The following is a 280690-nucleotide window of genomic DNA, read 5'->3' on the forward strand; positions in this document are numbered from 1 at the left end:
ACCAGTTTGGAGCTGAAATTCATGTTTATCATCGTTGTTTATGATGGTGGTTACGTGCCGACAGCAACGCGACAGACCGAGACAGACGGTGTGTGCCGGGGTTGGATCCTGCTCTCTAAAGATCGGAGGCCAGATCCTCAGCCTGAGGCTCTTGGTTGACTCACAGGCAGTCAGGATCTGGCTTCCTGACCCGGGGCTTTTGCCCTCTTCTTCCTCACCACGGGGCTTGTGGGGCATGATGGCGACGGAGAGGAGATTTCTGCCATGATTTCTGCTCATCCCTGCTGGGGCTGGACTGGAACCTGGGAGTGCACGTGGGCTTGGACCCCCACCCTGCCACTGCCTTGCTGTGTCCTTGACGCAGTCATTTAACCGCTTCCCGTAACATTTTGCAGGACTGTGGGGAGGCTTTGTTTGTACTTTGGGCCCTTTGGGGGTGAAAATGCCATTAAAATCACTACAGTCCCCAACAAGAAATGCCTCCCCTACTGCAAAAGAAGCTAAGCATCATATGAGCCATGGAAAATCGCCTTCTCTTTTCCGCTGAGAAGTTCCCTTCTATCTCAGCGGCCAGCAGCTCCTGTTGGGTGGTTCAGCTAAGGTCTCCAGTGCTCCCAAGTCAGCACCTTTTCCTGGCAGCAAGCTCAGGATTTCCCACCAAATCACTATATTTATACTTCCCCCAAGGTTTGCTTCTGAACTCCCCTGCTTCTCTCTGCCAGAGGCTTTTACACTATAGTAGTGAAGCTGAGCTCCTTGTTGTGGTGTTTGAGCATCTTTGTAGCAGTCTCAGCATCACACGGACACTCGTGCCTTGAGTGGTCCAGACAGACAGACATTGGGGCCACAGGGAGACAGAGAGAGTCTCCCAACTCCAGAAAGGTATTAAAGACGCTCCCATGATCCAGAAACGCCTCAGCCTTGCCTGCTTTGAACACGCAGAGCCATTCAAATGCAATTGTACGATGCCCACAAAAAAAAAATTGCTACTTCTGGAGCCGCATTTCTGAGCCCTGCGTATGATCTCCCTGGAGGAAATTTTCGTGGGTGAGTTGCAAAATCCCTGAAGAATGGAGAAAACAACATCCCCCTCCCTGCAGGAGCACCATCACTGCAGAGATGGCTTTGGATTAGGCTTTTCCATGAACAAGGAAGGTCTTTCTCTGCAGTTGAGGAGCTGCTTGTCCAGCCCTCGTCTGCTTTGTTAATAAAAGCAAGCGTCCAGAGGGCAGTGCTGCTTAGACATGAAATTCAGTCACTGGAAACACTGAGGAGTGAAAAATCATTGGTTGCAGTGAAGAGTCTGAGGCCAAGCTAATTGGGTGTGAAATAAAACCCCGCGTTTGGGCACACACACACATGCATGCATGCACACGTACCCATGTACGCCAACACAGGCGTGTGCACACATGCACGTGGCACCAGCAAGTCAAGTTGCCACCCGGTGCCAGTGGGCAGACAGGGTCGGCTGGCCACTGCCGGTGTCCCAAGGGGTCCGCCTTGTTTGGATATCTTTCCTGCTCCAGGAGACGGCCAATTCCAGGCGTCTGCTGGGCCCAGGTCTGGGGGCTGATGGCACACTGGAGCCCCTGCTCCCCGGGGGCGGCTCATACCGCTGCAGGCAACAGCCAGCCGAGCTGCAGCCCTTCAGCCGCGGGGCCCGGGCGTCAGATGATGAAGTCACTTCCATCGCCCCCGTGGTCACACAAATGCCCCCTGTGTGTCTCCGGAGAATGAAATACCACTGGGCAGAGCTGGCATCTTTGCCCACAGAGCACGGGGCATGGGGTCATCCTCCTCTCCAGGACAACGGGAAAACAAGGCCAGGAAGCCGGGGCGGGCTTCCCAGAGATGCATTCATCTGGCCTCTGCGGGGAGCCGGGGGTCGATGGGCTGCGCCACCACTTGCCCGTACAATGCGGGGTCTGTTGAGGGCTGCGATCTTTTTTTCGGTGCTACAAACCCGCCAGCGTCACGGGCTCGGTGCCGGGGCAGCCTGCCTGGCGAGCACCTCGCTGTCTCCGGGGAGATGGCCAGCCAAGACCCCTTCCCTGTGACAGCCCGCCTGTCCCCCCAGAAGGCTGCTGCCCTCGTGTTGCACGTGACATTGCTTTTGTCCCGACTGAAAGGCCCGGCAGGGTGGTAGCCAGGCTCGGGGCCCCTCGGCCCCTCCCTCCTGGCTTAATGCTGATCATTTAAAATCCGCCTGGTACTTTATATTACAGATATCGGCCCGGACTCCACGTAGGTAATGTAGCATGTAATGCAAGGGGAATGGGGAATGCCGGATTCTCTCTCTTACCCCAGAGGGTGGGTTGCAGGGCAGTTACTTTAGCTCCTTTTAGGTAAAAACCCAATTGTCCAGGAACCTAGGTCCTGATCCTGCTGCCCTTATTCTCTGCCTTCCGAGAGGTGGTGAGCATGTGCAACTTCTATCGACATCCTTGGGTGTTTAGGCTGAGCAAGGGCAGCAAGATTTGGACCTTGATGTTAGCAAGCGAAAGCCCACACAGCTATCAGGGGCTGCAGCCCAGGTCACGGCACAAATCCTGGTGATTTCGTGCATGAATTAGGCGTGTCGTTATATGGCTGAAGGTTTAAAGCCTGGACCAAAATCTCTCTCTCTTTTCCCCTTTCCTTTGTGTGTGCATGTACATGCTTGTGCACATGCACACACACACCCTGCTGACTTGTGCATCACTTGCAGAGTGGCAGGCAGCTTCTCAACAGCATGAGGTGAGAGTGCAGCTGCTGAGGCATGAATTTATCGCAAGGTGTCTCATCACATAAATTGGGAAGTCAACCCCTGAGCCTGGGATATGATACAGGGCAGGATGCAGTCAGCAAATCTGAGCAAATTTGCACCTGCAGGTTGCAAGTAACTGGTTTAGCTTAGGTGTTGCTGCGTATAAAGCCTCTCGGTGCTGATCAGATGTGAAGGCGAGAGAAAAGGCTATAAAAAGGCCTTGTTTTCAATCTTGTGTCTGCCTGATCAGCTCCTAAATTAACACTTTTGGAGACTATTCTCACTTGATTATCACTCAGCCCCACTAAATCCTCTGAAGACAGGATGTCCTACTTAGTGAAATCAACTCTGCATTAGGTAAATACACTTCCTGAAATATTAATTAGTCGCATGTAGCAATTCTGGAGGGGGGCCTCGGGATAGAAGGATTGTGTCTGCTTGCTTCCGCAGTCAAGACCTGGCAGCTGGAGACAATGGGGCCGGCTTTCCAAAGGCAGCGAGGCCCCCGATGCCCATTATATGGCAACGAAAGAGAGGCACCTTGGAAAATCTCCCTGCATCCGCTTGGCTTCTGGAGACAATTCGCAAAGCCTGCTTCTAAACCTGCTTCAAAGCAGAGTTTGCACCCTCCAAAATCATCAAGACTGAAGTCACGTCAGCTGATAGCTTGGTTAGACTAATCCCCCTGTTAGGGAAAGCTCAGAGAAGGTGAAAGGGCATTAGTTTCCTGCCAGGAGCCTGTTAATGATAATGCCGCTATGACTTAACAGGGCTGTAACACCTTTTATCCAGGGATTTCAAAGGACTTCATGGATACAGGTTGTAGCTGTATTGGTCTACAGGCAAAGGGAATCAGAACTCATGGCAGTGGTGATATCTTTGATTAAGCCACCTAGATATTTGACAAAAGATTTCTTTATTTGCAAGTTTCCGGGCACACTTCCTCACACATAGGAAAATGCAAAGATTGTAACATTTCTCCTAGGTGGAAATGAAAATTCATATTTTGAAGGACAGCTGAAAGTGTTGTAAGACCTCCCGGTTGGAATAGTTCATTGTGTGCAACTTAGGCTCAGACAAAAGTTAAAACAGTCTATTTACTTCCACGTGGTCTGGTGTCAAGCAGGATGTTGAATTGTGTTTCCTTTTGGTTATGCTGTTCCATATTTCACAGGAGGACAGTGTGACGGATGCTCGTCTCCTGGGCAGGAATTCCTCTTGGGCTTCATGAACATTTCTTAGACTCAGCCAGTGACTTGGGCCCCAAGCCACTACCCTCCAAGGAGCCCGATATGCCCAAAGGGCCAAGCGCGGACCCAGAGAGAGACGCTTTAGCTGTCTGAATTGCCTGCTCAGCCTTGTGAAATGTGTGGCTCACCCCGCCCACCTTCTCAGAGCTGCTCTAGCAATGGGGAAACTGAGGCAATGACTTCCCCAAGGTCACAGAGAGTTGGCGAGAGGGCTGAGCACAGGATCCAGGCATCCTGGGTTGCAGGTATGTGCTCGCTGTAAGCACGGGACAGCTCTGCTCTCTATGGAAGTGAACCACTTTTACCTAATGAACACCAGGTAACACATGAGCTGCTTAAGTTGGGCACAGGGCTCTCCCAGGCACTACAATGACACAGATGATAATGAATAACCAAGCCAGAAGTGGCAATGCATATATCCCTGTGGCCTGCATAGGAGGACAGTACCAATCGCCAGACTGATTCTTAGCATGCCCTTTATCCAGGCTATCAGGTCCTCGCTTCCACTGGCTCGGATTTGTCCCATCCTGGTTTCAAATAAGATCATTCGCTGCATGCATCAGACAACAGAACACAGTGCCAAGTTGCCTCTCCCCCTATGATACCATCTTTAATTTAATGATCACATGCTCATTTTTCTGCTACAGGATCCCTGCCTCGTTCAGTGCACAGAATAGATGAACCGAATGAAAAAAATAGCAAGCAATATGTAATTAAGCATCAAAATGCATATGCATCAGGGGGTTGAATTAAGAATGGGTGAGCGCCTGGCTTTGCAGCTTAACCATGTTCTTCTCGTGCCGTTCTTTATGTGCAAATATAGATACAGAAAGCTAGAAGGGGTAGGCTGAAGTTTAGCAGTTACTGGTATGTAGCCCCCAGTGATCAGATCACGTCGCACCGTGCAGTTACAATCAGAGCACCGCCAATCCAGCTGAGCTACGCTGCACCTTATAATCAAGAAATGTAAATAATAAATCAAATGCCATTAAGGACTTTCAGCAAGCATTCAAATCACAAGATTGACTAGAAGCAAGAACATCAGGCTATAAATACACCCATGATCATTAAAGTCCTGCTGGGTGACAGCTGGAGACATGGACACCCTTCTCAGGTAACAGTGCGAGTTTTGCCCATGCCGAGTAGTAACTGAAGAGGTCTTCTGGGGTCCTGACACGACAACTATCCTTTCCAGCATCAGGCACACCATCTGGCCTGGCCAGTAGCCTTGTCCAGGTCTTCCATGGTGCATGGATGCTGGCAGACTGACAGCTGGGCAGTGGTCTGTATTTCACTGAAGCCGTGTTCCTCCGGGTTATTTGAGGACCCCCCAACTTCTGTGTTTCTTTTGCCTTAACACCTTCTGTTAGAGGGCAGTTCCAGTATCTCCAAGCCAGCCCAGTTTCTGGGGAGGCCCTCGCCGATGTCTGTGCCTGCTCCAATGTCTTCGGTGAGCATGCTGAATGGCGTGCACCATGCTCCCACCCATGTAGCCATCGGTCCTTTTTTATGATGCATCTAGGAAGCTTTTCCACTATTCCAGGTATCCAACAGCCACAGCATGGCTGTATTGCAGCTGTCTGGTGTCTTCAAGCTGTCATGATCCTTCCAGTTTGCTTGCAGCCACTCTCCTGTTGCCTGGTGGAGTGATTCCAGCAAGCACGTGCAATACCTGCGTCCTCCCAGTGATTGCAGGGGGACTGCCCACGGGGTCAGGGAGCACAGAGCAGGAGTAAGGCTGGTGGGATCTGGCTGGCTGAGACTTACAGGCTCTCACAACATGGTTGTGCTGAACGATCATTTTTGGCCCAGATTATTGTCATTGAAAAACATGGATTCGAACCCCCTGTCCCCTTCACCAAACTGCTTTGGCCTGAAAAGAAAAACGAAAAAAATCCAAATGCTGGAAAATATGGAAATGTTTCATTCCATCCAAAACCATCTCAGGAATGAGTTCCCACACAAATGTCTAAGTGGTGGTTTGAGGTCCCTCCCTAGCCATCCTTTCTGTGCAGTCTCATTTCAAGGGCAGACTGTGGAGCGCTTACAGTCCTGGAGAAAGGCCTGTCCCCTTGAGAAAGTGTTCCCCAAAGCTAGCAAAATCCCTGCAGTTGACCCTCAGCTAGCCATTAAATGGGCCCTTCACCGAGGCCGGTGGCTTTGCTGGATACTTTCAGGATGGCGCAGTCTCACCCTGGCCAAGGAGAAGGGATTTGGGCTTGTTCCCTCTGGGGCAAGGTGCTACGGAGCCAGTCTCAGGCCTCTGTGCACTGTATTATAAAGGGCGAGGCGTGATGTCCAAGGTGATAGGCCTTCATCCAGAGAAGGCGTCCAGGTTTTCCAGTGCAGCTTTGCTTCTGGACGTCTGCCGTCAAGGGCCAGATGCTAGGCACCGTCTCCATGATGAAGAAGGCTCTCAGCTTGCATCAATGGCAGCAGGCACAAAGGCACCACAGGCGTCATGGGAACGTGGCCAGCATCTTCAGGAACGGTCCCTGCACTCTTGCAGTTAATAAGTCAGACATGGGTGCCTGACATGAAACTCCCCGGAGAAAACACGTTGCGGAGCTGCCTTCCAGGGGAGAGCACACAAACGCGTCAGCCAGTCGGATGGGGTCACCGCTCTCTTTGCATTACAACGGTACCTGAGGATAATGGAAGTCATGAGGATGAAGCCAGCTGGGTCATTTAGCTGGACAAAGCAACGATGCTGAGCAGGGAATGAGGAAGCACAAAGTACGCCAGGACTATTAGCCCGGATAAAAATAGCCCGGCTGCGTGTTTGTATTTGACAATACCTTCTTCCTTGTCCAAGCAGCCACAACTGGCAGGGTCACCCATCTATGGCACGCGGTGAAGGCTGCATACTGATAAGATCCCTTTGTGAAGACCAGCACTCATTATATTCGATTGGATTTTTTTTTTTGCTGCCTTGACATAATACTGATTAATTTTTTATATGCCTCCAAACTGCTGTCTCTACAGTTATAAGCTGGAGTTAAAGGTGAACTCCTTCAAGCTTGGTGAGTATATATTACTGCCTATAAATACAGTTTGCTTGACTTTTTCCATGTAATATTCTCAGTGCAGAGGATTTTTTTTGTAAAGCTATGAGAGTATTCTGGCAACGTATATATTGTTCACTGGATTTAGCTCATTGTTCTTAAAACACACATGCACCCGGTGCAACTTCTTGGATTATTCTTCCTTACCAGGACATAGTCATGACATTTTTTTTAATACATTGTTTTTTAACTCCTATGAGTTGATCATTAAACTGGGAAACCTGAGTTGTGTTTCTTAGTTGCAATGTGTTAGCAAAGTCACATGGTGTTAGTTATGCTTCTTGATTGGACTCAGTTGCAAATTTAAAATTCATTTTCTGGGAAACAAGGTTTAAAAAAACTGGGGTCCAAGCAGAGAACTTTGGGATACTCACCAGCTGCACTGCAAATAGCTGGGATGCTGGGAAAAGTCCAGCTGGAGGGGGGAAAAAAAGCATAAACCCTAAAATCAAAGGACTTCCATATTTCCAGGTTCCTTTTATGTACTGAGGAAAAAACTATGATACACCTAAAAACTGTGTGTCATGGTCTCAAGCACTGTGAGCAGTAATGTTCCTCTTGAAAAATCGCACTGCAAATGGAGAGAGGAGGTAACATAGCCATGAGCGAAGGGGAGAATGTAGTTTCAAGCCAGCTTGGAAGCTCTCATGAGAGCTGTTTATACCATCACGGCCCTTGGTCGAACCCTCGGAAGTGGCCCCCTCCTCATCTTGTCCTGGTTTACAAGAGACACTGAGTTTCAAGATTGTATTTATTATTGGAGTAAAAATAAATTATTTCAGGGAGAGGAGATTTTCCTAATCCTAAACCTTTCTGTGCCCACTCAAGCTCAACAACATCAATTGCTCCTTCATAAGCGGGGAGAGCTTAGAGGTAAAGCTGTTTTCTATTCTGTTTCTCTGCAAATGCCACAGCAAAATTACTTTATTTCCACAAGAACTGGGGGGGGGTCGGAGGGGGGGGGAGACACCTTTCCTGTGTACTTTTTGCAGATTTTAAGCTTGTCGTGATGTATGGAAGCAAAGATTATAACCAAGTCATGCTTTTTAAAGAGAAGAGATAGACCTACAGCCACGATGGGCAGGTTTCTTCACCGCTCCAGCTCCAGCTTTCAAGATTACCAGGCTCTACTATACCTTACTAGGAGCCCTCCCCATGAAGGCAGGTAGTGGCTGAATAACGTGTTGCAAATGTATATACCAAAAAGCTCTTTTCCTGTTAAGCAATCACAGAGACCTTGTCACCATATCTATATCCATATCTATATCGATATAGATATAAATAATTATATAGATATTAGATATAGATATTAATATAGATATAATTATATAAATATCAATGTAGATATTGATATAGGTATTGATATGTGTATTGATGTAGATAATTATATAGATATCAAAATATAGATATCGATATCTGTATTGATATAGATAATGATATAGATATCAATATATTGATATAGATAACAAAATAGATGTTGATATAGTATTGATATCAGCATCTATATTGAAATAGCAATATAGATAGCAATAGCAATATCTATACTGATATAGATAACGATATAGTTATCAATATAGATATTGATATAGCTATAGATATCACTATATAGATATCGATATGGTGACAAGGTCTCTGTGATTGCTTAGCAGGAAAATAGCTTTTTGGTGTCACCTTCTGGTTTCTTGATTGTGGCCAGAGCCTCACGAGGTGGTGGGGGAAACGGGTACCACTTGAGATGTTTAGGTGGGAGGGCACCCCATGATGGGATGCCTGGAAAGGTGTGAGATCCTAATCATTACCTAGACCGGTTGCTGCTCATAGGAATCCCTAGCTCTGCTCCCAGACCCTGGGGTTAGCCTTGCTTGTTTGTGTGGAGCAGAATCACAATGAGATCCATCGAATGCAGCTCAGCCTTCACCACTGATGGACCTTGTCGTGGACTGAAACCGAGCATGGAAGGTGAAGCCCTTTAGACTCCAGATCTGCTTAATGGCTGTTTTGATTTATCCCAATTTTGTTTTCTGATTTCTCCAGCTGATGAGAGGATCCTGCTAACGAGCATGTGAGGGAAGTAACTGAAATTATCCACGTCGGCATTTTTCTTCTTATACAAATAACTTCCGGCTGAGATCATTCCACTCTGTCTCCTTTCAAGGCGGCGTCGAGGGTTTGGGCTGGGGGGGGGAAGCTGCTGTTTAATTACTTTCTTTCTTCCGTGCAAAATGAACTTGCTGAATCAGACAGTTCTTCCCCCCTTTCCTGCGAGGCCTGTAATTGGGGAAGCAGCATTGTCTGGCGTTTGCAGAAGATGGGAGATAGGAACGTCGAGATTTGCAGACTGGCAGGCGCGTGGTCCTCGTGTGTCATGGTGCAGACCGTGCTGGTGCTTGCTGGCTGGTTCAGGACTCCTGAATACAATTGCTGGCTCCCGCAAATGTCAAGCCGCAGCGTGGTCCAGTTGACCCCAGTGGAGCTGTCCACACAGGTCAAGAGAGCTCGTTCATAAGGGCTTTGCTGGATCTGTGCCCCCACCAGTGCATATTTCCAAGAGCAATTGCATACAGGCACATATCTGAATCAGGTCCTGCACACTGTTCACATGCCAGGTGACTTCAGGTAAGTCACAGCCTCTCTGGGCCTCCATTTTCCCTTCTGTAAAATGGAAGCACTGAGATATTTACCCACCCTATAGGTGCCTGTACTTACGGTGACATAGGACTCCAGGGCATCCCACAACTACTGCACATTGGGGTAGCAAAGATCTCACCCTCCCTCGCTGTCCAGAAAGGGGGAGTGAATGGAAGAGGCCAGAGCAAACCCATCCCATGCAAGCTGGAGACAGGGAGCTACTGCTGGAGCCCACCAGAAACTGGGGAAGCTGCGCGGGTGGACCAGGCTGAGGAACTTGCCAGTGAAGGGATGCTGGGATAGTGGGGGGCAGCCATGAGTTGGCTCATGGAGCAGGGGACGGAGGCCTTGGAGCTGTTGGTCTAACTAGATGTACACCTTGCCGGGGTTGTTTGACCCCAGTACTCTTTCCTGCCGTGGCAGGGGGTCGGACTAGATGATCTGCCCAGGTCCCTTCCGACCCTAGAAACTATGAAACTATGAAACTATAACTCAAGAGCTAAGCCAATCTCATGATTTGGGGCGCCTTTCAGTTGAGCTGCTGGGGTTGGCAGCACCAATTTACACTCATGCACCCCTGCCCCTTCGCATCCTCCCAGGAGCAACGGCAGGGACTTGAGACCCTGGAGGAAAGGGAACGAAATGGGACAGCGAGCTCCCCAGGTGCCTCTGTCCTGTCCCTGGTTCCTTTGCAATGGGGAGGATGGATTCATCGAGGAACTGGCCCGGTCCCTGGAAGCCCTGCATTGCAGCACGCCCAGCCTTTCCACCTGCAGTGCTTCCGGGGACAGCAACCCTCCTTTCTACCCCTCCGCTCCTCTACGAGGGAAATGCCCCTTATTGTCACTGTTTGTTCTGAATTGGCCTAGGTGCCAACCGTGCACTTCAAGTCAGGCCTTCTCCCTTCTGGAGCTAACACTTACGGATGAGGTGCTGGGTTTTGTGGAGGGAAATGTTAAGAGACACTTAACCACAGGCAGGATTCAGTCTACCGCTTGGAAATGAGCTAGGACTTCTAAAGCAAGAGCACACAGAGTGCCAGCGTGCATGCACGCAGGCAGAGGTCTCCTTCCAGGACCAATTTGCTGCTCAGTGCTCAACGACTGGCATTTCATTGCCACGACTTCCTAAGTAATAATGAGCATGGCTGAGAAATGAGATGGAGTGACAAGTTAGTGAAATGCTGTTAACGGACCCACGGTCCAGGCTTCCTAATGCACCCAAGCCTCCCACTGAAGTCAAGGAAATCAAGAACAGAGGGTAGGTAGCATTACATAATAATCGGCGAGGGACGTGAAACGTACTCTGAGCCCTTTGGCCTCCCAACAAGCTGGGAGGTTCCTGGAATTATAAAGGGATGGATACTGGGTTCTCTCCATGGATGGGGTATATATGTTGTAGCTGTGTGTCGGTCTCCCATAGATGGGGACATTTTTGCCCGACATTCCCTGTTATTGTTACTAGGGCTGGAATTAAAATGCCAGCAGCGAGAGAAGGAGCTTGGGTTGTGTCTGGGCCAAGGAAGTGACTCCAGGTCAAGGTTTCGGATGCTTGGTGTTTACTACCAGCTGTGTTCAGCTGACCTGGAGAAGGGTTGCCTTTTGGCAGGTGTGGTGGGTCTGGCTAATATTACCATTGATCCCCATGTATTAGCAGTAGCCACTGTGGCCTTACATGCTGTAGGGATTGATCCGAATAGATCTCAGACAATAACTAGATTGGTTTATAAACCAATACTGTTAAAAGCAGTACGAGCCTCTGTGGCAACACAGTTATTAAGACGTCTGGCAGTAAAGCCCTTTTATATACTGCTACCACTGCATTCAGGCTAGCCTTAATGAGGTTGTTTTCTCCACTAATGCAGTTGTACTGGAACAATACCCAGGTGTGGGTGGGTTTTTATTCTTTTAAATAAAGCCCTTGTGAAAATCTGGAGGTGCTAAATCTGGTAAGGAACATAGCTGCTTTGGAAAGTTTCACTCTTTGCTCAAGTGTTTCTGTCTTCAAATCCAGAGCAAAACTCTTGCTGTATAACATAGCATGGCTCATTACACTGGGGTATTTAATATGCATGAATGCTGCGAAAATAAGTGATATTGGTAATCGCATTGTGATGTGAGAAACGTTTGTTAAAAGAGATGCTTTTACATTAACAGTCTCACCGAGGGCTGGCCAGACAGGTCAGGCTTTGGGGCGATTAGACCAGACAGGCTGTCCTTCCAGCTTGTCCCATATTTTCGGAGAAAGGCATTGTAGAGAAGTGGCTGGGTCCTGCCCTGCTTGAGGGACACACGCCTGAGTGATCAAGGAACCAAACTGCCTCCCAGCACATTTAATTTGTTGTGAACTCATACATAATTTTAGGATGCTTTTTTTTTTTTTGCTTTGTTCTGTCCTTGCTGTAACGTTTGTACTGTCCTCTCCTGAATTGTCTCCACGCCATACAAGGCAGGCCAGATTGTGTGTCTGAGAGCAAAACCGAGAGGTACAGGGATATGTCTGTCACTTCTCACTGGGACATTTCTGCTTCATGTTTCACTTAAGGAGCAAATTTCCCAGGGCAGTGTTGGCCTCTGCAAGGCTTTGTTTTCTCTTATACCGAGCTCTGATTTTCTTATTCCTTTTGCATTTTATCCCTCCCCTCCAGCTCTGTGCCCACATTATTAAAACTGCACATCTCATCTGAGTGTATAAATGGAGCTATTGCATATGCAAACCATTGACCAGGTTGTTTGCTCACAGATTTGTCCCGTGAGACTACGGTCACTGCAGGCACAGGTGAGACAGCTCTTGCTCACTTCTCCCTCCCTCGCGGCTCTTTTCCCCGTCCAGCCACATCAAAGCCTTTCTTGCACATGTCTGTGTGTCCCGTTATCCCTACAGCACCTTGTTGGGACATTTCAAAGTATGGAGATGCTGTGTAGTGGTTCACATCGCTGGAGTGGGAACAAAAGCTTGTCATGCCGCTGAGGCTTTTGACAACAAAGGGAGTTGGCTTGACCCTTGAGATGAACTGCCCGGTGCGGTGCCAGGCTGTTGTAGCCCATGCCCTGCAGCTGGCAGCCTATGCCACATGGGCCTGACATATGCACCCCTGCAAACTCACCTTGCATTTGGGCCTGAGCATTCGCGCTCCTCTTGCCCTCGCCGCTTGTGCAGGCTTCGCTCCCATCCTCCTGGCTTAATATGCAGATGGCAGGGCCTCCTAGCCCTGGTGTAATCACTAGGTGAAAGGAAGGGAGCAAGGGCCTGGGCCCTGCCAGCTTCAGGGGTGTGATGCAATGTGTCATTAGAGCATGGATCTCGTTGCCCCCACATGTTCATCAGATTCACCAAGGGATCAAACACGTTCTTGGAGGAAAAGGGCATCATTAGCTATGCAGAATGGGAGTGAAGGGCACGGCCTCTGCATCAGACCTTCCTAGGCCTGAAATCCTGGAGGCTGCAAATGAGGGAGGAACAGCGGGGGAAAAGCCCTGGTCAGACCCAGTTCACTCCCCCTTTGGCATCGGCTGTCTGCCACTGCATGACACAGGAGACTGGGAAGCATGGACTTAGGGGCCAACATGGAGCATGTCCTGAGGAAGGCCACATGCAAGCACGTGGGGGACTAAAGGCTGGTCACAAGCCATCAGCAGAGATTTATGAAAAGCAAACCACATCAAACAAATTCAGTCTCCTTTGACAAAGTAACTGTTGGGTGGAGGAAGGCAATGCTGTGGATATCGTGTATCTGGACTTCTGCAGGGCTTTTGACAAGGTCCTGCATGACCTTCTCAAGCAAATTAGAGAAATGTGGACTAGATCAACCTATTACAAGAGCGATGGATAACTGGCTCAAGAGCCACAAGTGACGGGTAATTGTTGAAGGGGCCATGTCAGGTTTGGAAGGGAGTCCCACAGGGGTCTGTCCTGGGCCTGGTGCTGTCCAATGGCTTTATTAACTATTCAGATGCTGGCATCGAAAGTTTCTTGAGTAAGTCTGCGGATGACATGAAACCGGGAAGGATTTAAACGCGTTGGAGGATGCACGTACAATTGAAAAGGAAAGTTGGGCTATAGCTAATGGGGGGAAGTTCGACGCAGACAAGTGCAAGCTGCCAGTTCCTGGCTAGAGGGTCTTGCCCCTCTGCTCAGGGCCAGACGGATGCTATATTTGGGGGCTCAGAATGGGATTTGACCCCATGGTCAGAGCAGGAGGGCCTGGTGGGGTATTTCCCATGTTTCTGAGCTTTGCATCATGGAAAATGAGGCCGGAAGGGACCTCAGGAGGTCACATCCAGTCCAAAGCAGGACCGAGCCCCAGCTACATCATCCCAGGCAAGGCTTTGTCTGCCCGGGCCTTAAGCACCTTCCCCCGCCTCTCCGGGCAGCCCGTCCCAGTGTTTTCCTCCTCTCCTCGTGCGGGAGTTTCCCCGGCTGTCTGACTTCTCACCCCAACCGTTTCCAGCCGCCCGCCCCGCCGAGGCCGGTCCGGGCCACCCCGCAAGCCCCGGCTCCCGCGAAGGGCGGAGGGCGCGGCGGGGACCGGGGCGCCCTTCAGCACGCCCTCCACGCCCGGGCGCCGGGCTCGGGGGAGGACCCGCGGGCCGAGGAGGAGGGGAGCGGAGCACCTTGCCACGGCGGGGGTCGCGGGCCCGCCCCCCACACGCCACGAAAGGTGCCGGAGGACCCCGGAGCCGCCTGGGCGGGACGGCGCGGCGGGCACGGGGGCCGAGCCCCCGAGGCGGGGGGGCCTGGAGCCGGGCCCCCCCCCGCCCGCCGCCCGCCGCCGCCGCCGGGGGAGGAGCCGCCGCGCGCGGGCGCGGGCACGGCCACGGCCACGGCCACGGCCACGGCCGCGACACCGCTGCTGCCCGGGCGGGATGCAGCCCGGCGGCGGCCCCCCCCGCGCCGGCGACGGTGAGTGGCGCGGCCCGGGGGGCGGGGGGCACCACCCGGGGGCTCGCCGCGGCGCCCCGCGCCCCTGCCCCGGGGGGGCTCGTAGGTGGGACCGCGGCCGCCGCCGCCCCCGGCACTTCACCGGCGCCGGGCTCAGGGTTTGAAACAAAGCGGGGCTCGGATGCAGGGAGCATCTTGCCTTCCTCCCCCGCTGCTGAAAGGGCCGGGGAAGCCCAGGCCCGATCCCTTCGCCAGCGAGGGGCTCAAATCCTCAGCGGGAGGGGTTGAAAAAGGGAGCCAGGCTGGAGCCCGAGGCTCGCGCCAAGCCCGGGTGGGGGTCCGGCCGCTCACCGGCCGCGCTCGCGCCTGTGCGCCCGCCGCACGCGGAGGCCTTCGCCGCGGCTGAGCTTGGCTCGCCCGCATCAGCCCTTCGGCCCAGCTGGGGCGTGAAGCCGCCCCGGAGCCCACGGGCGCTCCCGGCAGAGCTCAGGGCGCGCCTGCAGCGCAGAGGAGCGTGCGGCTGAAGAAACCAGATAATGTGCGGAGGGTCTTCGCAGTTAGCTCTGCTCCGGGTAGCTCTCCGGCACCGCCACTTCGCGAGAAGCCGGGGCCCCAGGCGCTGCGCCTGGCGGCGGGTAGAAACCCCCCGTGCTAATGCTGGGTGGGAGCAGGGTAGCGCAGGGCTTGCTCTCCCGGCGCCCGCCCGCGGCGTGCCAGGCGCCGGCGGTGCTGGGGACGTGACGGGCTCCACGCGGTCTCGGGACAGCCCGGGTTGCTTTTCCTCCTCCGCAGGCGGGTAGCGGGGGAAAGGCAGCCGGCTTCTAGTTTGCCTCAGCCGCCAATCCCTTTCTGTGATGGGGAAAGTCTCTCGCACCCTTAGGCGCCAGATGTCTGCTCCCCAAGCCGGGCTGGTCACCGACATGCTTTGCAAGGCGCGGCGGCGAGAAACAGAGCTCTTGGCCCCGTGCGCGGCCATCTCTTCTGGGTGGGTACGTGGTCCGCATCACGGCGCCTCGCCGGCGCAAATGTGTTAAATCCCCCGCCCCCCGGCTGTGCTGTTCTCTCCAAAGAGGCTAAGTGACTCTCCCAAAGTCGCACCAGCTCTTTGTGGCAGAGGCAAGAGTTGAACTGGCACTTCTGCCACCTCACACTTGTGCCCTAATCGCCAGTGCGTCCTTCCTCGCCTTGCCACGGGAGAGTCCTGCTGCTAATTTGCACGCTTTTGCTCTGTTCCAAATGCCCCTCTCTCGGGGGAAGGCTGGGAAGGGCTACACGCAGCCGGGCAAGGCTGGCACAATCAGGGCAGCAGGGAGCGACCCGCCGGCGTCCGATCGGAGCAGGAGGCGCGGCCTTCCCCGGCGCTGGCACCGTCTCGCCCACCGCGTCCTGTGCCCAGATGCCAGCCCCAGAGCAGGCTGCCTCCTCCGGGGTTCACAAGCTATCAGGGCTTTCCATTACTGCCGTTCCCGGCGGTGACTGTTACCGCACTGAGATCGCGGAGCACTTCTTTTTCAGCCAGCCAGTCCGCGAGCCCAGCATTAGAAGTGACTTCGGGGAAAACAAGTCGGAGCTGCCGCGCATTTGCAAGGAGTCTAGTGAACTCCCAGTCCCGGACCCAGGTCCTAAAGCCAGCGCCGCCCAGGAGCTCCCTCGCGGCAAGCAGCTGCTCTAGGTCCCGCTGCCTGGCCCTCTCCTCCCCGCTGCCTGCCCTGCCCTCGCGGAGAGGCCCAGCTGATGCCCAAAGGGCAGCGAGGGAAGATGAGCAGACTGTGGTTTCAGGCTCTGCAGAGGGGAAGAGCAGGTCCGCGGGGTGAGCAGCTGCATCGTCCCCCTCCTCTACATTGCACCAGTGTCTAGAAACCCGGCGAGACCTGCCTCGGAGGCGAGGGTGGTACCTGGCGATTCGAGGAGGGAACGGGAGGAGGTGGAACGAGGAGCTGTGGCCGGTCCGGCTCGGGGACAGCACCCCTGGGAGAGCAGTGTCTGGGCTCGGTGGAGGGGGATCAGGTGATTCCTTGGGCAGGAAACTGGAGTGCTGGTGTGCAGCGCCCGGGGCCAGATGAGCACCCAGAACAGACGGCTGCGCGTGGGGCCAGGAGCTCCCTTCCCAGGGGTGGCTCTGGCGTGCTGGGAAAGATGCAGAAAGCCGGGGCGGGGGGGAGGGGTCCTTGGGTCTTTGCAGCCTTGCTTGTAAAATAACTAGAATAGAAAAGAAAGGAAAATGGTGCCAGGAGGCAGGTGCTGTCCCAGGACTTGCTGGTCCCACGAGAACCTGGGAGAGCCCTTATCTTTGCAGCCTCCGTTTTCCCCCTCTGTGAAATGGACATGCCGGGGCCTGTGATCTTTGGCAGGAGGTAGTTCTGGAAGGGCTGTGCCAGGTCCCCAAGGGAGAGAAGGGTCTCCAAGACAAGCTTCACACGTTGTTATGTCTGGTCTGACAGAGCAATGGTTGGCAGAGGGACCTCGGCGGAGAAGTTGAACGGTGGAAAGAGCCCCTGTAAAGAGAGGAGGGGCCCTCTGCCTGGCGGGGAGGGGTCTGCAGCCAAGGACACCGTTTGGGAAATGCACCGAGGGAGGGGACTAGGCGGAGGCTCGCGGGCGTGGGGCGCGGGGGGAGATGCGCTAGCGCGGCATGGCTGAAACCACTGGGAGGCATTGCTTGGCACGGCAGGAAGAAGCGAAGGCACAAGAGGGGCAGCAGGGCTCTGGGGAAGCGCGGGTGGGGATGAGCTACCGCCCCGTCTCTGACACCGACTCGCTCAATGGCCTTGGTCAGGTTCCTTCATCTCCAGGTAGAGCCATGTTAATGGTAGCAGGAGTGAGGAGCAAGTTGTCCTCTTGGGGGCCTGTGGTAGGGCTGCAGACCATGAGGGCAGGGTGTGAGGCTAGGTCCTGAGTGGGCAGGGGGAGTTACACGCCTCAGCATTCAGTCCAAGTCAGCCGTGTGGTGTTCAGCGATCACTCCGAGCCAGGGAGCCTCCCCAGGTCTGCTTCGCTCAGCCTCTGGGCTTGGGGCACGGCCTGGTGTGAGCCTGTGTGCGAAGCAAGAGCTGGCTCCAGCTGGCTCGGGCAAGCCCTTCCAAGGTGCAGCTCCCCACGCTGCGCCGGCCTCGCTGGCAGCCTGGCCACGTCTGGCCCGTGCCCCGTAAGGGAGACGCGTGCAGCGCTGTGCTGGCCGCGGGGTTTTGCCCACTGGGTTCCCCCACATGCAAAGCCCGTTCAAGCCCGGCAGCGCTGTCCTGTGCCCAGCCGGGGAGGGAGCCGGGGGGTGCCTCCCCCCAGGATGCTGCCCCTGCCCTGCCTGCCAGCGGAGCGAGAGGGGACTAGCACGGGGAAACTGAGGCACGGGTAACTTTCCGGAGCCCCTGAGGCCCCTCACTCCGAGGCCTTTCGTGTCGCCCTGGCCCCCCTTGCGAGCCGGGCGCCCGCCCAGGGTCGCGCCAGGGGCCGCGCCGCTGCGGGCACGGGGAGGGGGGGCCCGGGCTCCGGCGGGCGCCCTCTCCTTGCAGGGGCTCGGGGCCTCGGCGCGGCTGCCGGCGGGGGGAGGGCTTGGCGCCGGGCTCTGAAGCCTCCTCCGGCAGCCGCTGGCTGGCGGAGCCGTCCGGGCGCGCGGGGCGGGGGTGAGGACGCGGGGCCGCCGCCGCCGCCGCCGCTCCGAGAGCTCGCCGGGATGCAGCAAGGCCGGCCCTCCCTCTGCTGCATCTCCGACCCGCGGGGAGCTCACGGCGCCCCCGAGGAAGGTGAGGCCGGCTCGCCCGCAGGGCACGGGCCGGCGCTGGGCATCCGCCAGCCCGCAGCCCGGCCCGGGGGGTACCGGGCCCGGGGGGAGGCGCGCGGGCAGAGCCGCTTGCATTGGCAGGGGGCACGGGGGCAGGCGGACGGGGTCGGAGGGCAGGAGGGAGCTCGAGCGCCGTGGCCCGCGCACCCTGCCCTGGCAGCAGCCTGCTCCGGCCCGCCAGGAGCCGCCGCGCCGGGCACGGCCGAGTTTCGGCCCCGAGCTGTCGGCTGCCTCCCCGCCGGGCCGGGCCTCCATCTGGGCTCTCTGCGCGCGGCTGCCTTTCCTCGGCGGCGTTTGTCTTCTCCCCCGCCCGCTTCTGCCATCCGCTCCTCTCCGTGACATTGCTGGCTCGCCTCAAGCCACGTGTGACCAGAGGGGCAGAGATGCCCCGCTCTCCCTCAGCTGCTCCAGCGCAGGTGCCCCGGGACCACCTCCGGACGCAGACCCTTGCCTCGCAGCTCCCCACACGGGCTGCTGACGCTTTCCGGCCCGAGTCCAGCTCTTGCTCCTTTGGCAGGGCCTTGCGCGTGGCACGCGGTGCTGAGTCTGGAGCCGGGTGCGGCGACGGGAAGGCCTCCTTTCCCTGCGGGGCTCAGGCTAGCGCCAGCTCCGCAGCCACTGCCCACTCCGGACACACACACCATGCATGTGCTGTATGCAGCTCGGAGGGGTCAGCGCTGGACCACCACCTGCTCTGCCACGTGTGCTGCCTGACATGCGTGCGGTTCATCGGTGAACACGTCTTGCCAGGCTCACACCGCAGAAGCCATGCCCCCGTGCTCTCCTGGCATCACCCGGCAAACACCTCTGCCCCCACCGGACACTTGGGAATCTCAGGTCAGCTTTGCTTTCTATAAAAAACCTCCCGCTCCTGGGCTGAGACCTTGTCCTGCCAAGTCAGAGCCCAAAGCGAGATTTTATGGCTGAGTTGGGATGTCCTGAAAATCGATTTTTTGTTGCTGGCCTGGGCTGAACGGGGAAGCACCTTCGGGCCGAGGCCACCGCCATGTGCCGGCTCCCCGCTGCGGAGAAGGCTGCCATAAACCCTGCCTCCGAGCGGGGACCTCCAGCTGCTGAGAGCGGATTGAAAGTCCCACGCCTTCCCGCTGTGCAAGCATGCTGCTGTTACGCTCCTCGAGCCAAACCTCCCTCCCGGGTGCAGACAAGCACCTTCTGTTGGCTCGAGGGCAGCTGCGCACGAGTTCTCCGGGGCCCCGTTCGGCCTCTCGTATGGGCGGCGAGTGCAGCGTTGCCTTGCAGTGCTTGAAAAGCTGCTTTGGGAAGCAAAAGAGTTGCACTTCCTCGTGCTCAGCACATAAAACCAGAGCCGTGGCAAAGACGTGGAGTGGCATGAGAGAAGGGTGAGAGAAACTCCTCTCCGCTGGGAGCCGGGGGGGAGACCCCAGCTGTCCGGCTGGACCCAGCTGTTGGAGTGGCGTGCCTCAGCTTCCCTGTTTGCGCTGATGTTGGTCAGTCTTTGCAAGGCGCTTTGCGGCCGGTAGGCCAAAAGCACGTCCCTTTAGTGCGGCATAGAAACCATAGCGTAGACAGAGGTATCCCAGCCTTGGTGCTTTGTGGTGAGCGAAGGGGGAAGATGTCGGAGGGGATGCGGTGCCGGTCACACCTCCCCCTGGCCCACTCCTCACCTCCAGGAAGGCCGTTTGGGGGCTAGTCACCAACGCTACCGGCATCCTTCCTGTCTCGCTCTCCGTGCTGACGTGGGAGGGGGGGATCCTTCAGCTAGCCCTTGCTATCCACCCCCAGCTTCGGATCAGTCCCGGGGCCTCAGCTGGTCCCCGGCGTATCACTCGCGCTTGGTTTCTCCAGCATGCCCCTCCAGGCATGGGCAGCAACTCTGTTGTTAGGCCCTGGCAGGGATTTGCTTCTGCTCTCCGCGTACTTCCTACATAATTGCACTCCCATAAAAGACTCGCCCCATTTGTTATATTAAAAACAAGAGAAGAGCTTAAGTGACTTGCAGGCAGGAATCTCCCCCAAGGGCTCCCGGGAGCTGTCAGCTCGCTTGGTGCGAGGATCGTCCCAGCCTTCATGGCACATTTAGCAAGCGTCTCCTCCGATGGGCTCGGTTTCCCGCTCCGTTTTCCCTCCTTTGAGCTGGTTTATTTCTTAATTAGTCCAAAAGGCTTCGCTCCCTGCGAACAGCGTGCTTTTCTTTTAATAAAGGGAGGGCGCTCCCTTTCTGAGGCTCACAATCACCGGGAATGGCTCTTGGGTCATTAATCCTTCTTTGGGGACCACAATTGCTTTTTTTGCGGCGTTTGCCCCAGGGGTTTCTTAAACCAGATGAAAACGGCTCAGCTGCCGGGCATTGCTACAGCTCCCCTGCCTTGATGAGGGGGTTGGACTAGGTGACCTCCTGGGGTCCCGTCCAGGCTTGTTTTGCTGTGATTCCCTTGGGAAGAGCATTGCGGTTGGATATTCATCTTCCCCCTTTTTCTTTTCCATTACTTCTAGTCCTCAAACAGGCCCATTCCTGCCCAGCACAAAGGGGCCCAGGGAGTGGGATTTTCCTTGAATTCGTTTCCCGTTGCACGAAGGTTGGGTTCTGGGGTGGGGTTTTAATCTGGAGGGTTTCTCCCTTAGAAATCCTGACTGTAGTGATGAGTGCCGGAGAGGACTGGTGCTTTCTTGAACCCCTTCATTTCTGCAGGGCGTTGGGTGCTCTCTGCCGTGAGTTTCCCGTTGGGGCTTCTCTGGGTGCCGACTCTTCGCTGTAGTTGAACCAGGTGAGACGAGGGAGGCAGCTAGCGTTTGCTTTGCAGGATCAGCAGAGCTTATGTAAAGCCTCCTGCCTTTTATCTGGAGCAGATGAGCGCGTGGGTCTCTAATACGGCTGCTTCGTTCTTGCCACAGGCTTTGTTTTCCTTCTCTGAAGGAAGGCTTTGCCTTTTAATTGTAACACACAAACAGAAGAGTGCAAGTTCGTTAACATCACAGTGCACGTGCACACGTTGGCCTGCTTGTACCTTGACTCCGGCCTTCACGTACACGTGCAAATCCATGCGTGCACCTGTGGATTGGCACGTGCACAATCATGGGCTGCATGTAAGTGCACAGGAGCCAACAGCTCGTGCGTGTGCAGGTACGCCGTTGAGCACACTATCTCCTTCCCCTTCGAACTGTCTGGGAATAGGAGGGGGAGGGGGGCATTTCCACTTATCAGAGAGCCCCAGGGTGCCCGATCCACCTCTGCTCCCTCACTGGGCTCCATGCCGTAGCTCATAATATAAACTGGCAAATTCATATAAACTGGCTCCATGCTTGGGTCTCCCCTCCCTTGAGGAGCTGGTCCAGCAGATCCTCCTCTCCCCCGAGCTACACCCGTTTTCAGCAACGAGCTAGAACTTGCTGTAAACCTGGTGTCCAACACACCTCCCCATGACAGCACCATGGGGGCAAACACGGCGGCAGTGCTGGGGCTGAGCAGCGAGGGGTGAGCATTGGGGTCTGTGGCTACCTGAGTCTCTGCAAACGGGGAATCAAAGTGCATGAAGAAAAATAGCACATTTGTGCCGTGTTCAAGCCTGGCAGGCACCTGGAGATGGGGGGACATGGGGGCAGCGATGTCTTTCCCTCTGGCTGGAGCATGGCCTCGAGGTTTTAGCAGCCCAAGTTCAGGCTGGAGTCAAAGGAAAGATGGCTCATCACTTCCGCAGCGCCTTTCCTCCGAGTCTTGCAAACACCCTGGCATTGCTGACATGCAGGGGGGCACATGTGCTGCTGCGTTGGGGTGAAGAAGGGTCCGGTGGTCCCCTGGGACTGTGCGGGTGGCCAGACCAGGGAGTCGCCATCACTGATCCTGCTCTTTAGTGCAAAGCCTGGGTGCAGCAGCAGAGCAGCTGCGGTGTCTCGCTAGGGTGCCAGGAGCCTTGCTCTGGCCTCACATCAGAGAGCACCCCCGGCTGACCCAGCTGTTGAGATGATGACGGCCCCAAGGGGCTGGACCATTGCTCTCGCCTTCCAGATGTGCCTCTGCTGCGTGGGCCAGGGTGGGCTGGAAACTTCCCCTGCTTCCGTCACGGCATCCTCCTGCAAAGGCAACAGGGCTCTCCCGCCAGTTGCCTGGGGGCAGGGGGCAGACCGGCGGCGGGGCAGCAGGGGTCCAGGATGGTGCTGGCAAGACGGCGCGGTGCAGATCCGCTCTTGGAGCATCTGTTGCCACGGTAACGGCAGCTCACTCCATGTGCCGGCTGAGAAGTGGCAAGAGGCAGCATCTCAGCCCGGCTAGCGGGTGGGTCCGGCCCCCCGCTCGCAGGCCCGAAGGCCGGTGCGACAAGGGAAAGGCTGAGCCGTCCCCGACTGAGGATGCTCCAAGGGGCAGGCGTGTCGAGGCCTGGGGATGGCTGCCGGGCCCTTTGCCCTGCCTCGCTCTGCATATAGCCCTGCCGGAAAGCGGGGTTTTCAGGGGTTGCAGTGGTGCCTGCTCGGGTCTCCTTCCAAGTCTCTCAGGTCCGACAGGATTAGTCCCACAGCGGAGAGCCTCTCCAGGACTCCCAGCAAATGCTGTGCCATGCATCCTGCAAGTTGGGGGTATTTAGAGCTGCCTGGGGGTATCCCCAGACCCTCTGCAACCGTGGGGTCAGGGCGTGGGGGATGTGCCCCGTGCAGTGCCTGCCGTGGGCTCAGGCGGATCTGCCCTCCCTGCCACGTGGCACTTTGCCCTGCCTGAGTCTTCTCGTCCTCCGTGGGCTGCTTATCCCGTGTTGCCTGCCTCCCACAAGCCTCCAGTTGGCTGCGTTTAAACCTGCATCATCCCTAGCGAAGACGGAGCCAGCCGGGGAGCCCTTGCACCGTGGCTCTGCTTGGAGGGGACCCGGTTAGGCAACAAGGGGGCTCACATGAGTGTCTGCCTGGGAGCCAGCTCCTGCGTGCATTCACACCGCAGCTCCCGACCCCCAGCAGGGCCAGGGAAGGCACAGTTGGTTTGCGAAGAGCCATGATCTGAGGTCTCAGCGCCCAAGGCCGGGGGTCATTTCCACCTCGGTAACCCCGTGGGCCACAGCCAGTGTCTTTAAGGGCATGTGTCTGCTCCGGACTCAGAGATGCCAGGTGCTGATGTTTTTCCTGCTGCTTCCGAGGAGCAGGGATGACTCCTGTCCCCCAGGCCGCCCTGGAGCAAGCCCTGGTGCCTGCATAATGGCCCTACTTGCCTCCCCCAGACACGGCTGCTTTTCTGCGTGGGGCCCTGGTAACTCCCTGCCCCGAAAAAGCTGCTCCTCCGGGGCTCAGCCACGGGCTGGTGGCAGCAGTAAGCTATTCTCAGCTGGGAGCAGGGGACGTGTCGTGGGCATTGCAGCATGTTTCATTCCCACCACCTCCCCGGGGCATGCTGACAGGTCCTCTCGCTCCCGAGCGGCACGCGGGGTGGGCTTCCTGGTGAAGGCAGCTCACCCCGACGTCCCCGTTGTCTGTCTCCCCCAGCCACGACCGCTCACTTCAGCTTCTGCCAGAACCTGCTGGAGCACACGGTGTCGGCCGAAAACCTCAACTACCGGCTGCAGAGGAACCCGGGCAGCAGCCTCACCTGGCACGATGGGCGCAGCCAGCGGCCGGCCGGCGGGAGGACGGTCAAGCTCCTTCAGCAGCCGGGAACTGAAGGCTCACAGGTACCCGCCACACCGGGCTGGGGCATTCCCCTTCTGCCCCTCCTTGCAGCCTGTGCTGGGGAGTGGGGGGGTGCTCCTCTGGGTTACAGGGGCCATTGCAACACCCCCACCTCCATACGCCCTTCCCCGTGTCCCTGCATGAAATAAAGGCCCCAGCGCTGCAGGCTGTGGCTGGTCCTGACCTCTGAGCTCGCCCTCTCCACCTGGTCTGGGAAAGGACTGCGCTCCCTCTCCTCCCATCCGTGCTACCAGGAGCATCTCTCAGCATCTCCCAGGCTGGGTCCCCCCACTCACATCTGCCTCTGCATTGTCTACCTGAAAGAGAGGAGGATTCACAGGGAGCTTCAGAAACCCCTCTGTGGGGAGGGAAGGGGCGGAGAGGAGAAGTTGCTTTCCTTCCCAAGCCTTGTTGGTGTTTGCAAAGGGCTTTTGAAGATGAAAAGCTGGATAGAAGCACGAAGCAGTGTGCTGATTAGGCCCAGCTGGAGGCCAGCTTGCTGGGGGCTGCATCCAGAGAGGGCAAGCTGGGGTAGCACCATCTCACACGGCTGCTCTGGGGATTAGGGGGGCTGCGGTTCCCCCCGTCTTTCCGGGAGGCTCAGCTTGCCCTCTGCTCCCCTGGCTGCTGGAGCGCTTCGCTGATGGCTTGGACAAGAGAGGAGCAGTTGCAAAGCGTCCCTCGAGGATGCGCTGGGAGACCCAAGGGTGGAGAGTGGTGCCTTGCAAAAAGGCTGGATGTTCCTCCTTCTTCCATGCTTCATGTGCAGCTTGCAATGGGCCTATCCGAGGGTCCCTTGAGGGCTGCACAGGGGGAGATGTGGGATAAAGCAGACACACTCACACTCTGTGAGGGCCTTTGAGGGCTGAGGCTGGGGGTACTGGATACACCAAAGACTGAGGCTGGCAGGGCGTTTGCTTTTTTTAAGGAAAATTTTTCGTGTTCCACGTCAAATTAGCCAGATCAGGTCCAAATCCATTTGAATCATCCAATACGTGGCCCTGCTAGCGGCAAGTATCCTCCACTCCAGCCTGGGGATTCAGATACTGCCAAATCCTTAGGCGGGCATCCTACGTGCAGGCCCAAGCCCAGAGACTTGGGGGTCAGATGCCCCCAATTTTCACTTGCCCTCAGCCTTATGGCCGCAGGAGCAAGCTAAGGAAGAGTCTCCCATTTCCATAAATGTCGCAAAAGTGCTGCCACGGGGAAACATGCCTCCAGTTTATTTTTTAATTAGCAATGGCTGGTAGGGTGAGGAGGTTGTCAGGTATGGGCCGGGCTGCTCGCCGGAGGGGTACCGTATCAAGTGTGAGCTACCACAAGTCACATGTTGCCAAGCACGAGCACACGCGAACTGTGGAGGGCTCCCAGCTTGTGCGTGCAAATAGGCTCTCCTTCTCCGTCTCTGACTGTTGTGGGGAGGTCCTGGGGTGCCAGTGTGGCCGAGGGTTGCCAGCCTGGCTGTATCTCTGCTTTCAGGACAGGGGGGTCATGTTGGCTTTGTCCCCCTGCAGAGCCAAGCGCTCCGTTTCAAGAGCGCTTCCCAAAACTGCCCCTCCCTAGTCCTGCCTTCCTGACCCTCTGGGGCTTGGATACACCAGAAGCATTCCTCCTTGCACCCTTTTCTCCCCCACTCAGAGACTTGCAATGAGGGGAGCTCTGCAGTACCTGTCCTAGAGCCACAGGCCTGTAATGCTTCAGAATTGGCACATTTTGCAGCATCTCTCAGCCCGATGCAGGCAACGTGCCTCGCCACATCTCGGTGTTGCTAAAAGCCAAGGGCGGTACTGAAGCAGCGAGCCTATGTTTGCAAATGATTTTTCTCCTTCTGCCTCCATCAACAGGCTTGCCGTGCAAGGCTGGGGGTCTCTCTAACCTCTGAAGGGCTGACACCTTGAGAAAGGAGTGGAGGGGGGAGCAGGGAGCAAGCAGGAGCAGAAAGCAGCTTGGGAAAGGGAACATGGGAGCAGCAGGGGTTACGGGATTTCATAGAGCAGGGAAATCTTATGGCGTTTAGGGTCCAGTGCAGACCCTGCGCTGAACAGGCTGCAGGGGCTGGGGGTGTCGAATGGGTGCGGAGAGCAGCTCTGGCTGTACCCAGCATACTGAGGTCGGTCTCAGGAAGCAGTAGTTTAAATCCTGCCTTTCATATCACAGTGCAGCATGTCACCCTGGCTAGGAGCCCACCCCGTGCTGCAGTTTCTGGCTGGCTCTGGGCTCAGCTGTCCTCTGTGTGGGGTCCCCGAGTGACCTGTGAACCTGCTGGGCCATCCAACTCTTGGTTGCCTTCATGAGTCCCCTGAAAGCCAGCCCAGGCGGGAGGCAAGCAGTTTGGGGGTGCTACGTGTGATATCTGGGGTGCTCCTAGCCACCCTCCTCGCTGCTGGATTGAGCAGCTGCATCTCTTCCAGCCTCTGGTCCGGTTCCTGTAGCAAAGGCAGTTGCAGGGCAGCGCCAGGGGCCAGATCTGGTCCCTGGCCAAGCAGGTGTATCGCTGGGAGGTCCCATTTCCTGACAGCAAATTAAAACTTTTCTGCAAAGTTTGAAGCGTTCCCCTGGGAAATCGTCACTGGGGGCTAGAGGTTTCCCCCATGGGAAACGCATCCTGACAGGATTCCCAGCCAGCCAGAGTGCACGCATCCTGCCCAGGCAAACGGCTTCTCTGCCCCCGTAGAGTCAGCAGAAGCCAGGGTCTGAGTTACCCCGGGATTACAACCTTCCCTGACCCCCTCCAAGGCAGCTTTGTCTCTGTGGTCCCTGGAGGAGCTACCACAGAGGCCCAGCGCAGCGCTCATTCCCCAAAGACCTACAGGCTGTCGGTGCAGGCAGCAGCTCAGCAAAAAAAAACCCCAAAACCCAGCTGCAGCTAGCAACGGCTGTCCTCCAAGGGGATAAAATGAAGCCGACAGCTCGGCCCTCCAAGCCTGGTTTCCGCAGCTAGGTTCTGCTGGAGAAGGGGTGCTGGTGACCCCTTTTCTTGCAGGGGACTGGGGAGCACTCCTGCTCCGCCCGGCTGCACAGACGCATCTTGTCTGGTGCTGGCTGAGCTTCGAGACTCATTGCTCCAACAACTTGCATCTCTAACACCTCCGACTGCCAGGCAGGGGTTGGAGGCGAGAAAGACCGTCGCTACAAATGAAGAAGAGCCCGGTGAATTAATGCAACATGATCTGACTGTATTCTAAACCCCTGCCCTGCAGCCCTGGCAGAGGGGACCCCTAGCAGAGAGGGCACAAAAAGGCAGGTACCTTGCAGATGGTTCCTTGGTCTCCTTCCATTAGAGAACAACCTCGGAGCAGGTCCCTTAAATGCCAGCATTTGATATTCATGGCTGCGAGTTTATCAGAGAGACCATTTAGATCAGCCAGCTGGAAAATAAGACCTTGATTCATTACACTTTCCCATTTACCACCTCCACAAGCTCAGGGACCCACACCGGGCTTCCCATCGTCCGGCAATGACAAGAGAGAACCTGCCAATCGATAGCGTGTGGCAGCATGGCCAGGAGGGAGCTAGCTGGACCTTTATTTAGTTTAAGGACCCCCACGGCGATGACTGGAGCTGCCCAGGTCAGTGGGGAGAGATGGGGCTGGTCTGGAGTGGGAGAAGGGAGGTTTTATTTCACGCTTGGGGAGATTTGTTTCCAGGTGTGTCTGTTTGGCTCCGCAGTCATGCTGGAGGCAGCTGCATGGGGAGACAGGTGGTTGCCAATTTGCAAAAATAAGTCTAACCACCAGGAATCTGCAGTCTGCTCCTTGAGTTGGTCCCCCAGCCATGATTGTGCTTGGACTCATTTCCCCTCCTTTTCCCAGCTTTGCATAGGCCGGTTAACGTTTGTCGTGATAGCCAGGGGCAAATAACCTCCAGCCACCAGCCTCTGGGGCTGGGAGAGCGGGCCAGAGGGGACCTGCTGCTCCAAGTCCCTGCTCCTAGGCAGCCCCAGCAGTTCTGGGATCCTGAATCTCCCACATCCCAGGCAAGCACGTTGCCCGTGGGCACCGGGGTATGCTGGGCTGGGGGTCTTGCTTGTTTGATGCACACAAAAACATCAAGATCTTCATTTCCTTCTGATGCAGAATGGGGGGAAATGGGAAACTCAACGCTGTTCCTACTCAGGACAAAGCATTTTCTGTCCACCTCTAGCCTTGCCCCTCATCTCATGCAAATTGTACTTAAGAAAACCCTTTTCTTGTCTAAAGTCTGCTCAGGCATCCAGCTGCTCGTGTGCGACAGGGGGTGGGATGGAGACATTCCCACCCTTATAACCCGCATAGCCCCCGCTCTAGCACTCGAGTGCATGGGGACGAGACTCACGTGGGTTTACAGGGACACCGCTGCACGGTCCTACGTAGGACTGGGCTTGCCATCCGATCTCCCGGCTGCCCTTGCACTGCCTCCAGCTTGGCCTCGCCGAGGGCCGTGCCGTTAGTTGCAGTAGCAGCCGCATGTCTGAAGTTCCTGCTACGCTAATGAGGCCTGTTCCTTTATTAGGCACATTAATTAATCAGTGTTCACACAAGGCACCCCATGCAGGCATGCTGAAGTCCGTACCATTGCCCTTCCAACCAGAGGTAGGCTCCTGCCCACACTTCCACGTCCAGGCACTGCCTCCTACACCTTGCTTTCCCAGACGGATGCTCTGGACATGTTAGGAACGCAGGACTTGCAGGGACCCGTAAGGCCACCGAGCCTGGCCACCCGCCATCGGACACCACCCTGGCCTATGACCCCCATCAGCAACCGAGAGCAGGGGTAGCTTTTTGTCCCCAACACCTCACTCCTCCGGCTCATGCCTAATTTCCAGCCTAAAACGTGCATGTGGCCAGTTTATTGCTCCTGTGCCCACGTTGTCCTGAAGGCTGGGTTGTTCTTGTCCCTCCCTGCGGCTTACACCCGCAAGGGGTTTGTAAAGAGCAGCCGCGGCCCCTCTCCACTGGAGATTAGAAAGCCAGGCTCCAGTTGTGCATCCATTCCCCAGTCACACGCCCAGCCCTTCTCTGCACCTGCTCCCGTTCAAACCCACCTCCCCTGCACACGGCGCTCCACATCAGGTCTCACTGAGGCTGTGGGCACTGATATTCCTACTTCCCTCTCACTCCTGGAGATGCCTGGCCTGCTGTATCCCAGGGCCAGCTTTGCCTCTCGTGGCTGCGGCAGCTGGCACAGCCGAGACCTCCCCACCTCACTTGTTTCTGCCTGATGAGCAACCAGCCGAGAGCAGAAAGCCTCATTATCGGCACCCCCCGTGGGCACAGCTGCGTTCCTAAATCCCATCCCATTTTGTTTCTTGCAGTCCTCCATGGTGTCCACTTCTTCCTATAGGATATCCCAGGCCTCTCTGCACGAAGATGCCTCCACCTGGCGTGATCAGCACATTTCGTTAGCCCGCTCCTCGTTTGTGTGTGTGTCAGTATTGAAAATATTGAATGAGGTGAATCCCCAGACGGGTCCTCGAGCTCTGTCAGTCTCTTCCCCTCAGACCACTAATTCCACAGTTTCATAGTTTCTAGGGTCGGAAGGGACCCGAGCAGATCATCTAGTCCGACCCCCTGCCATGGCAGAAAAGAGTACCGGGGTCAAACACCACCTACTACAGCTCTTCCTTTGCCAGTCCCTGGACCCTTGTACGGTTCTTATGTTAACTCCCATCTTCTCCATTCCCCCATGCTACTGTATCTCCTTTTTTACCGAAGCCCTGATCTCCTGCATCCCCTTTGTGTAGAAAATCCCCTATTGGATCAAAGAAAGATAACGGATCAGTCTGCCTTTAATTATTGCTTCCTGGAAAACCTCTTCAAAGCCTTGTGCGTGCAGCTGAGGCCAGTCAAACAGGTCTGGAGTTGCCTGGATCATTTTTTTTTTAATTCTCCCTCCTTAACTATAGGTTCTGCTATTGCTGGTCTCCAATTATCTGTCCCCAGCTCCTGCCGTGTCTCCTCACTTGGAAACTCCAGCCCATGCTGGGTTGCAGCTGATGCTCATAAATGCAGCTTCTCTGCACCATATCCATGCAGAGCCTCCTGTCCCTGCCTCCCTTGCTGCTACCTCGATAGGGCAACATCAGACTGCATGGGAGGGGGCTGCGAAACACGACACGCGTGCAGCTTTCTTTCCCTGGAAAGCTGGCAGACCTAATTATCCTTCTTTGCCAACCAGAGAAACGTGAGTGCAGAGAACTGAGGAGCTCTTCGTGCACTGACCATATGGCTCCCCAGACTAGTGGCTATGGAAGTGTCTGCAGCAGGTCCACAACTCCCACGTGCATGCTCCTACCCCAGGGTAAAGGCAGAGGAGCTTCCCCGGCTCTCGCTGGGTGAGCGGTGACTGTGGAGGAGCAGTGAGCTCATGCCCTGTCTAACCTCGCAGGCCCACGTCTGTGCAGCCCAGCCCCACGGCGCAGAGAACGGCCCTAACTCATCCCACCGCGTCCTCAGCAAGGTGAAGAGCGGACCCCTCACTTCCCTTTGCAAATGCTGCACCCCCAGACTCTAGCACGAATAAAACAAATGTTTCGGACAGGCAGGGGCCATACCGCAGCCTCTGCCCCTCTGGAGCAATCACATTCGTGAACGTGGTTTGACTCTGCGCTTCCATGCGGATACAGGCCTTGTTATCACCTGCAGCAGGCAGGGCCATGTGGAGCCCTCCTGGAGCCTGTAATTGTGCTTGTGAGCTGTGCCAGGCCCCAGCCAGGGCCATTAGTCCTTCATTTTTCAGGAGCGCTGAAGAAGCCGCAGACTTTGGGCTCCCGGACTTATTTCCCCGTCTAATTGGACGGGCTCCTGACAGGACAAGGGCTCCAGCCGGCCCGAAATGTTCCCCATGAAGAATTGGAGTAGTCAGCTCCCCGCTATTACTGCTCATGATATGTAATTTGCTTCATCCTGAGCTTAATGCAGGTTGCGGTGACCTTGCAGGGCTGCAGCATCTGTAAAACAGAGGAGGAAGGAAACTTTGCAGTGGCTCTGGGCTCATGGGCAGGCATCATACCCATGCTGGGGCAGCAAGGAGCCACAGTCCCTAGAGCCGATACAGGATGGGGGGCTGGGGTTCCCTGCCTCCTGGAGGAAAGGGTGGTCTGAGGCACTGAGCCTGGTGTGAGGGTCTCTGCACCAAACTGATGTCTCCACCATCCTGGGTGCTTTCCAGTGTACCTGCAGCCTGACAGCTCTGGGGGGGAAAAGGTGTATTTCCCAGGTGCCCGTTCTGTCTGGGGCTCCTGGCATAGAAAATTGGGGAACGATGCAGGGGGCTTATCCAAGCCTCTCTGCTCCCTGGGTGGTGGGAAGGCAGGCTGCAGCCTCCACCCTCAACAACGGAGGATTGCAGGGGCTGGATGTAAGGCTGCTTTCGTGGTCTCAAGCTCTGGATGTAGGCAGGAGAAACTCCCTGAGCAGCCTGTATGGACCCAATGCTTTTGCACTGCACATGTTGGAGCCCCTCTGGAAAGTCCCTAGGGAGCACAGGGGTTTATACTGCCCCGGCCATGCCCAGGTCATGAGCCCTGCTGCCTTAGGGCCTGAGTGTGGATCCCAAACCAGGAGTGTGAGACCATCTGTCAAGGGAAATTGAGGTTGGATATTAGGAAAAACTCTCATGAGAAGGGTAATAAAGCACTGGAACAGGTTTCCCAGAGCGGTGGGGGAGTCCCCATCCTTGGGGGGTTTTCAGACCCGGGTAGACAAAGCCTTGGCTGAGATGATGTATTTGGGGCTGGTCCTGCGTTGGGCAGGGGATGATCTATTTGGGGCTCATCCTGCTTTGAGCAGGGGTTGGACTAGATGGGACCTCCTGGGGTCCCTTCCACCCTCAATGTCTGTGATCCTATGATCTATCTCTTAGCAGGGACAGGAGGGAGATCCTGGAAAGCTGCAGCTGGTAGAGAGGTAGTCTGAGGAGGGAAATGAGCCAGTCACTGTGTGACAGAGCAAGCAACCAGCTTCCCCCGAGCTATCGCACCCCTCCTGGGGGCAGGAGGACGTGGGTGAGGTCTGGAGAGAGTACGGTACCTCCTGTATAAAGGAGGTGGACGGGGAGAAACTTCCCCTCCCGGGGCTGCAGCACAGGGGAAGGAGCCAGCCCCTGCGCCTTGGCTGGAGCATCCTGTGTCACAGCCCTGACCCATCGTGCTAATTGGATTCTTAACGAGCAGCATCAGGAGTGGCTGGGACAGCTGCACACCACGGCTCCCGGGGACGTCACACGCGCTTCACTGCTCACGGGAAGGACGTGGCAAGTGACAGGCCGTGCCCAGTGCCAGCAGGGACCAAAGGGGGATTTAAAGGGTGAAGAGCCCCTGTTCCTCCCTAAAGGTTGCCACGGCAGAAGTGCCAGCAGTCGATGCTTCTCTATCGTAAACCAGAGCCTTGCAGCGCTCATGCGGCCAAAAATATTAGCTTGATGTAGGCCCGTGATGTGCCCAGCCCAGGGATGGAGCGTGCAGTGGCAGCCGCACGGATGTCAGCGGGAGGCTGCTCCCAGAAGCATGGTGCGACCCGAGTCCACTAACCCCCTGCCCTCTCTCCGTGTCCTGCTTCCGAACCCCCACAGGGTCGTGCCTGCGACCACTACGGCCTGTACCACACCAGCCCGACGCTGGGCAGCCTCACCAAGCCGGTGGTGTTGTGGACACAGCAGGACGTGTGCAAATGGCTGAAGAAGCACTGCCCGCACAACTATCTCATCTACGTGGAGGCCTTCTCCCATCACGCCATCACAGGTAGGGGTGCCCGAGGGGCTCGGCAGAGCGAGTCACCTGCAGCTGCTTGGTTCGTTGCATAACCAGCAGGCCCTGGTGTTTGGGGAATGTTACCACCTGGGTGAGGAACTGGGAGAGGACGGTGGCAGGTGACCCTGGGGTAGCTGATACCATGCTCAGCACTGGAAGGGACCCCCAGATCCCAACCCCTGTCCCCCCACGGCAGGGTCTGAAGGCTCCGAGCCTACCTCCAGGTCTGACCTCTGTGCTCAGCTCCTGTGCATGCAGAAACCACATGGCTGAGCACCCCCAAGCCTCACCGGGCTGAATCCAGCCCTGCTTTCTGCCGGTGGGGCTCCCCTGCCTCCACCCAGCGTTGGTGCCATCTAAAACCATGGCAGACAGGCTGGAGGGAAGGGCAGCATTGCAGGACACAGCTGTCAACGGGCAGAGCTTGCTTACAAGCTCACCTGAACCCCAGGATCTTAAGGAAAATCTCAGCGGCCTTTATTTGAGCAAAGTACTTCTCCATTCCCTGCCCAGGGACCCTGCGGAGGGGCGCGGGGCACGTGGTGAGAGGCCAAGGGCAAAACGTTGCATTGCTGTCCTCCCCGAAGTCCGAGAGGCAGCCGTGAACCTACCGCCTCCTCCCTCACCCTCTGCTAACCCTGATGGGAACGAATAAGATGGAGATGAGCCGGCAGCGTGCCCTTGTAGCCAAGAAGGCGACCGGCATCCTGGGCTGCATTGGGAGGAGCGGTGCCAGCAGATGGAGGGCAGTGATTCTTCCCTTCTGTTCAGCACTGGCGAGGCCACATCTGGAGTCGTGTCCAGTTTTGGGCCCCCACTGCGGAAAGGATGTGGACAAGTTGAAAAGAGTCCAGTGGAGGGATAAAATGGTTCAAGGGTTGGGGCACATGACCTGTAGGGAAAGGTTGAAGGAACTGGGATTATTTAGTCTTCAGAAGAGAAGACTAAGGGGGGGACTTGATAGGAGAGGCAGGCAGCCCCATACCTGCCTTCCTGTTCCTCCAGCCCTGCCCCTAAGAGACAATCCCTGATAACAAGGGGTTGGTCCAACCTGGCACCCGGGCAGCCGCCTTTTAAACCGGACTAAGTTGTCCAGCGAAGTTGCATGGGGTGCATGGATGCAACATAGGACTTATGCCAAATTGTGTGATTTTGGGTTTTTTTTAATTGAATCACCAAAATCAGGTTCCTCTTTCCCCCCAGCTCTGGATTTAGGCTCTCATGGGCTTGGTTTGCCAAGAGGTGATGGCTGACTCCACGGCTCTGCCTGTTACGGGAGCTCTCCCTGGAGACGCCGTCTCTCCGGGTTCTTAGAAATCTTCCTTATCTGGAGCTGAGCGCTGCACAATTATTATTAATAGATCTTTGCAATGCCCCGGGCAGCTGAAAAGCAGGGCTCTCATTCGGTGGGCAGGGAATGGAGGCCAAGGGGAGTGGAGGTGAATTGCACAGATGATGGCTAAGCAGGGGGTCAAACTGCATTCTCCAGCCCCAGTCTGATGCTATGACCACTAGACCCTTTTTCCCACTAGTCCTAGAGGACTCAGCCCTGCTCAGTGACAGCAGTGGGACTCCTATCACACGACATCACGGAGTGAGAGCCAGAAATACTGGGAGTAGCTGGAGGAGTCATTAGAAATGCAGAGATGCTTATGGAGGGAACAGATATCAGCTCCACATAATATCAGTTTCTTGCCTCATCAGTCCTCACAGACTGCATCCAGGCCACTGCAAGCCAAGGATGAGGCAAAAAAATGCTGCCAGATAGTCTAACCTGACTGAACTGTAAAGACACAGCTCCTCAGAGTCCAGCCATGAGCAAAAAGTGCAACTAAGGAGTTGAGGAACGACTTACAGGGCATGGAGTTTACTGCAGAGTTAGGCCAAGTTCAAATGCATCTGCAAGACTGCTCATGGCTGGGTTTTGTCTCAGGAGGTAACCGTTTTCACTAGGATTTTGACCCAGGCAGTGAGGAATCTCATGAGATCAGCTGACACACGGCAGGCTGGAAACCAGACAGGTGTTGGCAGAGTTTCCAAAGTCCTAGATCCATCGTGCTCAGGACAGAGTCAGATCAAGGAATGCCCCACTTCTGCCATGGACTTCCTAGGCACCAAGGAGTGGTGCGTGCTGAGACCGATACCCCCTCCTTCACACTAGACCAAGCTGTGCCCGAAAGCAGAGATCCCACTGGTTCCAGTAGACGGCTCCATGAGCACTGCCAGGGGGTGTGGAAGGGTCCCCGAGGGCCTGTTGCAGCTGCCAGACAGCTGGCAGGGCTGGCATGAGTGCTGGCAGGCGGAGGGCTCTCCCACCACAAGCAACAGGTTGTCAAAGCAGGCACAACCAGGCCTGGACATCGACCTGCTGCACTTTATACCAGAGAACAGGCCTGCTTAACTGTTGCAGGCTCCAGCCGGGCCATCACTACGTGTAGTCACACACCAACCCAGCATCAGAGCAGGACAAGCCGTGCCTTCAAGAGGTTTGACACCAGTCAGTCCCTGCTGCTCTCTGATGGCCGAAAGCCTGCCCAAGTCATGCAAGTCCCGGCCTAGAAGCCCACCTGTCCAGGTGTGATGGCTTGTGCTGGCATTGAGCACCCAGGCAGGCTCCTGAGTAACATGCTTCACTGCAGCCAGGCTGCAGCAGCATCCTGAATTAGTGACCTGGGGCACTTCTACATGATGAAAATTGCTTAATGGTATCACACTTTGCACATACATGAGTTTTTGGCCTTTTAAATAAGAGCAAAGGGTGGTTTGCTGCTGACTGTCGGTCCTGATGTTCTTCAGTGCAGCAAGACGAATATTTTAAGGCTGTCAGTGAGGTATCTAGGAATGGAAGGAGCCAAGAATGGGGGAAAAGGGCACCAGGATGGTCCCCTCCAGGGGCAAGGCTCTCTTGGAAGAGGCTCTACAAAAGACCCCGGTCCTTACAAAGCAACCGTGCTGGGCCAGTCCTTGCCCTGTGCAGCCTGTTCTGTGCACCAGAGACTGGTAACAGAGCGGGCTGCCAGGGCGGGTGGGGAGGAAGGGAGCACTGGGGCTGGGAGGGTGGATGCCATAGCTTCCCGCCCTGCAGGGACCATAAAACACTAATGCAACAGCTCCTGGCATCGGAGATAAAGGAAGCATTAGGCAGTGCACTCAGGGAGATGGGGACAAAAGCCGGTTGTAAATCGCTCTGCTAAGAGCCCCCGGACTGGCACAGCTCATGCGGACACTAATGTGTTCTGATGGGTACGTCTGAAGCAGCGCGTGGGATAGCTGGCGTGCTGGGGTGGGGAGGGGGCTCACCGAAAACACACCCTGCTGCAGCGGGGGAGTGGGGATGAGAAAGCTCCCGCCTCTGGGCACCAGCCTTCCTGGGGATGATGTGATCCCAGGGCAAGTGCTTGTCCAGAGAGTCCTGCCCTGTCTCTTTGGCACTGGCCTTGCTGGGTGCGGGCTGAAGAGCAGGCAGTGGCTCTGGCTTGCCCTTTCCATGGCCACTTGCAATGGAGTGCCAGCTCTGTCCGGTCCAGGGGAAGTGCCTGAGATGGGTATCCCAGCTGGAAGGGCCTCTGCACACCCTGGAGATCGAACCAGTCATGCAGGCATGGACGGCAAGCCTGGCAGGGAGTGGGGACTCTCCCCAGGAAGGGAGCGGGAGCTGTGTTAGTGCATTCACTACCGGCCTTAGCAGCCACAGCCTGAGGTCATTGCAGGTAGTGCAAACACCGTCCCGGGGCAGCACCACTGCAAAACTTTGCATACGGAAATGACAGGCCATGCACCCAGTGACTGATGATGAAGTTTGCGGCTCCATCCCACGGCCCATGGTCACAGCCGCGTGGGGGCAGCTTGGAGGCCTCCTCGGCTCGCTGGCCCCTGGGCGGCCTGGGGGCTGCCTATTGCATGGCTCTGACCTCTCTGCTTGTGGCCCGCAGGTCGTGCGCTGCTGCGGCTCAATGCCGAGAAGCTGCAGCGCATGGGCATCGTCCACGAGTCGCAGCGGCAGGAGGTCCTCCAGCAGGTCCTGCAGCTCCAGGTGCGGGAGGAGGTCCGTAACCTGCAGCTGCTCAGCCAAGGTAACCGGGAGGGGGCAGAGGTGGCACCTGCGCCCTCCGCCCTGCAGCCGTGGGGCAAACGCCAGGGTGGGAGAGGGGAAGAGGGACTGGGCAGGCTGGGATGGGGACTGGTCCAGCTCTGCTTGGTGGGTGAATTCCAGCCCCAGTGCAGCTTGGAAGCAGCGAGCATGGCCGTGCCCGCCTTGCAACAAAATCCCAGCAAGGATGAAGTCAGGTCCCACCCAGGAGAGCTGTCACAGCATCCCAGGGCTCAGCCGTGCTGCCGGCTTTGTCTAGGGAGTACCAGCCAGATCCTCCTATGGGCCCTTCGTTCCCTTCCTGCTACTGACTGGCAGGAGCAATTTGCCTTGGGAGGAGATAAGAATCCAGGCTTTGAGCCCTTGACATCCCCAGGAGCAGGGATTGAGCTGCAAAGCAAAAGCAAAGCATCCTTGCCTTTTGCTAGGTCAGCGGGCTGCAGCCGGGTCCTAGGTACCTGCATGCAACCCGTCTCCGGCACTGTAGGCTGCTCACGCTTGCAAAGGGCTCAAGCGCTTCCAGTGCAAGATAAAAGCCCACAGCAAGGAAACAGGAGGAAACACGGAACAATGAATTGGGTGGTATGGTTTCCTCCGGCCTCAGTCGCAGCATTGCGTGTTCCCCGTGTAAATCAGAGCAAGGGCGGGTCTGACCCCAGAGCCCCCGGCTTTCAGCCCAGAGGGGTAGACAATGCCGTGGGAGGTGTCTCCCAGGAGCTACAACGGGGCTTGGCAGCGAGCACTGCTTGACGGTATCGTGCTCCCGGCTCAGCCTTTACCCCCCCACCCCTCCTTGTTCCAGCTTCATTTGGAAACATCTCCTAGCCGCACCATCTGTTTGGCAGATTGAACCTACACTGTGAACCGAGCACCTCTGGGATGGACTGCGGAGCACAGATACGACAGCCTGAATAGCATGCTTGGAGACAGCTTCCCAACCGGTCCAGGGGCTGCTCTTTCTCTCTCTCTCTTTCTCTTTCTCTATTTATCACCCTTTTTCTGTGCAGAGGACAGATGTTTTCTCCAGCAAACAGGGCTGAGACTAAGGCAAACACTCGGCAGGACGTAGGCACCGCTGCCCTGTTCGAGCCCGTTGCTGGCGGGGGAACGGACGACGGAGGCAGCAGCCAGAGACGCTTGGTTTGAGGGATGGAGGGGCAGCGCTGTCCTTCATGGCACGGGAAGGTGATGCCCAAAGGGCCGCCGGTCCCAGGGCAGCTGGTGGCAGGCCTGTGGACTTGACTCATCTCAGTACCTCAGTGCTCACGTGGGAAGCGTTTGTCTCGATGCCGACTGGGCCGTCTTCCAGTATCCTAGGAGATAACATTATCAGGAGCAAATGAGATGACCGGACAAGCCAGAGAATGCAAAGGCAGAGCCAAGCTGCTGGGACCTGGCTCCACTTCGTGAATGAAAACGAGAGCATCCCTTTGGCAGAGACCGGGCCAGGCCAGCCGCAGGCAGGGAGGTTGCTGCGCCTGCTAGGATGCACGGCCAGGATGTTCTCGCTGGGTTGCCTTTGTTCTGCTTTCACTTGGGGCATGCAAGCCAGGCAGCACTGGCGGGTCAGGGCCACTTTCTGTGGGTGCCCCCCACTCCCAGGACCGCAGGGCTGAGTGGGATCTTCATCTCCTCTGACAAGTGTGGAAATGCAGCCTGGACACACCCTTGGCCACTGCCCTAACAGCAAAGCCCAGGCCGTCTGCATCTGCAGTGTGTGTTGCTCTATGGGTCCGTGTTGGTCTCCGGTGGGCAGTGGAGGTGGTAGCCGGCCCCAGGGTTGCAGACTGAGGGCTCCTTGGTGCAATATTCCTCCCCTGTCCCTCTGCTTCCCTGGGAAGTCCTATACTAGGCTCTGTCTTTCTCTCACCTCCTGCTCTGCGCCACTCACATTCACTGTGCTCCTTCCCAAATGCTGATTCCCCAGCCCCATGCAGTCACCTGGACATCACACCTGAACTCCAGCCCAGGTGGATCCTGGCACTCCTAAAGCCCAGCAAGCCAGGACGTGATGGATAGGAGCAGCCCTCTTCTCACCCTCACATTGAGGCACCCTTTTTGCAATCTGTCCTGGTAACACAGAGCTCCTCGACCAGCTGCCTGTGATCCTCTGCCTTACAAACTGGCAGGCTGATAGGAAACGGTGAAGCATCAGCCCTAGGATTTGTGCCGGGGGTAAGGGGCGCTCTTCGTTTGCCAAACCTTAGGCTTTCCACTCTTCTGTACCTTACAGTGACCGGGGCCGATCTATGCACCCAGAGAGCAGCCAGGGGTGTCAGCGACCCCACGTAGCCAGGACCCTGGCTTTTATCACCCACATTGGCTTTGCCACCTCAAATTTCTCAGACCAAAAAAACATGGAAAGAAACCCGTCTTACTGGCCTGTTGTCTTGACTAGAACCAGGCAATCTATTTGCAATGACCAGTCCCTCCCGTGGCTATAGCTCTTTTTCTGTTAATAAAGTAACAGACTTCGGGTTTCTTCATGCATGTGTCCAGTCTTTGAACATGCTCCAAAGGATGGCTTATAGATAGCAGTGTCTAAGAGCTGGAAGCTGAAACTGGCACAAGATGAAAAATCATAAAGGTAAGGGTAATGGAGCAGGGAGAGAGCTTATCAAGGACTGCAGTACCTTCCTCATCTCTTGGATCTATGAGAATGCAAACAGACATTGCATTTGTCCTCAGAAAAGCCATTTTATCCTGGGACTAATTGCAGTCATTCAGACATTCACCCCAAGCTATGAAAATAGATGGCAGTGTCCCTGGGTGAAATGCTCCCGTGCGGTGGAGAAGGGCAGAGCGGATCCCTGTACAAGCTGCGAACACGGCATGAACTAGGACATCGGTACTTGCAAATTCATCAGTGCGAGGCTGGACATTTAAATCACCTGGCATTTTTTCTGCATCCCAATTGGCTAACTCAAGTTGCAGCAAGGGATGTTTAAATTGGATATTAGGAAAAACTTTCTCACTCGGAGGGTGGTGAAGCACTGGGACAGGCTACCTGGAGGCGTGGTGGAGTCTCTATCCTTGGAGGTGTTTAAGGCCCGGGTAGACAAAGCTTTGGCTGGGATGATGTAGTTGGGGCTGGTCCTGCTTTGGACTAGATGTGACCTCCTGAGGTCCCTTCCCACCCTCATTTTCCATAATTAACTCGAAGCAACTCCAGTGATTCCCATGCTGGGATCATCCTGGGAGCAGCTGGCCGTAGACATTGCTATACGCTGGGGCTGTGAGTACCAGGGGTCACACCCCAGGAAATCTGCTGATGCTGCACTCCCCTCCCGCTGCTTCTGTCCCGGGAGGAAGCAGAGGCATAGCTAGCCATGTTAGCAAAGGGCTTGCCTTTTCCTTCTCCCAAATGCCCCTTGCTGTTTCCTGCTGAGTGGTTGCCCAGAGAGTCTGCGAGGTTAACAGCATCCTGGTCCAGCTTGTCCATGCCAGAGCAATGCTGAGCACAGCTGCAAAGGTCATAATCTGTGATCTGGGGGAGAGGGAGAGAAAGGGGAAATGTGGTAGAGTCAGAGCCGCTTCAGAGAGCCCCTTTGCATAGCCGGGAGGAGCAGGCAGCTCTAGCCACACACTTGGTCTTTGCTTGTGTTTAAAAAATCCCACGCATCTCCCTGCCCGCCACGCTTAAGCACTGCAGGAGGGAGGAGGGAGAAGCTGCTCCAAGTCCACAGTTCAGGGCAGCGTCGATGCCCAGGGAAGGGGAGACCTACGAAAGCCTGCGTGTGAGCAGCACTGCTGGAGCCGATGTGCTGCGATGAGCAGAACAGGAGCATGCAGCACGGCGGGTGCTGGGAGGGAACCCCCAAGGGTGTGTATGTGTGTGTGCAAGGAGCTGACAGACTCACTTGGGGTGTCTGAGTATTTTTAGCCCCTCACAGCGAGTGCATCTCACAGGATGCGTGCAACCTGCACCCCCATGGCTTCCCTGGGGCAGGGGCTCCGGCGGCCCCGGGACCTGCTATGACTAGGCAAGCAGGGCCGCGGCTCCTTCCATCGCTAAACAACCGTGCCGCGGCGGTGAGCCCCGCCACGGCACGCTCTCCACGAGCTAGTGACTCCCAGCCCAGACTGCAAGGCACAGCAAAGCCGGAGGCTTAGACATGCGTTTGTGCCAGCAGTTTGACCTTAAGAGCTTATGCTTATCCAGTAAGGGATCAAAGCTTCCCTGTGCGACTTGTGCTCAATCAGGGCCCACTCCAGTGATTCCCAATTAATTCCTGGCCCTGGAACGAGCTCCAGGGACACCCAGCTGCCGATCCCGAATAGCAGTGCCACTCAGGAAAATCGTGACCCCTTCATGCACCATTTGCAGCAAGAAAAAGCAGCAGAATTAAGGGAGTGAATTGTTTCCTGCAAAGGCTGTGCCCAGCTCTGGTTGTGACTGTGGTCATATCCATGGCTAATGCTCTCACGGGCTGACCTTCTCCCAGTGGCATCTAGATGTAAGCCCCCAAGGACGCAGAGCAGACCTGGGCCTGGGCCCTGGAGAGATGCTGGCACATGGAGTCCGTGATGGCCAGGCTCTCTGTGGCCCCTCTCGTGAAACAAGTCGCGTATGCCAGCCCAATGCTCCTGACACCCTGGAAGCCCAGCATCTCTCACCCCCACCAGCACCTCCTTCAGGGAGATGACGGGGCCAGTTGGTTGCAGGCACCCTTGCATGGCCTATAACCTCTGGTGCTTTCATCCTTGTGCCAAGGGACTGACCTTTTCCTGTGTGTAGGGAAAATCCAGGGCTCCCTTCCACATGGCTATGAAGCTGCATGGCGATGTGCAGCCAGGAGTAGTCCTGTGCTGGGCAGCCAAGGTGTGGTTGATGCTCCCCCTCCTTTCCAAACACCAATCTTTGCATCCTTCTGGAGGACTGGGATCCTGACTGCAGGGGGAGAGCCCGTCCGAGTAGTAGGTACTTCATCCTAAGTAGCGCCATTGCAGCCAGGGGCAAGGTACCCAGATGCCATGATACTGGGTGGCAACTTAAACCGTAGGGGAAGAAAAGCAAGAGGCAGTGGGAACGAGAGACCTCCATGCTCGCATCTGGATCCAGCTGTGCTTCCAGGATGCCTCGCCTCTTCCAACCATTGCCCCCCATGGGGCTACATGGAGGACGGAGCGTCTAGCTGAGCAAAGCGGCTGCAACGCTGCCAGCTCCGGGGGAGGTTGTCTCTTCATATCACGAGCAGGTTTAAACCAAGAAGTGCTAGTTCTGCGTGCTGTTTAGCTGCTCTGAGCTAAGTGGGAAGTGCTTCTGGCCTGGCCAGCCCTTCCCAAGGTCCAGCACCCCGGCAGGACTGGCCCCCCTTGCCGAAATGGTGGGAGACCCGGAGCTGGGTGCTGACTAGTGGGGCAGGGGCGGTGGCTGCAGAGTCTTGCTTCGAGAGATGGGAAGCAGGTGGTCCAGAGCCTGTCTGGGGCAGGCACGATGAGGCCAGGCCTGGGGGGCTCCTGATTAATGTGCACAGCGGGATGGATGTAGCTCCCAGGCTGCTTGGTTTAAACAGAGCCATTTGCTTAGTGACATGAGCTCCAGCCTGGGGTGTGTTTGAGGAGGGGACCCTGCTTTGCAGTGCCTAGACCTGTGACTGTCCCAGACCCTGCTAGGCTGATGGTGCCCCCAGCAGCTCTGACATCCAATGCTGCCCCCACCCCTGCCAGTCTACCACGCGGCCACAGCCACAAGCAGACCCCTGCACCCCTGTGCCCTTGCCCCCAGGGCATGCCTCCACTGTCTCCTTTGAATGCACCCCCATGGCCCCTGGAAGCCCATCTGTCTGCACAGCTTTCTGCCCATCTTTTTTGGGCATGCCTGGATCCCCCCAGCTCCCATGGTCCCTGCATTCACATCCTTTGTCCACCTCCACCACCACAGCCTCTCCCAATTGCACCGGGGCCCCTCAGGGTGCCCCAGTGCAGCAGAGAGCGACCCCCTCCTCTGCTGCAGAAGCTGCTCTCCGCGAGGGGCTCTGCAGAGCTCCTGGCCCGGGTGCTGACACGACAGCCGGGTGTGCTCCTCTCCCACCCCGGTGTTTGGCCCAGCCTGAAAGGTGCTCTCACTTTGCAGGCACAATGGGTCAGGGCATGTGCAAGAAGCAAGGGTTGCGCGGTAATGTCTTTTAAATGCCCTTCCTTCAGCCCTTGCTTGCAACTGCAGTGCTGCTCTCCCGGAGCAAAGAGGAGTTTATGGCTTGCAGCTTTCAGGTAGGAATCAAAGCTCTGAGGCTGTCCTGGACTGAAGTCTGGACTCAGGTTAAACCCCAGATCCTAACACCCTCTTTCAGTTTAGGGCCACTGGAGCCTGGTCTGTTTCTGGAACAGAACAAACCAGATTCCCCATTTTCTGCCAGCTGCAGCTGGGTCCAGGTCCGGGCCAAGGGCTCAAGGATTCCTCGCTAGGATTTGATCACCTGCAGGAGACTGGCCGCACAGCAACTTCGTTGTCGGAGTCTGCGCATCATTGTTTGCAGACCTCCCACGGGAGCCTGCTGGGCTGGTTTGGACGTTTTCTGAGATGCAGCCGATGCTGTCTCGTGCCCCTCTCCAAGCTGGAAAGGAGGCCACACGACCCTGAGACGGAAGAAACTTTCCCCCAGCTGCGGGGATCATGCTAACTGAGGATGAGCCGGGCAGACGCAGCCCAAGCAGCTCATCGTGCACTGAGAAGTGCAAAAAGCAGACTGTAAGGAGCCCCCCCGCGACCCCCAGGAAATCAGTTTTTGCCCCCTGTTATCCACAGATGGGGGCACAGGGCTGGCGGGGCTTCGAGGCCACCCCCTTTGCTCCATCTCTTTCTTCCCTCAGCCGCACTTGATAAAAACTCAATTAAACTTTCAAGCTGGGGGAGATCAAAGCAAACTCCAAGCTCAAGCAAGGAACTCGGCAAGCACTCCCCAGCTTCTCCCCCCCCACACTTGTCTACCTGTTTTGGCAACTCTAAATCAACTCCCCCTCCTCATGGCCAGCCCGAGGCCCTGAGCCCGGAGCAGGGCGAGTGATAGAGAAGCATCAAACGGGAGCTTCGGAGGGCAGAGGGTGAGCTAAGAGCCAAGGCCCAAACTCTGGGGCATTTGAGGAGGGAGGGAGGGAGCTGGATGCCTGGGAGAGGAGGAGTGTGACAGCAAGGGCAGCCCCCACCACGAAAGCATCATGGCCGGGCAGAAGGAGCAGGCTGTGCTGGGATACCCCAGCGAGGGATGGGCTCCTGTCGCTGGGGCTGGGGACACAAATTAAAAGGACGGGTGGAAGGAGAAGAGGGTAGTAGCTGTCTCCATAGTCCAGCAGTGAGTGCCTTGCCCTCGCATGGGAGATGGGGGTGCGACACCCGGGGGAGGCAGTGCGGCTTCCTTGACAGGCCTTTGAACTGGGTCTTGGATTCGCAGGGTGGCCTTGGGAAAGTCACTTAATCTCCCTGTCCCTTAACCTCCCCTGTGCTACAAGCAAGGCTTGGGGAGTGATCTTCTGCCAGTCTGACTGCAGGCGAGGGACTCGCCCTGGCCTCGTTTTGTGAATGGTAAAATGCCCATCTAGGTCCTGCAGAACAAAGCAGTGGTGGGTCCTCCCCTCCCCTCCTGCTGGGGAGCACCGGATCATCAGAGGGAGGGCTTTGGAGAAGGATTTGGAAAAGAAACCTCCAGGCCCAGGTGCAAGGTGTGGCACTGCTGCGGGGCATGCGGTCACCCCAGCCTGTGAGCCAGGGTCACGGTCGAGAGCTCAGTGTGTGCCACGCTGCAAAAGGCCTGGAGCTGTTCGGGGCTCTGTCGGCCCTTGCGCGGCGCTCCCCAGCTGGCCGTCGCAGGCCGCTTCCCCGTGGCACCCCGCTCCCATGGGCACACAGCACAGGGCTTCCCAGGTTCCTAGCCAAGCCAGCCAAGCCCTGCCGTCCTTGCCACCCAGACGGAGATCACCCTGGAGGAACAGCTGGCTCCTCAGGCCAGGCTCAGACATCCCTTTCTGGGCGCCGGGAGGCAGTGGAACGGTTCTGGCGCCATCTACAGTCCTCCGGTTTCACTGTTATACAGAAATAAATATTTTTGCCAAAAAAAAAATCCTCTGTTTTCACCAACTCCTTCACTTTGGTGAGGACCCTCCACGGGTCTCGTCTGTCCCCACCGCCACCGTGCGAGCTCAAGGCATGTCAGAGCCCAGCAGGATGGCAGCTGGGTGGACTGAGCAGGTGGACGGCATCTTCTCCTTGCCAGTGCAGCCAGACTCTCCTTGTACCCGGCAGAGAGGTGGGATGCAACAGGCTGGGCCTGGACCTTGCTGGGAGCAAAGCAAGGCAACAGAGGGAGCGGATGCCTGCAGTGACCCACAGCAGGACAGCTCAGTCCCCACCCTACATCCTCCTCCTCACCGAAGAGTCCAGATGGGACTGGGAAGGGAGTCTCAAGCCGTAGGACCCAGTCCACAGCTCAACCACTCCAGCCCCTTGCACACCACAAGCACAAAGTGCATTGCAAGAAAAAGGGTGTTTGTGCCCGAACGCTTGCGAAGAACAATTTTTCCAACTGTTTAGTTGGTCTAAGAAAAGAGATCACACCTAGCCAAAGAGCCTTGTCTGTCTCTTGCAACACCCAATGCACCCTGTGATGGGTGCAGAGGAGACAAGGACACTGCCACTGAAGTGGCAAGGTGGGATTTGGGAGATGCTCCAGGCAGAGCAACCCACCTCCTGCTGTGGGGAAGCCCCAGTCCTTGCCAATCTGACCAGGAGGAAACACTCCTCCCTGACCCCAAACCTGCCCCAGATGCAGCTGCAAATCTATGGGGACTCTTTTGCAGGGGGGATCAATCCCTGTTAACAAATGCTGCCCTGCCTGTTTCAAAGATCCCAGCCCAGGCTTTGTAGAGGTGTTAGAAAGATAACCTTTCACCTGCTAGAGCAATGCCATACCAGCCTTGCCAGTCAGCTTGTGAATACACATCCTGCCTGGTTGCACAGTGGGGGATAAATGAGTGGAGCATCTCAGAGATAGGAGCCCATCTGGGCAATGACCAGGTAAATGTAGTGCACACACACTCAATCCCTCTCCTCCTCCTTTTTTTTCCCCCGGGCTTTATTTTCATCGTATGTCTTTGGCATGACGTTGCTGTCATTTTCTCCCTTCCTGGAACAATCATAATGCCTTGTGTTTCTCTAACCCTTATCTGCCAACAGCATTCCAGTCTCTGCCCCAGAACAAACACAGCAGAGAAGGAAATGCAGATTAATAGGGCTCAGATCTGTGCAATATTAAAAGCAGGCAACAATTAAAATAAATGTACAACAACATGGAAAATAAATCCAACCAAGGCTGCGTGCGGAAGGGCTTGGGAAACATGAGGAGGGGTGGGGGGTAGTAAAAAACAAGAAAAACAGAAAGAAAAAAGAAACATATTTAATGCCCAGAACAGGAAACAAGAGGTATTGGATATGGTTTGACTCTGGTTGGAGTGTGATTCACTTTTTCTGCTTTCAGCTATTTTTTGTAATAAGCTGGAAAAGGCACCATTGACATAAAAAAATAATGGCAATCATTTGCTTTCCCCTAAAGAAAAAAAAACGCAGCAGCCTCAGTGACTGGGGAGGGTATAAATTATAGCCAGGTTTTCAAGCCAGGCAAAGCAAGGCAATTGCACATGCAAAATGCAGGCTCTGTTTGCTCGAGTAGTTCCAAAAATTAGGTGGGCAAAGTGGACCCCTCCACGCCGAAGTGGTCTGAAATTCTGACATCCTTGAGTCGTCCCACCCTCGAGACACTTAAATCTGCACTTCACTACGCATGTGCACTTGGGTTTCCTTCATTTCAGAGGGGTTTAAAGGACACGGGTTGCTGGCTAGAGATAGACAGAAGCATATGCTGAACAGAGGTCTGTTAGGACATGAAAGACACTCTCCGGTTGATTAAAGAGCTGATGAAATGAAGAGCCTGTACAGGCAATTAGGAGCCTCTAGCTTGTTGGCTACTGTGGGAGACTCACAAACCCAGGCTTTCCCTTAACAAACCCCCTTTCCCTTGGCCTGGATGATCCACTTTCTTAAGGGACTGGGATGCATGCCAAAGAGGCCTGGCCAGACAGAGGCATGCCTGCACAAGTGATGGTGCTGGCTAATCAATTTAAATAGATTTCATCAAATCAATTTAAATAGAAAGAGACTCCTCCTGGGGGACATGCCTCCTCCCTCACAGCCAGTCCAAGGTGTCAACTCATATCCAGTCGCGCGTGTGCTGGGAGCTCATATCCAGTAGCACACATGCTGAGAGAACTATGTTACAGCTGCAGCTAACCAGTGCACTGGCTTTTCTCTAGCATCCTCCAGCCTGCAGCCCTGCCACCAGAGTGTGGTGCAATGCTCACGCTTCTCTCTGTCGCTCGTGAGCTGTATGAGGGGTATGAGCATCTCGAGCCCTGCCTCAGACCTCATCCATGCACATCCCCATCTCTTAAGCAGCTGGTTTCCTTCCAGGACGCTGCTGTAGTGGAGCCACCAGGACCTCTGGCTGCAGAGGCAGGCGAGCACAGACAAAGCTTCAGTGTGGCCAGCAGTGCTAATGGCCCGACCAGCTACACAGCAAAGCTCTCCTTCCTCTGAAAGGCCAAATGTGACCCCAGAGATGACAGGCTGCAGAGGAGAGGAGCTATGTCACAGCCAGCCTGAAGAAGCCACCCATAGACTGTGGGGCATCTCATTCACCAGCGAGGACTTCTCTCAGCTGGGGCTAATTTCCACTTCACCCTGTAAAGCAGTGGGAGGCAGAAGGTAGGCACTGGCAGCTTCTCCTTGCAGCTTTCAGGATGGCTCCAGCATCGTGTTGGCTCTTGACTTCCCCGTGTGCTCAGACGGGCAACGGGCAGAGAGAAGGAAGTCACCAAAGTTCAGAGTCGTTTTTGGCTGTGTTGCTGGCTCCTGAAACTGGTGCAAGGTGAATTAATGGGCCCTTTGTGAGGGTGACAGGTTCCTTAATTGGAATGCATTGAAGCAGGGATAATTTAATTGCTTCATTTATTTTTTTTAAGGATTCTTTTCCACTTTACACTCTCACTTTCAGCTGCTAATTGACCCTGCGGAGGAGGCCTTCCTATGAGCCATGCCAGGAGCTGCCAGATTGAATGTCCACCAGTAATCGAATGCAGACAGCTGGATGGGTAGATGCGAGCCGCAAAAGTTCCCGTGTCCATGGGAGCGCGCTGTGGCATGCATGCCATTCTTCACAGGGCCTCGAGATGCCGAGGGAGCTCCTGTCTGGGTAAAGCAGCAAGTCCTTGATGCAGCAATTAAAGAAAAAGGCCAGGCTCAGTTTGCATTCATGTAATAAAACAGAAAAGGTAAATGCGAATGGGTGCCGATCGAATGACTTGGATGGGTGGGGTATGGGCAAGACTGCCCCTTTCTACCTCTGATTGATGCTCTCTTGTGAGGCAACTTAGTTCACATAACATCATATAGGATGTTTCCAGGCATTATTGTTTTGACCAGTGGTTTTCAACCTTTTATTTCTACTTGCAGACCCCCTTGGAAATGTTGAATGGCAGTGCAGACTCCTTCAAATGGTAAGTGTGGGTACTCGCATACTTTTGATTGATCTTAGTCATCTTTTTCAGAGCCCTTAAACATAGTCTGTGGACCCCAGAAGCCATTATCTCTGCCCTGAACCATGAGAGCTCATGAAACCTTGGACTCCTTCACCAGGTTGAGAAATTAGCCTAGAGGGAAGTGAGTTTTGGGCCCCCCACTACAGAAAGGATGTAGACAAAATGGAGAGAGGCCAGCAGAGAGCAATGAAAATGGTTCAGGGGCTGGGGGACAGGACTTGTGAAGAACTGGCCTGACTTAGTCTGCAGAAAAGAAGACTGATGCTGCTGGGAGGCAATGGGAGCATAGGAGGCAGCATTGCCTGCTGGTTAAAACCCTTCTCTTCCTAGCTTCAGTTTCCCTAGCTGCAGCAAGCTCATTTGTGAAGTTCATTGAGCTCTACCAGGAAGCACAGCTGTACTGGAGTCGGTGACCATCCCAGTGACTGGCTTCAGCGGAAGGAGGCTACCTATGAAGCATGTCCCTTAGCACAGTGGAAAGCACTTGCCCCATGTCAGAGAGAGCTTGGATGCCAGGCAGTGATGTGAAGGCAACCACAGGGACTGGAAACCATCCCACCAACCTATAATGCAATCAATTCAAAGATCCCTGGCAAGGACCGGGGTCCAGGGGCATCTGCCTGGTAAGAAAGCCATTCACGTGCATGGCTGTTCTGGAGCCGGGGAGCATGGCTTGTGAGGAGAGGCTGAGGGAAATGGGCTGATTTATTCTGCAGAAGAGAAAACTGAGGGAGGATTAAATAGCAGCCTCCAACTCCCTGCAGGGTGGTCCCAAAGAGGATGGAGCTGGACCGTTCTCAGTGAGGGCAGACAACAGAGCAAGGAGCAATGGGCTCCAGTTGCAGCAAGGGAAGTTGAGGTTGGATATTAGGAAAAACTCCTTCACTAAGAGGGTGAGGAAGCGCTGGAACAGGCTCCCCAGAGAGGTGGTGGAGGCTCCATCCTTGGAGGGTTTTAAGACCCGACTAAACAAAGCTTTGGCTGGGATGACGTAGTTGGGCTGGTCCTGCTGGGAGCAGGGGGTTGGACTGGATGTGACTTCCTGAAGTCCCTTCCAGCCCTCGTTTTCTATGACTCTCTTCTGACTGATTCGGGCGGCCTGGAACAGGCACTGCTCGCTTACGTGCTCTGGCCTGGTGCTGTCCTCATGCCTGGATACCTCAACACAGGGTCCCAGCGTGAAAAGCAGAGCTGGGCTTGCAAGGTACAGCTACCTCGGAGAGTGACACTCAGGGAGTTGGCATCTCAGACTAGGGCTGGCAAGCTGGTCACTCGACTGACCAGTTGACTGCATATTTTTGATGGGTCAAAGATTGGTCAAATAAAGACAGGAGGAAGACTTTCTGTGATTTATAGTAACTAGGGATGTAAATATTGTTTAATAAATTAGCCATTTAAACTCTTCTAATTACATCAGTTAACCATGTAATTAATAACACATACCTGCTAGAGAAGGCTGGGGGCATGGGGGCTGCGTGGGGTGAGCTTCAGAGGCCTGGGGCCCGCCACACTGGTGTGACCAGAACCGTTGTGCTTTTTCTGTGTTTTAGTTTTTTGCAAAAGATTTAATTGTGAAATAAATTTATTTCAACAGTATATAAGAAATTCCTGCTTTTTTAATGTAAATAAATTAAAATATATATTATTATTTTGAATGTATTTGGCAATTTTTGACTCATATTTGATCAGTCAGTTGACTGAACTGCATTTGACCAGTCAAATACTGAACCCTATTGGCACAAAAACTTTTGGATGGCAATCCCGGTGTTTTGACCTTTTTTTTTTCCCCCTCTCTCTCTCATTTAGTTTCAGTGGGAAAAACAACCCCAGGTTTCTTCACTTGTTTTTCCTTTCTCTAAAAGAAAGGGGAGGGATTGTTTGAAAAGTGAAGGGAACAAAAGAATCTTTGAAACAATTAATTATTTGTTAATGATTTTGGGGGGCCTAGAGTGAAAATGGTACCCCAAATGACTCTTTGGGAGCATTTTCATTTTGGGAGGTAAGATATTTATCACCTGTGTAGCGGGAGGGAGTGGGGGTTGATGGAAACTTGCCTCCCAGGTTGTAGTAGAAACTTTTCTCCCAGGGATTGAAAGACTAGCTTCCTAGGAGAAATGGTGCAAAAAAATATAGGACCTTTATCATTAGATGGGACCAAGCACTGCAAAAAATAGTGGGGAGATGTGCAGCATCAGGAAGGTGAATCCATGATGAAGCCCACTGATATTTTTCCACTTCTGGGCTGTGAAACTGAGACTGAAAGAGGGATTGATTGCCATCAAAAGCACAGGCTGGAAGTGAGGAGAAGCTTTCTAACCTCTCAGAGCAGGGAGGTTCGGGAACCTTTTTCCAAGAAGAATAATGGGGCCAAGAGCTCGGGCTGGTTCGACGTTGGGCTTTGACCCATTCATGCAGCGGGATGTGAAGCACGGATGAGTGTAGAGGCAGCGGCAGACTGGATGAACCAAGGGCCCCCAACTAATCCCCTGGCCAGCGCTCCGATGAGCTGGTAGGCAGACAGGCGGAGATGCCGGCTGCCTCCGACGCGGGGGGCAGCGCCTTGTGTGTTTAACAAGCATCAGGCAAAAATCCTGGCATCATAAATCTCGATTAAACAACAGTGTTCCCCCTGTCCCTTTTCAACAGCCAGCACTTGATTTACAGCGGCTGCAGGGAAGCTGTTGAAGAAAGCTCGAGCCCGGCTACCACCATTTATCCTAACAGCTTTGGCTTGATTCATTTACCGGCGCAAGACAGGCCATTCATTTCCAAACAATTACCCAAGCAGAGGGCAGGAATAGCTAACCCCCCCTGCCCACACACGCAGCCAGAGAGTTACCGGGTTGTCCGCCTGGGGTCAGGGCCTGGGCAAGGGAAGGGGATACAGATGGGACCCTGGGGACCCGGCAGCCTGAAGCTGACATAACTTTCACTGAGGGCAGGAGCAGGTGGGAAAACAGCTGACCTTGTGGGACTGAGCCTAGCCTGCTTGCCTAGAGTCTGTGCCTGGGTGGGATTTTAGCTGTTGAGGCAGAAATGGGATCAAAGGTAAGAAAGCAAAGCCTGGCAGGAGTGGAATTGAAATAGTTCTTCCACCTGCAGCTCTGCACGACCTGGCGTCTCTAAGGGTCGAGTTGTATTTCTTTATACAGAGGATGATGCTGGGTCGGGAGAGGAAGCTTCATTCCCTAATGAGGCACCATGAGGCCAAAAAAAAAATAAAGTGAGAGTGAGTTTAATGCATCTGGGGCCAGGCTGCACGCTCTGGGCACTTCCAGGGGCTGTGCACGTCTGTCCAGTGGCTCTGAGCACAAACACAGCAACGATGCGTGCAAAGTTCCAGCAACTGTGGGTGCAAAACAGGTGTGGGGGGGCTCAAACGTGGTGGGGAGTGGGATCCAGTAGTTTCATCAAACCTCCTGTTTGCTGGAAAATGTAGATTTGGGTTAACTGGAACTGCTCTGACCTTCCAACCTGCAAAGGGTTTTAGCTGCAAGAGCTGGAAAAATAAATGAAAATGCTTCGTTTTTTACTTTTTCCACATGAAATGTTTCGGGGCTTGTTGCAGGGAGAAGGATTTTGTTTTGTTTGTTTGCTTGGTCGTTTCAAAGTACTTTGGAAGCCAAATTTGACTCAACTGAATTGGAAACATGGTTGAAAGGTAAAACACAACACGAGAAAGGAAGTCAAACAGAGCATTTCAATTTGGGGCTCACTGAAATGTTTAAACCCAGAAGGATTTAGTTTATTTGTGGACTCAGCCCGGGACCGTGAAATCAATTGTTTCCATCCTGTTGTCATCTTTGGTGTTCCTTGCCTTCGGGGAACAACCTCCCCACCGATATGCTCTCAGCGCTGTTCTGCCCTGGCTCTTTGAGGGTATCTATATTGCAACCTGTCTCCCAAATCATGCCGTGTCCCTCCCGGGTCTCTGTCATTCTGCCTTCTCGGCCATGCGGTCTCTTCGGGGCAAGGATCTCTGAGCGGTCTCACCCCGTTGCACAGGGTAGTTGTCACATCACACACATAGTGAGCCCACCCCCAGTGCAGTGTTGCAATATCTGGACCTTCATTTTTCTCTTCAGGTGGAAATAGTCACTATTCACCTTCCCCACCCTTTTCATTCCTCTGCTTTGCAGCCATTTTGCTTCCTTGCTCTATCTAAAATTAAATCTGTTTGGATGTTGTGTGTGTACACTTATATTTGCTGAGTGCATGTGAACCTTGGAAAAAACCTCAGCATCATTCATCATGCACACAATCATCTCGGGCTCAGATTTCCAATCAGAGGCACGCACTGTGGAATAAGTGCCTTTCCGAAGGAGGCAGGAAAAGAACCCGGGTGCTGTTTCACAAACCATTAGCGAGTCCCTCTTTGTTCTGCTATTGCACTGCTTCCGCCTAAACAGCCATCAGACAAACGGGGCTGAGCTGCAGATAGGAAAATGCTGAGCTGAACGATGTGGCTTTTTTTTTCTTCCCCAAAGGCTGATAGCAAAAGTGGCTGCTGTAGATCTGTTTGGGTGCTCTCCATCGGTCACAGCCGCTGTATGAACTCAGGTCTTGTGAGGATGAAAGCGTTGTGTCCCGGGTGCGCTAAAGCAAGGAGATGCCATCGCGAGGCACCCCTCCCCTTTTCAGGATGGACAACAGCTCTCAGTTCAAGGTTAGGGCAGGAATCCAGGTGCAGGGCACTTGAGACCCATTACACCAGGAGACGTGCCCGTCTGCTGGGACTGTGGAAGTTGACTGCACAGCCTAGCCTGCAGCCAGGATACAGGGCCTGCCCGTGCCCTGTCGAAGCCAAGGGCAGTTCTGTCATTGAATGAGAGCAGGACTGGGGCCCAAAGGCAAGATACAGGCAGCACTGGAGGGTTTTTTGGTGCCTCCTTAGCCAGCAGAGCTGCAGCTATAAGAGCTTGATTGGGGTGATAGGATGTGGTTCCCTCTCCTATGGGCTGTTTGCATTTGGGGACTATCCTCACTCAGCAGTGGCTCAGCCCTGCCATGTGTGTGGGCACAGATGAGACCTACCTCACTGCTGCTGCTGCTGCTGCTGCTCACTGCCACTGGTATTTAACAGGCATATTTAAAATGCCCGGAGAGCACTGAGGTATGAAGGATGCTCCATAAATCCCCCATCTATTTTACTCTAACAGGTTTAATGGGTGTGAAAGGAGCTGTTGTGGCCTATCAGGGACTAACGTGTTTTAAAATTATTCACTGCATAACTGGTTCCTTGTTGGAGAGCGCCGCGACGGAGGGAGAGGAGCCATTCTGGTTTGGTGCGTAAATAATCCATGTTCCCAAATTGTCTGCATGCCTCTGAACGCGTGAGGGGAAGCCGCGTGTTAAAAGATCCATCACGGCGTGTTACAGAGGAGTCGTTCCAGGCACCTGGGCCCTGCCTCGGCCGCTGCGACTGCAGATGCACTTATGTTCTCTAATGCTCTCACCCACGTCTTCTTTACCCATCCAACTTCAATTTATAGCACCAGAGAAATCCAGGCTTGCAACAAGCAGCCAGTGCTTCTACTTTGTCTTGAGTTGAAGCAGGGTTGGAGGTTGTCTCTTGCAACTAGTGAAGAACCCAATGGTGTGAGACAGGAGGAATGGCTGGCCTGTAAAATCTGGAAGGATTGCACCCTCTGAATAGAAATTGGGGGACAGGGGAAGGGTGCCATGGTGCCTTCCATTCTTTATACAACAAAATACAAGAAAAAAACCCACTCACCATCTCTCATATAAATGAGTTGGTAACTCTAAATAAAAGCACGCCAGCCTTCAAGGCCTAGCGACAGATGTGTGACTGCTCCATCTGAGTTTTGGTTTGTTTGAATTTTTTTTTTTTAAAAACACTGAACACAGTCAGTGCTGCTCAAGGGATCGCACACTATTAAGGAAGGCTATCCTATTCCGTACACTACCTTGGGGGAAGAGGGAGAAGGGAGATGGGCAAAACAAAGAGGAGGAGGCAGCAAGGAAATGCTTTAGCAACACTGCAGTTTAAGTTGAATCTGTGCACTGCCGGCTGCCGTATAAGCAATGCCCAGCATTTTCCCATACAAAAGCAAACCTATATCTACATTCATTTAAAAAGGCAAAAAGCATCCAGGCAGATTTCAAGGGGGTGTTTCCCAAAGTATGCTGGAAAGCCTGTGCAGAATGAGACTGCCCTGTTGATATGCATCAAACCACTGCCTTTGCAATGCTAATCTAATCCCAGGCATGCAAATCAGGTACTCCTGCCCTTTTGTTAATTAACCTACTTCCCTGACAGCATGCACCGCTCTTGGGCTTGCTGGTTCAGACAAGGCCAGTCAGTGGTCTTGTGACCCCCGGGAAGGGTGACCCCTGCAGCTGGATCTTCAGCTGGGGTAAGCAGAAGTCCATCTTGCTATGCCATTTTGCTCCATCTGAAGCTCTGGGCTGAGATCCACACAGGGATTTAGGCACCTCCCTCCCTGTCAAAGTCCACGGGGGTCAAGAGGCCTAAACACTTTTTGGATTGGAGCCCTGGGACCTTTCCTTGGAAGGTTTTTGCTCTTGCTGCTCCAGGGACATGCTTGATTTCAAAGCAACCCTAGGCTGGATGAAACAGCATAGCTTTCTTCAACTACACCTATTTACCCCTTTTGTGGATTTAGGCTCTATTCTAAGCGGTGGCAGTTTGGCCCAGGCCCCACAGGCTGGGTTGCTAGCTCTGCCAACTCTGTGTGTCCACAGCATAGATGGGGTTTAGGTAGCGGTGGGGCAGACTTCCACATTCCCCTTTGCCTACGTGTGTCCACCCTGGCCTGGTCTGGAGTGGGGGAGTTTAATCTCTCTGCTCCACTCAGTCCTTGGCCTCTCTGCTGAGCCTGCAACCATGGAGCTTATGACCACCCATCTGGGGTGAAGAGTCCTGTCCAGGGGGTGCCTTGGGCCCCTCTCCCCAGCAAGTATGTAGACCTGGGAAGTGCCAAACTGGCTGGCACTTTGCTGGATCTTGGGGGCAAGTGCTGTCACTCACGGAGGATAGGGACTGACAGAGAGATTGGAAATCACCTGCCAGGAGGGTTCGGAAACCCAGATGTGCACGGCGGCCCTTGTCCATCGGTCCCACAGGCCCTTGCCTGTCTGTCCCAGCGGATGCCTTTCCAAGTTTCATGGTTTTATCTCCAAACAGCTACATTACTGCTTTTTTCCCCCTCTCCCCCTGGATCAGCAGCGATTTCATTCCCATTCTTGGATCACTTCATCCTCCCTGCCTTGAGATGCATTGACATCTGCACAGAAAGGGGTGCTACCCTGCTGATTTAACCCCTGCTTTGTCTAAGCCAGGTGCTGGTGAACCAGGTCCTCAGCACGATCCAGCGCTTTGCTGTTACCATTTTCTGTTGGCACAGAGTAAAACTCAGCGGTAAGAACTAGAGCAGCCGGGCATCCCTCAGCCCTCAGGGAGCTGTTCGTTGCGGTGCTATGACTCCCCCATGCACCGGGGAAGATGGCAGGACCTGAGCTCAGCTCCCTCCACTGATCTCCAAGGGAGCTGCCAGACACCCCTCTCCACTCCCAGTGCCTGGCCCACGCCATGTGGCTCTGCTTTATACAGACACATGATGCTCCCATCACCTTTTTCAGGAGCACAAGAAGAAAGAGGAGCCTGGTGTCTCCTGAGAATGAGCAGAGAGGCTGGGGGGTCCCTCCTTGTCTTTGACTAAGTTTCCCTCCCGTGTCCTGCCCCTGCATGCATGCACACACACGCGCGTGCAGGCTGGTGCCTCCCTTGCCTCTCCCGGCGGGCTCCACCCTGCAGCTCCAGCTCTCTGCATGAGGGGAGAAAAAAGTGCTTCCCAGCATCTGTTCTAAATTTACTGTTCTTTTCAAGTTCATTGCTCGCCCCCCTCCCCCGGTCCCAGCGTGCGCTGAAAATAGCAACCCCGGTTGACTTTATGTTGTACTATTTAAGAGTTTATGTACCTCTGTCAGCTTGGCTGCTGGCTGCTCTCCAAGACTATTTATGCCTTCCTAGGTGGCTGGGCTCTTTTCCCACCCTCCCTTACCTTGTGGTCCCTACCACTACCTACTGAAGGCTGGGAACGGCCTTCTCAGAGAGTAAGGAGGACAGGAAACCCAGGCCAAGTGAGCGGCTTTGCCCTCGTTGCTTTAGACATCCTGACTCCTGTCCTGATGCCCACGGGTGGGGGACACGTCCCTCTGTCCACACAAGCGTGCTGCGAGACCGTGCATGGACGACGTGCACATTCAAGGCACCTGCCCTCCGTCAGTGACCTTGTCACGGGAGGAGGATTTGCCCACGTTCGAGATAAGCTGCAGCCCCACAGGAGAGGGGAAGCTCTTTGACGGCTTTAACAGGCAGCTGCTCTCGTGATAGATGCAGGCCAGCGCCTTGCCGCGTACCCAGCTCCCCGCCTGGGAAGGCATCTCCTTCCCACGTGCCTTGGCTGATACAGAGAAGGTGGGCCGTGCCTTCCTCGCCCAGCCCGCTGAGCACCCTCTGCTCCAGTTATAATAATACCTAGCAATTATATGCTGCTTTACATGCTCAGTGCAGACATTAATTAAGCACTTTCCAGAGGATGGAGACAATGAGGGAAACCACTGGGAAACTCCCCAGTTGTATCTTTTTTTTTTTGGCTTAGATAATGCAATTCCTCAACCCTTGAACACAGGGGCTTGTGATTAAACAACTGTCAAGAGCCTGGATTGCCAGCTCACCTCTGCCACTGCTTCACTGAGTGACCCTGGGCATGCTACTCACTGCTCCCTGCCTTGGTTTCCCCATCCGTAAAATGGGATGCTGCTCCTGGGTTGCTTTTAGAAAGGGAAAATCTCTGAAGGAGAAGCACTGGTTGTGCCATTTCAGAGGTCGGAGCAGGGAAAGGAGTGCCTGAAGCAACTGACCCATTTCACTGAAAAATGTGGGAGCCTCTGAGGGGAGGAAGAAAGCAGCTGGATGTTGCTGGATCCAGAGATGTTGGCTGGGTCCTGGCATGCCTCAGGGCATCCTCGTGGCATGGCAGGACCTCAATGGCTGGGACACCCTAGTATGGATCAAGGGGTGAAAGCCCCACCCTGGACAGACAACATTAGATGCATTTCTAGTAGCCCACAAAGCCGGCTGGCACGTCAGTTCAGACCTTCCCAAGGTCTCTGCTAGCTCCAGCCAAGCAGATGCCGTTACGTGGCAGGGACGCTATCGCCTGCCGGAAACCTGGCTCCCATTCATGCAGTGCAAGATGCACCTGCCGCTTCTCATCGCGTGTGGGCTGGGTTTATGAGAGGTTCTGCTTTATTACCTTGTTCACAAGGCCTCACTCCTACCTCCAGTTTCTGCACTCGCTAAGTTAGCAACGCTGCTCTTGGCTTAGCTTGCCGGCAGATGCCCTGCTCTTCCAGGCCACGGGCTAGATCCGTCTGCCTTGGACTTGAGGCCAAGGATGATTTTGGGGGCTCTGAGTTCTGGCACATAGCTGCATGTGCCCTCGGGGGTACCAGGTGCATCTTCCGACTGCTGTGGATGATTCCCTATGTTGCTGTTAAAGCAGGAATAAGAGCAAGCCTCTCCTCCGCGTGCCGCAGGGTGCCGGCCTCCAGCGCAGAGAAGCTGCACTAATCTGTGCCCCTCTGCTGGACGCTGATCCTGAACAGCCCTGTCAGGCCCGTGAACCATGCAGGAAACTCTTCAGAGATTTTTAATTATTATTATTCCCAAGGCTTTTTGCATCACAGTGAGCTACATTCGGGTCGTGCGCCTTGTACTGGCTGCTTGCAAGTTGAGATGGGAAGAAAGGGGAATGAGTGGAATGCAGAATGGGGGCTCCCAAGTCCTTCTACCTCACCTTGGGTTGGGGAACGCCCATGCCTGGTTTTACCCACCTAAGCCCTGCGAGCGGTCGCGCTTCCCGGGGCCTCAGGTCCCCTATCTGGAAGAGCCGACACTAGCACCCTGTGCCCTCACACGGGAAGGCATTGTGATGTCCCTGAACGTCCGCAGAAATGAAGATAGTCCAAACCACGGGAGAGAGAGGGGCCGTAATAAAGGTACCCCAAGGGAGATCCACCTGCCACCCTTTGGGCTTCCAAGGGCTCCCTCATGGCGACTTGCTGGCATAGATGAGGAGCCGGGCCCTGGCCGGGCTGCAAACCTGCTGCCATTTCCAGCCCCGGCTCGGCTCTGCACCGGGCACCGGGAAAGCGAGCATGCCAGGTCTGTCGACCCCCTGCCCGTCGAGGGGCCGCTGACCCAGCGCCCCCGGCACCGCGGCTTCGCCCTCGGCAAGCAGCTGGGCCCCGCCGGCCGGCCGCCGGAGCCGGGGCGCTCCTCTCCCCGCCGGACGCGGGACGCGGGACTCGGGGGGATGTGGCGATGCCCGCAGGAGCGGCCCCCTCAGCACCGGGCAGCCGAGGCCTGGGCGGACAACTGCTCACCCCGGGGCGAGGGTCACAGGCTCCGGGGAGGAGGTTTGTGAGGTGGCGGGAGGCTGCGGCCCAGCCCCGCCGGGGGTGTCCGCGGGGCGCGGGCGGCCCCGGGCCCGGGCCGGCGGCGGCGGCGGCGAAGGAATAACGCGAGAGTTGCAAGTTGCTTTTTCCCAACCTCTTCTTTCCCCGGCTGCAAAACTGGCAGAGGCGGCGGAGCCGGGGGGGCGGCGCTGCGTGTGTGCGGTGCGGGTGCGGTGCGGTGCGGTGCGGTGCGGGTGCGGGGCGGTGCATGCCCGCCCGCCCGCGCGGCCCGGCCCGGCCCGGCCCGGCCGGCAGCCCCAGCACTGAGGTAAGGACCGGCCGCCGCCGCCGCCGCCCGCCCGGCCTCCCGCCGACGCCGCCGCCGCTCCCTCTCCTGCCGCTGCATCGAAAAGTCGCCATTTTGCTTCACTGCTTTTTGCCCCCTCCCGGCCCCGCTCCCCGCGGCACGGGCGGGGCGGGGCGGGGGCAGGGGCAGGTGGGTGCGGCCGGCGGGCCCGGGGCAGGTAGGGTGCCCTCAGGCGGGGCCGCGGTGGGCGGGGGGGGGGCGGGGCGGGGGACACGCAGGGGGGTGGCAGGGGAGGAAGATGCGTTCAGGTGGGGCCGGGCCGGGCCGGGTGGGGGGCTCCAGGTGGGCCCGGGCCGGGAGCTCCCGTGTGCGGTGCTGGGTGTTTCCAGCGCGGGGCAGGCGAGCCCTCCGGGCTGGAGGCAGTGACAGGCCGTGGCAGCTCCACCTCGCTAGACCCAGGCTGTCACCGGGGGGTCGGGGTGGGGACAGGGCCGGCCGGCCTGTGCCCTCTGGGCAGGGAAGGGACTTCGTCGCGAGCCGTTCGCCGCGTGCCGGCCAGGGCTGCGCATGCCCTGGGGTTATCGCCGCTCGTCACCTCTGGGTGCCCGCGCGCGCTCTGCCGTTGCTTCGTGGCTGCGGGGGGGCGGCAAGAGTTGCTAGAGCAGAAACGTGAAAGCCCCCCGGGCTCCCCACGCACCCACAGATGCCCTCCGTGAAGGAACCTAGGCAGGTTTCCCACCCGCTCGAGGACACACTCGGTCCCTGCTTGACCAGCTCACGAGGACGCATGGAGAAACTTCCAGCCCGTCCGAAGCCAGCGGGGCTTCTTGGTGGGCGCGTTTGCAGCGGTGCTGCCGAAGAAGGAAGGAAACGAGTCCCTCAGGCACGGTGTTTTGCAGAAAACGGAGGGGTGCGCGGCTCGCAGAGAGAGGTGAGGCTCTAAAAAAGTTACCGAACGGCAGATCGGCGCGTGATTTTGCAGGAGATGGGTGGAAAGGACTGAGAAACAGGAATGACATGGGCCCAGGCCTGTGAGCCTTGCCCTGGGCCAGAAGAAACGCGGTGCTCCGAGTGAAAGTCAGGCCTCTGGCGCTTTCAAGAGCCAGGTAAATCCAGAGGCTCCCCCGGGTCGTCTCGGCTGCGTCCCTCTGTCCGTGTGTGCCCGGCCTGCACCCTCCTGCCATCGGCTCGCACGTTCTGCAGTTCGGGGCTCTTTTTGGCACGGAGCAACACGAGGAACATTTGCAGTAGCTCATGAATTATTCATCCTAAGTGAAGGAAATTGCCTAGGTCTCAGCCTGTTCTACATTAGGCATGTTCTTAATGATGTGGTTGGCACTTTACCCGGGGAGGGCAGGGGGAGAGGACCATATTAAGGACCCGCAGGCCGCTTTTTTTTCCTCCCTCTTTCCAGTCCTACAGATGTACTGGGGACTCTTAGATCCCAGCAGTTAGTGGTTGATGGCATCCATGGGCTGAGACTGAAGGGACCAAACTTGGATATAAGCGGGTGCAACTTTATTAACTTGACCTGGGGCATTTAGCGGTGAGCAGGGGCTTTTCTGCACAGTTGTTTTCCCTCTGATGCGTCTTGTCTGATGGAGATTTTTAAGGACCCGCTCACCAGCTTCCTGACTGCTTCCTTGGAATACCAATCTCTGGGTCTTGGCCATCAGGACCCAGGAAGCTGGCCAAGAAGCCTTGCGACTTCCAGTGGTAGGTCTGCTTACGATGCAGGGGAGACATTGCCCAGAACAATTAAGTAACTGCGATATTAGCTTTGCCTCTGTAGAATACATTGCACATCGATGGGGCTCATGCCAGCTTATCCCAAGATGAACTTGACCCCGAAGTGACTGCATGACAGCGCGGCCTGTTCTCCATATCCCCCTTCATGCTGTCAACCGAGAGCATCGAGGCCAGGCATTTTTCCGTGAGAACAAATTTGAAGTGTGTGTGTAGGTTGTGTTGTCTCATGTGTCTCCCTCCTTGCTCCCACGTTTGGCTTCTGTGTTGTAATAACTCCTCGTTGGACTCGGGTTTTGGGGGCTTACCTCGTATCGACTTACCTGGTCCTTGCATTGGCCAAAGGGCAGAGGGGGGCAAGTTCAAGGATTAATCGGTTAAAATGCGCCGGTTCTGCCTGCTGCTCCCGGCGGGCTGGGACCAGATGCTTGAATTCAGGCTCCCCTGGAGCAGACCAGTGGGGTATCACTTAATCACAGGCCTGACCTGCTTTTCTGTGCCTTGTGGGAACACCTGAATTGATCTCGGGTGTCATTAATATACCATGTCCCAGCACGACTGTATTTAGGGGCTGCTGGGCGGGGGGGTGGATCTTTTTTGCCATTTTAAATTGAAACTGGCTTTCAACCCAACCTTAAGGAAGCAGAGGAGAGAGGTTGGAAGTCATCAATCGTCTTGATCTAGTGTGCGCCGGGAAATAAAAGGAAGACGTTTGAATACGCCAGGCTGGTTTCTGCTCTCTTGCTCTGGGGTGAGCACACTAAAAGCCACGGTGGGATTGGGAGGAGATTTTTTGCCCTGCGTAAATGGTATACTTGCTGGGTTTTTAACCTAAATTAAAGAGAAGGGCAAAGTTTTTAAAGAAGCAGCTGGGGAGGAAATAAAATCTCTGCAAGAGTTACAGAGCTGCAGGGGAAGGTTGACTGTGAGGGGGTGCATTGAATGGAAGGAGCCGTGATTGTTCGGTGTTTGGGGTCGTTTTTAATTGAAGACATGCAGCATAGCTTTTGGATGTGAAGTTTTTCCAGGTGCCAGGATATCTCCTGGCCCAAAGCTCCTCTGCTGTAATTTGTCATCTAATTAGGAGTTCAGGTAAGCATAGCAGTGTCTTAGGCCTGGTTTTACTGTGGGACTTGGTCGTGTATCAGGGGTTTTGTAGACTGCTTCATGTTTTTGGAGTGACCTGCTTCTTCCTGGGCCTGGGACATACATCCCCAGCCTGCGGTCAGGCCATTTCATTGCAGCTTTAGCCTGTCTGGAGCTAATCTATGGAGAGTCCTTCCTGGGATTTTTGCCATGTGGGGTCACATTCTTGAAACATGTATAGAGTAAGAGTGGGGTTCATCCTGCTTCTGTGCTCAGCCCAGCTCCTCTCTCCTCCTTCTTGAGCCTTGCTTAGCCCCTGTCACGTGAAGCTTCCCCAGCGTGTCATACAGCAAGCCATGTTCATGCAGCGCATCCGTGACAGCCGGGGAAGCCCTGACTCCCAGGCCCCCGTTCTAACCACTGGACCACACCAGTTGCAAGGGAAGCATTGCAGTCTGTCAAGTGAATAATAGGCTCTTAATTCTAAATTATCTAAGCATGCACATTTCTGCAGTCAACACCGAGGTTTTACAGTCTAGCACAGTTGTTTTTGACCTTTTTTTCATTTGCGGACCCCCAAAAAATTTCTAATGGAGGTACCAGACCCCTCTGATTTGTCAGCGTACATATTCACCTACTTTTGCTTAATCGTAGTCACCTTTTCCAGACCCCTTAGACATAGCCTGCGGACCCCCCACAGGGGTCTGAGGACTATAGCTTGAGATCCACTGGTGTAGTACACATCTAATTAAAACACCGCATCAGTATTCAGTAGCACACCTGAACTGTACTGCTCTGGGAAGTGCTTTGCATTGTTACACTGTCTTGTGTTCATGGCTGAGACCAGCCATGTCAGGTTTTCTTGCATTAAGTCTTTATTTCGGTGCCGTGCTATTCTGTCTGTCTCCCCGTCTGCGTGTGCATATGTAGCCAAGGAAATTAAATTCCAAAGCAGATCTATGTAAGCAATATCCCAGGTTGGGTATGAAGTTGCAGCAAGCGAATACTAGTGGTTTCCTTCAGTATTCTCTCACATCAACAAAAAAAACCCAACCCTGATTTTCTTCTTCATCTTGGTTTACGCCCTCTTTTGCATTTGCTTTCTAAGGATGAATTCACTGCGAGGTGTGTTCAAGGGATATAGGAAAGTAGGGCTGCAAGGGATCTCGTGAGGTCATCTAGGCTGGCCCCAAAGGGGTGCAGCACAGAGTAAGAAATGTTGGAGGAAAGGGAGTGTATTGATAGCGTTGGATCTAGGTTTGGGGCTCTTGGGATTATGCTTGCTCAGCGAGGGTCCAGGCATGACGCCAGGGGGGCTGGGTGCACAGACAAAGGGACTCAACACTGCTCAAAGTGAGCAAGCCAAACAGATCCCAGGCAGGATGTCTGGGCACCGTCTGTGGATCCAAACCCATTCGGGTGCTGGGATGATGTAGTTGGGGCTGGTCCTTCTTTGAGCAGAGGGTTGGACTAGATGTGACCTCCTGAGGTCCCTTCCCACCCTCATAGAGTCATAGAAAATGATAGGGATAACTCGATAAATAATTGTTTGATGGGAGACTTGTACACAATCATGCCCTGCCCTTTCTCCTTCTTGTCTCCTAGCCTGGAAGATCTAAGCTAGTGGGGTGAGGGCTGTCTGATGCTATATATTTGTACGGTGCCTTGCACACCAGGGCTTCTTCCACCTGCCGCTGGGATCAGATCATAGTAATTCATAGATAAAGCTCAAAGAAGCACACCAAGAAGCTAAGCTGGTTAAAGTCGCGGTGCCCCTGCTCAGCTCCAGGCACCTGAGAAAGCGGAGATGAGGCTGGGATGTCTCACTCGATCAGAGGATGACTAACCCTGGTGTCTGGGAAGATGACTAATCTTTCAGTACCAAAATTGCAAATGGGAGAGTCTCGGAGCATTACCCGGTGTCCCCAGTGTGGCTAGCTTTCAAGCCCAAACGCACTGTCCTTGGCCACAGAGAGTCCCATTAAGGACTCTCAGCTTCTTCCAATTCCACGTGTCCCCGTGTGAGGAGCGATGCCCTGGACATCAAAAGCATGCATGAGTTGATGCCTGGATACCTTGTAGGATCAGATATCCAGGCTCTTAAATGCTTTGCAGCTTGTCCAACAGCCCACCCTCCAGAGAGGGGCTTGCTAAATGAGCAGGGGTGGGCTTTTTCCAGTTCTTTTTGACTGGGTTTCGGGCAGATGGAAGCAGAAGAAGCAACGTTGCTGGAGGCTTGGGTGTTGAGTCAAATCCATGGCTTTGAGAGTGAAGTGGTTTGGCACAGAGCAGAATGACAGTGATCTCGCCATGCCTCAACACACTGCTCGAGCAAAAGGGTGCACTTCCCAAGTTGCACGTGAGCTAGCAGGGAGCTGTAGACCTTCAGGCCGGAAGGAATCGTTGCAGTCATGTGCCCCCCCGGCTAGGCAGTGTGCAAAAACTGCAGGCCCAAAAGGGAGAGCCTGCCCCGTCCATGCAGGTTGCTGCCGAGGGCTGAGAGAGGAAATGGCTGGGTGCTGATAAAGCCATGGGGTCTGAGGAGTGGGGACGGTTTGCGGAAGGTGGGAATTGCAACACCTCTGCTAAAAGGAGATGGTTGCTGTCAGAGAGGAGGGGGTGAACAACAACACCCTTCCCCTGCTTCAGCTCCGAGGAAGTAGCTTTGTGCATCAGGGCTTGGAGACGAGCGAGGATGTGGCTAGGCAGGCTCAGGGGGCAATGAACAGCCTCCAAGCCACGCTGTAAAATGTGGTTTGCTGCAGAGCCAGCCAGGTCGGGCTCTGCCCACTGCCCTTATCCCACCAGCGTGTCAAAGCCCAACACTGCTGGTCGTCATCTGTCTCTGCTGAAGCCAGTGGGGAAATTCCCATTGATTTCAGGGGTGCAAGATAAGGGAGCCTCTGGTCCTCTTCAGAAAACTGCCCCGGTGGGGTCATAACCCAGGCAAGGACTGGCACCAGGAGAGGAAATGGAACTGGGACAAAACTGGGTGACAGGTAGTGCCCGATGTTGGGACGTCTAGCACCGTCCTGGTTCTGGAGTCTAGTCGTGTTAACTAGCACCCAGTCTTTCAAAACATGCTGTGCTGGAGACATGTCCTTCATTGTCCCTATGTAATGTACAGAGGCGCAGAGTGAGTTGGGAGGCTAGTTGCACAATGCGTATTCTTTATTTCGGAGCAGAGGCCGGGAGATGTGCCATGGCACTGGGGTCTCCAGGCTGCCTCCATTTCTGCTGTTCTTGTTCACTTCTTGCATATCATTAAGTTCTTTTAACACCCCTAAAAAGTGAAAGTTGGCAGCGCGTTCCTGTGTCCTTGCAGGCTGCAGGATGTACAGGGCTGGAACATGGGATTCTGCATCCCAGACTGGCACCAACTCGCCAGATGTTGTCAGGTAAGTCACTGAAGCACCGTGTTCCTGCAGGATGGATGTGCCAGCCTGCCAAGGCCATGGGTCAGTGTCTACGAAGCATTCAGATCTTGTTCCATGGAAGGATGTGCAAAATGCCTAGTCTCTGCCAGGGTTCTGTCTAATGGCAAAGGGAGAGAGGAAGAGAAGGAGCCACCTCTGAATGTGGTGGTGCAACCGCCGTGCAACCCCACATGCCTGGAAGTGCACTCCTCTCAGCGGGGGGTGGTTTGCAGCATGTTCACCTGAAACCCCCACGTAGCGTGGTGTGGGACCGCAGTTCAGACTTCTCAGCTCAGCCCAAACCACGTACCCGAGTCCAAGTTGAGGGCCGATGGTGCAGACTGCATTCCCAGCCCTGAGGACTTCAGGTGAATCACACCAAGGGTGGAGTTGCCCAAATTTGTGGAATCGGCCTTTACAGTCCACAGTGGGCCTGCTCTGTCTGTCACGTGCCACCTTCCATCACCGGGGATTCAGCCCACTTAGGAAGTGTTACGCACACAACGAGACTGCTCAACCGTAGTAAAAGCAAGAGGAGCTTCTAGAGCTCATCGCTCCGGTGTGTCATTGCTTTTGTGCTTGCCATGCAGACAGCAACCCACGTCCTTATACTCATACCATTCGTGATCACCGAGCGTCCCTCCCACCGTTCGTTTCATCAGTGTTTCTGCAGCATGTTTGCAAGTGCTCAGAACCGACTCGGACCAGAACTGCAACAACCGGCTGTTCCAAGAACGAATCCGGCCGCTGTTGGACTCGATGGCAGTTTGGGAGCGAGATTGGGCCCTTCCGGATCGTTTCTGATGCTCATTATTTGTCAGGGAACCAAACTGAATTATTAATATGGAGAACTGAGATAACATTAACGACTCTCGGTTTATAACAGTTCCCCATTACCAGTGAAAATTGCAAATTTATCACTTGATCTGTTCATTAAAACTCGCTTTTTTCCCCCCTTTTTTGGTTTCTTTTAATGAAAGCAGAGAAATAAGAGAATGGGAAAAGCCATTTGGTTGTTATTTCTTCAGATGGATCCAGCCTGTTGTTTTTAATGAAGTCTTTACTCTTGTACGTATAAGCATGAGGGTCTTATCACGAAAGCGGCATCTCAACCATGTCTGTAGCAGCACTCAGCCATGTAACAAATACTTAGCAATACTTCCTGCTTCCTTCAAGGAGAACGCTTAGTCCTGTTTAATGGTTTCTATTTTTTTTTTTTTTTTTTTGCCTACTACCCTAGAAGCCCTTCTCAATTTCAGCAGACGCTTTCTCTGCCGCATGCGTCTTATCGCGTGTTCTCTGCTTGCTACAGAGATGGCAGATTCCTATTCCTACAAAGGCGGAAAGAAGTCTAGCAAAACCAGCACCAGCAAAGACAGCAGCAGGACAGAGATGAGGATCAATCCGAGCAGCGAGCTCTCCAAGCTGGGTAAGGATTGGGGTTGGGGTTTCATTTCTCAGCGCTCAAGTGAGCTGGAGCTTTGGGTCTGGGAGGTGCTGCCTTCTGAGCCAAGAGGGGTTGGTTGCATGGGAGGCACCGGCAGTGCCCGAGACCCCCAGTGAGGGATGTTTAATGGGGGAAATGGAAAAGGGACTGGATTCATTTCTCTCGCAGAGTTATGCTGAGATGAAAAGGACCTGTGGGATAGAGGAGGAGAAGCGCCACAACACAGGCTGGCCTCCCTCCCTTCCCTCCGAGAAAGTGTCAGAGACACTCAAAGGTGCAGCCCTGTTGCACCAGCACTCAAGCTGCAGCGAGGTAGAAAATAATTCATTATGAAAATATAATTGCTTCCAGCATAATGTTAGTTGGAGCTGAGTGGAATGAACTAAATCTGTCCACAGGATACTTTTTTTTTGGTCTTTTCTGTGCTGTATTAGATCTTATCAAAGTTTTTCCAGTAAAAATCTCCTCTTTGAGTCCCTTCGCTTCCTGGACTAAATGAACGTGATGGAGCGAAAACATTTAATTATTCCAGGTGGTGGGAGAGGTCTGTGGGGTGTTATAGCTTTCCAGGTGTGATCTCCAGCTCGCTGCAGGGCCAGGGAGAACGTCTTCTCCAGCAGTGACTTTGCTGGGATACAGCACTTCCAGAGAGCCAGGTCTGGGCTGGAGGTTGTGGGCTCCATTGAAAAGGGAGGGCACTTCTGCTTTGGACCATGAGAAGCTTTGGATGCCTTGTCAAAGCTGCCTAAAGTATTGTTGTGCCTCGCCTCCATGAAAAGGAAAGTGGCCTGACTCTTACCTGCTGTTGCATAGACTTTGCAACGCGCTGTCTCTTCTCGGAGCTGGGGTCATGCTCTGCAGGCGTGTAAGAGCCCGGTGCTTCCCCACGCCAGATCAAGCAGGACTGCAGCATCAGCCTCCCTGGTAAATAACTATGGAGGGATTGGATTTAGCCCCTTTGCATAGGCCGCTCTCTAGGAAAATAGGGTTGCTCGGTCTGAAATGCTTTGCAGTATGGGCAGGGTGTTTGAGAGAGAGAGCAGCTGTCTCATGCACGGCTTGTCCTCCCTGGGTAGGAAGAAGCATCGGGGGTCTGCAGCATGGCTGACTGGCCAGTTTGTTGCAAGTCTCGCAATATTGGGTGGTGTTTCCTCCAAAAGCCCCAGCCCCTGGAGTCATGTGAACAAGGGAGACTTGTTTCTTGGTGTCACGGTGAATAGAAAAGCGAGGAAAATGGCTCCAGGGCACCTTAAAGGCAATGAAGAAAGGCAGGACACCAACCAGAGAGCTGAGAAGTAGAGAACTTTTGTGGGAACTCTACCAGGTATGGAAAGGAAACAACCTAGTTTGTTTTAGCAGCCAGGGTAGGCTCTGGTGTCTCACAAAGCCAAGCTGCTCTTTATTTCTGATGGGCAAGCATGTGCCGGGACATCTTCCCACTGCACTCGATCAGCACGTCTGCGGTTGGGAATGAGCCTTGTTGAACAGCCTCTGGTCCCTGAGGCCCTGCCAGCTGGCTTCTGATCACAGTGCTGCAGCTGTGGGCATCTGCTGGAGCAGCGGGGTTGCCTGAGAGGGGGTCAGAGATGCAGCTTTGTAAGGCAAATTGCTCCCTTTGCAGCCGCCCTTTTATATATTCCACGGGGTTACAGCTGCATCCTGTACTACAAGCCGCATGGAGCATACAACCTCACAGGCCCGTGGTGTCTCTAGTAGCTTGAACATCACAGAAGGACCCTTTCATGGCTATCTATCAAAGCAGAGCAAGCCGGCTGGCAAGATTTCAGGGCACTAGAAGTTAAACAATAAGCCGTCTTGTCTGCTGGATGCTGCGTTGCCCCAAGCTAGCTGGGGCGCCAGGCAGAGCACTGCAGATTTAGCTCATCCAGGCCAGAGTTTGTGTAGGGAGCTCTTCATAGAAATGGTGACGGTCGTGCCAAGAGCCCTCAAGCTGGCTTCACAGCCGGACTCTTGCACTGGCTGGATCTGGACACGTCAGCTGATAGCATGGGATTTCCTTGGTTGCATCTTAGTGTCTCCTTCTTCTGGTCCTTTCCCATCTTTCCGCGAGTGACTCTGCTTCCCCTTTGGGCAGAACATTTAACAGAAGAACCTGCCTTTTCCATCCCTTGAATTAAATCCAGGTATGACACTTCACCGTACTAAGCATTTCCAGTGCACAGCTTTTCAAGCTGCTCTGGGGCTAAATTGACTCCCAAGTATTACCTCTATCACAATGAGGAAGGCGGAAGACCATCTAATATCGCTCTCCGGGGGTAATACAAAGAGGTTGCTGCTCCTCACAAAATCTTCCTTCCATCAAAATAAGGCTCACGTGGCTTTGTACGTGACATGGGTCTCGTGCTCCGGTGCGGGGTTTGCGTGCATCACTGCCATCGTTTCTTGCTACAAGCAGCCGCCCATAGGACGTTTGCAGGCAGGGCCTTGGAAAGGTAGATTCCCACCTGTGTGAAACACGGCAGGTTGTGATATATGCCCCAAGTGTCTTTCAAATTCCCTCCGGCAGAGGTGCGAGATTTTGCTGGGTGCAGCAACACGGCCGAGAAGATCTAATTTCGTGGCAGAAAATGCTAATGATTGGCTTCTTCTATCCCCTGATTTCCTCTTGTTAAACAACTTGGCACATGATGCCTACAGCTCTTTGCTGCTGCAGGCGTCTCTTTGGGGGTGCCCAACTTGATAAATCCTGATAGTCAGAGGGGCTGAGCACCCTCCATTCACTCAGTGTCATAGCCTAGGCTCAGCTAAGACCCTGGGGTTGCATGCTGGTGGGCATTTCTCTTGGATCCTCGAGCCATGTCATTACAGGGGGATTGTAGCTCCATTGAGAAAACCAAGATACCTCTTCACAACCTCCTGCTTGTGAGCAGCATGTGACCCTGAGAGATTTGAGCATCAGGAGGGAGATGCCCTCCATGTATATTATTATTGCTGTGCGATATTTAAGATTCAAGGGAACACAACTCCTATTTTTTTAATGCTGGCAGCACCTTTGGGGAGTAAGAAGGAGGCTGCAGGAATGGCAAAGAAGGAAGCAGCACAATCCAGTAGCAAGAAAGTCCTTTGACACAAGGAAGAAATGGACTTTTGCTCTGTTTCTCCTCTGCCAGCTGCCCCTGCCTTCTTGCAGACAGCTGTGCTTGCACCCAACAGCTGCCTTCAGTGACACCAAATGACATTTGTAACACATATGCTGACCTGAAAGCTAAGCCATGGAGGCCTGTTGGGATAGTGAGAGGGCACAGGAAAGGACGTGTTTTATGGCGCATCCATGCCCAAGACCTTGGGCAGTTAACGGTTCCTGCAGTATGAATGCAAGGCCCCGGGCTGCACATTGCTATGTCAGCATGCACTTGGAGAGCAGAAGCACCTGGGAATCTCCTGGGCACATCAGGGACAACAGCTCTGTCTCGTCCAGCATGGGGAACTGGTAGCCAGCATTAGAGCCAGGCAAGACAGACACAATCGTGGCCTGCTTGCCTCCCCCCTCCCAGTAAATAAATGCTTCTGCTGAACCCAGCAGTGTTTTTTTTTTTTGCAAACTGAGCACGGCCTGCAGAGATGGGCATCAGCAGGGCTGTCTGCCTTGACACCTGCCTTTGGGGAACCCATCTTATCTCTAGCATACTGGCTAAGCCAGAATCCTCCAACACGAGAAAGGAGGAGGAGGAGACCTCACCTGTTCCTCTGGAAAGGTTCTGGGTGTGGGGGACAGCAACAGGCCTGTCAGGAAGAGGAGCTGGGACAGGACTGGTAATGGGTGAGGCACTCTAAATCCAAGTGTGAGACTGGATCCTGGGGAGCGGGGTCATATCTTCTGTGGTTTTTTGCAGGAAACGCAACCAGTGACAAGACAGAAGGCAGGAAGAAAGGGCGGCCCAAGGCAGAGAACCAGGCGCTCAAAGACATCCCAGTAAGCACCCCCAGGCCCCTCACACTGGGAGTTGTTCCCTCCCCTCTCCCTTACCCATCCAGCTCTCTGCAAAGCACCTATTAAAGTGCACGCCTACACATACACCCCAGGAGCTGTTGTGGGAGCTCTTGTGCCAGTTGAGTCCGCTCAGCTGCTGTGAGAACGGCAGGGCTGTGTCTGTGCATGTGCCCCAGAAATGAGGGCGTTGCAGTGATTGAGTCCACTTAAAGCAACTCGCCTCCCCTCAGACAGGCACCACATCCCATGGGTGAGCTATTGGTGCAGTGAGATGACCCCTGCTCAGGGCTGAGTGGCCCTGCATGCCCCTAGACATGCAGGGCACCCTCAAGCTCAGGACCCAGGGATGCTCTAGCACCCCCATTGCACAGGTGAGCAGGGCTCTACATTTGCTTCTGTAGCTGTTTGGGTCCATGCCCTTTGGAAAACCGGGTGCAATGTATATGTGTTTATATGTATGCATGTATGTATATGTGTGTATGTGTGTGTGTGTGTGTGTTTATATATGTGTGTGAATATATGTATATGTGTGTATATAAACATATATATATTGTGTGTGTGTGTGTGTGTGTGTGTGTGTCTGTATATGCTTGTGGGGGTGGTGCTGACAGGTGGAATAGAAGCTTTATTTATTTATGGGGATGATGTTGGGTCTGGCTATGGGCTCCATCACCAGGGGGATTGCTGGGTGAGGACTGATCAGTGCCAGGACAGGAAATGGAGTTAATGATTGAGACTGTGGACAACGAGTGGATTGAGTGGCCAGTGGGAGAGGCCCTTGAGGGGATGATTACCAAAACAAGCGCTGGGCGCTTTCCTAGCTCTTGTTCAGCTGCCTCTGAACTGTCATGCCGTGAAGGTGGGATCTCAGTGTATTGTGCCCATCAACGTTGCCCTACCAGACTGCTCGCCGCCAGATTCGGTTTCATGCCCGGGAGGCTGCCTGGGGCAGCAGTGATTTCTCCCCAGGGGAAATGGAACGGTTTGATTTCAGCACCGCGGCACGGACAGCACTCAGAGCCATTTGTCACCGGAGGAGGGTGCTAGGCAATTTACTGGCGAGATGAAATGTGGGGCAGTTAAATCACGGAGCTGACTTGCGGGGTGATTTATGCCACCAGCCAGGCCAGAAAGCTCTTCATTTGCAGTGAGGGAAATTCCCCGGAGGACTGAGAGGCAAGATACAACTCCATCATCGTGCCTTTCAGCATGGCCAAGGCACCGAGCTGAGCCCTAGTACCAAGCTGCGGGGGGTGGAATCAGGGACTGACGGGCTCCAAGGCACCCATTCAGCTGCATCTGCCTTGTCCCCTCTTCCCAGCTGACCCTGATGAACCAGTGGAAGGATGAGTTCAAGGCCCACTCCAGGGTGAAGTGCCCCAATTCAGGCTGCTGGCTGGAGTTCCCCAGCATCTATGGCCTCAAGTACCACTACCAGCGCTGCCAAGGGGTAAGAAGGACAGAGGTTTGTGTTTGATTTTGCTGATCCTTCTGCTTTGCCGGGCCCCCTTTCCCTTCTCACAGACCCTTGTGGGTGGATGATATCAATGCAACTGCCATATTGCACAAGTGTCCTGGGTCATTTTGGGCACCTTCCCCTAGAGTCGCTAACTTGCCTCCAGCCCTGTCTTGAATTCCCATCTCTCTCCAGTGCCACTGCCTGAAGAGAAAGCTGCACAAGGAGCTAGGTCATTGCCACATCCCCTGGCCCGGCCACCAGCATCTCTCCCTATAACTGCAGGCTCAGCCAGCTGTCAGAGGGGACTTCTCCAGAGGGCTTTCCCTCTCAGCCTGATGGTAATGGCCCCAGCACTTTTGAATACCAGTGATTTTCTATTCACTGAAGCTCTGTAACTGGCTGGCTTTTACTTTTGGGCTGATGTCAGGAAGAGCATGGAGGAGTGGCTGAGTCCTTGTCAGGACAAGGGAAAGGGGTCCCAGTTAGGTCAAGCATAGTGAACACATGCCAGACCCGGACTTGATCTTTGCCCCGCTGGAGACGCAGGGTCACGCTGCTAGCTCAGTGCAGCTGCTTGGGCTGTAGTTTTGTCAGGGCTGGACCTTGACTCCATAAACCAAGCTGCAGATGACCAAGTGCAAGCCAGTGTTAGCATGGGGGAGCCACACTTGATCTACCCTGGACCCTTTTCCCCCTGTCAACACAAAGCCATCTGGATCCTGCGAATATCAGCACCTTCTTGGAAACTACCTGGAGATGCACAGAAAAATCATGGAGTGCCCTGGTTGTTTTACAACCAACTTATCAGTGGCGTTTCACCACTGCTTTCTGCAGCTCATCTAGAGGGAACCAAAGACATTGTCCAGGACTCTTTTTCTCCCATCCTTATATGAATCCCGTTGTCTTTTCTTTCCCCTCAGCAGCTTAGCAATGGATGGAGAGAGCCACAGGTCCAGAAATCTTAAATGATGTGGACTTTTTAAACCATAAAACCCAAAGCTCCTGCAGTAGAAACATGATTGGAGCTGCTGTGGGAAAAATACCAATAGTTTGAGAAACAGAAAAAAATGTCTCATTTCAGTAGAATTTCCCATATCCAGAAAAGCTGGGGGGTTTTGGCAGCCCCCTTCATCTAAGTGGCCCCATCTGTATGTACACGAGTGCAGGCATCCGGTCCACAAAAAACTGGCCCTTCTGGAATAGACGATCTCACCTCTGATGAGAGAGCAGCATAATCTTTGAACACCCAGGGACAGGGGGCAGAGAGGGGAGGAGGGCGCAGACCATGTGCTGGGAGACGTATAATAGATGTTACCCTGAGGGGATCAGGATGCTACTGTAGATGCACGTGGTGCTGAAAGTACTTCGTTACAGCAGGTGGATGGCAATTGAGCTCATGATGGTTTGTGCTGCAGCCATGCCCAGGTTGCACCAGGCACTTTGCAAACAAGCAGGCAGGCGCGACCCATGCCCTGGACTGTTTTAACACCTCGAAAGGCCCCTTTTCCCTCTGAGCTCACGCATTGTTCCCCTGGCAGGCACCCAATGGGCTGTTCTATCGTAGACATCATAGAAAAGAGTCATTAGGTGGCTTCTATTTAATTTGAACCCTAAATGCTCAAATTTGACGAAGCTTTACTGGCTCCTGGCAGGGGTGGCTGGCAGGAAGCAGAGAGGCTGTTTAAAAGCGTGGAATCCACCTGCATTGAAAGGGGGGTGTCGGATTTATTAGCCCCTGCCTGCCATGTTCACTAGGCACAGTCTTTGCACTGACAGCTCCCAGCCCTATATCCAAGGGGATGGGTGCGGGGCAGCTCCAGAATGTGCCCTACTGCAGAGATCCCAGAAGTATATTGTCCAGCCCCCTCCCACCTACCCAGGAGATCCATTTTGCTCCAAACTTGCATGTTTGAATCTTCCCCTTCCCATGTCTATGCACGTGTGACTCCCTGCTGCCTTGCAGGGTGCCATCTCGGAGAAGCTGACCTACTCTTGCCCCTACTGTGAAGCTGCCTTCACGTCCAAAACCCAGTTGGAGAAGCACCGGCTATGGAACCACTTGGATCGGCCAGTCCCGGCCTGCAAAGCTGAAAACAAAGTGCAGAAGTCTCTCAGCAAGAGCAGTGGCAAAAAAAGGTACCGGCCGCGTGGTGTAGCTTCTGGGCCGTAGTTTTAGGGGAAGGCTGAGGAGAGAGAAAGGGAGATGCCCCCAGTTCCCTTCCTGCTGGGTTGGCAAAGGCGTCGGAAATATTGGTTTGTGGACTCCACTTTCAACGAGCCCTCTATGCTTTGCCCTAGACCTGCTGAGAGCTCAGATTCCCCAACCATCCATCCCAAACAGGCAAAGATGGAGAAGGCGGCTGCCCGGGAGCCCCCTGAAAACGGCGAGTGCTTGGTGGCGGGCCGCGGGAGCAAGGAGTTCCAGATCGTGGCGGCGGAAGCGGTGGCTGCAGCCACCCCGACGGGCAAGTCTTCGAGCTGCAAGGACCCCAAGCAGCAGGGAGGTCAGGCAGCCCTCCAGGAGGAGGACCCCGAGAGGATGAAGCACAGTAAGAGTAGAGCCCAGGGCTACTTAGCTTCATGCACCCAGAGATGGGGGGGTCGTGCACAGGTGCAGAGCAAATGTCTCGTCTCCATTAGTCCAGCGTCAATGGACAATAACCTCACTGAACCCCAGAAAAATCATTCTGGAGGGCTCAAAGAGCAGAACCGAGCAGACTTCCCCACCCCAGCTGCTATTTTGTGGGGGGTAAAGTGCCCTGAAGCAGAGCAGCTGAGGGGATGCCCTTCCATTGCCGCTTCATCCCAGGAGGGTAGACGCATTCAGAGGGGAGCGGGGAGGCCAGTCCCTTCCTGCCCACTTCCTGCCACAGGCTCCGCACTCTGCATGTGCTTCACTGCGCTCTTGCAATATAGTTATTTGACCAAATTTCTGTCTCTGTTTCTCTCTCTCGAGTCAGGAAGGAAACAGAAAACCCCTAAGAAATTTACCGGGGAGCAACCGTCCATCTCAGGGACGTTTGGACTGAAAGGTAACAGTGGCACCTCCTCCCCAGCCCTGTGCCCCAGCTCCTGCGAACCCGGGTATGCATGATTCGTTCCTTCCCCAGGGAGCTGCCCTGAGAGGCATTTTTATGAGTTGATCTCATGATAAGATCTCAACTGCTGCCTGGGCTGGGATAATCCCCTCTGACTCAACATGCCAGTGTGGGGCAGTGGGCCAGGCCCGAAGTGTGGGCTCGTGTGGCTGCCTCTCTGTTCCTAACTCCACCCCCAGATTCTCAAGCCCCCTCGAGCTGCCTTCTTCAGGTGCCAGCAGGTAGTTGTCAGGTCACCAGTGGAACAAAAAAGTCTGGTTTACAAATCATCAGGCCCGGAGATTAAAGAGTATTTCAGGCCTTGTGCTCGCAAACACACATTTCCCATCGCACATGCGCTGTTCCTAGATGGAGTTCTCCCAGCAGGTCTCGTGCAAAAATACCCTGCAAATTCTTGCACAAAAAATGCTCGTGCCTCTCCAGCCTAAGATCCCGGACCAGAGCGTGCTTTTTGGCTTGTCTGCGTTTCAGAGCTGTTGCTGCTATAGTTGCATCAGAGATGTCCCATGGGGCCTCCCTGAATGCTGTCAGCCCAGCTGGGAGAAGCCCTTTCCTGTCAACACAGCTGTTTCCAACTGCGCGTTTTGCTTGCTTAGCCACACCAACAAGGGGATGCTGATATAGCTCCGCTGGCAAAACTTATGAGTACCAGTTGGACCTCGGTGCCAACAGATCTTGCTGCCCTCGTGTCTGCCCCTGCTGCGTATTTATTCCAGCACCTCCTGTTTCTGGGCTGGCAGGTCAGCCTGCTAACTGCATGCACTGGGGTGGTTTCTGCATGCTCCCAATCGAGGGGCATCCCATGGTGCTGCTGCTTTTCTTGTGACGACACTGGGGCCATGCCTTCGAGCCTTTGGCCCCCTGCCATGCATGGAGCATGATCTCATCCGGCTCCCTTTCCTTGGGGGATTTGGACCTAAAAGCCTCCCCCACAGAGCTTCAGTGATGGGAGAGCAGAGAAAAGCCACTCTCGGAGTGATCTGAGCAGTGAACCAGATGAGGGGGGGAGAATACAAGCATGACCAGGGAGGAAGGTGAACTGCACCCCTTTCCCTCTGCCCGTGTGTGCAAGCAGGTTGCTGCCTGCTGATCCCTTTTCCACCCAGAGCAAAGTGGGATCTGTGTCTGGCACTCGCCCTCTCCCAGTCCCGCCATCTCATAGCACCAGTGCCTGGGACCAGAAAGGGCTGGGGGCTCCCTGGATAGCACAGCCCAGAACGGCAGGCTGCCCTTGGCTTGGGTTCTTGGAGGAAACATCGCTCCAATACCTGATGCTTCTCAAGCTGCATCCTCGTTCAAGTTTGTTTGGGCTCCAGGAAGATGCTTCCCACTCCCCAGCCTTCCCCCGTCATGATCAAGAGCTCCTCCTTGCTGACTCAAAGCCTTGCCCTGAAGTGGCACGCCCTACCGTCAGCTTCTGGGGTGCTTGTGCCTGTGGGTGACAGGGCTTTTGCCCAGGAAATGATGCTTGCTCAGATTACTTTCTCTCCAACAGCTTCTCTCCAGTCCCGCTGTTGTAAACTGGGCACCGCTCCAAGTTCATCCTCCTGTGTTTTAAAAGCGCCCTCTCCCTCTTCAGGCCTCATAAAAGCCGAGGACAAAGCAAAAGCACATCGAGCCAAGAAGCTGGAGGGCAGCAGCAGCATGGATGAGCTGAAAAAGAAACCTCCAGGAGGCGGGAAAAAGGAGGCGGCTCCGCACTTTCCAACAGGTCAGGCCCATGGGAAATGTGCCAAGCCCAGGCGTGCGAGGATTCCCCGCTGCATGGAAACTGGGTCAGACAGAGGCCCGTCTTTCCACTGGAAAGGCCCTTGCTGAAGTCAGAGAGATGGTGGCCTGAGCAAGAAGTGAGGAGGCATGAAATCGTAGATAAGTGGGGCTGGAAGGGAGGCAACATCTAGTCCAACCCCCTGCCCGAGGCAGGATCAGCCCTATCGAAACCATCCTATATAAATCCATGCTCTAACCTCTTAGCAAAACTACCGGCAGCCCTGACAACTCAAGACATCACGCCCCAACCCGCCATAAGTAAAAGGCGGACCACTGCAGCCAACATCCTGCTGCTGCAAAAGGTTATTAATATATGCTCAAGAGATCCTAGGCAGGGGGCCATGCCCCCTGCTACAGAGGAAGGCAACACTCCCCCCCCGCCCCCCAAATCCATCCCAATCTGACCATGAGGTAAAATTCCTCTGTGACTCCAGAATATGGTAATCAGTGATCCTAAGTGTGGGGGCAAGCCCGCTGGCCAGGAACCTCCGGCTTTAAGTCCCAGCAGGAGCATTGGCACAGCCCAGTCTCCATCCCCACCCTAGGCTGCAGCCAACACTCAGTGTCCCCGAGGGAGGCTTAAAACCCCCTGACACATGTAGCAGCAAGGGGGTGGGGGAGGGTGGGACCATCCCCACCTGCAGATGTTCTCTGCTTGTTGCATGGTTGAAACACAGAAGTATTTAAACCCTTCAGAGCAGCTCTGGGCTCTGCTTGTGGACAGGCATCTCTGATGAGCTGTGGATGGTTAGATCAAGCAAGGGGGAAAAGTCCTCAGCAGACCTCATGGGGGAGAAAGAAGGGCTCATGTAGTGCTCTCTTCCCTGATGGTGAAGCAGCTACCGATTCTCTCCTTCCCTTGGAGAGAATTGTCCCTTGGACAATTTAGAACAGCCCTGAAACTTGGGGTTTTTTGCATGAGAGATTTTGCCTCTGTCCATGCCTCCCAACCCTCCATGTTTTCTTCAGGCTCTGAGCTCTGGGAGGGCTGGTCTCTGCCTCTCTAGGGCCAGGCTCTCGGCCCTCATTCTCTGTTTCTTCCCCTTGCAGTAAGCCCCGAGGAGCAGTGGCAACGGGAGATCAATGAGAAGGGAGAAGTTGCCTGCCCCACCTGTGGCGTCATAACAAGGAAAACCATCGTGGGCCTCAAAAAGCACATGGACGTCTGTCAGAAAGTAGGAGCCTGTCGTGGTTGTTTGCTTTTGCGGTGAGGGGGGCCAGGTTTGCGCACACCCGGAGTAACGTAACGGTGCTCTTGGACGACCTCAGGCTGCGGACGCCTGAATATTTTCTGCTGGTTTGGAGGGAGCTGGCTTCTCCCCCTCTTCCCGGCTGCTAAATGAATTGGTTTTGGAGCCCAACAGGGCCATCTGTCACATCCTGCACAACCCAGGGGTGTATAATCTCACCATGTGAGCTGCTTCTATCAAGCCAGGTTGCCTTGTGTTTGAATGCAGGCCCATCCCAGAGAGAAACACCCAGGCTAGGCACATTCCTTAGGCCTTTCGGTAAGCTGTAGGTCAGTAATGGCCCAGTGATAAATGGTCTCCCTGCTGCACCACCATCCATCGTATGTCCTCATCAGTCACCCAGCGTACTACAAAGAAAGTACCTCTCCTAGAACAGCAACATAGGATCGATGCCTCCTGCCGTGGCAATATGTGTCTCAGCTTTGATTCCACATTCATTTCCCATGAATGCCACCTCTGCCTCGCATCAGCCTTTGTGAGGAGCAGGAGACCATTAGCCTGATAGTGGGTGACACCCGGCTCCATCAAAGCCCATTGCAATGCTCACGTTGACTTCTGCACAGCCAGGCTTTTGCCTGTTGGCTCTTAAATACATGGCAGGCTTTCTGAACACCATTGTAGGCCAGCGGGGAAAGCCAAAGGGCTGTGGGACCCACCAGTCTTCATGGGGTTCAAATCTCCTTGAGCGTGGCAATGCCAGTCTGTTGTAGGGGAACAGGCAGAGAAGGTATCCAGACCCGTTGATCAGGGAAGCTAAAGGATACTGGCACCTTGGGGCAGTGCAGAGCAGGATCTAATCTGGCTGAGCTGCGGCATCATTTTGCAAGTGGTTTCTGATCCCAGGAAAAATTCCCCCAAGGAAATTCTAGCCCCAGCTTTGTACTGCCTCAGTCCTGGCCAGCTGCTCCTCAGCTGTAAATCAGGATTGCTGTCGATTGCCAGTAGCCCCGAGAGTCTGGGATGGCAACCGGGCATTGCAAGGAGCACAAGGGGCCTTTAGTCAGCCTTACAGCTGCATGCCAGGAAGGAAGGCTAGGGTCTTGTCCCCGGAAACCACCCACCCCCCCAGCATGAGAGGTCATCCCAGTCAACTCCAATGAGGCAGCGATGCCAGCCTTTGCGGGCCCTGCCAGGGAAATGATAAAACTGCGCAGGATGAAGCAGGACTCAGAGGAGTCACGAGGCAGCAGCTTCCAGGTGAACCTGAAACGAGCAGGTCGTCTCTTGTGGGGGCCGGATAGAAATGTGCCATTTTTAGCATCGCTCACTTGGGGAAAGCCTGCCTCGGCTGAAATTAAAGGCCTTTATGCGTGTCTTTATGGTGATGTTCTTTAGTTCCTGGAGCAAGGTTAGCCAGGCAGAGGCCAGGAACAAGAGAGTGCCTCCCAGGGGGTAGCTGTGAGGTTTTTTTTATTCACTTCCCCAGAGGTAACTAAGTAGAGGATGAGTTTTTGGAACATCCAGTTCATCTCCTATTAGCAGGGTAGTTTCCAGCTAAAATTAAGAAGAAAAAAACAGCTGGGCTGGCAGCAGGTACAGCTAGACTAAGCTCCCCTTGAAGCAACAAATGAGTGCAGTAGGACATGCATCGACTTTCTGTCTCTAGACTTCATGTGTCTCAGTCCTCTGCACTGAGCGCATCTCCCCTGTGCCCGTACATCTGGATATTCCCTCAGCTGAAGTCAGTCTTGGCTTTATCACTTTGTAAAGTAGAATTGTGCTTTTTTCATGCATCCGTTCAGAGGTTGCGTGGAGCAGAGAGGCAGAAGTGAAACAGCAAGGTCACGTTCGGAGGGGAACACCCTGCCATGGAGAGCTCTGTGACGCCAGCCGGTGCTTCTTCAGTGTAGGACAGTCCCCTCCTGCAGGGCACATCTCAGTCCAGCGTGTGACTGATACTTGCAAGATCTGCTCCGCGACTAGTAGATTATGGGTTTATATCCCTCTGCCGGGCAGAACTAAAACCCCAGGTCTAAGTGCTCCTGACCTCAGAAATCCATATCTGAAACCCATGTCTGCAGTTTGGAGCATGCAAGTTTGACATCTGCATCAGCCCCTTAGAGAAAGAGGCTCAGCATGCATGCTCAGACTGAAGGCTGAGGCCAGAGATTGGGATCCCAGTGTCCGATTTAAGGACTTGGCTGTTTAGTAGCCTGCAAAGTCCCATTGCCTGGTGCTCCATGGAATAGTCTCTGCTGGGTTAAGCCAGGACAGCAGCGTGTGGAAGTACCATTGCCCACAGGGTGACCCTCATTTCATTTGTTCAGCTGCAGGATGCCTTGAAATGTCAGCACTGCAAGAAGCAGTTCAAGTCCAAAGCTGGCCTGAATTACCACACCATGGCAGAGCATGGCAACAAGGTAAGAGTGCTTGGAGCTGTTGATCTGCTCGTCTCACTCTTTGTCTCGCTCTCTGGAAAGACACAGGTGAAGAAGACGAATAAACCAGCAGTTCCCGTAATTATTGTAATTTTTTTTTCGCCTGGCTAATTCAGTGCTCATGGAACCAGGGGGCTCAGAGCACTGATCTTGTAGCCTCCCACACACCGCTCTCGACATGCACATCAGCAGCGTGCCCTGCTTACCCTGTAGTGACCCTCTCCTGAGCAAAGACCACCAGTCCTAAGCACACACGTGCAGTGAATATACACATATGCAATATGGACACCCTGGAATCAGCAAATCCAGGGTGAGCAGAAAAGATACGAAAAGTCCCAGATTGTGGAATATTCAATAAGCCAAGGTTTTTCTAAGCGGCTAAACTCTGCTTGCAGAAACCATGGGAAATGGGTACTTGTTTGCAAGAAATAGTTCAGTAGTTATCTACTAGCCACGGTGTAGTGGTGTTTGCATGTGTGAGCTGTGCATGCGAACGCATCTGTGCACAAAAACCTGGCAGCCGGCAATGTAGAGGCTATCCTTCTAGATCTGGTCTTGTGTTTTTGAGGGACCGGGACAAAACGCAACCCTGTTTGATACACATCCTAAGTTTCCCATTTCCAACTTGCCTTTTCACTGTGAATCTGTCTCCTGGGCTCTATTGTAATTGCTGATGTTTTTTTCATGAACTGACTGCAAATGGATTTACACATGGTAAGGGCATGGCCACATTAGGCTTTCAATGGCCAGGGCATCTGTGCGTGCGTTAAAGCCATAGCAAATCCAGCCCTTGAGACAACCTGGTAAGAGTTTATACAGGCAGAGACTTGGTACGCCACTCCGGGCACAGAGCACATGAGTGAATGGTTGACTCTGTTGCTTCTGTTACTTCCTTGTTTCCAGCCTCTTCCCGTGGAAATCGCTGGACTGGGTGAACAGGAAGAGCGGGAAAGGCTGAGGAAAGTGCTAAAGCAGATGGGGAAACTGAAATGCCCCAATGAGGTATAAGAACAATTCCTGTTTATCGTTCTGGGAAAGGATGAAAGGAACAGAGAGCTGCCAGGGGACTAGAGACCCACCTGCAGAGGGGCACCGATCCTGCAGCAAGCACCCCCTGCTTGCTTAGAGCGAATACCTCCCAACTCAGCCCTCCCTGTGTTACGTTCGCTCTCTGAGAATATTCCACTGAATTGCTTGCAGACAGAAACATTCAGGGACCCGGGGAGCATTGGTGTGAGCCCTGAGACAGGCAGTTCCCAGCTTGGAAACTCAGCTGTCAGGCCCAGAAAGCTGAATGCCATCCAGCCAAGAGGCACATGGTGCTGCATGGCCCTCCGGGGCCTGCGCAAGCTCTCAAAACTCTGGGCAAGCCACTCGTGAGCAGGCAACAGGCTGGGAATTATTCCCTCAGTCGACTCAGTGAGTAGCCTCAAAACCGGGCTGTTGGCAGGCAAGTCGCAAATGGGTAAAGGGTGAAACCAGGGATGCAAATGATTTGCTGTGAACTGTGCAACTGGGCCTGCACGCTGGAGTCCCGTTGCTCCAAGCAGTGCCCTTTGTCGTCCTCTGTATTTCTAAGAAGCCTCCTGTCCTGGCTTGGAAGCCCTTTGGACAGCAGTAACCGGCCTCCTCCCTTGCTTTTCCCCTGGGCTTGATGGGCGGGGCAGGGTAGGGCTGACCTGATCCCCAGGCTCCTCATGGCTCCTTGGCAGGTTCAGCTGGTAATGGGAGGTGGAGGGTAGCAGCCACTCTGCCCCTAGGGATCACACAGGCAGTTAGGAAGCTCTGCTCACATCCCAGGGCACTGAGCATCCTCGGAGGGGCGGGGTCCGCGGAGCTGGCTCACAATGAAGGACGTGGGGAGCAGCCTCCGAGGCTCGCGGGTAAGTGGGCTCAGGAAGCTTCTGCTGCCCTGGGCTTCGCAGCTCCTCCGTGAGCCAGCTGGGGAGGCTCCGAGTGCATAACACGAGGGCGCCCAGGAAAAACGGTGTGTTCCTCCTCGAGACGCCCAGCTGGCTGCACTGGGGCGGGTTCAACCTGTGTGCCTGTGTATCCGGCGATGCCACCGCCTAACCCTCTGCGCGCTCCTTCTCCCCAGGGTTGCACAGCCAACTTCTCCAGCCTGATGGGCTACCAGTACCACCAGAAACGCTGCGGGAAGCAGCCTGCCGAAGTAGAGAAGCCCGTGTTCACCTGCCCTCACTGCGGGAAGAAGTATAAATCAAAGGCTGGCCACGACTACCACCTCCGGTCGGAGCACCCATCTTCGGTGAGACCTGGCCTCTCGGGGCATGCAGTGCTGTTGGTTGAGGCCTATGGGTGCTGCCAGGCTCTGGAGCTCTTGCTGGGAGTTTCTGCTGTGGGCTGAAATCTCCTTGTTGCCTTGGATGCTGTCTGGGTATCTTGAAAGGAAGGGGACTGCAGAAGCACCTGGGTGCAATTCCCAAACTCAAACCCACCAGGGCAAGACCATTCGTCTGCAACTGGCATTGTGGTCAGTTGTCCGTGCCAGCCCCCCAGGGAAGGGACTTCCCTGCACCAGTTATAAAAGCCCTTCCTTTTCTCCTCACTCCTTGCTTTCCCCACTCCCTTTCCTAACCCTCTCTATGCTGCAGCCCCCTGAGGAGCCAGCAGTGAAACCCGAGGCCAACCCAGTAGAAGATTTTGAGAGGACTCCGAGCGGTAGGATCCGGCGCACATCGGCCCAGGTGGCCGTCTTCCACCTCCAGGAGATAGCTGAAGACGAGCTGGCAAAGGACTGGACCAAGCGGAGGATGAAGGACGACCTGGTGCCTGAGACGAAGCGAGTAAGAGTCCCTTATTTCTTATGCCCATGCAGCTTTGACTGTGGTGGGGGGACAAGGGATGTCGTAGTTGTGATGATCCAGAAATTATGCAAGAGGCAAGGATCTTTTTCCTAAGCCTTAAATGCTAGAGGCTGCCAGGGAGAGAGGAACAGTAGAAAAAACCCTGGTCAGACCCAGTTCACCCTCCCCTTCAGCATCTCCTCTTTGCCTCTTTGAGAGACAGGGCAGGATGGACCTAGGGTCTGACCCAGTACATGGCAGTTCTTGTGTCCTCTCTTTTGCTGGACCAAATATATTGCTGGATAAAGCTAGAGAAACTTTTGAATGCAAGTAGTCCTTCATCAGGTCCCTGCTGTGCCTGGCTTCTTGCAATCAGAGACCTGACAAGGAATATCTTGCATTCAAAACCTTCTCTAACTTTATCCCAATGATGTCTTCGGTCCAATAGAGGAGATCACCTTGAAAATCTTTGCATCCAACTTGAACTATAGCAGACAGCGCGGTGCCCCCCAGCTTTGGAGCACAGAGGTCCTGGGAGCCTGCGTGCAAACACAGGTGCATCCTTCCCCCTTTATGTAGGGGCTGTGCAGATGCCCACTGGCCATGCCTCATCTTGCCCTCATGCCCTCTTTCCCAGAGCCCTTCTTGGCAGACCTAGCTGCTAACCTCAGCCTGGCACATGCTGTGAAAGGCTAGCATCATGTAAGGCATTGGAAGAGTTAACACCTCTGCCCTAGAAGCAGATGTTATGACGGAAGTTTTCCCAAATTGGCCCCATCCTGTGGCCGAATGCATCTCCATGTCCAGCAGATCATTACAGGTGCTGGAGGGAGCTGGCAGTCAAGGACAGTCTGGTTCCAGCATCATCCTCACTATACATCCAGAGGGCACTGGGGTCCCAGTGGTGACCTGCTTCCTTCCTATTGCTGGGAGATGCTTCCTAGCCAGCGTCCCTGGAGATGGAAAGGACTCGCTGCAGGCTCCAGCCATGGCTGACGCCTGAGCCCTGGCCACCCGGCTCCTAGGGAGAACAGCAGCTCTGACATGAAAAAGCTGTGTGTTTTCATCTTTCAAGGTGGGAGCTGGACCCTCTGAGCCTTGGAGCACACATGCCCCAGTGCTGCAGGGCCTGAGCAGCGAGCTGCATTTCCCAGGCCACTCTGCCATGCTCCACGAACTGAAAAGGAAGATGCAGTTGAATCCAGGAGCACATCCCAGGATGCAGAGGAGGTCCTGCCTTGCTGGTCTCCTGCACTAAAGAGAGCCCAGGATGGCATGGCACAGCAGACACCCAAAGCCAACTGCAGGCCTTATCTGAGTGCAAAAGAAAGAGAGAAGCAACTCTTCAACATACCCTTTGGGGCAGCCAGCACATCCAGTCTGTGCTTTGCCAGCTGCCCCACTAGTGCCAAGGGCAATCGTCTGTCCCCCAAGCAGAATAAACCAGGCTGACACAGGGATTTGGGGCTGCTACAGCTGGGCCGTTTGGGGGCTGATTTGTTTTCATCCCAGGCTCCCAACCAGCTCACGGAGAAGCAGGCCAGAGGGTGAGACCCTGTTCTGTTCCAGCCTGGTGGGGGAGAGAGTAATTTGGAAGGAAAGGAGCCAAGCAAACCCAGCCGTGTGTCTCGAGTTAGCAAAGCTGCTGTCAGAAGAAGGACTGCCCACCTTTTTACTATGTCAGAGTGGTTTGATGCATGGGAATAGACTCTGTGAAAAGCCAAGCTGTCAAGGGAACGAAGCAGCATTGGCAGCATGTGCGCGTACAAAAGGCTAGCCATTCATCTCTGCCACATTGGCTGTACTTACAAGCTGGGGAGACAGCCACCCCTGATTACGGGCACCATTCTGGGTGAGCTGCCCCTCTGGCTTCTGGAAATCGAGGCCCTTTGGTTTTGAAGCCCAGCATCTGCATTTCAGCCCCTTTAATCCTCTTTTAGGCAAAGTCTTAGGTAGAAGTGGCTGTCCTGCAAGAGGTTGACCTCAAGAGTTGTGGCTAGGGACTGGGTTTGCACAGGTCTGTTGCCTGAGGAAAGACCTGGGGTTCTTCATGGGGAAGAAACAAATATATATGGATGATATATAGGGCATTTTGTGTGTGTGCTTGTGTGGCTGCCAGAGACACTCTCAGGTGACTTTCCCAGCATTTTAGCCAACACAACAGCACGGGAGCAGACTGTTCTTGCTGGCAATGATGCAGTGCAGCCCCTTCATCCATGCGCCCACCACATCTAGCGCTTCCTGGTATCCAGATGAGGCTTGTGTCTTCATCCCAGTCTCTGTGGGCCTCCGGGTGTGTCAGGAACATGCTTCACTCCCCCCGCGTGAGGACTGCGTTCTCTGCCGCTCCAGGCTCTGGTGTGGCAGGCAACACACCGCCACATTTCAGAGGAGGGTGACCCTGCAAGGCAAAAGGAATCGTCTCCAAAGGGACAAGATCTCCAGTTCAGGGCTCCCTTCCTTCTGCACAACCATCCTACTTGGCAGCAACAGATGTGGGAGAAGAAAACTCCACAGCACAGGCCCTGGTGTGCCGCTGGTCCCAGACTTGATGAGCCTGGTCTCAGGCAAGGACTCTGCCCTCTGAGCCCTGCCTCCCTCAGGTCTCTCTCGCACCATTTAGGGAACCGCTCTGTGGCTCTGGTTCCAGTTTCCATTAATGGGCAGGTGAAGATACAGCTGAGCCACGTTCCCTGAGTGATGCTCGCCTTGCCGTCTGGATGTCTTGCCTAAGGAGTGGCACCGAAGAGTGGGAGGGAGCCGCACAGCCCTAGCATTGGATGGGAAACCCCTTTTCCACTCCTGGAACTGGATTTTTGATCCCTAGCTCACATGTGAAATGAGTCTGCGGGTCCTATCCTGCCTCTTGTGAGCATCTCTTTGCTCCATCAGCCGTCACAAAGGACCGGAGAGCAAATGAATACCACGGAGCAAAGCTGAAAGGCATTAGCAGAGCCGGTCCAACAGCACCTAGAGCCCCTTGCTTTCCTTGCTGTGTCTCCATCTTTATGGACAGCGCCTTTGTTCTGGGTCAGGCTGTGGGACCGCTTGGCCTTTGAGGGTTGGCCTGGATCATTAGGAGGTGAGGCTGCATAGCTGGATGCTGAGTTCGGATCTTTAAACCAACCACATCTGGGGACAATAAAGCTGGATCAAGACTAGCTCCAAGACCTTGCAGCTCAGTGATATGGCTCAAACATCCTATCAGTCTAGGAGCTAAGCTGAGACTCTCCAGCTGCTACCGTGAGTAAGCCATTCTGGATTTTCACCCGGGTCTCCCCAGATTAATTGTCTTTGCTGCAGTGTGGGCGATCAGAGAGCCTCAGTCACTTGGGAAGCTGGCTTGATTAGGGATTTGTTGGGTCAGTCCGGGGTGAAGCACCTGGTTTCCATTTATTGCAGTGTGTTTTGGGGCAGGGGAGCTATTGGGGGAGAGAGGCCTGAAATATGAAAACTAATTAAATCTGATTGTCGGTCAGAAAAGCCTTCCCACTTGCCACCGCTGTGCAGGGCCCTCAAAGGCCTGGACCTGTGCCAAGCACCATGGGAGTCACTTAACAACTTGGCCACGAGGATCTTTCACTTCCAGCAAATACATGGAAAAAAGTCAACTTTTCCATGCCCGAGGCTGCTGCCGAACAGAGATGCGGAGCCGAGGCCAGCATTCCCAGTGCCGTGGCCCACGAGGAAGCTACAGGATCCATATGTGTTGGTGAAGTGCCCCTTCTGGGAGCGTCGAGAGTGGGTTTCCACGGACCAGAATGACAGAACCTGCATCTCAGAGCATTACCCTGCTCCAGAGCTTGGCTGCTGGGACTACATCTGGTTACTGTCACGATTCGTTTGTGTTATGGACTGATTTGAGTTTTCATTAAGAAAGGGATCGAAGGCTCTGACTGATGCCTTTGCAGGAGCATCGCACTCCTCCCGTTAGAGCTGAGTCCGGCAGGTGCCTTAGAGGGTCCATCCTGACACAGGGCTCTTTCACCTTCTGGCTCGGTTTGACTGAGAAGAAAAGGTCTGTGTTTGGGGACACAGCTCCAGGCTGCCCAAGGTCACCTGAACCGCACAGGACACAGGTATCCTCATCTCTAAGTGCCTGTTCAGAAGCACAGAACGACATCAGATGAAGGCAGGTCTCGTCCCAACGCGGTGAGAAGACTGATTGAGAGCTTATCAGCAGGTGCATCTACACAAGACGCTTACTGCGCATTAACCTAATAACACTGCGCGGTAGTTAAAAACCGTGCTAATAGCCCACTGCGCAGTGTTATTAGGCTAATGTGCAGTAAGCATCACAGAATAACTGCGCTGGCGCTACTGTGCAGTAACTGTAGTTGCTGAGCGTTTAATTAGTATTTTATTAAGCAAGTACTAAACTAAACGTGCAGTAACTAAGGCACATTAATGAACATGTAGATGTGCCCAGCATGTTGAAGAGTCCCGGACTAGAGTGCTAGCTCCATTGGCCAGCCAAGGCCTTGACTCCTTGGGGGCAGCTATGTGAAACACCTTCTTCTTGTGCCTCTGGGCAAACACAATTCATTTTTGCATTGTAACGCATGGGGATAGTGGGCTGGACTCTTGCGTTCAGCCTGAATCTTCAGAGCAGCACCGTTCCCCCTGTAGAAATGGATATGCCAAGGCATCAGCAATGCAGATGGCTCCTGGTGTCCCTTGGTGCACACGGGTGCCACGCCGCAACAGGCCAAGCCATTGTGGAGTTGTATAGATGCTTTCCTGACAACTGAGCCTAGCATTTGCATGTGCCAGCAAAGGGGCACAAACACTGTCCCTCCACGCGATGGGCTGTGCAGCACCGGACATACAGAAATGGAGTTCACGGGGAGGTCTGCTGGAAGGCCTGGCTCGTTCTGCTAGACCTTGAGGTTATTAGCACAGCCATAATTAAAAGCACTTGGAGTGAGAGCCCTTGCCAAAAGCAGAGAGAGACGCACAAGAGTCTTTCATTGTTTAATGGGATATTCCCTCTAATCGGTGGACGGGAGGCCCACAACCTCTCGGGCATTGGCTTTCACGGCCTTTTCCCATAACACTGTCATTTATTCTTTCTTCAGTTTGGAGAGACAGCGGTTGCACATGCAGGACCTGATCCTTTCCCCTGCTGAAGTGAAGGAGAGAAAGATAGATCAGGCTCCTGTCATCCAAAAAAAAGAGCACTGAGGGCACTAGCTGGAGAGAGGAGCCAGGCATACGGCTTCATGCCCACTTTTCTGGCCTGCCCCTTACCCAGCTCCACTTCTGTCCTGTCCCTGGTCCTTCATGCTGGCTTGCATTCAGCATCTTCCATGGTGCAAGTGGAGTCCCTACAAGGACTTGGCCATGCCAAGCTCATTTTTCAGCCCTGATTCACCTCTCCGGCGGGTAAGGGGGTGAGACCCTTTCAGAGGCATTGAGGATGGATGGGCCCAGCCCCGCTAATCATGTTCTGTTGTTCGGCAGCTCAATTACACCCGGCCGGGACTTCCCAAGTTAAATCCGAGACTGCTGGAGACCTGGAAAAATGAAGTGAAGGAGAAAGGACACATCAACTGTCCCAACGATGTAAGGACATTTCTGTATCTCCCCCGGGCGGGGGGCAGCGGAGGGGAGGGATCTCAGCAAGGAGATCACTGCTCCTTGCTTGGATCTGGATTCAATCCTCTGCAGTAGAATCAGGCGTCTTAAAGTTTTTTCCCAAGAACAGGCGCCCGGACTTGGCCGGCCACGGTGCTCCATGCATCACGCTCGTCGTGACAGTGATGGCATCGCTACCAGCCACAGGCCAAGGGGTGGCACTAGGGGCGGCTGTCGCAAGGGTCCCCTTGCTTTCAGCCACCTGTGATTTAAGGAAACCTGGTCGCAATTCCAGTAACTGCTTGGGCCTTTTGCACACATAGAGAGCCCCGGTTTTATTGATTTGTTTATCTGATTTAATTTGCTCACAAATTTCTCCCCACTCCCCCAAAACAAGATGCATATATCTTGGGGATAGCACGCGTGTCCTTTAAATCTGTTTTAAGACGCCTGCTGTTCCCAAGGATGTGAACTGAGCCCCCCCACCTCCCCGCCACTGGGCCATTGATTTATAATCCGACACAAAACCTTGTTCATTGGCATTTGAAGACAGGGATGTTAGCGCCAGCTTGAGTGAGACGCGTTGGCTAATTAACACACGCTAGGCAAGGCTGATTCTCAGGGGTGATTATGCTGCTCCTGCAGTGATTAGCCTTTCTTCCGTGAGCTTCTGCCATGGCGCTGAGAGCTTCTGGATCCCAGTGGGGCCTCCTGATGGCGAGGAAATGTGCATTTGTCACGGAGACGTTGAGGGATACGTTTCTCCGGCCGGTGCAGGGGGATGCAGCCACATGACTCCCGTTAGCACTAATAGGAAACGTGTGGCCGGATCCCTGCGCGTGACATGGAAAATTAACCTCATGCTGATTAGGCGGTGCTGGCAATCAAACCCGGGCAGCCCCCCTGGGCATGGTGGAAACAGAGAGAGGCAAGGAACCAGGGAAGACCCGCTGCAACCCCCCCTCTTTCTGTCTCTTGCAGTGCTGTGAAGCCATCTACTCCAGCGTCTCCGGCCTCAAGGCTCACCTGGCTAACTGCAACAAGGTAGGTCTGTGTGGGGGCAGAACTCGGCTTCCAGCAGTCTTGTCTGAAGCAGGGGATCCCATCTCTCAGCCTCCTCATAGCCCTGGCAGGGACAAGAGGGAGCCATTTAGAGGCTTTTCAATAGTCCAGCACTGGGCTTCAGCACCATTGAGACCTCCCTGAAACCCTGAGGGGTCCATAGTCCTTGTATTGGCCTGGTGGCTGGGGGAACTGCCCCACCATGTCAGTACAAGCTCCACGGCTTTAACAGAGCTGCCTTCCCCTCAGCACATGCCACCCCTCAAAGGGATTTCACCCAGGCCACTACCATAGCCAAGGCGATCCTCACCATATAGGCTTGTCTGCACCATTGCATTGGACTAGGATGGAAACAGTGCCTGTAACCATGCCCAAACCTGTGGCCTCCATTTGGAGATGCAGCGTGCATGAAGGGGCAGCCGTGTTGCGCAGACCTGCGGCCCGGTGCAGCGTGGTCCAGTGGTGGTGGGGGCACTCCCTCAGTGTCCATCACAGTTACAGCAGTGAATGCCCAGAGCAGTTGGCACAAGGTAGCCAGCAGTTGCACACCCGTTTGGGTAGCACAGAGGCAGGGATTTTCAAAGGAGCCAGGACAGGGAGACACCTTGCACATGTTGACTCAAACCCCTCCGACCCTTTCACCCCTGTAGTCTATATAGTTGCATTCTAGGAGAGAGACAAAGCCAGAAATGGGCACAGAATGACATTAGCTGCCTGGGTCCTTATAAATGGTGCCACACTGGAGTTCAAATGCGAGTGCACTCTGGAGATAAAGCATTAATTTTTCCAGGTTAAATTAACTCCATAAGCACTGGCCCGTGGCAAGACGGGGACTCAGTGCAGCTCCGCTGAATTGGAAACCGAGAAAGAACTAGTAAAACTTTAAATCCTGAAGTGTTTCCAACTCTAAAGCACATGGAGCGGCGTTTCCAGAAGGCAGGCCTAGCGAGCCAACTATGTGCTCGGAGATTATTAAAAATATATCCAACTCTCTCCCCATCGGCGCAAGCTGGAACGCAGTCTCCTAATGAGATAATTTGGAAAATCGCATGCAGAAATCCTCATAACGAGTAGGATTTGCACAAAACAAACAAGCAGGCACGGGAGACTCAAGCTGTTGTTTGGCGAGATAGCAGAGCCTCCCAGCTTGCTAGGAAAGGGGCCCTCCGTGGAACGACGGGAAACCGGCGAGAGTGCCAGGGCCAGCGCTCCCTCCCAGTCATGCACGAGTTGTCTTTGGTGGCACACATGAGGAAAGGGATGTGCAAGTGGCCCTGTGACATCTCTAGTTAGCCATAGGAACGTGGGGCTAGAAAGGACCAGCCAGATCATTAATCCAGCTGTGCAGACGCTGCAGAAGTGCCGAGTGGAGCCTATCCCAGCTGCAAAGCAACCCTTCACACGTGCTACGGACTTAGGGTCTCTCATGCAAAAAATCCCAAATCTGCAGAAGCAACCAGTGCAGTGGCAGTGACCACAGCTGTGATGCTTGGACTCTGCAAGCAGTGGCACCTGCATTGTGGAAATGCAGAGGCCAGGCCCAGCAGCCCTGACTCAGGAGCTGCTCCTGCTCCAGACAGCTGACAGGGAGCCTGTGCATCTATGCAGCATGAGGGAGAGCGGGATTCCTGCACGAGGCATTAGCCCAGCCTGCCTGCACTCTCAGCTGCTCGCTGCACAGTGCGGGACAGGACATGGGACGCGTATGCACCAGCTTGCAGATCCAGGCACACACGCTGCAGGAATGGCCACCGAGCACTTAGCTGCCTGGTTGGAGGGCAGTTTCTCCCACAAGCAGTATGCAAGTCTGCAGCCCCCACACTGCCCTTGTCTCCAGCCGTGACTTAAATGGACTAGCAGTCTGCCACCGTGGATGATCTGTTCCCAGCACATGCTGTAGGGCCACACTTAGGAAACCCAGGACACCAGGCTCAGTTTAGTTTTCTTCTAATTGATTGCAGAGGATATGAGCTGATAACTCCCAAGCCTGGAGCAGGTGCTGAGTCACTGCCCTGTTACTAGTAGAGATCAATGATCTCAGATTAGTTTGCATGATTATTTATTAAGTGCGACTCCAGGCTGCCTAGACTTGCCTGCGTAAAGACACAGCCGGTAAATGAGAGACCTGTCAGCCCCCAGATTTATGGCACAGTTAGGACCGGATTCCCACCAAGGACATACATCGCCCGCTGTATAAACCCCAGGTCAAGAGAGAACGTGTTAGCTCCCCGGTGCCAGTGGAGAGTAGACAACCCATTCATTTTCACAAGGGCTGTAATAATGGAAATGCAGCAGCCGAATCGCCTGTTCAACAATAGAAAGGCAAAATTAGAAAAGAACCATAGGTCATAAATTAGGAGAAATTTCAAATCCCAGCAGGCGTCTCCAACAATCACAGAATCTGCTGACAGCCACGAAATTGGGCCCTTAGCCGTCTTAAATTAAAAAAAAAAAAGAGTCCATGTTAATGTTATATTACCAGTGAGATTTGTAATGCACAAACTCCAGGAAATTCGCATTACAGCACCCGCAGAAACGATTGCTCATTCTCCCCCGGGCACATGTGCGGTAATGTGTCGTTGTAGAAAAGGGTTAACTTTTATGCCTGGATACGAGGGTACAATACAGCTGATTTATCGTTGCCGTGGGAACTGTAGCGATGAATTTCCTGGCTTTTATGCAATTAAAATCGGCACCATTGTGGAGGAGAATGCGGCTGCCTGTGTCAGCGCTCGCGAAGCCCTGTCTCCTGTGCATCTCCAGGGTTTTAAGCCTTTGGCATCACAATCCTGGATGTTTTTCATGGATCGGGCCCGTGATGCACATGTGCATTTGCACACCTCAGGTGCAGGGATAATTGAACGCACCTGTGGCTAATGGAGCTGAAGCTTTACAGCTTCACTGTGGGTGCATTGGGCATTAGCTGTTCTGCCAAATGAGATATGCAAAGGTGCATGCCTTTGCACACATGCCTGAAATGTGCCCATCTCTTCTCTTTGGATATATGTCTCAAGGGAAGGAGCCTCCACTGCTTAGCAGCAGAGGGGCCAAATTGCATTGCAATGGGCTGGCCTTTTGAGTTAAGAGCCTCTGAAATCCTGCCAGTCCTTGCGTGCGGTATCTTAGGGCCTTGTACACACTTGCCAGCCAAGTCTTTGAGCTGCTGATGCCCAGGGAGCTTCTGGGGACCTTTAGCTGGACGCAGAATAGGGACCCTCTTTCTGCTGAGGATGCCTCGAGCTTTCCAAAGGGTCCTCGTTTGGGTGGTGGGAGCTCTGCAGCCTCTCCCCGAGGGCCCACGGGAGATTGCTGCAGGGTACAGGAGCCTGCTGCCTGCCTTCCAGGGAGACCACTCCATGGGGAAGTACCGCTGCCTGCTGTGCCAGAAGGAGTTCAGCTCGGAGAGCGGAGTCAAGTACCATATCATCAAGACTCACTCAGAGGTGAGGAAACAGGGTGGGCTGCAGGGGACGGAGGCCTGTGAACCCACGTCTGTTCAAAGCGGCTGCAGGGGGGTAGAGAGGTGCGCGTCTACACGGGCAGGGCTTGAGGTGGGTGTGTGGGAAAGGAGAAGTGGGGGAGGAAGGAAAACCCCTGGCAGGAGGCGGTGGCCAGGAGGGTGCAGGCCCCTTAGCTGAGACCGATGCAATGCCCCGGGAAGGTCTCTAACCGCTTATCCTGTCTTCCTTCCTGCTCTGGGCACAGAACTGGTTCCGCACCTCTGCAGAGGCTTCCCGGAAAAAGAAGAGCAGGGAACAGATTTCTTCCAGCAACGAGGAGAAAAAGGAAAGCACAAATGGGAAGAAAAGAGGCAGAAAACCCAAGGAAAGGCCCCCAGAACCGTCCGCCAAGGGCAAAGAGAGCGCAGCAGCAAAGACTAATCACAAGAAACCCCCAGAGCCTTGGGAGAGCTCCAACTGCCGGCTTGGCACGGAGGAGAGGGGCCCCAAGCTGCCTGGCAGCCGGAAAGCAGGAGCCAGCAAGATGCCCGAGAAATAAGAGGTTCCCGGACTGTCTCCAAGGATTCGTTTACAACCCAGGGTAATGAGGCGGGGGCTGTGCCGGGTTTCCGTCCCCCTCCCCCCCCCCCCCCCCCCCCCACACCTCCCTTTTTAAGAGAAAAAGAGGAAAACCACTTTAAGGAAAGTCACGGACCTTGTTTCACACTGGAAAAGAGAGAGGAAAGAGACTGCAATTTTCTACCCAGCCTCTCCCCATTTCCACGACCCCCCACTCCCCTCACCCCCACACTTGTGCACGCACACACGGGCTCCCGGCTTCCCTGCTCACACGTCTCTTTCCCCTCCCCGCACAGCAGGGATCCTTGCTGCCCCCTCGCCCGTCACGTCTCCAGGCTCCGTGCACCAAACGGGTGATGCTTGAACGAAAGGCAAGTGCAATAGCGCCGGGATCCGCTCCTGTCCTGGGACTGCCTTTCAGTTTGCTGTAGTGAGGCGGGATCCTGCTGCGTTTCCTTTTTGTGTGGTATGGGGAGCGGGGCAATGTCTTGTCTGGCTCGGTCCACCCCGCGCCCTCAGGAAGCTGCAGCCTGTGGATCCCTTGCGATGATCTAGTGGCTTTGGGGTTTCTGAAGACTCAGTGGCTGGCAAGGCGTAGACAAGGGCCCAGGTCATGAGTTGCAGGGATGGACAGCAGGCATCCAAGGCAGAGCCCCTACGCTGCAACGCAGCTGGAAGCTGGATGGTAATCCCGGGAATGAGCTGTGTGTAGTGCCGAGGGTTTATGAATGGTCCACGAAACTGTTGCATGGGCATCCCGGGTGCATTTCGGAAGATATGGTCCTGCCAAGCCATGAGCTGGCGCTGGGTTGGTTTCCTAGCCCCATCTGCCTGTGGTAGTTTTCTGTTTGGTGCATCAGGTAGGCAGGATCAGGCCACAGGTATCAGCAGATAGGCACAGTCACGGCTTGTTCACCACCCCACCCCCAGGAGCAACGAGATGGCAGTCCATCTGTCTGTCTGCTGCAGCCAGGGCTGTTATCATGCCCAGCAAGGCAGGATACAGGCCTTCATGGGCCTGGATCTGAAAAGAGGGAGGCTGGTGTTATCAGAGAGGCCGAACTCACCCATGTCCAGCAGCAGTCAGTGGGAGCTGTGGGTGCTCAGCACGGCTGGGAATCAGGCCCACTGGGCCAGTCGAGGGAAAGGGGGTTTGCACAGGATGGTGGGTAGGGAGGAGGGAGAGGGGAAGGCAGTCTCTTCTGTTCTTTTCTGGTCTTTTAACTGAAAAGGGGGCAATGCAGAATGGATGTGAGCTCCCTAGGGCTCAAGGGAAGGGGAAAGAAGCCCTCTGAAATGCTGAGAAATGCTTCCAGGTTGGGTTTTTAGGGCTTTGATTGTTTTAATACCCCTTCAGACAAAACTACTGTATCAAATTGATACTGAACTTCGGCTACAAATAGTTCTTTAGCAATAGAGCCGGGCGGATATTGCAGAACACAGGCACAGAGGCCCTTGGGTTCGTCCTCTGCCTGCGCCCAGGCCGACAGGCGGGAGCGTCGGCAGACAAACGCCGTGGGGCGCAGGCTTTCACGCTCACGCCGAGGAGGCTTTAAACTGAAAATTGCTCCGAAGAGCGACTCTGGTGAGTCCCTGTTCAGTCAGAACAGCCATCAGAGACACCTGCCGTAGGCCGGGTAGGATGAAAAAAATGGGAGTATCCAATTCATTTGAGAAAAGCATTGTCTTTTGAGGTTAGAGAAAAAGGGCCAGCTAGTCGAAGGAGGCTTTCCAAGCAACTCGCCCCGTGCTCTGTTCGTTAGGCCCATGAGTTCTCAGCAGCCCCAACATTGGCACAGGGTTGGCTTTAAGTGACAATCATGGGTCAGGCTTTATGGTCACGGCCCCAGTGATGCCAAGCTGACGCTGTGGCTGGTTGAACACACGTTGCACTTGGCCCCATTGGGTGGACCAGGCCTGGGCCCAAGGGACAGGTCTCCGATGCCCCAAATGTCCTGTTGACCTCAGGTCATCTTCACCCTCCCTCCCTGGCGAGGCGGGGAGGATGCCTCTTTCCATTGCATTTTCCTTCAAAGACCTGCACTAATTTTACATCCAGATTTCCCAGAGCCAGGACTGTCAGGACACCCAGTCTGGTCTGGAGGAAGAATAAACCCCAGACCAAAGCCCATCTGCTTGCAGACACAAACCAGGCTACCTCTCTCCATGGACCAGATGTGGCTCCTGCTGCAGCTGGCCCCCACAGCAGGTCTCATGGAGCAGTTTTATGACATACTTTGCACTTGCTCATGGGACAGCAGCACCCGCCTTGCACACCCTTTATTCACCCCGGCCAGGGGGTTTGGCGGGTGGTGTTTCCTGGGGCGGTAGGGAATTCTGCTTATTTAGCTAATGAAAGCCTTGCCTCTTTTTGCTCCCCTGGCTCTCGCAGCTTATCCTCGACCCCACTGACCTTCTGTATTTTTTTTCACACTCTGAGGAGCCATTCAGTGATAATTAATGACCCTCTCGAGTGACACATTATTACTGCCACATAGAGAGACATGGCCTCCCGATGTCAGGTTCACTCCCCAAGAGAATCCCTGCAGAAGACCTGGCCCATATATCCTGACGGCTGAATTAAACCATCCACCCGTCCCCTGGTTGCACGCCAAAACCTCAGCAGCCTCATTTCCCTGGAGGAAACTCAGTCCATGGTAGCTGACCATGGTTGGTGAAGGCAGAGCACACTTTTTGGTACCCAGAGAGTTGGTGACCGCTGGGTTTGCTCCTGGCTAGAACTGCAGCTCCTCTCTCTGGAGCTTTCCTCTGCAGTAAAGAAAAGTTAGGGGAAAAAAACCCACAGGGAAGTGCCAGTTTTGCAAGAGTTTTGGGTGCTAGATTGTCGATATTGTGAGCTGACAGAGCTGCAGGACTCCCAGGAAAATTCTCCTCGTGGTCTCGGCAGAACAGTAGCCATGGCAAAGCCTCCTGCATGGAGGGTCCTTCTTCCCCAGCCCCTTGAAAAACTGGGGGTGGAGAAATGCTCACAAACAGTTGCCTGTTCGCTCAGCAAGTGCAGAAACCTGAGTTAAGAGCCAGGCTGCTGCATCCTTATTAACAAGGTAATAAAGCAGAACCTCTTATAAAAGCTGCTTTGTGCCAGGACCTGGCAAATAGTGTCCCAAAGACCAGCTCCAGCCTCTTGAGAGAACCACTGGACTTCCCCCATCTATTAATGTCCTGTCTATTAATGAATCTTCTGCCTATTAATCAGGAGACGTGTGAAGTCCTGTACTTAGGAGGGGACAACCCCATGCACCGGGACAGGCCAGGGGCTGACTGGCTGGGCAGCAGCTCTGCAGAAAAGGACCTGGGGGTGGCAGGGGACAATAAGATGGATATAAGCCAGCAGTGTGCCCTTGTTGCCAAGAAGGCTACCGGCATCCTGGGCTGCATTGGTAGGAGCGTTGCCAGCAGATCGAAGGAAGTGTTTCTTCCCCTCTATTTGGCATTGGGGAGGCCACATCTGGAATCCTGTGTCCCGTTTTGGGTCCCCCACTACAGAAAGGATGTGGACACATTGGAGAGTCCTGCAGAGGGAAACGGAAATGGTTTGGGGGCTGGGGCACGTGGCTTATGCAGGGGGGTTGTGAAGAGGATGGAGCTGGACTGGTCTCAGTTGGGGCAGATGACAGGACAAAGAGCAATGGGCTCCAATTGCAGCAAGGGAAGTTGAGGTTGGATATTAGGAGAAACTTTCTCACCAGGAGGGTAGTAAAGCACTGGGACAGGTACCCAGAGCGGTGGTGCAGTCTCCATCCTTGGAGGTTTTGCAGACCCAGGTAGACAAAGCCTTGGCTGGGATGATGTAGTTGGGGCTGGTTCTGCTTTGCACAGGGGGTTGGACTCGATGTGACCTCCTGAGGTCCCTTGGGCTTGGGCCAGCCCTGCTGCTGGTCACGGCTGACAGCGTTCTCCTTTAGCTCGCCCAGTGGAGCTGCTTGCAGACCTGACATCGCTGCGGAGACCTCTTTGCAGCCCTGTGCTGCCGGGTGCTAGCAGCCTTCCCAAGGAGCGGGCATGCGGAGAGAGCTGGGCACAGAGCTTTGCTGGGGCCCATCTGCGGCAGTGCAGGAGGCTTGGGAGGTGGCATCGGTCTGCAGCCAGCAGCAGTGTTTCTCTGTGGTCCTCAAACCAGGCCAAGAGCCCCAGAGTGAGCTCTGAAGGACTTTCCACTCCTCTTTTTAGGGCTTTCTGCTATGAACCAGGCACAGTTAAATGCCTGACTGATCCCCTGCTGTCAGAGCGTGAGTGTGCGCGTAGGGAAAACACAAAGGGAATTCGTCTGTGAAAACATCAGGGCAGTCTCCAGCCATTGCTTCTGGCTGTGTCCCAGGCAGTCGGAGGCTTTCCACGTCTCAGAGGTTGTGCTAGTGCTTTCTCCTCTTCTTTTCTCCTTCCCCTAGACAAATGCGGTTGGAATTGCTGTGGTTTTGGGCTAGTTTCCTGGGCCTCCCTCCAGCATGCTGAGTGCCTCAGCCCCTTCGCAGAGTGCTGAGACTTGCCTTAAGCATAGCTTTGCACTGCTCTTCATCCCTCCTGCTTCCTCTATGCACATGGCTGCAGGGCAGGGGAAGGATCTGGGACGCATCCGCATGATGCACGCTCTCTCACAACTGAGCTGCAGCTCCAGACCCCGCGCCCAAGGGTCCGGCAGCTCGTGCGGTTGTGTACAGCTGCCTGTGGTGCGCGCCCTGTCACCACTGCTGTGCAACCTGCCTGTGCAAATTCACTTGATTGAGCGCTTAGGCCTCCCCGACCACAAGCTGCTGCATCTATTCAGTGCTAAGGGCGGTGACTGTCCTAGACCCAGCCCCCCTTGCTTTCACCCAAGACGGCAGTGCGTCCATCTGGGGTGTCTCCAGTGCCTTGGCGTACAGACAGCAGTGCCGCTGTACCCCCGGTGCTGGCCCTTTGACACAGCAAAGTCAAAACATCGCCCTAGCCTGGCAGTGGCCATGCAAGGAGGTGTGGGGAGGGCTGCTGTGCCCTTTCAATCCCCCATTGGCATAGCGCTCCCAGGGAGCACAACTCAGCAGAGCACTTGGGCTGCTCTGAGTACTGCCAGTGCCCAGACCAGGAAGGTAGAAGATTGGCATTAACCTGCCCTGCCCCAGGCATGGCCAGACCCAAGGATCAGGGTCCCAGCTCAGCCAGTCCTTGCCATGCCTCAAGTCATGGTAGATTTGCTGTCTGTGTGTCAGCGACTGTTTGAAAACACCTGGCCCTTCTGCATGCTGGGGAGGAGTGGGGGACATGCTGCTGCTTCACCCTGGGTCTTGCATCTTGCTGGGCACATGCTCTGCACCTGCTACACGGGCAGGGTGTTAATTGGCTGCAGCTGGGGTGCCAGGGGAACGCAGGTCAGCAGGGGCTGGTCGTTAGGAAACGAGCAAGCAGAGAGATTTCGCGCTCAGCAGCAGGTACCGAGGTCCAAGTCCTCTGGGGGCGTCAGCCAGCCCAGGTGTGTTGTTTCCAACTGATTAAGAGCAAGCGGTGAGATTGCCAGCTCCCTCTGTGGTGACAGCCTGGTTACTGCCAGGTGCTTGTACCGTGGCTGCTGCGTGTGTCTGATGTGAACAGCATGGATTTGGCCGGGTGCTTGTAGCCAGAGGTGGATTCACGTGCCGTTGTGCAGTACTCTGAGCTGGGGAAGCCTGCATCCAGCTCCTGACTGCCACTGGTTTGCTGCACAATGTTGGGTGTGCCTTCCCAAGCCTCGGTTGTCCCCGTCTGTAGCGTGGGGATAGCAGTCCATTTGCAGCATGCTGTGAGACGTGGCTGGGGGGCGCCAGGGAAGAGCTGCCTCTGGAGCTGCAGCCCCCACTCCCCTTGCTGATCTCCCTCACGCCTGTGCCTCAGTGGCCAGGGAGGTTTTCAGGCACTGGATGTGATGGGGGGCTCAGTGTGTCAGGGATGTGTTTGGTTTCTCACCAGGGATTATTGTTTGCTGCAAAGCCTCTTAAAGCAGAACGCTTTTCAGCTCAGGCAGAAGCAGTCCCTTGCCTAAAGGCTGAGGGCTGGGCTGGTCTCTGCTGCCTCAGTTTCCCCCTGCATGCAGATGCATGCTCAGGCTGGCAGGGGCTCAGAGAGGGGGCAGCTGGGCAGATTATAAGCATTCATTGAGTGCCTCAGCCTGTGTCCAGGCCTGCTGCTCCCGGAGCTGATGGGGCACCGGCGTTGGCTTGTTTGGGCTGCAGGAATCGTGTCCGGGCTCGGCTGGTTCAAAGCACATTCTCGTGGTAACGCAAGGGGACCACGTGGGAGCTTTGGCTTCGGTAGGACGCTTCTTCCTGGAGCAGCCTGGGGACAAGGTCCCCTGGCTGCCGTGGCCTGAGCGCGCACAGGGATGGTGGCACCACTTACGCCACCTGAGCTGCTCCTGTCTTCAGGAGGGTGCCTCTGCCCCTGTGCACGTGGTGCCTTCATCTGGCTTAACAGGGCCTGAGCTGATGCTGTGTAAGTCCATGTGCATCTTTTCCCTGGAGGAGAAGGCATCAGGTCCTTATCCAGCCCCCACATGGGGTCACAGGCTTCTGGTTAGGACTGGGGGCTTGCGCCCCACTGCCGGGGTCCGGCAGAGCACAGCCAAGCACCAGATCTGAGCAGAAACCCCTGGGATTCACTCATTAGAGACCCCGATCCAGGACCCCATCCCCATCCTCTATGAGACAGGATACGGGGAGGAGGCTTTCCCCATATCTAGCCATAAAATCTAGCATCACCAGTAAAGCAGCTGCTGGTGGTGCTGAGCTGAATCCGGAGGGGCTGTGGCGGGGCTGGGCCTATGAGCAGGATGAGCTGTGGGGATGGACTTTAAGCAAAGGAAAGTTCACAAACACTTGTCCTTTGATCAAAGGAAAGATAATGATTAATGGTGGAAAACGTGACTCGCCAGAAGTGTTATACATCAGCCCCCGAACTGGCATCTTGGCCGACAGCTCCCCCCAGATTGAAATCCTAGTTTCCTTGCAGCCGGGTAGCTTTTGAACAGACAATCAGAGCATGTAGAGGGCAGGTAAAAAGTGGAGCCTGTTTGGCACATCTAGGTAACCAGGGTTTAAAATAAAGGCAGTATCTGGGGTACCTGGGAGGGATGCACAGGTACCCAGGCAGCGTTTTGTTTAGCTCGCGTTGGTGTTGGCTGCACCCGTCCTAGTAGGGGATGCTGTTGCCAGCTTCCAGCTGGATGCCAGGCCCGTGACTTGTGGTTGCAGTGATGATTTTAGCCCCGTGATGTGCTGCAGGAAGGGTCGGATCAAACGGCTTAGGGGATCGCATCATCAGTGCAAGGGAACAAGCATCAAAAGGACTGAGAGTTTGACCCGGGGCTGCGTGTGGGGCAAGCGTTTCCATACAAAATGGGTCTGTGCGCCTGCTCCCTCAGTTAAGATCAGTTTGCTGTACAGAAGAGCTTCTCTCTGGAGCCTGTGGGATACGGTGAGCTCCTTTACACTGGTAGAAATCAGGAGTTAGTCCCAGGGAAACCCAAATCCCAGGCCACCACTCTCCACCTCATTAAATCTGCTCCAGACATAGGCTGCTTTGCACCCCAGGATAAGCTGACCTGTGTCCTGCCAGTGCGGGAGGATTGAAGCTGCAGGGCCACATGTGGGCACCCCCGTAACTACGGTGGAGGCAATGTAGGTGGTAGAAAAGCAGCATGTGCCAGGCTTTGCCAAGACAGAGGGCATGGCTTGCATCCTGCTGCCCTCCTACAATCGCTGCTGCTGAACTGGCACTTGGAGAGCTCTTTGAAACCGGTGTGAGTTAGCATCCTCGTGGCTACTCTCGGCAGGTTTGGGGGCTCATTCGGTGCAACCTGAAGAAATGAGATGATCTGGGTGCTGTTGGAAACCAGCTCTTGGCAGCTGCCTGGAAAAAAGTGCAAAGCTGGATTTTATAGGAAAGCAACAACTGCAAAGAATACCTTGGCCCTGCAGACTAACAGAGGAATCCAACCCTGATCCCCATTTCCCCAGGAAACATTAACCCTTTCCTAAATACTGGGCTGGGACTAGCCTGATGATCCTTCCATCCTCCCATCTCTTATGCCTTCCAGATACATGCCGAGATGAGAAGGGACAAATATAGCAATTTGAGTTGAAAGGACAGGAGTGAAATCGGAGAGTCAGACTTGTTTCTGTGACTTGACACACTTCAGGTCGAGTTGATCCAGTCTCAGTTAAGAGCATTACAGTGTCCAGGAAGGTTTCAGAGCAGGGGTACGTCCCTGCCTACATACCTCAGTCTTTGCTGATACGGTCTGTCCTGTAGGCAAAGGGATTTAATGGCTGGGGGGGCCTGAACTTGTGCTCCCCATGCATCATCACTCCTCTGGAAGCTAGGAAGAGTCTTGCCAGGGAGAGGTATTCGGACCAGGCAATAGCCCCTCTGGGACTGGAGCCCGTTTCCCACCCGGGCACACACGCCAATGCCGATTTGTCCCCCCCAGCTCTGCTGAATGTGCCGTGAGCCTCATGCCACAGTGCCTGGCCCGTGCCGCGGCGAGGGAGGAAGCCAGCCAGGTGTTGGCTGCAGCCTCCTCCCAGTGTTTGGACAGGGTGGAGAGTTAGGAGCTCCTAGGTCCCTGTGCGGGAGGCCGACCCGCGATCTGTGGCTGTGACTCCTCTGACTCAAGTCTGTGCAATAACCACATCCAAGCCATAGGGTCCCCCAGAGCAGGACCCGTGAGCCTCGGGGCTCGGCTGACGCAGCCAGGCTCCCCCACGGCCCCTCTGATACGCTGCTTGGCACCATCGGGCAGCTGGGCCCCAAATCATGTGCCAGCACACACGTAACCCGGGGCAGGAGCAGTGAAGCCGTATGGTTCGGGAGCCCCACTCTTTTAAAGCTGAGCTACCACCATAGAAAGCGCAGGTTTCCAAATCCTCGTTGACCTTCGACTTCCCAACCATCCCCTGGGCTTTGATCCCTGTGCCACAGAGGACAAGGCCATCACACCCCAGACAAGCTGTTGAGGCCTGTCAGGCTAAGCCAAAGGCCAGGTTTCAGCCTGTTTTGGTGCACCGTTCCTGGGACCAGCGGGACACGCTCTTACCGATCCTTTTGCATGGGGTCCTGGTGGCTACACCCGCCTGTTGCATATGCCGTCGCGTCTTGGAAATCCTGACAGTAAAAGCGCAGCGAGGTATCAAAAAGAGGTACCAGGCAGCTTCAGTGTCACACGCAGGAAGAGCAGCCCGTCCAGACCCACACTCCTCCGAGGCACTGCAAACCTGGCCTGCGTCCCACCTGAACCCACAACTCCAGCCTGGAGCTTAACTATCTTTCACCTTTCGAGATACTGTTGAGTCCCATTGCAGTGCGCCTGAAAACCGGTATCGACTGCAGCAGCAGCTATTACTGTTTAGGACACGGAGAAAATGAGTGGCTGGTCAGATCCTTGGCACCACTGGATGGGGGGAGTCCTTCCTCACTGGGCCACCACTGAGGACGACACACCTAAACTGGGTACAAGAATTGCATTCATCATGGGACACTCGCACACAGCAATGCAGACGGTTCGGGATAGCTTGTTTTCTTTCCATTCTCCTCGGTGGCTCCTATCCCATGGCATACCCGAATGTTTCTTGTCGACGCCAGTTATTAGTGCATATGTGTATTTTGGGGAAAGAAAAAAAGATTTTCAATTTATCACTTGTAACCATATATATAAATATATAAATATATATATTAAAAAGTGTTTATTTGCAAAAAAAAAAAAAGAAAAAAAAAGAAGAAAAAGAAAATTAAATCGTTTTACCGGTAAACTATCTTATACTACACTCCAAATTTGTGATGATCTGTTCTTTTTGTTAATCGTTGACCACTCCTCCGCTTGAGAGTACTGTAATAAATTAATATGAATAACAGCGCCACTGAGCACCTAGAAGGGGTAACTCTTATGTACTGTATGTATTAAAAACAGCTGTATCAAATAAATGGTTATTGATTTTTTTTTTTTCTTTTTGCAGTTTGGCCTAAGTGAGTTTGTCGCGTTTGCTGTAAGATTCCTGCAAAATCAGCCCTTCCTGCTTTTCCCCCTTCCCCGAGGGTCCCGGCTGCGGGGTTTGGTAAAAAAGGGCTTTTCCTCCCAGCGTGGAAAAGGGGCCCTCTTGCAATGGGAAGGATCTGCATGGCTGTAACACCCTCCGGACAAAGCAGTTAGCCCAGGGAGCTGCTCACTTCCCTTCATTCACGTCTCCACGGCACAGAGGCCACACACCGGCCACAGCACACACTGGTCTTGGCCTCCGTAGGGGTCAACCTATGCCTGCCCAACACAAATGCAGCATTGTGCACAGAACAGAGCGGGCTATGTGAGGGGACCTTAGGTCCAGAGAGCCACTACCACCTCCTTATACATCCAGGGACAGGACACAGAAGGGCCAGAGGCAGCCCTGGAGCCACTTGAGTGCTTGTTGCATTGCAAAGAGGTAAGACGGGGCATCCTTCTCTGAAGTGCTGTGGGCCCTGTGAGCCTGCCTGGGTCTCCGCTGTGGCTTACCAGGCCTGTCTGGCTGATTTTAACATGATAAAAATACCCACTGGGGACCAGAAGGAAAGGATCGGAGTCAACCTAGAAACCCACCTGCTTTCAGCTACCAACACCAAACTTCCCTGCTCTACAATGGCCGTCTTTGCCCTTGACTGACTGGGTCAAGGTCAACCCTGGTCAGTGTATCCCGTGGGGCTGGAGACCACTCGGCCACCTTTGCTGATCCCGGCACCAGGCTCACGTGTGCGTGAAAGCTTCCCGGGAACCACTGGAGGGAGTTGTTGTCACGGGAAACCTCTCCCGGCTGCCAAAAGATGCAGGAGCGAGGTCCTGGCAAAGGAAGCTCCTCCAGGAACAGAGCCTGGAGCCGGCTTTGCAGCACATCCAGCCTGGCCAAGCAGAGGATGGAGCAGGCTGGGCCAAGCCCCTGTCCTGGGGTGGGAGCTGGGAAGATGAGCATCAGAGGAGAGAGGCTGAAGAGGGGAAGCTTCATAGCCCACGGAGTCTAGGGGAGATGCAAACGCTCCCAGGCAGGAGAAAGATTCGGGTTTGGCCATTGCACGAGATCTTCCTCCTCTGGCAGAGTTGGCTAGCTCCGCGGGTGGCCAGTCCAGTCTCTGGGGCCTTGGTCCTCCAAGCAGATCCCCGTGGACAGTCTGTAGTGAGGGCCCCAGGGTCTGCCAGGCAGGGACTGCATCCAGCACTGGGTCCTACCCTGGCACAAGCTCATTTAGCACTAGGCAAAGCATGGGCCAGCAGTGAGCAGGCTCCTCACCAAGCCCCCCAGCAGGCCTGGAGCCCGGCTGGCTTTCCGCTGCAGGCCAGGACACTCGGACCTTGCCAGCTGCGACGCCGACAGAGAGATGCAGCAGCAAGTTGCTTGTCTGCTGAAGGTGGATGGTTGCGGGTGACAAGGCAGGTGGGAAACGAGTCTCCTGGCTACTCCCCCAGAGCAAAGTCGAGGGAGCGGAGGAGCAGGTCCCTCACCCTGATGTCTGTGGCCAGAGCCCTTCTCCAGGGGAAATGGTGCATCAGATTGCCAGCACAAAGCCAAGTCCTGCTGCCAGCAGTTCACTCCCCACTGGAGGCCCCTTGCAAAGCCAGGGCAGATCTAGGGGACAGATCTGGTGCACAGCACAACCCTCTTCTGCTTTCTACGGTCTTTTTTCACCAGCCCCCGAATAAGTCCCAGAGCTGCAGCCACAGATTAACGCAGCAGCTCCCCAGCCACATGCCCAGCGGGACCGCCTCAGCACAGCGAACCGCCACTAAAGCCCTCTTTGATTGCAGGATTACAAAGGCTTGGAAAGCAATTGGCTGGCATTTGTGCAGCTGCCCATCCTCCAGCTTTCCCGCTGCGCACAAGAGGCATGGACTCTTGCCCCACGATATCCACGGACTCAAGGGACACGACTCGGGGGGGCTTGGGAGCCAGTGCAGGCTGTGCTGCACCCCGGGCGGGGGCACCTGTGCAAGCGTGGGGCCGGGCAGAGCTCCAGCCATTGAACCAAGACTCGCTGGCTCTCTGAAGGCACAAGGCACGGGGGAAGCATGTGACTATGAAGGGCCAGGAATGTGCAGAAGCAGCTGCTCCGGGAGCACCGCAGCCTTGCACGCAGCCTCCCTTCCCCTCTCGGCCACCCAGGCTATAAATGGCTCATTCAGCAGCTGCCCCTGGTGTGACGAGAAGGGAGGGAGCAGGTGTGTCTCGGGCCCAGTTCCTGGACCGTGCATGCGTCACGGTGCTGGAGGACACGGTCTGCCAGCTCGCGTGGGGACGGGGACCCCAGGGGCCCATGCATTTCTGCATTCAGCTCCGGGGAGAAGTCCTGGGTTCGCTGCTGCTGCTGCGCAGCGCTCAGTCCTGACGTCACAGAGGCACTTTCTCCTTACCCCGTTGCTTCCTGCTTCAGGATTTGCTCCTGTCTTCCAGTCGGATTTATAGTGGTTCGCAGGGAAAAGCTTTCCTGCAACCCTGGAGATCGTGGGCCGAGGAGCCCAATGCCCCAGTCATGCAGAGAAGCCCAATGCCCCAGTCATGCAGAGAAGCGCAGGCGCGGGTTTACGCCCTGGGACTTTCAAGCACCGGATCCTGGTGGGTGAAGTCCAGCAGGGGCAGGAGTCTCCGCTGCATGACCTCCGCAGCTGCCAGGGACCGTGCTATCTACCCTGTGCCCTCCAGCTCTCCCGTTTAACCATCTGCTGTGTCCCCACGGAAGAGCCCCTATGTGAGGAGGGCTCGGATCAAGGGAGCAGGTTGGGGATGGTCAGGCTGTGGGACCCGTGAGCCCCTGGGGGCACCCCAGCTTCAGCTGTGCACAGCCATCCCTGCTGCACCAGGCACACCCAGCTGTCTAAGAATAACCCCGCGCACGTGACGGCCTCTTGCTGCAGGGCTCTGCCAAGCCTCGTGCGTGCGGGGAAGCACGGGCGAACAGGCCTTGCCTGCCCGCCGCGAAGGCAGCAGCGCCCTGCCTGCAGCCCTGCCGGCCTAGCACCTGTGCATGGTGTGGGGCTGCAGGCCTGCTGCCTCCTGCGCAGCCCTAGCGCCACCTTGCCTGCCCGCTGTGCCCCCACCCCTGGCGCTGGGGTGCCTGCCCGCCTATGCCCCGTACCTGCACCCCCTGTGCCTCCAGCCCTGGCTCTGGGGTACCTCCCCTGCACCTGCAACCCCCGCCTGGCTCTGGGGTGCCTGCACCCCCACCCCTGGCTCTGGAGTACCTCCCCCTGCACCCCCACCCCTGGCTCTGGGGTACCTCCCCTACACCTGCAACCCCCGCCTGGCTCTGGGGTGCCTGCACCCCCACCCCTGGCTCTGGGGTACCACCCTGCACCCCCACCCCTGGCTCTGGGTGCCTCCCCCATCAGCGACGCTTTGCGAGCCCCTGGGTCGCCAGCATGGACCCCTCCCGGCCGGGACTACAGCCCCCAGGATGCCCCGCGGCCCGGCGCTTCCGGGTGCCTGTAGTCCGCCCGCGCCCTCCCGCCGCGGCAGCCGGCGCGGGGCGAACTCCAACTCCCAGGTGCCTCCGCGCGCCGCCGCCGCCCCACAGCTGATGGAGCCATGGCCGCGGCGGCCGGGGCCGGGGGCGCTGCGGGCGGCGACAGGTGAGGGGCGGCCGCGCGGGGGCGCTCGCTGCTCTGCTCCGCCCCGGAGGCGGCTGCATTTTGGGGAGGGGGGTTATGCCCAACGTGGGGGGGCGTGGGGGGGCATGGGGGTGCCCCAGAACTAGCCCACCAGCTTGGGGGCACAACTGGCATCTTCAGCCCATTGTGGCGTGTGTCATGGGCCCTATATTGCACCTGGGGATTCTCCACCGGCCGGAGTTGGCGTGGGGGGTCCTGTCTGAGGTCCGCGAGCCCCGGCAAAGTGCGGATTCGTCCCCTGGCCTCCAAGCGCTCGGTGATCCCGGCACCTGTTCAGCCGTCGCGTCCCCAGCGGCTTCGCCGGTTCACGGAGGTGACACCGTGCGTCTCGGGGGCGGCTGGGCACCGTCAGGGTCTGCAGCGCTTGTCGTCCGGAGGGCAACCCCGGCCTCTCTGCGGCTTCACGGGGGTCCGGGTCCTGCCTCCGGTGCAAGTTATCCTCCCGGCGCCTCGGCGCTGCGCGTGGGACCGGCCTCCGCGTCGCCGTCTTTCAGCCGCGGAAAGTTTCCGGTCTGCCTGGCACGTCTTGGCCCGGCCCCAGGCTTTCTGGGTGCTTTGCAAGACCGCGGGCGCGCAAGCCGGGTCAACGTTTAGAGGCACGGCCTTCAAGACACGAGTGCTGCAAACTGGGGTCTGCAGGGTGTGTGTCGTGGAAAACGCTGCCTGCCCCGCCGAGAAGCGGGCTCGGTGGATGGCGGTCGATGGTCCTCAATTTCTCCTCCTTTATTAATCGCTTCGAGCTGAGGAGCGTGGGGCAAGAGGTGATGTGCCCGCAGAGGCGTTACGAGGGCCTGCCGAGGAGAAATGCTCGCTGAAATGCCAAGTGTCCACGACGACCTCTCCCTGTCGGAGCGAGTCCCTGGGCGTCGAGAGGGGTTTTATTCCGCGGCTCTCGGCGCGCGGCTGCAGGCGGGGGGCAAGAGCAAAGCTTCCAGCGCCAGGCGTGCCAGCGTCGCACCGTGCTCTGTTTGAGTCAGTGCAAAGCAGACCACTTAATTCAGCATCTAAATATGGACTCGGGCAGCTGCGTTTGCAAGCATCGGCCTCCGCCTTCCCGTGCGTTGGCTCCGTCGTTTGTAAACGGGGATTAGGAACGTCTGGGGTCCGGCAGCGGAAGGGGATGAGTTACAACCCCCTCGGCTTGAACCTACTAACAGACCCCATTAAATAATGGACCCTGCGGCTGCCGTCATCCGAACTGACATATAACACAGCAGCAAAAATGGGAAAGATCAGGGGATTTTTTTTATGTGTTTTATAACACTGAAGTTTGTTTTCAGTCATCTGAAAGGCTTAATGAGGGACATTAACAGTGTGTGTATGTGGCCTGGGTCCCCGTCGTACCAGCGCTAGCATGGGCAAAGAATAATTCCTTGCGATTCAGCGGGTCACAGCACCGTATCTCTGCGCCGGACATCAGCCCTGCGCTGTTTCACGGCCCCTGTCGCTTTAGCAGATCCGCCCCCAGCGAGCTCGCCCGTAGCCGCGCGTTCTCGACCGTGCGGTTTCCGTGAGGTCGGCCTTCCCGGGCTGGGTCAGCGTGGCCTGGGTTTTGCTATACAAGGAAGTGGAGGTCGCCTGTGTCTCTTCCGCTGTGATGGATTATCTGGGGGTTTCCCGCTAGAGGATGCTGTTGGCTACCCCTCGAACTTGTCTGTGGCTGTCGCAGCTGCAGATTCAGGGCCTGATCTTACTTTAGCAGTAACTTTTTACCCCCTTGACACCTAAATCGGGTGTCTCTGGAGGTCCCAGCTTCTCCGCAAGGGCGTGGGAAAGGCCCCTGGCTCGCTTTGCCCCCTCGTTGGTGGTGCTCTCGGTAGAGGTTAGCACCGCCCGGGTGGGGTTTTGCATTGCTTTCACCAGGTCGTAGCAATGCCATGCTGTCTGGCATGGGAAGGGGGGCATGTGCAGAAGGGGGGCTGCTTCCCCCGTCTACTGCCTCCCTCCACCTGCTGCAGCAAAGGATGTGATGAGCTGGGGCAGGCCAGAAAGGAGGCAAAGGCTGCTCCCCCCTTTCCATAGATGGACAGATACCATTGAGGGTCTGAGTGGAAAGCACCCGTGCTGTGAGGTCAGACGGGGGTCTGTTGCAGCTCTGTCTGCCCAGTCCTCTTGGGTCTCTGCCCTCGAAAATGTCCGAGACCAGGAAAGTGGTTTCTTTAATGGCCGGGCAGAGAGCTGGCGTTAGACCAGGGTTACTCCGGTGGGTGTTTCCCGAGTCCTTGCGTCTCCGGGATGCAGACTGGCTGTCTGAGCAGAGCCTGGAGGCTGTGATTGCTGCTGGTGTCTCTCCCCTGCACCCATCCAGGACCAGGGACTTCTGCGCATAGAGGGAGACGGTGAGAGGGAAGGTGCGGGCTCCCCAGTATGGGGGTGAGGCCCATCTCCGGGAGCGAGCTGCGTGCTGGGGCCATCCCTCGAGTCTGTGCGTCCCTTTGGAGAGCACGGGAGAGCTGCGGCTTATTCTCTGCCTTTCTCTCCGCTGGGTCTAAAGCCCGGCCAGAAAGAAAGCTCTGAGCCAGAGCCTGCCTGCTGCCTGATAAGCTCTCCCCGGCGGTGGGAAGCGATCGGATAAGCTCAGCAGACAGGGACGTTTCCAAGGAAGGGCGGCCTCCCCCCAGTCAGCCCGGGGGATGCTGCATAAAGCCTGGCCTCCGAGTCCAATGGCCACAAGAGATCACGCGGGGGCAGATGGGGACAGGGGAGCTAGGCCAGAGACGTAACGCAACCGAGAGGTGATACCCTGCGTCTGAGCCCCGGCAATGTCGGGACCTAACCAGAGCGAGGTTTCCTTGAAGTGTATAGCTAGCCCCTGGCAACAGCAGCATGAAGCGAATGCAGGGAGTCTCCGTGTCTCTGCCGCTCACTGTTTCCTCTCCGGCCACCCCATGTTGCGTGCATTTCCTTTCCTGGCCCCAGCTCCCGGAGACTTGTGAGCACACGGCAGTATCGCCTTGCACGTTTTTTTCTAGCCCTCCTGTCCCAGGGAAGCATCCCGGAGCGGGAGGCAGGGCCTGCAGAGAGCAGCCTCCATCCACGGGGGCTTTGTGGGCTTTTCTTGGGAGACGACGATTTTTTTTTCTTTTTTTTCAGCGACCGTAAAAAACATCTCTCCCCACCACGGCCGTTCCGGTGGGTAGAGAGCGGGCAATAGACCCATGTTCTGGATGTTTCAACAAAGGCAGGAAAAAGGCAGGGGGACCGAGCGAGAGGGAACAATGCCACATTGGCGGGGACTCGTCAGGACGCTGCCTGTTCTCGCAAAGAAGAAAGAATAGAAGCCTTTGAGGCCAGGGTTTATTTTTAAACGCTTGAAAGGGCCTGACGCAAAAGGGGGAGTGGAAAATACGAGTCCGGCATCGACAAAGTTCCTCTGAGCAGCCTTTGAAGCCGGTACGCCAGCCTCTAATTGCTGTGGGTGTTTGGGGGTAAGGGCTCGGGACAACGCGCCGGGTGGGGGATGCGTCGTCGGCGTTGCCTTCGCGTCTCCTTCGCAGGCTGCCGAGCAGTGCTCCTCTTCCTCCAGAAGTCCCCATCTCCAGCTCCGTTGCGGTGCAAGGGTTCAGCCGCTGCGGTGCGGGGTAACGCTGCCGTAGGTCCGCCCGGCTGCTGCTCCTAAATGCACATCGCCTGCTGACCCCGGAGTCCTCTGCCCCCATCTCCTGCTCGTCTTACTCACCTGAGTAGCCCCGTTTCAAGAGGGCTTGGTCTTCTGGCTGGGCGCGCATAGTGACATAGCCTAGTTTGTTCCTGCGGCCATGCAGCTGAAGGCAAGCAATTTCAGAGGCACCCAAACCCCTTGGGCCTGCATGTAGGATGCCTGCCAAAAGATTTGGAAGCCACTGAAGCCGCAGGCTGGGAAGTTTAGGGTTGGAGGATACTTGCCGGTAGTCAGGCCACATGTGGTTCTTGAACAATTGAAATATTTTAGACCTGGCGCACACAACATTTTCCTTAAAAATAAAAAAAAATACAATAAAAGAAACCGGGCCGGAGGCAGCAGGTGGGCCGCCGGGGCTGGCTTTCAGAGCCTGCGCCTCAGGAGGGAGCGTGGCTGCTCCCGGCCCAGTGTCTCAGGACAGGACCCCAGCGTGGAGGAGCCCTTTGCATCACATCGGCCTGGCACATCTGTTGCTCCCATTTGCTACCCTAGACCCCCGGGCCCCATTCAGGATCTGGGTGCCAGCTGTGCTAGGTGCTGTACTCTTTCCTCTGCAGCACAGGGCACGGTTCACCTCCTAGGTGCGTCGGGGGCAAACCCCACCTGCCTGCACTCTGGTCTCCCCAGATCTGCTCTCGCGGCCCGCTGCAGGGTCATTGTTACCTGCTGTGGTGCACGGGGATGTTCTGGAAACCAGCTGTCCAAGGGCTCACCCAGGAACACGGGACAGGCTCCAGTGGCTCTGGTGCCATGCATCTCTGCCCAGGTACCTGCAGGAAATGTCCTGGGCACATCCCCTCATTGCACATAGGGCTGTTTCAAGGGGTCAGGGCACTTTTTTTGTCCTGCCCAGTTGTCTTAAGCTGCCCCTCTCCGCTCTCTTCCCGGGTCCCAGGAGTTGCATTTGGCAAAGGCCTGAGGTCCCCCAGATTCAAACTCCAGCAGCGTCGATCAGACGCTGGAGCTGGATGGAAAGAGCAGCCCCCTCTCGGGCGGTCGTGGGGGCTTGGTCCCATCAGGTCAAGGCTGAAGTGCTCGGTGGAGCCTGGCACTGATTGATTGGGCTTGTGGGGCAGCTGGGAAGCTCCTTGCAGGTTCGTAGCATGGGTCATGCTTATCGCCCGGGGATGAGTGACGCGCGCCCGCTGTTCCCTGATCTTCGCAGGCGTCAGCCAGGCGTGCTCTGTCCTCCCTTCATTCAGACATGGTCCCTTTTGCTTGGCTGAGGGCCCCGTCACCAGTATTTCAGGGGGGCATCGCACAGATAGCAGCCCGGCTGGTGTGGGACGATGTGAGCGCCCAGGTGCTAGCGAGGCTCCTGCCAGGCCCTGTTTGATCTAACAGGAGCTCTGTGCTGTACACGGACCCCTCTGCCTCCCAGGTACCTTTGCCCTGCCAGGCTTGCAGTGCCAGTGCATCCGCGATGCTACCCATGCAGCACCTCGCCCTCTCCACCCTTTCCCCCTTGCTCTTCGCATTTGCTTCGCAAATTCCCTGGCTGCTCATCCTACACAGCCTGGGGCATTGGCACCGGGGCTCTTCCTGCTGCTGCCAAGCTCCTGCCCCATCCCCTGTGAGCACCTCCTCCCTTTGTGGGGAGAGGCGGCTGGAAAGCACAGCAGCGGGAGGGAGCGCAATGCAGTGCCTGGCACCCGAAGGGCTGAGCGTGCAGAATGCAGGGGCCTTCTGCGCTGGGCGCGTTATTCTTAGGTGCCTGCTTGCCCATGATGGGGGTGTTGGGTTTCAGCGACTTGTTTATGCCAGAGCCGGCGGAGGCTGGGGGCTGCCGCGCTGCCCTCCGGGGAGCCCTGCAGCAAAGGGCGCGCAGGGAATGGGAGTGGGTTGATGGCTGCAGCACTGGGCGCAAGTCAGGAGAAGAGCCCCGCACCCCTGCACCCCCTCTCTGGGTCCCGGAAGGAGCAGCGATGCCTTCAGCACCTGGCTGCTTAACACAGGGCCGCTCCCTTCCATCCCCGCGGGTCCCGTTCAGAGCCATGCTCCCCCGACGGAGGATGCATCATATGAGATCCTCACGGGACACGGACCTGCTTGGTGACTGCACTTTCTCCACCCCCTGTGACTGCGTTTCCCCTCCCCAACCCCTTTTTCCCATCTTACCCACCGTCCCGACTCTACGCCCCTCTGACCGAGCACATGGAGTGGCTCAGACCAGGGGGTCATCCCATCACTTACCCGGGCCGCGGGGCTGTCCCCTCTGCTGCCCCCAGCAAGCCGGGCTCTGACTGTCAGAAGCAGGTGAGGGCCCCGGGCGTGTTTGCCTTCGCAGCAGCGGGAAGAGGTGTCGCCACCGCTTGCAAGTCAGTGCTATTAATATCAGGTAATGAGCATAATCTCTGGGTTTGGTTATCCTCTTATGCCTGTTGGCTGCTCCGGGGCACCGCCGCGCACCTCCTGTTTGCTCTTTCACTCCCTGCTCAGTTCTCAGCCCTCCGCTCGTGCGCCAGGCCCCGCGGATCCGTCCCAGCAGCCAGCCATGCCGCACGCCCCCCTCCAGCCTCCCTGCCCGTAGGGACCAGCCCTCCGCATGGCCCGGGTTGACCCGGTGCCTTCGCCCTGCTGCAATGTTAGTGCCTCGCAGGCGGGGATGAGACGGCGAGCCGCGGGAACTCCTGCACCCGGGACTGCCTGGTTCTTCTGAGGCAGGGCGAGATGAGCAGCCCCCCAACATACGCGGGGGTCCGGATATCGGGCTGCTGGGCCCTGGGGGCTGAAGGCAGGTGAGTAACCTCCGTTGCCCGCTTGCATTTCTTTTCCCTTCCTGTCGCCTTGCAAATGAGTCCTCGGCTGTGCCGGAGCCGGGAGCACCAGGGCTGTTTGTCCCGGCTGGTACTTGGGAGGCAGCAGCTGGAGAAAGATCGGCCTCCCCAAGGACGCAGGATGAACCCAGCTCCAGCGTCCCTGCTCTTGGCTGGCGTCCCGAAGCTTAGGGCAGCGTGTTGCGAACGGAGATCAGGCCCTGGGGTGGGGGGATCTGGCCATGAATTCAGTGGTCTTGGATCCAGGTGTAGGGTTTTTCCTCTCTTGGCTGCTTGGGGAGCAGGGGAACATTGCTGCATGACTTCTGACAGTCTGACCTCCTGGGGGCTGTTCTCGCTGACTTCCATCCGCCGCTCATCCCCTGGCCGGGGGGTGCTCTGTGCAGGGACCACCTGCGTCGCAGGATGGCTCCCCGGATGGTGGTTAAATACGAGCAATGAAGAAAAAGCTCCTGTCGCATGTGCCAGTATATCTGCCCACGACTCGCCGTGCCAGGCAGCCTGGAGCTCCCAGACCAGGATGCAACAAGATGCTTGTCTTCCCCTCTGGAGCCCTTGGAGAAGGTGGCAGGGCTGTCAGGAAGCGCGGAGTTTAGCCTGGCCGCCTGCATGGAGGAAGCGATGTGAAGACAGGGCGGCATCCCATCTCCAAAGGCAAAGCCCGCACTGAGTCCTGTGAAACTAGGATTACCCCCCAGTATGACGTTTTCCATGGGCTTTCAGCAAGACTTGGGCTGCTCGGTCACACAGATGCATTTGGAGGCCCTACCTGCAGCAGCACGTCACCACGGGGAAGGATCCCCGTGCAGCCCCCATAAGGGGCACCAACGCTGGGCTGTCAGCAGCACAACTGAAACAAGAGGCTCCTCTGGGTGCCTCGTTCAAGAGATGCAGCTTGGCTCTGGGGAGGGCTACGCGCTGCTGGCCGGCAGCATTGGGACAGCAACTGAAAGCCCAAGTGCAGACCATTGGGTTTCAAAATTGTAGGATGCTCTTGTGCTCCCCGTGGGTCCCTGACACCCTTCCCAGAGCCGGGCGAGAGGGCTGTCCTGCAGCCCCTTCTCCTCTGACATGTCCGCTCCGACACCAGGGGAGCAGCGCTCCTCTCGCAAGCCACTTTCTGCACCAGATCCAATCTCTCGAGAAACTCGGCTCCCAATTTCCCTTCCTAATACAAAATATGAGTAGCCTCCTTTTTTGTTTTTTATAAGCACCTCTTGATACAGGCACAGAGCTGGATGCAGCCCCTGGAGTGCAGAGTTAAGTCATGTGCATTAAGCTTTGCCACTGTCTCGCTTGGCTTATGTTGGTGGTGTCTAGAGGGTCATGGATTCATAGGCAGGTCCCAGCTGAGATGCTGGCCTCCTAGGTTGTAGGCTTCTGGGGTAAGGACCCTCTTTTTTGTTCTGCTACCTGAGCACTTCTTTGCCCAGTGGAATCCAGCTCCAGGATGGGGCAAGGCAAGGCAATCAAAATCATTGTGTTATCATTGCAGGGCCTTGCAGGATAAGTCAGCAGGGTTGTATCGCAGTGCAATCCATCGTTGACCTACTGACCCGGAAAAGACAATGGAGCCAACAAAAGACATGATCTAGGAGCTGTCAGGGCCTGGCCAGGGCTATGGGGCAGCAGGAGAGCACTGGGGCACTCCCAGCAAACCACAGGATCATAGAAAGGAGGTCACATCTAGTCCAACCCCCTGCTCCAAGCAGGACCAGCCCCAACTAGGCCATCTCAGCCAAGGCTTTGTCAAGTTGGGCCTTAAAAGCCTCCAGAGATGGAGATTTCACTGGCAAATGTGGCAATAAATGATCTGAGCAGCCCTAAATGACCTTTGCCAGCCCCAAAACCCACTCTGAGCAGTGTGCATCTGAGAGAACTCCTGGGGAAATACCCCTTTGAGGCATGGGTCGCAGCAGTCGCGCTGTGCTGCAGAAGTATCTGGGCAGGGAAATAAATGGCAATCCAAGGGGAGGCGGATGGGAACCAAGGCTGGCTGTCCCAAGGGATCCCTCGAGGTGATGGAGAAAGAGAGGATAGCGAGGTGTAAACTTGCAGGGGTGGCCACTAATTGTGGCTACAATCTAATTGACCCCAGTGCAGATTTTTCGGAGTAGCTCGCTCCACCCAAACTCCAGGGGAAGCCACTTGTGAAAGCTGGGGCCGCCCATAGGTTTAAAAAGCCAGAGACTGAGGCCCGGCTGCCCCCTCTGCCACAGACCCCCGGTGTGACCTCGGGCAAGTCACTTGATGCAGTTCTGCAGCGTCCGTGCAGGTAGGTCCATGGAGGCTTTTAAGACCCAACTCGACAAAGCCTTGGCTGGGGTGATCTAGTTGGGGCTGGTCCTCCTTGGAGACGGGGCTTGGACTAGATGTGATTTCCTGAGGTCCTTTCAATCCTCGTTTTCTATGATTCTCTGGGTAGCAAGATCTTGGCACTCAGGCTGGCCTGGATCCTCGTCCTGGGTAGTAGTCGTGCTTTGGGCTGGGGCTCCAGTGGAGAGGTGTGACAACCCTCCCCTGACGCGCTGGCCGGCTCCATCCCAGAGCTGGAGACGCCGGCTCGCAAGCGGGATCGCTGATGTGCATCGGGAACTCGCAAGCAAGAAGGGCTTCGTGTCGCCGACCTCCTGCACCTGCCTTTGGTAAAGCTCCCCGGGCGCAGCAGCCCTGTTCCCCAGGGGCTGGAGCTGGGAATACAGATGAAACGAGCCATTTATTTCCTGCTAAATAAGACCAGCGTCTGTCATCTCGGCTCTCATCGAGCAACCGTGACTTTGTTTACGCGCCCGCCGCCGCCTCTGATGTCAGCCCCGCCGTGGGGATCGTGCGCGCTGGTTAATTGATGCTGTTGAGCCGCGGGAGGGAGAGCAGAGCAAAATACCCAAGCTGTTTGTTCTTGCTTTTTCCACCGTCTCTGGGCTGGAAGGAGCTCCCTTGCTGCTGCTCGCACAGAGAGAAAGTCCAGAGACCTTTCCATGATCAGGTTTTATTAGTTTGTGGCTGTGTCCGCAGCCCCTGTCGTACGTGGGCAGCCCCCAGGATTTGGATCCTGCAAGAAGAGGTGTGTGAAGAGACCCCCGCACTTGCCAGGAGCGCCGCAGGACGGGGCTCAGGGGCTGGGCACAGTGCTTGCTTGGGAGGGAAGCAGATGGAGCAGGCAAGGTAGGACTGCAAACCCTGCCTGTGGGCGTGAGGGTATGTCCCAGGGCTAGGCCTGCCCGTGCCAGCTAGCATGGCATGGCGTACCCCCCCAGGCCAACGCGCTGTGCTCAGCGCGGCTAACTCCCTTGGACAGAGTTGCATAGACATTGCAGAACTGCATCAAGTGACTTGCCTGAGGTCACTCTGGGGGTCTGTGGCAGAGGGGGCAGCCAGGCCTCCGTCTCTGGCTCTTCAAAGACAAGCCGGGGAGGGGAAAGCCCAGCGCAGTTAGTGGCAGGGAAGGCTTATGAGCCAACAGGGCCCTTCAGCTCTCAAGAGGACTTGGCATGAGTCTGGGCGGATGAGTGGGCCCTTCAACCTACCCTAGCCGTGTGTGGGGGTCGGGGGTGGAGGTGGCAGATGTCAGGCCGGGTAGATGATCTCTCTAATCCCTTGGCCAGGTGCCTGCCACGGCTGCAGCAGTGCTGCTCAAGCAGGATTCGGTAGGGCAGGGGGGTCGTGTGGGGGGAGCGATGCGGCGCATGGGTTCCCCTCTAGTCCTCTGCTTGGAGGATGGTTTGGGGAGGCCCGACGACACTCTCTTGGCATGGCCAGCCCAGCTGCAGACTCACTGGGGCAATGAGGACAGGTCTCGGCTTTCCCGCACCCCATCTCCCTTCATGCTCAGGACACATCTGCGAAGGGGGGTGTGCTGAGCCTGGCTCCCGGCCTGGCCTGGCACCGTCGTTCTCCCCTTAGGTGCCTTTAAGAGGCACAACTATCCCACTCGCACCTGCAGCGAAGAGCGGGCAGGGGCAGGGAGCCCGAGCGAACAGGATCTGATATAAATAATCTGTTCTGTCCCTGCTTTCGGCCAGCGGCAGCTTATCTCCTGGCCCCGGGCCATCGAACGCCTCCTGGGCCTCTGCTCTGTGCCGCCAAGCACGAAAGGGCTCTGGAAGGTGGCTCGTCCCCTGCTGTCCCTCCCTCCCTGCCCTGAGCTGCGGCAGCGGGTCACGCGGGCAAAAGGTGCTTAGCGGCACGGTGCCGGCTGCTGCAGGCCTAGGCGGTCCTCCAGGTGCCAGAGCAGCTGGAAAGGCGCTGGCTGCCTGGTTCTCAGAAGACAGCCCATTGCTCCGAGTCCTGGGGCTAGCGTGGAGGCTCCCCCCGCCCTGCCTCCCCAGGGACCCCCTTGCTGTGGTGGGCAAGTGGGCTTCCACTGATATGGCCAGGACCCATTGCAGGCAGCCCCCAGCATCGTGCTGAGGTTGGGCGGGGGGTGCATCGTGCTGGCTCTCGGGGCCAGGCTGTCAGGTGAGGGGTGCCCAAGATGCCTCCGTTCCAGGTGACCAGGTGTCTCCGCCTCTCCCCTCCAGCCACAGCAGCGCAGAGTCCCTGGACAGACTCTACCCCCCGGTAGCGCCCACGCGGCCGCCCCGGAAACGGACCACCAGCCAGTGCAAGTCCGAGCCCCCGCTGCTACGAACCAGCAAAAGGACTATCTACACGGCTGGACGGCCGCCGTGGTACAACGAGCATGGGGCGCAGTCCAAAGAGGCCTTTGTCATAGGTAAGCACGTGTCTGGGGCACCTCTGCAGCTGGGGGTGCGTGCGTGGACCACCCAGCTCATGGCTGGGACAGGGACCGCAACGTACCTTGGCAGACAGCCCTTCGCAATCTGGCATCTGTTGGAGCTGGCTCTCTTCCCAGCGCGCTGCACTGCCCCGCCAGGGACCTCAGCCTGCACCCAGTGTGGCCCCCAGCTTCTCCAGCTCGTGGGGGTCAAGGGTTTCCCTTGGCCAGCCCGTAGGGTGGAACGGGTGCTCCTTCGGGTCCTCTTCCTGTGATGCAGGGCCACATGCGATGGGGGGCAGGTCTGCAGCGCCACAGGTTGGCAGGGTTGTGGTGACCCCAAGGTGTAGGTAGAGTGGGGTGGGCTTGATGCATCGAACCCATCTGCTGTTGTCTGATTTGCCTTATAACAACACCTGCAGACTCAGGCCAAGTCAGAGGCCCTGTGGCAGGTGGGGTGCACGCATCTAGCGAGGGACTCTCCCTGCTCCAGTGGGCTCACCCTCCGAACAGAGCCGGGATTGGGGCTGTCTCTCTGAATCCCATCTGGAGATAGCAGTGGTCTCCTGTTGGTACACAGGAGCTTGAATGGGTTTGCCCTGCATTTCCAAAGCTGTGCAGGCTGGTTCAAATGTCAGCTGCCCTCCAAAGGAGGTGGCTCTGGGTAGACAGGCAGGATAGGCCTCACCGTTCCCACTCCGTCAGTCTCTCATTCGCACTACTAGCATCTGCCAGCTGCATCCAATAGATTTTCCAAGGTTTCCTCCTAGCACGGCCAAGGGCAGCCAGATCTGCCGGCAGTAGCTGGAACAGGCAAGGCAGGGCACAGGTCTTTGCTTTACCTTGGCCTGTCTCTCCCCCTCTGTCAGGTCTGGGCGGGGGCAGTGCCTCCGGAAAGACCACGGTGGCCAGGATGATCATCGAAGCCCTGGACGTCCCATGGGTGGTGCTGCTCTCCATGGACTCCTTTTACAAGGTGAGGCTGCTAGCTGCTCTGCACCCTGGGCAGAGCCCTGTCCCCATTCACCTCCACAGGAAAGGCTGATGCCCTGGGCACACGGGTATGGGACCTGTGCTAGGACGGTCTATGCTGCAATTGAGAGTGTAGCTGCAGGTTGCACAGACGCACGCGAGCTGGCCTGAAACTGCATAGCTCAGATCTGAGTTGCAGGGGCACTGATTTCAGCACTTCCTGGGCTCCCAGGTATGTCATCAAGTGGCTGCAGCCCGTGCTGTGGGTGCCTGAGCCAGCACCGTGCAAGGTGTCCCATGAACTGAGAGCGGAGGAGGCGGCCCCATGGATCTCTGGCTCGGTGGTCTGGCCAGCACCGCTCTTGGGTGCAGGTGTTCACGTGGGCAGGGCTTGGCAATAAGCTCCCCCCACTCCCAGCCATGACCCGCTGCCTCCCGCTGCTCTCAGCATGGCTGTGACCTCGGCAGGGCCTGTTGTCTCCGGCAGGTGCTCACCAAGCAGCAGCAGGAGCAGGCGGCCCACAACGACTTCAACTTCGACCACCCCGATGCCTTTGACTTTGACTTGATCATTGCCACCCTAAAGAAGCTCAAGCAGGGCAAGAGCGTGAAGATCCCCATCTACGACTTCACCACCCACAGCCGGAAGAAGGAATGGGTGAGGAGGGGCCATGGGGCTGTGGGGGGCACATGGCAGGGAGATGGCAACCTGCCTGTGTCTTTAAAATCAAAGCCCCGTCCTCTCAAATGCTGTGGATGGAAACCCCCAGACGTGCTGGGAAGCACTGCTGCAAGGGGAATGCCGCCGTGCATGGAGCAGCTCTAAGTGCTTCTCGTGCTATATACACATCCATTTTGGTTGGTCTACAAGGTGCAAATTTACCCTGCCTTCTGCTCGACATGGGAAAAGGGACGTTCCTTGCCACGTTCAAGCAGAAGGCAGGGTAAATTTGCACCTTGTAGACAAATCAAAATGGACGTGTATATAGCACAAGCTCTCATGGGCTGAAGCTCATGAGGAAAGTGTCCCACAGGGGAAGTCCTCCAGCAGCTGCAGCGATAAAGCCAGTGGTTTTGGAGCTGGTGGAGAGGGATTCCCAGGGGCAGGCATGCACGGTACGAGCTCCAGCACTGACCCTCCAAATGCAACCCCGTCTCTAAAAATGTTCCTGTGCCCAAGGCAGCCCCGTGTGTCTGAGGAGTCCTCAGCCTAAGGGGGGATGTATCTTTTAAGGGCTGGACCCAGGGGTAGAGCTCACAGGAGCCAAAACTGACGGCATAGGGGAGCTGCGTGTGGCCGGGCACAGGAGACCATCAGCAGCCTCCCTTGTGCCCACTCAGTTTTTCCCTGGCACCGTGGGCGATGCCACTTGTTCCTCTGCCTTTATCAGCTCTTTCTCACATGCAGTATTTTTTTACCTTTGTATTCTCTTTCCCACCCATTTTTCTCTAACCGGTTTCCCTCTTTTCCACCCCAGAAAACCCTCTATGGTGCCAACGTGATTATCTTTGAAGGCATCATGGCATTCGCGGACAAGGAGCTGCTGAAGGTGAGGGAGGGAGCAGAAGCCTCATAGGCAGATGCAGGACCTCGGGTGTCCCGCTGCTGGGACCCACGTCCTTCTCTGAGGGGGAACGTAGGCAAGCTCATCTTAAGCACTTCCCCCTGTGCACGGCCCAGAGGAAGGAAGGGAGGGTCAGGTCTTGCCCCTGCTGTCCTCTGCAGCATCAGAAAGGGTTTCTTGTAGTGGGTCTGTTCTTGAGGCTAGCAATATTTTGCTGTCTGGCTTAAATAAACTTAATCTGCCAAAGCCAACTTGAAGGGCATTGGAAAAACCTGGGGTGGAAGCACCAGCCCTTCTGCAGAGACTTGGGGAGCTGGTCCTGAGTGGAAATGAGTTTAAGGGGCATGATCCAGCTGCCCATAAACGCCACACACATTAGTGCACATGAGGTGCTGCACTGTGGACATTGTGGTGAGGACGAGCATGTCCAGCCCCTGCAGGCTCTTCTGCCTCTTACCAATGCCACATGTTCCTGTGTTTTTTGAGCCTGGACATCATAAATGAACAATGTAACGTGAGAGCAAGAGCCACACGCAGCCCCAAAGGCCTCGGCCACACTTAATCCCAAACTTTCCCCGTCTTGCCAAGCATGCGCTCGTGTCCTGCTTGTGTGGAGCAAGGATGACCTCCAGTGGTCAGCTGGGTACATCTCAGAGGAGCGGAGGGAGGAGATCTCGTTGACTTGTCCTCCTCAGAGGATTAAAACCGCTGAGGGCAACTTGCTGGGGTTGGCCAGTTTCCACATTAATGTGCCAGCTCTTGCCACTTTGATTCGGGTGCAAGCGAACGTGTCTGTGTCCCGGTCGCCAGCCACTCTCATCTGCCCTCGCCTCTGAAATTTTAGCCCAGGAAAGACCAACTAGTGGGGATCTGCTGGTAAAAGGGAGTTTGGGAGAGGACTGGATCTCTGTAGGCATCAAATAACCAGGTGAATTCCTTCTGCTGAGATGCAGGGAGTGAACTGCCAAGCAAGCTGGAGGCTTAGTGCAGCCTGCCATCAGCTCCAGGGGCAATGAACTCCACCGGCTCGTGCTGGGCTTTGCCAGGAGGAGTTGTCCTGTTTTGGTTTGCCTGAGCCCTGGGAGCTGCGGTGCCTGAACTCACCCAGTCACTCCGTGTCCTGTTCGTAACGAGAGCAGCCTCCGCTCCATTGAGCAGCTGCTGCTTTTGGAAGCAGGTCCTCCATAGCTCCCAGGGGGCCTGGGGTGAGGAAACACTCAGTGCTCAGGGTGCTGGGCCCCTCTCATTCCAGCTCCTGGACCTGAAGATCTTCGTTGACACGGACTCGGACATCCGCCTGGTACGGCGCCTGCGCAGGGACATCAGCGAGCGCGGCCGGGACATCGAGGGCGTCATCAAGCAGTACAACAAGTTCGTCAAGCCAGCCTTCGACCAGTACATCCAGCCCACCCTGCGGCTGGCCGACATCGTCGTGCCCAGAGGTACCCGCCCACCGTCGCTGTGCTCTTGGGGCATGATCTCAGCCCCAGCCCTTTCCCCCACTACCACCGGGGTTGCATTCCTGAGCTGAGAGAGTCCTGTGCCCCCAGGTCTGTCTGCAGGCAGGTAACAGGGCAGGGGCTGGGTGGATGGGGCTGCCCCCGCTCACACCCTGGTGCTACCTTTGCTTTGTGACCTGCCATTCAGTGTCTCCCGCCGGGTCCTGGCATCCACGTCTCCCTGAGTGTCAGCCGTGGGGGACACGGTGGAGAAGGGACCCTGAGACCTTTGCCAGCCCTATCCCTCGGTTTCATCCCGGGTCTCTCATTTTTGATGCGCTGCAGGTAGCGGGAACACGGTGGCCATCGACCTGATCGTGCAGCACGTCCACAGCCAGCTGGAGGAGGTGAGGGCTGCGTCGGGAGGCATCAGCTGGGCTCTGCTGGCAGGAGCGCGAGTGCTGAGCTCCCAGCAGCACTGGGCAGGGCACAGGCAGGCAGGGATGCGCTCTCTGCTGCGCTGCTCCATGTGTGCGAGCAGTGAGGAGAAGGATGACTCCTAACTTGCCCTTGTCTTAGTCTTTCTCCCCCATGCCCTGACCGTTTCCCCTCGGGCAGTGCAGGGCACATACGCGCAGGCCCCCTGCTGCCCTCCCAGCCCTGCCTCTGCCTCTGGCATGCAGCAAGCCCTGTTCCAAGGGCAGCAGCCTTTCCTCTGGCCTCAGAGACTGCAGCAAGGGAGGGTGGCGGTGAGCTACACCCCAGCAGCCAGCCCCTGCCCCAGCATCCATCGGTACCACCAACATCCTAGTCCATTTCATAGATTTCATAGACATCAGGGCTGGAAGGGACCTCGGGAGATCATCATTTGCCAGCCACTAAGGAGCTAAATGCGGCTCAGAGGGCAGGACCGCTCCAGGGCATCACGCATGACCAGGCACCATGGCTCGGCACAGGCCTGCTCAGCCCTTTACAGCTTTAGTGAGTCTGTAGCCTCCCCACTGGGCTGTCCCGGCTCTGGGCAGTGAGTTCAGCCCAGGGGAACAGTGGATGTGCCCTGCCTGCTCTGGGTCTCGGCTTCTCTTGCTGATCTCGCCACTACCATGCCGGGCTTCCCAATGCATGAGTTAACCTGCAAAACCTAGAGGTTCGCCAGCTACTAACCTGCAGGCAGGGGTCCTCGTGCCTTTGGATTTCGGTGTTGGAAGCCATGTACCATTCAACATGCCTGTCACGTGCATGAAAGGCAGATGCACTTGGAAATGGAGCTGGCCACTCCTCTCGGCCTTTGGATGTGCACAATGGCCATCTTGCCACCCATAAATCCCGTGCCTTTAACTGCATACAGTAGACCATGTGATAACAGAGACTGCTCTGTTATTAGCACGTATTCAAAGCACGCCCCTCCAAGACCTCCCCCTTGCCCTCAAGTTCAAAGGCGCGGCCTTCTGCCTTCCTGCAAACAGCCATTTATAAGGCTGAGATATGGGCAGGGGGCAATTTCCCATAGAAGCATGAAACCCTGCTGTAATATCAGAAGACTAATTTGTATGTAAAGCAAGCCAGGCCACATCTTGGCAGCCTCTGGTGTCAGCAGCCAGGTCCGTGTCCATGCAGGTGGAAGGGCTTCAGCTTCTTCCAGCATTGGCGCTCGGAAAATCAAAGCTCCCAGCTACACACCATAGCCAGGGAGAAGTGCAGGTGCTTCCCTGAAGAAATCCGGAAGGCTGGACCCTGAGGCTATTTTTTTTTTTTTTTTTTTTTAGTGTGGTGGGAGGGGAAAAAAATGAACGTGAATGCAGGATATTATTCCTTTTTCCCTTTTTTGTCTTTAAATGTCGCTGGTGTTGGCAATGCTTAATACCGGTTGCGTTGTCTTGCGTGTTGCTGCTGCAGCGTGAACTCAGTGTCAGGTAAGAGTTCCTCTAACACTGTCCTGTCTCTGCAACCCAAGGCATTTCCAATGCCACGCACTGCTTGACCCGCGCTGTCCGTGACCCGCAGCTCGAATCCAGTAGCTTCCCCAAGGTGAGATCTCACTCGGCTGGTAAATCTTGCTCTTTACCCCCGGCTCCAGCCAGGAGTAGGGCATTTTAACCGTGGGCATGTCCAGGTTACAGTGCCAGTGGCCACATGTGATGTGGCCACAGACCCTTAGAGTGGGAGCATAGTTGGCAAGGCAGGGGATTTGCAAAGTGTGTGAAGCTTGAAATTGGGAGGTGGCTTTCCACCTGAATTTAATTGTATTTCTTTATCGCAGTGGTGAAAGGTATCTTAAGGCCACCTTCATCTAAGCAGGCACTTGTAAACCCACACCACAAAGCATTTAAGCTCCCCCATCACCATGTTTTAAACCTAGTACCTGGAGGACACCCAGTATAGGGCACCCCACTTAGCCACAGGTATAACATCACCACAATTGGAGCATAAGTGTTTCTACATGGGGAAATCCATGGCGGTCTGCACAGGAAGGTGGGTGATGCAGCAATTACTTTGGTAAAGCCTTGCTCCAAAGGAGTTTGCAGTTACTAAATAGCCACTGGTGTTTGTAACTGCAAGCCTTGAGCGATGCTCTTGGCATCTCACTTCCAGCCAGCTAAGATATTGAATCTTTTTTTTCTAGGAAGCAAAGGGTTTTGTAGCTGCAAATGTGTTCCCATTTTAGATGTTGTCTGTGTCTAATGAGACACTTGAGGCTCCTAAAATTTGCATTTGGCATAAAAAAGAAAAGGCTTTAAAAAAACAGACAGACAAAAACTTAAGGTACATAGGAAAGCTGCCATGATTTTCTTTTCTTTTTTTTTTCCCTGAAAACAGTTAAGTTCAGGCAGCGAGCTGCATCTCTTCGGTTCCCACAGTCTTAGCCTGTGAATTTTTTTGCGGCTGGGTAACACTGTGCATTTTGCACTTGGAGGAAGATTCAGGTTTGAACATGGTTAAACGGGACAGGCATAGACACTGCCTGTCTGCTCAAAAATCTGAGGTTGAAAATTTGGCATAGCCTGGGGCTTTTCAAGCTGCTGATGTCCTTCAATCCGAAGCAGCCCCCAGTAGACTTCACTGTAAATTTCTTTCCCGTTCCTTGAAAATCAACAGTTGAATGGCATAGCGGTGACCCAGTGCTAATTTTCTTTCGATAAGAGCAAAATTTGATGCGGTCACGCCTTAAGTGCATATCTATCTGCACAATAACCTCAGCATTTGAGCAACCTGTGAGTCCTTATCATATGCTGCAATCGAGGCTTCCGGTTTTAACTGATGTTTTCTGGTCAAAGTCTGAAAACCCTGAAGGCCAAGAACTGGGATGTGCTTGCAGTTCGATATCTGAACCAAAGATAAGGGTGCTGCCAGCAGCCTGCCTGTCTGAGGGCAAGTACCCATTAAATACTGGAACAGGGTGTAAAGGGTGAGACAGGCCTGGAAACCTGGGCTTTTTACCTGCACTAATTCCTTTCTGAATGGCTTAAAAGTCTGTTGCTCAAATGCCAGGGCCATTCAGAGGCTCAGGTGAGGAGGCTGTATGTAATCTGCAGCTGGGAGAGAGAGACGCAGCGCTCGGACCTGGGCCCAGGCTACTTCACCTTCCGTCTTGAGGGCAGGCAACTGGACAGGAGCCCAGATCCTCGCTTTTGGGCTTGAACATGGCTCTAGCACTTGGCAAAGGGACTAGAGAGAGTCAGGAGAGAGAGAAAGAGCTGCTAGCAGCAGAGCGTGCAAGGAGAGGCAGGTTTCTGGGGCAAGCTGGGTGGTAATAGGATGCCACTAAGTCATCACATATTGGAAGGAAATGGTCATCTCCGGACCTGGGTTGCTTCACTCTTTGCTTATCCACAGCTGCATGGGGCCAGCCCCGTGTCATCGCCTGGGACCGTCCCCATTAAAGCCAGGCAGCTACTTAGACGACAGGGCACGCTGCGCACCCAGCAGCGCCTTCACAGTCCCCCCTGCCTCCACGTGGCTGGAGAAGCGAGGCCCGTTCCACAAGCCGTCCCTCACCCCTGAGCCCAAGCTCCCACATCCCACCCCTGATCTGCAACTCCTGAACGTGCCCTTTGCCAGCCGTGCCTTTAAATATCAGGCCACGGCGCGGCTCTAATAGCCCTGCTTGGAAATGTCAAGGCGAGAGGCAGCTGCCGGGTGCGTTTGAAATGCCTTGGCTGCATCAGCGGCTTTGTAGCTGGGAGTCTCTTGTCTGCTTCCTGTTTGATTGCATGCGTGAGAAAGAGCTGCCAATATCGGTGCCTTTCTGCCAGACGGACACCCCCCTTCTGTCTTTCTCTCTCTCTCTTTCTTTCTTTTCTCCCTCCTTTGAAGCTTTTGTTCTGGGTGGTGTGGGGGGGAGAAGTTTCCAACATGAGACGTTTCCTTGACGTGCTTGGGGCTGCCTGTCTGAATTTTCCATTGCTGGCCAGCCACAGCAAAGCCGCGGGGAGAGAGGCAGGAAACCCAGCTCACCTGCCTCCTGCCTCGAGGGCTTGATAATGCAGGCGAGAGGTGCTTGTGGGCCCCTCCGAGCCTGGTCTGGTGCAGGCACGTGGCCACAGGGGCTGAGTGACCCCCCCAGGTCCTTGTCAGGCTGATGGTGCGGGATGCAGACGGGCTCTGCAACATGCCGCCTCTTCCGCCGCGAGCTGTCTGCAGCGGGTCAGGCGGTGGCCTCTCCCTGGGGCCACGCGGCGTCCCCGCCAGGCTCGGGTCAGCTCTGTGGGACGCGGGCACCTTGACCGGAGAGGAGAGACCAGGCCACAGAGCTGGGACCCGAGCCCAGGCTCCTCTCCGCGCTGCACTGTCCTGCCTGCCGCAGCCTTGGCACCTCTCAGATTGCACCTCTAAGTGTGGGTGCCAGGCGCCAACTTGGCAGATGCTTGCCTGGGCCCTTCCCCAATCCCCCCGTGACAGCAGGGACTCCCTGAGGTGTCTCCCACCCGAGGGGATGGACTTGCTGCCCACAGCAGCCACCACCGACCGTTGCGTTGGGTGGCAGTGTAGGCTCCAGCTCTACCTTCTGCTCCACGGGCCACGGGCCGGGCACTGCGAGCTCTGCGGAGGCCATGGCTGAGGTTGCACCTTCATTGCATGCACGCCTGTGGGAAGAGGGCTGTCATTTCTTCCCCGCTGAACTCGGCCCCATCCTGAATTTCCTTGAGAACCGAGGGAGAGCAGCCCATCTTGGGGGCCTACGAAGTGGTCGTTCCCAGCCGCTCGTGCTCCCATGTAGGATGAATCCCCGCCGCGGCTTTCTTCCCTCCCAGCCTCCGACTAATGAAACTGCCTTTTTCCCTTTTCTTCCTGGCCCCTCCCATCTTTACGCTCTCGTGTCTCCTGCCTTGTCCCCCCACCCCGAACGTCCCTGACCAGAGGAAGCTGCGCTGGGATATGTGAGGAGACCCGAACTGCACGGCCTGGGTTTCGATACTAACTGTGTGTCGGGGGGCAAGGGCAGCGTGGCTTTGGCTGCATGCTGGTCCGGGGGCAGAGGGAGAGCGAACGTCCGGGTTCGGCCCTTGCCGTAGCACATTGCACCAGCCAAGGTCCTCTGTAAGGCGAAGAACCGGGCCATCGTAGGGGATGACGTGACCTGGCTGCTCAGCGGGGCTGGAGGCAAACAGCGGGGCTGCGGGCACTTCTGGTTCCCCCCCGCCCAGTGACCACAGACGTGTGCTCGGATGCCCTCGCTGCGTCCGCACCCCAGCCTGAGGGGACGCACTCCTGATAACCCCTATCTGCCCCAATTCCTCCTTACGTCCAGGTCCTTCGCGGCCCACCCCACCCTGTCACCTCTCGCCTCGGCTCGAGAGAAGCCGTATCTTGTCCGTCAGTGTGTGGAGCACCCTTTTACATCAGGGCTGTGATATTTGGGCACCAAGGACCTGTACCAGCGTCCCTGCTTCTCGTCCCCACGGGCTGGCCTGTGTCAGGTCGACCCCGGTTGTGGGCCCGGGCCTGTAGCCGTGCCCCACGGAGATTGGGGCAGAATCAGGCCGCTGCTTGGAGCAATGGCAGGGGCAGGACAGAGCAGTGGGGCCGATCAGCCGGGGGAGGGAGGCGTGGGGCAGACTAACCAGCGTGCTCCCTCACTAACCGAGTGCAGCTGCTTCATTCACCCTGTCCCCGAGGCTTTGAGGGGCTCTTCTCTTTTCGTAGCTCCAGTGACTTGTAGGGGGCTGCGTGCACCCCGCTGCCCCGTGGCGCAGGCAGCTGGGGCCCGTGGCCGGGCTGCTGCTGGCCCGCAGGGCATGGACGTCCCCACACAGAGCGGGGGTGGCGGGACCCCGGGACGCACGTGCTGCTGCGCAGGAGGGACGTCTCTCTCCGGGCTTGTCTCGGCAGCTGGGGACAAAGGCTCCAGGGCCACGTGCCTGGAGACGGGTTTCGAGTTGGGAGCGATGCCCACGTTGTCTCTGAACGGGAGTCCGGCTTGCAGGGCGAAGGCCCTGCCACCTCGCCGTTCGCCGTGCAGCTCGTTGCTCATTAGTGGCGTCTTCCTCTCCTGCCCACCCCCGTGGAGACGAGCCCCGTGGCGGTTAGCGCTGGAGCTATGGAAAGACTCGAGAAGCCCTCAAATGCCCAGCAAGCCTCCTTTGCCCCCCTGCGTGGCATTCGCGTGGCCAAGGCTAGAGGACGGGTGGAAGAACGTGGGTCCTCGGGTCTTGCCCGCGTGTCCTCGGCCTGTTGGTTTGCTTGCACGCACGTCATTAATCCGGTGTTTTCTCTTTGCTAAATCATTTTCTCTGGGGCACTGATGCTTTTTTGTCTTTCTCAAACGTACTTGTGATCTGTGTGGGTTTATATGTATGTGTGAAAGCCAGTGTGATCTCTGTGGGGGTGTCGGTGGGTGGGAAGGACTTCCTGGCCCCAGCCCCGTTCCCCTGGCAGACCGACTGCGAGTCCAGCCCCGCCGAGCCTGTCTCTGCGCACGACGGCTCCTGTCAGATCACGGGAGCCGGGCTAACGGGAGCCCGCTTCCAGCTCTCGGCCGTGCTCCAGGAATAGCCGGGCCCTGGCAGGGCTGGATGCTGCCTCGTCATCCAGAGATGAGTCATCCCGAGCCAGCCCTGCCTGGCTGCGGCGCCCGTAGGGAGGCCCTTCCCCTCCCGGACTGGCGCCGTGTACTTCAAGGGCATCGGCCCCCGCTCCAAACCATCCCTAGGACGGTCAGCTCTGTCCGGGGAGCTTTCATAGGATCGTAGACGAGGAGGGCTGGAAGGGACCCCAGGAGGTCACGTCTAGTCGAACCCCCTGCTCCAAGCAGGACCAGCCCCAGCTGCACCATCCCAGCCAGGGCTTTGTCTACCCAGCTTCTAAAAACCTGCAGGGATGGAGAGTCCACCACCTCGCTGGGTAACCTGTTTCAGGACTTTACCACCCTGCTAGTGAGAGAGTTTTTCCTAATCTCCTACCTAAATTTCCCTTGCTGCAGCTTGAGCCCATTGCTCATTGTCCTGTCTGCCCCCACTGAGACCAGTCCAGCGCCATCCTCTTTGCAACCCCCGAAGGGAGTTGGAGGCTGCTGTTTTCCTGACCTGCCACCCAGTGCATTGGCAGGGAGCACCGATACTGTCCCAGTGACCCTTGCTTCTGCTGTGGGGCCGTCCCGCGACTCCCGGCAGAGAGGCACGTGGGCAGTCGGATGGGAGACACTTCCCCCCGGCGGCTGCCTGGTTCTTGTGCACGTTCCCCTCTCCCCTGCGCACCTGAGGAAGAAGGGTGGAGAAGCTTTCGATGCCCTCACGTGCCTCGCTGAGCCTGTCCAGAGGCTGGTTTCCCCCCAGGGGTTGCGGGATCAGGGGCCGATTGGAGCGTGGCTTCTCACTGGTGTTGTGGTTTCGTGGCACGTTGCTGCCCTCGCACCCGCAGAGCTCAGGCTGGTTTGGCTGGATGACTGGGAGGCGCGTGGCAGCTCAGTCCCGGTGTGTGCATCCGCGTGCTGCCGCCCGTGTCGCGTGGGGTCTCCGAGCGCTCACCTGGCTCCCGCCTTGTGTTGGCTTCCAGGGCAGCGCTGGCTTCGGCCCACCAGTGCCACCCGCTCCCGCGGACCCTCAGCGTGCTGAAGAGCACCCCGCAAGTGAGGGGCATGCACACCATCATCAGGTGAGCCTCGGCCTCGCGGGGTGGGGGGGAGACCTTGGGAGCTGCCGTCCATCCTTGGGCCAGCTGCTGACATCTGCATGCTGGAGAACCCAGTGGGAATTGGGGTTCGGCCATCCTGCCCAGTGTCCTTGAACCTCCTGGGGACGGGATAGGGCCCACCCCCAAGACCGAGCAGGGTCTGGCCTCTGCAAACAAGAGCTGGCCGGTCCTGAGACCTGCTAGGGTGGATGGAGGCCAGGACGGGAGAGGGAACTTGCTCCAAACCACATTGCAAGGCAGTGAATTCTCCTCCCTCCTTCCCTACCCGGCTCCATCTCCCCAAGCAGCCTTCGGCCTCTTGCAGCGACCAGTTGGGTGACGCACGTTTTCCCCCTGCCTTAGGAACAAGGAGACCAGCCGAGACGAGTTCATCTTCTACTCCAAGCGGCTGATGAGGCTGCTGATCGAGCACGCCCTGTCCTTCCTGCCTTTCCAGGTGGGTGCCGCAGCAGGTTGAGGTCTGGCCCGGAGGTTGGCTGCAACCTGCTCTGGTCCACGCGGGGTCCAGCCGTAGACCAGACAGGCCAGCACGGCCCTCGGGAGGTCGCGTCTCTTCCAGCCCAACCAAGCATCTTATGCCTCACTCCTCCCCGGAGGACCTGAGCACCTCCCCGGAGGACCTGAGCACCTCCTGCTGCTGCTGCCTCGAGCCCCAGGATGAAGGTACATTCATGCCATCCTCCTCCTGGGTAGCAGTGTGCACCTGAGGCATCCTTTTCATAACATGCACCCTGGCCCCATGCTGCTCCCCCTCCATCAGAGGCAGAAACAGGCCTCGTGGGGAGGACAAGGCTGTGAGGTCTGTATCTGAGGCCTTGGCCTGGCCCCCTGGGACACCCATTCCCAGCCGCCGGGGACTGCGTGGGGCAGTTGCTTGGGCACTTCCAGGCTGGTGAAGGCTTTCCGTGAGTCTGCTGTGCCAGGCCACTGCTGGTGTCTACGGTCCTGCCCACCCCAAGTCTCACCGAAGCCTTTTGCTGTGATCTCTGCAGAGCTGCACCGTCCAGACCCCGCAGGGACAGGACTACGAAGGACGGACCTTCAGCGGGAAGCAGGTGAGCAGGAGGGAGCAAAGCCCACCCATGTCTCTGGGAAGGGCTGGCTCCGCGCTTGCTCATCACGGGCGTGGGATGGTGCAGCTTAATTAGCAGCTGTTAACGAGAGCCGGGTCAGCCCCGCTTGCAGCACCGATGAGACATGCATGGGGGGTGTGGATGCTGAGTGGGGGATGAAGGCTTTCACGTCCTACGTTGTGTCAGGGGCGGCATCTTCCCCAGAGGCAGCTAAACCCCATCATGCTGGAGGAAATGAGGTGCCTTTACAGCATGGGGGTGGTTTGTTCTGGGCACCCGTGGCATGGCTGCCCCAAGGTGGGCATGAGCCCCAAGGGATGACCATGGGGAAAGGGGATCTCACACCACCCTTGGGAAGCACTTTGAGATCACTGTGGTCAAGGGGGAGACGGGCGTGCCCCCATCATGCCCACTCTGCTGCAGATCACAGGTGTGTCGATCCTGAGAGCGGGGGAGACGATGGAGCCGGCCCTGCGCGCCGTGTGCAAAGATGTCCGCATCGGGACCATCCTCATCCAGACCAACTGCTACACTGGGGAGCCAGAGGTAGGGGCCTCACTCCTGGGGAAGGGAGGGGTATCGGGACAGCGGCACAGGGATCCTTGATGCCTCGTCTGATGGCTGCACATGGGACATCCCTCCGTGGGGGCGGAAGGTGGCAGCTGGTTGCCCCAGACATCCTACTTGAGCGGTCACAAAGGCCTGGGAGCTGACTGTGACAGGCTGTGTCTGCAAACACGCGTGCCCATCTGCACACACAGCATCCAGTCAACTACCCCGGTGTCGCGGGGCAGCACGGGCTGGAGAGGGGCAAGACCATGTGCCATCACGATTTCCCTGGGGTTCAGTTGCAATTAAACCCTGCTCCCCAGTTTGTTCTCCTCCCAGCTGGCTCCTCCTCTCCTCCCTCTTGCTCATTAGCACTGGATCAGTAACGAGCAGAGGGCCTGTACCAGGCTGGCAACCTGTGCCCACCCAGCCCGGTGTATTTGGGTGGCCAGAGCCATTCCCAATCTCACTTCCTCCGCAGCTCCACTACCTGCGGCTGCCGAAGGACATCAGTGAAGACCACGTGATCCTCATGGACTGCACGGTCTCCACCGGGGCGGCTGCCATGATGGCAGTGAGGGTCCTGCTGGTAAGGCCAGGCACAGGAGCAGGCACTTGCCGCTATGCAGTGGCCAGCCTGGGAGCAGCCCTGTGGCGTGGCAAGGGGCATGGGGGTGGAGATGGGCATCCCCTGTGCATGGGAGATCTTCCCCCGCCTCTGCTGTGTTCAACCCCGGAGCCATGGCACGGTGCTCACCCCCGCCCACCCTTTCCCCACGTCTCTCCCCCAGGATCATGACGTCCCAGAGGATAAGATCTTCCTCCTGTCCCTGCTGATGGCCGAGATGGGTGTCCACTCAGTGGCCTACGCCTTCCCCCAGGTGAAGATCATCACCACGGCCGTGGACAAGAAGGTGAACGACCTTTTCCGCATCATCCCAGGCATCGGTGAGTTGCTGGTTGGGAAGAGGAGCAGGACAGCTGCCCCCCGAGGAAGCTGGGGGAGTCTGATGGGAGGCAGGACAGATGCATTTCCCCTCTGCCTCCGTTGCAGAGCCCAGAGCGGGTGCGCCTTCATGTCCTTGCTCCTTCGTGGGGCTGAGGGGGGGATGCAGCTCGCCCCAGCCGGGTGAGGGCTGGGGGCGGCAGTCTAGTCGCAGAGTGCAGCCCATACCCCAATGCATGTCCTTCTCTCACCTGCCAACTCTAGGGAATTTCGGAGATCGCTACTTCGGGACCGACGCACCCCCCGACTGGAGCGATGATGAAGACACCCTTAGCACTTAGCACCTCGGCCCTCCGCCCCCAGGCAGCAGCCCCAGGGTGGCAACAGGGCCGAGGCAGCTTGCACCTTGACCTCCCACTGGACATTTGCAGAGAAATTATTCCCCCAACCCACACCATAGCTTATTTTTTGAACTCGTGCACTTCAGAGCTAGGGCCTATTTTTGAACGGAATCCGAGCCCCGGCTGACAGCACGTGCAGCCGGACCTTAGAGCGGAGTTAATTTATTTTAATATAAATGGTTGGCTACTTTAACTTATTCCAGATTTTCTAAATTAAAAAAAAAAAAGAAAGAAGTGTTTTCCTCTCGTTTTCTTGGATGGCACGGCTCTAGCTCGGGGGTCTGCGGTGCACCGTGGGAGCGTGTTTTGCCTCAAGTACGTCAGTCTGTCTGTAAGTGCTGTCACCAGTCCCCTCTCCATAGCCTCCGCTCTGCCCTGGGATATGGAATCAGAGCCAGGTCAGGCCTGGATGGGTCCTCAGGGGGGTCACATCCAGTCCAACCCCTGCGCAAGCAGGATCATCCTTCTACCCCATCCCAGACGACTGAGATACAGAGAGTTTAGGGGTACGGCAGCTAGCACAAGCAGTGAGATGCCCGGTTCCTCCTGGGGAGATGGTCTAACTGTCCTGTAGTCCAGTTTTGACCCATCCAGCTGGCCCCAGAGAGCAAGAGGAGCTGCCCGGATGGGAGAACAACGAGCTGAGCAACGAGTCGTATGGCAGCACGCAGGCTGGGCCCCATGTTCTCAGCACCCGCATCTGCATCTGCTTTGCAGCCCCCAGCCTGAGAGACGATTCCCCCTCCAGCTGAGAGGTCGTGCCGGGAGCCGCCTGTTCCCATCTGCACAGACCGGAGAGCAGGGCCCAGCTCTGACAGTGGAGAGCGGATGTGCTGGCACTTTGCTCCCTGGGCATGGCCAAGCTCCCAGCAGCAGGCACGGGCGCTTCAGGTGCATTAGGCTTCACCATGCTGAGATAAGCCCACGCCAGGGCTGCTGGGGTTGGGAAGCACCATGCAACAGGGAGCGTTGGGGCTCCGGCAGCCCTGGCCCAAAAGCAGAAACAGGCCCTGGCCTGGACACTATGATTCACGGCTGCTGAGGCTGGGCACATACCCCCACGGCTAATTAGAAGACAAGCTGAACTCCAGCAGGCACCTGGGGAAGGCATGATCTCGACACTGCCACTGCACCCGGAGCCGGCGCTGACACCTGATAAGCTCGGCACTAAAAATACCCGCTCGCGTAGGTGGCTCTCAAAGTCTTAAGCACAAAGGCAGTTGGAAAGAGAGAGCGTTTCCCTCTGACTGACCAGCAGCACTAGGTAGATCTGCAATGGGCAAGGATGAGCCACCCAGAGCAGGCACCTAAACTCCTGTCACACACGTCCTAGACCCCAGCGAACAGAGACAAGAGCAAGCATCCCCCTGGCCCCGGGTTTCCCCGCTCTGCATCTGCTCCTCAAGCCACAGGGCAAGGGAGAGCTCCCTTGTGACCTCCCCGGCCCTTCCTGCCATTCTCACAAGCTGCCCCTGCAAAGCAGAGGCAAGGGCACGTCTTGCACAATCGTCCCTGCCCTGCTGGCTGACCCCACTTGGATCTACCCCTCGGAGTGAGGAAAGCTGAGCGGGGTCTGCTTCGGAGGGAAGGAGATACCCGCAGGGCACAGAGCCGGGGGAGAGGGCAGTGCTGGGGGACCTGGCAGCAAACTGGGCTCCTAGCTCCATGTGCCTGCCCACCCTGGAAGGGCTGTGGGGTGAGCAGGACTAGATCACCAGTGCGCGCACCCATCCTAGCAAGGTCATGGGCAGGCAAAGGCTGAAGAGGGGGAGCTGCTGGACAAGGACCTTTGTCACAGCAGCCCAGGCCACAGATGTGATGCAGACACAGATGGTTCCCCCCGGTCTTGCCCTGCACACCCCTGCTCCATTGCCTCACAGCTGAGGTCGGCCACATGCCCCAGTCCCAGAGGGCTGAGCAAGTGTCCTCACTGCAGCCATCCTCCTGTATGGCCCCAAAACAGCCCCTGGACATCCTGGAGCCTGAAAGAGGCCATTGCCTGGGTAGCTGGCAGTGGCCTCACTAGCCAAGACCCCGGTAGTCACAGCCCCGGCCTTGCAGCGAGACAACTCCCTTGCATGGCCAGGGTCCTGCTGGGAGCCAGGCTGCCCCTGCACACGCAGCCCACAGCCAGCTGCACCCTGCACACAGATGGAGCCAGCAAGCAACAGCCTGTCTCCTGCTCCAGGGCTCCGGCGGCCCAGGCAGAGACAGGACAGTGCCCTTGGGGAATGGGGAAAGCTGCGACAGCACAGGGGGCGTGGGAGAGCTTTGCGGGACGTTCCTGGAAACCAGAGGCTCCGGGTGCAGGGAATGACAAGAGCAGCTGACGCACACATTGCACAGGGAAGACCAGCCGGGGGAGGCCAGGGGGAGCTGCACCCCAGTGCCTAAGTCACTCGGGCTGGCTAAGAACAGCACGCTGCCTGCACACAGCCCCACACCACGCCTGCGCATTTGCATGGAGCATTAAATCAGGGCTGGGCGCCGTCTCTCTCCTGCATTCAGAGCCCAGCAAAGGGAAGGGGGCTCCTTTGCAGCTGTGGCGGCAGGGAAGTGCCCAGGGTGCAGGGCTGGGCTCCCAGCCAGAGCCCGGGAGAGCTGGGCGCAGAGGGAGGGAGTAAGGCCGCCACCTGCTGGCCCATGAGAAGACGTCGCCCTGGCCCGGACAAAGCTGCGATGTGCTACGCGTGGCCTGCGCCGTGCCCCTTCCAGCCCTGCCCAGGTGCTGTTTTACAGAGGGGGAAACTGAGGCACCACCCGTTTAGACCCAAGGTCACGCAGCCAAGAGCTGAGCCCGAGCTCTGCACGGGGACAAACGCACAGGGCTTCAATGGGCGCGAGGCCTCTGAGCTTCCTTAAAAATCAGATGCAGCGAATCCAGCAAGGCACGGCATGGTCTCGGGGGCAGGGGAAAGCCCAGCCAAGCCAAGGAAGGACCCTTCAGGTCAATACCACACACAATACATGCATCGGGTCCCTCCCCAGTCCCCTCTGATTTGTGCCCACCACGGCTGCAGCAGCTCCCAAGGCTCCCCTCCCTGCCCCAGCCTTGGAAAGGCATCAGTGTCCCTCGGGGAGGCTTCCAGCTGGGACTGCATGGTAGAAACAACCCCGAGTGCATCAGAGGTTGCACAGGCCCCCTCACCCCTCCATCCCACCAGACCCCGCTCTCCACATCATCCACTTTCAGTCTCTGTGCCCTGAAACTGCTGGGCTCTGCACAGCCCTGCTCCACCGCCTCTGGACCCTGTGGGGCTTAAACCTGTCGAGACCAGGCTTCAGGACTAGTCTACGCCACTTCCCAGCAGCCATGCCAGGGGCTCAGTGCTGAGCTTCCTGATGGGCAGCAGGCATGACCTTGAGCATCACACATGACCCCGGGGCAACCCAGCGTCTCCAGAAGCACAGCCCTGCCCGGTGGAAGCAACCTCTGACTCGGGGCCGGGGTGCCAGCCCCAAGGAGCGCTCTCGCACCGCCCTGCTCCACCCTTCCTTTCACGGCACCTCGAGTCTGGCTTTCTATTGTTGACAGCAAAGGGCAGGCGACGAACATGCGGCATCGGAAAAACTGCGTGGGAGGCCTCTGAGTGCACCCACTCCCTTTGCTCTCTTGGCCGGAAGGGAAACACCACCTCGCGCAGTGACCAGAAAGGCTGAGGCACCAACAGGCAGTAAAGCAGCAACGACAAAACAAAAAAAACCCACCTTCTCTGAGATACCAATCTCACACAGACCAACGGACCTGTTGTTTCCTTTTATAGCCCTAGAGCTGCCTCCTGCTAACACGGCTTAACAGCAGGTGAAAAAAGAGAAGACGGTTGGACCATCTTTTCACCTGGGAAGAGGTCCGTGGGGCTCAGCTGCTGAGGACACTCCTTTGCCTCCTCCTGTGAGCAGATTTCCTCTGCAGCCCTCCGAGACAGCGGGGAAATGCCCAGCAGACTCCCCCTGTGCCTGAAAAAGGGTCTTTGTGCCCCAAAGCTTGCAAAGAACAATTTTTCCAACTACTGAGTTGGTCTAATAAAAGAGATCACATTTACCCCAAGAACCTTGTCTGCTTAAGTCCCGAGACCAACACGGCTACAACCAACACCCTTGCCTAAAAGAGGAACGGTAGTCTCTCTCAGGTTCACGTGGCCCACTGCCCGCTCCAGAGAGCCCGGGTGATCTGCGTGCAACATTTCATGCCCCTAATCTCATCAATCAAGGAAGTCCCATGCTACTGGTATATGCTCAGACACAATAGTCTCCAGGCTGCAATCTTTGCAGGGCCTAGTCCTTGCTGAAGCAGAAATCCTTTGAAGAATAGATACCGCTATTTACAGAACACCCCCCCCCACCCCCATATTTATTGTTCCCCTATCCTCGACACTGGATATATGCAAAGGGGTGTTATTAATTAACATCACAGTGGCCCAAAGCATGCCAGGCACTTTACAATGCAAAGGGAAAGGACACCGAGATAGTCACAGTATAATCAATCCTTGTTTCTGAGGGGAAAGACCTGCTGCACCCTGCCTCCTGGTTACTGAGTAAGCTTTTCCTTTCTGAAGTGGAAAGAAGAAACAGCCAAAAAACTAACAATGGCACATTTTAGCAACTATGGCACATTTTAGCATTATGGGCAGAGCCTGGAAATGGACAGGCGTGGGCTTAACAGCTTGGATGTCATGTGTCGTGATAGACTGAATCACATTTCCTCTTAAACCTGAGATATTCATTAAAGAAAATGGTTGTAGTGACAGACAGCTTTCACGCAGCTTGTGCTCCAGCTTTACGTGCCTTGTTGACCAGGCGCTGCACCCTACCTAGCCCACACCACACGCTGGAAACGAGCCCAAAGAAAAGAGCTGTTGGACAATAGCAACCCGCCGGCTAACTCCTCTGATAGCTGCAGGCCCAGGCACAACTAACTCCAAAAAAAATGATTGCAAATGAATCAAGAGGAAAAACAGGGCTACTACAGTCAGCGACAGAGAATCAAGTCCCTCAGTGAACACACTGGGGAAATCTTACATGCCTGCTTCTTTCTCCTCACCACTTTTCTCTCCCCGTCATTGCTTCAGTTAGTCCAGTGCATCAAGTATTTGACTGAATCCCACCATCTGCTACAGCAATCGCATCAGGCAGGGCTCAGGCTAAACTCATTCAGGCTCTTCCTATGGGTAGGATCCTACCAAAAGTCGCCACTGACCACAGGCTCCTTTCATTCTTAACTACTTCTGCAAACTCAGCTGTGGTTCAACAACTTCTTGTTTGACTTCCTGCCTCACATCAAGTACAGACCAAACCACAAGTGACCCAGCCAGCAAAAAAAGCCTGGAACAGGGACCCCTCGCAGCTAAGAGCACAGTGAAACAGTACAAATTAAACCAGAGAACAGTATCTGCTTGACCACCAAAGGCAAAGGTGCTGCATGGCTGAGAGCAGGGCTTTCAGTAGTAGTTTCTCTTTCTACTGAGGGGGAGAACGGTCTCTCTCAAGTGTGTCCAGGGTTGCATTACTGAGCTACCATAAAGTACCAAACCAGGTGGTCTACCAGCCCAGGTCTTGGCTGGAGGCTTGCAGAGGGCACGGGGATTTTTTTTTTCCACTTTCCCCTCAGAGCAGTAAAATACTTTTACTTCTGACTTTCCCAACCATCCGTTTCTTACTTCCTCGATAAGAGACACAACCTTTAATTTCAGTTCCATGATAGTTCGTCAAGGAACTGGGACAACTCATGTTCAAAATGAGCTGTGGCATGAAGCAAAGCCCTGTGTTTCCCTCGGGTGCATGGCTCCCATAGAAAAGCAACGGTCTCTCGTCCCTGGCAGCCCTGTCCCACATTTCGATGGGCCAACTGAAATATGTGGGTCGTTCCTGATTACTATGCCCAGCGAACTTGTTTAAAGAAACCACTCAAAGAATCAGCACTCAGAACAATTACCTATCGGAGGTGGGTCTTCAGCTCCAAGGTGCTATAAAACTACAGTGGAAAATGTGGGGCTATTTTTAAAGTGCTGCCCAAGGTGGCTTTTAGTGCAGAGATCACAATGCGTGTTCTATTTTAATGAGCAAAAACAAGCCCAGAAGCAGAATCACTGGAAACCATGATGTGCCGCTACCCACATTACATTCAAATCGGCTGTCACTTAAAATATGCCCTGGCTGGGATTCATGCACCTGGGAAGAAAGTTTCTTATATCAAAGACAGCTCAAGGAGGTTGTTGTCCCCCATCTCCCTCCTACCCATGGGGAATTTGTATCAGTGAATCGTCTGTCTACTGTCTTACAAAGTGGATAAAAGATGTTTACAATGAGAAAATAAAGCATAGGACTGGAGGGAAATAGTCACTAAAGTCATCCAAAAAATAAACTTTCTCACCCAGAAGTGGCTACAGTTCAATACCAAAGGCATCGGGCTGCACGGTCTTGTTTTGTAAAGTAGCCGTGTTGGGATCTCATGAGATATAAGGTAAGAGTTGTCCTCAGCACCTGAGCTCTGTGGAAGAGGTTTGAATTGCCCAGTGTGGAGATAGCTTCTGCTCATTAAACTGCATTGTTGCCTAATGCATGGTAAAACTCCACTGATCTTCCATAGCAAGTGTGTGTCTAGCAACATAAATGCTAAAAAGTCCAGTAGAACAATTACAAATCTTTACACATGTCTATAAAACTTTACAAATACATATTCAAGGTGAGAGGTATATATGTATAATGTTAAATATGTTATAGGTAATATAACTGCATGGTTATATTATGAAACTATAAAACTATGAAACTATGGTATTACTATAAGGAATTAAATGACCATTTTTGAATTATTATAATACATGACATGTGCAATATAAATACATGTGTAGCATGATATCTGCCAGCAGGACAGCCTCAAGTTATCCCTGCTTTCCTTACTAAACCATTTTGGGAGGTGATTTATCAAGCTCATTAACCCCTCAAATGTTGATGGAAGGTAGCCAGTTTTCCCCCAAATCTGACTTGTTTCGGAGCTGGGGAGGTTTCTGTCTGTTTGCTTTGGTTTGGGGGTTGCTTTTTGTTTAGTCCAGTTGTGTTATTGTAAAGACAAGCAAGGCAACTTAATTTTTACATTGCAGATGGGATTGGTTTTGAATTCTCACAATGTAAAAGTAAGTGACAACAGCAACGTGGTACAAAATTTTAGTCCGTAGAAGTATCAATGGTGTCTTGAAAAGGCAAAGCTGGACTGAGACAAGCAGACAGGCGATGCACTAGAGAAGTTAGCCGTTTGTAGAAGTGCAGGGGCTATTTTGGTAGCAGGTTGAATGCAAAGATTTCATCCACAAACACATGGTCGCTGGACCTCCCTAGGCACATAGAGGTCTGACTGACCGCAACAAAGGTCAGAGACAGCATGTGTTTGTGACTTGCCTGCTATGAGATGGTTTCATGCTCACATTCAGAGCCCAGCAGCTTTGCAAGAGGACTAACAGTGCTCTGAAAAGTGCATGGTAACCTTTTATACCATGGGAACTGCAGGATGGATAGGCAAAAAAGGGTGATTTCATACCTGGCAGGAGAAACCTTCAGTGCTAAGTACTGGTTCCCCATATTCTTCTGCCTGGATTAAGCAGTAAGAAAAAGAGCAAGTCACACAAATGTACCTATTCATATTCATATTGTTCCAGCCCCTCCTGCACCTCCCTCTCTCTGTAATTGCTGCTACTAACCATTATTACTGTGCAAGTAGAGAAATAGAAGGTGCAATATCTGATCACTGTGAGCTTTCAAAGCAGCCTTTGAAGTTCAGCTCAGACCCCTGCAGCCCATGTCTCTAATACATGAGAAAACACAGGCAATTGCTTTGGTAAAAACAAGTGTCCTGCTCTTACTCGGCCTGGCTCACAGCCGACGTGTTGCCCCCTCGATCCTCGCCAAGTGCTGCGGGGAAATAAGGTGTTCGGGCATAAACCCGAAATGCCAGGTCACTGCAAACCCAGAGCTGCACGAGGAAAGGCCTACAGGGACTCATCCCTGCTGTTCAGATCATGCCATGTCATATAGCACTTGCAAAGTGCTATGCTTGAAGAGGCCAAAGGAGCAAGGTCTAACAAGTGGTTTCCAAGAGCTCCCATTCAGAACAGGGATAAGAGACTTGCAGGGTTCAAGTGTAATAGCAGCAAGAAATGTAATATTGGGGGCTAAATTCTGGTGTGTGTCAGACACAAAATATACACTACAACCAGAGCAGCAAACACCCGTACCCCAGACACACCCATGTGCCCCTTACACGGCGCCTGCCACGTCCCAGCAGACAATTCATACCAGCTGCGAGCAAGGCTGGCCAGGGCAAAGCAGCCGTGGCTGGAGCGGGGTCGATACAGCAGTACAAACGCCCTGCTCTCCCAGGCCTTCTCCTCTGAAGCTCTCAAAGCACATCACAGACAGACCTGTCTGTAGTAGACATGCTTCATACCATAACCACGGCAAAGCTGCAGTGGAGATGCCTGGCACCCGAATCATGCGGGGTTTCCATCAACCCGCTGCTGAAATGGCTGCAGATTCCTAAGCCCAGCAAAGCTCCCCTCCCCAGCCCCGAACAGATGGGCTGCACACCTCCCAACCCTCATCCCTGTGAGGTGGGTGTTGTTTATGGGCAGGGAAGCGAAGCAGAGAGGGGTGAGCCCAGCATCTAGTTGCTAGTCGGCTTCTCCAGCCAAAGGACCCTTGCTCTTCTCCACTAACACGAACCCCACGGCCTCCTTCTTTGGCTAGCCAGAGCCCTTCCATCTCGGAGCCAGCAAAGCCACATTTCCACCAGGGAGACCCAGGCTAGGTGACCTCCACCCCGCCGAGGCTGCTCAGACGCCTTCTCCAGCCCATCAGCCAGAGCACGGCTCTTCCATGCAGCCAGACGTGAGACAAGGAGGATCCAGACCGCAGGCTCGGAGAATGGAGCGGGCCCGGAGGCAATGCAGCCTAGTGCACGGGGAAGGAGTGAACCTCTATCCCTCATCCAGCTCCTGCCTCTGCGGCGACGTGAACTCACTTCTCAGCACGCGGCAGTGCCAAATCACTGCTCTGTGCCTCAGTTTCCCCATACTACAAAAGTGCTTAAACCTCCCCCCTCAGCAACATGCAATCTGCTGATGCCAAAGGCTGGAGAAGAAAGAAGCCACTTCCTTTGTGCTCTGGTTTAGTTCCACTTCTGCCTTATCAATATTTTTATGCCGGGCTGTTTTCCGCCCCTGCCCTCCTTTTCCTTATAAAGGCCTAACTTCCTGCAGCCCCCAATGGGTTTTCTGGGCTTCTTTAAAACTACAGATGCTTGCCTGGCTTTAGCAGGCAATTATGTAAAAAATCACTCCTCCTGATTTCACAGCCTGTTCCTTGGGCAGTTTCCAAGCCAGACCTACTCTCCGGAGCGACAAAAATAAGCTTGCGCTACTTCGTGCCCATCCTGGCCCTGCGGAGACGGCAGCACTCGGGGCGCGGGTGCTGGGTACTGATCCAGCTGACACAGGAGAGAGATCTCGAAAGCAAGCTGGGACTGACCTTCAGAGGTCAGCTTGTCTCTTGCCCTGGCACAAGGCCGAATCAGCTCTGCCCACAGCATCTCTGGGTGATAGAAAAGCAGATCACTAAATCCCACTTGCAAAGGCTTCGGGGTGGCAGAGGGGTTCTGGTGCCAAACCCGAGCTGGCCAGGCAGGTCTTCAGAAACATGCATCTGTTTGCATGTAAACTGAGTATTTTTTATAGGGGTTCATTGAGCAGAAATGGGCAAACTCCTTTCCCCCCATGTCCCCCCTAAAACTACTCCTCAGAGGCACTTCTAAGCGTCGAAGCCTCCATGCTGTCAGAGCCTCCCCTCCAACAAGGTCCATGGTGCTCACCCGTGTCTCCTAGGGTTCGGCAAACCCACTGCCTACCTAATTAACACAGAGGCATCCCTCTCTTAAGCCGAGTTTAGAAAAGCTGAGCCAGGCAGTTCCTTAGTTTATAACACGTTTCAAAGAACCTCTACTGCACAAGGGGCTTTTTTTTTTTTTCGACTTCTTCTTCAAGTTCCCTTGCCGCCTCGTCTGTCCAGTGGTGTAATGGAAATTTTACCACAGCCGCTTGCGATGAACAAACAGGAAGCTCGTACAACGTGTGGCAATTTGCTAGTAGCTGGCTCAAGTCAGTCTAGTGCTGAGGAAGGCCATAAAAGCAGGTGTGGGGGAGGCAGAGTGGAGGAGTGAGCGTGAGAGGTGGGAGACTGAAGCCCGGGCCTGGAGAAGACCAGAGAAGAGAGATTAGAAACAAGCTGCTTTCCTCCTAGAAGAAGCCACAGGTAAGCCAGGCGCGGCTTTCTGCCCCCTCTTTGCCCAGAGGTAATGTCTAATGTGTCTTTGAAATCCTGCAATGTTCTTAAACTCTGTGCTATTTTCATCTGCTGTCCTAAGACACTCAGAAATCAGCAAACTTTTCATCAGTCTATCAGATTCAGAGTCAAAGATTAATTAATGAACAGCAATTAATTCATTAAAATAGGCATTCGGTGTGTTTTTGTCTCAAGCCTGTACCCGCGATGCTATTTATCTGTAAGGCTTCATGCATTTAAAAACCCATTGATCACAGATTTGGGATTGAAAAGACAAAAGCACTTCTTGAACTCAAACCCCGAGACCGCTTTGGGGTTTCTCCAGCGCCAAGGAGCTCATTTGGGTTATCCACTTACCCCAGAGCTCACCCCAGTCAATAGAGACCTTTTGCATTGCCGGAGAGACAAACCTGGCTCAGCGCCTCTTAAGAGAGTGTGAAAATGATAAGACTGGGGAAAGAGAGTAGGAAGGGTAGAAAGCAAATCCTCCTGGGTCCTCTTCGGAGGAGTCTGGAGACCTCGTGGGGTCTTGCTGGAAAAATTGTCCAAACCAAAAACAAATCCCCTATAGATTTTGCAAACCAGGCATTTTTTTTAAACGTACAGCAGTTATGGGAGAATTTTCCCCCCTGGTACCCACAGCTACACTTCACGGAGAGCTCGTCTCTTGTGTGGGCATCAGGCAGCTTTCAAAAAGTGGACAGGTCCCATTTCCAGTGAGCTCTGGCGACCCACTGAGGGATCTCCTTCCTCAGCCCCATGCCCGCACCGGCTGCCGTGTCTGCAGACACAGCCTCAGATGCTGCTAGGACATGAAAGGCTTAGCACCCGCCATGCGTGTCATGCACTTCCCCAGAGGGACAGCCTGGCTCTCTGCAACCTGTAGCCCATGACAAGGCCTGTCGTTAACATGCAATGCAAACCACGCAGGGGAAGCGTGGGCTGGAATTTCACAGGAGGATGCACACGCCATGACCGCAAGGATGTGGGCAGGCAGGAGTGCGGGGCTCAGCCGGGGGGCGGGGGGGACATGCCATTGAGATCAGACAGAGCAGGGTGGTGCCCAGCCCTTCCCGCCTAAACCAACCCCATCTCCAGATGGGGCAGCCTCCACCTTCACCGCCATGTTGAGTTCAACACACCTTCCTGCTGCTCCCGCACCCGCGCTCCGGCCCAGAGCAGCCCTGGCTTGTCCTGTCCCTGGTGGCACTGCTAGACCATGCAATTGCAGTCGGACTGCTTGGCCAGATAGCCTGGCCACAGCCTCTGCTGGCTCCTCGCCAGTGCCCACAGCCCCAGGGGCCCGGCAGCCTTACCTTGCAACCCCCCGTCTCACCCCTCCGATGCCAAGGTGTTGCTGCCAAGCACTGGTGCCTTCTATGAGGGCACCACTAACCCCCATCTCCATCCCCACCATGTGAACCGGCCATATCCTGGCACCGGCATTTTGCCCGTGCAAGCCCCTGCAGGTGCCAGGTCAGTGCCAAACTGCCTCTCCCCTAGGGACCTGCTTGTGCAGCTTCTAAGGGACAGTCCCTGCAGGAAAGTTGTACTGATTTAACTAGCTGGCATGTTAAGCCTGCTCATTTAAAGCCAGGAAAAGGCTGTGGGGACCCTCCTAGGGTTTGCCTGCAGGAGGAAGTTACTGTACAGGCACAATAAGTGCCAGGGTGCCCAGGACATGCTCTCTGGGGAGAACAGCCCCCAGCACCCGCTATCTTTCAACAGGATTACAGGGGAGTCAGCCCACGGCACACGTAAGCCCTTGGGTGGGTCTGAGAGCGGCTCTCCTTGATGAAGCTGAAGGCAAAACCGGTTGCAGCTCCTGAATCCAGAATAAAATCATCCGCGCAGGCTGCTGCCACGTGCCTAACCCCATTTAAGCACCAGGAGAAGTTCCAGCAGCGCGGCTGTCCCCACGTGACCCCCACGGTCCCGCGCTTGCTCGCACGTGGCCTGTCCGCTTCCAGCCATGCTTGCCCCACTTCCCCTGGCCCCCATAGAGCTGAAGCTGCCAGTCTGCTGGGGAAGTATCTCATGAGCAAGCCGTCTCCTCTCCCGCAGGCTCACATAACCCAGCAGCACAGGGAGCATCCTTAGATCTGCCGGGGGCTGGGCCGTGTGTGGGCGATGGGGGTAACCATTACCTGGGGGGCCTGGGTGCCATGATGCCGGGGAGATGCTTCCTAGCAGCATGTGGTCGCATCATGGATGGCGATGGTGACGTCCCTGCCAAGTCCCTGCAAGCCCTTGCACCAGGTGGGGACATCACGGCACCGGGACTTTCTGAGCTGGAAGTGTCCCCGTGCCATGGCTGGCCCCTTGCCCAGATCAGGGGGTCTCCAGCACTGGTCTGTGATGATGGAGGAAGGGAACTGGGCTGTAGTGGTGGGGAGGAGGGCAGTTGCAACTCATGCCTCCTCGTGCATGGAAGAGCTGCCTGGGGAGCGGTTTTGGCTCAAGCCATCCCACTGGGAAGAGACCTGCAGGCACAGAGAAGTGCACATGCCCCTCCAAGGGACAGCTGCCCTGACAGACAGACAGACAGCACTGCCAGGGAGGGAGGCAAAGCCAGGCCTGCTCCATGGACCAGAAAAGGACAGCAGGAGAGCCGGCCAGGCGCATCATTGCAGGTGGAAGGGGCAGCCTCCATAGAGTCATAAGAAAGTCAGGCTGGAAGGGGCCTCCCAAGAGCATCTAGTCCAGTCCCATGCTCAAGGCAGGAATATCCCAGACTAAATCATACCAGGCCAGTATCCGTCTCACCTGCTCCAAGGCTGGAAGCTCCACAACTAGTTTAGCAGCCTGGTCCAGTGCTGGCCCACCCCCGCAGTCAGACAAGTCCTGCTCATCTCCAACCTACATTTCCCCTGCTGCAGCTTGAGACCATTGCTCCTAGCCCTGTCCCCTGCAGCCACAGAGAAAAGCCCGTCTCCATCCCCTCTGTAGTGGCCTGCACAGCTCCCAGGGCCAGGTCCTGCTCTGCAAGCATGAGGCCACAGGATCTGGCCCACAGGGAAACTTTTGCTTGGTGCAGACTCAGCCCTTTCCCCACTCCCACCAAGGGCTGGGAGAAGGGGCTGTTGTCCTCGAAGTCAGGAGAGGTTAGCAGGAGAGAAGCCATGGAGTCTGGCAAAGAGGAGAGACTTGCTTGGCGCACAGATCAAACCCACTAAGAGAGGGGGGATACCTGCCCACCCACCCCTCCCGGAGAGCAGAGACCCTGTCCCAGAAGACAGGCACCATTGCGCACTTCTGGAGGTGCCCAAACTGCTCATGCAAAGGCACACATAGGTGGGCACTGGCAGGCAAATGCTTTCAGGAGAGCCAGATTCAAACCCCCACATGGTCTTTGGTGCATGCATGTTGGGCTGTGCCGCCCGTGGGGGTGCTTAGGGGCCATTATCAGCTCCAGGCAAGTTAAGCAGCTTCCCTGTCTGAAGCCTGCATGTACCTTTCTGTGGCTGCTGCGGCCAGGATCCAGCAGGCTTTTGTGAGGCTTCTGCATTTGAAGCTCTGCAGAAAATGAAAGGGAAGTCCATTTCATGCGGAAGTCACTTGGGTCCCATTAAAGAAGCTGGCCAGCCCAGGGCCCCTAACTAATCCCCTACCCAAAGCTGGGATGCAGCAGAGCTGGGAGGGGGTCAGCCCAGGCCACGGAGGCACAGCTCCGACACCATTATATGTTTAACCAGCTCTTCCTGCAGTAGCCTAGAGCATGGCAGAGCACAGCGTTACCTGGCCTCTCCCATGCTTTAGGACAGCACAGACCCTGCGTGCCCAGCATGCGGGGTGACGGCTGCAACAGAGGCAGGCCAAGGGGTGCCGCAGGAGCCACCGCGGCTGGTCGGGAGAGCAACGTGCAGCTCTGACCCCTCTTTCTTTCTCTCCTCTCCAGCACCTGCGAGGGCAAGGCCAGCTGGAGGAAGAAGCCGGGCCGCTGCCAAGTGAGGGGCGTCCCCAGGACTGTCTAACCTGAGAATGGTGAAACACGAGGGTCAATCTCAGGTTCGTCAGCCCATGAGACGCTCTCTCCAGAGCTGAAGGGCAGCGCCGGCCTGCACACCCACTTGGAAGCTGGTCCCGTGCTGGGGTAAGTGGGGATCTGGGAGTCACTTGCCCCTGCTTGCTCTGAACAGGGACAGTGGCAGTGGGAGGCTTCTTGGGGGCTGAAAACACCCGAAATGATTGCAGCCAGGGTTACCTGTCCCCCACACCCAGCCCGTGACATTGCCCCAGCCAGGGTCCGTGCAGGCCATCAAGCTCCCGAGGGCTCCCCTGCCTCTGCCCAAGTCGGGTACCTTTCCAGACAGGCTGCGGCCCCTGGCTCTCCCTGTCCACACTCAGGAGGGACGGCAGGGTGGAGAAAGGGCTGAGCCCAGGGTGGGTTGCAACAGGTGGGGCTGGCGCGTAGTGTCAGGCTGCATGAAGGCCAGTGTGCTCCGGGCCCCGGTTGGGCACCTCCCAGAGCAAAGACTCGCCCAAGGGCTGAATGCCTAAACCCAAACCCTGCCATAACACCCCCTGGCCTCTCTTGCCCAATAACTAGAGCACCCACTGGGATGGCATGGGCATGGACCTGGTCTCAGGCCCCTCTCCATGGACTGCCTGGGCATTTAACCTTCACCTGTCACGGGATAAGTGGTCTAGGCCCTCCACGGAGCCAAGGTCTGGCTAGGGGAAGTTGTATCATCTCCCTGTGACTCAGTTTCCCTGCAGGCACCCATAGACACTCCCAGCCCTGAGGCTGACTCTGCCCTCAGGCCGGGTGGCACTTCCCTGTGGGCTGAGACAGAGCCTCCTTTACTCTCACGTGCCCCAGTTTGTGGTCTCAAAGGGGTCTCAGCTTGGGAAGACCCAGCAGGCCTCACCCTCCTTTCCCCCCCTGAAAAGCAAGCTTCAATGCCCAATTGCAAGTGCCCCCATTTCAGCCAGCTCTGGCCACCCCTGCCCAGCGAACTTGTCACATCAGAGGCAGGAGAAACCAAGCAAGAAACCCTGCTGTAGGCTTAACAGAAACAGCGACCACAGCGTGCAGCACAGCCCCGGTCTTGTGCATGTGTGAGGCACTGCCCTGACAGCCCACGCTACAGAAACCGGTCACAAGCAAAGGCCGCCTCGCCTGCAAGTGCGAGGGGAGCCCACCGCGAGATCACTGGGGGCCTAGGGGCAAGGACTCCAGCAACGGCGCTTTCCGGTCTCCCCGTTTCTCCAAAGAGCATCAATAAAAGCCGTTCTGCACGATGCGTTGTCTATCATTCAGCTGCACAGATCAGGCCCAGCCTGTGCAGTAGGTGTCTAAACCACTCGGCGCTTGTAGTCCTCCAGCTGCTGGAGATGACGGCAGAGGGAAACTTGGAGTGGTGTCGAGTTTTCCAGCCCCTCTCACCCCCTTGCCTGAGAAGAAGTGTTTGAAAAGTCAGCCATGCTTTGCTGGAACTGAACTTGTCATGGTCCCTAGTTTTTGAGCTGCCACATCTATTTCTAGCCCTTCAAGGGAGAGAGCACTCCCATGACGAGACATTCCTAATTAGGAGACTCTTTGACTTCTAATAGCCATGGGACTGCTTGGGTATTTGGCTCAGAGGATTCAATGAATGGAGCTGATTGATGAGTTTGACAGCCTTGAAAGCTTCATTAACACTTAGCTGCTTTTAGTTTTTACTAGAGGAAAAGAAAGTGACAGACTTGAAAACGGCAATAATTAATCCCCAGGCAGCGTATGTGCATGTGCTCCTCAGCTATGAATGTGTCATTGCTTGGTGATAGGCCCAGGCAGAACAAAATTCCCAAGATGAACGCTCTAAAAACTATAAACGACCACAATAAGCACTTATCAGACTTGATGCCTTTCATACAATTAAATGACTAATCCTAAAGTACAAGGACTTGAGGAAAATCATTCACCGGTAGAGTTGCCCTAAGGGACAGAGCGAGCGTGAGAGCCCTGAGTCAGCTCTACAGGAGAGACGGACGTGTGCAAAAGACTCGCAGCTAGTTTTCACTTCCAAATGCAGCTGCCAGGGCTGAGAGGGGGACCCATGCAGCGGGTGGCCCTCTCGGAAATGCCTCCCCTTGATGCAAAAGCCCCTGACTGGGAATCAGCACGCGAGCCCCCGAAATGCTGGGTCTTGTGTCTCCTTCCCTAGCACAGAGAGGATGGTCCTGGCTTCCCCAGTCCTCACTTTTCCCTTGAAAACCCTTTGGGAATCAGGGTCCAGACAGACACTTCCCAGAACAGAGGCCTCTTTGGAAAGTGGGGTGCAAGGGTCACAATACTTCTCAGGGATATCGGGAGGACTGAGTTATTCGAGGCCTCAAAGGGCAGGCTCCCCTTTGCAGCTCGCAGAGTGAGGAAGAGATGGAGCTTTGTGGCAAGTCCATCCAACCGATGCACGGGTGCTGCAGGCTGCGAGCAGGGGACTGACACGAGCAGCCTCTGGCAAAGGGAGGCCCAGGCTCACCTGGTCACACTGGCACATTCAGACCCATCAGCTAACAAAAGAAATCCCCACCCACGCAGCCCCCTGCTCAGCTGGGGGTGCCTGCTGGTCTGCAGGACCAAGAGCAGAGCTTGGGTTGAGCTCACGTGCTGCCTTCCAGCACTGTCATCTTCATCAGGCCTGGGGGGTCAAGGAGCCCGGGGGACACCTTAGCCCCGGGACCGGTACCAGAACTGGCACCAGGTGCTTCCAATCACCGAGAAGCTGAGAGCTGCCTTAGACAGTGTCGGCAGTCAGGAGCAAAGGCAGAGGATGAGCCTATCCATCAAGGGGCCTGTAATCCAGTGAGAGCCGGTGATGGCTGCTCATACAGACCCACTCCTATTTTCACACCGGTCACTTGGGTACTGGACACAGGGTGAAGCAACGAGGCCTGGACCCGCTGGGGTGGGGGCAGGGATACGGACTGGCTGGCATCTTCATCGGTCACCCGTGGCTTTCACATACTTCCTGATTGGTCTTCCTGGTTGAACTCGTGACACAAGAGCTTTGTTGCACTGGGTTAAAATTCACAAGTGCAACTGAAACCAGCTATGCATCTTGAGCCTGTAGCTACAAGCAGGCTAGTGGGGAGGGCAGCCCAGTGTAAGAGCCCTATCACTTCTGAGGATTGGCCCTGCACAAGATGCTCCCCCAGGCTGCCTGCCCCAACACTGGCCCTGCTGCAACCGTGGCATTTGCAGCCTGGGTGCTGAGCTGCCCACATAAAACCCTGCAGGGACTGCTGGGGAGAGGCCCCCTTGTCTCTGCAACAAGCTGGATGCTACAAAGGGGTTTCACAGCAGAGCTAGCCATGCAGCAACATAAAAGCGAGGGTTAAGTGGTTCGTTGAATGGAGCCCAGCAAGTCCCTTCAACTACTGTGCCCATAGCCTGAGCAGGGTTTGCTGGGGAAGCTATGCCAGCGTTCCCAATATACACCTGGTATTAGACTCCCTGGATCCAAACCTACAGTTTATAAGTCCATGCAACCTGCCGACCTGAACAGCCTAGAATCAGAGAGAATGAGGGCTGGAGAGGACCCCAGGGGGTCACATCAAGTCCAGCCCCCTGCTCCAAGCAGGACCAGCCCCAACTATGTCATCCCAGACAAGGCTTTGTCTAGCTGGGTCTTAAAATCCTCCAAGGATGGAAACTGCACCACCTCTCTAGGTAACCTATTCCAGAGCTTTATTATTATTATTATTATTATCTAACCCCAACTTCCCTTCCCCTTGTTCTGTCATTTGCCCCCACTGAGAACAGCCCAGCTCCATCCTCTTTGCAAACCCCTGCAGGGAGGTGAAGGCTGCTATTCAAACCCCCTCAGTCTTCCTTTCTGCAGACTAAATCAGCCCAGCTCCCTCAGCCTCTCCCCCAAGTCATGTGCCCCAGCCCCCAAACCATTTTCACTGCCTTCCACTGGACTCTCTCCCATTTTTCTACATCCAGGAAACTGGGAAGCAAATGCAGCTGCTGTAACAGCTGATGCACTGGTCCAGCTGCCATCACTCAGCAGAGGCTGCATCTATGCCCTGTCCACATTACCAAGGTAGCATCAGCTTGCTGGTTCCTTACAGGTGCTGGAATGAGCCTGCAGCCTGACTCACTGGAAGTCCTTTATTTTCACACTCAACATTTATGAACAAAAGTCCCTTGACTCCCACCCTGCCCACTGCGCACCCAAGGCAATGCACAGAAACCCCCATAAACTCCGAGCCAACAACTGGGTGGCTGGTTTCACCCCTTACCCTAAGGAGCTAGACCCAAGCTCAGAGATCCCCCCTCACCCTCCAGCTTTGGAGCAGAACAGCATCCAGAGCAGGCCCCAGAGCCCACAGTTACCATAGGCATTGCCTTGCTGGCTTCATTTCCACAGACAGTACTTCTGCAACTACATGCACCGCACAAACCATGGGGTAAAGAAGGAAAATGCCCTGAAACATCAGTCTCGCATCTCTCACTTCAATATTCAGCAGAACTATTGGCTGGTGAGATAATATAGGCCCCATACACCTGCCAAGAGCTCCAGTTATGTCCATGGTGCTCCATGCACAGTGCAGGGCAGCTTGTAGCAAATGAGCAAATCACAGGGTGTTTCAGAACTGGTTGTGAAATGCTCCTAAATCCCTCCTCACTTCTTCCCCACAAGAGGCATTTGAAGGCCCTGCTGAAGAAATCTCAGTGCTTCTTCCTAAGGATAACAGATGGTTTAGGCACCTCAGTGCTGCCAGTCAAAACCAAGCATGTGCACAGACTTCAATCTCATGCTTGGACTTCTAATGTTAATATTGACCTCCCCAGGGCAACTGGGACTGTCTCAGGTACATGCTTATGCATGTAAATGGGGTCGTTCGAGGGACTGAGGTTATACCTGTGCGTAACAGTGTGCAAGATCAGTCCCTACCTGCTTGCAAATGAGTCTGTGACTTTCTTGCCTTCAGACATCTCGACTCTCTTATGATACGAGGGACTTGATAAATCGCATCAACCTTTCCCCATGCACTTGCCCTCAGGAATCGCATTGCTATCAATTATTTAACTTTGAAGCCTCCTTTATGCCATTTTCAAAAGCAGATGTCACCCAGAGATGAGGCCGAATATTGTAAAAGACACCGGATCTGTACAGCACGGCGCCTCACATTTGAACCAGGAGGGAGGGAGAAGAGAAAAAGCTTCTATCACCACATCTGCCTTTTCTTTTGATAATGATAGATGCGGGATGCCATTATGAATGATTGCTCAGTTCCATTATACTATGACTTATTACGGATGATGCCTTCACTCAGGAACAGTTGTTATCAGCGCCTATTCCTTGTCATCACATCCACCTTGGGGGAATTGTATTTTTATAAGGTGTAATATCTCAGCACTGGCCTTTATTATCTGAATGAGGCACAGTGCTATGCTTAGACAGGTTAAACGTGTTCTCCTATTAAGCCTTCTATGCTCTAGGGGTCCAGCAAAGCTGTGACGGCCTTTAGAAGGCCAGGATCTCTTCCCATCCATGCACACACAGCCAAAGACATACAGTTGCAGGGGGCTGAGCTTTATAGTCCAACAGAAAAACAAGGCATTCACTTCTTTAGACTAAAATGGTGCCAGGTCTAAAATAGTGCTGGATAAAAAAAAGGACAGGAATACAGGAGTTGCCAAAATGGGTCAGAACCAGTCTGCCTGGCCCAGCATCCATCCCATCGGCACTTGGATCCAGTACCAAATATTTCAGAGGACAGGGCAAGATCCACTTTGAGGCAGATGTGAGCTGAGTATTGGGTCTTCACTGGCTTAAGACTGGCCTCGCCCTTGAAGCACGATATTTAATATCAGTCCCAAAATGCTGGTCATCCGTGGTAACACTGTGGTGACGGATGTCCATCTAAGGTCCCAGAGCTGTAAGCCACAGCTGGGCTAGCCTGAGAGGTGCCAAATGGTGGCTGGTGATGTGTGGTCCTCATTTCTAGGTGCTACATCCCTTTAAAGTACCTGAAAACACTTCAAGGAGATTTTCAAAGGCAAATCACAGAAAAAGAGGGTGGGAAGGGACTTCAGGAGGTCACAGCGAGCTCAAAGCAGGACCAGCCCCAGCTACATCATCCCAGCCAAGGCTTTGTTGAGCCAGGCCTTAAAAACCTCCAAGGATGGAGACTCCACCAGCTCTCTAGGTAGCCTGTCCCAGTGCTTCAGCACCCTCCTAGTGAGTAAGTCTTTCCTAATATCCAGCCTCAACTCCCCTTGCTGTAGCTCGAGTCCATTGCTCCTAGTCCTGCCATCTGACCTCACTGAGACCACTCCAGCTCTATCCTCTTTGCAACCCCCCTGCAGGCTGCTATTCAGTCCCCCTCGGTCTTCTCTTCTCCAGACTTAATAAACCCAGTTCCCTCAGCCTCTCCTCACGCGTCCTGTCCCCCAGCCCCAAACCATTTTCATTTCCCTTCACTGGACTTTCTCCAATTTGTCCACATCCTTTCTGTAGTGGGGAGCCCAAAACTGGACACAGGCCTCCAGATGTGGCCTCCCCAGTGCTGAATAGGGGGAAAAAACACCACCCTCGATCTGCCGGCAACACTCCTCCCAGTGCAGCCCAGGATGCTGCTGGCCTTCCTGGCAACAAGGGCACACTGCTGGCTCCTGTCCAGCTTACTGTCCATAATAACCCCTAGGTCTTTTTCTGCAGAACTGCTGCTTAGCCAGTCGGTCCCCAGCCTGTCCCCGTGCACGGGGCTGTTTTGTCCTAGAGCAGCAAGAGCCCCCAGCTCCTCTTAGATGCTGGGTGCCTCTCTTCTGTGTGCACTTTTGAAAATCTCCACCTAAATATTTTCTTAATGGGATGTTGCCAGGTAGGGACGGTTGTAGTTACCAAAGGGAGATCACTTCATTGCCAAAGGGGGAGGAGGTGGCCACAGGCAGAAAAGGAGGCATGTCTCTATTGGCACATAAGCTACGCTGTCTTAACCGTAGGCAACTCCTGGCATCATCTCTGGCTTGAGATCCCAGAAAGGCCCTTCTGGACCATGCAGACGTGCTTACTTTTGGACCAAATGTTGCATGAAGCCAACAATCTCAAACAAGTCAAAGGCCCACCTACCCACGTCTGCAGCTGGGGGCACACGAGGGAATGGCATCACATCTGGCTGCTTTTGCCCCTGAAGCTGGAGTGATTCTCCAAGGGGATACACTGTGCGGGGGGGAAATCAGCCATCAAAATGATGGGACATCTACTAAAGGAAGCAACCCACCAAGAGAGAGCAGGAGAGATGCATCTGCCTTTGCAATCTCACCCCCTGGCCAAAGCTCCACGTCACTGCTGCTTTAAATCTTTCTTCATTTGAGCAATTTGGGGGCTGAAAGGCTCAGGCAGGCAGCTGACGAGGCTCCCGACCCTCCGAGGGAAAATCGGAAAGGCAGCCTCTCCTTTGTCTTGCAAATGTATCCGCCCCTATGGTCGCGCAGAAAGTTCTGCTTAATGCAGCACAGCACCCCAGTCCTGTTTAATGCAGAATTTCTTTTTTTCCCCCTCAACTGTTTGTCCCCATGTGAGGAGAATCTTAATTCTGGAAGTGGCACTTCTGCCGTAATAAGTGACCGTTTTGTTCCAAATGCCGAATGATGCAAGCTGCAGACATATAGACACACACAAATCAAATCAGAACCACACACGTGTCCTCTCAGGCCACGATTTGCATGAAGAGGCGCGTATATGTATTGGCAATTAGGCCCAGAAAAGTACGTTTCCTTTGTACTCCGGCAAAGGAGGAAGATTGCAGCCCAGAAAATTATTTAGGCTTTTAAGGAAAGTTCTAATCTGCATGATATCATGAAATGAATCACGCCACGAGGAGAGCTGGAGCGCTGCTAGTGAGCCGAAGCACCCCGCTCCTCAGCTCGTGAAAGCGACACCTTTGCTTGGATTTTTTTTAGCTTTGGTTCTTCAAACGAGACGGTCCGGATGGAGACAGTCAAAACTCCTAGAGACGTGGGGCTGAAAGGGACCCGCGGCCTGAGGCAGGGTCAGCCCTGCACAAGCCACCCCCTAAACCCTGCGTGAGACGACCGTGACCCTAAGAAACGTGCATGCGTGCAAAGGGTTGCTGTCGCTGATGCTGGCTCTCCATGTACGTGCCCACGCGTGGTACACCCACTGCCATTCACAGACCGCTTCACACGCTGCCCTTTTTCCTTTATAAAAAAAGCAAGCCTAAAATTGGGACCCTAAGTCCATATTCAGGTATCTAAATATAGGGGTGTGATTTCCAAGAGCCCGGAGCCCCACGCAGGCAGCCACCGCGATGCCAAGCGCTGGCAGCAAACCCGGCCGGCAGGATTTAGGAGCTGAGCCGGGGGCGTTTGCTGGGCATCGCTTGTGCCTCAGCTGACAGGGCGCCCCAGGAGCGGGGCGCGGGCGCGGGCTCGCCCGGGACGGCGTGCACCCACGGAACGCCACGGCGAGGGACGCCAGGGCGTGCCGGCGCCGCGGCGACCCCGGCGCCCGCGCGCTTCAGCACCCTGGCCAGCTCCGGAGCCGCCGCCCGCCGTCACGTGGGGGGCGCCCGCGGGTATATAGCCCGGCGCCGGCGCCCGCGGGCGAGCACAGCCGCGCCGGATCCCGCGGACGGCGGCAGGTGAGCGGCGGCGGCGGCGGCGGCGGGCGGGCGGGCACCCCGGGCCGGGCCCTGACTCCGACCCTGACCCCGACCCCGCTGCTTCCCCCCGCAGGCACCATGAGGCCGGCGCTGCTGTGCGCGGCGCTGCTGGCGCTGCTGCTGCTGCTGCCCACGCCCCGCGCCTGCTGCCCGCGGCCGCCGCCGCCCCAGCCCCAGCCCCAGCCCGGCCGGGCCCCGCGCCCGCCGCCCGCGCCCGCCTGCAGCGCCGAGCCCCGGCGGCGCCCGCGCTCCCCCGCGCCGGGCCGGCGGCGCGACGGCCGCCCCAACTCGCTGGACCTCACCTTCCACCTGCTGCGCGAGTTCCTCGAGATGTCCCGCGAGGAGCGCCTGGCGCAGAAGGCGCTCAGCAACAAGCTGCTGCTGCACAGCATCGGCAAGTGACCCCGGCGCCGCCCCCGCTCGCCACAACCCCGCTTCGTCCCCGGCCCCGGGCGCCCGGAGCTGCAGCCTGCCCGGTAGCCACCATGCGGGGCGCAGGCCTTAGCTCCGAGGGCCCAGAGCCCCCTCCCCGAGCGGCGCCCTCCGGGGGCCGGGGTCGCGGCGGGACGAGCCCCTGTGCCGGCCTGGGGGCGACACGTGCCAGCTGGGGCGGGGGGGCTGAGCGCAGGCACAGACATGGACACAGCTGTGTAGAGAGGGGCAGAGCACCTGCCCTGGGTGCCCGTGGCTGGGCGGCGTTGCAGGCGAGGCATTTGGAACAAAACTGCTTCTAAGTGCTCGAGGCGTGGCCCCAAAGCCTGTTCTGAACCTGTGGGAATACCGCCGGGGCCCTGCCCTGCCCTCCCCTTCCCCGCTTCGCCCCTCTCCAAACCCCGGGAAGCTGAACGACCAGCCCAGGAGCAAGTGCAAGCAACAGCACCCGAAGCAGAGCCCCTGCCTCCATCGCTCCGGGGCCAAGATCGCTGTTCACCTGCACGGCGATGCAGGTACACGCGGAGAGCCTGTAAACATGCAGATGGCGTGGGTTGTTTTTTTTAAATGCCTGTAAATGCCTATGTAAATTATATGCAGCCTGGGGGCTACTCTTTTGGCCTTTGCTAGTCCTAATTTGGTCAACCTTGAGTTTAGGCAGCCCAAAGCAGCACGCTTGCCCCCCTGCTTCTCGGGCTTCGCTGCGTGTTCTTCTCCTGAACAAACCCAAAATAACCAGCTGGCTGCTGGAACCATCTCTTTTCCAGATTACAATTGGGAGGAGAGGGGAGGGGGAAAAGCCTGAGAAACTATAGCCAGGCTGGCTCCGAAGCTTGGAGGGTGAGCCTGGAAAAAGAACAATGCAATTCCATGAGAGGCCAGACCTGGTTTCTCTATTGTCTGGATGAAAAGCAGAGAGCTCAAGGCTAGGGAGCATATTCCACTGAAAAACAGTGTAAGAACAAGCGCAGCTGGACGGTGGAGCATCCAACACCGCGTGCTCCAGGGCTCTGAAAATGCAGAGGACAAATGGTGTGCGTCAGATCTGGGCGTGCTCTATAGAGATGGAAGGGTTGCATTTGGCCTTTTATTACACATCTGCTGAGAATCTGCATTTCTGCACACAATCCCAGCTGTTCTGGGTAAAAAGCACAGGTGTCAGAGATCATTTTCTTTTTAAGGCCAGAAGGGGTTGTTGGGAGGATCTAGTCTGACCTCCTGGACAAAGCAGCCCGGAGGCTTTCAATGCCAAGTCGACTAAGAAGGCCTGGTTTTCAGAGGTACCAAGTACCATCAGCTTTCAACGGGCCTTGCACAGGTTCATCACCTCTGCATATCAGGCTGATGATGTATATGACTGGGGGCCTCCATATTTCGCCAAGTGATCTGGTGTCTGGTTTCCTAGCCCCTGAGCCGAGTGGATCCAAGTCATATTGGAGGGGTAGGTGCCGGGGCAGAGAGGAGTGGGTCACTCAGGGAGAGGAAGGTGGCCTGCACCCACCTCCCTTTAATCGTAAAGCCACAGGGAGAGAGCAGGACTGCTCTGAAGGGGTGGTTCACTGGGTTCTTCGCTCTTCTGGTCTGTACCCGTCGGGTCCTGGAAAAAATCGGGTATTCAGAGCAGCCTGCGGCAGAGGAGGATGAACAAACACCCTGTTCTCCCTTGTGTCCCCTCCCACCTCCGAGTCTGGAGGCGCTGCCTAGCTGCTGTCCAGCTCTCTAAGAGAGCGTGACGGAGAACCAGCTGTGGGCTGGCAGGCGGTACCTGGGTTTATGCCGCACACTCTCATCCATGGAGAGGCCACAAGCCCAGCGTGCTCCAAAGGTGTCTCAGGAAAATGGCCCAGGCCAGCACCAGAAGGCTGATGGCGACAGCCTGGCAGAGAACGACACACGCACAGACAGGCAGACACAAAATGCCAGGGTGAGATGGCCATGAAGGCGATGGAATGGGGATGGATGACACGGCGAGAGGCACTGCAAGGTTTAGCATGGTGGGAAGGGAAAGGCGGTCCTCGATCCTTTGCATACATGTGGCAGCCCCCGGGTTCAAGCTGCATGGCTTGCAAAGCATGATGCTGCTGCGACTGCAGCATGGGAAGCTCCAAACTACCTTTATTCTAGCCAGCACAAGCAACAAAAGCAGAAAAGACCATGCACGGGCTTCAGCCAGAGAGGGCTTGTTCCCCAGCTGCCAACCCAGGCGTATCCTCACTGCCATGGCCACCTGTGCCAGTATGGGCATGCCTACCCATGCCATAGTCACACTCCATTTTGCTGTACAGCCAGAAAAGTCCACAGCCAACCCACAGCGGAGCACATTTTCAGATAGGTTTAGAGCTCAGTTTGCCAGTGCAATCGCAGAGCCTGAATGCCTCCCCTCTTCAAATTGCCTGGGCAATGACCTGCTACTCAGATAGGCAACTTAGTCATGCAGTTGCATGGGCAAGTGGATTGAAAGTCTGTCACCAGTGCACCTTGTTCATTCACTTCAGGAGCAGACACAGGCCCCTGGCTCTGCAAAAGCCTGAAGATAAAAGGTGCTGCCAGGAGGGGGGAGGATTATTATAACACAACAATCCCCTAAAAAGAAAAGCAAAGAGACCAGGCAGCTAAAAAATATCACGTCTATGTAGCCAGCTCCAGAGCTGGAGTTCCAACTTGAAGTTGGACCATCGCTGAAGCAGTGCAGGACAAAGCCGGCTTGGCAGTGATAATGCGCTCCGATGATTTGGGTGATTTTCTTTAAGTACATTTTCTCCCCGTTAGAAAAACACAACAATGTAGGAGATGTATAAAAGCAGCAGGTCCCGCCGCAGAAGGAAGAACAGTTTGTTCAAACAAGGCTGATGTTACGCTGTCTGTGCCAGCAAAGAGCCTGCCAGCGACGTTAACCCTTCCCATGGGCACACCTCAAGTCCTCTGGGGATGCAGGCGAAAAGTTAAGTGTAACTATTTGGGCTGAATACCCAGTGGAAAGGGGCTGGAGGAGGAAGCCAGGGGCTGTTCTCTCATCCTGAGATGGGCCTTCTGAAAAGATTCAAGCTTCAAAAGGTCTGGTCCCCATGCAGGAGAAAGGGCAAGAGGAGTGTTTCTGGCACCCCGCTTGCAGATGGGTAAAAATAAGGAAGCCTCAGAGAGCGGACGTAGCCAGAGACAGGGGGAAAGCTCACATCCTTGCCCCCAGGCAAAGACTGCTGTGGCTTCAAGGTAATGCTCATCTCTGGCTCAGAAGGACATGACAGCAAGTCATGCACTAGGCCCTGGGGTTATAACCAGCACTGGTGCTGCGGGACAGAGCTGACCTGGTAGCTAGGTTTGCCTGCTGGAAAAGCAGTGCCCCTGCATTCCTCGTCTCTCCAGCTCCTAGGGCCAGCCCCTTAGCTCAAGCCCACTGACCATTCACATCACAAAGCCCTAAGGTTACCCCCAGAGTCCAGCCTGCACCCAGCAGTTCTCCTGTGCCCATGGGCCAAAAGCTGGGCTCCCCTCCAGCCCCCACGCTGCCCAGGGGGTGTTCGGCACACACACAAGTGCTGTACTGCACAGCACAGCACAGCCATCTACTACCGACCCTTCCACACCCACTTCTGCGAGAAGGAAACACGAAGCGGCTGTGATTCCTAAACGGGCTGCATCCAAGTTGCCTGCTCCTGTCCTCCTAGAGCTGTGTGCGCCTGCACCTCATCTCCCCATTGCTCCCTGCATGCTCCTTGCAGAAGGTAAGGCATGGAGAGGGGTGGGACACATCTCAGGGGAGCTGTATGAGCCTTCATCCCACTGCAAAGAGGTTGGGCTGCCCCCGGGTTACCCCATGACACAGGCTCCCAGCAGCTGACACGCACGGAGAGAGCACATACATGCCCACGAATGAAAGCCTCAACATCCAAGCAACAGACCATAGCACCCTCCAGCCCCAACTGACCTGGCAGGGAGCAGATGCTGTTTCCTTCTCTGCTCCAGGCCTTTCTCCTGGGGCAGCCCCAGCAACACAGCTCTTGCCTAGATCATCGCTCTTGCTCCCTACTGAGCTGTCTGAAGTGATTGCCTCAGCAGGGCTGGAGCCAGCAGCTTCCTCTGTCTCAGCATTCCCCAGGGACGGAGTTTCGAGGGCAGATCCCTTTGCATGGCTGGGGGGAGCAAGATGGCCCAGGAATCCTGGCGCATCGGGGACAGCAACATTCAGCTCTCCATCCAGGGCGGCCGCATCTTTCTGGAAGCAAAGATCAGGGAGAACTGAGCCGTGCCAAAGGCCGTCACAGAAACACTCCCACCGAACCACCTGCAGGTGATGAATTCCAGGAAGGGAACCCACCGACTGGGAGACGGGCCAAGGACCTGCAAAGGTCTTTCCCATCTTTCCCAGCCCAGAAGCCACAGTGCAAAGCTGTCTCTGCATGGAGGCTCAGTGCCTTCTGCTGCCAGGTTGGGGCAGGGGGCCCTGCAGCTGGCCCAGAGCCACAGCTGGTCTGTAGCAGCACCTCCATGACAGCCGAGAGCAGCAGCTCTCAAGCAAGGGGTTGCACACAAGTCTCAAGAAGCCAGTAGGGCACAGCATTTGATAGGGACCGCGTAGTGAGTGGATGAAGTCCACCTGGGCAGGGTGGTCAGGCCTGGGTGCACACTGAGGTGCCCCATGGATCTGGGTGTTTCCCCTGTTGCTTGTATACATGCATGCTTGGGTTTTAGAGGACTCTGCCACCACAGCCAGCGTCTGCAGGCACTGTAGAGGTAAGAGAGTCCTAAGAAGCCATTACCTGCTGGCCAGGCCCAGGGTTGCCCTCAGCTGCCTCCTTGCCAGCCTGGGCAACTGATGCAAACTGAGCTAAACCCAGAGGTGTGGCCATGCCATCAGCTTCCCCCGCAGCATCACACTCAGTCTCCTTCATCATCAGGGCTTTCCCTTCCTCCTCCTCTTCCTTGCCATTCGGGATGGCATTATCTTGGCCCTCGCCCTGTGACGCTGTCCCTTCGGCCCTCGCAGACTCTGCTGCTTTCCCTTCAGCATCTTCCTCTCCCTCTTCTCCAGGCTCCTCTTCCACTGAAAGGTTAAGAACATCGCCCTTGCAATGAGGACGGGACCCAGGGCTGCAGGCAGAGCTCTTGGATGGGTACAGGCACTCCCATCTCATAAACACCAACCCCTGCCAGAACCATCAGTTTATGGGGGGTCTCAGGCCAAGGGAAGCCTCATTCTCTCAGGTCAAGAGGGAATACAAAGCTGGCCCTTTCCAGATCCTGGGACTGTGAGAGCCCTGCTATCAGAGGAGCTGAGCTGGATTCCCAATCCCTTTCAATCCGACCCAAAGCCCACTGAAAACCAGTGGGAATCAATATCAATTTCAGTGGGGTTTAGATGAGACACTAGAGGCTTCTCTTACAAGGAAAAGGCACCTCAACAAACAAGCACAAAGCCCACTGGACAGATCAGCTCTGGGGTTCTGCACTATCCCCCTTCCTCTTGTGATTCACCACCCATCTCCCCCTTTGCCCTCAGTCTGCTTCTTTCATGGCCCTGTGCCCAGCACACACCTCCCTCCCAATATAGTCCCATCATGTGTGGGATGTGCAGTGAGGACTTGAAGAGTGCAGCTCCCGGAGGAGAATCAGGTGGATGTAACAGGGGCCAATGTCCACGGCAAGGCAGGAGGGTTACTGCTCTTCTATCAGGAGCTGGAGGCTGGCCCTTTGCTCTGAACAAGGAGCGTGTCCTTGCTGCACTAATACCAGCGGTAGTGGAAATGGGGGCCCAAGTGAACTCAGAGTGAGGGAGAGAAGGAAGGATGCTCCCTTGGTTCAGTGCGGAGAATGGCATGCTGTAACCATGTGCACAGACTCAACCCCATGCCCGTCCCTGCCCCTGACCACCCCACATGCTTCTCCTTGCCTCTGATGAAGTCCAAATGGTAGAGCACCCGCTCCTCTGCATTGAAGTCCACTGCGTAGTGCTCCATGTTGTCATAGCCGGACTCCATCTCCTCCACCTGACAGCTCTGGGTCACCTCTGAAATCCTGCAGAGAGAAGGGACCATCCAGAGCACTGCCCCCTTACCCCAGAGAGCCAGGGATAGAGAGGCAAATAGCAGGTGGTGGTACTTACTTCTGGATAAGGACACGGGCGTTCTGGGCAGGGAGAAGAGGAGAGAGATGAGACCACAGGCAGTGAACAAGAATAGGGGAAAGGTGCATGCATGGACACATCTGTATGCATGTGAGAAACCCATCTGCTTTCCCACCCTGCTCCCAATCAAGGAGATAATCCTGCCTCATTCATGTTTAACTCTTCATGGCTTGACTTTGCTATGCACTCCAACCATAACCAAAAAGAGTAGACCTCAGGTCAACTCCAGCTCTCATCCCACACCAGACTATTCCCTGGCCAAGATCCTAGTTGCTGCTCTCCTGACAGTGGGGCCACAGAGGTGGTCTTCTGACTTGAAGGGTTCCCACTCAGTGGGTGGCCCAGAGCCATGGAGGTTTGGCTGGAAGGAAGCCAAGATGGACAACCTCAGAGCCATCAACCCCAATCCATGCCCAGGGCACCGAGCTGTAAGACTGCCTCAAACACCAAGAGGACCAGCAACAGCTGTTGTATATCAAGGCAGGCCTGGTCTTGTTCATCTCCTGGCCCTGGGAAGCAAAGCTCATCAGTTCATCCTGGGAAGAGGAGAAACAAGGGGGAGATGGTACCTGCACAAAGACAGCCATCTGTGGCTCTTCCATGGACTGCAGCGCGGTGTCCACCAGCTTGGAGGCAGACTCGACATGGTCCCCATACAGCCTGGCAAGTGACTTCACGTGCTGGGTCTTCTCTTCCTGCTCATAGGTGATGCGCTGCAGCATGATCTTCCTGCGCTCCTCCAGGATGGCATACATGCGGTCAAACTTCTCGCACAGAGCCTGCTTCTGAGTTTTGCAGTTGTCCTGCCCAAAAGAGCCAAAGACCATCAGTGCCCACCCCGTCAGCATGGATGAACACAAGTTCAGCTCACTGGATCCTGGAGCTCAGGTGGACTCGACTGATAATATCATCCGAGCATCTTGTGCTCACAGGAGAATTTCAACACTCGTGGTGCTCTGATGTGGTGCCAGAAGACTGGAAGAGGGCCAATGTGGTTCCCACCTTCAAAAAGGGGAGGAAGGAGGACCTGGGGAACTATAGGCCAGTTAGTCTTACCTCGATCCTGTGCAAGCTTTTTGAGAGAATTATTCTGGCGCATGTCCACGAGGGGCCAGGGGGGAGATTATGCTTAGGGGCAACCAACATGGGTTCATTAGCGGCAGGTCCTGTCAGACCAACCTGGTGGCCTTCTACGACCAGGTCACCAAATCATTAGATGCAGGGGTAGCAGTGGACCTAGTCTTCCTGGACTTTCGGAAGGCCTTTGACACTGTCTCTCACCCCGTTCTCATTAAAAAACTGGGGGCTGTGGTGTCGACACCCACACAGTCAATTGGGTCACCAACTGGCTGGAGGGCCGCACCCAGAGAGCAGTGGTGGTAGTGGACAGGTCATTTTCGACCTGGATGGATGTGGGCAGTGGGGTTCCCCAGGGCTCGGTCTTCGGGCCCGCACTGTTCAACATCTTTATCAGTGACTTGGACGAGGGGGTAAAAAGCACCTGTTCAAATTTGCTGATGACACTAAGATGTGGGGGGAGGTGGGCATGCTAGAAGGGAGGAATAGGCTGCAATCGGACCTAGACAGGTTACAGGGGTGGGCGGATGACAATAGGATGGGATTCAACACAGACAAGTGCAAGGTGTACACCTGGAGAGGAACAACCGGCACAATACCTACAGGCTAGGGAACCCCCTTCTGGTCAGCACAGAGGCAGAAAAGGATCTGGGGGTCATCACTGATGCCAAGATGAACATGGGCCGGCAGTGTGGGGACGCGGTCAGGAAGGCCAACCGCACCTTGTTGTGCATGCACAGATGCATCTCGAGCAGGGCCAGGGAGGTGATGCTCCCCCTCTGTGCGGCACTGGTCAGGCCGCAGCTGGAGGACTGCGTCCAGTTCTGGGCACCGCACTTCAGGAGGGGTGTGGACAGCATGGAGAGGGTCCAGAGGAGGCCACTCGCATGGTCAGGGGACAGCAGGGCAGGCCCTACGAGAAGAGGCGACGGGACCTGAACCTGTTCAGCCTCCACAAGAGAAGGCTGAGGAGGATCTAGTGGCCTGTTACAAACTAGTCAGAGGGGACCAGCAGGCACTGGGGGAGTCCCTGTTCCCCCGGGCACTGCCAGGAGTGACTAGAAATAATGGTCACAAGCTGGCAGAGAGTAAATTCAGATTAGACATCAGGAGGTGCTACTTCATGGTCAGGGCGGCTAGGATCTGGGACCAACTTCCAAGAGAAGTGGTGCAGGCTCCTACCCTGGGGGTCTTTAAGAGGAGGCTAGATGTACACCTTGCTGGGGTCATTTGACCCCAGCACTCTTTCCTGCCATGGCAGGGGTCAGACTCGATGATCTGCTCAGGTCCCTTCCGACCCTACAAACTATGAAACACATTTTGGAGCTGCATTTTGGAGGATGCAGGATTTAGTATTTAGAGCAAAGATCTGTGGACAGCCTAGGGAAGGTGTGAACTCTCCATCACTGGAGGTGTCCAAGAGACTGGACAAGCATTGGTCAGTGATGATCTAGGTGTAGCGAAGCCTGTGTTCTTCTATGGGAATTTCCCAGGCTTGAGTTTTGCTGGTTGCCACACAGGGCCAGGAGGGACTCCTGCTGCTATGTGTGTCAGGGTGCTTTTAAGCCTCCTCAGAGGCATTGGGTTTCGGCTGCAGCCCAGGACTGGGACATAAACCTAGAGGTTCCCGGCTAGAGGGTCTTGGCCCTCTGCTCAGGGTCAGACTGATGCTATATTTGGGGTCAGGAAGGAATTTTACCCCATGGTCCTATTGATACCGACTGGGGTGGAGGGTTGCCTTCCTCTGCAGCTAGAGGAACGACCTCTACCTGGGACCTCTTGAGCATATATTAACCACCTTTAGAGCAGCAGGATGTAGGTCTCCCTGCTTTACCTGTGCTAGGCTCAGGGGTGATATCTTGTGTTGCATCAGGGTTGACCACGTGGTTTTACTAAGAAGCTAGACAATGGATTTACACAGGATGTTTTGGATAGGACTGATTCTGCCTCAGGCAAGGAGCTGGACTGGATGGTCTCGGGAGGTCCCTTCCACCCAACTTCTCTAGGATTCCAGGCAGAGCACAAGGGAAAATGTATTTTCATGGCACAGGAAATTCCCACCCTGTTACCCAGACTGGAGCAAAGCTGGAACGCCGTGCACATCACAGAACAAAATGCTCCTGAATGTCAGACGCATCCTGCCTGCAGCTTGTCTCCATGCGCCACACTCAGGTGACTCCCCCATCACGCTGGAGCTGTGGCCAAGAGAGACCCAGGTGCTCCATGGCAAAGACCAAGATCGTGATGGAGGCAAACTGCAACTCCCAGGAGGCATCAGGGAAGTGTAGGTGAACACGATGCTGCCTCAGAACAGAGTTGTAGCCTAGTCCAGCGAGCTCGACTGTTCCAAGTTGCCCCAAGCTTCCCCAAATGACGTCTCATTTTGTTTTCCATACTGAGAAACTGGGGGTGGGGGATTGAGAATAAATAGCAGGAGCCTCTGGTCACTCTGGAACTGAGCTGCTGCTTCTCTCTGGGCTCCCAGCTATTGTATGGGCCAGGTTTAGACCAAACCCAGCAGTACGGGAAGGACCTTCACCTCTATGTTCTTGCAGGTGCCTTGCAAGCGACCGATGAAGGCTTGGATCCCATCGTTGGCAGCAACAAGGGCTCCGATCCCATCCGTCAGCTCGGTCTGTGGGCAAGGGTGGTGAGAGTTAAGCATCAAGAGCATCCCCTGCTTCAATCCCAAGGGGGTAGAGATGGTCCCTGTTCCTCAGAGCCTGCTATGACTTCCTCACTCACATCTCTGCTGCCAACTGGGACCTTTCTGAGCCCTGCTCCCGACCACCGGCATCCTCTGCAGGAGTTGAACTCCCGCATTCATGGGAAAAAGGGGACAGTACCATCACTGTCTGTGCAGTAGCCTGAGCACTTCTGCAGGGGGCCGCTCTACATCCTCACCACTGGCATGGACATCCTCCTCATCCAGCCCCTACGACCACCAGCCAAACAATCCCCAGCCCTGCCCATCTAGCTGTCACATGCTCTGTTCACGGATCCCCCTCCCATGTGTACGGTCAGGCTCTGAATTTCTACCTAGGGGCAGGCCGCAGGAAACCCTGACTAATCCCAGCTGGGGACCTCTTGCTTGACTTCGACTTAGCCTTGACCATAGCCATAACCTCTCCCGGCCTCAGCTCTACCGCCTAAGGGAAGGCCCCCCAGCCTCACAGGGATGCTAGGAAACCTAATGGGCAGTGAGCACCTTCGGAGAAAGGCATTGACATGGCCTCACATGCCCATGCCAGTCTCTGCTTGCTCCTGCCCCAGGTCCTGGGCAGTCCCACACAGCAGGCTAAATGGCAATGCCAAGCCCTGCACCTGATCCTGGAGAGAGGAGCTGGAAGAGTTGTTGCTGCACTGGCATGCTCATATCAGCCTGCCAGCAGTGCTGAGAGCCTCAGCAGGGCCTAGCGGGCGGCTCCATAGGAATGCAATCCTTACTTCCCCCAACCAAGCTGGGCGCCCCCATGGCTCATCCCAGGGAGGGACCGACCTTCTGCTGCATGTAGATGTCAGACAGGGGTGCAACCTCACAGTCCTTGTGCTCCCCAAAGACCTTGCACAGGGAGCAGGTGGGAACCCGGCACGTCACACAGTAGATGTTGATCCGCTCCTCCTCATGCTCCTCACACCGTGGCTGCTCCGTTTTTAGCAGGGGCCTGGAGCTGGACAGGGGGAGGAGGGAGAGGTGTTAAGATCCTCTTGGGGGGTCTTTATAGAAGATCAGGTCAGGCTGGGTGTAAGCACCACCTGCTACATGCACCTCCCAAGAGGCTGCCCGTGCTCTTACTCCACAACAGCAGTGGAGGCAGGAAGCCCAGAGACTTGGGCTCCAGTCTCACCATTGCACTCACTACCATGCAAGCCAGGGCTGATCCCTGAACCCCTGCTCCCAGCCCCTCACTGGCCTGCTTGTGCTGTAAGCTTTTTGGGGCAAGAACCTTCTCGAACCACAGATCCATGCAGCCTCAGCAATAGAGCACGTGTGTAAATGACCCTTTCTTGCTCAAGCAGTACAGGCCATCCACAGGCTCTGGGCGAGATCCATTGCCTCAAGGCCCAAAAATAAGTTTCCCCTTCTCTTTGTGGGTTTTGGCGGGGGGGAGACAGCACGGCTGAGAGAAAGGGACCTAGATCTGCTTCTCCTTATGAGCATCACTCAGAGACTTCCAGCCTCTCACGTGCAAGCCCACAGAGGGCCAGGGGGCTCTGGAGACTCCTGTGGACACCAAGTGACGCCTGTCAGCTTTCAAAGGGAGAGTTGGCCTGATGGATTTATAAACTGGACCCCTACCTGCATCAACATGGGGCCAGAGCAGCACCTGTCAGGGTCTGCGGGGTCAAGCTTGGAGAGATCAGACACCTTTGCTAAAGAACAGAGCTACAAATGCAGACAAGCAAGCAGCTGTCTAGAGATTGTGCCTCACTGGAGCTCTGCAAAGCACACAGAGACCACTAGCAGCTAAATACTGCCTTCATGGATACACATCCTTGCTGACTGCAGCCAGCACCATAGCGAGGGATGAACTATGAAACTATGGATCCTTTCCATCCTGGGGGAACCAACCTGTTAGGGCACCTGGCCGACTCCTGTTTGTAAATGTCAATGATATTCTCAACGAGCAGGTTCCTCTGCAGGCCGTAGATACCGTGTCGGTCCAAGACCACTTCATGGCGACAGGACGGGCAGCGAAACCTGCCTGCGGACCCCAGGGTTGTCCCACGAGACTAAAAGGTAAGATATCTCCATCAGTGCTCTGCAGGGGGAGGGGGCTTAGATGGACACAGGCTGGTTTGGGCCTTAAGCGACCTGAAAAGCAGGAACCTAGCCTTGCAGGAAGGTATCAGGGACGGGGAGGCTTTTAAAGGGAGCTCTAAACATGAGTTCCCAGGGCAGGAGCGAAGCATAAAGGCAAGGCAATTTATAGCTCAAGGGCAGGTGATGGAGGTCCCCCAGGACAGGAGTGTGGCTGGAATAAGAACATGCATCAGCTCTCCACTATGCAGAGCTGTCTGCAGAAGACTCAAGGAGACAGCCCTGGCACGGCTACACCTGAAAACCCCCTTCTTGAAATCCTAGCGCATCGTGTTTCACTCTCCCCAGTTCACCCCAGTCAAACCAAGAATCTCCCCCTCCAGTGGGATCAACCTCAAAGGCCACCCACTGGATGGAGAGCACCTTGGCTCTGAAACCTACTCCCAGCACAGCCTTGGGCACACCACATCTCCAGGCCCCCATGTCCCAGGCTTCAATGCAAAGGGCCACAGGTTGTTATACAAGCCCGATATCGAACTGAGGTGTGCCATCAACACCTATGAATCCTCTCTTATAATGCCCATATCACCACTGCCCTTAATATCTAGCTACACCTCCTCCACTTGTGCGCCAAGGGTCCCAAGCCTTCTTGCTTCAAAAGGCATTTCTTATTTGGGGATATGCCTTTATCCACATTTTAGAGGCTCTTTCAGCACGAACCACGCCACAGCCCCAGGAAGTGGGAGTCCTTGCACCTCCAGCTGCAGAGATACTCGGCCCACTTCTGGTGAGATGGCCCCTTTGTTACCTCCCTCGCCAACTCCCCTTCCCAGAGAGAGCACTTCATGTCTCTGTGCCTCTGAAAGTGTAGCAACCCTTTAACAAGAGGATAGCAAGATGCAGTAGCTGTGTCCCCCCGAGTCCTAACTTCCAGCTTGCACTGCCTGAGCCTTGATGGTGGGGGCAGAGGTAACCTGTTTTAGAATGGAGAAATGGGAGAGACAGGGAAGAAAAGAGGATCCTCCTGTCCCTTACAGGAGCTGAGGAGACAGATCCATTAATGCTTAGGCGATCCCACTGGACAGTGGGAGCCATTGTTGCCCCAACATTTGCACTACCAGGACAGGCATATGGGGGAATTAATCCCCTTTTCAGACTCTTGAACATGGGGGTTAGTAGAGGCCAGAGCACCTTCTAGGGCAGTCCCTTGTCCTGCTCAATCCACAGAGCTGTGCTCCAAACCAGCTGGAGCTCCCTCCCAACACAGCAAGGGCAGAGTCCTCGGGATTCATTGATCTGATCATGAAAAGCTTTAAACATTTCTTACCGGGATAACAGAAGAGATACTGCCACTCACCTGAAAGATGTCATTGGCACACTTCCGGCACAGGTTGTGCTGGCAGGGTAGAATCACCACCGGCTTGGTGAACACCTCCAAGCAAATGGGACAGATGAGCTGCCTCTCCAGGCTGTCCATGGTGTGGTGGTCTCTTGGGTAGGATTTGTATTCCATTGGGAGAGGCATAAGGAAGCTGATCCACCCCACCCCACCCCAACCCGGCAGCACTTGAACAACAGAACAAGGGAGCGCTGCTGGCTGGTTCTCCCTCAGTCACCGACTGCAAGGCCGAGGGAAGGCACCGGGAGATGGTGGAGGGAAGCAGGATGTCACGAGTCACATGCTGGCTGCAGCTGTTGGCTTGTGGTCTCCAGAGGCCTAGTTCAGCCCCTTGGTAAGACTCCAGATATTTGATAGCAGAAGCCCTCTCCCTCTCTCTCATGTTACTGTTACAGGTCCTGTGACTCTCTGGAGGGAAAGGAGGATCACTCAGCCTGAGCTCACAGCCCTCCCTGGGTGTGTCATCCAGCACAGCCTGTGTGTTTAAGTGCTGAGGGACACTAGTGTTTTTAATTAGATCCTCCACAGCTGGGACCCACACCCTTCAGGCAGCGAGGGAGCATGCTGAAGGAGGGGAGGGGTGCATTTACACAGCATCTAGTTTAACAGGGTCTTGCACTGTCTGCGACCTTTGATGATGCTGCAATATAAACCCACAATTGTTTGAGGAACTGGGGACTGTTGCGAGTAAAGAGAAAGCTCTGCTGCTTGATTGAGTTAAGGGAAAGGTTACTTAATGGCTTCTTTCCCAAAGGACCAAAAGCCTTGAAGGGCAGGATAAATCTTGCACTAGACTTGCTAATGATTTCAATGGCAGGAGCATGCGCAGCAAGGACAGTCCAGCAGTTAAGGGCACTAGGTTACAAGCTAGGAGATCTACCTTCAGGCCCTGTTAGGCCAGACTCCCCTGGACCTTGGAAAGTCACAGGGGCTTCACTGCCTCCATCTCCAGTGGCAGAAAGAGGATAACAGCTATTCTGACCTCACTGTAATATACATATTCCTGCAACATGTAAAGACTAAGATGCCAATGCAATGGCAAAAGGAGCCAAAGTGGCCAAGACAGGAAGAGGGCATGTAGCCTTCCTGGGGTTACCAGGGTGGTCTCCCATAAGTGTTCCCTTCTGATTATAATGCCTATCTGAGCCCAAGCAGTCAGTGTAGTAGAGGCGATATCTTTTATTAGACCAACTAGACAGTTGAAAAAAAAAAAATCAAAAATTTTGTTTGCAAGCTTTTGGGTACACGTGCCCTTCCTCAGGCACAGGAGACTGCAAAGAATGTAAAATTTCTCCCAGGTAGAAATGAAAATTCATATTAAACAGGAGAAGAGTTGGAGCAGTCTATTTACCTCAAAGGTGTCTGACAGCAAGCAGGATGCTGAGTTATGCTTCGTTCTTGTTAAGATGTGTCGTATTACACAAGTGCCCAAGCCAACACTTCCATCACCAGTTCTCACATATGAAACCATCTTAACAAGAACGAAGCATAATTCAGCATCCTGCTTGCTATCAGACACCTTTGAGGTAAATAGACTGCTCCAACTCTTCTCCTGTTTAATATGAATTTTCATTTCTACCTGGGAGAAATTTTACATTCTTTGCAGTCTCCTGTGCCTGAGGAAGGCTGTGTATGCCCGAAAGCTTGTAAATAAAGAAACATTTTGTTTGAAACTATCAGTTGGTTTAATAAAAGATATCACCTCTACCACACTGACTGCTTGTACTTTTAGACCAACACAGCTACAACCTTATCTCTGAGCCCCCCAAAAACAGAAACATTTCAAAATAAGTGTTCTTGTATTTTCATAAAAGCTAAAGCCTCTGCAACCATCAGTGAGTCTGAATGCCAGATTCCCCTTCCACCTCTGCTCAAAGCTGAAGCTTACCTGCTTCCCCAGTCCCTTCTCAGTAAGGTCAGCCAAGCACAGGGAGGAGATCTTCATGGCATGAGCAAGTGTTCATAGAATATTACACTAACAGGTGGCTCCTTTCACTTGTGAACCAGCACGTGCACCTGAGTATAAAAGAAAAAGCAGCAATTGCAGTAAGTAGGTACCTCAGTGTAACCTGTTGGGAAGAGTCTGTGAATGTCAAACTGTTTTCAGGCCCTAGATATTTTTCTATCCTCAAATGTCAAAGCAAGAAGTGAATGTCCAAATACAGCTGTTTTAAAGGAAAAGCAGGCTCAAACAGATACATCTGCATTGAAAACATTTATTTTACAACAGTGGTTTCAGATAATTTAGCAATCTTTATTTTAGTTTATATTCAGACATACAGTACACAAATTACCATGCTAAAACATAAAATAATTCCTTCTGCTTTAACCACATGTATGTACAGGAGCTCAGTAGTATCGAGTGTTACAATCCACAAAGTTCAGACAGCCACATCTACTTACATACAATTCAAAGTATGGTCCTTTTGTAACATAACAAAATATATATATGTCTATATATAAATTGCTCTTCAGATGCATTTATACTTTGATTGTTTTTACAACAGCTAACTTTGTTTGAAAACAAGGGCTTTCCCCCTGCCCAACCAGAAATGAAACAGTGCAAATGCAAAACGCATTCTCATTCCAACTTCAGCTCCCACAGGCTTCAGAGGCCCCCATCACAACACCCATAGTGAACTCCTGATCTCAGGGCCTTGCTCACATGCAAAACAAATACAAACCACCTTGGATGGCTGTGATAACACAAACCAAATACCCCACCACCAACCCAAAAAGTGGGAGAGGAAGGGGGCTGTGGTGGAATGAATGCAACGACAGCAACCAGCTTGAGTGGCACACATCTACCAAACAAGGAAGCTTCAAGTGTTTGGAGCTTGGCAAATTTCAAAGTTCACCTACAGCAACAGACACAAATAAGTCTCAAACATTGAAATAATAATAACAAAGAGCCTCTCTTTGATCCCTATAGGCCTCCAAGTTTGTGCTGATTGCCATTAGCAAAGAGAAGGACCATGTGTGTGCTCTACACATGGGCTTAGTGCTGGGTAGGCAACAGCTTCTGGAACGCAAGGCCCCAGCAGGGCCAGCTGGCCTTCTCTAGCCAATCTGACTAGAAGTAATTTTGGGGGCCACAATCCTTGTGCCTTCGTAAGCCACCAGTCCCATGCCACCCGTTGGAATTCAGGCTGTAAGGAATCCAAAATGGGTAACTGGCCCAGACAGTGCAAAGGCACCTCGTTAGTCAAGATCCAATCCTTCTAGCAAGGAGGGAAGACTTTGGGAACCCCATGAATGGAGGGGATTTCTTTTTTCTTTCTTTTTTTGCCTTGCAAGTGGCGTGGCTCTCCTAGTCAAACATAATACCTATCTATTTATACAACAGGCTTCCCTCCATTGTTTTCTTCCTGTCACTCACCGACAGACCTAGTTCTTTTTTCCTGCAGCTGAAAGGCAAAAGTTGCAGTTCTGGGCACACACAATCAACTCCTTTGGCTTGTCTGGCTGAGAGCTCAGAGAAGTAGTGCAGGGGCCGAATTTCATGTTTGACCACCAAAAACAGCCCAGCAGCTAGTACTAGGTGCATACCTGTTGTATAAATATATACATATGCGCACGCACACATACACTATTGCAATCCCAAACATAAGGTTTTGCACCTCGCTTTATGAACTACATTAAGTCCCCCACTGCACGGGGTACGATGTAGTCAAAACCAGTATGGGGGAAGGAAAGGAGTAAGTATTCCATTATACCTCTAACAATTAGTAAATTGATAGCATTGAAGATCTCCCTACATACTGGCTCCTACAAATAGAAATGGTTCCAGGAATGGCCCTTGCCCCCCTTGCTACAGTTGGCTTTTCTCTCCTTCATTTTAAGAAAAAAAAGTGTAGAAGTTCAAACTGGCTCCACCCTGTCTCTTATGGGACAGGGAGTTGATCAGAGTTCGATAGGACATCAAGTCTTTTGGAAGCCACTGCTGTACATAAAAAAGTACGCTAAGCAAGCATCCACAAACTACGCGGACACATTCACATTGCTGGTTGTGGGGAAAAAAAAGGAGTGGGAAAGAGCCATTCACTGCTGAGAATGCAACTCTTCGGGTAAAGTCTCTCTAAACAAACAAACAATCTCCAGCATTTCCCCATTGAAAAATATATAATTATGCAGGTAACAATGGCATTTCATTTTCAAAGAACTTGCAAAATTACAGAGTTTGGCTTGTGCAGACAAGACAGAGCTGCCCTAATAGCTTTACCTTGTAAAGAAAGCACCTTCTTGAAATGGATCAGGGACTTCATTCTTGGAGAGGCTTAGGGAGCGTTTAAAAATCCCCAAATGCAGCATGTAAAGCAATCCATTCTCATAGGCCTTGAACACTGGGAAGTTTTTCCCTGCCATTTTCCCTTCCCAGAATAGTCAACAAAATTAAACTTTCCCAACTATCACAGGTACTTTTTTCAAGGTTTATAAGCGGTTTTTGGAGCAATGGTTCACTACAAACTAGATGATTCCCACCACAGCAGGAAGCAGCGGTATTTCAAGCATGTTATGTTGATACGGACATTACGCTATTAAAATCTGCATGGCGGGTTAGGGTTTCAGTACTCTGGCTCAAGGATTAATGAAAGCAAAATAGCATCCAGAACTGTTAGCCAGATACAGGAACTGCTAAGCGACCTAACCAGTTTACCTAGCAAGAATCCCTTGCAAAAACTGAGCCTTTATCCTGTTGCACGGAGCAGGGAAAACTGCGGCACAAACTTGTTTCCTAAATTGTTTGGAAACATCAAGAACAGTGAAGAGCACCAGATATACACTAGGGGCACAGACTAGTTAAGGAAAGAGGGCAGCTCATGGCCAGCGTACACTACAATTACTCAATAAAAGCACGCTCGAGTCCCACCACTCTATGCAATGTAGCCACACTAACTGGAACAGGGACAATTTTCAACCTTGACCTGATTATGGCTGTAGATTATACAGACTCTGGCACAACAGGGTTTAAGCAGCATAGTCCCTCTATCATTGCACTGTTGCGATACGTAATAACTCCTTCTAATACCACACCAATGCCCTCTAGGCCAGTTTTTCTATTCGTACCGCAGGCTGCGTACATATAAATTTCAGAGTGCCACATTATAAAGAATGTTATGAGCACTAATATCTAAAGCAGTTTAAAAATGTTACAAACCTAAAAATAAGACTAAAAAGATGATATGGCTCCAAAACATCATTGCATGGAATTAGCAGAAACCTACGTAACATCAGATGCCAGGAAGACGTTTACCTACACAACTTTATATACAAGATAAGTAGTTAACTTCCTATATACGTTACCAATGAAGTTCAGCTGGAATTAAAGAACTGGTGCAATGCCCCTTGGCCCACTTCAAGGGTAGTGTTTGACTTGTACCGTTCGCTACACCAGCCCAGGTTTGGGCAATTCCACATCAGGAGAAAGGATGGGCATAGGAAATCCAGCACCAGCTACACCTATGGCGACCTTTCCATACGGCTGCCTGGCTGCAATCAGCCATGGAGCAGCAAGCTTTCCTTCCTTTTGCTTGGTTACAAATCTTATGGCTGGTCAGGATTTTGAACAATATTTCAGAGTGACATCAGTGGTCCTTCCAATCCCCTAGGCTCCCTCAAATACGCTACACAGGTACCAAAGCCTTATGCTTACATCTGTTAGGACAGTTACTAAACTTCCTAAATTTAGACCTTGGGAGACTTGGAAAAGAAACAACCGTCTTGTATGCATTCAACTTGGGCTTTTTTTTCCTTTTCTTTTTTAATTAATTATGACAATACACAGAACAAAGAATAATGTTCAGGCTTAGAGACAGTGTCTTAGAAGGAAACATTCTGCAGACAAATCAGGGGACCCCCAGGCCCTCCAAGTCATTTCTGGGTTCACGAGGACACTGCAGTCCCTTAAACTCAAGCTCAAAAGTGCTGGTAGTTCCTCAGTACATAAGACTTTTAACCAAGGAACTGTGACCTTGCAACCTTATTTGTATTCACTGGCATTTAATTTGGCCATTTTGCAACTATAAAGTCCAAGTTGTTTTAGAGCTCAGGATGTTTCAAAACAGTCCCCATGTCAACTCAAAATAAACGTAGTGCTAACCTTCAAGTTTTCCATTTAAAAAAAAGTTTTACGTAAAGAAGCTCTGTGTAACTGTTTATTATATAAACTGAGAAGTCTGTTAAAACAAAGGAAGGGCCAACACTCCAAGATAATAGTCACTTGAAAAATATTTAACATGTCAACTCAGGAAGACTACCCAGGCAGACTTAATTAGAGACATTTACAGTTTGGAAATAATCTGAAAATTCAGTCCCTCCGTCCCTCCCCTCTCAAGTCCAAATTCAAAAGTTTTGGTGTTCCCTTTACATTAATCACCACTAGCTTGACAAATCTTGTTGTACAACCTGCTGATTTACTGGTTCCACAGCCATCTACAGTAAGCGTTGAAAGGAAACCATCACTACTTGAACCTGAGTCTTTGCAGATAATTAAAAGAAGAAACTAATTTTAAACTGGATAATCAACTACAGAAAATGGTTATTTGTTTGATTTCTTTAAACAGCGTAGTGTATTTTGTTTTTTTTAAAGTCACAATGGGATGAAACTATAGAATTTGACTTTCCAAGTTAAATTTCACAATTTGAAGACTCCTTTGTATTTGATGGTAGGAAAGATTTCTCCCTACAACAGTGTTTACCAGGAATGAAGTAAAAGTTGCTTATAACAGACTGCAGGCAAGTCTAGACACCTCACCTGCATTTAATCCCCATGCTGTAAACTCCTCAGGACATCACTGATGCAACTGAAGCACTCTGGTGATTAAGAAATAGTGTCTAGGATCTCCAAACAAATTCTTCGGACCAGCTCCCTGAAGTAGTAAGTTGCAGGTTCTCACAATAAGCGACAATTCAAAAGGAACCAATGTCTTACATCAGGAGACCACGAAATAGGGAAGGAAGAGTATTTGGAAGCATACTGCATGCCGAAATAGTCTTTCCATCATTTCACCAGCCCACACCTATCATCTATGCTCTTTTACATGGCCTGGTAAAGGAACAGTTAATTTTTCACAAGCATTCACTGACCTGTACAGACCATAAAAGACAACTTTGACCAGAAGGGTCTAGGGAATCAAGTTCGCTTGTAAAATCCTAATGCACTCCAATGTGGAATACAGCTATAAGAACAGGTTTCAGGTAGACTTTATACAAGGTCATTGCAGTGCTAGTTTTGATCTGAAAAATATACTTCTCCATTTCAAGAAGTTAAATAAAGGCCTTGGTTATAAGAGGGCCTAAGGCCAGACTGTGACTGACCCTCTCAGCTGCAAGGTATTTTTTTTGTCCCTACTCCAATGCTAAATACTGAAACCAAAGCATAAGCATCTTCCAATAAATCACAGGTTGCCCATGACATGAGCACGTGAAGAACTTTCAACTTTTAAGCAAGTGCAGCAGAGAGCAAAATTACTTCAGTGGCTGTACTCATTAAGTGCATTTCAGATTCTTTTCTGATACCACACCATGATGCAAATACTCCAAAGCACACTTCTGCTGGCTCTGTACAGACTCATACACACTGTATGTGAGCCAGTGGCTATGAAGAAGCAGAAGTCTGCTTTTTGAACAGCCTCAGATTTAGCATGGAGAGTTAACATTTTTCCAACCAGATATTAGGCAGGATTTGGAACCAGAAATGAAGTAACCTCTTTTTATCTTTAGTACACAAAGGTCAGAGTGAAAAATATTTCCAGAGACGTTTTCTGTATGTGGATGTCACGCAAGCGACGACTGTCCTGAATGCAGAAACCATCCTAGGGTAGACTGATCGTAGTGTTCTTTGCCCGGCCATGGCAAGAGATCCTAGCTCATTTGGTGGGTTCCTTCTTGTACAGGCCGGAAGGGACAGTGGGAAAAAGTGCTTTGTACTATGCAGAAACAAAACTCCTTTGCTTTGCAGCAATAAAGAGCTCCAAAGGGAATACTGGCTGTAGGTCATTTTGCATGGCCTCACCAGAAGGTTGAGAGAAATGAGAAGAGGCAAATGAAAAAAAGTGGGGTAGGATTAAGAGAAGAAAAGAAAAGGGAGCGTAACCAAGTGCTAAAACATTCCCAGGTGTAAATCTACTAGCTGCTACCCTATGTCCCGTTCAGCATTTTCTAAAATGAGACCTGTTAAACCCTCAAAATATCAGCACTCCAGCTACAGAGTAAACATTTCTGTGACAGCTGAACAAACCTAAAGTTCATTTATGATAACGTAAACCATAGTTTCAAAACACTATTCAAACATTATTTGGTTTCAAAACAGTACAGGAAACTTTTCAATAGCTTCCACAATAATTACCTGAGGAAAAAGAAAAACACTGAAGTAAACACAGTCTATGTGCAAACTATTATACAAACCTAATGCAAAATAAAGGGTTTTGTTCTTAAATAGCCTTGGAAGTAGTCCACAAAACAGTTCATGAAAGCGTTAAAGGGACACTGCCAATTTAATATTTTTAAAACAGGTAGGGGCATTCATTTTTATGCACTGCATCTTAGACTATTACCATTTTATAAATCTCATTTGATTTCTACATTAATGCCTTCCCCACTTCCCACAATTCATTCACACAGGCAGTGAAAATGGACTATTTAGTTTCACTTTAAGATTCTCAAGCATTAGTAAAAGGCTGCAATGTTTTATTACAATGTATACATTGCAGGGGGAATGTTTTTGTTTTTATTTCAAGCGAAACCTGCTTAAACCCCAAAATGCCTAAAAATTGTTCCATTCATATTTGGCTTTTGTAACAACTATATTTAGGGTCTATGCGATCAGAGAACACCTCTGCATGAGGTATGCATGAGGAGCTCTTCACCAATATACTGTCTGCAGAATAAAAATAAAAACCACCCAAGAGGGAGGATTTGCAAGGCAGTTTTGTTTTGGCTGAAAGCCAGCATTAAAGACAATTCCTGCCCTGCAGCCTTGGCATTTTTTGGTTCTTTGCATCGTAAACTGGCTTAGAGAGAGGTGCAGGGAGAGAAGGAAAGGGTTAAAGCCAAAGATCTAAAGATTTTTGTTGCACTCACATAAAAAAAACAAGGAATCCTTTGAGGTCTTCATAGTTCAGTTGTATGGAAGCGTGGCGGCTTCTGTGTGACTGATTTAACTTTTCTTTTTTAAAAAATGTCCCATTTGAGGCTGGTACCACTACTTAAAATGCAGAACGTCTCCATCATACTCTGAATGTGATAACTCCTCAATACATTACACCACAGACATTTAACATAAACTCCATACATGCTATAAAAATGAAAAGGAAACGAATGAAACCATAACTAAACTGCTTTAAATACTGCATGCTACAGCACTTCATGTATCATCAAGATACGACACTGAAGGTGACAAAAGGCTGAAGGGATTACAAAATATTCTCGGCAGGTTGGAAGCTGCCTTCTTACAGTGGCAGAACTTTTCCCTCCCCGTTTTCTATTTCTAATGTTCATGATTCTAGTGTTGAGTTGGCCATGTATTTATTGATCCACTCTAATTGCAGTGTTTCCTTAACTTAGTTAAATCCATCAGTATGGTAGCTGGGGTGAGAGTCAGCTGTGAGTTGGGTTGTCTCTGTAGCTGACGCCGGCTGTATCACAATAGGCGTTTCTGATGCCTCTGAAAAGTAAAGACAAAGTTTTACTGCACTGGGGGGAAAGTTTCCAATTATCTTTCACAATCAGCCTGCAATCAGATTTGCCTGCAAACTTACTGCCAACACAGCTCCACACACATTTTCAAGCATTACCTTAATTCATTATCCTTCAGCCTGAGCTCAAATCACATGAACTTCCGCAGTTTAGGTACGACTTTTAGCCGTAATTCACTCCTGACCGCTCAGAAGTGTGTTTAGCTGAACAGCACATGGAACCATACAAAAAAATAACATGTAATTTATTTTCAGTGTCAACAGCTACCAGGACTTTTGGCTGATCTCTGTAGGATAAGCAGCCACCTGGTACTTTCTGTTCCTCTCTCAGGGCCTAGAAGAGGCAAGGCAGGCATTGCTGCCATTCTACAGAAGGAAGCTGCAAAGCAAGCACTGCTCATCTTCACTCCACCTCACCATCATTCCAGGAAATATGGAATCTAAAGGCTTGGGAAGCTTCAAGGAGTCAAACAGGATTTGACCAGTCCATGCTTAACTTCATGTGTAAGTAGGAGGATTACAGGCTTTATTCTGCAATCATAACAGCTAAAACCAATTTTAAAATGAAAGAGCAGATGCTGCATTAGTAAACAAATTAAACTTACTTGTCGGGGGAAAGTTGCTATTTCCCATGTCTTAACTTCCTACTGTTGAGATAAAGGGTCACAAGAATCCAACTGGTTTTGCTACTTTAAAAAACTCCCCTTGCCAATGAGCAAATTTTAATGATTCAGTCTCCTCCGCCCCACACAGTTCAATACGTCCCTTAAACAATGGCTACCTTTTAGTGTCTGTATACCTACAACACATGTACTCTATCATGGGGGGGGGGGAGGGGGAATCAATAATTCATCAAATATCTCCTCTTCCCTGCCAACTACAGGTTTCAATGGTCTCTAAAACTAGACACTGTATTCAATACGCTACTGGCTTATAAGCTATGTTGAATACTTAAAGAGTTATTGGCTATCCTAAACAGCCCTATGAGTTCTCCACCTACCCCTTTCGTCCGACTGTAACTGAGCCTCCAAATCTTCTGGGGAGACATAAAAATCCTGTTCTTCGCCTTCAGGAGGTTTAGGTTTACACTTTCCACAGCAACAGTTACAGCAGCAACACAGACAGCAACAGCAGTAACAGCCTGTGATGAGCCCACAGAACATGAACAGTGCCTGTAGGAAAGGAAGGGAAAGATACACACATATAAATTGCATCTTTTTGTTAAACGGGATGATTCCCATCACCTAACCCAGACCTCCCATTACCACAGAAGAGAGCTGTTTAAAACAGGTTAGTCGTTAAATAGCTGGCAGGCTGCTTTGGACATAGAGAGCATTACTGAAACAAAATTAATACAAAATATGAATATGCAATGCATTATTTCCCTACTAAGACAGCAGCCTTTAACATCTGTTCCCAGTATGAACACTAGCATGAAAAAAAAAGTAGCCAGAAAAACAGTATTCTCTAGAGGCCCATCTACTTAAACAGATCTTTTGGGAGAAAGCCTGGGGCCAGGATACAAAGGGAAGGAACAAAACAACTTAAAATTAGGAACATCTTGCTTAGAGCTGCTAATTTCCTCCTAATAAAACTGCTGAAAACTTGGGGTACTGCAACCTACCATTTGAGCTGCATCCTTCAAAAAAGGAAGAGTTGAAGGAGCATCTATACTGCAATCCAGACGGTGTGACAGCTGCTCATGAAGACATACCTGAGGTCACTTTATCTAGCTCTGTTACAGGCAGTGGTCTGGCTATGGCATCAGGGGCTCCAGCCACCAAGTACCTACTAAGGATCCCAGACCAGGTATATCTGAGTTTCAGTTATATTGTGGATTATAGACTTTGCTCACTCTCACCCAAGGCCTGTGCTGTACATACCAGCACCTACTGGTAGCAAAATGGAATGCTTTTTGCATAGCTATGCTGGAAGTTGTTTTTTGTGTGTGGGGGGGGTTTACTTAGACAATTAGCTGATATATCACAGTAATAACTATTTTCGTCCTCCAAAGAAATAAGGAGATGGAAGAGGTGCTGCCAAGTAACAAGGCATATATGCCAATGGCTGAATCATCGGGACTGGGGAAGAGTCTGAATCAGTCATAAAATGAAGGTAAATAATGTCAGCGTGAGCTCAGGTAATTGTGGTGTCATACTTTAGACAGCAGCACAACTCCTAAGTAATTCAAGTTACTCATGACATATTTATGTACAATTTAAAAATCATCCTTCCCCCAAAGCACAAGTGATTTACAGATTTTGGATTACTCACTTTCTTCTAAACTCTTCAGCCTCAAAGGTGGTAAAAACCCCACGTTTTCATCCCAGGGAAACAGCAGAGTGCAGCAGTATAAACATAACTCCAGTAAAGAGTTATGAGTTCTGGCACATCCTGTTCCCACATACCTTCCACATAGCTTTTACAACTCACTTTCAGTGTGTGTACAAGGCCATGTAGGAGAGTTTGTAAGAAGGCACAAGGTGCTGTGCCATTTAGTACACTGATGATATTCAGCTCTGCTGCCGTCACATCAAAAATGACTAGGTGCAGCAGAATCAGAGCTTTAGTTCACTTACCTTTGCCCACCAGCTGGACAGAACGAAGTATGTATTCACATTCTCCTCTCCAAACTGCTCCGCTACATACAGACCCAAGGAGCCATACTTGTCATATATGTTTCGTTTTGTGGCATCAGTCAATATTGCATGTGCATTGTTGATCTCTTTAAATTTTTCTGCAGCCTCTGGATTATCTGGGTTCTTATCAGGATGATATTTCAGTGCAAGTTTCCTGTGAAGCAGGAGGGAAGAAGGAAAGGCACTATCTTATATTCTGGGATGAGCTTTTTTGATCTAGTTCATCTCAGTACTGTAGGTAGATGGCCTGTCTGTCAGTTAAAGGGGTGTCAAGCTTACCACACTGGATCTGGACCATGGGGCTCCTTGAGGGCAGGATCCAGACCAGGGCATGCAGCAGCAGTGACAGTAACAACTCTGGCTCTGACCCAAGACACGTGTAGCAGCTTGTGCCAAATGCCCCACGTTGGAGTCAAAGCTGCCACAACCAGCACATCTTGTGCTGCAGTGACAGCTCTAGCTCCAACACAGGGCATGCAGCAGTGAGGCTGACAGCCAAGGAAGTAGAGCCATGTCTGTTGAAATAGGTGAGGTAGATGAAGGGCAACTGGGGCTGTGTCAGCCCTCGCTCACCCTACTGCTGCCAATCACCATGCCCACTGGATTCTGTGGCAGACCAGTCCCAACCCCCCAACCACACCCCCACAATTTCCAGTGGCCCAACCCACAGTCCAGCAAGCCAGATAGAATGGTTCTGTCAGCAGGATCCAGCCCACAGGACGTATGACACCTCTGGTCTATTCAATGAAACAGACCCTTCAGCCTCAGGTAAGAGATTTTATACAGCTGGGGTTCCCCTTATCTCTACTTTCCCATTTCCTTGTTGGTATTCACATAAATAATAACAAAAAGCCATTCTCACTAGCAAACCTAGCTCAAGGGCCTGTTTCCATATTGCTGGAGTTGACTCTCAAGATCCCTGTTCAAAAATGGAAGTTTTCCTATTAGCTCATCTGTTCCAGTGATTTATGGTAGCATAACCTGGGGAGGCCAAGCAGGGCACATGCCACACATGCTGCTTAGGTTGAGAGCTGCCAGACAGATGGGGGAAGAAGGGCTTCACTATGCCTGTAGGAAGCAGCCAATGCAGACAACGTGCATCAAAGAGTGCAACGCATTCCAGGTATCGTGAATGGTAGCGAGACCAAAACAGAAAGTCAGCCCCAAATTTTAATTAGAGGAATGTTCTAAGAAAGTAGTTACCTTATGGAAAAAAATAGCAAAGCTGCATCCACATGTTATACTGATAACTCACTGCCAAAAACTTTTAAATGAAACTAGAGTTTATCTAATCTTTTGTACAGGTTTTATTCTCATGTAAACATGATCAGGACTATAAAGATGACCTGCATCAAAACTCAACCACTCTGTCCTTTTGAAGAGAAAAAAGAAAAGGAAAAACTAACTTGCTACAGGAATATCCTCAAATAAAGACTACTACTGACCCCTAGCGTAATGTTAAAGCCACTGCCATTTGTCAGAAATAGACTGAACTGCTATTGTAGAGTAGCAATTACACATGCTAACGGTATTGTGATTTTCCCCCAAAATACTTAAAGTTGGACAATGCAAAACGTTTTCAAGTAGATTTGATTTTCTAAAAATTAAAAGTCAAATCTGTATTTTAAAAAACAGCACCTCAGAGGGAAATCTGAACTGATTTACAAATACTGAAGTTTGTTAAGGTGCACCAAGATGTGTCTTTTATCTGCATATTCTAGGCTCTAGGAACTAGACGTGAGGGGCCAGGAAGGGTCATTATACAAGTACAATATTTTTGAACTGGCAAACTACTGCAGGATACCTTAAACTAAGAGTTTAAATCCAACCACATTACCCTGAACATTTGGTCATGTTTAGGTACTAGACACGGCAAGAATTAAATTCCCAAACTAGTTGTCTTCAGTACAAAAAGTTTTGCTTGTAAAGAGTCTAGAAAAATCTAACTTTAGACTCCATAATACTAAACAGATCAAAAAAGACATAGCAAAAATACTGTGTGAAACATCAGGTATCAGAGCTTTAAACCTTACCTGTATGACTTTTTGATATCATCAGAAGTGGCATTCTTGTCCAGTCCTAGGACGTGGTATAATGATTCCCCAGAGGTAGACAGTGAGCGTTGCCTCTGGTCTGCCATCTTGAGCTAATCTGTGTAGAGGAACCACCCATCAGACATTAGGATATAGAGATCTTTAGAATCCCCATCTCAAATAGAAATCAAAAAACGACTATAAAACAGAACAGAGTGCAGACCTCCAGCTCCCATGAACAATAAATCTTCAATCCAGCCAAAGAGCTTAGGTATGAACTTTCTTTTTTTTTTTTCTTTAAAAAAGGTGTAGCTGGGTTTGGAAAAAAAAACCTAGCATTTCAAACAGTTTCCCACATTTTCATGGCTCTTTCAGGTGTATACTGTCAGTGAAAATACCCTAAAACTTTCAGGATAAATCTAGGTAATACAATGCCAACAAAGCACTTGGACCTGGGGAAAAAAACCCTCAGGGAAGGGACCATCAGAACAGCCAACTGAAGCTTGCCCCTTGGAAATGTTTCATACCACCCCCTTCCCCTGGACTACCCCCTAAACACAACAAGGAAGAACTCTTCAGATGTCAAAAATTAGTCCCCAGGAGACTGTAGGAGTCAAGACTCCTGGAAGGGTAGCACTGCGAACAAGCTTAGAGGACGTAGCAGACCAAGAAGCAAGCAGCTGCCAAGAAGGAAGTCTGAAGTGAGAGCTTCAATCAGCCTTACCTGTACTTGGGAGAGTAAAATAGGTTTCTCTAGCTACACCATGAGATGAGTTCACTCATGGGTTTTAATTTTAAATAATAAAGTAGGAATCAGTTAATGACTGGCATTAAGGTTCAGTGACTGAGCTTCCCTACAATAGCCTCCGAAAAGCACCAAACATCTGCATCAGCAGGCACCTGTTCCTTAGGGCACGGTCCTTTTGGGGCAACAGTCTCCAAAGGAGAAGCTTGGTGGATGATCAGCAGTTCCCCAAGCCCATGGCAAAGCAAACTTGGGTTGGTAACAGTGCCTGCCTTGGAGCACAGAAAAAAAGAAACTCCTTCCACAAGTGCTGTTGTTAGAAAATGGCCCGTGTTCATGGGGAACAATGGCAATACAGAACAGAGGTAAAAAGTTTTAAACAACTAATGTGTTGGCAATTAGAGGATAACAGTAACCACCTGCTAGTTTATCTAAGCACTAAAACACAGTCCAACCAAACTGCCTTCCCTTCTCAAATTATCTGCTTCAGATAAATTCACCAACAATGATGGGAGATCTTTTTTTTAAAGGCTACCTTCTATAAATGATTTTGGAAGGGACTGGAGGGAAACAAAGGCTACAGACAGCCTGAGCATCTAGGTCAGAGGCAGTCTTTCCTCTAAGAGCTTAAACTTACAAGGCCAAAACATTTACACACACATTAGCTGAAGCAAAATACTTGAATATGAATGAACCTCTCACCCAAATTCAAATATGAAAAGGTCCACAGCTCTCCCCCACGGTAAACCATCGGCAAATATTGCATTGCATCTAACAACAGGAGATTAGCATTTGCCATTCTTTAGCTGTAGTACGGCAACAAGGATGAGGATAGAAGAGAAAGACTGTTGGCTATTTCTGGATTATGTCATTATAGCTAGCCTGCAGCAGATTAAATAGCGTTTGAAAAAAGGTATTTAAAGTGGCAGACCTGTCTTCTAATTTAATCCTTCACCTTCGATCACACATTGAGTAACTTCAGCTTTCAAAAGAGTACATAAAAACAATATTCTGAAAAGATGCATCTTTCACCACGTGGTTCTCAAGGACAAGTCTACAAAAAGGAACTGGTGCAGTTCCACTCCACAAATTCAATCACCCAAGTCTGCTGACACAGCAGAGAAACTCTCATACCTACAAATCACACACTGCTTCTAAGGCAGTGATGCCTTGCAGTGGACACTCTCATTCGGTTCAAGCTATCAAAGGCGACACAAGACCACACAGTTATATCAACCAACATAAAAGCATGCTGCAAAAATCTTATATTTATGCATACTTCCAGTTAAGGTGCACAAAGTACAAAACTAAAGGAAAAAAGGAGTGTGAAGAACAATTTTACTGGTTTTTCATTCTAAATGATTTGTGATGAAACAGCATCTGAACGCAATACTATAGTCAATTCTGTACTAATTCAATTGCATCAGAAGCAGAAAAGAGATGAGAAAGTCCTAGAATATTTAAGATACAAATCTAAACCAAGGCCATCATCTTTAAACATGAAGGCTCAACCCACTTCTCATATTCGGTGGGTCAAACTCGTTCCTGGTAACACTAAAGAACTCAATGAAGTTTCCCCAGCAATGACTTGACCCTGTATGTTTACTGTAATGAAGAGATCCCTAATATCCAATTCAAAAATCAATGTTGAGCCATGCTAGTGGGTTAAGTGAACTCTCAGCTTGAAATGGGAACAAGCCTTGCATTTTAAACAGCCAAGTTTCGGTAACAACACTCTACTCTGATATGAGGTTATGGATTCCTATTTTAATAGGAGGTGCATTCCACTAATGAACTAGAAACCTGGAAATGGCCTGAGTCTGTACCCAGTTATTCAGACAAGTGATTCAAATTAAGCTCTATCATAGTATTCTGCTAACCCATCTGCCCATCAGAAGCTACCTATAATGCAACAGCATTCACAAAAGAATACCGTTTTTTAGGGCCATCATGGATATGGACCAAGCTACAACACAGTTGGGCTAAATAAATGCAGTTATACAAATAACAGCCATTTCAGATAAGCCCCTTCTCATCTGTTGCAAATGTTCTCAATGGCTTTATCTACCAAGTGCTTAATATATGCATTATAGGTGAAGCAATTAGGCCTAAACACGCAACATGTACTTATACTAAAAGACCAACTTTAGTTGGGATACAGTGAAAGTTCACAGAATAAATCCAGGGCAGCAAACACTGCACAGGTCCACGGATTTATACAAACTGCTGACCTGCACTTCCAAAGAGACCTTGTTGATATGCAGAGATTTGGCAAGGATCTTTCCATGCTTAGCCTTGCCTTTGCTGATAAACTCCTTTGGAAAGCCTTAGGAAAACTTGCTTGGCTCTTTGATTAAGTAGTGAATGAAACAAAACTCCAGATTTAGCAAATGAACAGCTCCAATAAAAGGGACCTCCAATAAGCCTGAAAACACGGAAAACCAAAAAACAACTTTTGGGGCATTTTCAAGAGTCATCTGCTAATGTTTTCATAGAGGTTAATGTGCATCCACAAAGCATAGCATGCAGAGGGCATGGGAAACTGCATCATGTCCCTGACTGGGGGCTGCTTATAAAGCAATATTTTTTTTTATGCTGCATAAAAGAACCTTTAAGTATCTCAGACACAGCAAAAGTTTTCACTGCAAGAAGGGCTTAACCTACCAGAAAAATATTCCCCAGACAAAATCGTCTCCTTTGGCTAAATTGGAAAGTTCTGCATAAGTTTTCCTATCCCCCACTGAGGCACAATCACTTTGGCTGGGGTTGCGGCAGCAAGTGGAGCAAGCAGCTCAGGGCTCAGGCGCTCATTCTGCAGCCCAGGAAGCAGGTTACTGTGACAGCCAGGACAGATTCTCAGTAGGATTCACCGCATAACTGGTAGCAATGGCCATTGAATGCTGTGACCAAAGCAAATTTATTTAGAAACATCATGAAATTCTTACCTCCAGGACAAAAACTACAACGATAACCTCCTAGAAGCAAACACCACGATCAGAGACAAAAATACTTTGAATCCAGGAAAAGAAACAAAAGAACCTCTTTCTTCCTCGGGCTAGAAATTAAAAAAGGCCAGTGTAGGTTTCAGAGACTGAGTACTAAAATATTAAAGGTTCATCCCTTGTTGCACACAGCATTATTGACATCAGTGAGAATCCCTTACGAGCACCACCGGAGAGAACCAGCAGCAGAATTACGTTACAGCCGATGCTCTTTACATTACAGCGCTTTCATTATGAATTGTGGTGCGCTACACATCTTAACAGCTGAAATATAGTATGGTTGAACAAGACTGGAAAACAAGTCTATTACTTTTCCTGTTTATACTAGAGGAATAACTAACCTAGCTTCCTGAGATTCATCAGATATCAAACACTAACAGACAGACTTCTCAGTTGACTAACCAATGCAAGATAGATAGTGATATTAATCTGGTGTGGCCTAGCAATGGTTTATGCCGATAGGCTTCATGACAAACACCAGATCTGTTTCCACTGACAAGTGGGTATGGAAAAGCGTGAAAAAGATTTGACCATTTTCTCCCTCCCCATATATGAGGTGGGTCTGTACCAAGGCAAAGTCTCATGATTTTAAATATAATTTTTGATGCCTCCCTTATTCTGTCCCCACACTTCAAAGACTGGCATCCCCAAATGGTAGGTCACAATAAACAGAGAAGTGTATCATCTACTGAATCTTCTCTTTCTAGTAGTTTTGATTAACAATATTAAGACAAGCTCTGTATCTTTAAAGAGGAGTGACATCCAACACACTCACCAGCCATCTGTTATGTATTCCAACCAGGCAGGATTCCCTCAAGAGGTTTTGCTTGGAAGGCTATGAAGAAAGGTAATCCCCTGGATTAAAAACAGCACTTTTAACCATCTGTGCTCCCAGTGCCAAAAGCATGCTGTGCTGATCAACTTTGCTGGAAAGTGGAACTATGCATTTTTAGCATGGGGTGCTCTTTAAAATCCTTGTGTAACAACTGCAGGGCTGGAAAAGACCTCAAGAGTTACCAAGCCCAGCTCCAAGCATATAGAGCTGGACTCTTCCCTTCTCCAAACATAAAAGGCTGGATTCCCTTCTCCTCTGCTGTACTACCTAGCATTACAAAGTTAAAGGTAGCTTCTGCAAAAGAGAGCTAACAGAGAGACAAACCATGGCTATCAGTTGGCAAATTTTCCACATCCTGTGCAGGATATTTCATACACTACATCACCAGCTCGGCTTTCAGAATTGATATTTCTATCAATCAGCTCGTATACCAAGTGTAATCCAATTGCAGATTCATTTACTGCTACAGTGTCACTAATAGGCTGCTACAGCAAGCCAGGATTAAACAATACAGAATTTATGAGAAATCAGGATATAATATAACTGCTCAAAGTAGAAACCAGAATAGGATGCCAACCCTCCCTATCACAAAAGGGAAACAGATTTCAGTTGCATTTCCAACCAACTCAGTTTTCTGGGAAAAAAAAATACAAGAAGAATGTTCCCCTTGATAACACTGCTTCAAGTTTCAGATGGACACCACAAAATAGCGTGCCAGGCATGCCCAGCAGGCAGATAAGAGAAGCTGAAGTTATTAGATCATATTGTCCATGACCACACTGTGCAGGAACAAGAGAATGAGCTTCAGCAGAGGTGTAACAAGCCTACTGAGCACCTATGGTGGCAAGGGAGAAAGAGGGGTACATGGGCATGCTGACCACAGTACACACCGGGGGATGGAATTATGTTCTGCTTGCCCCACTCACCCCCAGGCCCCAGATACATGGCTTAGTGCCATGCTGCACTGCCCAGCTCCTCTGGCCAGGCCTTCTCCACCATAGCAAAGGCTCCTGGCAGGAGGTGGAGAAGGTATTCTGGCACCCCCTCACAGTTGGTGCCCAGGGCAGGTATCTGGCTCACTCTGCCCTATTTATGCTACTGAGCTTCAGTGACAACAGCACCAATTTTTTTTTTTAAATGGAGAGGAGTGATGAAGCAGTTACTTAACATGATGGCTGGCAGGCTGTGAGCAATGCACCACTCATTCCACCCTGTACTATGGGCTCTTTTCCATACTACTGCAGCATGCAGGCAGTGGGCACATCTACGTGGAGACCAAATCATTCAACAAGCACACAGCAGAAACTGTACACACTGCACACTGCAAGACTTTGCTTCTTATTCTAGCCATGTGCAAAGGAGACAAAGTTTAAAACTGAAGAACCAATACCACATTTCATGAGACTGATTTTCTTTTGGTTCTTTTGGGGCTTTTATTTCTTAACAAGGGTTTACAGTTTTCCCCATGTGGTGCTGCTAACTCTAGATTAAGTTTTGCTGTATAATCAATAATTTGGTGTGCAAGTATTTTACAAATAAGGAGGCATCAATTTAAAAAAAAAAGGCTATAAACAATGTCTCAGGATAAATATACATAGAGATGACTCCTGAATGGGGGGGCCATGTACTCTGTTCAACCTCAGCAGCACTCAAACAGCACTCCAACATTACCCCAACATTAAGGTGACACCAATTCCCACTGCAAAAGATGGATGTGAGCATACAAGATGTCCCTTACTTCCTGTGCTGTCTTGGAATCAGACCCAGTTATCTCAGGTGTACTCTGGCTGCCTCCTCCTTGTCTATGAACCAGCACAACTACTGGGCAATCTCTAAGAAAAGGCTTTTTCTTCACAAGGAATGGCAAAAGAGGCCCCAGTACGGACCATACATGGTGGCATACAGAGTGCTCTGCAGGCAGCACCACCTTGCCTTTAGTTACCCAAGCTCACGTGCAGTCACCAAGTCAGTCCTCCACAGCTCAGGATTGTGAAGCCTTCACCTGACCCACAAGCACCTGCAGAAGGAGTTTTAGTGACATGTTAGATAACTGCACTATAGTGACTGAATGTGATTTTGCACAGCTAAACACAAGATAGTGCAGTCTAGCAGTTCATTCCACTGATATTGTGGGTGAGAGTAATTTCTGCACAAGAAATCAGGAAAGACAGACAAGTTCTTCCATAACCCACGCTAAATGCACAGAGGCCCAGATTAATACACTATTAAGAATCAGTGGATATTCTGCTAGAAGCACAGTCCAGCACACAGATTACTGCAACACTGTATACATACTCCCATGCATCAGACCTAAGGAAGTGGGGACCTTGTACTGAGGGCACACTATGCACAGAATGCTAGCTAACCTAGAGTAATGATGTAGAGAAGGCAAAGCCAGAGTACTAAATTAAACCATCACCAAAACAATGTGCTGCATGAGGAAGTGCTGGTATTGTTAGATACAAGTAAACATGGAGTATGGAGAAACATGAAATAAAGAGTCTGTCCATAAACAAGCTAAATTAAAATACAAAGCAAAAAAACTCTGAAATGCTAAAATTTTTAGAGGAAAATGAAACATTATAGTGCAGACACAATCAGGTGTCACTCCTGGGAGAAAGGAGCTTGACTTAACTTTTCCATAAACAAAAGTTAGTGGCAGAATTGCTCCTGGTATAAATTAGCTGGTCCCCAATGTACATTGTAAAAGTAAAAATCATCAAATTTCCCTATTAAAGGAAATCAAGGACCCCTTAAAGAACCAACCAATCCACCCTCTTGGTATGCATTTTCATCAAACAGGTATTTAGAGAAATAGAATATAGACAATACCTGCTCAAAGACCACAAACTCTGAGTTATTTAAGAAACAGTGAAGTACAGAATACTGCCACCATACTATCTCAGTGGCAAAGGCTCAGCTGTGGCCAATACATACAGCTAACAATTACACTTTCAGCAACAGTTTTGCTTCTTTTTCCCCAACAGCATTAAAACAGTAAGTTACTACCTTTCCAGTATGCTTAATTCTAGTCATACGGCATTTAAAAACAGGTAAATTCAACACTATCTTAATCTCAAAGCCAGATCACAGCCAGAAAATAACAGCTTTGTAGCCGCATCAGTCCACTGCTAACTCAAAGGACAGCATTGTCCATACCCCTATTTGCATATTAGATCCAAAAGCAGATGAACAATGGAGGCTTTGCCTTATGCTTCTAGGCTGAAGCATAAATATTTATTAGTCAATAAACCTTTGTGAACTGGACAGCAAAGGTTTTCTGCAATAATACTGCTTTTCAAATTAGCCTTGTGCTTCATCTCATATTTAAAGCAGTGAGACCGGCATGAACTTGGGGGGTGGGTTCTGCTTTCCTCTAGCAGGCATGGTCTTCTTCCTTGAAACTCTCAAATATTTATTCACAAACCACATCCTGTCCTGGTAATGGCAGAAGGCTGGCAGTGCCCTTGTCCCACTGCTTAACCTGGGCAAGTTAGGGTGTTACTGATGTTTTCGGGCACTGTGCCTGGTAGTTGTGGGGGTTATTTGTGCAGTTTTATTTGGAACAGGCTAAACGGACACTTGTCCAGAATAGTTTAGACCTTGTTTTATAGTACTAATTCTATCTGCAAGAATGGTGCACCTGGAATAAGAAATTTCTAGGAGCAATTTTATAAGCATACAAAGCTATTGGGAAATGCCACACATGGCTTGCATCTCTTTTCCCAGCACTGTCATAGTAATAACAATTGGTACTTAGATGAATTGAAGCTCTCTCCCTTTTAATCAGTCTGCTCCTCATCCCTGATTTACTGAATACAGAAATTCAGAATCACTTCAAAAGAACTGTGATGTCGCAAGTACCGGCTTGATATCAGTAAGTACAGTAGAAAGGGAAGTGGTGCAAATGCAAACTCACAAGATAAGTCATGCAATGTTTCCATATAATTGATGGTGGAGTTGAAAAAATTATCCTGCCTAATAACAAAAACTAGAAGGGGCAACCAGATTCTCTTTTACCTACGGATTTTTTCCTAGAGAACACGGTTCAATTGGAAGGGGGGGGGAGGGGAGGGAGCAGCCAGCAATTGTCTGATGAGAAGGAAGTTTACTCACAAGGATTTAAGTGATTTATTTCCTGCTGAAGTGAGTCAGACCAGTCAATCAAGGGTGCACCTCTGTTTGTCAAAGCCAAGTACTGTGAGTCTGCTGGAAGGGACCTATTCTCCAAACAAGACTGTTCTGCTTTAGCAACCTGCCTCATTATTAACATCCATATCAATACCCTTCCACTTGCCTAGATCAGTTCCTTCCAAGCTCAACAGAACACAACAGTAAAAGGGACTCTGGATTAACGCATAGGCAAACTAGGGCCCCAAGTGAAGAAGGGGCACAGCTGTGCTTATTTTACACATTATAATTATTGAGTGAAAAAAAGTAATATAAATAAATATGAAGTAGATATAAATATGAAGTATAAATAAATAAACTAAAGTAAAGTAAGCAAATTGGTAAATAAAGTATAAATAAATAAGTAGGGGCCCATGAGCTTGTTTGCCTGGAGCCCACTAAACGGTTAATCCAGCCCTAAGGGTCTTTGAGAAAAGAAAACCTCCTGGAAGTAAATATATTATTGGTGAGAGTGGATAAACAGCCATCCAATACATGAACTCAGAATCCACATCTGAGAAATCTTGCCACAGAACACACTGTTTGCACTTTGAGCCATAGGAAGGATAAACCTCAGTATGACGCAAAAATTGTTAATGATAATATCAATGATTTATTCTTATGATGTTGAGCTATGATGAATTTGCTTTGCTTTCACTGCATTTTAAAGGAATACCAAGAAATTCTGCCGCCTATGCCAGCTATTTTGAAAGACCATATCTTTTGGATGTTGATAGAAGAGAGTGCAAGCACCATGCTTTCTAGGAATGCTTACATATATACATGCGCGCGCACATATGCACCGTGTTGTCAAAAGCCATTAACTACACAGCAAAAATAGGCCATTCCCGTGGCCATACCCTGCCACACATACACTTTCGTTTAAACCCTCCCAAAAAGAATTCTAAACAAAGAAAACTATTCTTTACAGAGACACTCAAACTTTCACCAGTGAAACTTTAAGAAAAACATGGTCGGTTGAGAAATGTTTGTAGATATCATTTTACTTCTGAATTCCTACGTCCTCTTGATGAAAAAACTGAATCTATAAAGCTTCGGGCATATGTACTTCCTTTGAGATGTACAAGTATTTTATTTAGATACAAATATACAACACTCCTATTGCCTTCGTTATGTAAACAGGAGATGTTTCAACATAGCAAGGTCATTTGAGGCCAACTGACTATTAATGTAAGAAGCCACCTGAGTACGAAATATTAACCGAAGAATAACAACGTGCCAGCGCTTAAGCAATTTCCTTCCCAAACTCAACGACAAGACTGGCAATGTCAAAAACTAAATAACAACGCCTAGAATTATTTCAATGAATGCACTACATTCAAAAGTTTTCAAATGCAGTGCATTCAGCAACCGATGAAAAATGCACTGCGTTCAAAAGTTTGTCGAAATCTAATCTCAACCATGCAGTTTGTCCAATGAAAGGTATCATCCACAAAAATCCTTGCCCCTCATAAATTTCATCTGGCCTTTTCACACTATTTAAGTGCAGAGGAATGGTGTTTTAAAATACCGTGCAAACTCTGTGTCTGTTTAATTACTGCATCTCCTGAAAAGTTCAACGGAAGACCCAGGACATCCACATGGCTGTGGTTCTGTTCTAGGAGAAGGTGCGTTTAAACATGAGGAAACATGGATGACCAGGCTTTGTTGCAGGGGCCAGATACTTGTTTTGCAGGTCCCAAGTCACCAGCCAGGGTTTAAATAGAGGATCTGCACCACGCAGAAACCAAGCTGAGGACAGCATCCAAGATATAAAGCTCCAGAGATCCACAGAGGCAAATCTCTGACATATCAAAGGGAAAGCTTTATCAAGATTGTGCAGGTTTCTTTCAGTGTAATTTTAAGATTAAATTACAAAGCCACTCTGAACTGAGCAAACGCTGCTCACATCTCTCAACTTTTACAGGTCAGACTCATAACCGGGATTGTTAAGCAGCACTCAGGTCTCAGCTCAGCCCATTTTTAACACTTCTCCAAGCAAGCAAAAAGCTAAGAAAAGGAAGCTGCCAGTTCAGCTATTTCTTCAGCACTGTGGAGAAAATAATGTTTTACAAGTATTGAAAAGGAACTGATTTAAATTTATCCTGTAATGATTATACTAGAGTATTAAAATGCTATAAAACAGTATTAGCAGCTTTCTGTTAACTACAAAATTGTTGAAACTAAACAGAAAGAGAAATACAAATTAAACCCCTTTTTAAATGCTTAATATTCATTAATCTGCCTGTCTAAAATGGCTTCTTTTAAATACCTTAAAATACTTGGTTTCATAGGTATTAAAGTCACTCACCTACGTCCTGTTCATCAACTCTTGTACTCTATCTTAGCTTTCCCATCTTCAGAGAAGTCAATATAACTAAAAGATTTTTTTTTAATGCCTCTCACCCTAGTTCTTCATAGCTTTTGTCTCTTGCAGCTGCTGTAGTAGAAGAGGAGGAGGAGAAAGGAACTGGGAAGAGCTGCTTCTGAGTCAGCCTGCAAGTCTTCCTCTGGTACCAAGGCAAGAGGAAGGAAGAAACTCTCTCAGCATGACTCTCCCTTCTCAAAGGGAAGAACGGCTCCTTGGCACAGAGGGTATGGCTACCAAAGCAACACCAAGGAAGAGGAAGAGAAAAGGAGTCATTTACTGGGGCTAAGGTATTCAAACCGCTGAAGCATAAAGGTTAAAACCACAGCTGCTTCAGGAAGCTTCTTATCTTGAAGCCACTGGTCAGACAGGAACATGGCTGGTGAAGTTACCATGCGATTGTACCAGCCCCAAAAACAAAACCTACTTGCCAATCCTTTACCAATGACCAGAGCTAAAGATTTATCAGCTGTTACAAACCCAACCTCCACCAAATGCTTCTCACTACACACTTTGAGATGCATTAAGTTTTCAGGGGCTGGGGGGGAGGAGGGGCTACTATTGCACAAGTCAATCCTAGCAGCTGACTCTGTCTCTTTTCCTGTAAAAATGTGATGTGAATCATATACTAAAACAGGCATCTTTCCAAACCTCAGAGTGAAAGCTCAAGCTCCCCAAGGCAGCAAACTGCCACAGCCAAAAGCATCAGTTTAAGACTAACTTTTTGTTTCAAGCAATATTTACCGCATAAAACTCTCAACCAGCAGACATATTAGTAAATATTGATTTACGCCAAAAGCTTAATACTATAACTGGGCTCCACATACAATCCATCTGTTTCATGCCAAGTACAAGTAGTTCTCACAATATTTGTTTTTTTCCCTGGGTAACTAAAGGAAAAACCCACATGCAGTGATGATGAACTTCTTCAGCTTTGGTTTCTCCTTCCACCCACACACATCAAGATGCTGGAAACTTCTCCACCCACCACATTTGAACTTTGTTTCTTCAGCAGCATCTGTCAGTTAGAGATTTCTTCACTCTTAAAGAAGTCAAAAAGGTATCACTTACCTTAAATTAAACTGATTAGATTCCAGGTACGTCTAGTAACCGTTTCCACAGACACCTGGAACTGGAACCTCCTAAAGGACAGAACACAAAAATCAGGCACGGGTTAGCACACTGTCCCAGCACAGTTCTGTTTCTCTCTGGTGTTGTTGCATAAGTGTTTTTATTTTAACCATGTAAATAAAGACATGGAGGCAGGCAGCCATTTCAACAGATAAGTACATACAAGGCTAAGCACTTACTAGACATACTACCGCCTACAGTCCACAGCAGGCAAGCATTCAAACATGTTTTCGCTTGGATTTAAACATATCCAAAATGCTTCCATTCAAACATTGCCGTGTTGGGGTAGATCATAACAAAAGGAACGTGAACAGATCAGCTTCATTTCACCGTCTTCATTCACTGTGTTAACCTTTACGAAACTGAAGTTGAAGTCCAATCAATTTTTAGAAAGCGAATTAGAAGTAATTTCCTGTACCTGTAACAAGTCTGCTGCTTATATGCATAGCTTTAAAGGCTCGATTTCCTTAAAAACAGGCAATGCTTTGTGAAAGGGCACACATACAAATACATGCATAGGAAGCAAAACTGACTGAACACAGAATTGTGCAAGCAATACTTTACTAACAAGGTTAGGAACTGGGATGTATGAAAACTAAACAGGCACCTCTGGCATGATTTGAATATCTGTATTCAAATCTAAGAAAGTAGAGTCTGCAAGTCAATTTTTTAAAAATGATCTAATGCATTGTTAGAGAAAAGGATAAAGAAATATACTTTAAAATACAAGAAACATTCATCTGAACTAGCAAAAATAGTTTGACAGTATAAAAGCAATGTTTATGTGCACAGTATCACACCTCCTTTCCAAGTTTCTGCACAACAGTATCCGACTACAATTATAGAGGCTCCTTCAAAGGCACAGTGACTGAAGGTCAAAGTGCCACTTAAATTCCATCTTTACTACACATTACCAGCAAATGGTAAAGCACTGTGTGGCTTCCAGCTGGGAGGCCCATGCTGTCTCTACAATGATTTAATTATGCCAGTATAAGTTTCCTGCATGCACAGAAGGATTTCTATTCAGATCATGTTTGGAGCAGATTAGAAGTCGAGAAGGTGTAAAGGGAACCAGCCTCAGTCACCCCCACTTCCAGATACTGTACAAAGGATGGGGGAGGAAGACAGTGATTCGGCAACACCAACTGCTTCTTGTTCAACACAAAAAGTGCAAAGATTGCTGCTGTTCACTGGTCACATGCAAATCAGAAGGAAATGAAAGTTCAACCAGAAACTGCGGGGAACAGATAGGAGTTACAAAATACTAGATAATGTGACCATGCAATTCAGAGGGAAGAGCAATAACAGGTAGAAAGCCCTTCTGAATCAGCAGACTAGAGGCAGATCTAAATTATATCAACAGAGATTTAAAGATGTTGATATCCAATAACTGTTCAATAGTCTTTAAGCGTGAGGGCTCTGGACTCATTTATGATGGGCCAAACATGCCTCTCAATAATCATTCAGAACAGCTACCCTTGCTGACAGTCTCCAAGAAACCAAAGATAGAACGGGCTGAAAGAAATAACCACCTACTGACCGCAGAGGCGATGCCTCCACATCACCTTGGAGATTACTCGCCTGGGAGCAGAGAAAAGATCGCATTGCCTCTGTAAATATAGCATCTATTCCATGCTACAACAGAGGACTTTTTTTTTTTTTTTTTTTGGGGGGGGGGGATGTCACCTCTTCAAAAGCACTAAAACAACTTAATAAGGAACTGATGCCAAATAAATCCAATAACATACCCATACCGAGAAAGAAGGAAGAATCACAGGCAACAAGAAAGCACCCATCCTGGGCTTGATAAATCCACTTCCAAACTTGACGGGTATGGGCAGGGAACTTTCTGGGAAATAAGGAGGCGGAGGTAGTTGATAATGATACAGGATAGGTAGTTGATAAATAGCCTCATTTTTAAAATAAGTTTCTAGCCTTTGATACTTCTAAGGCAACCTTTGAAATGCAAACTGATCTACTGTCTTCTTGAATCTGCTGGCTGTATTAGGGCTTTTGTTCACAGTTTACCCAAGCACAGGCAGACTCAGGAAGAGAAGTTTTGCAGGTACTATTTAGCAATCTGTGAAGAGTACTCAAAGTGACAGGCAACCTTATAAATTCAGATTTTGGTAAAGCTTCCCAGAACATTTGGGAACTGGGATAGACTTCTCGCAAGGTAACAACCTTGGTGACCTCAAATTTTCAGTTCAGTCTTGAGCTAGTAGGTGTATTATGAGGTTTCCCAGGCCTTCCTATGTAGACAAAAGCAAATCTGTATTTTGCCTAGAAACTGTCTCACGCCATAATTTGAATTTGGGAAATTTTCGTTAGCCAGATGGCAATCCAACCAAACTGTAGTACAGATTACTGTGCCTGTATCTTCACTGCTGGAAATATAGCAAGACGTAAAGCTAGCAGAGTCCAACTGAATTCCATGGGATGTGTTTTCTCTTGGTTGTCTTTAACAAAAGTTTCACCACAAAAGAGACTCCTACTACCAAAGGGAGTGCATGCAGCATTTGATTGCAAAGACAGGGAGAAAATTATCAAGTAATGAAACTGCAAGATACCAGTACATCCTGGTACAAGGAGTTTTCTTCTGAAACCAAACTAATCAAAGAAACTACCTGGGAAAGAAAGAAAGAAAGAAAGACCATAGACGAAAGTGATAAAAGTTTGGACTTTCTTTCGTTCGTAATATAAGTGGGGAGCTTGAGCATCAATTCCATTAACTACCCCCAACATAAAAATACTTGGCAACTGAAAGCAATTTGCAGATGGAAACCTCTCACTGAACCCAAAACAATATCTTCCAGACAAAAGCAATTCTTATCAAATACAGATTTATGAAAAATCCCCTGCCCTGGCTATTTGTTAGTTTCCCCTTTAGCAAAAATGCTTAAGTGAGAATGTAGATACCAGCCACTGTTCACCCAAGGGACCTTTTGTACTACAGGTTTCTAGCTGTTGCAAATGGCAACTTTAATTTAATGACTCGGGAACGTTTGCATCCACATGTCCAAACTCATTTATTCTGCAAGCCAGATCCGCTGACCCAGAGCTCTACTTAAGTCCTGCTCTGTAATTATTTGTAAATGCCTTCCCTCATTATGATATTGTGTTCAGAATAAAAACAAAAGAAGAGAAGAAAGCACAGAAGACATGGAAAATGTCTGAAGTTAAGGTTAAGGATGTTGCAAGGTTGTCTGCCCCATTTCCAAACACAAAAGAAGAAAAGGCAGAGGCAGTAAAACCTGCTTTATGAGGCACACAATGTAAGAACAGGTAAAAAAAAGTCAAAGGTAAAGAATTCAAGGATTAAAGAGATGCAAGAGAGTAGTAACCGCAAGCAAGACAACAGGATAGCAAACCAAAACTCAACATATTAATATCAGCATAAGAAGCTTTGACCAGAGGCCAAGTAAACTACGCCTGGGAAAGTTCCCCATTCTGTCAGCTGTTTGTAGCGTCCCTTCCAACAAATTCTGGTTTGCTATGATGGCTCTGTATCTTTGAATCTACATGCATTAACCCATATTTTAAAAGGTTGTTTCCTGTAATTGCTGTGTTTTGGATTTTAGTGCAAATGTCCTTTATCTCTACAAGGAAACAACATAATACTCTTTTTCCTGTTAATCTTGACAGGATCCTAATTCTCTAGCAAGTATTCCTTCTCCCTTGTAATAAAAAGTAGGCTCATATCTGACATCTGTCTATGGCATGCATAGGAACAGGTATTTTTTTCTACCAGTCTTTCCTGTCAGTAAGATACTGCTATCATCGAGGCCCACAGACAATCTCCCATTGTATTTGCATATCTTTAAAATACCCTACCTCCAAGATGGGATAAATCAGCACAGAAAGATCAGGGGCAGTTCACACGTATTTAAAGGATCAATACAAGCAAGGCATAAAGAGTTTTTAAGCAGATAATGCAACAACCGACAAGGCTGAAATATTCCTCACCCCAATTCCCTGAATTTTTTTTTTTTTTTTGGGGGGGGGGGGGGGGGGGGGGAGGGATTTTACACAGTACTGCAGCAATTATAAATCCCTACCAGCAAGCATGACATGCTTGGCAAGCAATCAAGTGGACAAATCTATTAGCTAGATATTATTATGAAGAGAGATCTCCATGTGCTGAAACCTCGATGAGGAAATTTTGGCTAGTGCAATATAAAAGGATGACTGTTACCAGAAGTACATAGTACAGAGCCTGCAGGGGAAAAAATTGCTAAAAGCCAACAAGTGTGCAGAGGGGTTTTATTATTTCTTAAAATACTCTCAATACAGACTGATCTCTCTGCCTCAAAATAGTAACTGCAATTACTTTGCTAATAGAGTGAAAAGTTGGCTTACTCCACAATAGCTTCTAAGAACAGCACTTCTGTATTGTCTCCTGAAATGCTCCGTAAAAATTCCTATAATTTCTAAATCATCACGCAAAGCTTTTTGACAAAGTCCTAGTGATCAGCTTGAGGTCCTAGTGGAACTTTGTCAAGGACAACCTCCCAACCCTTGCAAGAGGATGACTTCTATCAAGCTTTTGCAACCCTAATTACTAGAACCCACAGGAACAGAGAGGAAAGACCTTACATTTTACACACACGCACAAACCAACTTACAAACGCTACTACATACATGCAGTTTCCCCTCTTCAGCCAGTCTTAGAACCATGCCAGTATCATAAAGTATTGTGCTTCAAGCCATGAGCTGACCAACCTTTTAAGCTGCTATCTAAATTGAAGTCTTTGTTTTAAAAATGAATGCAGTTTCATTCCGGGTGACAGAAAGCAAAAGACAAATGCTCGTGGCTTGAGCCAGGCAGCGTTGTAGCTTTGCTTCAACTTGTTTTACCCTTCAGATCACCTTCTACAACGGACCTAGTGTTCCATCACAAACTTAAAACAAAGACTTACAAATGTGTTCAATTCTGTGAAAAAATTACAGCCACCGAAGACTTGTTTTTACCTGAAACAAACCAAGGTGTCCAGCAGCAAAGGCTAACACAGCAAGCCTGACAACTTCACAGAAACGGTCAAAAGCAAATGCAATTTCCCTAACATTTATTTTCTATAAAAGATAAATCAGGTTGTAGATAACACTGCTTCTTTCCTGAACTTAAGTTTAAAGTGATTATAGAGTCATTATTAGGCAATACAACAGGGATTATGGTGAAACTTGTTACAATCTTAACTGCCATACTGCAAATGTTGCCTCTCTAATAAGTTTAGCGGATTAAAATTTAGCCATTTAAACCAGATTGAGCAACTTGTTATAACGACTTGTGACCCTGTATACTACACAAGAGTGAGTTTCAAATCCACAAAAGGCTTTCAGATCAGGAGGAAAGAAGTAACTAAAGCGTATGTTCAGCTCCTTTTCACGTGCCATTCTTTCCCAGGTCTATACAAAAATCTTAGGTTAAGCTTGTATTCATGGTTTGAAATCTAATTTCTCCTATTTTAGCCTGCAGAGAAATAAAAATAATACTTACATTACATTTATTTCCATGGTAATACACTGACATCACAAGTTAGATCATGCTGCAAAGTCATAATTAAGCTGGAAAGGAAACGTCTTATTTTAAAAAATGAACAGCAGCCATGGGTACATAGAAAAACTGCTTTTGTTTTTAATAAAGCTGTTGGTTTGCTTAACAGACTCCTTAGGCTCTTCCTGGGCTGGTGTACTCAGTTTTTTGTACCATTTTAACTATTTTGGTTCAGGATGTAATTTTTTTTTAAAGCAAAGCAATTAACCCAATACAATACCCGCTAGTACAACCAAAGTGCCTCTACAAGTGACCACTGCAGGTAACCTTGAAGTCAATGAGAAATTAGCAAACCCAACTTTGCCTGGCCTTACTGAGGACTGTCAGGCAAAAAACTGTTCGTGAGACTTGTTAATTAATGAGGAGCTTTCTATTGCTGTCATAACTACAATTAAGTTACAAAACTGTATTTACAGTGGGTTTTGTTTATTATGCCAAATGCAAGACACAGATTTGCTCGTATTAGGGAGTCAACATTGGGAGCTTGCTACCAATACAAAACTGTTGCTATACCGAACCAGAACTGTGCTTTGTACCAGAATATTCAAACTTCTCCCCAAGCAACGACACAAGCTGTCCCAGTAAGTATATCCTGCACCTGCACCTATCCAAGAGACACTACCAAAAAAGCTACAACATCAAGCTTCATACCTTTTAACATCCTTAAACCAACAGACAGACTGGCCAAGGCAGGCCACAGCACAGACCTGGTTTCTGAATGCTTTGTTGGCAGTGTATCCTAGTAAGGCACTCCTAGACACTTGGAGTGCATCAATCCTGTGTCAGCAAAGTTTAAACAAGTCTAGATCACAAGTCCCTGGAGCAGAAGTGCCAAGTATTGCCATTCCCTGCTAGTTGAGCATCACAGGCTCGGCAGGAAATTGCTCGCACACTCTAGGATGGAAAGAAGATGCCAGGATAAAGCCATCAATATTGCAGAAGAGATTCTAAAATTTGAAAATACTTCCGCTGACTTGCAAAAATAACGGCTTTCAAGGAACCATTGATTAAACAAGTGTCATGTTTTTGGAAATATTTTTTTAGGTTTGTCTTTCAAATTTAACCAAACCGATAAAAGAGATGGTATTCAACAATACCTTAGATTTCATCACATCAAGATATAGACAGAACAAATGTTAAATTTAACATTTAAAAGCACAAGGATTCCTGACATTGTCAGCATCTGCTGAATGGCATGACCAAGTACATAATTTATGCCTGGCTGCTCACACAAAAAGCCTAATGCTCTTTTCTGCCTTGGGATCACCAGATTACAAGCAGGAAAACTAGAGCACTGTGAGCAGAGCTCAGATACTAGTGAATCACTAGCGACTCAAGAGGCAGCTTCTCACTAGGAGATCAATTCAGAACAGGCACCAGGCACAAATGACCCCACCGATTATATGCTGTGCACAACACACCTGAGGAAAGGGAACTCTGGTTGCACAACACCGACTATCCATAAGGTAATTCTATGTACCTGCCAAGGTATCCAAGCAGCTGGGAGAATCTAGTGCACTCAACTTCCTAATTCAAGTGAGAAAGTACAGCCCACCTTCTCTTCACTGGGAGCATCACCTTGATGGAGGAAAATGTGTACTCCACTCTTGTTAAGATACGGTTTGCATGATGGGATAAGGTACTATCCCATCATGCAAAACAAGAGTCAGATTTTGAGAAGCAATGATACTTCACACACAACCTGCCAACAACCCCAGAGTAGCAAGACATTTCTGCTAAAACCAAAAATGGACAGAAACCTTAATGTTAGGAAGACAGGACTAGAACAGAGCTCTCCAGTCCCCTGAATGCACAGCTAATCATTTATCTAAAGAGAGTACTAAAAAGTTGCCCCCTCTCACAACACAGCCACATATCACCCAAGGAAAACAAAACCAAACACCCTGTCATGTGCCACAGGTAAAAAGCAGGGGGAGATGAGGACACTACTGCTGCAATGACAGAGAAATATTTTGCTTAATATAGTGCAGGGATGCCTCATGCTACAGAGGAAGGCAATAAACCCCCACAGGCCTTGCCAATCTTCAGTTCCTAGCTTTCATAGACATTTGGGCTGGAAGGAGCCTCGGGAGATCATTGGGTCCAGCCCCCTGCTCAAGGGGCAGGAAGATCACCACAGCAAGATAAACATCCAAGCGTTTCTTAAAAGGTAGAAGAGAAGAGGAGCATTTTCAAAGACACAAAAGATGGTTCAACATCTAAATCGCACTGAAAAGGTCTCATCATACTCTCAATTCCTGCTAAGTTGAAGAAGGCACCCGCACCGCTCAGAACTATCGTCTGCCAACACGGAGAGACAGCAGAGCACTGATCATATCCCAAGGGCACAGCTAGGCTCGGGGCTTGTCTCCGCTGCTAGAACTGCTCTTTTTACTTTGGGGTAACTAATGGACCAGTCCTCCAGTAAAACACCCAGTGAAGATGGGACACAACATACCTCAGGATAGCTGACGCACACCAGCTCCCCTGACATTTAAAAACAGGCTTTTTAGCAATGGTTACAAGTCCTAGGAGCACTCTGTTAATGCGGCCATGCTGACAGGCTGTTCTGGCAAAGCCTTCTCAGTGTGGATACAGCTTATAGGGGCAAAAAAGCACTTTTGCCAGCGTAGCAAATTGCAGTGTCATCCTTCCCCTTCCCACAACAAAATAACCTAATGTCAAGGCTGCTTTTGTAGGCCTGGAGTCACAACTACAGAAAGCATCAGCCAGGGATCATACCTTTTTTACCCCCTTGACATGCCAGAAAAGGTTTGTTGTGCTAGATTTTTCTAGCATGAGAACCAGAAACATACTCTCCAAATGGATGCTTGCAGCCTGCAGAAACTAGTATGATTTGCAGAGTAGCAGCTGATACAGATTCAAGCCAACATCTGGCAAGTAAGAACCACCAGGCAAGTGGCAGACATTAATTCCTGCCACTGGGAATAGCAGGTAAGAAGGGAAGTTTCATTGTATTCATCTGACATCCAAAGTAAACTGCAAGATCTAAATTTAGCAATTCTGCTGAAAACAGTAATAATGTTTGCCCTAAGATTTTTAGCATTATGCAGCAAGATAACAGCAATACTACAGCTGAGAGACTGAGTGCACGTGATAAGCAGGCCTTCTCCGTGAGTAAACTGCAGCAAATCAGACTTAGATCAAGTCTCAGTGAAAACAAAATCCTTAATTGTCAAAACTAGGATAGTGGAACAAGCTGCCTAGTGAAGTTGTGGCATCTCCCTCCTGAAGGTTTTTAAGAGGAGGCAGGAGAAGTATCTGTCGGGGATAATACTGGAATAGCACATGCTGCATCAGTGCAAGAGGATGGGTTCCCTGAGGTCCCCCTCTATCCTATGATTGTCTCTCTGAATTACAGATCAGAAAAATTGTCTAATGTCAAATATAATAGCTAAATCCTATTCTATTCAGTATATGTTATTACTGAAACAAAATGACAATCAAGGGAAGATTTCCTATATCAAATTACCACCAGCTTTCTATAGGAATTAGACACCTAACTGCACTATGTGCCTTTGGGAAAAAAAATCAAGGATAAGGAAATCTGACTGGAACCTCCCTGACTTCAGTCCATAATCCAGAGAACCCTGTCACTTTGGAGAAGCTGCAGCAGTACTGAACCAAACCAAGCTCAAGTTTGTGCCTAGGGACAGACCAGAGGGGTTTATCAGTGCTCTGGAGGAAGTTAGCCTGAGGCTAGGGAGAGTCATGAGGCCCTGAAAATGAGGGCAAGGTGAACAAGAGTGAGTCAGAGACTTGACTCACTTTATTTGGTTCAGACACCTCCTTGGGAAGGGGAAAAAAAAAGGAGGAAGGGAGAGGAAAAAAAGGGGTGAAAACACAGGAAGTGAACACAGGTAATTTAGAAGAAAAACAATTAAAAAAAGAACATAAAAATACATTAATGAAAAAAATTCATATGTATGTCTGCGTACATTTTCCACAGCAGTACCAGCCTAGCGGAGGTAAGTGAGTTTGCAGGCTTTAGCACCACCACAATACAATCACAAAGCAAGTATAGGTTCACCATGGATCTCAAGTGCTGTCCAAAGTATTACTGGCCCCGTTTTCTAGAAGGGAAGGAGAGGCTGTAAGGCACAGGAAGGTGATCAGGGATGCCCAAGGTCACCTAGTAAGCCAACAAGATTGACTCAAGTTCCAGTAGTGCTCTCCCTACTAGATCACACTGCCTCTTTAGCCACAAAAAAGAAGCCTCCAAAGAATCAGGTTTGGGCTGAGTGAGCATCTGCTTTAGTTTACAGTGACGTCTTGTTCAGAAGATTTTTACATGTACTTAAAGTCACATGTGCTATTAATTGACAAAACAAGTTTTTACTGCTTTCAGTCCTGCAGGACCATCGTTCCAAGATGCAACTCAAATATCCTCCAGTTCCAAAGCCCTGCTTACTTATTCTACCCCACTATCTTCAAATTGTGCAAAAGAAGGCACCTATGTTCCACAGGTGCCAGAAAGGGCACGATTCGAGGACAGCAGCACAACTGAGGACAGCATCTGACGTAAGGAAACTATTACTGATAATGTCCAGCTTGAATTTCAGCTCCTAAATCCAGTTTGCAAACCTGGCAGTGTGAAAAATATCTTCTATATCTGAACTGCAATTTTGCCATGAAAAATCAGTGGGGTGACAGGATGTAGAAATGCAAATTTTATCTTTCTAGCCTCAGCTTTCAGACAAGACTCATGCTTAAAAGTTTTAGAGGATAATAATGAAAGTGCTAATATTATATTCCTGCATCATTATGAGACACTGCCATGCTCAACGTGAATTGGTTTCAGTTTCTATACTGTAAGGTGTGGAGTTACCTTCTCGTAAATTCTCCTTCTCGTAAAGGAGGGCTGTCCAACTTCTCATACAGCAAAAAGTGAAATCTGAGGACAATTTTTTAGTGTGGTTAAATCTAGTTTTTTAGTCATGCAAGCACGGAGATTTTCTTAAAAGTTTACAAAGTCAAGCTATCAGAAGGAGACACGGAAGGTGAATCTAACACTGACTGCAGGAGTTGCTTATAGGTTTTCACTAGAAAGAGCACTTAGTAGTTTGCTGCCCCTTGAACTCTCAGAGAGGAAGTTGATAGCCATTCCCTAATTCACTATTGGAGCAAGATCTCCTGTGTTCTGTTTGTTTGCTGGTGACTTTGCTCATGTGTTACATCAGAAATGAGAACCAAAAGTGTTTATATGATTACTTCAAGACTATGGAGAAATTAAAAAAAAAAAAAAAAAAAAAAAAGACTGAATGCATCTGGAAATCTCTTGACATGCTTCTTTTCTAGCTCTGTAAAGTCTGCTTTAACTCTACACAGTATTTTAAGTGGCACTGGTTGTGATTTTTAAATTATAAGCATCTCTTTTGGGTCTGTTAAGTCATAGGAGCATGAATTTCCTGTACCTAGCATATTCCTAAATATATATTCTTCTTCTGACCACCCTGGGCAATTTTTGCATGTAAGCCTTTTTCTCTGCAAACAGCTGATTCCATGTAAAAAACAAAAATACAAGTCAATATACACAGCTATATATCTATATAAGTCTATATATCTAGATCTAGATATTAGACAGCAGTTAATCCCCAATTCTTTATTCCATTAACAACAGATTGGAAAGAATAATTCTCTTGATGACTGCCCATCTAAGAAAAAACGCAGACATTTTACATATTATATACTAAACCAGTAGCTTAAAAATTATAAAATATTTCGGAGTCAAACGAAAAACTGTTATAAGACATCACTGACACAGTAAAAGAATATGCAGTTAGGACAGAAAATAATGGCATTTTACTCCGTCTTTAAATGAAAGGTGCAGAGTTAAGGTAATGTTTTGTTGCAGATGTTTTTCATTTTTTACTATACTTGCAACAACAAACAAAACTAAAACCACTGCTTTCTTCCAGTGACAATACAAAGAAGTCAACAATATCCTCCCAATATATTTATACCAACAAAATATAAACATCATAATGCTCCTGTTTTCTAGGTTTTTTCCAAAAGAAATGTAACATACATTTCTGAATATCCACCCTTACTTGCTATCAGAACCTTACTCAACTTCATCCATAAGCACTTGGAGTTTGTAGTGGTAAGACAACATGAAAGCAAAGTAGGATAGTTTCATATTTCAAAAGCACTTTGAGGGAACATGGCTTTCATAGAAAAATGCTATAACCTGCTTACTGAGAACAAAAGGACTGGAACCAAACTATTTATGCAGCTCCATCATCCAACAGAGATGCGCTGTAACGGACCAACACAGGGAGCGGCAGCTAGCTTTTCCACACGAAGCTTAAGCAATGGAAACGCTCAACATGCAGAGGTCTGGACCAAAGCCCTTCTGTGGGGATTCTGTTTCTTTGTGTGTTTGTTTTTCTACTAATTTCTCCTCATTCTAGGAAAGTATAAGCTGCATGTTTTCAAAGCTAAAATCCACCTAATATCTGAGAGTCAAACTTAAGATCCGACTGTTCACCCTGAGACTTCATCTAAAACACTGGTTCCACCCAGAAGTTGAGGCAAATAAGTGAGTCAAGTAATACTTACAGATGTCTATTCTTTTTGTATTGCCATCTTGGGTAAACTGGCAACACAGTGCATCTCATCAGCAAGTAAGGAATTATTGATTTGATAAATGAGAACCCCTAGACTGCAGAATATTTAAATTTTCCTCTAGCAATGTCTCAACGTAAGAAATAATTAGTGGGACACCAATGAACCTCTGAAGAAAGGTTACCCATTCTTGTTAAGAAATTACTTTCATTAAAAATGGAAGGAGGAAAACCTTTTCAATTTAAGATTTTTGCGTGATCACGACCAGTTTGTGTTTCTACCTTCAACCAAAAGAAGAGAGAGAGAACACTTACAATGCTAGGAAAGTCATTGGTAATCACAAAAAAATAACAGGATGCAGATAAAGTATCTGTAATTGAACTAGTTTTGGAGTTGGCATTGACAGCTTATTAAAAATCATAATCCTCAATATATTATTCAAGCTGTTCTCCAGTATTACAAAATTACTAGTTACATAAACTAGAAAACACTTTTAGAATTTACAGAATTGCTAAAAAACCCATAACTGCAGTCAGGGGAAATTGAACTGAATGATCAGGAACTGAACTGCCATCTAGGACAGATTCCAACAAAGGACAGGACTAGGCAGGACTGCACTGGCTACCAATTACCATGAATTTTCTTTAAGCAACTCACATGTTGACAGTTGAAAGCACCCTATTTTATCCAGGGTTGACATTAAAGTTTCCAGAACACATTTACCACCTATTCTGCACACCAAGTATTTAACTTACCAGAAAACTGATTTGTGATGGGACACTGGGATTTCTACCATGCTGGCATCACAGATGTTTCAGCATTACTGTAGAAGCCAGAAGAGTTCATAAAAGCTCATGTTAAACTAGCATTTATTTTTGGTAAGTGCACTTAGCAGTGACTGAAAGGAAAACCCACCACCATAGGAACTCTGAACATTCATCACAACAGCCTTCTTCCCTGAAATTTAAGAGAGAATCTTATTCGCTGATAGTGACATGAGAAAACAGAACATTTCTCTTTAAAAAAATCTAAGTTTTACCTGTTCTGAACTCAGAAATTTTCTGCATCTCACTAGACCACAGCTCTTAGAAGAGAATTGTTAGCCAATACAGGTGGCCAGACAAGCACAAAAGAACTACTTAGACAGGACAACCAAGAACTATGCCATACTAGTTCTCATGATTCGTGTTAATGGTTAAAGACATTGCCACTTTTGAGAGTAAGGAAAGCATTTTTCCACCAGAAAGGAAGGGAAGGAAAGATGTATGCTGCCTTCCTCTTTAGTACTCAGCAAGTTCTTATTCCTTCACCAATGTTTTACTAATGTGACCAACCTGCTTATAACACAGATGAATATAGACATACTTTCTTTGCTTATAGGAGATGAGTAATTGGTGAATCATAGTCCTTCACATCTTCTGTTTACAAATTTGGGGTAAGAAAATAATACCCTGACAACGAGACTATCCAGCCCATTTTTTTTAAATCTCCAGTCCTCAGTCCAGCCGAGATGGAGCATAAGGGCGAGAGAAAAGCAGTTGGTCCCTCTTCCTGCTACTGCTCACTCACCTACCCAGCTAGCTGCAGAGAAGGCAAGAGGCCACGGAGAAAGGAGGCCATCAGTGGAGAATCAAGAGAAGAAACCCAGGCCTCCTTTGATTATCCCATGCTGGACAGCTCCCAGAAGAGTACTGATGATTAGTACAGGAGGGAGCCCTAAGCTTCAGCACTGCCACAGGCAGAATCCTTTGGTCTTATCAGAATTTACCTGCAAGTTCATCTCAGAAATACAACAGTGGTGCAGATGTGCACAGGAAACATCATGTGAGGCCTAAAATTCAAAAAAAAAAAAGCTGAATGGAAGCCTATTTATTAGCATTTTTTTAAGTAATTTGAATCTCTGGATACTTAAACTGTCATTCTGAAGTTAGGTTACATGCACACAATTAACTGAACACCCTTCTTAATACAGAGCCCAACCCAATACACATAAAACACAGCAGCATGCTTACTTCTACCCCACTAGCCTTCTTCCTCCCCAAGTGGTCAAAATCAAACAAGATTTACAGGGTGCTCAGTGTATAGGCCTAAGTGAAAATGCATTTTCACTTAATTACTCAAAGAACTTTGTCTGCCTTATTCACTTAACACACAAACCAGTCCCAAGCTGTTATGTACTGCTTACAACCTAACAACCTTCTCTTATCTGCACATCAGTAAGCATATAAACCACTTGCAATGAAAATCATCCTTCAAGCCCACTGTCTACTGCCTAACCCAACTGCGCTCAGTTTAACTGAACAAATTTGTGAAACCAAATAGAAGCATTTGACTTCACGGCTTCTAAATCAGCCCTAACATAACTTGGTCCGGTCCACTCAATTTCTAGCCCGCTGACACAAGGCGAGGAGTCTTACTGAGGTGCAAAATCATCATGTAGGCAGTCCCTACAGTAAATGTGCACTGTTTACACTGGAGTTTGGTCAAATTCATATTCCAGGCAGCTGGATAGCTTTTTCTTTCAATCCCCAAGTACCCTGTACTTTTCTTACTGCTATAAAAATTGAGCTAATAATAACAGCCATCATCATCATCATCTTTCAGCAACATAAACCCTGACAGCTCTTAAAAGCTTGGCCATTTTGAACTTAAAGGAAGTTTTCTTCACCATTGCCATTTCTAAATTAGGATCATTCTCCCAGAGAAGCCTCCATGACATTTAAACTGATCAAAGCTAGAACCATTCACAAATTTTGCTTTTAACCTAAGTTAAAAAAATAAGATGAGCCTTGAACGTTAATACTGACTGCCAAACTACCCTGACATTCACGAAAATATCTTTAAAAAAAAAAACAACCAACAGAGCATTTTTGTCAATTAGTTGAAGTTTACAAAAGAAAGGATGATCAATAAATCAAGCATCAATGACAAAGTTTTATCTGCCCAATAGTTTAAACTATGACAACTGGACTCAGCCAAGATTTTCAAGACTGAGGACTTATCATTTAGGGTCTAGAAGTCTATTTTGCAACCTCTCTGATCCCCAAAGCATTTAGCACCCAGCACCAGCCATCTATTGATATACAGGTCCAAAAAAAAAATAACATCTTGGACCATTTTTTTCCAGCTGTGATAATTATGAGTGACCACATCACTGGTGTTGAATCCCTAGCAGGTATTCTGGTATAACACACAGCCATCTCATTTACAGACTCAGTAAAAATAGCCAATTATTGCAATTAAGCTATGAAAATTAAGCCCCAAAGAAGTCCCTTGGTATTTTTCATTATGAGGGCTGCAAGATGCACATCAATTACTCATACCATTTTCTGAAAGACTTTCAGACCTATCATGCATTACGACATACGCCACCAGCATGTCTTGTCCACTATTTCTCTCAGACATCTCTCGATAAAGCATATTCACCGCTACATCACAGAGCTCGGTCGCCGTCAGATGGGTTTCACCCGTACTTTAAAACCGTAACTTATGATAATCAATACAAAGCAAAGAAGGGGAGTCACAACAACGCACACTTCTTATCTCTGTCGACAACGCTCGAGATGCGCTCGCAGACGAAATAAAACGGGGAAAGAAATCTATGTTTAGCAACTCCCATAGATAAATCCGGCTGCAGGCCTAGGACAGGGGCAGGATTTTAGCATCCCCACCTTGCTCTTTAATAGACCTCGAAGGAAACTCAACAGCTTTTAATTCAGAGGGCTTCTCCCCCCCAGCTCTTCATTAAGAGCGAGCTGCAGAGCGGCAAGGACGACTGCAGAGCCAGCGCGCGGCCCCCACATAAGTTTGGCAACCGTCTCTTCACCATAACCACGCGAATTATGACCGCGCCCCTCCTACCTAAAAGGCGGATGGACGGCGACCCGGACAGCTCGCCCTTACACCTGGGCTGCTCGTTTAAAGAGAATCCATTTGGAAACTGAAACAAACGCCACCGATGCAGAACGGACAGCCTCTGACAGCCATCTGGTACAAGGGAACAGAGATGCTTCTCTATTTATTTTTAAGAAAAACCTCTTAGCTCTGGGGGTTTTTTTCCTAACGTATCACGTACCCAGGGAGACCGCTCAAGTCTCGTCGCAGCCAAGCCCCAGGCCGTGGCCTAACGGCATCTCCTTCGGCAGCAGATGAGACCGTACAAATAAAGAAACAAATACATACGCGATGGGCTCGCCTCCAGAGAAGCCCCTGTCCGAAAACGCAGCCCCCGCCGGGGAGACGCAGATGTGGGCGACCACCCCCTCCGCCCATCTGGACCCCCATGGCGGGGAGGGCATCCCCACGCAGGGAGGGGCAGGGTAGTCCCCCCTTCCCCCAGGACAGTGCCCCCTCAAATTGCACCCCCATTGGCAGGGGGTAGGGGAGTGCCCCCCCCAAGCTGCATCCCTATGGGGGGAATTCCCCCCTCCCCACAAGGGGGGGAGGTCCGTGCCCCCCCCAGAAGGAGGCCGCCATCTTGCCGCTCACCTGGGCCTGGTCCGCTCCGCCCGCTGCGCGGGGCAGCCACACCGAGTGGGGGCGGGGCTGAGGGAGGTGCGCGCGCAGCAGCCACGCCCCCTCCCTTCGCCCCCTCCCCTTCCAGAGCAGCGCATGCGCACAGGGCGTCCTCGAGGCCGGCGGGGGTGGAATCCCTGGGAGACGGGGGTCGCAATCGCGGTGTTAAACCCGGTGCGGTGCCGAGCGCTGCAATGCAAAACTGGGCAATGCAACAACGAAGCGGCGCACCGGCTCCAAAGGGGTTAAACTCGTCTGGAAATCGGAAGAAAAAGAGACGTTCCCTGACCGGGAATCGAACCCGGGCCGCGGCGGTGAGAGCGCCGAATCCTAACCACTAGACCACCAGGGAGCTGCTGGAGTACTGCCGGGCAGCCGTATGTGGGCTGTGCTGCGGCGTGCGCTGCTCTCGCAGGGATCCCCGGGGTGCTGCGCCCTCCCCTGCTACAGCGCGGCCAGCCGGGCGCCCTGGGAACAGCTGGCAAGGGGGGGCGGGGCGGCATACAGCCAGGCACTGCAAAGCAAGCGCAGACACTGCAACACAACCAGTATGCCTTACAAAGCAAGTAACATGCACTGCAAAGCAAGCGGCATGCATTACAAAGCAAGCTGCATACCGGGGGCGGGGAGGGTCTCCCTTGCCCCACTGCTGCTTTCCTGCTGCCCCCGCTCTGTGCACCCCCCTGGGGCAGCAAGTGCACAGCGCCTCCTGATGGCAGCAGGGTGGGAGTGCAGGAGCCCCCCCTTGCAGCTCCAGATTTTGGGGATGCCGCTAGCATGGTGGCCTTACGGTTTCTGGGGCCCTGCGTAAGAGAGTCATTTGGGGCCCCGTAGAGGCTTAATTTTGACGACCTATAAGCAAGTCGGACATTTTCGATTTCCGTTTCACTTTGCCCCATGCATGAAACTTATCCATCAGCTGAAGAAAGTACAACGTTTTTAGTGACTTCATCCCCCCCCCCCCAAAAAAAATTGTTACAACATTTTGGGGCCCCCTGGTTTGTCCTCCCCTAAGGGCGCTACTGCAGCCAGGGAGCAGGCGTGGGGGCAGCAGGGCCAACCCTCCCCCGTGCTTCTGTTCCAGGTGCTTGTGGCAGCCCCAGACTGAAAATGAATTGAAGATCCATCCTCAGAGGAGGAAAAAAGCCTGCAGGAAGCAAGACGGTCCCTGCTCCCTGGTCTCTCAAGGTGGCTGGGATTGAGCCCAAAAGCACTAACAGCATCTGGCTGGGGCTGGGGCTGGGGCTGGGGCTGGCCCTGCTCGGAGCAGGGGTTAGATTAGTTGCGACCTCCTGAGGTCCCTCCCAGCCCTCATTGTCTGTGATGTTTTACAGAGGTTGTCCTCGCAGGCACTGTCACATCTCTGGATTCATCAAGGTGAAGCCTTAATTTATTACCACCAGATTAAATGATTGCTGAGTTTAGAGACTTTAGTGGCACAAAGCAGCTGTTCTGCATTTGCCCCCTGTCCCCGTGGGGGGGGGAGCCTCTTCCCTGACGTCTGACCGAAAATGATCCCAACATTTTTGGACAGCGGAGCAAGCCTAATCTCCTACCATCACACCGTTAGTCTCTGCTCTAATGGTTCAGCAGTCCACCTACACCAGCATAAAGGCAAACAGGGACCACAGGAGAGTGGCAGGCGAAGCCGTGAGCTGCCTGCCTACTTGGAACAGGTTTTTTTCCTTTACTCTTTTATATAACAGAACTAGAGCTGGTCATCCCAAAACCACTCCAGCAACTAGAGAGGTTCCTTTCTGATGAGACTCAGGCCTGTGCTCCACCAGAGCTGTGACACATGGTGTTAAAATGTTACTGAAGCTGAAAGATAGGATTTTTTCCGTATTTTCCTTCAAATCCCCTCCCACTCCTCATAGCACTGAAGGTTTGTTCTTGGTTAAGCATCCTGCTTTTGGGCATCATGGCATGTAACGCATAAAGGTGAGTGCAGCTCATTTTAAAACATGCTAGTCGGGCACCTTTATGAACCTCCTTTTTCCAAAATGCTGTTGGCTTTAATCACAATTATCCCAGTGTGATGCATATTTCACCTTCTCTTATTCGGGAGTGGCATTTTTCCCAGGAAAAACTGGCGCCAGCAATCTAATAGTATATCAGCCTCACCACGAAACAAGAACCCACAGTTATATGGAAACCAATCTTTTTTCAAGGCTCTGAGTCTGGGTGTTTTCACCAGTTTCTTAAGTGCCCTAGATTGATTGTTTTCCTTGTGCGCTTTCATAGGTGCGTGCAAACTTTGACCTCCCTTTAAGCCTGTGCATTTGGTAACAGGAGTCCTCCCTCCTTTGAGAAGGCAGTCCTCCTCACTCCTCCGGGATTTCATTAAGCCCCGACAGAGCTGGATTTCCACGCAGGGCCTCAGAAAGCCCCGCAGAGCCGTATCTCTGTCCTAGTTCTCACAATCCAGGCGTTACACAGCATCACGCACCTTCCCCCTCAAACCATTTGTCCTTTATCATCTTTGGGCTTTCTGGCATCTCTGCATTTTATGCATTAGCTCAGCCTCCTGCCCATCACATTTCTAACATGCTTTTCCCATCCAACTCCACTGACTCACCACGTTAAGAAATAAATGATGGCGAAAGGCATTTACTAATAGAGTTATTAGCATTAATCATCTTATACGGCAGCCCGGCTATTCATTTAGTACATCAGCAGGCATCCCCCACTCCACTGTTGCCTGAAGCATCTCCAAGCAGAGTGCAGATATTCTGTCATCTTCAAGTGCTCCCAGTGAATGGTGCACACACGCACACTCTTCTGAGGATGACTGAACACAAACACACACACACACACACTTCAGGCCATGACTACATATGTCTTTGCTCCTAACTGGAAAGAACTTCATGCTCAGTAGGTTTTAGTGAGATGTATATACCAGCAACACTCAGCAACTCTAATGCACTGGTGGAAACATATCCTGAAAAAATAATGTGAAAGTAGCACTTCTCTCCAAATTGGTTACACTCCAAAAAAAGGAAATTTCATCTCATCCTTGATGATTTGATAACCTGAATCATGAAGGATGGATGGCCTTTGTCATTTTACTTAACCTATTGTGAATATCCTTGCTAATACATACATATGTAACCAATTCCTTTTCCATAAAAACATCTGCCTCGGAGTGGACCTGCGGTAGCAAGTTCCACAGGTTAACTCAATACTGTGTGCAGGAAAAAGCATTTCCCTTGATCGGTTTGGAAAATGTCGCTCTTGAATTTCAACACTCGTTCTTTTGTTCTTGCATTATAGGCTGAGGCAAACAGGAGTAGTTAACTAGCTGACACTGCAGCCATTGGTATTCTGTGTGCAGAACAGTCATATCTCCCTTAATTCTTCTATCCAAACCCAGGAGTCTAAGGAGGCTTTGTTGCTTACTCTTTGGTTTAATAGAAATTTCCCTTTGATGTCTCAAGGTCATTATCAGTGCCTGTGCCTGGACCTTTTGCATATTCTCTCTGTTTTTTATGAGATGAAGTAATCAAAAGGGAACATAACATTGAGTGTAAGGGGATAGGACACATTATCTCAGTGGTTTTCAACCTGTGGTCCACAGACCCCTGGGGGTCACTACATCTAAGAGGTCTACGAAAGATGACTATGATCAATCAAAAATGTGTGAATACCCACTTACAATTCAAAGGGGTCCACACCTTGACTTGAAATTTCCAAGGGCACCTGCACCTCCATTCAAAATTTTGCTGGGGTCTGCAAATGCGAAAAAGGTTGAAAGCCACTGCATTCTCTCATTCTCAGTGATCACAGACAATTTTACACTTAGAAATCCTGAAAAAGAGAAAGCCCAAAGAAAAGACCACTTACGTGCATTTGTCTATATTTTACTTAACTGGGACCTTCCAATGCCTTTTTTTTTTTTTTTGATTTTTGGAAACTACGAATATCCTGGTATTCCACTGACTGATGCAAGTCAGCTGTCTCAGAGAGAACTGAAAATAAGTTACAAAGCAGCCCGCGTGAAACCGTATCGCTCCGACAGGAACCACGAAGAGGAGCAATCCTCCCTCTGCTGCACAGGGAGGATCTGTAGCACTAGGGGGGGATCTTCATTGCAGTATTTTCAAACTTCAGTTGCAAACCAGCTGAGGCGAGCAGTCTAGTCTTGCTCCTCTCCGTTATTTCTCTACTCCAATTCAGTTCAGGACCCAGACTCTGGTCATCTAGGAAGTCCCAGCGCTCTCTCCAATCTTACCTGAATCTCCAATGCCTCGGTGTGCGACTGCCTGCCCCCGTACAGGACGAGAGATCTAAGACATTCTCTATCCAGCTGTTCAGATCTTCCCCATTTTTCCAGCTCCAAGAGATAAAGGCCTGTGGCAAGAGTGACACCGCACTGATACCACTGCATTAATACCCAGGCAGAAGGTGCAACAGAAACGCTTCATTTTAACAAACTGGCTCCCATTGCTTTTCTCTATGTACAGCACCTGCCTTATGCAATCAAAGCGATGCAATGGAAAATGATAGTAACTGAGGGTATAACGAGAGAATAGATGCGCTCTCGGCAGTGAAAGGCAGCCCTCGAGCCTGGCTCACTGCTGTACAGCCTAAAGCATCACTGTGCTTTCGCGTCAGCTGCAAATGTACCCAATCCAGTCATATCACCCCAGTCATTTTTGGCAAGCTTAACTGGTAACAAAGACGTACCAGCCTGGAAAACACAGAGCCTTTGAATGAAGCATTTATAACTCAGAGCAACAAGGATAATCTGGTTCCACCAAAGAAACAGGAGGGAGGAGATTCAGGTTCAGATCTAGAGTCTGCCAGTCTGCAGCCTGTGCACGACAGACATGGACCTGCTCTGTATCAATTTATGCTGATGTGATTATTGGGATGTTTGGGGGTTAGTTGAAGCAGCATGACAGAAACAAATCACTGGAGATAGGAGGTTTCTGAGAGGCAGCTGAAGGGCACTCGCTGCCTCCAAACAGCTCTCAGCTCTGGCAATTGAATCTTTGAAGATTTACCCCCAGGCTTGCTTATGCAAATGGATCTGATGAGCAGGGCTGAAGCCCAGGACGGCACCGAAAGACATGAATACTTAAATTAAAAAGGATGGCCAGACCATGCGAGCCAGCACAAAACACAGGGGTCTTGGGGAGAGTATGAAGGTAAGAATGAAGGCAAGAGAGAGATGCACCTGGACTGCTCTGAAATCCAGCTTGCTTTTAAGCAGGTCACTGTATGCACCACTAGTCTGAGGCTCCTAAGGGGAAGACGTATTTTTGTCAACTCAGACAAGCCTGCTGAGTAAGTACGATTAGCAGGTAGGGCACTGCAGCCCTAGTGCTAATCTAACCACAACTATGGACTTCCACCAAAGGAGAGGTGAAGGCCTGATGCCTGGGGCTGCACTCAGATGGGAGTGGGGCAGGGGCAAGGGAGTGGCCTTAAGCAAAATGCTTCTTGCCCAGACCTGTTCCCCTTCTGCCAGCTGCAGGCAAACAAAGCAGGGAGACCCAGTGCATAGACAGCACTTTTAGGAGGCGCTCTGGGAGAACACAAGCCTCTCTTCCCTCCTCCCTGCTCTTCCATGAGCGCCGCTAGCAACTATGGCTACCTCTGAGGACGTGGAGCCTTTGCTTTGAAACCTGCTGCCTCCTACTCTGCTGACAGATATCTCCATCTTTAATCCTTAAATTAACAGCTGTGGAAAAGACAAGTGCTCTTTTTTCCTTACTCAGCCTGAAAGGTTATGTGAGGGGAATGGCAAGTCCTGCCTCACCTTGAGCAAGAGGGGAAGCGGTGGCGGGGGGAAGTAGTGGTAGTTCATTATTAGCTGGTCACTGGGAGACGTTTTCAGCTCTCATACACTAAAGAGAGCAGTTACCCTCCTGCAGTGGGACGCAAGAAGAGCTTACCAGGAGTCTACAGTCCACGCCACTGGGATGCTTTCTATTCCATGATCCAGTCAGCAGTGAGCAGAGACATGCAAGGCTGGCCCTCAAGGCCCCAGGCATGCTAGAAAAAAATACCAAAATGAAACAGGGAACAGCTCTCCTAGGCACCAAGGAAGATGGTAGTGGACAGTGGTGACGTGACAAAGGATCAAAACTGAAACACCCACCTTCCCTCCCCCGGGGGCAAGTTACACCCCTCTGACAGAGAGCAGAAGGCTCTAGCTTTTTATTATGCTCCGACAGCAGTTGGATGCTGCATTTCCAGCTCACTGAAGACGGCAGCATTTGCACAGCTAACAAGTCACTGCCATGTATGTCCATGATCTTTGCTCACAACTCGTGCAGACAGCAATGTGAGCTGTACGCATGCAATAGTGAGACGTGGCCTCCTGGACAGACCTTGGACAGGAAAAATAACCCCAGGATGTGTTATCTACAGAAGTCCCTAGTTCAGCCAGATGGCCGAACGCTGGAGACAGAAGATATTCTTATGGAAGGTCACAGCCCTGCACTGTTTGTTAATGGTTGCCAGCTCTACATTCAGGACAGCACAGCCTTGAGAGAAGGCCTATCCCAAGCCACAGGCTCAGCACTTTCCCTCTCCCAGCACTGCCACAAGTCAGTAGCAGCCACCAAAGCCGGTTCTAAGCCAATCTCCATGAGCGCCGTGTTATAAATTTAAGCCAGGCCAACCACGGCTTTTTCCATGGTAGAGTTTCTCAAGCTTGAACTATAACTCCCAAGAATTGCTGCTGCAGCTGCTCAAACTCTGGACGGGACCCAAAAAGCAGGGAGAGGAGCTATTGCAAGCTTAATGCCAAGTTCAATAAAAATCTTTAGCACCTATTTCTAATGGAGTTGCGCTGCATTTCTTCAGGAAAGGATTGCCAAGAGCAGTGCGCCAATGAGAAATAGCACAGCAGCAGGTCTATCTAGGACAACTGAGATTCCCTGTGCAGTGACGGAGCCATAGCATTAAAGCCTGTTACGTACAAGTTTGTTCCGATTTCAAACCTACCGTCTTAAATATACAAGGGCTCTTGGTTTAACGAAGATGAAGAGTGTAAGAGACCCACACTCCAGTCCTTGAGGTTGTTCCCATAGGCAAGGGAAGAAATGTTAGGAGTAATTTAAGACAGCATCCAAAGGCCTGAGAGTGACATCACCCTTCTCCAGATCTCCCCTTGGGATCACTCTGGCATGCACTTCTGGGTCCAACATCCATCCTTTTGGTCCCGGCCCCTCCCTTTTCAGCAGCCAGCTCCTGTCATTTCAAGGAATTGGCAAACCCCTTTCTGCCAACAAGTCCCATGTAATGAATTCACAGCAATTTACGTTGTGGGTGGGCTGATGCTTAGACAGCTGTTAAATGGGAAGTGCCAGACCAGCAATACCCCTTAACACACCAGCTGAAATGCATACAGCCTATCCAAAGATTTCCAGTGCCAATGTGATAGACCTAACGCAGAAGGCCCTGGTTCAGGAGCATCTTTCCCCAAGCTTCCAGCTCAGCAGACATTTCCCGATGGGTCTGTAACCTCTGCACCTGAATATTCGATTTTTGACTTAAAAAAGAAACACAAGGCAGGACAGAACAATGACTTTTTTTTCCCCCCAAAGGAATGCTTTATTGACAAATTTCCCTAATATTCACATGTAAAGAGAAACAGTTCAATACCTAAACTCCAGCAGTCCCCATTTTAATCGATACTGCTCCCCCATTCAGAGGCAAGGTTTAGCCACAAAACAATAAACCCTGGTAATGACACTCTACACTCTGCCTAGCTCCTAGTACGTCTGCCTTGTAACATGTCATAGCACTCCCACAACACCTGCAAAATGGGGGACCAGGGGTGGGTTTTGGGATTATTAAATCAGCAGGTAAGTGTCAAAACTTGCTTCTCTAAAGGGTTGAGTAAGGTTTAGTTCCACTAGAGTAACAAGCCATCACAACTACTCTGATATGTACGTAAGCAAACCTAAAGACCTGAGTAAGACCCACTTCGCCTCTAAGGCACAGAATTGCTCACTCTAGGTACGTCTGATGTGGAGGCACCTCTTGCCTGGGTTCAAATCAGGCCACTGTAAGGTAACCTTGAACTCTACAGCTCTTGAGCAGCTGTGCTGGACATCACAAGAGGATCATATCCAGACACTTTGGGAAGAGGTCAGTCTCCAGTATTCTCTCCAGTTCCTGTAAACAACGATTCTAGGTGGGGATATTAGCCAAGAGAATGTGCGATCACACTGAGGATGTTCCAAACTGCGTAGCCCGTACAGGGGTGAGGCGGAGAAGGGATTCTCCAGTACGGTGCCCATATTGCTACAAACACCTTTGCCCTTTCCTAATCCACACTGCTAGCAGCCTTCTTTTCCAGGAACACAGGCTTATATCAAGGACAGAGAAGCAAGTTTTACACACTGAAGCAACAGAGTGCACCATTTCAAATGAACACAATAACTGGCACATAGGCATGCTGCTACTACTGTATGATGCAAAACTCCAGTGCTCAAAACCCAACTTGATAACCCTCACAGTTCTCTCTATATAAAAAGATTATAAACAAGTAAAGCATAAGGTGATGTAAGGCTTGCATTTCAGCTTCAGAGTCCAGGGGAATATATCCCTAATATGATGCTAAAGCTTTTTTTTTTCCCTGGTCAGCTTTCATTTTTGAAGTCCATTGCTTTTAAAAATAAAGATTTTAGTTTTGTTAAAGCTAGAGCATTAGTGTAATGAGGCAGCTGCTAAACCAAGTTTCCTGTTTGGGAGCCCAGAGAAAATAACTGTTTACCTCATTCATGTCTCCAGCACCATTTCTGGGATAGCAGGAGGGAGCAGTGATGGGAGAAGCGAGGGAGATGACCCAACCACTGCCATAAATGATTTTGAACAACCAGAAATGGAAGATTTAAGTCTCCTGTGCAATTAGCTTCTTCCATAACTGCTCCTCATGTGGGCCGAAAACTTCCCCAGCTCGAAGACCACATCTCTGACTGGGGACCACAGGCAACTTGTGCCAAAAAGAACGCTTCTGAACTACACTGAGGAAACTCCATTTTAAGTGCTCTCCCAGGAGGACAGCACAGTGATGCACTTCATCTACAAACTTTAGTGTAAAATAGTTGTGTACAAAACTTTGTGTTCTCTTTATTTGACTTGAACCCAGCAGCAATGTCTGTGTGTTGATGTACAGATCTCTCTCTTCAGAGTGGGGCTCATCCCCTCCTCTTATCTGCATGTTGTTACTGTGATGAAAAATTAGAGGGGTTCACTCTTGCAGTTGTGCACAGCCGTGCAAAGCCATGCGATGGGTTTAGAAAGGAGCGTTGTCCTGTGGTGGTTTATCTCCAACGCTTGTTGGGGAGTGGAGGCCGTCAGTGCTGTTCTCTCTGCTGCCCACCACTCTGGACTGAAAAGGAAAGAGAAGCTATTTAAGATGACGAGGTGGACACTGGATCAGCTACTGTTTCTCGAAGGAGCATAAAATACAGCCAATTGTTACCCACCCCACCCATCTCCTGTGACTTGTGTCAAATCTCAGAGACTATAAACTCTTAATACCAGGGACCTTACTGTGTGAGCTGCGATTTACCCACCAGAGTTCTCTGCAAACACTGGTGCCCCTTTAAACACTTCAAGTGCAATAGCCATTTCACACAGACTCCTGCCAGGGATCTGCTTAGTGTGCACACTTAGGAAGAAGATAGTTACCTTTATGGTCCCAACTCTATCTTCAAATGACTTGAAGGTTGCAGAATTCCTTGAAGAAAAAAAGGCAATATAAGGTCACATAAGCTGTTGGAACAGCCTGTTCTTGACTTGGACAGGCAACTAATACGTTGTAACTGGAGTTGTATTTGACTGGCCAAGAAGCCTTCACAAGGACAGCAGTACACAGAACACATCCTACTGAATGCTCACACAGCTCAGGTTGGAGGGAAACAGCACATACACTGTGTACAAGTTCTGGAAAGCAGATTATTTACACCGCACGGTTTTCCCAATTCGAACAAAAGGTCACTCAACCTAAGAAAAGCCTACAAGGCAGCCCCAGCTGGGTACGGATCAGTGGGCTACAGATTAGATGGCAGTGAAACCAGCCCTTCACTCACAAGTTCACAAGACATTGTTAGTTAAAAGGAACCCAATCTTAGTCTGCAGGGACAGCTCAACAGAGACTTGAAATGAGTCCTACAGCTCCACACATCACAGGTTGTTCAAGTGAGAGAAAAGGCTGTTTCTACGGAAGGACTGCAGAGAGCTATAATCACCCCAGTGATATCATCAGAAGCCCATCCTGACCACCGGCGAAGAGCAGTCATTTGTGTGGCTTTAGAAGCAACCCTCAGTTATACACTCACAAACAGATGCAAGCAAATAATTTGGGTCAACTGTCTAACAAATTTAGCCTCCCAGCTTCAAGGTCATGAGCGATTCAGTAGGAGTATTCTCCACTGTTGAGTCAAGAGTGAGTCATGCAGGGCTGTTTCGTCAATGGACTACAGTGTGCAATTATCAAGTGAGAAAAATGCTCCAAGGCATATCGACATTAAGGATTCACTTTGAATATCTGCACCCATGAAACCAACTTGCCTGCTTGAGTCTGCAAGAGAGAAACAAGAGGATGTCACAGAGCCCACTGGAACAACTATAAAGGAAACCAGACCTGCACCCAGTCCAGCTCTGGCCAGTGTTTCGCCATGCAGGGTCAATCGCGTTCTACCATTCTGGGATGAACCCATTACTTTGCAAACCAGGGCTAGGTGGAAGATCAGAGCTCGAACCATCTGCTGCATGCATACTTGTGCTGCAATTGGAGGAAGAGCATCCTAATTCTCTTCAGAGACATTTGAGAACCACAGCCACACAAAATTACTGTTTTTATCTTAATCTCACCTACTTAGGCCATAAGAGAGCCATTCGTAAGCTTACAGATCCATGCAACAGAGATTCAAGTCCTGAGCTGTCTGAGACCTTGACTTGCATCCAAGTTAAGACTTGAACAGAAATGAAGCAGTTACATAAAGCGGCAGCTACATTTAAAGTCCCCAAAGGAGAGAGAACTAACTACATATCTTCCACCTATCCCACTTGTGAAATCCAGGACTACGTTACCTCATAGCAGGCATACTTATCGAATGGCGAATGGAGTAACTGCTACTCGGAAGCATGGAGAGCAAAGGAGGAAAGGGTTAGCAGTCAGTTCAACCTGGACATAATGCAAGACGTGCGTGCATGTGCTGCTGGTTTCCAAATGCTTATTGCCCTCAACTTTAAAAGCTGAGGCAGTCAAAACCCCCTCCTGCCACCCCTTCACATACTACAGCTCAGGCTGGTTCTTTAAAATGGCAAGATACTTACCCCAACTACCTAATAAAGAACATGCAAGTCACAGAACACTGTTTAGGAGCTTTCCCCACAACTGAACTATGACAAATTGGCTCCTTCTACTGCCATGAGCAAAGCCTCCCACAAAAGGACCTGTAACGCTGCACCAAGACTTCAGGATTAAAGCATTTGACCCCACCATGAAGGACTGGATTTTGGAGAGCTGGTGCACAGGCACCACAAGCTAAAAGCTAAGAAGATCTACAACTGGCTTTATTCCACCAAGTTACACCAGCAGACAGAATGTATTTAAGATTAAAAGGTTTGTCAGGTTAGGTTGCTAAACAAACAGGATAATCCCCAAAACCAGAAGGCTATGTGGAAGGATCTAATAAGCACCCTGTGGGCACTGTGTAGAGGCATGCAGCTGACAGCTTTCAAATGAAGAACTGCTATAAATGGTTTCTGCTCCTAGCTACACCAGGAATAAAGAAGTAGAGGGGGCTCATAGTGCTATTGCAAGGGCTGAAGTTAAACCTGCACAATGAACCCCAACTGTGTCATAAAGCCAGTTCAGGGACACATGTTGCAACCAAATTCCCTAGCTCATCTGTTTTTGCAGTACGGGTGCGCTCTGCGTGGTCAGCTTCCCTTTTCAGCTACGCAGCACCCCTTAAATGAGCAGCACTAATAGATCTCCTTCTGCAACCTTGATTAGTGTCTTACCTAAACGAATGCGAGAAGGGATGAGCCCTGAAGGAACCCATCAGCAGCAGGAGAGAAAAGGGAGAAGTTAGTTTGGCACAGCTGTCCAGCTGAATCCCCCACCATAGCTGCCCTCCACTCTTGCAAAGCCTGAGAGCAACAGTCCAGCTCTATGCAACTTTGTCAAGAGAAAGCAAGCAGTTCACACAAAAGCATTTTTCACACTACATGCTCACAATGAGAGCTTCAGTAGGGAGTACTGCAAGGGTTAACACTAGCAGCATTAACACTAAAATTATATCCATGATACTGAGCAGACTGCAATTCTAGCACCATGGGACCTAGTGCCTGACAGTTTATAAACCCCTTTTACCATGTTAGAGATCTCTTCCCATCCCAGAGCAGAGTCCTCTGAGCTCTCATTCGAACAGAGCATTGCTAGCCTTGCAATGGTCTTATTTGAAGTCCAGGGATATTCTGCAGCCATAGCCAAAGAGTGCAAGAAATCCTGACTTAAAATGTAATACCAAACTGCCTCCCATGCATCCCTGGCTGGCAAGACAAACTACCTGCTACTCAAACACCACCATTTCTAGCCTCCTCTCTGCCAGCTTTTGCAAAGCAGTTACAGGCTGCTGACCCCAGGTGACAACATGGAGACAGCATACTCGTTTACTGAGAGGTACCAGCAAGGCTATTCTACAGGAAGGGGTAGTCTTTTATTCCCTTTAGATACAGCTGCCAGAGTTTCATCTGTGCACAAGGCAGGTAGTCTTGCCACACAGTTTAAACCCAGATTACCAGGTGGTAGTATTGGGCCTCGATTACACCAAAACCCCAGAAATCAGTCAGTCATCAATCAGTCATCCAATCCAGCACACACACACAGGCAGACCCATGGTCTTTATTAAGTCTGCAGAAGCTAACTTGCATCTCATTCCTGCAGGAAGCAGAGGAGCATGGACCAATTCATGCATCGCACCACCGTGCTCATTACCACAAGCACGGTTCCACCTGGTCAGCACCCAAGACCAAACTTTTAGAGAGCTGCCAAATGGCTGCCACAGCTCTTTACTCATACAGAGTTTCCTGAATTTCTATAATCTGGAGCTGCCCTGCTGCCAGCTCAAGCGAACATTTAAAAATGAATGCACTTGCAGTATTAGCTACTACAGCACTGTTTCCTTCACAGTGCAATGGAAAAAGAATAGAAAATACAGCTTCTTAAAGTTGCCCTCATAGGTGAGGACAAGAACACGCTCAAGGCTGGGTTTACTAGTCACACAAGGCAGTAAAATGCTGTAAAGTAAGAACAGACAAGCATGCACGTTAGATGTGTCAACTGAAAGCAGAGATAACAGAGCAAGTTTGACTGGTTAAAGACTTGCAAAAACAGTCCTCCAATGAATTAAGCCAGCCACCCTGAGGAATAAATTCAGAGATAAGGAGATGCGCCAGCACAACATGTTAGCTCTCTCATACAAAGTGGCATAGGACAGCTCTACAGTTCATCACATTCAGCAGTCGTAGGATTTCATGGCAATCCAGGCAGTGCACAGGAACTACTCGTTCCCCTGGGGTATTTTTCTAACATATATCCTGATGTCCGAGGGTTTCAAATTTAAAAAAAACAACAACCCACAAAAAACAAAAACTTTGATCACAGGGACTGGGGCCAAGTCCTCTATATGTCTGAAGTGTCTCTCCCCAAACAGAGAAACACCTTCCAGTGCTTCAGCCATCACAGGCAGATAAGACAGGGAAATCCCATCTGTTATCTCAACACTGCCAGCAGACTAGAAAATAGAGGACTGGATCCCAAGTCTGAAGTGTGAGTGACAGAGCGAGAGAAAGCCCTATGACAACTTAAGTAATTACAGTTAGAGGCTAGGGCTGCAATTTATGAAGGGTAAAGAACATATCCTTTTGGAGGAAAAAGAAAAAAAAAGTCTCACTACAGAAACATCCTTATTTCACTCCATGTAATAATCTCTGATCAAATCACACTTAGCAGCAGCTTCCAGGTCAGCATGGAGGGACAGTTTCTGAACAAACCAATTAATTCTGTATTTCAAGTCTTAGGACAATATTGCTTGGAATACAGCCGAGGAGGCCAGGCAGAGCTATTTGTACACCCAGAGAACAAAGAAACTTCTCATTTTCTTAAGTCTTCAAGGAAAGGCACAAAATTTACTTCCAATAACATATTCCTTCATAGGGTGTGCACATGTCAAACCCCGACGACTTATCTAGTAATGCCGTTGGTACCGTTGGCAGAAGCTGCCCAGCCTCACTTCATTGTCATTGCAGATAATAACTGTAAAACACTACAGTTAAATATTTTTATATTGACCCAGGACAATCAGAAATACAAAGCATTTCCAATGCTGAACCATTACTACTAAAGGACCCTTTCTTGATTAAATTTGTATTACATGCTTTGCATATCAAATGTGGCCTTTCTGCACATAGATTGAGGAATCTTTCTTCAGTATTTTTCATTTTACCTCTTTTGAACAATGCTGCAAGTGCAAAGTTCATTTGTATTGTTTAGGCACTTTTTGGTTTAATTGCTATTTATTCCCATGTAGACTCTGATGTGGGAGGTCTTGGAGAGGCAGAATTCACCTCTCTCTTGCTACACCTGCCATGTTTGGTTGCATAATTTAACAATATTAGAGAGATTCCCGTTTATTGAGATTACTACTTGGCAAAAGCCTCTATAACCTGCTTGTTTAAGGTGGTAGAAGACTAATGTAAATAGCAGGAAACACAAAGTTGAGGAGTTTCCAGGGCAGGGACGGACAGACGGGACAACACAATACCTGGATATTAGAAGTTAGAGTGAAACTGTCCCCTGCCAAACTCAAAGAAACTCAAGATATGCACCAATACTGCCCTGCCAAGAACACAGTGTACAACTGAAGGTAAGTTTAGACCAGCCAGTATTATGTGATCAGAGACTATCCAGTGCTTACCACCCAGGTACGCTCAGCCACAGGGGAAGGGGGAAATCTCTAGGAAAAGCAAATACCCAAATGAACACTGGCACGCTGGCCACAGCCTTGTCAACAACATTAATAAATAAAAAGTCATTGAATAAAGTTAAGCAGCTGGTATATGCCGAGAGTGTTATGGGACTTAGCAAAGCTTTAAGGCAAGATTATGTTTTACATGCATTTTTCTGTATGGTTCCTTTAACAGCTGAAGGCCTTTGAACAGCTCTTTTCTCCATGTCATGTTTAATTCATACCAGAAGGCTCTGCAGGAAAATGAAGCAACTGAACATCTGGAGATGCAGGCCCATTTTCACACAAAAACATTAGAAGAGCCAAAATCCTCCGAATTCACACTCCTGGGTACCCACAACTCAATGATCAGGATGTCTCTGCGTGCAAGTCCAGGGCAGAGACAATCCACTTCCCTTACCACCACCCCTGCAAACATGCATGGTAGGTAGCCATATCTAATAAGGAGTGCTACTCTTCCCTTTAAAGAATCAATGTACCCTGCTTTTGATGCACGATGTACTATGGCCAGTTTTCCCTATCAGAGCTTTCTGCATCTGTTAGAGAAAAAAGTTAGATTCATTTTAACTCTCAACACTGAAACAACCAAAAAGGCATCATCATACAAGTAGATGAATTAAGATCTGGCCCACCCCTTAAACCTTTCCTGAAAACAGACTGGGTGAGCTGCAAAGAAAAATGCAATACTTCCTCCCTCTGAAGGGAAAGACTAAAACTATTCTGTCAGTGTGGAGCAAGATAAAAAGACCAGGGATTGAAAATGCTCTGGAACACTCGGCCCAGGGGGAGCTTAGATAAACACGCAAGACATAGCAGGTTATGTGGAATAGCCATCAAATGCAATCAGTGACAAAACCCATCTTAAAAATACACACACACACACACACACACACACACACACACACACACACACACACACATATATAACTGGAAAAGCCCAGCTGTTAAATCTCAAATATTCAGGTCTCCCACACTGCAAAATTCTGAACCCCAAACACTAGGAAGTGGAGATCTTACCTCATGTCACCAAATTTCCTGCTTATAGCAGAGCCCACGTTAGAAAGGGCAGCTGAAGTCTTCTGTCCTGCCTGAGACAGGGTTTCCTGAGTCTTCTTATAACTAAGAAGGGGGGGGGGGGGGAAAGAGAGGAAGACACAAAAAGTTAACTTAAGGGGTAAAATCTCAAGCAGGAAAGCGAGAAACATCCCAGCATTTTGGAAAGGGTGCCCACATTGAAGGCAAGATACTAGGTTAGTAAGCTGCATTTACAGGGCTGAAAGCTACCCTTCTACTGTCTCTCAGACTCATGGCTTTGAACTGTAGCAAGACAATGCAAGTTGATTTAATATTTCTTTACCTTTGCTTCAGATTCTTTACCACAGTTGCTATATTAGTGTGCATCAATTTCTAATTTCTCCATGTGGGGTTTAAGTTACTTTGAGTACCACATTTTGTTCCACAACTCTTTTACTCCTTTTATGAAGGGTTGCTCCTCCTTTCAGCACTGAGGAAGCTGTTCCAAATATGAGCTTTCAGCCTTAAAGGTTAGAAATGCACTTGTTGCAGTATTAGGAACTGAAGAGACTGGCCATATCAACCTCTGACTGCACAGACAAGAGTTGCAAAAATTAGCATCTCCTCTGCAACTGCAGTTTAGCATCTACATGAAAAGAAGTTCCCATCAGTTACCTTTAACCACAGCTAAGCAAGTCTGACAGCTTTACCTCCATTTCATTACAGATCCATTTAATAAGTTCAGAGGACTGGAGAAAGAGACACTTAACCTTTCTTTATCCCCGCCCCCAGCCAAGCTCTGGAACCAAATGTGCCGAGGCATCCCCACAACTGTATCCTTTACAAGTTGTTCTTGGGCTAGCAGTTAACATCTGGCTCTATGGCCTCCTCCTATATAATTTATACTAGGATATTTAAGTAAAGGCCATGCAGAAATCCCTCATCTCTCTGAAGTGCAGAGGTGAGAAGCAGCATATTAAAGACCGTCTTTGTTCTTTGTATCACCCTCTCCTGCTGAAGTGGGGAAGAGAGCACAGTTGCACTTTAAAATCCAGTTGATAGCATATAGGTCTTTCAGGTTAATATGCTCCTCCACAATCCGATTTATTTTAAGAGAAAAGCAGGTGCCAGATATGCCATCAGCTGTAATACATCACTATAGCAAACAACTCACTGTCACCTGCCAACCTGGGACTGAATTCCATGTAGTCCATCCTTCCTAAACTGCATTTCTCTGCTGAACAGGCTATTCCTGTTCTGTAACATTACCCAACGTATAGTAACCAATTTGGTCTCTCCTTGCACCAACCTCAGTCAGTTTTGGACTGTACACAAAAAAGCCCCTACACCTCCTACACAACATGACTCAAGAGTCCTAAACTGTATCGATCTTATTTTGCATGGGTTTCGGTTGTAGCTGTGTCGGTCTAAAGACATAGGTGGGCAAGGTTCTTTGAGTAGATGTGATATCTTTTATTAGACCACCTGAGTAGTTGGAAAGTGTTCTTTGTCAGCTTTTGGGCACAAGCGCCCTTCTTCAGGCATAGGGAGTCTCTGCTGGTCGGAGATTTCCCTATGCCAGAAGAAGGGTGCTTGTGCCCAAAACCTTGCAAAGAACATTTTTCCAACTCTCAGTTGAGCTAAGAAAAGCTATCACATCTACCCAAATAACCTTACCTACCCCAATCTTAGTTTACAACATTTATGCAATACCTGAATGCACGCGTTTCATGTATAAAACCTGAGCTGACCCTAAATTAAAAAAAAAAGATAATAATAATGCGGTACCTTTTTGCTATAACGCATGGTTTCAGACCGCAAACTAAGCTCTCTATGAAGGACAAGTAACTAGAGGGAGACATGACAATGCAGAAAAGCACTAGCAGTGTCACAGGTGGGTTACTATTTCAGTCAAGGAGCTTGTCAGTTGTGCAGCACAGTAGCTCATGAAATGGGGCAACAGAAGATGATTTTGCATAAATATCCCCAAAAGCCTGCCAGGAATAACGTGGCCTTGGAATTCCTGGATCTGACTGTTGGCATTTATTTAATCCTGGATCAAAATACTGTAGAAGTTTGCACTGGTTTTCCAGAATGCCTTGTGTATCATACTTTTTAGCCTCCTCTTTCCCCACCCCCACCCCCAACTTTATTATTTTTTTTTTTTTAGGTCTAGCTGGCTAGCAGTAAGTGCCAAACCCAGCAGGAAGGCTAGCACGCCTTAGCTCTTCAAGATGTAAACAACTCTTGAATCATTCCTCTTGTGCCCTGACAGCTCTACAGAGGCAGACTTCCTGCTGCATTTTTCCTGGCACCTATCACGGACTGAAAGGAAGTAGACTGGATCAGAAGCTTTTTATTCCAAGTTCATTTCTCAGAGAAAAATATTACAGGAAGTAAGTTACTCAGCTGACCTGTGTACTAACTAGCATGTAAAGAACATCACTTGGTATCTACCAGGGAAAGCAGCAGAAAAGATTTATCTTCTTTAAAAGGGAAGCAGACAGCCCTCCTGGAAAGAAGAACCACATATCTTCCCATCCTTCTCTTGACAATGAACTAGATTTACACTGCCACACACCCACTGCCACTTACTATAATTAGACTCAACAAAAGAGATCAAATTCCATGCCAAGATGTACAACAGGCAACTTAGAAGCAACCCATGACCTAACCCTGTCATTATCTAAATACCACTAGGATGCAAGGGAGACACTCCCCATCTTTCCCAGTTGCTTCACTCCACTCTTCTACCTAAAAGTTCCATTACTGACTTAAATCCTATTAAAAAGTGTAGTGAGCAGGGCTAAGATCACATTTTTACAATATGCCAATTAGTCTCCTCTAAAATTCACAGCGAATTCAGGCAACTTAATGAGGAACAGCATAGTTTAAATTGCAATGCCACTCCAAACAACTTCAAAAAAGTAACCAAGTACGAAATCCTATAGTCAAGCTAATGTGCAAGTGGGTAATATTGGATTATCTGTCCTGCTACAACTATCATACAAGCTAAGCTGAGTTAAACTTAAGAAGGCAGCTATTTACCAGGACCATGTGGGAGTTGAGTGTAACCATTTATTTCTGCAGGCACACTTTCAAATCGGTCATGCCATGCTAACGCAAGCTAGTGTATGAAAACACGACTCGCAAGCTCTTTATTATTCTGCATATTTTTACTTGAGCTTAATACCAGAAAACTGACTAAAGAACCACTTAAGAGCAACAGGGGGAGTATAATAACAATAAAGCTCAGCCTTTTAAATACCAGTTGGTGCTACCAAAACGGTACGTTTTGGTAACAGAAGCCCTAGTTATTCAGAGTGCACCAGTCACATGGAAAACAGCGGCACCTACTTCTCCACAATGCAATGCAATTATCCCTTGATCCTTCCCATCCTTAGGAATAAAATAGTTTCATTTATCTCTTCAAGCCATGGCCTCTCAGCTGAAACTAAAACCCAGCGCCAGCTGAGTACAGTACATAGGGTTCATTTTGCTCCAAAGCACTGCATGGGATCACCTAGGTCTGCAGACAAATGTCCGAGGGTAATGTCACTCGGATGAATCAATTCAAGATCTATGACAGGCTGGCTCCCAAAAGATATTTGCAGGGTAAGAAGGGTTTCCACAGGTAGCACATTACAGGACTAGTCAAAGCAGAAGAGCCGTGAGCCTGGGGCAGTGTTAGTGGCAATATGCTTTTTGGAACATTGGTTAACACCAAAGGTTATGACACTCACGCTTCTGATTGGGTTAATTTTTCGTTCCAGTCCTCCAATGTGCTGCTGGCCGAATGATATCTATGAACACAATGGAGGTTAGAAAAGTTGCCAACACTTATGACAATGCTTTCTCCTTCCTGACTTTCCACATCATTAATGCCTCTGCATAACGCTCTGTTTCTTTGGTTGAAAACTATTCCCTCTTGCAACCACCTTTCCAGATAGGGGGTAAGCAGCAAACAAACATCCTTTATTCAAAAAGATTAAGGACAAGGGGAGAGATTCCAATGACCTAATCTGGAAGTTTAAAGGGATCAGGTGAGTTCAACTGAAACTGCAAGCCCTGTACTTTGCCTGCTGTGAGAGCCGCTTCTTACCGTCTTCTCCCCTCTGTGCATGGCAGCTACACAATAGTGTGGTTTAGCACTGACCATAGAAGCCAAATTTCAAATTCAGCTTCAACTCTAAACTGACTTGGCACAACCCTGAACAAGTCATCTGAGCTTTGTCTCCATTTTCTTATCTTCAAGGACCAGCATATACCTACCTCCAGGCGCTGTGAGGATTAGCACTGGTTGCAATGCTCTAGGAATGTAAACAACTGTAAAAGACCATCTCCTGCAAACTTCTGATACCGCCAATGGCACAAGTTATTTGACGGAGATGAAACACAGCAGGTAAACCACGTCCTCCAAAACACACCCCCTCTGCTTTGCCTCAGTAGTCACTCCCTACTAAGGCAGAGCCAAGCTGCAGCAGGATATGCACTTTCTCCTCATGTTTCCTTTGAGCTGAATTAGCACTTCCTTTAACAAGGCAGAGAGACACACACACAGAGCCTGTAGCACAATAATACTTACAAAACGCCCCTAACATCCAAAGAGGAGACTCCATATCATTTATTTAAAACCATAAACCAATGAAGTGCTAACCTAACTAATCAGGTGCAAGCCATCCACTGCACTGACCTACGGTCTGCTGGACTTGCATTTCTGCTGAATTCCACCCAGCAGAAATTTACAGCATGCCAATGTATTTTGGTGTCCAAAAGAACCTGACTGACAAAGTCGCACTAACTTTGGAACAGCTTCCAGTAACTGAATTCACTCAGCTCCTGTCCTTTCTAGCCCTGGAAACATCCAAGTCCTTTGTCATCACTTATGATCAGAAGTCTTAATCCAGTCACCTAGTCCCAACTGTGTCTGTCAAAATGTTCTACAAGAGAAAAGGGAAGAAGCCTGAGTAGCATTAAAGCTGGAAAACAGTGCTTCAGATGTTGCCTGACAAGGGCTAACTGAGAGGCAACTATTTTATAAATAACATGCTTAACCTTCTCATCAAGAGTGGTGTGGTAACTGATTGGAATTTGTTCAGCTTAAGCAAGAGGCTGCCAGGAATGAGAGCAATACCTTTTATTTTTGCCTTCCCTGAAACAGAGGGATGCTTATGGCTGAAAGTCAAGTACACTGTTTACAAGCGAGAGCCTTAAGCAAGATCTCTTTGTGCCCCATGCCCAGCCCCTCAATGCCTGGAAGAAGAAGGAGCAATACAAGTTGGAGAACAAAGCCAGGAGCAAGAAGGTGATGCTGAGGAGTTAAGGGCACTCACAAGTCAGACTGTGTCACTTTCTCATTCCATTCTCCAAGTTTCTCAGATGTTTTCATATAACTAGAAACAAAAAGTGTTAGTGGATCAGTCTCAGATGGGAAAGTTAAAATAAAGATAACTCGACACTTCAGAGCCTTTAGCTACTGGGGGAAGCAAAGAACAGGGACTGGGGTGGGGGAAGGAAGAGGAGCGAGAAGCAGAGCTGAAGAATATCTTTCCCCAACTGACAGCTCTGTCAATCATTTCAAAATCCACTTACAGGCAACATAGGCCTGTACAGATGAAACAGTATCCCTTCAGTTCAAACATCCATTCCTTTTGGGCACAGGCTTATATTCATGAACTCATCTCTACTGCACAGCTTCACGCATCCAGATATGAACAGAAATCAGTTTCAACACCAATACCTGGTCAGGGACACAACAAACCTAACTGTGACCTCACCTCTTTTGGGCCATAAATGCCTCATTGTATTGCATCTTTGGATGTAGTCTGCTAGCATTAAGAAATTCTGCCTCAGAAGCTGTTTTTTTTCCAAGCTACACAACTAATTGGTGACCTAAGCAGGAAACAGACAGTCCTTGAAGGAATGTTATATGACAAAACACGTACCAAAACTTCAAAAAGATGTCAATGTAAAGAGCAGGCAATTCTGGAGAATACTCTGCAAATTTTGAGACAAGACTATTAATGACTCACCCAAGTTTACAGGAAGGAATGGAATGAATATCCCATTTAGAATAAGACAGGCAGAGTGCTCATGGCACTGAGATTTAGAGCCCAACTGTAGTTAGATTCTCCTCCTGCCAACAGGTGGGCCATACGAAGAACTGCACAGACCAGGATACACATTTCAAAAGTTATTTTCAGCCTCTGCTAATATAAAGAAATTACTGGAGGCAACATCCTCTGTTCATCCCAACCCATAAACAAATAATTGTCTCTACCAGTAAAAGGACTAACTCCAGGACCATTCAAAGAGGAAAAGCCTTGGAGCCATGATATGCTGCAGTCAATTCATCTTCCAGACAGTCATGAAACTGTCAGTTCTGGTACCTTTCGCTTAACAACATTTTCTGCTGGTTCACAAGTCATCCTGCCCAAAGAGGGTCCCTCCAGGCCTCTCAGTGAAGGGAGAGAACTTATTTTCATGCACGTCATGGAAAACACCTACGCATTGGAGACCTGAACATCATGCCAGCTCTTGGACAAATTTTGCTTCAGCCCATCAAAGGGAGTGAGGCCCAATTTTCTCTTCAGCTCTCCACAGTGTCTCTCTTTGGCAGCCAGGACTTGGCGCAGAGTACCAATCTCCTCTTCCACCTAAAAAAAGAAGACTCAGTCAGGGGGGATGTCTTAATGTGTCAGGAGAAGAGTTTGGTTCCATGGTTAACTATGAAAAGACCCTTACCAATTAATATTTCACAGAATAATCAAGATATTTATACACTGGAGAAAAACGCGAACAAGAACCTCAAATCTATAAAGTTTGACTAATTAAATTAAATTTCAGTATCTTGGACAATATAATTTTGGATGATACTAGTAACATTCAGATTTAAAATTAGGAAGCTATACAAAGGTTAACCAGAAGCCATGAACAACGGTCACTTATCCTGACAACCCTGCCAAATCCTACTTCCAAGCAAAATGGGGTCTATTTTGTAATTCTGTCATGTTTTTTTCTTAATACTGCTTCTTTCCTTGTTGTTTACTTCTAAGTTTCGATTCTGCTTGAACTCACAACCATCAAAATGCTTGACAAATCTTAGCTAGCCACAACAGTGCAGATTTGCATTTTTGAAACAGCACTTGGACTCCTGAGTCAGAATTAGAATAGGGCTCTAAAGCACATCCAGAAACTGCAACTCAACAGCTGCAGCTCTTCCTCTTTCTGTTGTTTTGTATGCAAATAAAGACTCCAAACTAAACAATATTTTTAAAAGGTTTTAAAAAAGCATGCTTTTAAATGCCATTATTCCAAAGGAGTTTCTCTTCCATGCTCCACATACTTGAAATGCTTTCTCTTCTGAATGGAGAAGAAGTCATGGAGATGTTGAGCTGGAAGGGACCCCCAAAGGTAATCTAAAACGCCCTGCCTGAGGCAGGATCATCCCCATCCAAAACACCCTGTACAAATCCATCATCTAAACTCACTTGAAACTAGACTTCAACCTGAGTTGAGAGAAAACCCATCGCTTTCCTTGAACCTCTGAGGTCAGGACACCTCTGGGAAGGTGCTACAATTGAATCCAAAGGGGAAAAATAAACACCAGATGCATCCCAGTCTATAAAGCTCACAGGTCATTTATGCTACAGCATGGAGCGAGGCCAACATAGCCTCTTCCAAGCATCCTACTGTTAGCATAAGAACATAAGAGAACTGCCATTTTGTGGCTCACACTGGAGGTCCATGTTGTCCGCACCAGCCCCTTCTGCAAGCAGAGGGAGACCCTGGTCACACCTATGTGGAGCGTGCCAGGCTGCAGCCCCTTCCCCACCTCCTCCAGAACCTGTTGCTGAGGTTCCGGCTGCACAACTCCCTGCACCTTATAGTTTCCACGCTCCCCATCCACAACTCTACCAAGTCCTGAGACCTCATGGTCAACCTCCTCCTGGCCCCAGCCAAGCTGGCCATCCATCTGACCAGTAAGAAGGCTCTGGTCAAGAGGACCGCCAGGAACTGTGGGACTGTTTTCCTGTCCCTGGTTTGTTCAGGTCTCTGGGCAGTTTCACTGGGCAGCGACTGCTAATTCCTTGGACTCACTCAAGAGCCAGTGGGCGCCGTCCTAGAATCACAAACAATGAGAGTTGGAAGGACAGGAGGTCACATCTAGTCCAGCCCCCTGCTCCAAGCAGGACCAGCCCCAACTACATCATCCCAGCCAAGGCGTCATCTACCTGGGTCTCAAAAACCTCCAAGGATGCGGTGTGCTGCCCAGTATCCCTCCTCAATGCACTCGCTCTGAGCCTCCAACATCACTCCCATCCCCTCTTGTGCCTTTCCTTCATCCCATGAAATGAGCTGTTACTGTCTCAGCAGCCTCCCATCTTTACAATCCTTCTCAGCGGGCAACAGCCTGCAATCTTTTACAGGTAACAAACAAGCCCATGTCACTCTGTAGCAGGGAGCAGAGGCTGAAAGGGGAGCGAGCTGGGTCCAACTGGTGTTTTTCCTCTGCTCCTCTCTCACGTGTAGACGTGCCCTAAATGCTGGAGGCTGCATGTGCATTAAAATGCTTTAGGTCATGTGCATTAAATCTAGTACCTCCATTGTAAGATATAGGCAACGTGCATCAGCCTCTCTTAATGCACATGAGCTAAGAAGTTTTTAAGCGATGCTTAATGAACATTAGCCTCTTTTAATGCACATGAAGTAAAAAGCACTGTTTTATAGTGACACTTTAATGTGCATTAAAACGCACATGAAGATGCTCGCGCACAAGCAGTGCATCAACTTTGAGGCACCAGCACCTCGCAGCAGACTCAATTCACTAAAGTCTGGGCCATGCGGTGGAAGGGGTCGCGCCCCCAGCTCCCCGAAGCGCATGTGGGGCCCCGGCCGGGCTCTCGCCTGCACCACACGCTGTACCTTGGCCAGCTCAGTGCGCAGCTCCTCCTCCTCAGCCGGCGTCAGCCCCTCGCAAGCAGGCGGGCGGGCCGCAGTGGCGCTCTCCACAGGCACGTCCGTCATGCTGTCGGCCAGCAGACCTTTGTTGGGAGAGTTCAGGTTGATATCTGTCGTGGGCGAGAAGCACGGGGGGGGGAGGGGGCACGAGTAAGCCTCCGGGGGGGGAGGGGGTGTCCCCTGGAGGGACAAGTAGGGCCCAGCAGGGCCACCCCGCTCTAAGGGACCCCCCACCCCCTTAGGGGACCGCCCCGGCCCGCGGGCCGCACCCACCCTGGCTCGCGCTCTCCATGTCGGGCCGCGCCGGGAGCGGCTGGCGGAAGAAGCTGCTGCTGCGGCACCGCCGACACCCCCGCTCGCACGGACGCAAGCGCCGACACGACGCCCAGCCCCGCCCACTTCCGGGGCGGCACGGGAGCTATACGTCAATTCCGCCGCGACGCCACGTTTCCCCCCCCCCGCCCAGAAATGAGACGGGGGTGGGCGGGGAATGGAGTGCGGAAGGGCCCTGGTGACGTCATGTAAAAGGGGCGGGACTCAGATCCTGGGGCGATGCCGGATAGGAGGGGTGAGGGGCGGGGTTCAGACCCCGGTGGGGAGGTATGTGGAAAGGGCGGGGCTCAGAGCCTGGTGACGTCACATAGAAGGGTGGGGCCCTGCCCGTGGGGTGGAAGCATGTGGAAGGGGTGGGGCTCATTCCCCTGATGACGTAAGAAGGGGCGGGGTTCAGACCCTGGTGTGGAGGCATGTGGAAAGAACGGAGCCCAGAGTCTGGTGACGTCATGCAGAAAGGGTGGGGCCCTGCCCGTGGGGCGGAGGCATGTGAAAGGGGCGGGGTTCAGACTCTTGGCAGGGTGAGGCTCATAGCCTGGTGACCTCATGTAAAAGGGTGGGGGCAGAGCTTGGTGACGTCATGAGGAAGGGTGGGGTTAGGGGGAATGATGTCAGGGTGATGGAGGTTTCCAGGGCTGGAGAGGTGGGCCTGGGGCAGGGGTTTTGGGGGCTCCAGCAGGAGGCAGCCCCCTCTCCTGGTCCCCTCCATGGCAGCGCCCAGAGCCTGGAGCCGCCCGAGGCAGCTCGGCCCTGTCAACACCAGCCCAGGTGCGTCCATGGGGCGCGCGCTGGGCAGAGCTACGCAGTCAATCCCGACAGCGCCAGACGTAACTGTGCCAGCCGGCTATCAACGGGCATTACTGCGAGGAATACTCCAGGAAGAGCCCGTGCCCCGCTGCAGGGGAAGGCAGACACCCCCGAATCCGAGCGGGGCTGGCCTGCTCCCTCGAGCCGCCCGCTGCAAAGCTCGGTGGCCGCGGCAGCAGATGGGAGTCGTCGCAGCCCCTGGGCCCGATGGCTCTTCACCACTGCCTGCCAGATTCAGCCCGGCTCGTTTCCCACCTCCCAAACAAAGCTGATGCTTCCCCCCCTGCATGGGGAAGCCTTCCTCAAATGCTCAGAGGCTGTATGGGGAGGAGCGCCCAGGGAGCAAACTGTGAGCCTGCCGGCTCCTTGTGTACAACCCTCGGACTTCTGCTTCCGACTTCAGCCGTACAGACCATAAAAACCCCTTGGGCTTTCCAGGGATCTGCCACTTGTGCTGGTCTGCATAGGAGTTATGGATATACTCCCCCCCAACAACTACGTCCCATGAGAGTAACACCACTGCCTTCCCAGACTGTGAGAGAAAAACAGTTTTGAGTGTCTGCTTCATGCTGCATCTCACCAGCCTGTAGCCCAAACCAGAATCGGCTACGACAGACACCCTGTCGCGGAAACGGGAGCAAGTTTAGATCAGCGGGGACATCCCCAAGCACAGAACTGTTCCAACTCAACAGACAGCCGGGTCCTTAATCCGCTTCACAGCTAAAGCCGAGGAACTTTGCAGCTAGCGGGTACCCCTTAGCAGCAGTAAAGCATGATACAATAAAAAAGATTCTCTTCCAAACCCACCGAGTTTTCTTTTTCAGCATTTGGTGCAGGTTTCCTCATTTTTCGTTTTATTTTCTAAGATTCATTTCACCCAGCAAGCCCACTTCCTCGCAAGCAGCAGAGGAGAAAAGAGCAAAGCTGCAAAGCCCAGCCTCTCCTAATTCCTTCATCTTGCTCTGCCCTCATTTGAGGCAAAGGTGGCAGCACCAGCACAAGCATCCCTCTGCTCAGAGCAGCCTGGAAAAAGTGCTATTTCTGTCGTTTTTATTATTCATTTCCACTCCTGGTGTGACCTAGACATAAAGCCAAAGTTGCAATGTGTTTCCGTTAAAAAAAAAATCACCGCCGGGGCTTTAGTCACTGGAAATACCCCTCTCCTGCCACCACCCAGAAAAAGAATTCACAGGAAAATCCATTTGACTCCCATCCTTGTTTCCTTCTCTTTTCTGGGGGCTCCCAAATACCAGGTTCGTCATTGCATGATGGTGGTAAAACCATCTCATCCCCCAGGAGGCCCCTGGGTGTAGAGGCCAAGCCCCAAGCTCCTTCCTCCTTTGCCTAGAACCGTGCCGGCCACAAAGGGAACCTGCTGCTGGTGGTTGGCTTTGCATTTGTGCCTTCATTATCAGCTCCAGGCAGGACCCAAAAGGTCACTTGAAGACAACCCTGCCGTTAGCCACCATATGGCTTTCTACCCCATGCCTACAAGGAGGCAAACTTCTCTCCTGCCAAAGGGGAATTCTACCTTGAGTTCCTGAGGAAAGGACTCGCTCTTGGGAGAGCTCGTTAATTCACAAAGAAGCATTTCCAGGCTGTGGCCAGTGAGTCTCCACAGAATTTAGAAACCCCATATTGATCAGGAACACCTCACCCTGCTAATCGTCCAGAGCTGTACAGGCAAGCATCAACCTGAGAAAAACATCTGTCAGGGAAGAGGGATGTGCGCGAGAGAGTTACACGCACGCGGACACAGTTCGACACGCAGAATGGATATCAGGTGCAGAGCAGCAGAGCGCAGACGAGAGAGCAACAGGCTGCTCTGTAGCTTAGGGGAGGACGTCAAAGGGAAGCAGAAATCCTCATTTTGCTACAATACTGACATTATCAAGAACAGCTAACAATCATATTAGGCTGCTAATAAAAGAACTTGCCGACTCAGATCGCAGTTTGCTTCCCAGCTGCTAGAGGGGCCTCACAAGCATGACAGACTCATTTCCTAAATTGGTTGTATAGGTAGAAGGAACGCCTCGGCTGGCAGGAATTCAGAGAAGTTGACAGCAGGACTCACGCGCCCTATTTTTCACTGTGTTGCCTCTTGGCAGGGGTGGCATCTCCTTCATTGCTGGTTTTCAGCAGGAGGCTGGGGAGGGAGGTGTCTGCCTGGGGTGGTGTAGGAACAGCACGCCCTGTGCAAGGGGCTGCAGGTCCCATCCAACCCCAGCGGTCCCCTTTGCCCCTGGGTTGCTGTGGCAGCAGTTTCACTGCTGTCCCATCCAGCCAGGCAAACACACACAAGCTTCACCAGCACTTCAAGAGGCAGCCCACAAACTCAGCGTGTGTATATGTGCACTGTCTCCGTTTCTCCCTTCCCAAAAAGAGCCTGGAAGCCATCAGAAGAGCCCCCGCCTGCTGCATGTCTGTGGGTTTCACCATTAGGTGGGTTGCAAGCCCACATCAACCGACTTTTTGTTTCTACTTAGTTTCACTTTCCCGTTTTCTGCCACTTGGCCTATTTGCACTGCCCGAGATCAGCCACCCCTAGAAAAGGTGAAAACTCCACTTGTTTTCAAAAAAGGAGCCAGAGATATTCACCTCGGGCAGACGAGGAGTCAGCTGCAGAGGTCTGCAGGAACAGGATGATTTAGTGAGCGGCTAGAAAGGCACCGGGGCAATCTCAGATGAGTGCCCCCAGCCCGATGCCATCCCGTCTGGCACAGGCCATGCCACTGCCGCACGAGTTGTCCTAGGGAAGTTTTGGGGTGTCTGACATTTTCCAATGAGCTGTTTCTAGGATCCTGTCCCCGGTAAAGCTAAGGGTCTTCATTAGCGCAGGCGAGGTTTTAAAACAGGGCTCAGCTCCCAGTGAAAACCAAGCATCCGACCAAGTAAGCATTGTCTACAAAAGCTTGTGCCTCGTCGAGTTAGTAAGATGCCAGCCTGCCCTGCCTTCTGCCTAGTGAAAAGCCAGCTGCTGGGTCACGGTGCCTTTTGAAAGGCTGGCCCCAGGAGCTCAAAACTAGGGCAAAAAAGAGGGGGGCAAAAATCCCCTCTCCTGACAGGGCCTCAGTAAGCTGGACTGCACAAAAAACAAATCCTGTCTCGTAGCTCAGTAGAGTCCGGTCTCAGCCCCCTCGAGGGAAGGGAGCGAGACCTGGGTGAGTCACAGAGCAATTCTCCCACTTCTCAGAGGTAGAAAGGTCCTGTTCCTAGTTTCACAGGGTCTCAAGACACGGGACCTTAAACCAGTCACTGGCACTTGCACAACCTGACCTCTTCTCCCTGCTCGTTGCCCCAGGCCTGGGGTGGGGGGTGGAGTACAGTACCAGCTCTAGGGGAAAGAAGGAAGCTTCTTTGTGCTCGACTGCTTCTCTGATGTTACCTGGTGTCACCATGAAGCTGCTCAAGAGGACTGGAAACGAATTTGCGGGCAGAGTACAAAGGAAGGCTGGTCAAAGGTGCAAGAAACACATTTTGCCGCATGCCATGGTGTGGTAAACATAGCAGCAACACAGCTAGAAGCGTTACCCTGCGAGTGTCCCTTCGCAGCCAAGTCTTATTCGGTAGCAGATCATCCGGCACCTCCCGCCTGCAGCAGCAAACCCAGTGCAAATGCTTCTCGCTGGGCCTGACTCATTTCTGCAAGCCCTTGCTCCCTTTACCCACTGCAGCGCGGCTCGCTGCAGACAGCCCCTGCGTTCTCCCTTCACGGCTGGGGCTCTTCCCGTCTGCCTCGGCCGCTTGCCTTTCCTGTTGCTCGATGCTAAGCGATGCAGTGTGACATCCTGCGTCAGGCCCGGCCGTGACCTTTCAGGCCCCTTGGCATGGGGCCGTGTGCAGGGGATGTATAATTGATAGGCCGAATCCTGTGCCCCCAGGTAGGCGCTGTGTTCTCTGCCCTCCACCCACCGAACCCCCTGCGCAAGCACACGGCTTCCCCGCTGCGCCCCGCGCTTTGAGAGCAGCTGGGGAGGGAGCGTGGGAGAAGGCGAGCAGGCGGGCTGTGAAGGGCAGAGGGGACACCCCGCGGGGTTCGAGGAGGCGGGTGGAAGCCAGCCTGCATCCCCAGGGATGGCTCCATGCTTCACGGAAGCTGCGGGCACCACAGGGTAGGACGCTATCTGCCAGCTCTGCTCCGGCAGGGCACAGCCGTGACACTTCTCCCTTCCTAAAAGCCAACAGACCATGAGCATCCAGGCATCGTGTGCCCTGCTGCTGCCTCCGACACCTTCTGCCCTTGCAGCATTTGCCCCTGCGGGACTCTGGTCGGGTTGGCATCAGATGCATCACCCAGGCTCCAGCCGCTCCAGCCTGCACGGCCTCTGTGCCAGGCTCGGGTGATTTGCTGGGAATCGGAGAGGAGTTGGGCTCGGTGCCCCTCTCGCAGAGCCCTGACCTAGATTTCATTGTCCACTCATGGCACGTACCCGGCAGCGCCCTGCCCCTCGGCCAGGAGAGGCAAGGGCTGGAGAAGATGCCCCAGCCAGTGACCAGAAATGGCATCATCTGGAGCCAGTGCAAGGCTGTCACGGGGCCTGTGGGAGGAGGGGGCGACGCGGTGGCTGAAACACAGGGTGGGTCCAGCTTCCCACTCGGTAAACAGCTGCTGCAGAGAGATGGCAATCTCCCCAGGAGGCAGCAGAACTGCTCTGCAGCCACAGCAGCCTCCCCCCCACCCGCCCACACCTTCGCCTGGAGCCCGTGCGGTTGTCACACTGCGTTTGGGGCTGGCCACAGCCCCCGCTCGGCTCATGGGCCTGGGCTGAGAGAGGAGACCTCCCGGACCAGCGAGCCTGACCCCCCCGCCCAGCCGCAGGGCTCAGGATCTGGCCTGGAGCTCGGGGCGTGCAGTCTGCAGACTCCCCCAGCATCCCACACCGCTGTCCTTACCCTTCTCCCATCCCTACGCGTGCTACCTGCTCTGGCCCTGTTTCCCTCCCCCCCAGCCCCAGCCCCAGGGGTCTCCTGGCCCCATCAAAGCTCCCAGGATCTGTCACCTACCACGTCTGCCTCCCCGGGCAGCAGAGAGGGTCCACGGCTGCCGGCCGTGCCCCAGTGGGGGCATCGGGGTGATGCCCCACATGGGTCAGCCTCACACTTAGCTGCTCCTAGAAGAACGGCGTGTCTGCTCCTTGGCCTCCAGCCGAGCCTCCTGCAGCGAGGGCAGAGACCCCTCTGCCTGCTCTCTCCTTGGGGGCTACTGCTGCCTCTGGGCCCCAGCCCAGGCTGCCCCCATGGAGACCCACGGGTCCCTTTGTGACAGCAGCAGGCCTGCAAGGTGCCTCCTGTGCTCCCACCTCCCCAAAGGGGTCCCTGCTCCATCACAAGCTGGTCTGGAAAACACAACTCCCCCAGGCCCTGGCAGACCCCCGTGCCTCCGCAGGCCTGCCAGCAACCTCCCGACACCCTCCCAGAGAGACCTCCCCCAGCCCTGTGCTCATCTCCCTCACCTCTTCCCCTGCAACCCGGGGCTGGAAGTTCAAAGCTACCTCAGACGCTCAGGCTTGGGCAGAAGGACTCTGCTGCTGGCATCCTTCGTGTTTCAGCCTCCGTGATGCTCTCCTGTAGCGGTGGCTAAGTCGGCAGCCAGCCTCGTGACCAGAACAAGCCCCCCCGGCTGCACTGTGTGGCTTCTGCAGCACCCCCCGTGCACCGCGCAAGATGTCCCGGCGCCGCAGGAGCTCCCAGACGGGGATGGCAACCCCGACGAGACGGGGCTGGGGCGGCCCGCCAGCCCCACGGACATCTCCAGGGCTGTGTCTCCGCCAGCAGGGTGAGGTGATTTTGCCTCCAGTGCCCCACTCCCCGCAGACCCACGGGCCGGACGAGGGGCGGTGGAGAACAGGGCAGGAGCCTGATCCCGCCGCCCAGCACAGTGAGGTCACAGTCTCGGCACTGTGACATCACAGCTGCCTTTGGCAGCGGGGCCACGGTGAGGGACGGACCGCGCGAGGTGGGTGGGCGAGGTGAGAAGCCAGTGAGCTGCTCTGTGCCCAGCCCGCCGGCACCCACTCATATGACCTAGTCATTCCCAATTAGGTCTCGCAGGGGATTCGGGGGTTTTTTAACCTTTTTATTTTGCAGCTGTCTGCTCCCCCCCGGGGTGAAACCCATCCCTGCAGAGCCTGCAAAGCGTATTGCTCCCCAGGCTGAAATCACGGCAAACAGGCACAACCAGCGCATTGAATGGGGGAGCCCGGCTTTTCGTGTCCTAGCCTGTGCCCCCGACTCTCCTGGGCTCGTCTCCCGCCGCCCCGCTAGAGCTTCCAGGGCATCTGGAACTCGCTGGGCAGCAAGAGAGTCCAGTGCGTGGCCTCCACGTTCTTCATGTACTTCGTAGCCAGAAACAGGGCCAGCTGCTGCCTTCTTCCAGGGGTCGTGTCCTTCCCGACCCTCCAAGGGAAGCCGTCCCCAGGCCCCAGGCTGGATTTGTAGGCTTGCAGCTGGGCGATGCACCAGTCCTCCTCCACCTGGTAGTACCTGCAGACGGCCGCTTCCTGCGCGGGGCTGGCGGCCCGCAGCCAGTGGTGCACAGCCACCTCCCCGCCCCGCACCATGACCTCGGGGTAGCGGGATCTCAGCAGCCGCAGCAGCAGCTTGTTGCCGCGGTTGGACCGGATGTCGGCGAGCTGGTCCGTGGCCCTGACGTGGGTGGCGGTGACCCGGTCCAGGGTCCTGCGGATCAGCAGCACTGGCCCCGGGTAGGCGCAGAGCTGCTCGGCCACGTTGAGGTTGAAGTGCCGCCGCACCGTTCGGGCCACCAGCTTGCTCCAGCCCTTGGGCATGACCTTCAAAGCCAAGGGCAGCAGGTGGTCGAACGTGGCGTCCAGCACCAGGGCGCCCAGCTGCGGGTAGGTCATGGCGGCCCAGGTGGCCGTGTAGCCCCCGAGGGACCAGCCGTAGAGGAGGATGTCCTGGAGCTGGAAGCCCAGGCGGTTCATGGCGTATTGTACCACCACCTCCATGGCGTTGGCGTCGTGCCGCGGGAAGGGCAGGCCCGTGCTCCCGGCATAGCCAGGGTGGTTCCAGCCCAGGGCGGAGTAGCCGGCTTCCAGCGGCGTGGCCAGGCAGCCTACTTCATAGAAACCCACGTTCCCCTCGCAGCAGATGACCAGCTGCTTCCCTCGCGCCAGGTCCTCGCCGCCCACCGTGCTCCTCCTCCGGTCCACGAACATGGTGTCTATCTGGTTGCCGTCGCGAGCCACCAGCTTGGCCCGCTTGCCGTGAAACTGCCCTAGCAGGCGGGCCTGCCCCTCCACCAGCAAGGGCTGCAGGGCTTTCTGCAGCAGCGAGATGGAGCCGGGGTAGAGCAGCCACCGGCCCACCGAGCGAGCCAGGACGTAGCTGGCCAGCTGGCCGGGCAGCTGCTTCATCCTGAGCAGAGAGCAGTGTTGGGCAGCATCGGTGCGCCCGGGCGCCGCGCTCGCGGGGCGTCCCCGCGGCGCTGGGAGGCCGTGGCCGCCGGCCTCGTCCCATCGGAAGTCCACGGGCCAGCTCCGGAACTGGGACTTGTAGCTGGTGGCCAGGTAGGTGGTAAACACGTGGCCGAGCGCTTTCCCGAAGCATATGACACACATTGGGGGAGCCGGGGCGCCGTCTACCCAAGGGGGAAAGTCCAGAGAAAGGGATCGCTAGCCCCTCAGGCAGCGTGGGACGAGTCCGACCCGAGGGTCTCCATCGGAGACGCTCCCCCACGCGGCATGGGGACCAGCCGGATCACAGCCCTTCGACCGTGGCCCTCTCTGCCCGGCGATGTCCTGAGTGGCGCAGAGGGCATCGCCTCCTGCCCTCCACCATCACCGGGCAGTAACAATGAGGAGGGCCAGCCTGCATTGTGAGCACACCCTGGGTTACCCCCATGCTTCCCCCAGCTGCCAGCACCCAGGGCGCGGGGAGGGCAGAGCGGCATGGGGATGCGTTCGAGTAACGTGGCATGGGGGTGCTTTCGGGTAACCTCCTGGCCTGTCCCTGCGCCTGTCTGCCTCTCCATTAGGACAGAGATGCATGGCCCCTCGCAGCCGATACCTATGTCTCCCAGCGCAGCCCTCCCCTCCGGCCCGGGGCTGAGCAGAGACACTCGGAGCCCAGAAAGAACCTGCTGTTTGTACATCACATCCCTTTTCTTTGACCTCTGGCAACGCTGTGGATCACATCCTCCCTTGCCATCCCTAAACGATCCCACGCAGGGCTGCGTCCTGCCCTGCGCACTGCTGTCTGGTCCCCATGCAAAGCCTAGCAGCATTAAAACCCCAATTGTTTCTTTTAAAGGGTTTCTGGCTTATCTCCCAGCGTTGACTTCGGTGCCACCAGCTGCCCCCGTCGGCTTCCCCGGGGGCAGCTCAGCAGCTCAGGGGGCACAAAGCCCCATTTCCAAAAGGGATCCCCGTCTCCACTGGGATGGTGTCTGAGCTCAAATAGAAGATGCACGGGTCACCTGCCAGCCCCGCTAAAGCCAGCACCAGAGCAGAGGTCATTGCTGTGTCACAGGACCGCGGCCAGCATTCGTGCACCTACTTCGGGGGAGAGGTGGCCGCAGCCACGCGTTGGTGCAGGGAAGGAGAGATTCTGGCCACAGCCACGAGGCAAACCTCCCTCTCAAATGCCAGGAGATCCCTGAAGGTCAGAGGCCACCTGCAAAGCGCTCGCCCGGGCTGGCACGCAGATTCGTGCCGTTTGAGTCACGAGTCAGGATCAGACCAGAAGGGCTGCAGGCTCCAGCAACGTGGTGCCCAGGGCTTAAGTCACTGGACTGCCCCTGGGGCCGGAGAGTTTACACAGGAAGAGCCAGTCACCACTTGCACTGGCCAGAAACCCCCCCCGGGTCACCAGGTGAACAAGATCCTCTTTCTTTGTCTGAGGGCTCGGCACCTTTCAGGAGCCGAGAGGGAAGTGCCCCCAGCGAGGGGAAGAAGGGTTCCTCTTTCCTAGCCCCCCGGACCCCCCGGCCGCCTGCAAGGGTATTGCTTTCCTAGTCGCCAGAACCGCCGCGCGCCAGATGCAGCCTTCCTCTTTTCTCCAAACCCAAAATAGCCCCAAGCCCCAGATGGGGCGGCAGCTGGGGGACAGTTCCTCTTTCCAAACACTCCTCGCGGGGGAAGAGGGCAGGACTGCTGAAGAAGACCCGGCGCCGGGGAGGAAGCAGCGTGGCGCAGAGCTGGCAGGGCGCCCCGCCGGGCGCTGGGGCCGGGAGGGAACCGCGTGGGGGTCACCGGTGGCTGCAGAGGGAGGCAGCGGGGCAGAGAGAGGTGGGGTGGAGGACAGAAAACAATGGGCAGCTCCCCCCCGCCTCGGCCCTGGGACATGGCAAGACTTCCTGCAGCAGGATTTGAGGGTCAGCGACCTTTGCAGAGAGACATCTGTGCGCAGAAGGCAACTGCCTCTTGCCAGGCCCTCGCGCATCCCCAGCCCAGGACCAAGGGCAAACGCAATCTGTCTTCCCTTCCCCGGGGAGGCAGGGCCCTTCTCACGGGGACCGCGCCGCCGTTCAGAACCCTGCTCAGGCCAGACACTGGAAACCACAGTCCCGCCCGTGGGGGGACAGCGAAAGGCAAGAGAAACTCCCTGCTCTAAGCCATCCCTTTCTTGGAAAGATTCAGCAACTCCCCCGGCTGCCGCCTGTGTTTTCCCAGCCTCTGGCTACCCAGGCGTGAGGGTTCGGGTCGGCTTTTGCAAAGCACAGGGGCTGCACTGGAGGGTCGTCCTTTTTTTCCCCATAAATACCGCTGACATTTGGGGGCCACGTTCACAAGCACCCCGGCCTAACGGCAGGTTCGCCCCCCGGCCCTCGACGCCTCCGCTCCATCCACCTGGACAGTCGTGCCGTGCCCCGTGCCGCCCAGCTGCTGTGAATTTCCCCGCTGGCGCTCAGGGTGTGGTTGAGACCAAAACGTACCGGTTGTCGCAGGGTCTTGCCAGGCTCACAGAGAGCACAGCAAGTTTTCTGGCCATGGTGGAAGTCCCCAGCTGATGCCAGGCTGCAGCCGGGGTGACCACGGGGCCCGAATTCAGACGCAGAAGCCTCGCCTGGAGCCGTGCGAGAGCGAGCCGCGCCATTGCAGTATAGGGACTTGGATGCATGGCTGGGCGGCTGTGACTCCCTGCTGCTGAGAGCAACAGCATGCCCACGCGCCGGCCAGCCGGCCCCCCTGAGATGCGGTGGGAGGAGATACCGTCTCCTCGCCACCCCAGACCTCTGTGCACCTTCCTCCCCTCTCCCACGTGAGGAATTTCACACTCTCCCACCCTGGGCATCCTCTTTTCTTGGCAGCTTGTGAAGGGCGACTCAGAGATCCCTGCCTCCCGAGCCCAGAGGGACCGAGGGTCCAGCCGTGGGGGGGTCCGAGCCGCAGCAGTGCAGGCGGCCGTGCCCCGGCCCTGGGACTTCGCTGCCCGGCTCGGGCACGTGGGCTACCAAGCCACCGAGAGCTTCCGTCCACGGGGATCCGAAGCCTGCCATCACCCCCCCGTGATTCAAAATATGGAGGCAAAGGTTGCCCTCGCCCCACCCACCGCCGTGGGAACAGCTTGGAAGAGAGGCCCCGGGCCTGGGAAGGAAATCCCCCCTGCCCCGGGGCCACCGTGCAGCTGCTCTGCTCCCACCGCTGCAATGGGAGGAGCAGCTGGGTCCACGCAAGGGGCTGGGGTGGTCTCCCCACATCACCCTGAAGCACCACCCACCTCCAGAGTCTCCCCCAACCCCGTCATGGGCGCCGGGGGCAGAAGGGGGGACTCTTGGGGATGGGGGGGAAAGAACAGAGCAAGGGATCAAAAGGTCAAAAGGCAGCTCCTCCGGGGGAGGAGGCATAATGGACGTGGGGGAAGGAGGGAGCCGGGTGACAGCTGGGAAAGGAGTGGGCTGGGTGGTTAGTGGGAAAGCCAGGGCTCGGGCTCGGACTGAGCAAAGGCGTGAGCTGGGGGCGGTGGGGGGCTCCCCTCGGCCCGGCAGCCCCCCACAATCATTGCGGGTGGACAAAGAGAGGTCGCGGAGGCCACCGGGCTGAGGGCAGGGTGCCGAAAAACACTGGGGCTGCAGCCGTCCCCCGGGGCAGGGCTGGGAGCGGAGGCAGGCTGGGGCTTCCTGAAGTCTTCAGAGCTTTGTCACCAGCCCTGGTTTCTGCCCTAGAGAAATTACTCAGCCAGCAACAAAAACATGTTTTCCTGGCGGAATAAGTCGCGCTGCATCTCGCTGGCGGCAGGGGAGGGAAGGCGAAGCGCCCTGGCCTGGCCGTGCCCCCCCAGCCTCCCGGGGACGGCCCAGGCCTGGGAAGCTGAAACCTGCTCAGGGCAGGATGGGGAGGGGGCTGGCCGGTTGCATGGCCACGGCTGGGGGATTTCTTGCCCCTTCTGTGGGACCCCGGGAGGGCTCTGCCAGACCCCGGGTCCCCGTTGCACCCGGCTGTTTGGCGGGGCTGGTGCTTCTGGGACTCACGGCGGGACGGCCCGGGGCCTGCGGACTTGCTCATCAGACACGAGCCGCGGCGGATTAGCCACCGGGCCAGGAGCGGAGGGTGCTGCAGGCACGGTGGGGAGGGATGCTCGGGCTGCTGAGCCACTTTGGAGAACGGGTCCTAGGCTCAGGCAGACAAGTTACGCCAGGTTAAGGATGGGTGGGAAGCAGTGCCTCAGTTCAGCTCCCATACCCAGGACAGATGCAGGGATGATCTGAAGTGCAGTAAGTGCCCCCACCCAACCCTTGCCGGGCTAGCCTTGGTCTGTCTGTCCACCCCCCAGGCTAAACCCCAGGTATGGACACGAGGAAGCTCAGAGAAGTGCCATGGCGTCGTCTGCCAGCCTGGGGGACCCCAGCGCGAATTCAGTCCATCTCGTCTCCTGGAGGGCCAGGGCCAGGGCAGGTCCCAGGCCTTGCCCTCACCTCACCTTGGGATCCATGCAGCACCATCTGGCATTGGGAAAAACCCCGTGTGCTAATCTGCCTTAATCTCCCCAGATCCTCTGTGCCCCGCGGGCGGCGGGCGGGCCGGAGCCGATGTAGATATCACCCTGGCGCGCTCAGACAGATGAGCAGCGACAGCCCCGGCTCTGCGAAACCATCCCCGGAGAGCGCAGTGGGGGCAGACGGCCGCAAGCGCGCCCTGCAGCGTCAGCATGAATTAAGGGCCCGCCAGCATTTCCATGGGGGTCGGGGCAGGGCAGGGAGGCGGGCACCTCGGTGACCATGCTGCTCCATTAACTGGGGGTGGCTGTGCAGAAAGCGTTAGAGAAGGGGGCCGGGGAGGTCTGGGGTTTCAGCTGCTCCCTCCCACCCCCCGCCAGCCCATGACAGTGTTGTGGGGATGCCCTGCACCAGGGCTGGGCTCTGCCCCATGGTGCTGGGGCTGGTGCAGGCTGCTGTCCAATGCACCCTGGCTGCACCAGCCCCGTGGACCGTTCCAGCAGCTGCAACGGGCAGAGCCTGCAGATGCTCCAGCTATACCCCCCAGCACAGCCCCCGTGTGTCTTGTGCACCGGGGCCCCTGCTTGGACGGCACGAGGCTGGCTACCAGCAGCCGCACGTCCAGCAGGGACTGCCTCTCTGCCGGGGGTAACCCACGGGCGTCGCGCCGGTGGCTCTGCTGCAGCGTCCTTTGCGGCTTCGCTCGCCTAGCCACGAGCTCGTCCCTTTGTCCTCCAAGCAGACGCCGCAGCCTTAGAGCTATTTCATGCAGACATTCGTGGCCTACTGCTCCTCGGACGTGGGTCGGAGGCTGGCACGACCCCGCGGGTTTCCGTGGAGCGGCTCTGGCTGGAGCTTTGCATGCACCCTAGAGCTGCCGAGGCCCGTTCCCCGGCAGGAAGGTCGTGCTGGATCCCGTCAACCGCTTGCTAGAGCCAGCGAGAGAAGCCGGGTCTCTGAGCGCCTCGCTCCTGGCCCCGCGGCTCTGCTCAGCGCCAGCACGCCCCTCCGGCCTGACCCCCCGCACCTCCTGCTCCTCAGCGCTTGAGCAGAGACCGCTAATCAGGCCTGTTCACGCCCGGGGGGCTTCGGCTCAAGCCTGCGCGCTTTGCCGAGAGCGTGGGGAGCCGAGATCCTCCCTGAATCAATCCCTCCGTAGCCGGCTCTGTTGCTAAGCTGTGCAGCCCTCCCTGCCTCTGCCAAGCCGGGGTTTAATGCCAGCCCCTGCGGAGTCCGTTTCTGAGCATCCTCATTTCACACGCGCCCCCATCAGCCCCCTCTCTTCCCCCCGCCTGGGTCATCTGCCATCTCCGTGCTCTCTCCAAGAGAAGCATTAGCCCAGCCAAGCTGTCAGGAGAGCCAGGCCGCGCTGAGACCCGCGCGGTGCCGGCTCCGGGTGACCTTTCCCTGGATCTTATCTCTCTTTGCTCACTTTGCAAATGAGTCCGTGATTGCAAGCACCCTGGGTTCGTTAATGTGGTTTCTAATCCCCTAACGATCCCTGTAATTGTTCAGGCATATGGAGCCTCCCACTGTCTTGCCAGCTGACCCTGGCCCGGGCCCTCCCCTTCCTACCCCCAGGACAGCTTCACCTCTTGCAAGGCTGGCTTTGAACTCAGGCTTCTGGACCGGGTGGGGCTGGAGTCTATTATGCACATGGGATTACCCCCTCCCTCGCGCCCCCACGCCCATCTGCCTCCCACCTGGGGAGGGCCGGGCAGGAGCAGCAAGGTCCCTGCATCCGCTTCCCAGAGCATCTCATGGAAACCGCGCCAGGCGGGAGCGAACGTGCGGTTCAGCCCAGGCCTCGCCACGCTTCTGCAGCGGGAGTCCCAGCCGGGTTGGGATGGGGCCAGCTACCGCGATGGCTAAGGGGCGGGCGAAGAGACAGACCGGATAAAGGGAGCTGCAGCTGGAAGAGGGAGGCAGAGGGAGAGGAGAGGAAGAAGGAGAACAAGAAGCGGGAGAGGGATAGTGGCAGAGGGAGGGATGGCGATGCCGGCCACGGAAAGGCCTGCCAGGACGCTGGGGTGGAGGGAGGTGAGGAGCGGCTCCGTGCGAGGAAGCACAGGGGAGACCGTCCTCGAGGATGCCGGGTACGGGGAGGGGGTGCAAGGGGAGAGGAAATGGCCGAGACAGCTGCTGAACATCTGGCCGTGGGGAGCGCGCCCCAGGGATCCCAGGGGCCGGTGTGCCCGGCAGCCGGAGCGTGGGGGTTCCCGCCAGCGCGGCGCTTCCTGCACATCCTTGTTTACCAGATGTTTCTTCCCACTCCTCCTCCTCCTCACTCCGCGCCCGCAGCCCCTTCCTGTGGAGGGTGGGGCAGGAAACTCCCAAGCGGTGCCCTGGCCCCTGCTGCGCGGCGGTGGGCAGGGCCCAGCTGCGGCCAGGTGGCCCATCGGGGTCTGGCCTTCCTCCAGCTGGCTCCTCCTCCGCACACCTGTTTCCAGGTCAGTCCCCCGGGTGCAACCTGCCCTGTCACATGCTCAGGCAGGACGGTCCCGCTCCCTTCGCCCGGTACCAAAGCCTAGGGCCAGGAGGCGACAGCGACCCCCCTGGCGTAACCGGCCCGTGGAACTCCCTGCCGCAGGAGAGGGTCGTCAGACAGCTCTCTCCTGGGACAGAAAGCAGCCGGGGTGCGCAGACGTCCTGCTCCAAGCCAAGTTCGGAGGATGGCACCGCTAGGCGCACGACACGGCGTTCATGCCTCCCTGCAAACCTCTGAGGCACGGTGCCCTCGGAGCCATGTCAGTGGGATAAGGCCAGCCGCTCCCGGGGTCGCTCTGCAGGGCACTGACTCGTCCCTGCCTGGGGATCTCATTTCATCGGGTGTTCGCAGAACAGAGCGTCCCCCCCGGGGCGCAGCAGATCCAAACCGGGCCAGGCGCTCAGCCGGGGCCCAAACCTGGGCTCCGCTCCCCTCCAGCTGTCAGCAGAGCCAGCTCCACCGTCCTCCGAAATCCAGCTCTGCTCCAGCCTCAAGCGGTCCCCGAGGGCCTGTCTGGATTGCCCCAGAAACCCACGCCAGGACTTCCCTGGCTTTCACCTACACAACGGAGCCCTGGCTACCTGCCTGACCCATGGGACAGCCCAAGGTAAAGCCCAGACTGCAGTTTTGCAGCTCCCCTGGAAAAGCTGCAAGCCGCCCCCCGCACGTCTCCTCTTGCCTCTGCATAGAGGTTTGCTGGTACGTCCCCGGCCTCCGAGGGACTGTCCCCGGTTCCCCAGCGGTTCTGCCGCCGGTGGAAATACCCTGCCGGGGGGAGCTTTTCAGGCGAAGGGCAGGGAAGGCTTCCTCTTTTTCTAGGTCAGCACTTCAGATTCCTTCAGCAGATTTACTGCTCTGAACCGCCTGCTCTGTCCTGCTGGCTCCTCTCCCCAGCGGCTGCAGGCAGGGCTGCCACTCAGCAGCACAGAAGGGGGGATTGGAAGGAACAGGAGCTCAACTCTGGGGAAAACAATTAAAAGCAAAGGAGGAGAAAAAGCTCTAATCCAGGGATGCAACAGGGGCAGGAACGCAAAGTGGAGCGGCAGAGCATTTACCGAGGGCACAGGCCTAGCGAGATTTGTCTGTAGGCAAATTGCATCTCGTATCCACTGTCACTGCCTCGGTGAAATCTTAATCCAGGCAGCGCCGGGAGGGAGAGGCTCGGAAGGAACACAAGCCCCGGGATTTGCGCAGGGCTCGCAACCTGCCTCCGTCGCCCTTCGCGCTCTCCAGCTGGAGGTTTTTTCCCTTCCCAGGATGCTTGGCGCGGCCTTAATCTTTGATGCGTTAGCTCATCACTCCTGACCCTCGGACTGATAAGCCATCACCCCCTAGCGTTCGCGGCCCGGCCTCGTCTTCCCTTCACCCCGCGCAAGGCCGACGAGATTCGCTGCTGGAAAGCCCCAGGAGGCAGAGGCTCTTTGTTCATGTCCCTCTCTTGCCCTGACAGCCCTTATACACTCACGTATACACACACATGCACAACACGCGCGCGTGCCAGCTGCCAGCGTATGCTCTCAGGTCCCAGGCATGAAGCCCTGCACTTAGGAGGGAGCAACCCCCTGCACCGGGGCAGGCTGGCGACCGACTGGCTGGGCAGCAGCTCTGCAGAGAAGGGCCTGGGGGTAACAGGGGGCAATAAACTAGATAGGAGCCAGCAGTGTGCCCATGGTGCCAAGAAGGGTACCGGCATCCTGGGCTGCATGGGTAGGAGTGTTGCCACCAGGGAGAGGGAAGTGTTCAACACCGTTGAGGCCGCATCTGGAGTCGTGTGTCCAGTTTTGGACCCCCCGCTACAGAAAGGAGATGGACACATTGGAGAGAGTCCAGTGGAGGGCAATAGAAATGGTTCAGGAGCTGGGGCATATGACTGGTGAGGACAGGCTGAAGAAAATGGGCTTACTGAGTCTGCAGAAGAGAAAACCCAGGGGGGATTTGATAGCAGCCTTCATCTCCCTGCTGGGGGGTTGCAGAGAGGATGGAGCTGGGCTGGTCTCAGCGGGGGCAGACAACAGGACAAGGAGCAATGGGCTCAAGTTGCAGCAAGGGAAGTTGAGGTTGGATATTAGGAAAAACTCTCTCACTAGGAGGGTGAACTTGATGGTAAAGCACTAGGACAGGTCACCCAGAGAGGTGGTGCAGTCTCCGTCCTTGGAGGTTTTGAAGACCCGGGAAGACAAAGCTTTGGCTGGGATGATGTAGTTGGGGCTGGTCCTGCTCAGAGCAGGGGGTTGGACTGGATGTGACCCCCTGAGCTCCCTTCAACCGCCATTGTCTGTGATTCTAGGAAGGCTCGCCTTGTTATCAGTGCCCGCCCCACTGGTGACTCTTTTCTCGGGTGAGGGCAAGCAGATTGGGGACAGTGGCCTTGGCAGCAAAGAGGGCCACCTTGGGCTCACTTAGGAGGTCGGAAAACATGGGGAATTTGGAAACCAGGAGCAGGGAAGGGCGATGAGTGCAACTGGTTGGGATCTCGAGTCCCTCGGGCTGTGGGTGCCTTTGGTTCTGCACGAACAGCTGCTTGGAATTGAAGGGGACAGTGTTGACAGGTAACCTTTGAACTGTGCTGTGGCCACCCTGGCTGAGGACACCCCTCCCCTTGGGTGACAGAGCTGTACTCAAAGGTCAGATGAGACGGGTGTCCAAGGTGGGACTGCCATGAGAGGCAGCTCCCAGGCAGGACATCTCCATGAGGCCTCCTGGGTTTGCAGTAGACCGCTCCTCCCTGGTCCCAAACAGATGTACCCTCAGGCTTCATCACGCCGAACCCGTTCTGTGACACTGAAGCATGGGGTGGGCATATTTGGTGGGGGGACCTATGAAAAACCAAGTCAAAAGCAACCTGGAGTTTGTATGCAAAGCAAGAGGGGAGAGGGCTCTAGGTCTGAACTGTGAAGAGCCCCCTCAGGAGGGATATTAGGAGTGAACAGAGAGCCAAGAGCAGTTGGTACGGGGAGGGACAGGCACAGAAAGGTCCCTCCAGAAAGTGCAGGGGAGAAGTACAACTGCCAACAGCCAAGCTGAGTGAGCCGCTGCAAAGGAAATTAAACAAACAGCAGAAGTTTCTTTAGCCCTATAAATAAAAGGAGCACAGGAGGCAGGGCTGCCAGGCAGTGAGGGCGGCATCTTGATTGAAGATAGTTTAGGCACGCCCCGGTGGCATACTTTGCTTCAGTTTTCAGCGGAGCGAAGGATATCAAACAAGAGACACAAAGGCAGGATGGATCATGTGAAGGAGGGGATGGAGATGGCATTACCACATCCGAGGTGGAAACAAGGCTCAGAGACCCCAATACGTCCCGCTCAGGGGACTGTATAACCCACCTCTCAGCTTTGCAGTGTAGTATCAAGTGCTTTCCATAAATCCATCAATAGGGGTGATATGGCCTGGGTGGAAGACAACATTTGCTTCTATTTAAGGACGGGGGGAGAAGGGCGAGAGTGATTGATCAATGGACCGATCAATCAATCAGTTGATCCAGGCAGCTACAGGCCAATTAGACTGGGGAAAGTGGGGGTGAGCAGAGGCACTGGATGGGGTTGCACTGAAGGCAGAAGAGGTCCGAAACCTGGCGAGAGGCCTAGATGACTTGGAGAACTGGGGCCATATCAAGGGACAAGATGTACAAAGTGCAGGATCACACACTCGGGGGTTAATAGCCAGAACTTCTGCTATAAACTGGGGGCTTATCAACCAGATCCCAGAGAAGAGGAGACGCACCTTGTGTGTGCTCCTGGATCACGGGACGATTACAAGTCCTCACTGTGCTGCGACTGCAGAAAAAGCAAAAGCAACCCCGGGCTGCACCCAGGGAGGTATTTCCAGGAGGGAGCAAGCAGTGATAACACTACTGTGCAAGGCATTGAGGAGGCCAGGCCACTGAATGCCCTGCCCTTCCCCGAAGGCACTTCCCCACCTCCAGCAGCTGCGGTGCTGAGCTGTTCACACCTCATTAGGTCTCCTCAGCCCATTGCAGAGAGGCCTTATGCCTTTAATAGTAGAGGTGGCACTGATAGGACCTCAGGCTGCTTTACAAGCCCTGGAGTTGAGGGCTCTCTGCTGGTTTTACAAACGATTCCCTGAAACTGGGTATTGCTAAGTTAGAAAGCAGACAAGCGGGCCCGGAAGATGCGATGCACTGAAGTGGTTTATTCAGGCAGGGATTTGCAGGAGCCTGCGACGCTGTAAGCACTGCCGCAGAGATCAGATCCGGCCTGGCTTTGTGCTGTGCAGCTACTCGCGCTACGCGCCGACCCGACGTGCCTGTAAGCAGAGCCCCATGTCCCGTGTAAGCAGAGCCCCATGTCCCATGTGCGGTTCTGGTCCCGTGTGCTCAGGAGGGACGGATGTGAGGAGGAGGGCCAGGGGACGAGGGAGCCTGCCCTACAAGAAGAGACTAGAGGTGCTGGGTTTGTTTGGCCTGGCAGAGCAAAGGCTGGGGGGTGGTATGATTGCTCTCTATAAATACATCAGGGAGGTAAACAGCAGGCAGGGAGGAGAGCTATTTAGGCGAAAGGACAATGCTGGCACCAGAACAAATGGGGAAGAACTGGCCAGGAATAAAATTAGGCTGGGAATTAGAGGAAGGTTTCTAACCCCCGGAGCGGAGATGTTCTGGAAGCGCCTCCCCAGAGGAGCAAGGGGCAGGAAATCTGCAGAGATGGAGCCCGGGCAGTTTATGAACGGGCGGAGAAGAAGGAGCCAGTGACGGGGTTTGGCAACCCAGAAAGTCCCTTCCAGACGGGCGCCCTGCGCTGCCGTGTAGGTGTAGGTGGGGGCAGTTTGCTCGTCAGCATTCCCCGCGTGACTGCCTGCCCGGTGTGGGTGGGCTGTAATTTTAGTTGGTGGCCGAGCCCCTGGAGCCTGGGAGAGGCCCTGCTTCTTGGCTAAGATGCAGCAGAAAAACAAGGAGCGTCCCCTGCACACACAGCACGGGAGCCATGCACGAGGCCAGAGCTCAGACTTTCACCCCCGAGCCGGCCGGAGCAGCCTCTGACCGCTGGACCGGGCGGCAGAGGCTCTCAGGCCGCGTCCCTTGCAGGAGCTCGGGTTCTCACCAGCCGGGAAGGAGGGCAGGGTTTGGAGCAGGGTACCAGCGGGGGTCTGCGGCTCGCAGGCGTGCACCGAGCCACGCTGCCCCATCCCCAGAGCCACGCGCCGTGGGAGGCAGAGCAGCGATGTGTTAGTCACCGCTGCGAGGGGAAAAGGGTGCGTTGCCCCCACACCCCCGCGCCAACGCAGGCCAGCGTGCTGTTTCCACAGCCCGTCTCTGCCGGCTCTCCGGGACGTAGGTAGCACGCGCCTTCTCTTCGGTAACTGGAAAATGTCTCTGTGGCCGGAAAGCCGCGTCCTGACCCCTGCGGCAGGGAGGGCTTTGTCCTGCAGCGCTTAGGGGGCGGGAGGGCAGAGAGCCCGGCTGGGGGAAGGAACGCCACCCACCCCAGGGGCAGGGGCAGAGCGCTCGGGGCAGGATCGGGGCCATACTGGGCAGTGTAGTGTCATGGGGATGATCCCCCTGCCCCTCCCAGGGACTGACAGGGCTCTTCTGCTGCCAGACCGGGGGGGACTTGGCTACACCCCTCGTCCGAGCACAGCCGCATTCTTGCACGCCGTCACCTTGCCCCGTGCCGCCTCCGGCCCGCTCGTCGCGCCTCCTCCTACGCGCGAGCCCACTGGAGACAGGCCTGTTTGCGATCTGCCGGGAGCTCTTGCCATGCCAGGTCTAATCTCAGCGTTGAAGTCAATGGGATCCTGCCAGGCCATCAGCCCACAGTTCGTTCTGCAAAGGGAGCGCCCCTGCCCTCCTACTCAGAAGAAAAATTCCCCCTGAACAATCATCCCACAGGAAGGCCAGTGGGGATTTACCTAATCCGGAGGAGGCGATGGCATTTGCGGGCCGCGATGGACAGACGAACGGCTCCGAGTTCCTCCACGTCAGGCCCAGGAGGTGCTGGTGGGTGGGGGGAACTCTGTCACCGGGTGCTTGGGAGGCAGCTTCCTCTTCTTGGGCAGAGAAAGATGTGGCTCAATAGCTCAGCCCAGCCCACGCCTGCACTCAGACCCCCAAAATAAGCCAGAGTTACAAACCCCCCAGAAGGAGAGCGTTCGCCGAGGGTGCTCAGCGCAGGATGCACCACCCATGGTAGGACTAATCCTATTCTGGCCTCCACAGTAGTCGGGGAAGTTTCCTCCCAGGCTTCACTGCCAGGAAGCAAGAGCGGAGAAGGACAACATGAAAGGAGGACGCACCGGGGGGTTTAAACACAGAGCTTAGGCTTTCCCAGAAATCTCTGGCACGGAGCAAGCAGCAGAGCTGCTGCAAACCGTGAGCTTGGCATAAGGGAGCGCTGGACGCAGGAGCCAGCTGGTCGCTCTCTCTCGCCGGAGACCCTGCCGTGCAGAGGGAGCCCGTGCCAGGGGCTGGGGGCAGGCTGCACCTGCAGTGAATTTGGTGAGGGCTACGGGCAAGTCCCGCGGCCTCGTCCCGCATGCTCCAAGCCTCCCAGCCGAGGGACCGCTGGGGAAACGCTTGCAGCGGGGAGAAGATGCCGTTGCCAGGAGAATCGACCTCCGCTCTCCCCTCGCAGACAAATGGTGCAGCCTGCAAGGCCGCGCTGATAGTAAGCGCTGGGTCTCCAGAGCAGAGCGGCGCTGTGCCCTGGGGAGGCAGCGAGCCAAGGCTGAGCCAGGAGCTGAAGCGTTATTAGGTTAGACGTTTTCACCTCCAACTCCAGTGTCCTGCGTCGCTGCCAACTGGTGCTTGGAAACAGGGTTTATTTTTAACCTCCCCCCTCTCTTCTCCTCCTTTTTTTCCCCTGCCGATTCCCAGCGGCAGCAGATCGAAGTGCCCGTCTTCGTGCGGCATCGCCTGTAAGAGCCGTAACCCCAGAAGCAGTCGGAGACAAAGCGCAGTCTGGCGCATAAAGCATCGTGGCGGCGAGGCAGGGCGTGGCGAGGGCCGGGACCCGCACCGGCGCTACTGGCAAGTCTAATGACTCTCGAAGGAGCTTTGCAAAAATCCCTGCTTTTTCTCAAAACTTCAGCTCCTGGAGGCCTGCGGGAATGGGAGACCCTCAGCTCTTCCCGGTCACAGCAAGTGGCGTGTCCCAGCCCTGCCAAGAAAAGCAAGAAAATGTGACACCAGCAAACCCAAAATGTTCAAAAATTAATGTGCAAATAAAAAGGGCCCCAAATTTTTGTAATTTATAATGCTCATGGGTTTTCTTTTTTATCGCTTGTCACGTGGGTGTTTGCCTTCCTCTGAGAGGGAGGGGGGCATGCACCTCTCCCTGGGTCTCTTGAGTGTCTATTAACAACCTTTTGCAGAAGCGGGACGTTGGCTGTCAGGTCCTCTCGCTTTACCTCTGGCAGATTCGGGTGTGAGGTCTTGTGTCATGCTGGGTTGATTGTAGGCTAAATTAGGGATCTGTATGGGATGGCTTGGATAGGGAGGATGCCTCAGGCAGGGGGTTGGAGTAGGTGACCTCTGGAGGTCCTTCGGGCCCGACTTCTCTAGGATGCTGTGATTTTTCAGAGCCTCGCTCACTGCCTTGGACCACCCCGAGCCGACTGCACCATTCAGGCAGCGGGAGCTGGGGGCAGGCCCGAAGACCAGCTCTCCATGCTGGAAACAGGGAGCTAGACTGCCTGCCTTGCCCTAGGAAAGCCCCTTGTTCAGCGCACAAAGAAAGTCGCTTGGCCTGTGATGCGTCGTGGCCGTCACGACACGGGGCCTCACTGGTTTGTCTCGCTGTGAGACAGCGAAAACAAGTGGAAAAGAAAAAGCCGGGGTGCAGCTCTCTGGGGGACCCTCAGATTAAAATGGAGGGGGAGGATGGAGCAGCGGCAGCTTCTGAAACAGGCCGTAGCATCAGGCCCCGGGGGATCAGCCCACGCAGCAGCGAAGGAGACTGAAACTACTTGGAAGTTGCTGCCTCTGTTGAAGGGGGAGAGCAGGGTGGCTGTGGCGTCCTTCTTAAGGCCTGTCTCCAGAAGGAAGGTATGGCACCAGCGGGCGTGACCACCCACAAGTGCCAGAGCCTGGACTTCCCTTCCTCTTAGTCTCTTGAAGTGTCTGGGGTGAACTGCTGCACATCTGGGTTGGGGTGCAAATAGCCACATGGCTAATTAGTCCATTGCCCCGTTAAGGAGCCTCCCAGCCCTGAGATCTGCTCCTCAGCTGGTGCCGCAGGTGGGAGCCCACGAGCGAGCTCCATCACTTGCTCTTTCCCCCAGCCCCAGCAGCCGGGCATGGTCCATGGCTCTGCCCCAAAGCTGCACGATCCTCCCTTGAACACCTGCGTCCTCTAGCACGAGCGACGTCTCCCTTCGACAGTTCGTCGGAGACCACGCGCCCGCTGTGCCTGCACCCCACAAAGCCCTGCTCTCTCCGTCCTTTCCAGGCACCCTCTGACATGACAGGGTCCCTGCGTGGGAAGAGCTATCGGGCTGGTCATGCTTTGGATCCCCACCTTCTATGCTCGGCCTCCACGTCCTGAGCGACAGGGTCTGGTCTGCCTAGCCCGGGGCTGCAGCCTTGCCGTGGGGGCATCTGGGAGAAAATAGAGAGAAAAGGGTCAATGAAACCCAGCTCCTTTTATTGCTAAGTAAATGCAGCGCAGTGCCCAGGCTCCCTGCCCCTGCCAGAGGCCAGGGGGTTAGAAGCTGTGCTGAGCAGGCTGGCCATCAGGAAGGGAGGGGAGCAGGCTGCCGGTGAAGGGAGGAAAGTGCATTTTGCCTGTGCCAAGAGGAAACGTGTGCGGATGTATCTGGGGGTGAGGGATGAGACTGTCCAGGGAGGAGGCTCCGTGGGAGGAAGGAGCCCGGGGACCCCTGCACGGCGCTGGCCCTCTGCGAGGGGCCGGCCCCAGGGGCCGGCGGGGGCAGCCTCCCAGAAGCGCCTTCCCAGGCGGTCCCAGCGGCCCCTGCCAGCGCACCTGAGCCCCACGCGCCGCTGTCCTCGCCGTGTCCTCCCGGCGAACGGGAACCGAGGAAGCGACTCACCCAAGGTCACGTCGGCGTCCCGAGCACAAGGGACTCCTTGCACAAGCACACGCACACAGGAGCGCCGATATGCACACACACGTGCATCCACGCACCACAGCTCTCTCATCACTCGGACAGACACACACTATTTCAGGGCATGCCCGAGACATTCCCCCAGTATCACACGAGGACAGACCCCTTCACGGGGCAGGGAGACGCCGGAGAGGAACGGTCCTGCCTCCATGAGACCAACACAGCCCCAGGCGGGAGACCACGGGCCCTGCCAAGCCTGGGGGGCTCTGCCAGCCGCCCCCACGGTCCCATGAGCCAGCCGACAGTGTCTGCAGCCTCCCTGAGTCACTCCAGGGGGATTAAAAGCAGCGCCTGCCCCAGGGACCGCTCTGAACACTGCAGCTCCCACCCCTGACCCCTGCACCCCACTGACCCAGCCCTGGGGTTAGGGGCTGCGGGGGCCGGGGCCGGGGCTGCAGACTTTTACGGCCCTGCTGACAGGCATGGCCGGCCAGGAAGGGCACGTGGCCAAGCCAGCCCCACCCTTATCGTCTCCATCCCTGCGGGTTTCGGAGGGGGGAGCGGAGAACCGCGGCGGGGGAGGCTATTTATAGTGAGGGGAGCTCTCGGTCCATGGCAGCGGTGCTTTCGCCAGCCCCTCTGCCCCCCTCTGCCTTGAGGCCCAGCAAAGCCACAGGGACCGAGGAGGCAGGGCAACCTCAGCTGCAAGCGGGCACAGCTCCCACGGGCCCGAACGCGCCTGCCGTGGCACCGGCCGTGGCACGGAGGTAGTGCCGGAGCTGCGGTACTGCTGCCTGGAGCTGGCCCCCGAGGCTGGGGCAGTCAGAGCAGGGGTGCGGGCTGGTGCGTGTGCCACGGCCTTGCACAAAGCTGGGGGCCAGCTTAGCCCCATCTCCAGTTAGCCCTTTAGCAAGGATGTGGCAGCACCGCACGTCCCGGGGAGACCCCCGCTCCTGCCGGGAGCTCTCCCCGGGGGCTCCTTCCCCAGCCGACCCAGACACGGAGCTGGACGGAGGGCAGGAGCTGCCCACGGCCTCTCCCAGCCCACAGCCTCCCCACACCTGGCCGCAGAGCGACGAAGCTGGGGGGCCAGCCGGTCCCGGGAGGCTGTGCTGTTTCCGGCAAGACCCCGCTCCCCAACACCCTCCGCCTCGCACCCAGGAGCTGATAGCAGGGGTGCACGGGGCGCTGGGCAGGCAACGGCCATGCCCCGTCTCTCGCCCTCGGAGGGACCTGTGCTCGGCTCCCCTGCAATGTGTGCTGCGAAGCCCAGCTGCGTCGAGGCGGCCGCACCTCAGGCTCCAGCCTGGGACTTTCCTCCGGGAACCAGGGGCTGTGCTCGTCCGGTCAGAGCACGGGGCCGTGCGGCGCCTGGGCTGCAACCCCAGCCGGCTCCCGGGGCGCGCGGAGTGGGGCAGGCATGTCAGGGAGACGTACGTGCGCCCTTCTCCCACTTCATCTCCTTTCATCTCCCCACCCCTGCCCTGCCTGAGCGTGAGAACCCCTGCGTGCCCTCTTTGCTTTCCCCTCCCCTGAATATCCTGCCCAAAGGCAAAGAGATTAAAGCTCCGTGTGCAGCGTGCCCTGCCTGCTTGCCTCCCACATCCTTCCCTGCAAATTCCTCTCCCTCCTTCATCTCACCGGGGGAGCCTGTCTGCAGTTATCAGCGCTGCAGACCCGGGCTGGAGGAGACCTTCGCATTTTCCCCTCTGTTAAAAATAGCATGAGATTTATTTTCTGGCAGCATGGAAAGCCCCCGGGGCGTAAGAGAGGAAGCAGACAGGCTTCTGCAAGCTGGGGAAGGTGGGGGGTGGGGGAGAACGAAAAGGGCAGGAAATAACCCCCGGCAGCAGCAGCCCTGTCGAGGGGAAAATGCTCAAATGCAAACAGTATGTGGTTAATGTGGAAACTCCCAGGGCAGAGACAGACTGGCCTTGTGTATCCTGCTGTCCAGCAAAGCAGCAGCTTCCTGCACTGGGCCTGCTCCAAGAGCCAGGCATCACGGGCTCGGCCCCGGCTGCGCCAGGCTACCTGCCCGCCCGCGAGGCCAGGCTGGCCCGGTCCCCGCTGCCTGCACGCACCCCTGGGCTCTCCCTCCCCGCCGCTCCCTGCCCTGTTTCGGGCGGACCCCTTCCCTCTCCCGTGGGTCCCCATGCCGCGCTCCCCGGCAGGTTCGCCCTCGCGTGCCGGCCTGGGATGCGCGTGCTGCGTCCGGCAGTGGTGCATGGGGGGCCGCAATCGGGGGGCCTGGATTTAAAGGCCTAGGAGTGAACCTCAGCCTCGTGGTTTGCTTCTCCGTGCTCACTGCACCGGGGACCCCCCCCGGCCCCCACACTTTCAGCAGCTGCCCCACACTGCGGGCCCTGTGGCCCTCCCTCCCCACCAGCTTTACTTCTTCCCTTTGTGTCTGAGGGTGCCAACATTTTAATCGCTGTTGGGAGGCAGAGCGGGGCTGGCCTGGGTGGTGCTGCTCACACCCGCAGGTGTTAACAGCTGGATCTTTGATGTACCAGCCCCGCGGAAGTGGTTGAAGCAGGCGGGTGCAAGCAGAAGCCAGGGGCTGGTGTATCCTGCTTTCCCCACCTCCAGCTCTCCCATTCTCTCCAAAGCCACCAGGATCCTGCTCGGCGATGGCCAGGGCGTTCCCTGAAGCGACAGAAATCAGCCGTCGCAGGTGCGCTACGTCGCGCGCGGGACCTCGCTTGGCACCGGGGCTGGAAAAGCAAAGCCATGTTCCTCTCCGCACCCCCACAAGCCAAGATAATGCGGATGTGGACAGCAGGGATTTGCTCTCTCCTTTCTTGCGTCCTTTGGTCAGCGGGGAAATAGTTACCCATGCTTAGATGGTCCCAATTAGGCTTCAGAGTCAACACCCAGGCCTGGAGGAAGAGAGAGAGGGAGCACATGCCAGGAGGCATATGAAACCCTTGGCTCTGGTGGCACGGCCGGGACCTCTCCACTGAAACAGTACCTCTCAAGGACTCCCAGAGCAGAGCAAACATCTGTCCCCACATAACGGAAAGGGAAATGGAGGCAGTGAATGGGCTGGTGAAACGAGCTTCTGTACCCAAATGTCAGAGCTGCAGATGCAGCCCCAGGCGCCCAGCTCCATGCCCTGCCCAATGGGCCACGCTGCTGGCTGGCCCTGACCCGACCTCTGCCATTTCTTCTCCAGCCCCCTTGGGCATCTGCGTTTCTCCATTCCCTACTGACCAGAGCTCCTTCTGCCTGAGGGCCATGCCCACAAGGGACCCATATCCACCTGAGCCCAGAGGCCCTTGGTCCAGGACGCAGGACCTGAGCTCGCAGTCCCTGAAGCCTCTTCCGGCCGGAGGGTAGGGACCAGCCCCCCGTGCCAGCCCCGGGGACAGATCGCAGGGGAGTTGTCTTGGTCGCCAGCTATTTTCACATCTTACTCATCCCCGCAGGTCTGATCCTGGCTCCTCCTTCCCTGCCGACATTCGCTCCCCATTCTCTGCCGTGCTGAGACGAGCCACGCGCTGAACAATGCTCACGTCCCTCCCGCCTGCCCATAAATCACTCGGGCCGTCTCGCACCTGAAGGCACCGCCACCGCCTTTCCCAGCCTCTTGTTCCAGAGACTTTCAAAGCTGAAATGCCTGCACCTGGCCTCGCCGGATGGCCGGGTCCTGCTCGCAGCCCTGGGGCGGGAGTGGGCTCAATGCCCCCGCTGCACACCAGGTTTGGCCCACGCCAGCATTCACATGCACATGGGAAAGAGTCATCTTCTCCTTCCCCCCATGCCAGCTCGGCTGCCTCCATGCTGATTGTTTCATCCTCAATTACCCTTTGCTCTACCTTGCTGAGGCCGTCAGCCCTCTCTGTGGCTGCAGCATATTTATGGCTATGCAAAGCACACGATGCATTGCTGCCCCAGCCCCCAGCTCCTTGCAAGGCGCGTCCTTCATCCTTCGGGCCGGCGTGCTGCCTGCCACCGCCCTTCGTTAGGCACAGGCCCCACGTCACATCCCTGCCTTCCCCGGGCTGCGAGAAGGCTGGCATCGTTGGGGTTTTTACACTGTGCTTCCCCCTGCGACCCAGGGTCTTCTACAGGATGTAGAAGCCGAAAATAACCTGATGCCGCCACAGCCCCCTCCTTGCCCGTGGGGGTCACCTTCTCCCCCTCTGCTGCCAACGCCCCCGATGCAGGGGTGGAGAGAGGCTGGAGCGGGCCACTCGCCCCCTGCCAGAGCAGCCTTAACTCTCAGCCCCGTAACTCTCCCCGCACGGTGCCTTCACGACCCCCCCGGCAGCACGAGGCCTCCTGCGTCCTCCGGTCAGCGCCGAGCCCCTGGAGAGCGAGCTCCCGCTGCTGTCTGCATTCCCACCACGTTCCAGCTGAGCGCGGTGATATTGAAATGCCCTCTGCGAGCAGATGGTCCGAGTTCCCCCTGCTTCTGGACGTCCTCCTCGCCTTGAGCTACCCCGGCAGTGACCTTCCTATTTCTCACTGGGGTTTTGTTCCTATTTCCTGCAGGAGCCTTTTGTCTTTTTCCCTTGTAGCAGATTTTCCCCCCGGTCTCTGGCCTTTATGTTATCAGTTTCACCAGTATTATTTCCTCCCTGTCCACCCATCTGCTTATTTTAGCTGCTTCTTCCTTCCTCTCTGCTGCCTTCCAAGTTGACTCCGGTCGCCCGCGTGCCCCTCCTCCATGAACTCCAGCACAGAGCTCTTTCTGTCCTGCCAGCCAGCACGGCTGACCTCTTGCACCCGCTGCAGACTGCAGCGGTCCAGGCCTGTCCACCCGGGCTTTGCAGTCCCTCTGCCTTGACATCCCCTCAAACCCAAAGTTCAGAGAGGGACGAAAGGTCAGTAAAGCTTCGTGTCACAGAGGCAGAGATGGACAACTCAGCTCCAGCTGCTGCAAGTGCCAGGATAGCTCCTCCCCGGCCCCTGCCTTCACCCGCGGGCTTGGGTCAGACTCGGATCCAGACCAGAGAGGGCTGTTTCCTTGCCCCTGTTCACAGGCGTTCAAATAAAGTAGAGGTCAACTTCTCTCATGAGATATCCTCCAGCTGGGACAGCAAAAGATGTGAGAGGTCACTCTGAGTCCCTTTGGCCCGATGAGGGTTTAACATGTCCCATTAATCTGGTCATCTCGCCTGGCCAGAGCAAAGCAGGCCTGGAGGGCAAACTTCCTTCTTTCAAAATGCTCCCAGCACTAAAAGTGACCCAGGTCAGTGCCCTGGTGCCCACTCAGTGGTCTCTATATCTGAACGCCCCGGCTGCGGACGCAGGGGTGAGTGGAGCTGACGCCCCCAGTGTAGGGTCTCGGAGGCCCTTGCCCACCAGCCTGTCTAAAGTGGCAAAGCATGTTTCTCTCCCGTGGTATTTTAAACTCCCCAGAAAAGAGAGATGCAAGCTCTCCCTTGCCTCTGGAGCTGTCGTGCCCTAGATGCTCCTACAAGTCTGTTCCACATTTCCCAGCAGATGTTCCTCCTTTCCCAGAGCAGCTCTGAGCACAGGCAGCAGCAGAAAGGCTGGGGAGGACTCCCAGCATGAGGCTGGCTGTCAGCACATGCACCACATCTCTAAGAGCTGCAGCTACTTATTTATTTTAAGCCACTTCCTTGGGGGGAGCAGAGCCTTCAAGGGCACACGAGCCCCAGACCGAGCTCTGCCTGCCAGCTAAACCACTGCCTCTCAAGGAGAACGGCAGGGTCCCCAGGCAAGCCGGCATGCCAGCTGCAATTGCTCGGCTCCGGCAGTGACCTGGGAAAGGGAGCTGCCCTCGCAGACGGACTGTCTCCCATCAGGGCTCGCTTGGACGAGCAGGGAGGCTAAAGTGGGGCAGGAGGGCATGGGATCAACAGCCCTGGTGTGGATGCAGGCACCTTTCCCATGGTGACGGCAATGGTGGGAGCACTGGTGTTCCTCCCACCAGGACTGGCTGCAGGCAGTGCTTTTTTTTTTTTGCAAAATTATTTATTTCTATATATATAAATATATATCCATCTCAATATCTATTTTTTTATATATATATATATATAAAATATCTGTATTATATATAGATAACTCATATACAAATATAGATATCTATATAGATCTATATGTATATATAGATATATAGATATATCTATATATATGTATACCTCCACCTCCAGCACTCTGCCAAGTGGCGCTTGTGGTTCACTTGGCAGCTCACACTAAAAACCTGTTACACAATTCACACCATGCACCTGTGCACCCATCTCTATACCCGTACCCCCACCCACTGCCCTCCTCAGAGGGTCTATTCCTGAAAAAGTCTATGCCAGACCCCTCTCCACCAGATGAGGGCTGCCATTTCTTTCCCGTCATCCTCTCCTGTCTTCCTGCAGTATCAGTACATTTCACTTAGTCCCGTTTTAATACAGTCCTCGACGGTGGGGTCTGCGTTGCAGGCCATGCCACCCGCTCCTTCAAGCTCCGACCCCTTGCAATGCAACCTGCAGCAGCCCACGCCTGCCCCTGCACTTCAGTCCACCCCTGAGCTCCCCATTTCTCAGGGATGAGGGCACGGCACCGTTTCCTCCAGAAACAAGCAGCATCCCCCACTTACCTCCCTTCTGTCCTGCCCTGTGAGAAGCACCCAATTCCCTACCATGTCCATTCATTCTCCATCTCTCCCCTGGCCGCTGTGCACCTGGGGTCCCTGCTGCTGGCTCGGCTGGGGCATTTGGTCCTGCTGGGCTCAGCGTTGTCTTAAGCAAACACAGGAGGAGCTGCCCAGAGTTGCTTTCATTAAGGGCTCCTTCAGCTCCTGGGCCAGGGGCTTTGCTGAACTTGGGGACTGCGTTCTCCCGGAGGGGAGCACTCGCTCGCACAGCAGGGTCCTGCGTGCTCCTGCCCGTCTCACCTCCTGCAGGGGCTGCCGTGTCTCGGGCCCTACAGGGACCCCCTTTGCCCCCCAGCTCTCTCTGTTGCTTCCCTGGGAGCTCATCTCCAGGTCCCCAGACTACTCCGGTAGCAAAAGCAATGCTTTATTCATCTCCACGCTTCTTTAAAAGCGTGAATTTAGCGCTGGGGAAAGGTGCTAGACTGAGAACCCAGTGAGCCAAGAGCCTGATGCCCCGCTCATGCACACCGGTGTTACGTGGGAGCCTTTCCAGTCGGACGGAGGGGGCTGCCTGAGATAACTTGGGGGGTGTGAGGGGGGAGTCAGACCCTGACATGCTCTGCTGAAATGCACTGGGCTGATCCTCCCTTGCTCTGCGGTGCATCACCAGTGACCCCAGCGCGGAGCGGGTGGGGAATGGTGGGACTGGGCACTCGCCGCGGGAGTGAAGGGCAGTGTATGGTGCAGAGGGAGATCAAGCTCTGATCAGGCAGCTGCTGCTCATCTGCCCATCTGTCTCAGCCTTGACCTCCTGGACCCCAGAGGAGTAAGACTCTCCTTGGGACACCAGGCCTTCCCCAGTGCTTGATCTTTGCCCTGAACTGGCCACAATGGTTGTCGTTACAGTGCCCATCACCACAGTGTCAGGGCTGTCCGGAGTGCAGGTGGTGTTCATGGTAGGATCTTTGCTGCAAGTGGGACCAAGACCTTTATCAGTCTGGCTCAAGGCTGTAGAGCAAAGGGGCAATAAAACCTTCCCTCTGTCAACAGGCAAAAAGCTATGCAGGCCCATCTTCCTGAGTCTGCAGCCAGCTTGAAACACTAGCCGCCAGCCACAAGGTCTGTGCCTACTTCTCCTGGTGCAGTGTAGACTCTGCAGCCTGGCGATGACCCTCGCCAGGCTGGATCTACAAGCCCCGTGGCTGTGCAGTTGTGCATATAGCTTCAGCCCCGCAAAGCCCTGCCTCACTTCCCCACCGCCTGAGGCCGAACACAAGCAGGATGAGATGAACTCAAACCTAGGGAGCTTTCTCTGAGACGTCCCAAAGCAAGTGATGAACGTTCAGCCTGCAGAAGGCCTCGGAGAAGTCGAACTCCTGGGGGGCTGGCTACAATTCACATTCTCCCTAAGACTTTTCCATCCTCTTCCTATTGCTGTGAGTAGGGATTCACTGGGGGATTGCAAGGTCCAGGCTTTCCAGCCCTGGCCCATGGGCCACAGTGAAGGACATCATTTTCCCCTCTCGGAGGAATAAGTTTGACCCCCTGCTAGGGCACCATCCCCATGCCCTCCTGGCATGCAGCCCCCTTCTCCCATCAGCTCACGCAGGCTTCCCCCTGCAATTCTCCGTGTGAGGGAGAGTATGCCCCACTGACAGCAACAGTTTCTTATTACAATATGTTATGGTCCATCGCCCTTAAGATCTGCATCCTTGGGACCTATGTGACTAGGAATTAGATTCTTCTCTGTTAATTAGTTTATGCCTGTGCAGGGCTTTGAAGATATAAAGTTCTAAGTGCTAGGCATGATTTTTGTTATTGAGTCCATTTCTACTGCCCCTGAGCCTCTGCCCTGGGCGTGAGGGGCGTCTGTCAACCACATGGGTGAATTTGGCCTGGATTTGCCCAGAGTGAGTGAGAAAGCCCCACAGCGTGATGCATGGCTTGTTCCTTGACTGATGAGAGCAAGGGATAGTGCAAACCTCAGAGAAACAAGGTTCATGAGATGTGAAATCCCCCCTCAAAACTAGCCATCGACTAAAAAGGGGATTTTGGTGTCACTGTTTGCAGAGGCCACCTCTCCAGCTGTGCAGAACCAGAAGACCTGGGATTAGGACATGGGCTAGTTACTAAGTTGGGTTCTCTGGGTTTCCCTTCTGATTTCTGAGCCCTCTGGGGTCACATTTCGAAGCATTTATTCCTACAACAAGGACAAGAAACTTCTATTTTAAATGAGATTCTCACAGTGTCACTGGACTACAGAAGCTGGGACGGTAAGAAAAAAACCACTGAAGATCCAGGCTTAAGGTTCTCCTTTGTGTTCCTACAGCACCTTTCATCTGAGAGCAGCAAGGGGCTTTTGGCCCTGTCTGCATTCAGGTTATTGCCCTGGCCTAGCTGCAGGGGTGCAGTTACCCCAGTGCAAGACCTTCCTGTGGATTCGTGGCAGCGGGTTTCCCCATGGGCATTTCCTGCACTGAGCTGCACAGCTTCAGCCCCACTCTGTGCTGATGTTCCACATCTCCATTTCATAATTATTGCTTTGTTGCTGCCCTGCCATGAATTCCCATCCTGTAGTCAGGCCCTTGTAGACCTCTGTGAGCATGCCCTGTAACATCAGCCCCATTGCCCAGACAGGAAGACTGAGGCAAAGAGCAATTAAGTGAGTCTTCCAGGGGCATAGAGCAAGGTGGGGTTAGAGAAGGGTGTAGCTCTCCCCTCCCCATTTACAGCCAAAGAACTGTGCTTTACCCACTAGACCAGTGGTTTCCAACCCATTTTTCATTTGCAGACCCCTACAAGATTTCAAATGAAGCTGCGGAGCCCACTGAATGGTAAGTGCGGGTATTCACATACTTTTGATTGATCATAGTCATCTTTCACGGACCCTTTAGAAATAGCCTGCAGACCTCCAAAGGTCCATGGACCACTGTGCTAGATGCCACCTTGTGCGCTAGATCGGAAGGGAATGCTTTTCATTAGGGTTGGTGTCTCTGAGCTTTCGAGTGCCCATTGCTGGAGCGAGAAGCCCCTTGAACTGGAAAGGAAAGGCCCAGACACACATCGCAGGCTAGCAAAGCCCATTTCACTCCTGCTTTGATAAAGACCAAACAAAAAATGGCCCTCCTGAAAATAACTCATGGTGACACCGTTAACAGATAAGATCATGCCAGGTTTGGTTCACTTGGCAAATTCTCCTTCCCAGTAAACAGTGACTAGAAGTCAGATCAAGCTCCATTTCTATTAATTAAATTAATTTATCTGCTTCACCTTTTCGGCTTCAAATATTTCTTTTGGACGATGCAGATGGTACATAAAAGTGGTTACAGAACGACAACATAGTTATCTTTCCTGTACTTGAGATGAACCCAAGTTTCCAGAGCTGGCTCTTTTATGTAAAGAACCGTGTGTAACGATGCTGCTATTACTGCAGGCACATAGGGTAACTTATTGGTGACTCCTTTCAACCCTTCCTTTTGCAACCCATGCCCCATTCAGGTTGCTGCTATACAGGACCCCCTCAATGAGCACCAGGAGGTTGGGATTGCTTCTCGTCTCGTGAAGGGCAGTTGCTGGCTGGTGCCCGGGAGAGGAGTATAACGGGAATGCTCACTCTGTGCGTGGGCACGTAGCGAGGCAATAGTTAAGGTGCCAGGAGCTGAGACATAAGGAAGTAAGCTTTATTCCTGTTTTATGGGAGCTATCAGAACTGCCATGCACTGCCAATGGCCTTTTCTGGCAACGCTTTACGTCTGCTCTTAACAACGGGCATATCAGAGTTAGATTAGATAACGCACTCCAGATTTCCTTTCATGACTCCCGCACGTCAGAGCAGGATGCGGTAGAAGCAGCGCTGCTCAGTCTGGGCACTGGAGACCCCAGGAGAAAGGTGGGGGTCTTCCTCGGTGCTCACAGCCCAGTCAAGGGTCTCCTTTCCTGGCTTCACAACCAGCTTCTCTGCATCATGTGAGAGGTGCAGATCAGAGCCGGGAGTGGAGGCTAGCCCCTAGCTGAGCTCACACAGGCCATTCCCGGGGTGATTCGTTAGCATCTGACTGGGCTCACTCCAGATTCAGAGCGCATGTCCCAAGCCCATTCAGCATCCCCTCCTCCTTTTGGCCATCCGCTGTCACCATCGGTTGTTTGACTCCAGACCAGACGCAGTGAAACGGGCTGGTGAAGCAATGCTGGATGCTGCCATGGAGGGCTGGAGACCTCTCTCACGCACCTAATCGCGCAATACTGTCTCGCAAAGCCTCCTGTCCCCAGCTGGCGACGAGCAAATGCCGTAAAGCAGAAGCTTGGCTGGCCGTGGTCACTTTATTCTGCTTTGGAAAAGTCGGAGGCAGCTTCATTCAAATGACTGCACTTTCCCTCTTGTTGCTGGTAGCCAAGATATTCTGGTTTGGAAAAACCCTCCAACGGTCCTTAACTCTTGATTAGCTCGAAAGGGAGAAGCAGGGAAAGCTCCTGTCCAGCTGTCATGCCAGGCGCCCTTCCGCCTGCAACAATCCTTCGGGTCTGCTCTGATGAAGACTCAGGCTGGGGCACACTCCAGAGGTGTCCGTGCCAGGGAAGGAGAGGCGCTGCTGTGGGGTTTCGCTCTGGGGAATGGAGGGAGACCAAAGGGAGAGCTAACAAGCCGGGCAGAAGTTTCCCGAGACCCGCTCATCATATGAAATGAGGCTGCGCAACTGGGAGCACAGGGAAGGTGACCACGCTGGCCTGCCATCCAGATTCCAGCCAGCGGCCCCATCACCCCATGGCTGCCCAGCCTCGGGTTACAAGAGCCCGCTGCAACCCCCCGCTAAGGGCGAGCTCCTTCCCCTCATTACACAGAGTGATTTTTATGGGCGAGAGCTCCCAGGAGCCTTCGTTGAAAGGCCAGGGCCGAGGTCACATTCCAGTTGTCGGCAAAGGGCCCGGAGCGGGGCTGGGGGCTCGGCCCCTTGGGGCTCCGCTCCTACGCGGAGATAAGCCTGGGGTTTCACTCTGATGGAGCTCGGTGTCAGGGTTCATTGTGCTTGATGAGACGCCCCGGGGCAGGGGAGGCCAGGAGAGGAGGGGGGAGGGCAGGCAGAGGGGAGGCCTTCCCCTGGTACCCCGGGGCAAGCCTCTCAAGTCCATCTCCAGCCCCATGGCAGTGCCAGAGCCCAATGAAGGCACAAAGCTCGTCTCATAAATGAGCCCAGGAAAGGGCAGGGAAAGCTTGCTCCACTCTTTGCCCAGCATAAACCCTTCTTTTTGCTTCCCTGCATCCTCACAGCCAGAAGGCTACAAAGGGCATTGGGTACCACAGCCATCTGGGTCCTACACGACCAAGGCAGCAGCTGGCGGGGGCTTTGGATGCAGCCTGCTGCTCAGCACTTGCAGGTCACATAGAGGGGAGGCTGGGGGGTGGGATATCCTGCCAGGGCCTCCACAAGGTAAGGCCCTTCCCCCAGTTCCCTCCCTGTACCAGGAAGCCAAGGACTCAGCTCGGGTGGAGCCGTGGGTTTGGCAAAGTCCTGCGGTGCCTGGCAGGAAATGCAAGGGAGCCTTTTGTTCCCGTAGGGCTGGCAGGGGCGGCCATGAAGGTCCTTGAAGCCTAGATCCCACCCCCATCCCGGAGGGGACCCATGCAGAGATGCAGCCCGGTTTCTTTTTCAGACCAAACTTCTTGTTTTCAGGCCCCCAGCTGCTGTTTTTTCTCTTGAAACACTTCTGCTCCACAGGAGCAGTGGGCTGCAGCAGCCCTGTGATTCACACTCCCAAGGGGCCTGTCTGTACCGGGGGAAAAGGTGCATGGAAAACACTTGTGCGACTAGCCAGCGTGCTGAAGTCCTAGAGCAGCAGGGCAGGGTGCAGCTTTATCACCGGCTGGGCTAGGGAAATCTGCAGGGAAAACCCTGGGCTTTTCCTGTGGCCAGCTGACACATCTCAAAGCTACAGGTACCTTGTCTACACTAGGGTTTTAATCTGTTGTTGGCAGCTTATATTAAAAACACACTTTTTTTCACATGTGAAAACAGGGCCTAGCGCCAGCCCAGCCGGGTATTCGGTTCTGACTCACCCCTCATTTTTGTCTAGTTGCTGAGTGAGGCTTCAAAACACATCCTTTACATAGGCATCAGCAAGGCACAGCTCCTTCTCCCAGCTGAGATGTGAATGAGGAGGGATCCTTCCCCCTCCCCGAGTGTCACCCTGGATGGGAAAGATCTACGCCTTCATTGCCCTTGTTGTGGCTCTTTCAGGAGATCAGGCAGCCCTTAGCCCTGTTGTACCAAGGACTTCTTAGTTGTTAGTCCACAACTCCCCCAGGGAAGGAGGCAGAACCATTCTCCCCATTTTACAGACAGGAAGGTGAGCAAAGTGACCTGCCAAGGAAGCCCACAGCAGAGAAGAAACTCAAAGCCAAGGGAGGTGCCCTCAGTGCTGGACCAGGCTTCCTCCATGGGAAGCTGTTAGCTTTGGTTAGACTGATGACTTCAAAGGAAGTAACTGGTACACGATAACTCTTCACCGGGGTCAGTCAGATCGCAGCCGGCACTGTCCATCTGCCGCCTACCCTATTGACATACGAGGCTTGGCTGGCAGGACTCAGGTGAAAAAAGAAAGATAAGTGGCAATACAATTAACTAAATATATTTTCAAGTAGGACTAAAGAGAGCACTTTTTATATACGCCGCTGCCCATTGCAGGGCAGTAGTTTTGGGTCAAGTGGTAATCTTTAGGGGCAGGTGAGGAGCAGGAAATGCTCTGCTGAGTCCACTTCGATTGTAGTGGCAAATGGTGGAGCCTTCCAACGTCGCAGGGAAACAGAAGGGCCGTTCCTTACGCAGAATGGGCCTGAGCTAGGCCTTGGTTTGGGGAGACGGGAGGGAGGGACGTGGTGCCTCAAGGCCAGAGCGAGGGACGGTGGGAAAAGTAAGTCCTCTGTTCTCCTCTCAGCTCTAGGACTGACTCAGTGCAACCCTGGCAAAGCCACTGAATTCCTTCATTATAAAAGGCCTTCATTATAAAAGGTATTACACCCTTTCTGCAGTAATAGCCATTGTACCTGCCGGCCGGAGGCTGCTGGGGGTGCGGGGAAGCTTAATGAATTGCTGTTTACAAATACTTTGCCGTCTTCGAGGGAAAGGTGCTCCAGGAGGACGAAGCCTTGGCAGGGCGAGGGTAGCACAGTGGGGAATCCTCCAGGACGGAGGCAGTCTGGGGAACATCAGGAAGCGATCGCAGGTCCAGGCGCTCCTTGCGCTTTGATCTCCACGCAGCATTGCCTTTGGGCCCGTGTCCTCCCGACGGTGCCTTTCACCGCCTCTGTTTGAAACCCGCATCGGTTCGTCTGAGGAAGCGTCGTGCATTCGGTGGGCTTGTAGACACTGTTCCTTTATGCAGACAGTCCCCTTTTGATGAGACAAGGGGTTGAATTGGTCTCTTTCTGACTGAAGGTGCAACTCTGCCAGGCCTTATTTGTGCAAGCCATCCCAGTGGGCCGCCGCCGGATCTCACACGCAGCAGTGCAGACCTAGAGGGAGTCCACTGAGCTCTGGGGAGTCACTCCAGATTCACCCCAGGTGAGCCTGAGACCCTTCTGGTTGGCACATCACTTCTAGCCTGCGGGTCTGGAAGGCAGATCTCCAACCCCCGGCTCCTCGTGCAGGGGAGCCGACATTGTCAACAAGAGAAACAGATGAGTGGTTTGGCTTTTAATGGGAAGCGTATATCGCTGCCAGTGCATTTTGATTGACACCTGCCAGCTCCTGATTGCGGCTCTCTCAGCGAGACACTAACACTACCTGAGCCGTGCTGTAATCACCCTAAAGGCGCTGCCTGGCATGTCTTATTGTTCAGGTGAAATGAAACAACATGTTCCCTGAAGACACGAGGCTGCCTTCTCATCCCCCAGAAACCGGCACAAACCAGGGGTCCAGATTTATGCCGGGGCAACAGCAGGCGGAATTGGGCCCCTGCTCTCTGTTTCCCACAGGCAGCTGTAGCACCTTTTGCCCCTTCCACTTCCTGCCCTGCCTCCCAGGGTGCCCTTTTCGAGGCTGCTTTTCCTGTTCTCTGTGCTCAGGGATCATTGCTGCAGCTGGCAAATGGAGCTGTTGTTGGGAGAGAGAGAAACGAAAGCAGTGGGGGAGGAAGCCCGGAGAGTCGAGCCAGCTGGGAGGAGAGCTGAGGAGACCGTGCCCTTGCTAGCTGGCAAGTTTGGTGAGGCGCTGCCCGTTCTCTGGCAAAGCAACCTGCTCCGGGAGCTAATAAACATGCATGGCGGAAAACTGACCTGCTTTTTGTTCCTGTTGCAAAGTGCCCGGCCTCTCCATTATGTGTTCGTGGCAGCCACGTCCCCGTTCCCGAGTGAATCAGTCTGCCTGCAAAGGGCTAGTATCACTGGCATACTATGAGCTGAAGCTGGGCAAGTTTCCCCTTACCCTGGGCCTGAATCCTTCTGAGGCTGAAATCAGTGGGGGTTTTGTCAGTGGCAGCAGGACTGGGTCCCTAGTGGAAAGGTAGCCGAGCAAGCAGGAGGCTGCTCGTCCCCACGCAGCACAATGCTGCCGACTTCACCGCGACTGCTTCTGGTTTACACGTGGACAAGAGCAAGGGAACAGCCAGGCCCCGCGTGGGTGAGCTCGGCTAAGACCCAGTGGCGAGGGCTGTTGGACAAAAGCGTCGGTCTGTCCTGCTAGATGAAATCCACAGGTGAGCTGCTGAACAGCTGCACTGGCCCAGCACAGCTGCCTTCGTGCATCCCAGGCCCTCTGCATACATGTCCGAGCTCTGCCAGAGACTTTTAGGGTGACGAAGTATTTGGGGATTTCGGCTAAGGGGCAGTAAGAAGAATGACGAGGATCTGACCAAGTCACAGAGCATCTAACCCACCAGCGGGGCGGTCTGGGGGTTCAAAATGCTGCAGACTCTGGCTTTCGATGAGGCTTGTGTCCTTAAGTGACGTGGGCACTTACGAACATCCCGCCAGCAATGCAACGCAGACTCAACCCCTGCATTTAAGTCAAGGACCTACAGGAAAGGGCGTAGGGAGGGGAGCGAGCTGGAGGAGGTCATGTTGTTCATTTACCACTTGGGTTATCACCAGTTTCTCATCACCATCCTCAGCACTGTCTATTCATGTATTTCACATTTTTACTGTGGTAATGTCTGCCCACCCACCACCAACAGTGCCCAGGGCTCCTGCTCCACACCACTTCCTGGCTTACTTCGCAAAGACCATCTCCACGCAGAAGGCTGGCGGGTGACAGATAATACCCTGTGGAAAGAAAGAAAAAGGGTAATTTCTTGCAGGAGAAGAAAATGAGCACAAGGAGAAGTTGGAAAATGCTTTTAATTTAACACAGAAGGGAAAAGAAGATTTCACTTTGCTCCTTTGCAATACCTCCTTGGCCAGTGTTAGCAGTTTGGGGACAAAGCTGCTGGTTTCTCCCTTGGGATTGTGAATGCATTTGCATGCTCATCTGTATATGAAGCCACAGCCACATGTCCCTGCCCTCCACTGCAGCATCCTAAATCTGCTCTGCTGAAGGTCTGTGTCATCACGAAGCCTCCTGCTATCACCCACTGGGCCTTGCTGCTGTCCTCAGCATCCCTCGCTGCTAGTGTCTGTGACTTCCTCTGAGCTGGGGCTGATAGCACTGGCTAGGGCCAGGCCTGGTGCAGACATGATCTGTGCAAGCTGCCTTCGCAAAGCGGGCCAGCTCGCCTTTGCTTGTGACACACAGCACAGAACAGCACCCCTTTCTAATCCAGGGCTGCATTACTAGGGGGCAGAGACTAGATCCAGGGTACTTTTCTGGGAGCCCCTCTGCCGCTCGGTCACTAGCATGAGATTAGCAGAGGGGACATGCACGGGTCCCTGAGATCCCAACGTGGTGCTGTTCCTCCAGGAAAATTAGTAGCTGGGGGAACTGGTTATGGGATATGGTGTTTTCCGCTGAAAGGCACTGACTCAAATCCAGCTGTGTGGGCCCTGAGAGATGAGGGGTGGGTTGGGGTCTAGCATGAAGCTAAAGGGTTGGCTCTGTCCACTTCTGCATGGCCAGGGGTCCACATTATCAGTCTTGCTCCAGGCATTTGCATTGTGCTGAAGAATGTGCTCCACCACAATGCTGCCTTTGTTGCCAGGAGAGCCAGGAGAACAGCCTTACGGTCTGTCTTCTCACTGAGGTGCATCAAGGGGAAAGTCATGGGCTTGCCAAGCTCTGGTTACAGCTCCCAGCACCTTTCACCTGCACTTTCACTGACTCCAGGGGGGGAAAAAAGGGAAGGTGCATTCCCTACTCCTAAGATCCTGTTGGTAGCTCTCCAACCCACAAAGCTTTCTTCTTTGGATGCTTCCTGTGGTCAAGCAGTGGCCAGTCGAGCTCAGGCAATTGCATTCACAACCAGGGACCCAGCAATTGCTGCTCTCACACTGCGCATCCATATAAGCACAAGCAGACTTTGGGAAATGGTGGAAGATCAGTGTTTTGCCTTGGGTGAAAGTAACCCCTCTGCACCTCAGCACACTCCAT

The 280690-nt window shown here is 53.0% G+C and overlaps 7 protein-coding genes, 1 long non-coding RNA gene and 1 other non-coding gene across 30 annotated transcripts; 3 read left to right on the forward strand and 6 right to left on the reverse strand.

The window, feature by feature from the left end:
- The first annotated feature begins 17461 nt into the window (after nucleotides 1–17461).
- Nucleotides 17462–39301, forward strand: SAMD10 (sterile alpha motif domain containing 10). 2 transcript variants are annotated; one of them, XM_090065218.1, is made up of 5 exons: nucleotides 17462–18310; nucleotides 23791–23975; nucleotides 32524–32692; nucleotides 36634–36774; nucleotides 37637–39301. In XM_090065218.1, exons 1-5 carry the CDS (start codon nucleotides 18241–18243, stop codon nucleotides 37639–37641), a joined length of 570 nt encoding a protein of 189 aa, XP_089921344.1. In that variant the 5' UTR covers nucleotides 17462–18240; the 3' UTR covers nucleotides 37642–39301. The 2 variants fall into 2 exon arrangements, with proteins under 2 accessions (XP_089921344.1, XP_089921343.1); XM_090065217.1 differs by having other exon boundaries at nucleotides 18038–18310; nucleotides 37594–39300.
- A 19257-nt stretch (nucleotides 39302–58558) lies between these two features.
- Nucleotides 58559–107406, forward strand: ZNF512B (zinc finger protein 512B). Of its 12 annotated transcripts, XM_090020588.1 has the most exons (18): nucleotides 59189–59347; nucleotides 59834–60061; nucleotides 66691–66807; nucleotides 70680–70759; nucleotides 72099–72242; nucleotides 74200–74372; nucleotides 74535–74785; nucleotides 75197–75268; nucleotides 76830–77045; nucleotides 78155–78279; nucleotides 80622–80714; nucleotides 81636–81734; nucleotides 82831–83001; nucleotides 83348–83539; nucleotides 89003–89104; nucleotides 90098–90160; nucleotides 93523–93621; nucleotides 93884–100464. In XM_090020588.1, exons 3-18 carry the CDS (start codon nucleotides 66693–66695, stop codon nucleotides 94175–94177), a joined length of 2289 nt encoding a protein of 762 aa, XP_089876714.1. In that variant the 5' UTR covers nucleotides 59189–59347; nucleotides 59834–60061; nucleotides 66691–66692; the 3' UTR covers nucleotides 94178–100464. The 12 variants fall into 12 exon arrangements, with proteins under 12 accessions (XP_089876712.1, XP_089876714.1, XP_089876713.1 ...); XM_090020586.1 differs by lacking the exons at nucleotides 59189–59347; nucleotides 59834–60061 and adding an exon at nucleotides 58559–59151; XM_090020587.1 differs by lacking the exon at nucleotides 59834–60061.
- A 221-nt stretch (nucleotides 107407–107627) lies between these two features.
- Nucleotides 107628–134314, forward strand: UCKL1 (uridine-cytidine kinase 1 like 1). 5 transcript variants are annotated; one of them, XM_090020597.1, is made up of 15 exons: nucleotides 107628–107809; nucleotides 118807–119000; nucleotides 119873–119979; nucleotides 120463–120633; nucleotides 121454–121525; nucleotides 122793–122982; nucleotides 123325–123386; nucleotides 128338–128357; nucleotides 130972–131070; nucleotides 131452–131545; nucleotides 132102–132164; nucleotides 132606–132728; nucleotides 133213–133320; nucleotides 133523–133679; nucleotides 133942–134314. In XM_090020597.1, the coding sequence occupies exons 1-15, from the start codon at nucleotides 107766–107768 to the stop codon at nucleotides 134016–134018; spliced, it is 1581 nt and encodes a 526-aa protein (XP_089876723.1). In that variant the 5' UTR covers nucleotides 107628–107765; the 3' UTR covers nucleotides 134019–134314. The 5 variants fall into 5 exon arrangements, with proteins under 5 accessions (XP_089876723.1, XP_089876725.1, XP_089876724.1 ...); XM_090020599.1 differs by lacking the exon at nucleotides 107628–107809 and adding an exon at nucleotides 110847–111241; XM_090020598.1 differs by lacking the exon at nucleotides 107628–107809 and adding an exon at nucleotides 113714–113847.
- A 24229-nt stretch (nucleotides 134315–158543) lies between these two features.
- Nucleotides 158544–172835, reverse strand: LOC149856816 (tripartite motif-containing protein 54-like). Of its 2 annotated transcripts, XM_090064659.1 has the most exons (12): nucleotides 172708–172835; nucleotides 170778–171227; nucleotides 169232–169392; nucleotides 168158–168329; nucleotides 167198–167293; nucleotides 164151–164384; nucleotides 163561–163583; nucleotides 163348–163472; nucleotides 162218–162501; nucleotides 161386–161673; nucleotides 159226–159336; nucleotides 158544–159057 (listed from the first exon to the last, which is right to left on the reverse strand). In XM_090064659.1, exons 2-11 carry the CDS (start codon nucleotides 170943–170945, stop codon nucleotides 159247–159249), a joined length of 1641 nt encoding a protein of 546 aa, XP_089920785.1. In that variant the 5' UTR covers nucleotides 170946–171227; nucleotides 172708–172835; the 3' UTR covers nucleotides 158544–159057; nucleotides 159226–159246. The 2 variants fall into 2 exon arrangements, with proteins under 2 accessions (XP_089920785.1, XP_089920786.1); XM_090064660.1 differs by lacking the exon at nucleotides 159226–159336.
- A 217-nt stretch (nucleotides 172836–173052) lies between these two features.
- Nucleotides 173053–214156, reverse strand: DNAJC5 (DnaJ heat shock protein family (Hsp40) member C5). The gene is made up of 6 exons (XM_090065067.1): nucleotides 214068–214156; nucleotides 197378–197448; nucleotides 185187–185304; nucleotides 183094–183307; nucleotides 181515–181686; nucleotides 173053–180483 (listed from the first exon to the last, which is right to left on the reverse strand). Exons 3-6 carry the CDS (start codon nucleotides 185291–185293, stop codon nucleotides 180380–180382), a joined length of 597 nt encoding a protein of 198 aa, XP_089921193.1. The 5' UTR covers nucleotides 185294–185304; nucleotides 197378–197448; nucleotides 214068–214156; the 3' UTR covers nucleotides 173053–180379.
- A 218-nt stretch (nucleotides 214157–214374) lies between these two features.
- On the reverse strand, nucleotides 214375–214446 carry TRNAE-CUC (transfer RNA glutamic acid (anticodon CUC)). The gene has a single exon. It is a non-coding gene; the product is annotated as a tRNA-Glu (tRNA).
- Nucleotides 214447–221631: 7185 nt separating this feature from the next.
- Nucleotides 221632–239516, reverse strand: TPD52L2 (TPD52 like 2). 5 transcript variants are annotated; one of them, XM_090064844.1, is made up of 8 exons: nucleotides 239348–239516; nucleotides 239039–239157; nucleotides 236621–236769; nucleotides 235447–235506; nucleotides 233857–233916; nucleotides 230117–230218; nucleotides 223749–223797; nucleotides 221632–223446 (listed from the first exon to the last, which is right to left on the reverse strand). In XM_090064844.1, exons 1-8 carry the CDS (start codon nucleotides 239364–239366, stop codon nucleotides 223351–223353), a joined length of 654 nt encoding a protein of 217 aa, XP_089920970.1. In that variant the 5' UTR covers nucleotides 239367–239516; the 3' UTR covers nucleotides 221632–223350. The 5 variants fall into 5 exon arrangements, with proteins under 5 accessions (XP_089920970.1, XP_089920969.1, XP_089920972.1 ...); XM_090064843.1 differs by having other exon boundaries at nucleotides 239039–239184; nucleotides 239348–239504; XM_090064846.1 differs by lacking the exon at nucleotides 235447–235506 and having other exon boundaries at nucleotides 239039–239184; nucleotides 239348–239504.
- Nucleotides 239517–246362: 6846 nt separating this feature from the next.
- On the reverse strand, nucleotides 246363–248158 carry ABHD16B (abhydrolase domain containing 16B). The gene has a single exon (XM_090065337.1). It carries the CDS (start codon nucleotides 247792–247794, stop codon nucleotides 246475–246477), a length of 1320 nt encoding a protein of 439 aa, XP_089921463.1. The 5' UTR covers nucleotides 247795–248158; the 3' UTR covers nucleotides 246363–246474.
- A 13415-nt stretch (nucleotides 248159–261573) lies between these two features.
- LOC149856821 (uncharacterized) lies at nucleotides 261574–265044 on the reverse strand. Its single transcript, XR_016444445.1, has 3 exons — nucleotides 264911–265044; nucleotides 263071–263150; nucleotides 261574–261711 (listed from the first exon to the last, which is right to left on the reverse strand). It is a non-coding gene; the product is annotated as an uncharacterized LOC149856821 (long non-coding RNA).
- Nucleotides 265045–280690: the final 15646 nt, after the last annotated feature.

Source organism: Crocodylus siamensis, chromosome 10, assembly GCF_052110815.1.
Source record: "Crocodylus siamensis isolate JL-2025a chromosome 10, ASM5211081v1, whole genome shotgun sequence".
Classification (NCBI taxonomy): Eukaryota; Metazoa; Chordata; order Crocodylia; family Crocodylidae; genus Crocodylus; species Crocodylus siamensis.

Coding starts and splice junctions, on each gene's coding strand:
- TPD52L2 (XM_090064843.1), bottom strand. Junction 236,770..239,038: donor TGCGCACTGAGCTGGCCAAG/GTACAGCGTGTG, acceptor TTCTTTTTTTAG/GTGGAAGAGGAGATTGGTAC. Junction 235,507..236,620: donor GATGTTCAGGTCTCCAATGC/GTAGGTGTTTTC, acceptor TTTTGTTTCTAG/TTATATGAAAACATCTGAGA.
- SAMD10 (XM_090065217.1), top strand. CDS start 18,241: ATGCAGCAAGGCCGGCCCTCCCTCTGCTGCATCTCCGACCCGCGGGGA. Junction 32,693..36,633: donor CTCCCATCACGCCATCACAG/GTAGGGGTGCCC, acceptor TGTGGCCCGCAG/GTCGTGCGCTGCTGCGGCTC. Junction 36,775..37,593: donor CCTGCAGCTGCTCAGCCAAG/GTAACCGGGAGG, acceptor TCCTTGTTCCAG/CTTCATTTGGAAACATCTCC.
- DNAJC5 (XM_090065067.1), bottom strand. CDS start 185,293: ATGGCAGACCAGAGGCAACGCTCACTGTCTACCTCTGGGGAATCATTA. Junction 183,308..185,186: donor GATATCAAAAAGTCATACAG/GTAAGGTTTAAA, acceptor CCTGCTTCACAG/GAAACTTGCACTGAAATATC. Junction 181,687..183,093: donor TGTCCAGCTGGTGGGCAAAG/GTAAGTGAACTA, acceptor CCTTTCCTACAG/GCACTGTTCATGTTCTGTGG.
- UCKL1 (XM_090020594.1), top strand. CDS start 114,180: ATGAGCAGCCCCCCAACATACGCGGGGGTCCGGATATCGGGCTGCTGG. Junction 119,980..120,462: donor CCATGGACTCCTTTTACAAG/GTGAGGCTGCTA, acceptor TGTCTCCGGCAG/GTGCTCACCAAGCAGCAGCA. Junction 133,321..133,522: donor TGGCAGTGAGGGTCCTGCTG/GTAAGGCCAGGC, acceptor TCTCTCCCCCAG/GATCATGACGTCCCAGAGGA.
- ZNF512B (XM_090020586.1), top strand. CDS start 66,693: ATGGCAGATTCCTATTCCTACAAAGGCGGAAAGAAGTCTAGCAAAACC. Junction 74,373..74,534: donor AAGAGCAGTGGCAAAAAAAG/GTACCGGCCGCG, acceptor GCTTTGCCCTAG/ACCTGCTGAGAGCTCAGATT. Junction 83,002..83,347: donor GGTCGGAGCACCCATCTTCG/GTGAGACCTGGC, acceptor TCTATGCTGCAG/CCCCCTGAGGAGCCAGCAGT.
- ABHD16B (XM_090065337.1), bottom strand. CDS start 247,794: ATGTGTGTCATATGCTTCGGGAAAGCGCTCGGCCACGTGTTTACCACC.
- LOC149856816 (XM_090064660.1), bottom strand. CDS start 170,945: ATGCCTCTCCCAATGGAATACAAATCCTACCCAAGAGACCACCACACC. Junction 169,393..170,777: donor GTGCCAATGACATCTTTCAG/GTGAGTGGCAGT, acceptor CTTACCTTTTAG/TCTCGTGGGACAACCCTGGG. Junction 161,674..162,217: donor ACCCTGGGCCTGGCCAGCAG/GTAATGGCTTCT, acceptor CTTTGCTTCCAG/AAAGATGCGGCCGCCCTGGA.